The following is a 257273-nucleotide window of genomic DNA, read 5'->3' on the forward strand; positions in this document are numbered from 1 at the left end:
TGAAAGGCTGTCGGTGAAAATTACAGATTTTTTCCTCTTCCTCGGGTTTTTTGCAGCAGCTTCATAGTTGACGGCATAGTGTAATTTGATAGAGTTCGACCTTTTGTCTACTAATGCATATGCGGTGTTGTGTTGCACTTTTGAGGCATCTGTGTAGAGTATTTCGTAATTTTCGATGATTAAATATATCTAGATATAATGTTGAGAGCACGAGTGTCTTTACTAGATATGTAAGTGTGTTGATATGCGTGTAGCTTCTTCCATTTTCGCTGAAAACTGCTGAGGATTTTCGACTGGTGCTTCCGGCAGATATGTAGAATCGCTGATTTAAAATATTGGTGTTTGCATCAGCTATGTTGGTCAGACACTGCTTTTGCTTGCGACGTTGCTGAATAGTATGTTGTTGTTTCCTTTGGCCATTGTAGGTACATTGCCCGCATATGTACAATGATCTAATAATTAGTTTCTGTTTTTGTATGATGCTGCTGATGCGAAGAATAAAAATCAATATGCAGTAGTGCGTCGGTGCAACCGCTCTTTATAAGCCACTTGATTTGGTGCTATGAGTTTTCTGGTTTCTAAAAACCGAGATAGTCTTTTAGCAATTATTTTCTCTAGAGTTTGGGAGAGGTATGGTTAATAAAGAAGTTGGTCGGTAGCTGAACGTTTTTGTGGGGACTTTAGTATGGGGGAGATGATGGCTTTTTTACATGCGGACGGGATAACTCTGGTGTTGAATATATTATTGTAAAGGCCAAGCATTTGAAGTTGCGCCAGGTCTGAAGTGAGCTTTTGCAGTATTTATTGCTTTTTTCAATTCGGATATAGTTCTGGCTGCCTCTAGAATTTTTGCTTACATCTTGGAAGGGTTAAAGGCGGGAGAGAAATTTACGATTGAGGGAACTGTCTCAAGTGTGTGAAGAAGTGATTTGCAATATTGAATTAGAATATTTATTGAATTATAAGAATTAGATAATTATTGTTAGTTTTGGGCTTTGCCTAATTTTGTTTCGTTGGATATCTTTTAACGAATGAGATTATCTTTTGTATGTTGTTGTAGCAGTACCTTTGCCATGTCAGTGTAGCGTAATCACCGGTCGTCTTCGTCTAGCTCATCTAACGGTACGCCCAGGAAACTAGCTGTTTCGACGGGTTGGGTCCAGAAGGAGAGGGGTGTTAGATGAGTGGGGTTAATGGGGCATGTGAAAAGGTGGTTAGTGTCGTGCGGGGTGCCTTCACATGCTGGACATATGTTTAGTATGTCGGGGTCGATTCTGGATAAGTAGGAGTTTAACCTGCTACAGTATCCAGAACGTAATTGGGCCAAGGTTACGCGGGACTCTCGGGGGAAGTCGGAGCTCTTCGTCTGCGATTGGTGGTGGTTGGACTCCGATAACGACATTCGGTGGTTGGAAGCTTAAGAAGGTAGTGAGAGTCTCCTGATGAATGTCGTTTATGGCCTGTCTATACGCTGTCCGATCCAGTAACTGTCTGTTGGTTTTGTCTGAGATCTCGTCCGCGTAGTTGAGGAGATGCCTCCTGATGTACCTGGTGAGGCCTGCGGAAACTGCTTACTGAGCAATTTGTTATGCTCCTTAATAGGCAGCATTAGGGCCTCATCATGTAGATGTTGTATAGGTGACATCAGAAGACATCCTGTTGCGGTCCTTAATGCAGTGTTTTGGCAGGTCTGGAGCTTCGTCCACTGCGAATCACTGAGAAAGGCTGGCGAGGTAGTCGTTTACCTTGGAGCATAGGCCAAATGTCATTGCCCGACGCCATTATCGTGCAGTCGTCGGCGTATGAGACCAGGGAGACTCCCTCTGGTGGCTGGGCGAGTTTCGAGATATAGAAGTTGAAAAGCAAGGGTGACAGGGGGTATATATACGTTAAATATTTTGAGCTCGGAATCGCCTGACCGGACAGCTATGCCTTGATATTCTAAGGTGCTGTCCCTGCTGTCGATTCCTTCATCGATGAGACGATACTGCACTGTGTGGTGGACTATAAACGCTAGGCCACCACCATTGTCTCGCTCGCGATCGTGTCTGTGCACGTTATAGCCATCCTGGTGATCAGAGATGACCTAGCGTGCAACTTTGTTTCTTGGACCGCAGCTATTTTAATACTGTGCCGGCTCATAAAGTCAACTATCTCGTCGACCTTACTCGTAAGTCCGTTGCAGTTCAGTTGTAAGAGGTGAAAACTCCTCGGGAGTGTGATCGTAACTCGGGGGGTGAGGGACGCGTGGTGTTGTCTCCGTTGGTCCTGCTGTGCGCTTCGCAAGAGTTGTTGTGGCCTGACGTTGACGGACGGCCGCTCTGCAACAGGGGAGAAGAATTGCACTGGACTGTTGTCAGGTTCCGTGGGACCCTGGTCTGACACACGGAGCAGACTGTGCGGGGAACCAAGAGCTGCTGGTTTGTCCCCGCACTGAGATAGGAGCAGGAGTTTTGTGGGTCGTTGGGGAGTTGTGTTGCCCATGAGGACTCCTTACCTTTGAGGTGTTGTTCGTGGCGGCAGTTTGAAGTGCTGGCACTGAGGACGGTAGCGCCGTTGAGGCAGGGGCCGCCTGATGGAGGGAGCAACACGTGGCCACATACCTTGTGGACCACTCCCTATGAGTCTTAAGGCCTGAAAAGGTCTTAAGATGGCACCACCCGTTGCACTTATTGCACCAAACCGAGGTGGAGTTCGCGTGGAGCTGTTTGTGGTAGATGCAGCAGTAAAATACCTCTGGTCCAGGGTTGGGTTCAACGACAGCCCTGAAGATAAGTATTCGGAGTAAACGTGCTGCAAGGAATTGCTCCTCTAACGAGAGATTGGGGGTGGGATACGGTACACTAGCTAGGGCTAGTTTACTGGGGCGGCAGCCCTTGGTCGGGAAAAACCCGAGTCCCGAACAGAATTGGCTATTAAAGCGGCATCTTGGTTAGTTTGAGTGGTGAGTGTTCTTTTCCCAAGCTCTTGGTCGGTCGTTTTGAGAACGCCAATTATGGCCTTTTGTAGTGATGATTACGGACTGTTATTTTGGTTTTATTTGGAAAGAGATTGTTTAACGTGTGCCATTGGAGGGATTGCGGAAGAGCAGCAAGCAATGACGACATGCGTAAGGGAACTATGAGAGAAGAAGTGGGTTGGTTCCCACGTCAGTCGGTTCTACGTAACGACCAAGGACTGTCACTTCAGCAGCATTCCTCGTATATGCACGAGAAACGTTTATGCTGTTACGACAACAACAACAACTCCATCAAGTGGGTTGGTTGAAGGTCTTTTACTATACACAGGTTGTTTCGTGATATTGCAGATTTGAAGCTCAATCCCTTGGCGTTATTTGTTAAGTGTGAGTTGTATGTGTTCTGAAATACTAGGTCATCAATGTCGTGTGTGGTTAAAGTTTGTTCAGAAGTTCAATTGCAAAACATTGAACTTGTGTAACATCTGTATTGTTTAACCTTATTTATTCGTAACTTGGTATTGACGAAGATAAGTTAATTTGCTTTTTTGTGCATATAGTTGGTTTCCGTTGGCGGGATGCAAAAATCGTTGATTTGCAGCGTGATGTAGGTTGTTGTTGTTGTATCAGTATATTTAACCTTGTCAGTGTGGTGTAGATTACCGGTTGCCTTCGCCTAGCTAATCTAACGGTGGGCCCGGGAATCTTGCGGTTTCGACAGGTTGGGTCCAGAAGGTGAAGGAGGGGAGTTAGATGAGTGGGTTTGATGGGGCATGTGAAAAGGTGGTTAGTGCCATGCGGGGGGCCTTCACATGTTCGACATATGTCAGGTATCAATGTCCAACATGTCCAATGTACACTTTAGGTTGTCGGGGTCAATTCTAGACATTTAGGAGTTGAACCTGCTACAGCATCCAGTAGTAGAGCTACTACTGCTATGGGTGGTGGTTGGACTCCGATTATGGAATTCAAGGGGTCGGGAGCTTAAGAAGGTGGTAAGTGTTTATTGTTGTTCAGATAGTTCACGGACCACCTTTTCAGCTCTGGCGGGAGTGTCGACAGTAAAATGTCATCTAGTAGCGTGGAATTGCTGACTGTGACGGCTGTGATGGTACTGTGCACTTTTTGGAAGCCGCGCTAATATGCGACTTGGGTCAAATGTTTCGTGTAGAGTGGGAGTAGGGGGCTTCAAGAGTCTTCACTACTGGGGAAAGGAGAATTATTGGCCGATGAGATTTCCCTTGATTGGCGGGTTTCCCAGGTTTCAGTAGTGGGACCACTCTCCCTAATTTCCACTTGTCAGGAATTATGAGAGTGGCCATAGACATAGTGAAAACCCTTGTCAGGTACTCTATTCCCAATGGACCCAGGGTTTTCAGCATCAGCATGTTAAGTCCGTCAGGGCCAATGGCCTTTGATGCTTTCATTTTGTTGATGGCAATATGAGTTTTAAAGTAGCTCACGCATTTGTTCGGGTCCAACGAAATGCAACCGTTGAAGGTGATAGCCACCTTGTCGTTGTGCTTTGTCGGGTTCGATAGGGACATTATGATCAGAGCTTACTCACTCCAGTGGTGAAGTTATAAGTCTTCAAGTACTCTCCGATAAAATTGGCCTTGTTGAAGTTAATCGAGACTATAATAGTAGGCAAGTGGTCTGAGGCACGTGATAGCATAGGTCGCCAAGTTATCCTATTACAGAGAAAGTGCTCAACACAGCTACGAGTTTGGAAATTTAATGGCGAGGAGTCCAAAGGACTTTCTGAGTCCTCCGTATATTGTACTGGGGCCAAAGGGTTTTCGAAATAGCACATGAAGAAATGGAGCTCCATCTTTTCTGCGCCTTCCTGAGGAATAATTTGTGCAGTTCCCCTTTAACAACTGTCAGGGGCATGCCGATGCCCGGGTAGGAGGTCTCTGAGGCTAATTCAGTCCCCTTTCTGGCAAGCTCATCAACAATTTCATTTCCCTCTATGTTCCTATGTCCTGGAACCCAGATTAGAGAAAGGCTACCTGCACGCTCAAGAGATTTGATATCTTCTCTAGTTTAATAGTTCCGTTCTGCACCATGGCGTCGTCCGAGCTTTGATCGCGGCTTTACTATTGGAGAAGACGTTAATATTTCCCTCGCTCCCGCGTTCCTTAGCACTAGCAGTATTCCGCAGTTTAAAGGAGAGATATACAAGGCAAAAACCAAAGTCACAAAGACTTCTGCTTGAAAAATACTAGCAGCATTCGGTAGTTTAAAGGAGATAGATAAATTGTCTGATTTAGAGAAAACCCCTGCTCCGAGTCCGGACTCCATCCTGGAACCGTCAGAGAAGACAGAGGTGCAAGCTTCGGTGCAGATTTTACCCTCGATCCAATCTTGTCTATTTGGAAAGATTGGCCTAGCACGACCCTCAAACTCTAGGTTGCGGATAGAGAGATCTGTTATAAGTTTTTGAGAAATACGGCGTTAACTGTTCAAAAATGCTACCATGTCCCTTGCTTCCTTTAACCTGATTGCACTTTGAGCTGCGATGGAAATGGCGTGAAAGTCAATGGGAAGTAAGTGCAAAACAACATTCAGGGCAACACTGGGGAAAGTTTTACATGTTCCGGTGATGCCAATGCATGCAGTCCTTTGAACCCTCTCCAGTTTATTGATATTATAGCCCTTCCGAAAATTGGTAAAACCACTGCTTTGTACATCCACAGCACGATTTGTGGCTTGAGTTCCCATTTTTGACCGAACATAGATTTGCAGGAGCACAAGGCTATACTGGCCTTTTTTACCCGATTTTCAATGTGTAGCTTCTAATGGTGTTTGCAGTCAAGTATCACTCCAAGATACCTAACTTCCGATGAGCGCGGAAGAACGTGGTTGTTTAATTTGGGAAGTCGAAAGAGTGGAGGTTTATACGAGTATTTTCATGTAAATAGCACCAGCTCCGTTTTGTCAGAGTTGACTCGGAGGCCGCAAGTGGCAGCCCAGCGACTGAGCACAGCCAGTGACTTTTCCAAAATCTCAGCCGTGACTGAGCGTTATCAGAATTTCGTCAGTAACAACTAGCCAAAGTAGGGGCGAAAGGACACCACCCTGCGGCGTCCCCCTGTGAACGGATCTAGTGACTTTAGCCCCTCTTGCCACCGCATTTATTTCCCTGCAGCCAAGCAGGGACGAGATCCAGAGACAGATAGGTCTTTCCACCTTTAGTCTATCTAACGCAGTGACAATTGACTCCGCCCTGATGTTATTAAAGGCACCTTATATATCTGTGAAGGCCGTCAAAGTGAATTGTTTGCCTTTCAGAGATTTTTCCACAATCCCTACGACCTCGTGTAAGGCTGATCCCATGGATTTCCCTTTCAGGTAAGCATGTTGCGCTGGAGATAATTGTGACTCGATGTGCTCTCGGATATGATAATCAATCAATCTTTCAAACAACCCTCGTTTTCTTCCAGTTGGCGGGGACGTGATTAAGAGCGATACATGCCAAGTTTTTGCAGGACAGGAACCACCGAGGTACTTGTTTTCTGAAGCATCACAGGTATATCGTCAGAACCACGAGATTTAAAGGGGGAAAACTATTTATTGCCCACGTGATTTTGTCAATTGAGAGGATAGATTCCAGGGAAACATAGAATTTTCCCGAAAGTGATTATTTATCAGGATAGTCAAAGATTCTTCTGCAGATTCAGTCCACTTCCCATCCTCCCTTTTTACAAGAGTTCTGCAAGAGTCGTCTCTCGAAAGAATCTTGCTTAGCCTGGCAGAATACTTCACGGATTCAATGGATTCGCAGTACTCCTTCCAGGAGTTGCGTTTCGCATATTTAGTGGCTTTTTTGTATTCATTCAAAATTACACGATAATTTTCAAAGTTTTTACTTTGGTAGCATTCGTTAAAAACCCTTCTAACTTTCTTTTTCAAGTCGGTCAGTGTCTGGCTCCACCAGAGAGGAAAGTCTTTCTTGCTATAACATACTGGACAAGACACTTTGAAAGTCGTCTGATAGGATCGTTGCAAGTGTTCCACCTGCTTATCCAGTTGATCAGTGGATGAGTAGAAAAAAAGTTCGCCTGTTCAATTTATTATTGAAAACCCTATTGAACAGAGACCAGCCGGTTTTTTTAGGGTTCGTGTGGGGAGATATGGTTTCTCGTGCGAAATTGATTTCGAAAAGGATCAACCTGTGATCCGAAAAGGATTTTCTCTAAGAAACCTTCCAATTATCAACCCTAATGGTAGGCGAATTAGTCGAGAGAGTGATATCAAGAATCTCCTCCCAACCGTTTGATGTTTCCGACTGGACATAGAAAAAGATTATGGTGTCTGCTCTGGAAGCCCATGATCTTATACTGCCAAGTCCAGGATTCTTGGATCAGGCAGATATCTATGTCTTTCTCCCTGAGGATGACACAGGGGTTATCGGTGGCTAAACTAGGGTGGCGAAGGTTAATATGAGCTACCCTTAACATTACTTTGGATGCTCACCTAAGCCTGTTTTATGGCCTTCCCTAGTTCCGAGGATTTCATGGAGTTCTTGGCTTCGGATCGCAGGCGGTCGTAACTCATCGAACTGATTAGCTACTTCCATTATTCCGTCCAGGTCGCCATCCGTCCTGAGTTTTGTGCTCCTTTTCCTCGAGCGACTTTCCCCCAGGGACTTTTAAAAAATAAGTGGCAGTTAGTAGAGTATTTTCTGAGGTTCCTTCAACTTGATCATAGACCAGTTGTCCATAGGAACCTCAGGGTTTTGAAGCTTGATACCTTGGAAAATATTCAGACTACCCAGCTTCACCTTCGGTAGTCAAATGCGGGCTCTGGATCTTCTAGATATCTCCGAATCAGGAATGAGCTTAAGTGGGAGCCCCTCTCAGGCATTGCGGACCTCAGCAACGCACTTCTCCGAAAAACCCCTGGAGAACTCATCGGCACATTTAATCACCCTATAGCCACGACAGATATCTCCCGAGTCGAAAAGAGGTACCTGTCCTTGATTTGCCATGAGATATTCGACGATCATTTCTGACAGCCGTCCCTCAATGGCACCACAATTGGCCAGCACCTCCCTATCACTATGGGGTCTTGCCTCTAGGAGGGAAACTTGGAGGTGATCTCTGGGCACTTCGCTATAAGCAACCCTCGCAGTCGGAACCACTGCACTTGTTGTAGGGCCCTCAACGCCCTAGGTCGAGAATTTTTTTTATTTTCTTGACAGCGCGCTCGCTCACATCTTGTGATCGGTTACGCTTAGCCGCTTGTTGTTTCCGAGGATTTGTATGTGATTGAAGTCGGTAGTTTTCCTTGTGGCCATGGTTTCGTACTACGAAACTACGGCCTCATATTTGACTTTGTCCCCTGCATCGCGATCATTTGGCCTTCCGCCAGTTCCTTCTAGCTATCTTAGCCCGAATGAATTTGGGTCTCAGGTAGCGCGCTTTAAGCAGCGACCCAGAGAATTTTTTCTTTTTCTTTTTGGCATCCCTACCAGAGGTCGCCGGGGAAGAGAATTGCGTTTGTTGAGTTATTGGCTGTAGACGGCTGGGTTTCAGCAGTGGAGTGTTATGGTAAGCACTCGACGTGCTAGGTCCTAGTTAGAAGACAGCAGCTCGTCTTCCGAGAGTGTGCTCAGCAATACAACTTGCTTATTTTATTTGATGCTAATACTTAATTAAAATCTAATTCGCGGTCGCCCAACTCAAAGGGAAAATAAAAGAGTAAGCAAATTAAAAAGCTTTTTGTTAGTTCGAACTTCAATACACAACTTGAAGTAGGAAATTGGACATTCTTCAGTCTTCGAGTCTTTAGGTCTTCCTAAGCTCAAGCTGAAATACGACAAAATATCGATTGAGGATATTGTAAGGACTTAATTAAATGTACCCGTAATGAATTGATCTTTCTTTAAACGACCATTACTATCGAAGATATGTGATTCTTTGAATGTAAACATAAAACTAGTCCTCACAGTGTGTTGAATGATCGAACTAGAGAAAGGCCATCTCAAAGTTTTTTATGCTTCAGAACTGTGCATAAAGAATTTGCTCCCACGGGAAACTTAGGTTAAGTTGCAGCGGTTGTTCACCGTGGGACATAGTCCATTTTGATGCTGCATGGAGAACATGCTCTGATCTCCCTGAACCTAATGTGAATTTTTCAAAAAATTAGAAGATCCATGATTTTCATAGTGCACTATGGGCCAGGAGACCCTTATAAGTGGCCAAAATTCATAACTCCCAAAACACCAACAATTTATAACTTTTAATACCGCTATGTACAGGTTTTGGGGTCTCTGATTACGAATATGAAGTCAGATTTCAACAATTCAAAATGGCGGATCCAATATGGCGGACATGAAATTTAAAAAATTGGATTTTTTTCACCAAATTTGGTATTTAGGGGTTTTGATGGTCTCTGATTACGAATATGAAGTCAGATTTCAACAATTCAAAATGGCGGATCCAATATGGCGGACATGAAATTTAAAAATTGGATTTTTTTCACCAAATTTGGTATTTAGGGGTTTTGATGGTCTCTGATTACAAATATGAAGTCAGATTTCAACAATTCAAAATGGCGGATCCAATATGGCGGACATAAATTTTTTAAAATTAATTTTTTTTACCAAACTTAGTATTTAGGGGTTTTTGGGGGCGCTGATTACGAATCCGCTGCCAGATTTTAGAAATTAAAAATGTCGAATCCCTTATGCGGACCTTTTTTTTTTAAATTTTATCTGATTAATTTGAAACTTGTTACTCGGGCTTTTTTGTATCGCTGTTAACAAATCTGCAATTAGATTTAAACAATTGAAAATGGTGGATCCAATATGTCAGATAAAGAGACACGCCAGCAGTTAGCCTTCATATTAAGTTTTAGTTTCCGGAATCTACCACGAGGAGGTTACAGTGGAGGAGGATTTTCATCTGTAGGAGTCTGTTTCTCATTGACACTATCATAACCTTGTTTGTAAGGCGAATGCCCACTACTCCCATCAAATCCCCAAGAACACATCAGAACAGTTTTGAGCTCAGTAATTTTATTTTTTTGAATAAGACAGTGTAAAACTTCTCTTTGTAGTTCTATTATTCTATTCACCGTGTGGTTTAAAAGTTCTTGAAGTGATACTTCAGCTAACGTTTCAGAAATTTTAATTGACTCTTTCGACGGTCTTAACTTTTCTTTGGCTTCTCTAATCACATTATACGCAGGCCAAATGTCTGCTCCACTAGATTTGGTCGCTAATCGCATATTCTGATAGACTTGTTTAGACATAGATCTATCGAAAAGAAATGCTAAAGCCACTTCTGGGCTTTTCTTTTCTATTGTAGGAAAAGGTGTTGTCATTATTTTTCTAATTTTCTTAGCCTGTTCCTCGTTTTTTGAAAGTTCGTTAAGTACCGATCGCAAATCTGCTTCACCTGAAACTCGTGCCGCATGACTAGTAGCCATTAATAGTTTCTGACGATCATTATCATGTTCTTCACTGATTTTAGACACTTCTCGTCTTTTCGATCTAGTAGATTTTTCTGCAAAATCGAGCGATGGACGACCTCAGTCTTACTTATTTTAGCTGTGAGGTCTAAGTCAGGAATAGTAAATTCAGAATCTAACCACTCTGAATTTTGTGACTCAAAGACAGCTATTTTCCTACTGCAATGCTGATATTTTGCATTTCTTTTTGACTTTAAACTATTTAAAGCATTTTTCAAGCGTTCCAATCCTTTACAACCTACATCTAATTTATTCATACCAATTTTAGTTAAAATTGAATCAACGGTTATATTCATGTCATTATTACCTAACATAATTTGAAGAACCTCTTTTTTCTTCAATGAAGTCATTATGAATTAAATAAGTTAAAATTGTGTGACTCTTAATACTTGGTTAACTTTTTACACCCTATTGGCAAATGATTGATATACAGTCAACTCGCGCATAGATCAGTAAAACTTCATTTTTTTTAAAAAGAAAATGAAAAACCGCAGCAAACCGCACCTTTAGCTTGTTACACATGAACTACTGAAGACGTTAATGTAAAGAAATTGTTAATAGCTTCTGGAGTTTTGCGCAAGGCTCAATCGGCGTATTAACAAGTAGTAAAAAAAACAAAATTTTTCACAATTATTCTCAATATTTCTAACATCAGATTTATTTTTTCAGCTATTGACTATTTTCACATACTACATGATTGCAACTAATGAGAAAATGCAATATAATTAATGACAAATACTACATTTCAGTAAAACAGTGACAGTTTAGAACAATAGCTATATGGTGATCATTTAAGCCTTACACTTATATTAACTTATTATAAAAGCTTAAATATTTCATTAAAACTTATAACATTTACAAAATAGATACTTTCACTTATCTATATGATGATACTATATTGCATTTTGAAAAATCTTTCAATGACTTTTGGCCAAATTTTTTGGTCTTCTGGCCCACAGTGTAGTGCTGGTATTCTTCAACTCGTTAAAGATTTGTCTACCTAAAGTGCGAATCTTGGTATGTCGAAATGGCCAGGAGTCAATCATATTAAATTCGGTTGAAATGGCGTAGCTATCTTGTTAAGAGGCGTGGAATAGTCGTTGAACCGAAAATTCGATCTTTATGCCAACTGTGTACGTATACATGGGCGGACTCGCTGGTGGTAGTTGTAGGCGGTGGTGCTCAGCCCACTATTCCGGGAAACTCCGAAATATCGGGCAATATTATCGTGACCTTAACTATAACTAACTTAACTATGGCAAACTGTGTATACATTTCTGTTCAGTAATGTTTGGCAAGCCATCATAAACCGTTTCTTCTTCTTCTTAATTGGCGCGATAACCGCTTACGCGATTTTGGCCGAGTTTAACAAAGCGCGCCAGTCGTTTCTCGTGCTAACCGTCGCCAATTGGACACACCAAGTGAAGCCAAGTCCTTCTCCACCTGATGTTTCCAACGCAGAGGAGGCCTTCCTCTTCCTGTACTACCACCAGCTGGTACCGCATCGAATACTTTCAGTGCCGGAGCGTTTGTATCCATTCGGACGACATGACCCAGCCAACGTAGCCGCTGGATCTTTATTCGCTGCGCTATGTCTATGTCGTCGTAAAGCTCATACAGCTCATCGTTCCATCGTCTGCGATATTCGCCGTTGCCAACGTGCAAAGGTCCAAAAATCTTGCGCAGAATCTTTCTCTCAAACACTCCAAGCGTCGCTTCATCGGATGTTGTCATCGTCCACGCTTCTGCGCCATACGTTAGGACGGGCATGATGAGAGTCTTGTAGAGTGTTAGTTTTGTTCGTCGAGAGAGGACTTTACTACTCAATTGCCTATTTAGTCCAAAGTAGCACTTGTTGGCAAGAGAGATTCTACGTTGGATTTCAAGGCTGACATTGTTATCGGTGTTAATGCTGGTTCCTATATTAAATAAACGAAGTATTTTACAACCTCGAAATTATAACTGTCAACAGTGACGTGGGTGCCGATACGCGAGTGCGCCGACTGTTTGTTTGATGACAGGAGGTACTTCGTTTTGTCCTCGTTCACCACCAGACCCATCATAAACCGTTTAACGCTTTCAAATTGTGGAAAAGCATCATCGGCCTTTCGAAATGAGGAAGGAGCTGCCGTTGCGGTGAATGGTGAGGCTACCGAACCATGCTGACTGAACTTTATATTAATATAAGAAAAAAATTCTTTCCATTTCCATTCCCGTTATTTTGTTTTATCCAATAATATTAAGTTCTCCAGCTCTTAAAAGCACCCTACATACATATGTATATATACAAGTTAACGTGTCCCGCAGGACATCGTTGAAAAAATTAAAGTTGCGGGCAAACCACTTGGCCCGTTAAGTTATACTTACTTTCGGGATCCTGGAATTAATTGTCTGTTCTTAGTGTTTTACAATTACTTTATTGTATATTAGCTGGTTGAAGATTACCGGTTAATGCCCACTGGTTCAAGACTGCCCGCGCGGCGGCACACTCAGAACCTTTTATACTAAACTAGCCTTATTCCTACCCTAACTCTGCTGACACAGCGGTTCCCACGATGTTGTGTATTTCGGGTGAAGTTGCTGTCTGCCGGATGCGCGTGTGGATCACGTTGCATTAAGCAGACGCACTGTCAGCATATTTCAATACACAGGTGTGCTTCTGCTGCAGGTGAGCGAGTTAACTGTGGTATTAACTTAGTGTTAACAGGCATCGGAATGGTAGGTTGGCGTATCGGAGGGAGGTCAAGGCTTGCTGTTATCTTTCTCCAAATCCAGTAGGAGACCACGGCCAATATGCAAATAAAAAAAGCGTCAACAGCCAAAGAGACATGGAATCTCTGGCCCAGTTTGCCCAGATGGTTGATATTCGTCATGCTCAACTCGTGAACGTATTCTAGACTTGGTTTAAATCCTTGGCTTTTCACGTTGGTAACCGCTGCTGGCAATACCTGCGAGCTCTGCGATGCTCTGTTAGAAAAGGTTTCGTTCTTTACCCAAATTGTCTCATTGCTAAACTGGATGAGGAACGTGCCGTTAAGGACGCTCTTGCGATTATCATTACGAACAGTCCCCTGAAAGTTGGTTAGAAATAATGTACCTTCACTAATTAATTCGATAGTTTCTCCATTTTCAGGTTCGAAGTGGCATTCAGCATCACCCCCCTTAATTAAACGTGCCAGGCATCCATCTTCGGGTAATCTTTGCAGATGGCTCATCTCGCAGATCGTTGAATTTTTGATCGAAGGACATTCACTTATTATGCCGTACGTTTCTTCCTTGCTGACCAACATTTTAGTGTAGTTTACCACTACCCTCATACCTGCATGAACCGCAGCTCTTGTCATCAGAAAGCGGAATTCATCTGTTCTGACCTTAGGGATTGCGAGTACATAAAGCAGCAGAGAGCCATTTGAAAATAAGGAAGGCTTCGCATATTCAATTGCCTCAATGGCATTTTGATAGGGTAAAGCCTCTTCTTCAGAAATTAGCTGATGTAACTCAACCGGGTTTAAGAGGTTGGTGTTGACTATGCCCGACTTTGCCATTTGACATGCGCGTACTACCTCACTTATTTCTTCCTTGAGGATCTGTATGCGGTTAAGCAGTACGGTTTCAGCAGCCGTAGTGCCAACCTCTTTCCCAATGGTGTTCACGTAACGTGTCATCTGATTGATCTGGTTCATAGATTCCCGAGTGGCATTGAAGAGTTCCTCATTTATTTTAAATTGGTGGTTGCTGTTTGCGATTACATCATCCTGACTTCTGAGGATTGTGTCCCAGTCTGTTGCGTCAGGCGAGCCGGCAACCCATTTCCAGGCCGATCCAAGCCAATTGATTGACCGGATTTTACGGGGTTTAGTGGCCCGAAGTTCGGCGAGGCGTTGGCTAATGTGGTTCAAGTTGTATGCCGCAAAGGATTTTGCGACATCATTCCTCATGCCCTTTGCAGCCGTTTCGAATTTCTCCAATGCTTCGCTGAAGAGATTCAAATCAATCTTATGTATCAATTTAAAATGGCCATTTACTATCCAGCCTTGACCCTGATTTATCGCTACCAATGGGGCATCGTAGCCGAAGATGTTGAATCCGCAAACGCAGGGAATTACGAGTAATCTAGCTTGATAAAATTTTCAATAAGAATTTACAAATTTTTCTTAGTGTGGCAATAAAATAACATAACAAAAATCGGTAACTTCTTGTTTCAGCCTTAAGCTAATATTGCCAGTTGCGCGTGTTCTTTTCTTGAAAGCAACCTGTTCCTAATCAGAATATCCTTTGAAAGGAAAAGGGAGAAAAAGCATTTCATCGTTTATATTAAAACAAGTGGCTTTCGGGAAAAGAGGAGCGTTACATATATGGCAAAAAATATTTTTTTTATACAATTTACAACGCATTAAATTATTTGAATATTGGCAAAAAAATATTTTTTTTTTTTTTTTTTTTTTTTTTTTTTTTTTTTTTTTTTACAATCTACAACGCCTTAAATTATTTGAATATTGGCAAAAAAATATTTTTTTTTTGTACAATTTACAACGCCTTACATTATTTGAATATATTTGGCGTTTTTTTTTTCTCTTTTCTGTCTTTTTTTTTATTAACAGTTTCTTCCTCTCTTTTTTTTTTTTTTTTCTTAAATATAAAAAATTGTTTCATATAAAAATATTTGTTTTTCTTTTTTTTTTTTTTTCTAGAGGGTTTTAATTATCACCCCATTTTTGTACGAGCCAGCGAAGGAAAAAATACGTCAAAAAAGGAAAGGAAAGATCGGTTTCATATATTTTTCACCTGAGTCTTATGGATCCTTTTCCCATTGTTTGTTGTTACCGTGACCCTATTATCTTTTCCTACGACTTCCTTTTTGTACAGTGGCCGTTGTTTTGCTTTTATTTGCTTATTCCTTACGTACACCACGTCGCCCTGCGAATATTCCCTAGGGTGGTCCCTTTTTCTATTAATTCGCGAATTTCTTGATTCCTGATTTTTCCTTATTTGACCCCTTACCTCATTGAAAACCTTTTCCTGAAAATTTCTTATCCCCTGGTAGTTTATTCTTTGCACCCTGTTAAAAAATATGTCGCTCGGTTTATGCTTTGTAATGGAATGAATTGAATTGTTGTACCGATCAGCGGCTATGTATAGTAACTCCTTGGGGCTGGTATTGGGTAGTTCCTTTTGCAAACAGCGGTATATTTCAATAATAGTGGAATGAAGCCTCTCGACCTGTCCATTTACTTCACTTTTTTGAATGGGGGTCTGGTAGAGCCTGATTCCCAAACTTCTTACATAATTGGATACTAGAGGGGTGACGAATCCTCGTTCGTTGTCTGTAACTATCATCCGCGGGACCGTAAAATAGTGAATTACTTTTGCAAATTTTTTTCGCAAAAGTACGGCTGACCTGTCCTTAATGTGGAAAAACTTCGCAAATTTGGAGAATTTATCTAGACAACTTAAAAATTTCTCCCCGCTAATTTCGAAAATATCAATGTGCAGGATATCGCACGGATGTTTGGGTATTGGTGTATCTTTTAATTTTGGGACGAAAGGATGTCTGTCATATTTATTTACCCGGCATATTTCGCAAGCTTTAGTGAAGTTTCTTATCAGGCTCGCCATTTTGGGGAAGTAGTACCTTTCCAGAATTTGTCCTTTATTTTCCACCGGGTTTCTATGAGCCCGCCTGTGCTCTTCCTCTATTATTCTACAAATTCTTTCCTCATTCGCCACATCTTCTACCAATCTTTGCGTTACCCTAATTTTGTAATAAAGGAAGTGTTCGAGGTACACCTCTTGGAGAAGCTGTAGCCGGTTCTCGGGAATTTTGACACCGTTGATTATATTTGGACGTAGCCTTTCTTTCAATATCCTTACTAAAGTGTCCCGATTAATATCGGCTAGAGTCACATAATGGCGAGTGTAACCCTCGTGTGGGTTCTCAACACTAAGGAGTTCCCGTCCCTCTCTTATCACGAGCTGATTCTTAAAAACATTCAAGGGTGCCTCGACGTGAATTATTAGATCGGAGGCGTCTTGTTCAGCGCTGTGGACAGTTTCTATTTCACTTGCGGTCGCGGTGGTAGAGCCCCTAGCGGCGGTCATTGTTCTGGATGTATCTGTTGCTCCTTCACTAGCCGTTTCTGTATCGGAGCCACTAGCCAACACGTGAAGTCCTGTTGTGTCCTGTTTCCGACCTTTGATCCTGGATAGGGCATCTGCCACATAGTTTGATTTACCGGGTGTGTAAATTAACTCGTGGTTGTATTCCTCTATCCGGACCTTCCATCTTTTTAACTTCGCGTTATGGTTTCGGTTTCCTAGAGCGAAGGTCAGCGGCTGATGATCGGTATAAATTTTAATGTTCTTTGCGCCATATAAGTAGGAACGCAGGTTGTCCAGTGCCCATACAATGGCCAGCATTTCCTTCTCATTTGTAGCATAGTTTTCTTCTGTCTTGCTTAGCGAGCGAGAGATGTACGCGATTGGCCTGTCCTTTCCAACCTCACTTTGGGACAAGACAGCGCCTATTGCAAAGTTAGAAGCATCCGTAGTCAAATTAAAAGGTTTCTGAAAGTCCGGGAAAACCAAAATATCAGCCGAAACGAGTAGCTCCTTTAGATCAGCAAACGCCTTCAACGCAGCGGATTCGAGCTTGATTTTTACCTTTCTCGACTGGTTAGCCTTTATTTGGGCGTTTTCTCCTCGGGTTAGACTTGTCAATGGCTTAGCCACCTTTGCATAGTCCCGAATGAATTTTCGGTAGTACGACGTCATTCCTAGGAAACGCTTCAGATCCTTAAGCGTTTCGGGAGGATCCAATTCCTGAATGGCTCTTACTTTTTTTGCATCGGGCTTAATCCCGTCAGGAGTGATGACATAACCAAGGAATTCTACGCTAGTCTTCATGAAATGGGTTTTTTCCAGATTAACTTTTAGGTTTGCACTCAGCAGCCTTGCAAAGATCGTGCTAACATTTTCTAGGTGCTCCTCTTCACTTTTTCCAAAAACTATGATGTCGTCAATATACACGTAGCAGATCTTCCCAATATATTCTTTGAGAACATCGTCTATCATGCGTTGAAAAATGGCAGGGGCGTTCTTTAGTCCGAATGGAAGCCTAAGAAATTCAAATTTTCCATTCATCGTTGAGAACGCAGTTTTTGGTACGTCACACTCTTTCATCGGAACCTGGTGGAACCCGGAAGTTAGATCAATCGTTGTAAAGTATTTTGCAGCACCTAAGCTGGCAAGAGTTGCATTTATATCCGGTATGGGGTATGTGTCGGCAATTGTTACGGCGTTTAGGCGCTTGAATCCAGATTGGGGAATTGTATGGACTTTTCGAAGGACGAATAATGCCTTCCTCAAGCAATTCCTCGACCTGCCTTTCAACCTCCTCTCTCATGCAGGCAGGATATGGGTAACTCTTGGTGTAAATTGCCTCTGCCGTTGTCGTTCTAATCTCCGCCCTCACTGTAGTATCCACAATTTCCCTGTCACTTATTGGATCAAAAAGTTTTTCGTGATTTTTAATGATCTGTTGCAGTTTTTCCTGCGCCCTAGTTGAAATGTTGTTATCGGAAATTTGGTTAATTTGTCCGGAAGGTTTTTCTAAAAGTGGAATTCTAATATTAGGTTTCAAAATTAGCACATTTTCCTTGCGGTCTATTATAGCCTCCAGTTCCTTTAGGGTATCATCGCCAATAATACCATCAAAGGAAACGAGACCCGGCAGTACGTAAAATGTTATAAAGGTATCGTTTCCCGCGCGTTGGAAAAATCTGCCAGTAACTTCCTCAGTGATTTTTATGCGCCCTCCGGCTGAACATACGAAAAAAGGCTTCCTAAGTGTCTTACTATTTAGGGAAAGGGTTGAATTAATGAAATTTTTATTTGCGCCAGTGTCTACAAGAAATTTCAAGGGAGTACCGACGTTACTCACGTACTCTATGTAAGGTAAGCTGGATAGGCTCCTGTCATAAAATTCACCTGGTCTTCCACATTATCCTCTGCTACTTGAGCATACTCTTCATCAATTGCCTCCATATGGAACATCCTCTGCTGTTTCTGGGGGTAATTATCTGAGCCGAATTTTCTTTTTAACGAGAATCCTTGCTGAGGTTTATTCGGAAAACTCCGACGAGTTTGTGCAGAAGGATCCACTTCCATTTTTTCCACTGGTCGATATATTTCCGGTTTTCGGGTAAATGTGCGGTTCTGGAAGGAACCACTCTGCGGCCTAAATCCGAACTTATTACTATTTCCTGTGGGTCGAAAGTTACCGCTAAACTTCGAAACAGATGGGTGAGGCTTAGAATTGCCACTCATGGTATTCATGGGAACAGTCACCGTATTTCTAATTACCGCTCCATGCACAGGTTGATTCCTGAAATTCAAATTTTGTATGTCCAAACAAGCCGTGTACGCTTCAGGCAGCGATCGCGGTTTTTGGACTATTATCATACGAGAAAGGTCGCCATTTAACCCTCTTATGAAGACATCCAGCGCTCGATTCCGGTACGTTTCCATTAAAGCACCCACAGTTTCGGCAGAGTAATTCTCGGTTTTTAATTTGTTAATTATTAGAGAAAACTGATGGTTTACGCGTGCATAAAATTCGTCTAACCTGAGACCACCTTGCGTCAACTGGCCCAACTGGTGCTCCAAGGTGCGTATGTCCCTTTTATCTGCATAATGTAGCGACAGGCAGTTTTTAATCCCTGGCCAGTCGACCTCGGAAATATTGTGTGAAATTAGAGCAGAGTCAGCATTTCCCCTAACTTTCCCCCTAATACTTTTAAGGATGGCCCTATATAGAGGTCTTGCCTTGATGATTTTATAATCATCAAGGATTCCCTCCACTGATGTCACCCAGGACACGTATTGGGAAGGGTTTCCCTCGAACACCTGAAGATCCCTAACTGAATCCGGTAATCTACCAATCTCCCTTAAGTCGTCCTCATTCACCGGCCCCTGTAGAGGAATTTCAATTGGTGCTGCCACGGGTCCCCCCACGGACGCTGCCTCAAGCTGACGAATGCGATATTCGGCTTTTTTCAGCTCAGCCATGAGCGCGCCCACAGAGCCATTTAATTCAGTAACAGATTGGGTTAAGGAATCCATAATTAAGTAAATTGACTCACCGACTTTTATTTTTACTCCTTTTCAAACCTTTTCCTCTTCCTTCGCTGCTTCTGTCACTTTATTCTCTTCTGCTTATTTTTATCGCACTTGTTGTTTTACTTAATTCAACTCACAGGCTGATTGATTGCATCGAGATATCCAAAATGTTGAGCTAGAAATGCGAAAGTATTAGTATTTTGTAAAATATTTTTTAATTTTTTATTTTATTTTATTGGTTAAGGTCACGGAAGGGACGCGGGAACCCTTTTTAGTCGTCCTACAATCAGATTGTAGGCAACCTACTTAGGACGCTTCCTTCACACGATTCTCGAAAGCCTAAACAACTTTTAATTTAGCTGCCAGAGGCCAGAAATAGTTGGCGTGTTCCCATGTGAACGACAACGTGCACCCAGATAGGGCGTATCTAGTCCACTGGCTGCAGCTGCTTTATCATGCCGAGATCGTTGACGTTACCCAATTTACTTATAAACATGGCTGTAATTACACTAGCCAATTAACATTTTTCCTCTTTTTTTTTTTGTTTTTCTTTTAATATTTGCGAATCCGGGCAAGGAGTCGAACCTTGTGCCAATGGCACCCACCAATTCGCCACAGATTTAAAATATGTAATTTTTCTCAAGAATCTTTTTGTATTCTTTTTTATTCTTTTTATATTCTAACATGGCTGTAATTACACTAGCCAATTAACATTTTTCTTCTTTTTTTTTGATATTTACGAATCCGGGCAAGGAGTCGAACCTTGTGCCAATGGCACCCACCAATTCGCCACAGATTTAAAATATGTAATATTTCTCGAGCATCTTTTTTTGTATTCTTTTTTATTCTTTTTATATTATTTCCTTCTGACGAGGAGTCGAACCTTGCACTATGAATGTTTCACAGTGCCCACCAATTTGTCAGGGATTTTAATACAATTTTCTGCGTTATTATCTTTAAAAATTTTTTTTTTATTTTTGCAGCCTTTTTTTATTAAATAAGGCATTTAGTTAATTAACAAGTACTTGGTCCCATGCAATCTCCAATGTGGAAGGTGTAGCGTGACTACTATTGCGGGCACACAAGACTTGTAACCGACCGACATTATAGTCGTAGGAGACCGTCCTCGTAGGCGTAGGCATACGGCCTCCTGTGGCAATTCTGATGTCACCGAGCGCGGACGAAAAATTGCTGTGGTGCAGTAACAAGTAACATTTTGTTTTATTTCTTTGACAAATTTTAGCCATCTGCTTTTATCCTCGTGAGTGAATTGCCAGGAGGGTCCCCCCGTAGGTAGTGAATCGCTGAGCAATATCCTCCGAGTTTTATATTTATTTATCGCAGTAGTGCAGTTATAAATAATGTTTTATTTAATTTACAAATTTTTAGAAAATTTTTTCATCCTCGTGAGTAAATTGCCAGGAGGGTCCCCCCGTAGGTAGTGAATCGCTGAGCAATATACCCCGAGTTCCATATTTATTTATTGCAGTAGTGCAGTTTATTTAGTTCACAAATTTTAGAAATATCCTTTCATCCTCGTGAGTAAATTGCCAGGAGGGTCCCCCCGTAGGTGGTGAATCGCTGAGCAATTTACTTCGAGATTCATATTTATTTTATAATTAATAAATTTTTTATTTGGGCATTCACCCTTCACTGCACCTCACAAACCTTTCATTATCGTAAGTAAATTGCCAGGAGGGTCCCCCCGTAGGTGGTGAATCGCTGAGCAATTTACTTCGAGATTCATATTCGTTTTACAATTAATTTTTTATTTAAGCATTCACTTTTCACTGCACCTCACAAAACTATCGTCGCACTCCGCTCCATTTTGCCGGGTATTCCCTTACTGAACAAGGGAATCCTTTGTGAAGCTCGCATTGCGGCTGTTACTTTGCACAAGTGCGGCTTCATATTGTGGAAGGGAATTTTAAAGTGATTTTTCGTTTTGCGCCGTGAATCTTTTCAAACACTTAATTTGATTTAGTTTGAATTTATTTCAAATTCACTTTTAATTTTAGTTTATTTCGTTAACTCCGATTTTTAATAGTTTCATTTGAACTTAATTTATTTTGTGTTAATTTATAATATATTAAAAAATTTTGCTATGATTTCAATTTTGGTTTCTTGTCTAATTTTATTTTAATTTTAGTTACAATTTGATTTATTTTATTTCATCAAGTTAAATTTTATTTTACATTTTTTCTTTTATGACACGGCGCACTCACTTTTTTATTTTCACCTTTTTTTCCCTTTCCACTACACCATAAGGATTCCTTTGCGGATCCTTTACACTACAAGGATTCCTTGCGGATCCTTTACACTTACAAGGACTCCTTGCGGATCCTTTACACTTACAAGGACTCCTTTGTGGAGATCCTTGTTGGGTACCCCATCTTTTTGAAAAAAGAGGGGTCCCTGCTCGGGCGCCAGTTAACGTGTCCCGCAGGACATCGTTGAAAAAATTAAAGTTGCGGGCAAACCACTTGGCCCGTTAAGTTATACTTACTTTCGGGATCCTGGAATTAATTGTCTGTTCTTAGTGTTTTACAATTACTTTATTGTATATTAGCTGGTTGAAGATTACCGGTTAATGCCCACTGGTTCAAGACTGCCCGCGCGGCGGCACACTCAGAACCTTTTATACTAAACTAGCCTTATTCCTACCCTAACTCTGCTGACACAGCGGTTCCCACGATGTTGTGTATTTCGGGTGAAGTTGCTGTCTGCCGGATGCGCGTGTGGATCACGTTGCATTAAGCAGACGCACTGTCAGCATATTTCAATACACAGGTGTGCTTCTGCTGCAGGTGAGCGAGTTAACTGTGGTGTTAACTTACATTATTTGTATCTACATATATATATATAGTTGTTTACTATTGCCACATGATGTGTTCATTGTGATTGTGAACGAAACCTTACACTTTAATATAGGTCCCATTGAAACCTTTTATGCATCGAAGCAGAATGCTGTCGCGAAACATATGTACTTAGTATGTGCATACTTTTGAATTGTTTTTGTTTTGTTATGCTATGGTAATTAACACCAATTTAGTTGGTTATTTTTAGCTTATATTCTCATAACAAAGGTTTGTTTTCAAATATCGTTAAATAAATAATAACACAATTTCGACAAATTGTAATTTAATTATACAAAATAAGGGAATCATGCCAGACAACCTGTAATAATTATAAAGATTCATCAGGTTTTGCCAAAAACCTGAAAGGATATTTGTGAGTGAACAAAGAGAAGTTTAATTTTGTGCGGAACTGCTCATTCCTTATATATACTTATACATATGCAGATATGATTTGCCAGCTGATGTATATATATAGGGTGAACGATATGAAGTGTTACCTATTCAAAACACCATAACTTTTTTGTATGAAATTAGTTTTTATTGATTTCAAAGACAAAATTGTTCAAAAATGATTACAATTTTAACATATATTCACTTTAGCTCGATATGACTACCTTTTGTCTTGACTATAGCCTTCAAACGGTCAAAAAATTAGTTGCATGCTGCACGAATGTGATTTTGGCCCACTCTCGTATAATCGCTTTTTTCAGCGCATCCATCATACTAGCATATTTTTTAGTCCTCACCTTGCTCTCCAAAATGGACCAGATGGAATAGTCCATCGGATTTGCGTCCGGCGAATTCGAAAGCCATTGTGTGGACGAAATGAAGTGTGGAACATGATTTTTTAACCATTCTTTGTTCACACGAGCTTTATGAGACGGTGCCGAGTCCTGTTGGAACGTCTATGGTCTACGACCGAAATTTTTGCGTGTCCACGGCTCTAAAGCAGCTTCTAAAACATTTTCCCAATAATAAGTCGCATTCACTTTGACACCAGGCTCGATAAAAACGATTGGAGAGCGTCCATCAGCGGTCACTGCGGCCCAAACCATTACTTGCGGTGGGAAATTACTTCGAGAGGCCATACGTAGGCTCAAATTCTCGTATGAACGTTCGGTCAAGTAAACCCTATCGTTTTGAGTGTTTATGAACTGCTCAGTTGGAAAATTTTTTCATCAGAAAACACAATGTTAGGAAATTCGCCACGTTCGTGCAAGCGCAAAAACTCCTTTGCTCTTTCGCACCGAACTTTTTTTTGCTGTGGTGAAAGATCGTGTGGTTTTTGGAACTTGTAAGCCTTGACCTTGAGCTCATTTTTCAATATGCGTTGAATGCTGTCTTGCGATATTTTCAGTTCTTTGGCTATTTTTCCTCCACTTCGGCGTGGATTTCGTTCAAGTCGAGCCTTCACTTTCCGAACCATTTCTGGGGTTGTTGCGGTTTTTTTTGGTCCACCTCAATAGCGTTTTGCAATGCTACCAGTATCATTGTAACGTTTTATAGTGCGATACACAAACACTTTATTCACTTTGAGGTGACTGAGCTCACGAACAATGGCGGGTTGTGATTTTCCAGCCAAATATAATATAACGCAATCACACTATTACGTTTGTAATCCATCACAGAAAAAAAAACTGCAACAAAACTGGGACGCAAATGCTTTTGATGGCTTATAATTAATATATTGAACTGTCATTAGAACAATTTTGACGTTGATGTCATGAGCTGTTTTACAGATACAAGTAGCGTGAAGTTGGTAACACTTCATGGCAGAAATACACTCGGAGGTTTGTCATTGCCTACCGAGGGGCGACCGCTATTAGAAAAATGTTTTTCTTAATCTTGGTGTTTCACCGAGATTCGAACCGACGTTCTCCCTGTGAAGTGCGAATGGTAGTCACGCACCAACCCATTCGGCTACGGCGGCCGCCATTCAAGCTGATGTACAGTTGGTTTTAATTTACCCATAATGCTTACCCACCTTGAATGTTTCTGATATTATTAAACATATGAGGTGTGTACAAAAAAAAAAAAAGGTGAATTTTTATTTCCATTTCAAAAAATATTTATTTATTCATCAATTTCTATTTAATCTCAAACGGCGCATAACTGCCGTACGACCGTAGTCTCCTGATGGACTACGCCATGGTAATCGAAGAAAACAGTGAGCAAAACGTTGACATTTGATCGAATTTGGGGTGCTGTTTTTGGTATTGGCTCTCCTTTAGGACGATTGGGCTTTGGTTTCAATGTCATAACCATATACCCATTCGTCAACAGTTATGACCCTTTTAAGCAAATCTGGCTCATCGTTCACGTAGTTCAACAATTCCTGAGCGATGCTCATGCAACGTTGTTTTTAGAACGAACTTCTCTGACACACGCTTCATGCCCAAAATTTCCGAAAAGATTGCATGTCATGAGATATACCGACATCCTCAACAACTTCTCTAATTGTGATTCCACAATTCTCCATAACAATTTTCTTCACTTTCTCAACACGTTCATCGGTTGTTGATGTGCTGGGGCGTCCAGAGCGAGCGTCGTCATCAACATCTTCTCGACCTTCTGTGAAAAGCTTGTACCACTTGTAAACATATTTTTGACTCAGAGTACTCTCACCGTATGCCACTGTCAACATTTCCAATGTGGGGTGGTTCCTACGGTAGCCTCCCGCAGAAGCTGCTTGCTGATGAGAGTATTAAGCGCCTTGACTGGAAGGAAAGATGGAGGTTCCGTGTAGATGAAGAAACGAGAAAATCTGGAGAGGTAACCTTTTAGTCTTGAACATAAGCCCTCGATGTCATTGCGGGACGACAATATTAAACAATCGTTAGCATATGAGATTAAAAAAACTCCCTCAGGGGGTGGAGGAAGCTTCGAAATATAGGAGTTGAAAAGCAAGCAGATTACCGGCTAAAAAGGCTTGTGCATCGCTTTGGGTGCGACGCTGGTCGCTACACACTGCCAAAAAGTTTTGAACGCACCCATTTAAATGCCTTATACTATGACATCAAAAGTGCTGCCCCAAGAATATACCGCTGTTATGTACGGTTATGTTTGGTAATTTCATTCTCATTTGCGATCAGATTTGGTTATTGGGAACAACGAGAAGGTAAATTGATCAGATGGGCTGCAGCGGATGTTGGGCAAAGAAGGCTTTGACTGCAATATATATTTGACCAACTATGAAAAACGGCGGGGGGTCGATGATGCTGCGGGATTGTATGAGTTGGAATGGAGTCGAAAACTGCAACAGAATCGAGGGGCAAATGACTGCGAACGTCTGCATAAAAACTTTGCGCCACAATTTATGCATTTAAGAGTATAGTACAATAGTCTTTCCATTGAAAATATTGAATAGTGATACAAGATAATGAATCTAAGCATACCATCAAGAAAATAACATCTTGGCTTCAGGAAAAGTCTACGAAAATACTCAACTGAACTGTCGAATATAAAGCTTATTTTAGTTTTTCTTAGCCGTAAATACATTTGTTCGTCTTTTGTTCAATGAATTAACTGAAAGAATGAAACTTAATTTCATTGTTCAAACTAACTACAGTAGCAATGAAATTCTAAAATATATTTGAATAAGTCTTACAAAGCGGCCGCCGTAGCCGAATGGGTTGGTGCGTGATTACCATTCGGAATTCACAGAGAGGTCGTTGGTTCGAATCTCGGTGAAACCAAAATTAATAAAAACATTTTTCTAATAGCGGTTGCCCCTCGGCAGGCAATGGCAAACCTCCGAGTGTATTTCTGCCATGAAAAAGCTCCTCATAAAAATATCTGCCGTTCGGAGTCGGCTTGAAACTGTAGGTCCCTCCATTTGTGGAACAACATCAAGACGCACACCACAAATAGGAGGAGGAGCTCGGCCAAACACCTAACAGAAGTGTACGCGCCAATTATTTATTTATTTTTTTTTTATTCAAGTCTTACAGCAAAAATACGGTAAGTATTATATTTCTAGACGGATATTTGCAATTAACAATTGCCAAGACTCAAAATTATGCATTCAACACACAAAAATAAAAAAAAAACTTTTCATTAATTAATAGAATAAACCCACAGAAAAATCGACAGAACCCCATTAGCTTCTTTCATTATCATGTTAATGCTACCAAAGTCACGTCGGAGAAATGTTCGTCTTTGTGTAGAGCATAGAGGGAATAAACATATACAAAGATTTCTTAATAATTATATGACATTTTTCTTTTTGTAAATTATGGTCCTGTTCTGGTCTGAGCTCTGCAATATAATATATAAGTAAATTCCATGGCTCTCTTGAAAATTTCCATGCAAAATTCGGCCGGGTTATTTGTACGTACATAAGTACCTGTTCCGCGTCTCCGTGCTTATGACAATAATCTCATGGGCAAATGCGATGGTTTTATAAGAGCTGCCTCTCGTGGGAGTCATAGGTCATCAGGAATACAGTTCTACATATACATATGATTTCAATCGTGTATTTGACGCATTATCTTCTTCTGTTCCTCTTCACAAAATTCTGCCCGCGCGGAGCGTCTGCCAAGCGATCAGCCGAATTGGCTGGTGGGGGAAAATGATCGTTGGCCCTTCCCCTTCCAAGTTCGCTGGCAATAGCGGTGCAGTCAACATCGCTCGGCGCGTGAAAGCTGTTTTAAAAGTGTGTTAGGATTTTGCAGTGGCGAAAATGCAGCGATCGTTGGAGCAACGTTACTCGATCAAATTTTGTGTAAAGCTAAACAAAACGAGTACCGAAACCATTGGGCTAGTAAAGGAGGCTTACGGGGACCAATCTCTGTCCAGTACCCAGGTAAAACGGTGGCACAAGTCGTTCAAGGAAGGCCGGGAGAACGTTGAAGACGAACAGCGATCTGGTAGGCCTGGGCTGAAGAGGTGGACCGCGAACTACCTCAGTGGTCGTTATTCACCAGTGTTATTTCGAAACCAAATCTCTAAACAAAGGAAAATAAAGCAAGGAGTTCCACAGGGTGGTGTCCTTTCACACTTGCTTTTCAATTTCTATGTCTCGAAACTCTCCCAGCCACTAGAGGGAGTTTCCCTGGTCTCATACGCCGACGACTGCACGATAATGGCGGCAATGACATTGATGGACTATGCTCTAAGGTAAACGAGTACCTCGCCTGCCTTCTCGCTTCTTCACTGCGAGGAACTTAAAACTCTCCCCCACTAAATCCACGGCGACCTTCTTCACCACCTGGACAAAGAAGGTCAAGCTGCAACTTAAGGTAAAAATATTGGGAGTTATCTTCGACAGCTTGCTCTTCTTCTCAGCGCATACAACCGCTATTGTAACTAAAGTACAGAATCGGTCCTCAAGTCGCTTACCGACAGCACTTGCCAGTGATTCGCAGTGGACGAAGCTTCAGACTTGCCAAAACACTGCAATAAGAACCGCGACAGGATGGCCCTTGATGTCCCCGATACAACACCTGCACGACGAGGACCACATGCCGCCTGTGAAGGAGCATGACAAACTGCTCAGTAAGCAGTTTCTACTAGGGTGTTACTGCAGGCCTCCCCATGCAGACACCTGCTTGAGCCACCTCCCAGGCACGTCAGGAGGCATTTCCTCAATTACGCGGACGAGATCCAAGAAAAAACAGACAGACAGCTACTGGATCGGGCAGTGTACAGAAAGGCCATAAACGACATTCATCGGGAGACCATTACCATTAATTCCTAAGCTCCCGACCCCCGAATGCCGTTATCGGAGTCCAACCACCACCAATCACAGACGAAGAGCTCAAACTTCCCCGAGAGTCCCGGGTAACCTTGGCGCAACTACGTTCTGGATACTGTAGCAGGTTAAGCTCTTACTTCTCCAGAATCGACCCCGACATACTAAACATATGTCCGGCATGTGAAGGCACCCCGCACGACACTAACCACCTTTTCACATACCACATCAAACCTACTCATCTAACACTTTTGGACCCAACCCGTCGAAACAGCTAGATTCCTGGGCCTACCGTTAGATGAGCTAGACGAAGATGACCGGTGATTACACTACACTGACATGGCAAAGTTACTGCAATAACCACAAACCAGATTATTGGATTTTATAATATTACTTATTTCATTAAAGGCGATGTTGAAAAGGACGACAGATAAAAGAGAAACCTGAGGTATTCCGTTTTTAAAAGATAAATGTCGGAAAATGTGTTTTGAATTTTTACACGAAATTTTCGATTTTTTAGAAAAGACTTGACAAAGTAGAGTATTTTGGGTCCCACTCCCCATACGTTTTTTAGATTCAGGAATGGGGATTATGGTGGCAATTTTCCAATTTTGTGGGATGATATCAGTGTCTAGGATAGTGTTGTAAAGCCGGAGCAGTCAGGATTTTCCGATTGTAGACATTCTATTTATCATCTTGAAGGAGATCCTGTCGAAATCAGGGGTTTTTCCTTAAGATTTTCATATGGAAAACAAAAGTTCCACCATTGTGATTGATTTATTTATGGGTACCGCGGTTGGATACGTCATTCTAGAATGGCATGTTTGGTTGGACGTATGATTTTTTTCTCTCCTATAATGATTCGAAAAAGTTGTATCTGCTGAATAATTAGACCACATTGTGCCAAATTGATTAGAAATTATGGATGGGTCGCAAGAGATGTATTTGTGGGTTTTAATTGCAACGGCAGGTTGGTATGGACTCCGATTGCATAATCTATTAATTTAATTCCAGATATCGGGAATAGAAGAGTTGGGAGAGATAGATTTTGTGAATTTTAAGAAACTAATTTTTTTCTGGGATTTCATTTCTTTCCGAAATCTCGCATAGGATTTTTTGAAGTTTATTAGATTTGAAGGAGTGGGATTATGTTTAAACTTGTGCCATGCTTGCATTTTGTCTCTTCTAAGGATGGTGAGTTCTTTATTCTACCAGGGCACATATTGTTGGTATTGTCGGCAGAAGATATCAATATGAATTTATGGTTATGTGCTGTGGGGTACTTTTTAGGGAGTTCGGGGAAAATGTCTTGTTTAGGTTATGTTTCTTTTTCTTCCTTGTGGGGTTATCCAGAAAGTATGCTAATGCTGAAAAACGATTCGGTGACTTATCTGGAGGTCCCGGCGGCATTATTGTGCTTATTTCTAATTTTTATATAAACGTTATAAATGGTGTCTAATGTCAAAATGAAAACACAAAAACCAAAGGCGGGAATAAGCACAAGGTAAATGAAGCGATTACCGAAAAATTAACAAATGTATGTCACGAACTAGTTACTGTGAAAAAAATCGATGTCTGAACGATTGAATGATAGTCGGCGACTGTGTATGGCAATATGATACACAAGAAAATGTCAAGAGTCCCAGAAATTTATAGTCTAAATAAGTATATCGCCCAAGCTTTTCTAAAGATATTAAAAATAAATTTTTGTCAATAATGATAGAGCTTTACGAATCACTGTCGTAAAAGTTTGTTGCTTAAGTCTTTCATTTGCAACGCAGATACTTATTGACTTAATAACACCCATTTCCCTTCTAATTGATGAATATACATATACTAATGATATAAAATGAGATACTTTCATAATATAAATCAATTACCATGGGACACTTAATTTGGTGGATTTATAGCTGTAAAAATATCAGTATTCAGTAAATTTACTGATAATGAAATTTACTTTGCATTATCACTAAATTTTTACTGACAATTAAAAGATATAGTAGCAAGCAGTACACTTTTACGGATAAACAAATTTAATTTGCATTACCAGCAAAATTGTTATTGTTTACTAAAAATGTTTACAGTAAAGGGAATGTATTTAAGAAAAACAGCTTATAACAAGTTCCTACGTATTTACGAGTAACAAACGTTCAATAGAAAAAATGTACCGTTTTTTTAATGATTTGCTTATAAAGGGTTTTACAATAAGGGCGGGTAGATGTTGAAATGGAATAAAATGGCGTTTGCTGTGTGGCACGTAGCGCCGTCCTGCTGGAACCACATCTCGCCTAGGTCCATATGGTTCAATATGGGCCATAAGAAATTGGTTATCATCGTTGTGTAGCGCTCGTTGTTGACGGTGACCGCCTCACCAACGTCGTTTTCAAAAAAGTACGGACCAATGACGCCGCCGGCCCAAAATCCACACCAAACGGTAACTTTTTGAGGATGCATTATCACCTGGTGAACCTCGTGTGAATTGGTGTCGTCCCATATACGGCAATTTTGTTTGTTAACACAGCCATTCATCCAAAAATGCGCCTCGTCACTAATGATGATTTTTCGCCCAAAACTGGGCTTCTCTTCCAAACGATTCGAAGCCCAGTCAGCGAACAAACGGCGTTGTCTATGGTCATCAACTTTGAGCTCCTGGGTCAATTGGATCTTGTACGGGTGTAGGCCCAAGTCCCGACGCAAAATTCGCCAAGTTGAAGTCTGCGAAAGGCCACGTTCTTGTGCACGGCGAGGAATAGACTGCCTCGGGTTCTGCTGTACACTTTCACGGACCGCGGCAATGTTCTCGGCTGATCTTGCGTTCCTTGAACGTACGGGTGTTGGCTGATTGTTTACTGACCCGGTCGTCTCAAATTTGGTCACCAAACGTTGAAGAGTCGACTTTGAAGGGCCACCACGTCTACCGAAAAATGGGGACAATGCGCGCAACGTTTGCGTTAATGAACACTCATTTTGATAATAAAGTTTTATCATTTGAACGTGCTGTTCAATCGTGTAACTTGCTATGATGATTTGGCATAAACAACTGAATAATAATCAAAAGATTTGACAGATGTCACCAAAACAAAATGGCTGCCACAGGGCGCCAAAATCGATTCGCGCCAATTGAAAAACCCTTTAATACGTTCACATATAAGTAAATGATCTACTTTTCGCGCTTAACTCAAAATCCGTAATTAAAAAGCGCGATTTCCCATACAAAATTTTTCTCTCAAAGTCTGAGATTATAAAATAGTCCTAGATAATAACGATACTTTTTGACATACAACCCTGTGTTTTCTATGTTATCGATAATTATTATTACGAATGTAACGATAAACATCAAAATAAAAACTAAATAAAATGGATGCCGGCGAAGAAAACAGGCCCGTAAACATAATTCTAATAAAATGTTTGTTAAATATTATTAATTAGGGATTCATTTTACAGAAAAAAGCGTGTGTCCATAAACGTCTTGTCCTCTTATTACTTATTATAAAATGTGATATAAAATACCCCATGCGTATTGCTGCCATAACTTTTTGCAAACTCAGTAAACGTCGCATACGGATTTCCTCCATTTGTTTATTACCAATTATGCAATTAAATTAGCTATTCCTTCTCCTTGTATTTTCTTTATATCGTTAATAATAATTAAAGAAATCAAAAACACCGAAATATTCCACCAAAATAATTTCTATGAAGGAAAACCTCTCAAAGCAGTATTGACTGATTGTCAATTTTGCAGGTAACCGGCCATATGTGAACGGGTAGATTAATTTGGTGGGTTTATAGCTGTGTAATGCATATGTGAACGTATTATTAGTTTGGTGGTTGTGCATTTTTAAGTATGTATGTACTAGTAGTAGTAATTTTCAGTAAAAAGTAAATTTCATTATCAGTAAAAATTTACTGATTACTGGTATTTATAATGCACTATTAATATAGTGCAGTGTGCCCACGGTGTACAGAAACTAAAGGTGGCGTCTTCCATAAACCGCCAGTTAATTATTCGCGATTTTGACATCCGGCTGTATCATGAGCTATAATAATACAAAATAAATAAACAAAACAACAAAAGGAAGAGAAAATACTTGTTTGTTTATATGAATGAATGGTTTGTTATTGTAGTATTATGATTTGAAGATTTAAATTAAACAAACTAAGAAAAATGAGGAGCCGCATGTGAAAGAAAAAAATAATATAAAGCCTACAAATGCAGTTTTTTGCGTTTGCCATGGCAAAAAGGTGTGTGTGTAGGTGGTAGTGCTAGTGTTTGAAGGCTTTGTATCGATCAAACAATTTAAAGTTTACTCTCGTTCTCAAGGTGACATTTCACATATTGTTTGTTCCATTCATTTGTGAGTTTCAGGGCGTTAACAATGGAAGTCAACAAAGAGAATTTACATTTTACAGTTTTTCTTTGATAAAAGCGAAAATGCAAGCCAGGCCACTAAAATTGTGAATGGTGATTATGGTGCTGATCCTGTAACAGATAATTACGTGCAACTTTGGTTTCGTCGGTTCCGTTCAGGTGTTTTGATGTTAAAGAAAATGTGAGTAGTCGTAGCATCGCCCAGGAGCTAAAAATCGGCCATATAAAAGTTTTCAACCATTTGTGCAAAAATTTTACGCGAAAATAATAGATTTATTTTTTTCACAAATTATATATAGTTTCTTGTATTGACAGTATCTATTGCTTTCGCCTACTTTTCCTCTTCACAAACAAGTAATTTCTTTTCCTTTTGTTTGTATATTATCGATGTAACGTCGCAGCGCCCGCCGTAGCCGAATGGGTTGGTGCTTGACTACCATTCGGAATTCACAGAAAGAACGTAGGTTCGAATCTCGGTGAAACACCAAAATTAAGAAAAACATTTTTCTACTAGCGGTCGCCCCTCGGCAGGCAATGACAAACCTCCGATTGTATTTCTGCCATGAAAAAGCTGCTCATAAAAATATCTGCCTTTCTAAGTCGGCTTGAAACTGTAGGTACCTCCATTTGTGGAATTGACTGTATGGGCACACTGCAAGAATTATTGTGTCTTCCGAATTTGCTGCGACGATATATATATATATAATTAGCACGTACACCCTTTTTTGGTGTTTGGCCGAGCTCCTCTTCCTATTTGTGGTGTGCGTCTTTATGTTGTTCCACAAATGGAGGGACCTACAGTTTCAAGTTTTATGAGGAGCTTTTTCATGGCAGAAATACACTCGGAGGTTTGCCATTGCCTGCCGAGGGGCGACCGCTATTAGAAAAATGTTTTTCTTAATTTTGGTGTTTTACCGAGATTCGAACCTACGTTCTCTCTGTGAATTCCGAATGGTAATCACGCACCAACCCATTCGGCTACGGCGGCCGTTCATCATATTATTGATTTGTGAAATCGAAAACAGAATTAAAATTATTAAATTTGGTAGGATAACCATTAGACTTTACAATCGCTTTAAGTCGTGGTGGCATTGATTTCACCAAGTTTTCAGCTACAGCTGGTGGTATTTTATTCCATTCCTTTTGAAGGGCGTTTTTCAGTTGTTCCTTATTTCTAATCGGATGTTTATGTATTTGCCGCTTTAAATGTTCCCATAAATGTTCTATTGGGTTGGTATCCGGGGACGGATACTGAACTTACACTCATCAGAAAATATGACTTGGTTCCAAAACGTTTGGTCATATTTTTCACGATCTTTTGCGAATGAAATCCGTTTACTCCGATTGACACTACTCACGAAAGGCTTTTTCCTAACATTGCGCCCATGATAACCAGCATTATGTAAAACCCGGCGAATAGTTTGGGTGCTAAATTGTTTTCCAGTCTCATTTTCAACTTCAGATTTCAATTTGGGGGCACTTATTTTGGGGTTTGTCCAGATTTTCCGTACGACTAAGCTTTTTTCTCTGGGACTTAAGAGCGGCGGACGCCCACAACGTTCTTTATTAATGGTGCTCCCCGCACTTTTATATTTATTCACAATCTTTTGAACTGTAGCAAAACTCCTATCTTGCAAACGACCGATTTCTCGCAACGATTTATGTTCCTTGTAATATTTTAAAATCAGTTTTTTTAAATCATCCGAAAGCTCTTTTCCTTTTGGTGCCATTACTAAAAATGTCGCAAAAATTAATACGAAACGTACTTCCCTGAATTTCTATACTCACTTTGATTATTTCCTTTTAATAGTTTTAACTTTTTTAATCAGTACGTAAAAATAAATGTTATGCTAACGAAACAATTGCTGTATACTATGTAACTTTTGTGACATAAATTTCGCTGGCATCAAAGACTAAGCAAAGCGTAAATTAAGGCGCATATGAAAGCTTATCCCAGGACACAATTACCATGCGTAAAATATTTTGATTACATATTAAGGAAAACGTTAGCGTCAAACAATTTCTTAAATCAGGCTTCTGTATACTTATTTATGTTACTAACTGTATCTGAAATATGTAAATGATTACCCTTGTTTAAATTATGAATTTCCAATATAGGTAAACTATACAGAGTGCGTCACCAATATCTGAGGGTGATTTTGTGCGTTTTTATAAATTAGCGGACCGTTGGATTATTTTTTGTATTGACAGTTCAGCCAGAAATCCCCGAGGAGGAATATTTTCGGTTTATTATTCCCCTTTTGCTACCTGGACGAACGAGGCCAAACTGCAGTTACAGGTGAAAGTCGATGACATACCAATACCGACCGTTAACAACCCTAAAATTCTGGGTGTCCCCTTCGACATTTTGCTCTCCTTCTCGGTGCATACAACGCATTTGCTACTAAGGTCCAAAACCGCAACAAGTTCCTCAAATCGCCAACCAGCAGCACTTGGGGCAAAGGAAAAGGAATATTGCTGGTGATATTTAAAGCAATGGGCCGGTCGGTTCTAAATTACGCTCTGCCCATTTGGCCGCCTGGTACTAGTGATTCGCAATGGACAGAACTTCAGACCTGTCAAAATACTACTATCAGGATATGCCACCAGCTGTCTCTCCTGCAAAACGTTCACAATGAGGTTAAGGAGCACAGTACAATGCGCAGCAAAGAATTCCTGCTAAGGTGCTACCACAGGAATTACACCTGCAGACACTTGCTAGAACTTGATCAATTTCCCAGGCCGTGAGGAGGCATCTCTTCAATCCAGGACCAAATACTACTGAAATTACTTAATCGGACAGTATATATGGTAAGTATAGTTATACACTAACCGACATTCATCGGGAGTCTCTTACCACCTTCTTAAACTCTCGACAAACGAATTTCGTTATCAGAGTCCAACCACCATTCAGACGACGAACTTCGGCTATCTCGTGAGATCGGAGTTACTTTGACTAAATTAGGTTCTGAATATTGTAGCAGGTTAAACTCCTCCTTGTCCAGAATCGACCCCGACATACTCAATCTACGTTTGGCATGCGAAGGTATTCTACTGGATACTAACGCCCTATTCACATACCCTCTCAAACCCACTCATCTAACACCCATCTCCCTCTTCCCACCTCGTAGAAACAGCACAAATTATAGTATGATCGGTGACTATACAGCACTGGCAGTTCCCTCAACAGTTCCATTAATTCAGAATGCCATACCAATCACTTTCCAAAATTCTGGTATTATGCGGTACATTTGGATTTCAATCGGGAATGATAAATTTGTATTTTTATTTAACAGATTATGTCTAACAGATCTTGAACTACTAAAACTCTTTACTGCACCGGCACATTTTGGATGCATAATATAGTATATTATTTTTGACATGGTACTTACCCATAACGCCTTACATTTCGCTGTGGTACAACTCTACCTACCTATTTTGTTTTTTTTTCAGTTTTTCGATTAGCATGTCAAACACGTTAGTGCAGCTAGTCAGGTGAGCTACAGCACTCGGTCAGTCGCTTAATGGGTTTGGCTGATCATGTGAGCGTGGTGATTGCAGCCGTGAGGCACGTGTGCTTCGTTGCATTTCAATTAAAAATGTGCACTTAAGTACACGATTACATACATACTTTTCGCACTACTACGTATATGTACTGTTTTTTTTTTAATTTTGTTTATTTATTGAATCTTTCCTGTATAAGAAACTAACAATAAGTATTATGTTTCCTTGCCAGTGCTAAGAAACTAATTATTTGTTCAATGATTAATAAATTATGATTAAATCAATTAAAAGTGAATAAATGGATGGAGCTAGAAAGGACGGGTTTCCAGGCTGCGATGCTTCTTAGCTGGGAGCCGGAAAGGATTAGTTTCCAGTTTCCCTTAAAGCTTCCGTTATCCCTCATGCTGGTTGTGCAAGTTTTTTTTCGGGTGTGGTAGATGTGGTTATGCGGGGAGCATACTGGTAATTTTCGAATATCAACACACCCATGCGAATTCGTGCGAGTTTTAAACATAAGCTTACAGACTTTACCCTTGTTATTACCTTTTTATTATTGTTTTCGTAATACGTTCTGTTTGAAATAATAAGCGAAATATTTTACAACAAAAAAAAATAATAAAATAAAACAAAAAATGTAAAGGGTGTTTTTTTTAGAGGTTAGGTTTTCAAGATGAAATAAAACGTATATAATTTAATGTTATGACCAAGAATTTAGCTTTATTATAAAGATAAGGGTTTGCCATTATGTTTTAAAAATGATTTCGGGCAAGTGGCCGCCGCGGCTGGCTCGAATAAATTCCAGCCGAGAGGCCCAATTTTCGACCACTTTTTGCAGCAATTGGGGTCGTATGTCAGCAATAACGCGCCGAATATTCTCTTCCAAGACGTCAATCGTCTCGGGCTTATCTGCGTAGACAAGCGACTTCACATAGCCCCACAAGAAATAGTCCAGCGGTGTTATATCGCACGATCTTGGAGGCCACGCCACAGGTCCACGGCGCGAGATAATGCGCTCACCAAAAGTTTCCTTCAATAAATCGAGTGTTGCGTTGGCTGTATGGCATGTAGCGCCGTCTTGTTGGAACCAAAGGTCGTCCACATCAACATCGTCCAATTCAGGCACGAAAAAGTCATTAATCATGGCTCTATAGCGCTCTCCATTGACTGTAACATTATGGCCGGCTTCATTTTTAAAGAAATATGGACCAATGATTCCCTCTGCCCATAGAGCACACCAAACAGTGACTTTTTGAGGATGTAACGGCGTCTCAGCAATGGCTTGTGGATTATGTTCACTCCAAATGCGACAATTTTGCTTATTGACATACCCAAGCAACCAAAAGTGAGCTTCATCGCTGAACAAAATTTTCTTCGATGCGTCGCGCGAACCCAACCATTATTTTTGTAATAAATTTGCACGATTTGCAAACGTTGTTCAGGTGTAAGTCTATTCATTATGAAATGGCAAACCAAACTGAGCATAAATCAAGTGACAGCGGTCAAAAAGACCATCTACGAAAAAAGTAGTGCCAACTTGAAAACCTAACCTCTAAAAAAACACCCTTTACTACTAAATATTTTATTGGAGTATTTATTAAACTCTCTCGCTTCAAACCATTTGAAGGCTATTGTCGTATACGTGTGCTTCGTGTCGTGAGGGGCAAAATTTATTGTCACTTTTAATTGAAATTGAATTGAAATTGAATTAAAAATTTTGGGGTTTCCACTGATGCTGAAAATTAAATTAACGCTGATTTGGTTTGATTTATTGGAATTGTTCGCCTACAAAAGTTATAATTCTTCGAATGGGTCTTATTCAAATGAAAGGCCTTATGATTTTAAAGATTATTAGGCAGTACACAGTCCTCTGAAAGGTGTACAAAATTTATAAATTTCGGATCACATACATACATACTTCATAAGACCAATAGAAGTACTGATGAATGCCTTTGGGCGATTAATGTGTAACCAAACCTTAATGCGGTTCTCGAGAAAGCAGAAGCAGAAAGCATTGGACATCATGCAGAGCAACTGCGCCAGAGAGTACGGAACTTAAACTAAGAGGACCGATTCGCCATCGATCTTGCTGGCGGCAACACAGCATTTAATACTTGATAAGATAGAAATGCTGCAAAAAAAAAAATGTTCACTTATAATAAAAAAAAAACAATTATACTGTCCCATCTATTTATCGAAGATACAGTTGAAAACGCTATTTTTCCAAAACGAAGACAAGACATTACTGAAACATTACGAAAACAAAGACATTACAGAGCTATGATATCCTAATTTTTTAAGGCTTTGAACAATATTTGATTTTAGCAGGAGAGCGCTAACATGCCACGCAGCCTAACAAATAAACCTGGATTTGAAACCGTAACATGCGTAGCTAAAATGTTTGAGGTTTGCTCTTCAACTTGAAGATATTTTTTCCTTCTACATACTCATCACAGTACCTCACTCAAGCCCAGTTCCCTCAACAAACCAAGGATGGAGTGGGGTTGGGCTGAGCAGGTTTGGCCACACCAGGCCGAGATGCCCTACTTCTCGCTTTGGCATCGCATTAGAGAAGAATGTGTGTTGGGGGTTAGTCGTAGAAAAGCCAAGAGTCGCTGGACCATATCCCGAGCCTGTGCAGTTACCTGTGTGAATGTCATTGAGTATTTTCAGTGTGCCTTAGGGAGGCTTATAGATGGTTATAGTTTTTTGATTGTGCCTTCCCGAAAACGACTTAGGCTGGCTTCTCGTAGCCTGAGCTCTAGCTTTCAGGATCTTCTTTGATGGTTGGTATGTTACTCCATCGCTAGGAAGGGTTCGGGCCTTATTAGCAATACGGCCGCAGCCTCTCTACTTCGCTCTCAGGTAAATTCATAGTAGATTTTTGCTGCAAAAAGTCACCGACGTAAACGCAGTCCCTTGTCAGCTGTTACGATCAAGCTAATGAGAACCCCATGTAAATGAATAATTACTTCCCTTCCGTATCGTAGTATCGTAGAATTGCTCGCAGGATTTTTGAAAATTCCTCTCAGGATTGCTCTCTCACCACACAGTGTTGCCAAACAGTACATTTCGAAATCATTTACAAAATAAACTTGGAAAAAATTTTAATTTTTGTTAAAATAACTTAAAGGCAATGTAGAATAATGTTAATTATATACAGATAAATGAACTATTTGCATTTGTTGGTTTTTGGCTTTTGGTTTATTAAACAATGACAAATTGCAACTGATAACGCGGATGTGTGAAAAAGTGTGTAAGCAAAAATATCAATGGCAACATTGTGTAAAGCGGCCGCCGTAGCCGAATGGGTTGGTGCGTGACTACCATTCGGAATTCACAGAGAAAACGTCGGTTCGAATCTCGGTGAAACACCAAAAATTAAGAAAAACATTTTTCTAATAGCGGTCGCCCCTCGGCAGGCAATGGCAAACCTCCAAGTGTATTTCTGCCATGAAAAAGCTCCTCATAAAAATATTTGCCGTTCGGAGTCGACTTGAAACTGTAGGCCCCTCCATTTGTGGAACAACATCAAGACGCACACCACAAATAGGAGGAGGAGCTCGGCCAAACACCCAAAAAGGGTGTACGGGCCAATTATATATATATATATACATTGTGTAGATACTATACACATGCGCACACAAACCGATGTATTGTGTAAATGTGTAACTAAAAGAACGCAGTTGTTCTCTACGGGATGAGTTTTGCTTAATTTTGTGCTCTCTAGGGGCTACAGTAAGGGATTACGATACGTCGGTGACTGTTTTAGGCATTAATTTCTCAATGAACTCAGACTAATGAGGACTTAACTTTAAAGGGTGACAAGTGAAGTCTGCCTGTCCCTCAAAATGACAGCCCGCTTGCTCTGGAAGTTTCTTCCTAAATTGATATTTGCCCATAGACAGATGCCACATATTTACGCTTAAAAGATGCTAGGAGAGCTGCCTATTATAGAGACAGCTTTGCTTTGGGACTTGAGTGCAGTCTGACTATCGCTGAAATTAGCAATTCGCTTCTTTTGGAGGTTTCTTCCGAACTTAATAACGGCACATACACAGATGGTTTACTTTTCCACTTGGATGATGCTAGGAAAATTACTCATAACAGATATAGCTTTGTTTTCGAGCCATCTGTATGCTAGTGCAAGCAACATTTTTGGAGTTTTCTTTTGAAAGCACGTGTACTCCAGTTGGTTTTATTGTCTAGTTCAATCCTGTATCGCTTCTCAAATTTTATGATCATAGTGATATAGAATCTGGGTACTGGGAGCGGCAGACTCAACGTCTCCAGATTTTTCCCATAATAATATGTTGGGTTGGAAAAAATATTTTTGAGGTAAAAAATTCCGCATTCGAAATCTGTCTGTGAAAATTCTGTATTATTAAATTCTACTTGATGTCTGTTGTATCTCACATCATATTCCTTTATGTATCGATATATGTACATCTTGTATCTGCCTCTATTGCCATATAGTACGAACGCACCGTATGTGCCGCATAATTGCAATTTGATATACGTGATAATATTTTTAATTATGTTATTTTAACTAATATCAATTAAGGCAGTTATAAGAACACACACTTATGCATATCGTTTTCATTTCTTTTAGAGTTTTTAATAAATACTATTTTTTCATTAAGAGCAGAACTTTACAGTACTTTAAAACATACAGAATTGCCCAGAATACTGATTTAACATCATTTTTTGGGTTGTTTTGAATTTGAATAAAAGTTAATGGAGAAAATGTACACGGTGACACTCAAGACAAATACATGTCCAGCTGTCTACAACGAAAATGGAGATATGTTACACAACTACAGTTACACGTGATAATTTATGTTTATTTTACTTATTGGGTATGGGAATAAGTTTTCACCCTTACTTAGCCAAAGTTACGCACTATTTGAAAAATTAAATATTTACTACATGATATTATGTGAAGTATGTGCCATTGGAAGCCACAATCAGTTTGCCATGACTAATATCCCATTCCGGCTCTTTTCTTTTCGGTAACGATCGCCAGTGATGGTTTCAAATGGTTTAAGGATTTCATAATAGATGACACCATTCTGATCCCAACCTTTGAAGCATGAATATTGTTTTCGCTGTCGATGTACCTGGTTCACCTGGCAGGCTCCAACATTTTCGACGCTTGAGGTTATCATAATAGATCCATTTTTCATCGCCAGTGACGATGCGATGCAGAAAACCTTTTCTTTTCTGCCGTTCAAGAAGCATCTCACACGTCACCAGACGTTTCTCGATATCCCTCTCCTTCCATTGATGTTGCACCCAGTTACCTGCTTTCTGGACCATTCCCATCGCATACAAATGTTTACCGACGGTTGATCTGTCAACATCCAACTCTTTAGACATATCATCAAGGGTTCGACATGCGATTCAAAATAAATGAATAGAACGAGAAAACGAGATATTTACATAGTTAAAATAACTGTGGATTTCCGTTCTACAATTACCCCTATTCATAGCAGCCTTGTCACATTCCGCAATGGAACTCCAGGGCCCTACAGTAGTAATGAAGAAAAGCTTTGATGAGGATGAGCAAATATATTTAGAAATAATCACACTTTGATGTCTGTTAGAGCTTGCTAATATTAATTTCTCATATAGATATTTTGGAGTTTGATAAGACAATAATAAGATGATCAGAATGTTAAACTTACACGTTAGTTGAAAGCAACAACAATTTTGCGAGAAGAAACAGAATCAAGTTTGCTATATACCATACATGCTCAGAATACTTAAAGTGAAGCACAATTAGTTGAACAGCTCAGCTTCTTCTTGTCTCTAAAGGAATAAATGAAGCTGACATTCTTAATCTATGTAAACAGCATAAACATTATTAACAAGTTTATTAAGAACAACTTATCATAGAATTCATAACAAAATCTAAATGTCTTATCTTGTCAGTAAACGTTAGGATAAAATTATCAACAGATGATTTTGGATGCGCAACACATGTGGCTCACTTTGCGCTTACACCGGACAGTTTTGCAACGATAATAGCAGAACCTTCTTACTTTTTTACTAATACTTTCACAATTCTCTCAGTAAATTTGGTAAACTGGTTATAGTTCGCGAAAGAAAGTAAAACCTTACCACAAAAGAGCACCCCATACCGAGAAATCTATGGGAGATTTAATTGCTAATGAAAATTTCTTGGTTCTTATAAAATTTGATATTTTGAAAGAGAAAATTTAATTTTTTGCTCCTTTTAAGGTTATGTAATAGAATATTAAATCTTCTTTCAACTTTTCTTAAACCATATGCGAATTAAAACCATAGAGACACCTCGTTTTTTCCGGTCGTCAATTCTTTGTGGAACATAGGACACCAAGAGGTGTATTCATAATAAAAATCAGCAACAAAATACCGGAAAATACTAAAGAAACCATAACGACAATTTTACAAAAAGTGTAACGTATCTTGTATCTCTTAACAAAACATTCATAAATTAAATTGTTCATAACCATAACACATTTATTTAAAAAATCGCACATTTTAAAGAAAATTTATCACGCCTACGAAATTCTTTAAGTAATTCAATTAAAATTTGGTATTTTATTTTCTTTAAATGGGCATTTTAGTGCGTTTTTATATCCAAAGCTAGGCAACACTGCAGCAGCGAGAGAGAGAGATTTGACTGCTGAAAAGAGAAGATTACCAACAATAACTGCAATCGCGGGCAATGCGACCAGGTGTTAAAAAAAAGTATAGCCATATAAAACTGAGCGAATTATTGAACTAATTTAAAAAAAATGTATATTTTATTTTTTATTTAATTAGAACAGGCTAGAAAAATGTCATGAGGAAAGAACTAAAACTCCGAGATTAAATAACAAAAAGAAAAATGCTAAATCAAGTTACGAAAATGGTAATCTGGCCATAATGGTGCTAATACGACGTCATTGTCAAATTTGCTGCAATTTGAGCATATCATTATACTTTCCATCATGCGTATTTTCTATTTTCTTCCGAGCATTGTCCTGTATTCCTCCGCTGTAGCCGAATGGGTTGGTGCGTGACTACCATTGAAAAAATAAAAAAGAGTTACTTATATCTGAAAACTTCAAAAATTAACAATCCACTTTTATAAGTCTGTCAATAAAATCTCCAATTTATACATTAATGCAGAAAAATTTATAATAACATAATTCGTATCATTGTTTGCTATTTTACTCGCACGTCACTAAAGTGCCAGCAGTCAACACACTAAGCTCCGTCAATTGAGAACACGTTAGCCATAAAAAATATTGCTTAAGTGAGAGCTGTAAAAGCAAAAAAAAAAAACACAAAGGTGAAAGAGTTGTAAATATTTGACTGACATTTGATTTCAGTTTGCTGATAAGCAGAAATGGGGATTTGCTCCCATCGAAATTGATTTGCGCCACCATTCGCGATATGCTTATGTATGTATGTACGTAAACCTGTGGATAGCTCAACCATATTTTCAAATGACGAGTCAACTAATTATGGCAATATTATATAATAATAATTTTAAATCTGAAATTCGTTCGCTGACAATGGCAATAATATTCGAGTATTGAGCAATTTCCGTTTACTCATATCTCCATATAAAACGCTTGGATGCTGTCGCATAGAGTTCGCCAATGGCCAGAACCAATTACAATTACTACACTTGCAATTACAATTACTTACACTTGCTATTGCTTTCAATGTGTTTTCACGAATGTTGTAATGTTTGCGAATTACAGGGTGGGCCATATAGCGTTTGCTTTTTGAACCACCTATTTTTTTGAGAATGGTAAAAATGACTGGTCAAATGTGTTCATAATTTACTTAACGGTTTGACATTTACGAAATGGGACGCTATACGCTTAAACAAAATTGGGAAATATTGAAAACCTATTTCCAAAGTGGTGAGTCTTCTTCTTCTTCCGCGGTTACAGTAAATGGCGAGCGTTACCGTGACATGCTCAACGAGTTTTTGTTTCCAAAAATTGAAGAGGATGACATGGACGACATTTGGTTTCAACAGGACGGTGCAATTTGTCACACTGCCAAAGTTACACTCGAACTTTTGGCTACCGTTTTTGAATTCCGATATCAATTGGCCGCCTCGGAGCTGTGATTTAAACCCGTTAGATTATTTTTTGTGGGAAGCCGTGCAAATGCTATGCGAACCATCCAGAGACGATTGATGCTTTAAAACACGAAATCGAAGTTGCCATTCATGAAATTGGAGCCCAAACAATCGAAAATGTGCTTAAAAATTGGGTTGATCGAATGGCCTACTGTAAAGCCAGTCGTGGCAGTCATTTGAACGATATTATTTTTCATTCATAAATGACAATGTTCAATCTTCAAAATAATAAAAAAAAGTTTGAAAAAATATTGATTAGTTTTTTTTTATAGCGGATTCAAAAAGCAAATTTTACATGGCCCACCCTATCTATGGGCAATTGTCCTTTGGATGACAAGTTATAAGTGCACTCGTATGTAAGTATATGAAGCGGTCAATCTCTTGATATTCATACTTACATACTCGTAGTTGTCGTTGCCCTGAGTTCATATACATTCTCATATTTATATTCCATTAACGTAATTATGGAAACAAACACAATTGGCTGTGCGTTTCAATCAATACGATTTCTGTTAGCACGCAAATACTAGGTTGTTTAATAAGTTTTATTAGTTTACTAACCCACATTTGCTTTTGTTATGTTGCACGTATGTATGTGAAGTTTCATTTTAGTTTGTCAATTCATTCTCTGTTTACAAGCCATTTAGTATCGACGTGTCACAGTATTTTCTGCAATGGAAAAAGTCAAGTATTGTGCAGTAATTGAATTTTTATTTTTGAAAGCTTTAGAAGCAAAGGAAACTTATGAATGAGTGTTGAAAGTGTATAAGGACTTTTCGCCATTTATTAGTATAGGTTGCTGAATTTAAAGATGGTCGTACAAGTCTTGAAGACGATCCTGTGCATAATGGGGCCGCATTGGCTAATAATGGAATAAAAACACATTCGAATGCGACTTTCACAGCAACATTTAGAGCATTTTCGAGAGTGGATAAGACTTGGGTCTATAATTATGATCTTGAATCAAAGCAAGGGCCTAAAGAGTGGTGTGAGCCTGGTTTTCCGGCTCCGAAACGAGTTCGTGTTCAGAAATCGGCCAAAAAGGTGTTAGCATCTGTTTTTTGTGGATTACTTGTAAACTGGCAAAACAATAAAATTCTGAATATTATTGTAACTTTTTAGACCAGCTGAAGGAAAAAATACCCAAAAAAAAGAAAAAAATTATTTTTCATCAGGACAATGCACGGTGACAAAGGCCAAAATTTATGAATTAAAGTTTGAATTGTTGGAGCGTTTTTCATCAAATGATGAGGTCATAACAGCTGGGGAAGCGTTTTTTGTAGCCTTTCCAGGTTCTCACTTCAGGGAAGGAAACCATACATTGAAATCTCGTTAAAACAAGTGTATTGATGCTCAGGGAGACTATACTGAATAATAAAGTGCATTTTAAACCGTAAAAGTGTGGTTTTCTTATCGAACCGCAAAATTTATTGAACAACCTAGTAAGTAGCTGGAAAGGGACAATACATCTATTTTATATATCTGCATAACGATTTATTTAAACACCGTTTCACATTACGATTGTGGTTGATTGGATATTTACATTTTTGAATTTGTTAAACACGCTTTCATATAGAGAAATTAATTTCATCTTTACATATGAAAGATATTTATTTATTTATTTATTTCGATATTGCACGACTATTTGGCATATGTCAGCGGCCTGACGCAAAAATGCCTTATACATTGCGAGTGTTAACTTATCAAACAAACATCTACATATGTATTATGTATACGAGTTCCATCATAAAAGTAACGCGTGCGAAATATTGGACTTGATATGTAGATCTTGATAATATTTAAATTTGGTACGTACCCATGAATTCAATAGCTATCTAAAATGGCATTAGCTAGGCTTCTATCGCCACGCGGTCCTGTCAAAGGTCACGGAATCGATCTGGATAACTAAGCTTATAAATCAAATTTTGACATAAAAATCTAAGTTATGTATGTGTATATACCTACGTATAAGTGTTTTCCAATCACAATTGATTGATTAAAACTCTTTTACTGTAACATAAAATAATATATAAATACTATTCTTTATATCTGATTTTATCTCTAAAATTGGAACCAATCTGCCAAAATGGAGGAAGCTAGAAGATCTCACTTAAGAAGATCACAATTAAGTGATTAAGGGGGCCAGCTTTAAAAACTACACCAAATAGACTCATGTTCATGTTGCAGATTTAAATATTCGTGGGTTTTCCGAGAAAAAATATGGAAATTTTGCTTGTTGTACCATATTTAGCTCGACAACACTTTTAATTTGTTTTCCAAAATGTTGGGATTTGAATGAGTAAAAGTTTATGTTAACACTTTTGTTTTCAAAGCGTTCCTCTCTGCCGGTAAAACACTTTCTAGTTAAGCAATTTAATCGTTTAAAACCTTTTTAAATCCTTACTGTCATAGCTGTTGAGCTAGCGAATTTACTTTTGGCAAGCACTTGAGAAAACGAAAATATGAAAATATGATCCTAAATGGTAAATCATTTTGTTTAAATATGAATCGCAATGACAAATATCCTACTGCATTTCTTTTCATAAAAACCATCTATTCTTTTTTGCACCACCAAATCCATAGATTAAATTGTAAGTGAAATTAAAGTTTAATTGTAAATTATTGCATATTTTTCTTATCTTAGTTTTGTAGAACTATGTCTTTACGATATCTAATGTAAACAAACAATAAGTGGTTTTCAAATTATGGATGTCGAGTGATTTACATATGTATTAAGTGTACAATTACATATGCTTCGATGATAAATCAACGTTTACTCATTCAGCTTATCACGATTTAGATGTTGATTTGCATTATACATATAACATATATAAAATACAAGTGACAGAAAAAAGTGGGAAACAGAAAAATCTCACAACAATGACACTGTGCAACAGTGATTTTATACTTTTATGGAGACCTAATACAACTTGTAGGTATATAGTAAAACTAAGAAAAATGGTATAGGAGAAATTTCCAATACACCCCCAAAATCTCGTTTTATGGCCATTTTTCCGTAGGTTGATGTGAAGAATCACTCCTAACTTCGCCAATTTCCATCCGATTTCCAATTTGTTTTTTTAGTTCGTAAGAACAAAAACAAGCCTTTTTGACAGTGTGTTGACAATTTTTCTGAAATGACAACTGACGAGACTGTAGACGGAAGTATTTGGAATTTTTTCTCTATTTTTTCAACTTTGACATAATTTTTACGATATTATCCGTTATTGAGGATTTTTTTTAGTACACTACTGTTATAGTAAATTTAATTTTGTGTCGAATGAGTTATATTTGACTGTAATTGAATTAAAATTAAAAGAGTTGTGTGAGTTTTAAGATTTTATTTTATTTTTTTTACTAATTTGGTATGTAGGTATAACTTACGCTAAATGGGAATAAGGACATGTTTTGATACGTTATTATAGATACGTAATATTTATTGGAGTGTATATGTATACATAAGAGTACACTGTACTGCATACAACAGAACTGGTTAGAACTTACGAAAATATCTGACATATTATAGCACATTTTAGTTTCAATAGAAATATGAAAAAGCTCCCAAGTGTACCAAAGTTCACACTGTACATTGATTAACAAAAGAAGTTTGTTATTATAATTTAACCTTATTAAAACGTCAAAGTTTTATTGTTTGTTTCATTGAAATTCAAGAGATATAAATTAAAACGTTGCCAGAAAAGTCGAATTTCTCAATATTCTCCGATGATGTGGCATCATCAGCCTTATCATAAACCAGATGATTGTTATTTTTGTAAAACGGACGTAAACGGTCATCATTATAAAACTCGAAAGCACATGAAGTATGCTGATGTTGCTACTGTTAAGATCCCCGTAGTCTTGGACGATATGATTGACTCAACTGCAGGTCATGAACTGAAGGAAGTTCAATTGCTGATGATGATCAAACTGATAACAATAAACCTGATGATGAAGAGTACTTTCCGTCTGGTTCTAAGTCTTCAGAACGGTACATTGCATCAAATTCAGATTTTTAGGATCTTTCTCGTGATTTACTTCTATCGGGAAGACAATCTGAATCGCTCGCTTCTCGATTTAAACAATGGAATTTAGTTGCTGACGACTTCAGATGAATGATGATGATCGAATTTCTTACAGACAAGTATTCAAAACTGATTAAGAGAATGACAAATGTACCGTACCATACTAAACTCCAAAGGGCCGTTTCCAATGCATTTTTAAGTTTGGAACCAGTTCCGTTGTGTACTGCACCGTACCGCACCGTACCATACCGTACAGTGCTGCATTGCACAATACTCCAATAAATATTATGTCTTTATAATGACACTTGTTATCATTTTCATGCTTCGATGCCTACATACCAAATTAGTAAAAAAAAAATAAAATCTTAAAACTCACACAACTCTATTAATTTTAATTCAATTACAGTCAAATATAGTTCATTCGACACAAAATTAAATTTACTATAACAGTAGTGTACTAAAAAAAATCCTTAATATCGAATAATATCGTAAAAATTATGTCAAAGTTGAAAAAATAGAGAAAAAATAAAAAAATTCCAAATACTTCCGTCTACAGTCTCGTCAGTTGTCATTTCAGAAAAATTGTCAACACACTGTCAAAAAGGCTTGTTTTTGTTCTTTCGAACTAAAAAAACAAATTGGAAATCCGATGGGAATTGGCGAAGTTAGGAGTGATTCTTCACATCAACTTACTGAAAAACGGTTTTATGGCCATAAAACGAGATTTTGGGGGTGTATTGGAAATTTCTCCTATACCATTTTGTTTAGTTTTTCTATAGCCATAAGTTGTGCTAGGTGTCCATAAAAGTATATTTAATTTTTTTTTTGTCACACAGTGTTATTGTTCGTATGTATGTATGCAAGAATGTGCAGGTGCATTAGTTTCATTGTACCTGAGCTAAGCCGCTAAAAATTAGTTTGAGGTGCTAAAGCATGCCATGCATGAGTTTTGGAAATCAGTGCGGAAACATGTGCATGTATATTTCGCTATTGTGGACAGTGAAAATTATGATTATTGTCAGTTTGAACTATAAATGTCACTGTCACTCGATTAAAATTATAGATGGAAGCTTCCTATATTTTTTTATCACCTCCGCAATTATAAATTAAAAATTATAATAATTTACAACTTAAGTAAACTTTGTAATATACTATACATATGCAAAAAAGTGAATGTATAAATATAGGTATATACTATCTCGGCCGGCGTAGCCGAATCGGTTGGTGCGTGATTACCATTCGGAATTCACAGAGAAATCGTTGGTTCGAATCTCGGTGAAAGCAAAATTAATAAAAAAAAAAAACATTTTTCTAATAGCGGTCGCCCCTCGGCAGGCAATGGCAAACCTCCGAGTGTATTTCTGCCATGAAAAAGCTCCTCATAAAAATATCTGCCGTTCGGAGTCGGCTTGAAACTGTAGGTCCCTCCATTTGTGGAACAATATCAAGACGCACACCACAAATAGGAGGAGGAGCTCGGTCAAACACCTAACAGAAGTGTACGCGCCAATTATTTATTTTTTTTTTATCTCACATAAATTGATTTGTATTTTCAACTATTTCCTTAGAACTTCAGTTCATTTATTTTGATGTGGATTGCTTGTGCCTATTTACACAGGGAAACATTTGGAAGGGAAGCATTTTGCTCACGGGTGAAGGAGGGCCGCGTAAGAGAGAAGGGAATTTGTCTCCTGTACTGGTGACACGCCTTGCTCTTCTTATTTGTATTTCCAATCTTAAAGCAATTTTTGACAGTTGCTTCATTTGTTTTCTTCTTTTGTGGGAGAAAGTTCTGAGTTGTGTGTTGGTTTTCAATTAAACGGGAGATATCAACGATGAAAAACATCCGAACGCTGCTTGGGAAATGCACGATTATTTTTGCTAGTAAAGTAGGTATAATTTAAAATAGTTATGGGACATGTTTATGTCGAATTCTAATTTTTCCCCGCATTTCTAAATACTCAAGTTAATTTTAAGTTAATTAAATATTTATGTATGAAGTATTTTTAATTTAATTTTTTTTTTATTCAAGTACAACAATTTATAAATATATTTAAATAAAAAAAAACAAGAAATTATTTATTATTTAACTAGTTTGCATTCCTCATTGAAATATTTAAGAAACTGTTGACGAACGTTTTCCGCTTTACATATTAGCGGGTTGTAGAATATATTCAAACCAGAAAAATGCTAAAGTAGTAAACGTCAAAATGTTGCCGAAAACAATTTTGCCCGTGTTACCGCGAATGAGACATGAAAAGAGAATTGCCGGTGTCTCCCTTCCAGATGTCTCCGTGTGTAAATCCGGTGCTTGCTCTTTCTCACTAGAAAACGTATCTCTGCTGAATGAGAGTAATCTACTTAAGTTTGTAAAACTTTGAGAAAAATACTGCAAACTTATTTATGTATATTCAAAGTGTGCTCTGTACTGTTTAATTCGTGTATTTGTTGAAAAGATAGCTGCTAGTATAACTGAGACTGTGTTCAGAATACGTCGAAGTTCGTCTTCTCACTTTAGCTACTCAGAGAATACTTGGGGCTCTAGGTTTGCGTTATAAGCTGCTAAAAACAACTTTATAAAGTCCACACAATGGCTCTTAAATTCACCAGATGCGAATCCGACGGTTTATTCTCTTTGGATCATTTTGAGGAACAGGGTCCAAACTAAAATATTCACCAGTCTCGAGGCGCTGAAAAAAGCCATTATCGGCATGTGGGTCAAAGTACTCAGTGGGACCAAAAGTCACATTCGGGCAGCTTGTGATTTCTTTCTGGACCGTCTCAAGGACATAGTCAAGGCAGAAGGTGGTCATATCAAGCAAAAGTAAATTCTTAATTTTGCATTATTTTCACACATTTTTTACTTTGAATTGAATTAAAGTAATTTTCCAAACTAAATTTATGGCTTTTTTAATTGGTTACACTTCGAGTGCTGGACCCTTTATGTTCCAAAACAATTTGTAGATGATTGATTGAAAATCCATTGATAAATCCAGGTTTTGTTTGTCAAAGAGCGTACGAGTATATCGCAATTTTTGAAAAAACAATTTGTGGTGTCGTTTCGACCCCGATGGGAAAATATATATTTGGCGTCCACCGAACAAGTAGCAGGATTCACTTTCACGCAAAACTCTATACAGAATGGCAGCGGCTGGGAAACCCAATCCTATTGAGAACCGTTGGTGTGATATTGAGCAGCACATTAAATCCGTAAAATCCAACAATTTATGCACACAAACAGGAAATGCCTAAAACGCTATAGCCCAGCAGAGATGAGTTTTGTCACAGTAATGTAATACTGTCTTTGAAAACAGAGAAATTTTCAACTAATTATTTTCATATGAAATTCTTGCCAAGTATAAACCAGAGTAAGCCAAAAGTATCTAACTCGTGTCCAACTCTTACTGATACTACTTGCATTTAAATGAGTTTTAAGAGGAAAGGAGGAATATTTGTATCTGACACTACTTCGCAAACCCATTTCCAAGAAAAATGTTAGTAGTCATTTAGTTTTCTAAGAAGAAAAACTATAGATCGAATGTTGCCTTTGCATTGTGTGCTAAATGAATTAATTTAAATTAGTACATCAATAATAAATTAATTAATTAATACGTATATATTGGGTGTTTTTTTTTTTAAGAGAACTTCAAATGAAATATTGTTGGAATGCATTTGTTTTTATTACAATCTGATAGATAACTTCATGGCATTTATTTTTAGAATATGAAATGTGGCATATCTCCGCCGCGGCTACGAGTTATATGGTCTATTTAAGCCAAGATACTTACGTAAAACTGACCACGTAATCGAGAGTTGATAACGACGACGAATCCAATCTCGGCGTCTTCTTCAACACTTCGCTCCATGAACTTTGCGAACAGATTTATTTATTTTTTTCAAAGTAAATTTCCACAATTTGGAACCGCTGCTCTGGCATTTAACGATTCATAATGACTTGCCAAACCTTACTGAACAAAAATATCAACACATTTTGCCATTCTCAGCTTTCAAACCATAGGTTTTGATACCGATAGTTCTCATAGAGCTAAAAAAACAACCGATATATACTTGCCCTAACAACTATTAATTCGTACCTCTACGATTTTTTCTCATTTAATCCCATTCCAAATTATGTGGTGTAAATATAATATATCTTCTCTAGAAATACCTTAACTTCGAGAAAGCACTTTTACTTTAAGGAATTTTACAATTCAAAATTTAAGAGCCTTTTAAATAATTCACCATTCAGCACCATAAGTATTAACAAACCCATTATTATTAGACAAACCATTAGCAAGGGCATATATAATATTTCAATTAATATTAAATTATGTAATATATATAAATTGAATATGCAAATAACCTGTAGCTACAACAAGAGTGTAGCATTGGGTGTATCTTATCTAATTATAATTAGCGTGAATTGACGACTTCGACAAAATCCATTTGCGAACGATCAGCTATAATGAGATTAGTAAATCAAATATAAAAGCGCAATGTCTTGTGGCACCAGCTGGCAAACAATTCAAATAAAATTTCTCCAGAAAAATGCATACATATGCGGGTATACGAATATTCTGGACCGTAATCTAATGTTTCCTTTCATAGATTTGAGTGTTTTCTGCTAGATTTATTCAGGGAGACATATGTATCTTTCAAAACATATGTACATATATTGAATCGGATCATACTATACAAGGTTTTAAAGGTGTTGTTATGCTATAAAATGGTTTTCTGACAGACTTATGTTTATGGAAGATGGTGAGTGTTCAAACGTTCCAAAGTGGAAGTAAGCAAGAGAAAATTCGATGATTGCCTCAGAATCATTACGGTCCAAATGACCATTTAGCTAAAAAAAATTATTGCTTTTTAAGGGCCCAGTAGTTTATTAATTGTTGAACTGGGCTGTTCCATGGATATGTCAAACGAATATGGGTACATGCATGGATGCGATGGTCACTAAACATCCCACTCTCCAATCCGGAATAGCATGTGTCCAGAGGACCTGCTTGCAGTCAGGAGTAACATACTATATTCCAGCATTGCACCTCGCTCAAAGTTGCCCGCCACGGAAAGCCCCACACTCGCTGATACCAAAATTATGAACCAAACAAATATAGAAAAAGTAATAAAGCATGCAGTTTTGCAAACCGCATCTAAGCCTGCAGATCTAGGGGAGCTATATTTCCAGGATTGCCAGGAACCAGCTCTTAAAAAATGTCCCAAGTTAACTGATAAATTTACAGAAACTATGATCCGTAAAGTGACAGACTCACGGAAGGAAAATGCAAGGCAGCTAGGCTCCAAGGATCCATCAACATCTAAGAAGGAGTGATAGACAGACAAGCTCTCAGCTTTGGGGAGACCAGAAATATGACTGGTCTGAGTGGCACAGATACCAAATGGTATCTATGCTATCTCAAAGGAGGCTTAAAGCCAGAAATCGTGAAGTAGAAGATGCGGGTCCGCGCCAAATATACTTCAGAGGCAAGGAAACGCGGTGCTGCCCTCATGGAAATGAGAGAATCGGAGGCGTGGACAGTGAATTCGATCCGTCGAGGCAACTCGACATAGGTGAAACGGTGAAGAAGTTGTAAAAACGATGACAAGCAATAATATCGCCTAAATAAAGCGGCCCGATGCTAAAGCAATCTCGGGGGTAATCGCAAGGGTAATTATGGGGTCTAAATTGAGTATAGTGCTAGTCCAAGAACGCTGGGGTCTTCAGTGTGTATGCATAGCAGAAGTCATGCATACATGTCCTATTGCATCAACGGAGGTTATTCTAGAACTCACACCTCTTCACATTCAAATCCAAGCTGGGAGGGTTGTCCTTAGAATAACCAAATCTATCATTGGCTCAGGCGTTTATCAAAATCGAAGTAAGTTTGGTAACCTTGTTGAACTAATCCCAGCGATCTCAATGCCCAACGCACTGGGTAATAAAAAGACTTAGGAAGGGGTTTGGGATAACACAAGATAAACCAGAACATGATAACATGACACACGCAAATATAACAACAAAATCATAGTTATCCTTATTGATAGGTCATTCCGCAATCAAGGCTCTCAACTCTTTCCAGGTTACATCAAAAATAGTGCTAGAATATCTTGATTAACTGAATAACCTAAGCCAGAACAAACAGGTATCAGACCCAGAACCATTTTGTGGCATAGGCTTCTCCTTCCTTCTTATTCAGGAAGGAAAAATCCACCGGGTCCATTGCAATTAAAATCAATGATAGTTAGCTTTAACCTAAATCGATTTAAAGATTGTATGGAATTAAACAGTCGCCGTAGCCGAATGGGTTGGTGCGTGACTACCATTCGGAATTCACAGAGGAACGTAGGTTCGAATCTTGGCCTAATAGCGGTCGCCCTTCGGCAGTCAATGGCAAACCTCCGAGTGTATTTCTGCCATGAGAAAGGTCCTCATAAAAATATCTGCCGTTCGGAGTCGGCTTGAAACTGTAGATCCCTCCATTTGTGGAACAACATCAAGACGCACGCCACAAATAGGAGGAGGAGCTCGATCAAACACCCAAAAAGGGTATACGCGCCAATTATATATATGTATAGATATATATATATATATGTGACCTGGTCTACGGAAAGGTACCTTAAGTGCGAAACCAAGGTTTCGAGAAAACAGCAGTTAAAGTTTAAACTTCTAAAAACCCTTATAACTTTTTTAAATATTAATATTTTTCAATCCAGTTTGGCTTATTTTCTCCAGCATAGATCGCAGTATCAATAAAATCACAGCGATTACACCTCAGACTGTCCAGGAATGGTTCAGTTTTTAATTTGCACAAATTATTGTCTTCGTTATTCTAATCATAGAATCATAACAGGAATTCCAACAGGGCATTGTAAATTGAATCACCATATTACTAACCTGGGAATATACTCCAATAGAATTTGCGGATTCTGTAGGGAGGAAAATGAAATGAATGGGACAAACAGCTGGGCAACCATATTTTACCAGGGGAGGAAATACAACCCAAATACTCCAATTTATTGAAGAAGTAGGGTTCGGAGAAAAACTCGGAATCCATGAAGGGGGCCCGGTAGATTTTTCAGGTCGCAGTTTTGAATTCCCTCATAATACTTATAATAATAAAAAAAATAAAAAAGAGTTGCTTATAACTGAAAACTTCAAAAATTAACAATCCACTTTTATAAGTCTGTCAATAAAATCTTCAATTTATACATTAATGCAGAAAAATTTATAATAACATAATTCGTATCATTGTTTGCTATTTTACTCGCACGTACCTAAAGTGCCAGCAGTCAACACACTAAGCTCCGTCAATTGAGAACACGCTAGCCATAAAAAATATTGCTTAAGTGAAAACTGTAAAAGCAAAAAAAAAAACAAAAGTGAAAGAGTTGTAAATATTTGACTGACATTTGATTTCAGTTTGCTGATAAGCAGAAATGGGGATTTGCTCCCATCGAAATTGATTTGCGCCACCACGCGCGATATGCTTATGTACGTAAACCTGTGGATAGCTCAAACATATTTTCAAATGACGAGTCAACTAATTATGGCAATATTATATAATACTCGTAATGATTTTAACTTTCTTTATAAAAATTGCTTTAAAATATGCATACATATTAATTTTTTCAATTTTGACATTTTTTTTTCGCCAAAAAATTATCGCATGTTCGGTCCCGTTCAATTGTAAAGTAACCTGTCTGCTTTGATGGAATTGTTTTGCAGTTAACTTGCATGTGGTTATCAGTTAGGATTTCCTTTCAAAGTGGCATTTTACGTATGCCCTATGAGTAATCTATTCTGAACTAGTTTACACGATAAGACTTATGCCGATTTCGAAATCATTTTATAGATTTTCAGCCATTCAGTGATTTAGAAACAAAACCAACTTAGAGCTGCAAGTCAAGATTTGGCCATCCAAAGCAAAGGTATGCGAGGAACTCTTGCTGCTACGTCATAGGGGAATTATACCTGCTTAACCCACACATACTCTTACGTTCCTCCAATCATTCGTTTCCAACACAATCTCATTTTTTGCCAGCCTCTGTTACTTACGGTTTTTATTGGATACATTACCAGGTTTATCCCTTAGGTATGGTGAAAAACAAAATTTTGAGAGTAATTTCGGCTGCCACGTCATAGGGGACTCGGCAGCAGAGTTCTGCGGCTTCCTCTGCGTTGGAAAGATCAGGTGGAGGGGGACTTGGCTTCACTTGGTGTGCCCAACTGGCGCCGCTAGTTAAACTTACCCAAAATCGCGTAAGCGGTTATCGCGCCAATCAAGAAGAAGAGAATCCGAGTAACTGCCACAGGTGTAGTGTCGACTGTAGCGGCGATTTCGATCAAATGACAACGGCAATGAGCAAATGGTCGTTAATGACACTTTTGTTAGTCGAGTCTCCAGTCGCCCTTACGTAGAGAACGTTTGAATCGATGTAACCATTATAACGAACGCTTCTTAGTATCCACACCGGTGTGCGAATATTTCCAGGAGTGCGTGCTTCCCTGGTGAAAGGTTTTATTGAAGAAAAGGATCGGTTTCGGTATTACAAAACCAGAATATAGAAATTAATGGCGACAAAACAATTCAAGTCAATTACTCGAACAGAAAGGTAACCATAAAAATCGGAAACTCTGACGCGATTACTGATACGAAAGATAAAAACTTAGGCATTACAATTGACTCTAATCTAAACTGGAAGAACCATATAATAAAAAAAAGAAATGAAATTAAAAATCGGTTTCGACAACTGTACTGGCTGCTAGGACCTCTGTCAAAGCTCTCACTGCAAAACAAAACCTTAATTTAAAAAACGACAATTGCATCAATTTGGAAGTATGGTATAGGCACAGCTTCTAAATCCAATTTGACAATACTACAACGTGCCCAGTCGAAGATACTTAGATCAATGACAAATGCACCATGGTATATACCAAACGCTGACATTCGACGCGACTTAAACATCGACAGGGCACATAAGCAGACTTCTGACGCACACAAATCCGACGATGAGGAAGCTTCCTGCTGAAGGAAAATTCAATAAGAAGAGACTAAAACGAGAAACCCAAACAGACCTCTTGTAATATAATAATAAGAAACACGCTTATGCAATTATCTAAATTATTATAGTAAATACTTTACAAATGAACTACTATTTCTTACAGTATCACTTAACTATGCAAATATCTTTAAAACAAATTACTTATTGTTAATATAGACAGGTGTAATATTTTTTGGAAGCAATAAAAAAAAAAAAGTTTGGTTACCACGGCCCGTCTTACAGTGCCCACTGCTTGCTGCTCATGCATTTGAAATATCTTACGAATAATTTCCGCCTGCACTTTAGGTGACTCCGCCTAATATTAATATTATAGGTATTTTAAAGATAGCATATACATTTAATAATAAAAAAAAACTTCCTACTACTTTGATTGCTGATTTATAGCTTGATATATGCTTCTTGTGCACATATAATACTTTGGTGGTCGACATGAAATCCAAACATTCATGATGATTCAACTGATCATGCTAAGTTCATACACGGTAATTTGCTTAAAAGTCCAAAGCACTATTTGTACATATCTACACATACATACATATATACATGCATACATACATATGTACACTGAGTATTAGGCCGGGTCGATTTGGGGGAGGCAAAAAAATCGCCCATTGCTCTGTGAAAACCAATTTGGGTCGAACTTTTTAGTTTCTTTTCTCATGTAAAGGCCAAAAATGGTGATAATTTGAAATGATTGTATGGGGAACCCCCCAGGGGAGTTCCAGGGGGTGTGCCACTGGCATGGGTGGATCGGCCGTCCAAAGTTAGTAGCGGTCGGTCATACATTTGGACTCGATTGGAGCACTCTAAATGGGTCAAAGTGGGATTTTTCATTCGACCCAAATTGGGGGACATCAGAATTCGTTTTAGAGGTATGGTTCCTTCGGCAAAGTTTCTTATTTTGATCCCTAGAATACGATTTTCACAGAGCAATGAGCGATTTTTAAATCGACCCGCCCTACTGAGTATCTATCACTGCGTCGTCATTGTCATACCGAGGTGTATTCCATAGTTGACGACCAGAGATTGATTCGTTACACTTAAAACAAGCATAAAGCGTGTACAAGCGATAAGCGAGCAAGCCAAACGACTAAGTCGACGGCGCAGTTCCGATTATACGTACATATGTTCGTACAAATGCGCTTTCGGCCAATTAGTTGAACAATCAGTTATTCGGTTGGTACGCGCCAGTTGTTGTCAAGCGTGAACGTTAGTGGAGGGAGAGGTGTGTGAATAAGTGTAACTACAACAGCTGTGTTTAAAAAGTTTTTTTTTTGGGGTTTTTTATTTAAGTCTTGTCAGCTAATTAATGAAGCCAATTGTTATAAACTTAACTAATTACTGAATAATAGCAAAAAAATAAATAAAAAAATAATAACCAAATCGAAAAATGAATATATATAATTTTACAGAGCTCACCAAGTGCCGACCTTTTGCTTTGCATTAAGTGAATAGTTAAAAGTGAGAGAGATTATTGTAAAATCGCGAAAGCTTAATTATACTTTTTTAACTCCGAAGTTTAAAAAAAATTTATTTTTTATGTAATGCAATCCTGCAATTTAAGCACAATGTTAAATTATAATAAGTCGGTGATGCCATTTGGCAGACTTAAAGTATCAATCATTATTGAAATAATGCTTAAATTAATTAAAGATTTTTTTATAAAAAAATTCGGCGACAAGCAAAGGCAAATTTAGAATAATAAGGATAGAAGTATTGAAATACAAAAATTAAACTTCGGAAAAGTAGAAATAAAACATAATAAAAATGTTTAAATGGTGTTTAAAAGGCGAATCTATTAAAGGTAAATCAATACACCAGTTTATTTGCTCTTTTCTTTCGCTGTGTACATTCGGATGTTTGTTGTTGGTCTAGTGCCACTACTTTTAATGAATTCGCCTTGATTTTTTAGCTCACACAAATGTTGCTGAGATTTTGTTTAAGAACTTTTCAAGAATTAGTTTTATTTCAGATTGGTTAGTTGTTTCTATTGGACATCATTCCTTTGTGCCAGGTGACGCTGTTAGAACCATTGTTTTGTCTTCAAGCGTTGCGAGAATTTCTACAATCAGAATAGACTTTTTAGGAATATTTTATAGCCAGAAAATTGCAAAAGAACTTCGGCTTATAAGAATTTACCCAAAATGCAATCAACTTGAGAATGCCAGCAAGGTAGAGGAAATGTGTGTGATGAAAGTATGATAGAACCTACTGAACCGTCAGCTGTAAAAACGAACCTTAGCGATTTAATTATTTTGGCAACCTTTGAAGAACATCTCAACCACAACTAATGAAATTGTGTAAGATTTACCAAATCTGAGTACTGACTGAATATTCGTACCTCTGAATATTCGTACATTGATTTGAGCATCTTGATGTTTCTCCACAAATGGAGGTAGCTGCAGTTTTATGCTGACTTCGAGCGGCGGGTGTTTTCTACAAGAAACTTTTTCGCGACAGAAATATACTGGGAGGTTTTACAGTTCCTCCTGAGGGGCGACCGCTGGATTGTGATTACAGCAATATAATTTTTTTCTATACTCTGGGCTCGAAATAAAACGGCAATTTTTTCACTTTGTATGGCGACTGTTCGAGTTTCAAAAAGAAAAAATTTAAATTTCGATTTATTTCGTTTCCTTGCTAATAAAATAAAAATCAAAAAATATTATATCACAAAAAAATATCTGAATTTCAAATAAATATTGTTAAGGAGAGTAAAGAGTAATTAATATTTCATAGAAAACAATTAAATAAAGATTATTAAATGGTAATTACATTCTAATTTTAATTTTTAACTCGTAACGATTACTGTCCCTACTTTAAACGAAAACACATATATTTATATAAATAACAAATTTTATTTTCAAATTATATATAATATATGTATGTATATAATTGGCGCGTATACCCTTTTTGGGTGTTTGGCCGAGCTCCTCCTCCTATTTGTGGTGTGCGTCTTGATGTTGTTCCACAAATGGGGGGACCTTAATTTTCAATCCGACTCCGAACGGCAGATATTTTTATGAGGAGCTTTTTCAAGGCAGAAATACACTCAGAGGTTTGCCATTGCCTGCCGAGGTGCGACCGCTATTAGAAAAATGTTTTTCTTAATTTTGGTGTTTCACCTCCCATTCGGCTACGGCGGCCGCAAATTTTCAAACTAATTTAATTTAATTCAGTAGGAGCATAAAACTCTCTTCTCAAAGTGGAGAATTTTCAAGTACTTCATCATCGTTTACCGAAACATGTACTTTTTATTTCTTAGTTTGCTAAGTGAGGTTTTCTAAATAAATAGTATATATGAGTATGTTGAACTTAACTCAACGTATCTTAAACAGCGCTTTATAAAAAATCCGAGCACAACATTTAACGTTTAAAGCATTTCAGTGTGAATAAAAAAACCGTGTAGGATATATGAACTGCAATCAGCTGTTCCAAAAATAACTCAAACTCGGCGAGGGAATTGGTTATCACTCGTTGAATAAATAATGTTCGATTTTTTAGCACATGTTTTTACCGACTAAAAAATCGTGTTTTTCGTTTTTTTTCTATTTTGAATAATTGTGAATAAAAGTATTGATTTAAGTTGGTTTTTTCACTTATTTATTGTTTTTACAGCTTTTCGGTTTTCATTAGTTGTATAAAGGTTAGGTGTAGTCAGAATTAAATTTGTTTTTGCATTTTCTTAAAGCATAATATCTTAAAAATTTTGTGTGAAAATTTGAAGTGAATCCGACAAATACTTTTCGAGTTATTCAACAATTAACAAAGGGCGCTCCGGAGCGTTTTTCTCAAAATTATGTTCTTTGAACTGGCAATGTATGGATAATGGATTTTTTTTTTAATTTCGATTTTTTTAACAATTAATTGTCGATTTTTATCTCGAAAAACTGAAAAAATATTTCCCGAGGCCACTTTATTGTTAATTTTGAAAAAAAGAAAAAGATCAAGCACAAGATTATCTATTAATAAAACTAATTTCGATTGCTTTAGATGAATCTCCAAGGACTTGTGATGATCACCGCAAGGTACTTCTGGAGCAACGAGTTCCACACAAATAGCGATAACTTTTAAAATTATTAGTTCTTTTTTAGAATTTTGCTAAAATCAAGTCGAGACATGATGTATTAATGCTATTTTTTTATTTGGGTGAAATAAAGCAATTGACTAGCAAAACAGAATTATTGAAAATCATAATTTTTTCGGGCCGCTGACTACGCTGACTTTGCAATCAGTGGCGACGTATTTTATTATTAGTAATAAAGTGTCTCGTAGGTATGCTCTTGAAAGGTGTTTGGCCAAACTTTTCATTCAATATGTCTATGCGTCCTCATGTTATCTGACAAAAAGAGACTCAACGGCCTTATGCCGTCTACGAATAGCGCTCTTAGCTTTGAGATTGTTTGTCGTGGGGTTACTGCTGTTAGAAAAACTTTTTTTATGTTTAAAGCCTGCATAGATAATTGAGTCCAAAACATATTGCGTATATCACACTAATACACTAGGTCACGGCGTGTTGTTATTATCATTACTGCATATAATATACATATGAGTATATGTATACAGTGAACACTCGATAATAATAATATTTAAGCGTTAATTTTAGGCTTCATTATGTACATATGTATATACAAGAAATTATTGACGACTGATGGCTTTGTTAAACTCTGCCAAAATCGTGTAAGCGGTTATTATAATAATTTAACTGCCAAGACAATTCACCAGTTGGGGACATAAAATAATTTTCGTACTACTGACGGATAGTCTTTGCTTCGATGTATGTATGTATTGTACTTACATATATACTTAGTCTTGCCATAAATTCTGTGACAAATTTTACAATGCATACGGCGAGAACATATTCGCAGAAAAAAGTTCCGTTATTTTCGGCTTTGCTCGTATGCATTGCACTCATAAATTATACTCAGTTTCGTGGCAAATTTTGCTTGTTAACAATGGAGTGGTGAGCTAAGGAAAATCGCATTGCAGTGATTGCATTTCATAAGTGTGGAAAAAGTGCAAACGAGATTCACGAATTGCTGAAAAAACTTAATATTTCGAGAATGTTTGTTTACCACGCGATCAATCGTTTTTCCCAAACGTCCGAAGTGGCAAACAGAAAAGAGTGGTCGTCCTCGTGGAGTTCGAGCCAGTGCGGCCATAAAAAATATTCGAGAAAGATTCGCACAATATACGTACAGAAAGCAGAAAATCATGTCCAGGGCAATGAATCTATTGACCAGATACATGTTAAGACTTATTACAGATGAGCTCTACATGAAAACCTTCCGGCGCTCAACTGGTATTTTTTTGACAACGCGTTTGGAAAAAATTTGACTCGATAGATGCAAGTAGCTTCTTCGGTGGCGCGCGGTCAACGGCCTTGAAAATATTCTTTTCACAGATGGGAAAATGCTCACTGTTGAAAAAGTTTTTAAGAAGCAAAACGACGAAATCTATGCTAAAACTTCTAAAGACGTAAAAAAATTTGTTCTAAAGGTACGGTATGGCCACTATCTAGCCTCCGTAATAGTTTCGTGCGTGTGTCTTGTAAAGTCGTTACATCTCTTCATTTCTGCGAAAAAGAGACTAAGACCGGGGCAAAAATGTACAAGGAGGTTGTTTTAGAAGACGTGGTAAAGCAGTTGAGTAGTACTCTCTTCGATGGAGAGCGTTGGATCTCTCAGCACATAAGGCAAAAGCTACCCAGCAGTGGCTAAAAAACAATATTCCTGGGTTCATAGTTGCAGATGATTAGCTGTCTGTAAGTCCAGATCAGAATTCATTGGACTACAGTTTGTGATCAGAATTGGAGAACATGGTCTCTCGCAGGCCTTACAGAAATTTGGAGAGTCCCAAACAATATCCATAGAAATATTTGAAGACTTGTGTAAAATCAAATGGTGACCATTTCGAATGAAAATTTAAATTTTTGTTTATAATATTTACATGATAAGATAAAACTAACTTCATTAAAAAAATTATAATTTCATATCTATAACGGACTTAACTTGTAACATAACTTATGGCAGGACTAACATGTAGCACCAACAAAATGATGGATCAATGTTGCTTTATAACTTAGATTTTTCGTCACTAAAAAATTATGTTGTACACAACAAGAAAAATTTCACTCGCACAGTTTTAGCATTCATCTTTATTAGACGAAAAAAGGCTTCGAATCATAATCCAAAAACATTTTCAACTATTCGCTTGGCTCTTGATAATCTATAATTGTAAATACGTTGAACTGCTCTTAAACTACGTCTAGGATATATCTTTTGCAAGTTATTTTGCATTTTAAATGCATGGTCTGCCACCAAAACAAATGGTGCACTAACTTCATGACCTGGCAAAGGACCTGGTTTTGGCAGCCTTGACTCGTTGCAAGGAACGACGTCAATATACAAATATTTGTATTCCGCATCAACAACTATGCCGTGAAAATTTGTATCATATGTTTTGATAAAAAACACGTACTTACATACATATGTAAATGGAAATACATATTGTATTCTTGGGTAAATATTTCTAAGCAAGACGAAAATTGGAACAAATTTGCTTCTTTGAAGCAATACGAAAAAAGGCTGACAGCACCGGGATAACTTTTCGGAAAAGGGTGTCTGGTTTTTTGTTATATTATGAGATTATATTCATTAATTCACTGAAATTGGGTTCGTTGATGTTTCCATCAACGCCAAACCCTGGGTTTGCAGGTTTTGCGTTTGAGCGAATTATCAATTGTTTCCATGCATGTTTGATGGAAATTGTCTAAATGCTTTGTCTCTTGTCTAAATGAAATGAATGCCTGTCCAAGCATTATTTTTTCGTGTTTGCTTTTCTTGTGACTTTAATATAATTATAATTGATTTTGGAAAGGTGAGATTTTGGAATAGAAAAGTATGGCTTTTGGAAGAAATACAAGGAACTCTTCCTGGTCGACTCCAAAGACGTTAATCGTAATATTGATGAAGTTAGTCGCTACCTGAGTAGTGAAATATCTAATTTGAAAGTAAATCCTTTAGAGAAGTTTGAAAAAATAAAACTGTGTTTCCGTGTCTTTATAAAATTTCACGTGGCTTGGCATACTCAGTTCACTTTTCTCGAAAGCAGGAAATATAATTACATACTAAAGAAATCACTTATTAAGCAAATTTTTAGACAGTGAAGCTGATTTTTGTAATAAAAAAAATTGTATGATTTCTCAGACTAATTGCGATTTTTAAATTAAACAAAATGAATGAAACATTGCATTTTAATTGTGAAAGTAAGAGTTATAACAAATCTCCAAATGCAGTTTGTTGGCTTTTTTTTGTCGATGACGCCCTAGTAAGAAAGTGTGTGTGTGTGTATAAAATTTCTTGTGTTTGACAGTTTCCACTTGTTTTTATTTACGTTTCCTTTTATTTTTGTTTGTTTATTCATTGTACTGATGTCCCGGCAAATGGGAAGGCGCAATCTTGCATTCTAACATTCTTGGTTATTGTTATCTAGACATAGAGCTCTATCGCCTTGTTCACCTTTTAGGGTAGTCAATGTATAAACAAATTTGTTCACGTTGTCGAGCGTGTACTGTATATATTTGTATATACGTTCAGAACATTCATACACATATATATGTGCATTAGGGCGGGTCGATTTAAAAATCGCTCATTGCTCTGTGAAAATCGTATTCTAGGGATCAAAATAAGAAACTTTGCCGAAGGAACCATACCTCTAAAATGAATTCTGATGTCCCCCAATTTGGACAAATCGACCCGGCCTAATGTGCATACTATTGTTGTCAAATGGTGTGGTGACGGAGCCGCTGGACCTATATTCGCTCCACCATGTCAGTTTTATCACCATAAATAAGGTCCAAAAATCTTCCACAGAAATTTTCTTTCTAACACTCCAATATACTAGTTACTGCATCTGTGAACTTTTGCCAAAACATCTTATCTGATTGTTGCAAGCCCGCCTTTTAATAAAAGCGAGGAGGATAATTGTGCGGCAACATATAACTGAAAATAAAGAATAAATAAATATAAATATAAAAAAATAACACTAACTATAAAAGGTTTTGCTTCGCAAGCTTTCACAGGTACAATTATCATTATTATTAAATGATAAAAGCCAGGAGATTCGACTGGTTGATAAATTCTTATTCACCGCTCTGCTTGGAGTACAAATACCTGGATCTAACTATGGGCAATCACTGGAACACCGCGGGATATGAGAAGTGAGGACATTTAAGAATATCTGCAAATCTCAACAGAAATAATGTAACAATCAAAGTCAACAAAAAAATATTCGAGCGAGATGGAAAAATGCCAGTGCTGAAATATATCTTCCTGGCATTTTTCCAGTACATGGTAAAGTAGGATTCGTTCGCACTCATAGAAACCCATCTAACAGAGGAGAAAATAAACCAAGTAAAGAAATACTTCCCAGATCATGACACTTTTTGGAAACCAGCAAGTCGAAGTAGCAAATTTGGAAGAGCTTCTGGAGGATATGTGTATGGCGTTAACCAAGAATTGCTAAAGAATTGAAAAAAGGTTATAAAATGTAGTATTAAGACTGAACGGGGAATAACATCACGAGGAACAACATCACTTTTATACCCTTGTATATAAGAGCAGCTGCTTGGCATGAGGAAGCAGAGAATGTAAAGGACTTTTTTCAGGAAACTCCAGAGAAAATTGCAACGGTTGCGGGTGACTTGAATGTCAGAATTGCAAATACATAGCAAGAGATCAAAGACATGTACATAAATAGTTTCAAAGCAGACATCGGCAAAATGACGTCTAGAGATGATGAACTAAGTAATAAAGGTAAACATTTCTTGGAATTTTGTAATGATTTTGGTCTTATAGTCTTGAATGACAGAACAGTTGGTGATGAGGAAGGCAATTTTACATTCATATGTGCAGTAGGCGCTGTAAATGGCATCTGTACAGATTGAGCTACGTTTTTGAAATCGAATCAAAAGTATGGTCTGATCATTAACAATTAAACTGATTTTAAACATAGATAGAGCGCTGAATGAAATGGAAAATATGAACCTGCTACCAAAAGTAATGCTTAAAGCAAAATATATATATCGAAATATCAATTAAACCTAAAAAAAAGTCTAATTAAGCTGGTAAATCGAGGAGAAATGATAAATCTTGAAAAACTTGGCAGTGTAATAAAAATGTCTGTGCAGTAGACAACAGCGAAAAACAGTAAAGTCGTTTTCAAAAGTGCTTTGTTTAATATGAAATATTTGAATGCAAAGGAGCTTTCCTTTAAATATTTGAATGGCCTCAGAAAATTCAACAAAGCAGACGACAAGCAAAAATATTTGCGGGCAAAGCAATTGCTTAGAAACACGCCGATATTACGATGTCGGAGTTTAGAAATTATTTTCAACATTTACTAAATCAGCTTCAGTTAACAAAAGATATGCATTATGTAGCTGCTTTGCATACAGATACGGATCTTGATAAAGATATAACAATAATCGAAGTCGAACAAATAATTAAAAATGCTAAAACAAACAAAGCATCTGGAGAAGACAGAATACCTTATGAGCTTCTAAATGCTGCCTCAACAGAATTTATCATGGCGCTAACGAAAGTGTACAATATCATTTTCAAGACCGGAAGAATCGACGAAGCATTATTTAAAACAATACTTTTCTCAATTTTTAAAAAACGAAAAGCTAATATAGCAAGCAAAAGTTTTAATGGCATTGATTAATGCAAGACATATAAACGGGATAGAAATCATCAACATGTTCACTGAATTTCAACCCGGCTTTAGAAAAAACTACTCAACGGTGGATAACTTATACAGATGAGATTACCCAACAAAATAACAAATCTGATTGAAAATATATATTCGAATACGAGAACAGCTGTTTGGACAGGCAGGGAAGTACCAGATTACTTTGAAACCTGTACAGGGGTGAAATAAGGTTGTCCGTTATCACCTTTGCTCTTCCCATTATACCTAAATAATTAGAATCTTCTCTAACGTTTTCAGGAGAAATGAGGTCGGACTAATGGGCCTGTATTCCTTCGAGTAGAGACGGTTGCTTTTCTTAGCTTTTGGAATAAACACAACTCTCGCTTCTCTCCACAATACAGGAACATAGCCGAACCTCAAGCATCCCCTGCATATCGTTTCTAACCATGGTACCACAAGATGGCTTGCCTTTTGGAGTATGGCTGGGAAGATTCCATCCAGTCCTGGCGATTTATTTGGGTCGAAACTTTGTATAGTCCATTCTATCTTGTTGGCCGTAATTACGTTCGTCGGGATGTCGTGCACAACATCTCTTCTAGGTTCGAGATCTGTAGTGTCCGCCCACCCTGGAAAATGTGTGCTGGCTAGGTCTTCTAGAGAGTCCTCACAGCTGTCAGCCCACTCTCCGTTAATTTTTCGTATTGTTCTTGGCATAGACGGATTCTTGGATAACAGTTTCTTAAGTCTGGCCACTTCATTAGTGTCTTCCATACTGCTACAGAAGTCTTTCCAAGATTCTCTCTTGGCTTTACGTATCTCTTTCTTGTATACTTTTAGTAGATCCTTATACTCTTTCCAACAGAACTCATTGTCAGCAACTTTGGCTAACCTATAGAATTCATGTACCCTACGCCATTGTGCTCCTAATTCCTTGTTCCACCAAGGAGGCTTCACCTTGCGTCTTTACGTGTTGGGGGGCAGGATTTTTTGAAGTCTTTGACGAGAGTGCGTCTCAAGTGCGACGTGGGACCTGTATTTCCGGGGTATCATTGGTGTTTTTGACAGTATATCCCTATACAAGTCCCAGTTCGTATTCTTAGGATTCCTAAAGAATATAAGTTTGTTTGTTGTGCGGAATATAACCTGAAAGCTTATGTATCTGTGATCAGAGAATGAGGGCCTACTCAACACTTCCCATTCCTGTACCATAACATGCTTGCTTGTGTAGAGTGTTAAAACAAGTACATTCTTCGAGGTTGGTCCAACATATGTTGGTTCTTCACCTCTATTAGCTATTTCTAGGCTACTCTATTCTGAAGAATATATGTAGTTAAATAGTGTCTCACTTCGAACGTTCATGTTTGCACTACCCCAGACCGTGCGTTTGCGCATGCTTCTTTCTGGCAGCTGTTTCTACCAGCTTCCGAAGTTCCGTTTGTGGTGCTTCTTCATCATGTGGCATATAGCAAGACCCAAAGAGTAACGTCTCATCCCTGCAGCCCTCCAGCACCACCACTGTCAGATGGTCTGAAGAGAGATTATGATCAATATAAAAACATATACTTTTTTTAACCATTATCGCTGTTCTTACCTTGTTTTTTGCAATCGGTATGTAGATGTTGTAGTTGTGTGACTTTAGACCGGAGACTATATCGCCCGGTGGTTCCATGGTTCCTGGACTAGAGCCACATCGTAGCCGACTCCCTCTGAGGCGTTCTTACTTTTGTGGAGGTTTATCTGAAGGACCTTCAGCATCTGGCCTCAGAAATTTCTCTCCAGCTCACCCTTCTCCACTTCCTGTATATTGAGGGAGGCCTCCAGGATCTCTTCTATACCAAGATCCTTTTCCACCTCCCCGCAGCGAGCGTGTTGTGGTTGTCATCTGCCGGGTTGCCCCAAGCCATCTTCCCGAATCGCGCGTAAAGCAGGTCTTCTGCCAGCTTGTTGATCTGGATAATGTAGTCTTGGCCTTCATTAGCAGTTGCTGGTTTTGCCACGCTCAACACTTTCCAGTCGGTTGTCGGCACGTCCGTGTTGTGTATTTGTAGTAGTCGCAGTGCATTTTCCGGTTTTACCACTCGCGGCCTTCGACCATACACCGTTGCCTTCGGTATTGAGGGAATGCAGCTGCGATCAACAATTTCAAGCGATGCCCCTTCCCACAGGCCTTGAAGCGTTTTTACTGCTTCCTTTAGCCATGTGAGCATGGGGTCATTCTTACATTTTATAATTTTGACGCCGTTGAACCACCCTGCTCCATCTAATGCTGGCATGGGTGCGTTCGGCTCTGCGTCCATTTTCGTAAACAGGGTTTTCATAGTTTCATTTCCACTACCTTCCACCGTTCGCCTCACCTGGTCACTACGGTCAGTGAGTGCCACTATGAGATGCTTCTTGGCAATTTCACTGGCCGCTAACGCTGCTTTCAACGTCGTAGGCTTTTCGTTTTTCGGTTTAGCCATCTCGTGTATGTGCTTCTGCTTTTTCGATGGCACTAAGATCTCGCTATTCGCAGAACATTGCCTCTTGATGGCTAGTTCTTCTTCTATTTTGTTCGTATACTTCGGATTGGAAGGCCCGGCCATTTTTATCTCCTCTCTGGCCCAAGCCAACCGTTCCTTCTCTTGCTTCGTTAGGTTGGACTTGCTGCCAAATCGGTCACAAACTTTGACCGCGGCCTTGTACCGAGCTTTGGCCTTCAGCTTCTCCTTATCGGGCTTGATCCTTGTACTGTTCTTGCTATCCGAAGGAGCACCATTGGACCCAGCCGGATAACGCAGAAGAGCCTCTTCCTCAGCTATGTTTGTACTCCCGATGCTTTCGTGGTCCGTGATGAAGAGCGTTATGCGTGTGTTTGGCAGTAGCATTACGACCACTGTAACCTGCTGCCGCTACAATGGAAGTTTTGTCGTTTAAGTCATTTTTTGTATTCATCTTTTTCGTACGACCACCTGCTCGACGAGGTAATCTTCGCATAGTGATTGGATGGCCACCAAATACGCCGTAAAGTAGATGGATGACTAACCAATCCCCATGTGAAGCTTCCCTCTTAGTTCGTGCTGGGTTGGTCCCCATGATATGGGGGTCAAACCACCACTTAAGTCTCATCCACGCCGCAAGGAGACCAACATGATGAGGTTTTAAACGTATAAAATACCGAAGAATCCCAGAGCAAGCTAATTAAATAAAATCCTCTACTAAGTAAATTTTGAGCATGTAAATGTACATGAGTGCTTATAATATTTACAGGGTGGGCCATATAACGTTTGTTTTTTGAACCACCTATTTTTTTGAGAATGGTAACACAAATGACATGTCAAATGGTTTCATAATTTACTTAAAGGTTTGACATTTACGAAATGGGATGCTATACGCTTGAACAAAATTGGGAAATATTGAAAACCTATTTCCAAAGTGGTGAGTCTTCTTCTTCTTTTCTGATGAAGCTCATTTTCACATCGGTGGCTACGTCAATAAGCAAAATTGTCGGATTTGGATTTTTGAAAATCCACACGTTACTGTAGAGAAGCAAATGCATCCACAACGAGTCACTGTTTGATGCGGCTTTTGGTCTGGCGGCATCATCGGGCCATTTTTTCGAAAATGAGCGAGGAGCCGCGGTTACAGTAAATGGCGAGCGTTACCGTGACATGCTCAACGAGTTGTTTCCAAAAAATTGAAGAGGATGACATGGACGACATTTGGTTTCAACAGGACGGTGCCACTTTTCACACTGCCAAAGTTACACTCGAACTTTTGGTTACCGTTTTTGAATTCCGATATCAATTGGCCGCCTCGGAGCTATGATTTAAACCCGTTGGACTATTTTTTGTGGCGAGCCGTTAAGTACAAATGCTATGCGAATCATCCAGAGACGATTGATGCTTTAAAACACGAAATCGAAGTTGCCATTCATGAAATTCGAGCCCAAACAATCGAAAATGTGCTTAAAAATTGGGTTGATCGAATGGCCTACTGTAAAGCCAGTTGTGGCAGTCATTTGAACGATATTATTTTTCATTCAATGTTCAATCTTCAAAATAAAAAAAAAGTTTGAAAAAATATTGATTAGTTTTATTTTTTATAGCCGATTCAAAAAGCAAATTTTACATGGCCCACCCTATAAACGTTTATTATTTTCTCACGCTCACTTGATTTTTCTGAGGGGATTTTAATGTTAAACTCATAAATTTTAACGACAGCTGGTTCGTATATATAAATACATACGTATATGTATACATATATGTACTTATATATAGTATGCGAATATGCAGCACTGTAGTGCCTAGCATTTTTATTTTATTTCTAAAAATTTTATACACTTTGGCGTATACTCTTCAATTGTATTTGTCTCTTCGCTTAAAAAAGTTTATTTAAAAAACGTCACATCTAATTGGCAATCTTCTCCTTTAAAGTGGTCACTCTATGTGTGTACACGGATGAGTTCTCTTATAAGCAAATTCAAAATAAACATATTGAGCGTTCATAAGGGGTACGCTTAACTCCAATGAGAGCACCTTGGAGTACAGAAAAAAATGCAATATTAAAACTTCCTCAAGATCTGCCAAATCTCTACAAGTTTCCCTACATGCCATTGCAAGGTATGACACAGAACTTAGACGATTAAGACGGATTTTGTTAGAAATTAATTTATTTCTGAAAGTTAGGATTCATATCCTACGAACGGATACAAATGCTGCTGCCTGAAAATGTTTAAGGTAGTATACAAAAGCAGAATTCTATTCAACGTCTAAAAGTTAAAATGGGGACTATGCGGTGTTCCAATTGCTATCAGTTCAAACGCATGATGTTCTTTGTTGAGCTCTGTCAAAAGCAGTTCGGTTTTAGCCGAACTTTGAGCGAACATTTCCTAATTTCTATTCCTTCAGAAAAAATTCAAAACATCCTTTGATATTTACAGGATAGCGATATGATTTGCTCAAATGAGTGAGTGTCTGGTGGCAAGAAATACGTAGTTAGTATTGGTGACAGAGCCCTCATTTTCTGTTGAAAAAAATAGCTTAAAATATATATCTATCTGCTCTTACATCGAATGTGTTCAGTATTCCAGGTCAGCTTTATACTGATTGTTGTAGGGGAAAAATGTTAATGAGTTATGAGAAAATGTTATTTTTACATTACCTTATAAGAAGGAGTAGATATTTCAGTCTGGTACGTCAGAAGAAAGAAAAAAAGCACACACAAAGCCCAACCCAGCTCAATCCTAAAAATTATTCAACTATGAGTGTTAAACAATTGATACATGTAATTATATATAAGTACAATATTTTTTGTTATTTTTACAAACATAAGAATATGATTATGAACTGAAAGTAATGTAACTGAATCTTATGTATTTTGTTTTGCTGTTTTTTTAATAAAAATACTTGGTTTTTTAAATGTCCGTGGGGTTTAATACTAGGGCTCCTGCAAATATTCGGTTCGGACCAGTTTGGCCTTAAAAATCGATATTCGTTCGTTTTCTAATTACAATAATTGGCGGCCAAATTTTGCAAGCAAATGTGTCGTAGGTGTTGCTCGCCTCCAGTTTTTCATAACTCAGACTTCATAACTATCAATTACCGAGAATTCTTTATTTTTAAGAAGCATAATTTACTTTTAAACGACCCTTTTGACGAGCCACGAAACGACGACTTCGTCCTTTTACGTTTCAAACACTTTTCATTGGTCATAATACTGTTATCGGCATTCAGCAATGATTTCCTGCCTGCTACCAGTATCTGAAGCGACTTTTCCGAGTTCGTCATATTTTTCATTTGCACGGCAGTCGGTTCTACGTTACCGAAACGACCCGGATTTATATCCGGCCAAGGATTGCCACTCCAGCAGCATTCCCCGTATGTAAGTATGGGAAATGTTTATGCTGCTAGAACAACAACAACAACAGTTCGTCATTTTGATTGGTTCCGAAAAAGTTTAATATTTTAGGCAACACCTCTGCAGAAAATTTACTTTTATTAGCTTAATAAACGAGAGGTAGGGCTGATCAAATGACGAATTGTTTTTGTTTTCGATGCAAAGTGGAAAATTTTAGTGCAAGAGTCGAAATGGTGACGAATGTTTTTTTCGAATTGAGAACGGCCAATTACATTTTGTAATACTTTTTCAAGCACAATCAAGCAGCCAATTGTAAAAGGTTTGTCAGCATAGGTCACAAAAAGTAATTCAAAGGTGGCAATAAACAGCCAATTTGTTCCAATAAAGTGTTGATTGGCTGGTAACCATTTGCACCAACCTAAGATTTAAAAGGAATGCCTCTAGTGGGGATGTGGGATGTAAACACCAAACAGTGTCTTTTGAGCAATTTAAGTCCCTTGGGGATTCTGTTTATCTCCATAGCCATAATGGAGCCATAATGAGCCTTGTCATTAATGGCTTTTTTTTTGCAGTAATTTTGCATTCATTCCGTCTTGCACTAGATCTGTAAAATTTTCGTCTTCTTTTCTCAAACTGTTGTACTCTGACCCGACGAATTTGAAGCAATTTCTACCCTCTAAAAAAAGTAAGGCTTAGCGTTGTACAGCTGATTTTAAATAATCAAGTATATATGTTAAAATAGTTGTGTGATAACTTTAATTGTTATAAAAATGAAAGCAATTCGTTCTACTTTATTATTTAAGAGTATGTTAAGTATTCGATTATATTAAATACATAATTTGTGGAATTGTTGAAATTTTCTTTTTCTATTCTGCATTCTATTTTTGTCTTGGAAAAAGAAAGTACTTTTAGGTAAGAGAGCATTTTTAGTAGAACAGTTATTTTGGAAATAGATTTCAATCTTGTCTAAATTTTTTTTGGGTGCAAGTAGGCTTCAACGTAGTAATTTTCTAGAGTATGCAAAGAAGTATTGCCCAGATACTTGTTTTCTTGAACCACTTTATCTAAAGTTGTATTCTTTCAAAAAGCACCCGTTATAGGATTTTTGGTTATTCGTTGCACTTCCGCTAAGAGCTAACACATTTATAAAATGTCTAATAACCACATTATCAGTAGCGCTGGTGACAGCAGCTAAAACAACAAGAATGCTAACAAATATTATACATATGTACATATTTAACATCCAGCAGCATTAACAACAACAACAAAAATACGATGAAATAGTTACATATATTTACAGCAACAATGAAATCATAAGCAAAATGCGAGCACATCAGAATCGAGAAATTGGCAGCTCCTATCTACAGTGAATTAGAGTGTAGAGAGTATTTGTGGAGATGACGTGAGAGAACGTGCACGCGGTAAGAGTCCGGACGGTAGCATCGAAATATGATTATTCATTGTAATTATTGCACACAGAATTGTAGGAAAGTAAAAAAAATGCCAGCAACAATAACACAAATTACAAGGGAATTTTTAGTAAAAGTGTGACAGTGACAGCAATGGTAGCAGTAGCACTGACAGCGCGGTGAGCAACTAAGCGGCCGGCAACAGATACTAAATAAAATGCCAATCATTCGGTTAGTAAATTTTACTTCTACTACATAGTTATTTACTAAGTCTCCAGTGGGGGTCGGCAGCCAGTTAGTTGGTTAAGTCGATCAGCTGTTAAAACAGGCTGCAGCGGAATAAACAGGCAATAATAGTGAATAACTTTTTCCGCTGTATTTTGCGATCTACTGATTTTCATTTGCTTTGATTGGTTGCTACCTTGTCGTTTGTGTTTTTATGTTGTGTAGACGTTTATGGTGCTGTCAGCATGATATTTAACAGCGGCAGCAGACAGTATACAGTAATATCAACATCAACCGCTATCCACTGCCACCGCCACCGCTACCAAAACAACATTAAATCACAACAAATTCATTCAGTATATTGTGGAAATCGTAGGACGTCGGTTGTTAAGGCTTTTACTAAAAGTGAGTTGTAGTTGTTTGAGTGTGATTTTTTTCATTCTGTGTTTGTACTTTTCGGAATAGATCAGCTGTTCTTTTTAAGGAATTGTTGTGTTTGCTTGTGCTGACTGAGGATGGTTTTATTTTACTTACATCCACACATATGTACGAGATTAGCAATGCAGCACACAAAAGAGAGATTTGAAGTGAAGAGAATATGCTACCTATATCAGCCATAATATATATGTACATAACTATGCGGATAGAAAAAGAAAGGAATATCAGCAGATTCTGGAAAGTGCCAAAAGGCGATGAAGGATCATGCTTTTGTGTGCTGTCGAAGAGAAAATTTGTAATCTAACTCTCAGCAAGTGGTTGGTAGTGAATTCATTTCACTTTCCAGAATCTGCTGATATTCCTTTCTTTTTCTATCCGCATACTTGTGTATATATTATAGTTGATACAGGTAATATATTCACTTCACTTCAAATCTCTCTTTTGTGTAATGTTGTGTATTGAATCTGTGTTAGACAACAAAAGATATGCGGGTGCTAAATATATCCGAAAAAAAAAAAATAAAATTAAAAATTTAAACAAGTAAAAGATATATGTACATGCATACAGTGAGAAGCAGAACTGGCTAAATATTTGCCACATTCATTCATTTTTGATTGCTGTAGAGAAATTTTTCAAAATAATGCTATCCAATTTTTAGGTTAAATGCTTCATTTATTAAGAAATGAAACGTTTTAATTGAAGTTTGCAATATATTAAAAATAAAAAAATACCAGTCTAACGGTTAGAAGTGAAACCTTTCGTAAAACAAACTGAGAGGGAATGAGACGAAAGAAGCATTAGGAGCGGGATAATTATAGGTTCATTATAATATTGCTATAAAGTTCATATTTTATTTTCTTCATTTTAATATTATTCATCCTCAATGTTTTCAATTTCAACAAATGATACGAGTGGCTTATGATAGCTAAAATATGATACAAATGCTTTGGTTTTGATGTTGTCAGTGCGATTGTTACACATTTTTAAATTGAATGTTGTATTGAGAACGTCAATTAAAGGAACCGCTGTGTCCAATGCAAAATTTACGTTAAAATCGCCACTTAAAATCATTGGAACTTTATCGTAATCTTTTCTAAGTATCCGCGATACTTCTGGTGTATACTTTATTAAATTTTAGTGAATGAATTCCATGACGCTATTTATTGATTGATTCGGTGAAATATAAATTGCCACAATTAAAACTGTTTTTCCATTGCTTAATCAGCTTTCGCATGCACATATTTCTCCCACTTTAGAGAGCTGAACAGACAGTGATTCTAGTTGCTGTGCATTCAGATCTATCTGTGGAGTTACAATACGAGCACCGCCATTTTGATTGTGGTATATTGCAACACCGCCTGCTCTAGTTTGTGGTCTTTTAAATTGAACTACAATATCAAAATTGGGAATGTCGAAAATGTTTTCATTATCCAACCAAGTCTCGGAAAGAATTAGAAAATTTGACGATGTTGCTACTTTGTCTAACTGCAGATCGTGTACATGAGCGCGCAAACTTTGGCAATTAAATGTAAATAATGACAACCCTTCCCTAGCTGTTATAAAATCACTTAATAACGTTCCAATTGTTTCAAGTCGATTGAGATGTAGCCTTTGAAATTCATCTTGCAACTCAATTGTAGATACTGTTCCTCTTCAGCCATGATAAAATTTTCTACCATTATTTTTTTTTCTGTCGATATTCACGACACTTTTCTGCATTATTTTTCGGCATAATTGCGGTAAATATTTAAAAATGAAAATATTTACGATTATAAAAATACGGACGCAATACAGCACACGCGTTTGCTATTATGAGCGTCGTAACGCGTATATTACACAGATGTACTAACATACACATAAACATTCGTAGGACGCTTGATCTAAGCAAGTATTAGGTAGTGTAGTATAGGTATACATAATGCCTTCTCGCTCACCGTGGCTCCGTAATACGCAGGCGCGCACACATACGTACTAGCATACATACAAACATACATACGTATGACGCTTGAACTAAACACCAAAGCAGGTAATAGGCAGTGTAGTATACATACTACAATACTCACTATACTAGCGTGGCTCAGCAGTATGCAGCCACACACATATACGTATATAAACATATAACGCTTCGTAGCCAAGAGTGTCGCTTTTTCGTTTCATCGAGTCTCAAATCACTCCCAACGATTCTAAAGAAGTTTTCACTTCACAAAGATATTGCAAAAATAACAAAAAATTCTATTTAATCAATTCTGCTTGGCGATAACTTTTATTACATAAAACTTATTATAAATATTTTGTCAATAGACTTTTAGCCTTAATCACGTTATTTATACGTTTTGGTTTACTCTCAACCAGTTTTTCAATAATTGAGTGTGGAAGATCATCTCATTCCTTCTGAACTCTTGACCAATGTTTTTTGGGGCCATTTCGATACTATCCGTTTTTTTTGAATAGCCCATAAATTTTCAATTGGGCAAAAATCAGGACGCTGAGTTGATCATTCTAAAAGCTGGAAGTCATAATTTTTTCCTATTTTTGAAAAACTTTTGTAGTATGTTTCGGCTCCCTGTTTTGCTGAAGTATAACCTCTTCTGTTGAATATGCCCTTAGGTCAGCAAAATTCGGCAAATCGATCTGTAATATATTCAAATAGTATAATTTTTTCATTACTCCGAATATTCGTATCAAAGGACCAATGTACCATCACGTGAAGAAGCCCCACACCATAAGGCTACCACCGCGGAGCTTCATCGTTTGTTTTACTTGTAAATACGGGTCTCATCAGACTATACGAGTATTACTCTTTTCCAGCCATCAGCACTCTAGTGTTTATAGTTTTTGCAGAATCTCAACCTAGCCTTCACGTTTTTGTCAGATATTGCTGGCTTTTGTGGCATGATGGCGGCCTCCAATCTTAGCGCTCCGAGTGCTGTCCACTCACTGACGGGATTTTTTATCTTTTGTTGTTTTAGCTACTTGCTGAGGCAATAATCGCTCCATTGCTCGCGCATCTCTGCCCGAAAGTAGATTGACGCGCCTTTTGTAACTGTTGGAGCCATTCAAGTTTGAGAGCAAATTTATAAATATTATGCATTTCTCTTGATGAGCGACTATTTTCAGTCAATGAAACAATTTCATCTTCAACCTTTCCATCAATTTTACTCATTTCGATTAATATATGAAACAATCCTTTTAATTTTAACAAAGTAAGTAAATTGAACACGTGCAAAATTGACTGCATAGAATTTTTTGTTTTCAAATATTTTGTAAACTTGAATTATTACGTTTTATTTCTTAATAAATGAAGCATTTAACTTGAAAATTTGAATTATTTTGAAAAAATATTCTACAGTAATGAATGGGGCAAACATTTAGCCAGTTCTGCTCGCCACTGTATATCAAGCCAAACAAGCAAGTGCATTTTGGGAACTCGTTATAGAAAGTGATGAAGGAGTCAAAATAAAAAAATATACATTGAAGAAAAGAAGGTAATTAAAGGATTGTTGATTGGAGGATGGTTCCATGTGTAGAAGTCCACGCAAGTGGGGAAAGTTACTGACTGCAATTCACTTGGGAGCGGCCAGGACGATTCTTCTGGTTTTTCTATGGTTCAAACAGCTCACAACGTCCGGGATTAGCCCACGTATCCTCTGGGTAGCTTCCGAACACTCGTTCGGGAGTGAGCTAACTTGAGAAGGCGAAGCATTCCATGATAGCTGGTTGTCCGCTGGGTTTGGGACCCGCCACTTAAAAATCCTCCCAATGAAAAAACTTACAACGCATCGGATGAGAACTACCTTTACTGATGACAACTCCTGCAAACGAAATAAGGATAATGATTTGAGGGCATGCACTTGGAATGTCCGGTCTCTTAATGGAGCCCGGCTGGTTGATGCCCTCGTGAGAGTAAAAGCTGACATCACTGCCATTCAAGAAATACGATGGACGAGGCAAGGCAAGAAAAACATAGGACCTTGCGCATCTACTACAGCTGCCATGTAAAGGAGCGCAAATTCGGTGTCGGATTTGTTGTGGGAGAGTGATTTCTTCGCCAAGTACTGTCGTTCACTCCGGTGGACGAGTATCTCGCAATAATCCGTATTAAATCGCGTTTTTTACTATCTCGCTAATTTGCGCCCACGCCGACGGAAGAGAAGGTCGATGGGACCAAAGATTCCTTCTATGAGCGCTTGGAACGTTCCTATAAGCGCTGCCCCCGCCACAACATAAAAATCGTGCTTGGCGGCTTCAACGCCAGGGTGGGCAAGGAGGGAATTTTTGGTCATACAGTCGGAAAATTCAGCCTGCACAACGAAACATCCGGTAACGGACAGAGGCTGATCGACTTCGTCGGGGCCCGAAACATGGTAGTCTGCAGCACCAGATTCCAGCATAAAAAGATACACCAAGCTATCTGGCTGTCCCCTGATCGATCATGTTGTGATAGATGGAAGACACGCTTCTGGTGTATTAATGTACGTACGATCCGAGGACCCAACATCGACTCGGATCATTACATTGTTGCAGCCAAACTGCGCACACGTCACTGTGCAGCAAAAAACATACATCTACCTACGCAAAGAACGTTCGACATCGAAATGCTGCAATCACAACAGACAGCCAGACGATTCGCCAGTCGACTCTCACTTCTGCTCTCAGAGAGTACTGCCCAACAAACCAGCATGCAAGAGCAATGGAGACACATTTCTCGTTCTCTACGTACCGCTGCCGCAGAAAGAAAGGATGCTGCCTATAGAGCCACGCTGCGATCGGGCGCAACGCGAGCCATGTGGGATCGCTACAGAGAGCTAAGAAAGGAAGAGAGACGTATTATCAGACAGAAAAAATGAGAGGCCGAAATACGTGAGTGCGAGGAGCTTGAGATGCCGGCCAATAGGAAGAACGCCCGAAAATTCTGCTTGAAAGTTCGGCGGCTTACAGAAGGTTTTAAGACCGGGGCGTTTTTCTATAAGAACAAAGACGATGATCTGATGTCTGACGTCCAGAGCATGCTTAAATCATGGAGGGAACAATTCTCGAACCTGCTAAATAGTGACAGCTGCGCATGTCACAGAGAATGTGAAGATCCCAATACCCGAATCGTCGATGACGGAATTGACTTTCTGCTACCCGACCATGACGAGATGAGAATAGCGATAACGCGGCTAAAGAACACCAACTGAATGCGAATTAAAACTATTCCAACCAAACTTTAGTGGGACGTAGGGCATCAAGAGGTGTATTCACACTGAATACAATACTGAAAAAACCATAGCGACATTTTTACGAAAAGAGTACCTTATTTTGTTACATAATCTGAAATATAGCAAATAAGTCGTTCCCTTAACAAAACACATTTATTAAAAAAATGCACCTTTTAAAGACAATTTGTCACGCATACAAAGTTCTTTAAGTAATTCAATAAAAATTTGGTATTTTATATTCTTTAAATGGGCATTTTAGTGCGTTTTTATATTCAAAGCTAGGCAATACTGCAGTAGCGAAAGAGAGATTTTACTGTTGAAAGCAAAAGAACACCAACAATAACTGCAATCGCGGGCAATCCGACAAAATGTTAAAAAAAGTAAAGCTAAATAAAACTGAGTGAATTATTAAACAAAAAGAATGCTAAATCAAGACGTCAATGTCCCCACGCAGACGAGATACCCCAACTTTTAATTTTTTTCAGATATGAAGAGTTGCATTATGTACTTTCTTCAAAACGATCGAAATATAAATTCTTTTTCACCTTACTTTGCCTAAATGCTAATATTTTAAGGTACAAGGTTCTATAGAACCATTGAGGTTTTTAAAATGAGTGGAATTATCTTTTGGCCTTCGATAAACCATCATTTTTATAAACAGTGGAAATTTGGAATGAAAAATCGCGATTTTTTAGTCAAATTTTCCCCCTGCGGCGCTTGCATTTAATTATTTTTAGTATACAAATATACATATATGTAAACTTTATAATAAAACACCAATGGTGCCACGCCCCTGTGGAAAGTTTAGCCAATAAAAATTTAGAATCGGGGGGATATTAAAAAATTTTATTAAGTTGTTGCCTCTACTCAAAATGTGACATTTTGTTGGTATTTCTGTTCGCTCTGAATTCTGGCAAATTGTCATGTAAAGACTTTCTTCCAAAAAACGTGGACATTTCTTTCCAAAATCAACATTCAGTTAATAACGCTGGATAGGTGTATGTATCGGGTGCATTTATAGCTGCAGGAGAGAGAACAAAATATCGATATCTATGGTTTGACAGTTGAGAATGTCAAACTATGTTGACATTTCTGTTCATAAGGTTTTGCAAGGCATCATGAATCGTTTAACGCTACCAAATAGTACTCGTAGAATAAAAAAAATCCTTTCAAAAAAATAAATCAGAATGGGTAATATACAGCCTCGGTACTTATATACTTGATCAAGTCTAAGGTCCGCCGCCGTAAATGTATGAACTTGCATTTAGTGATTATTATTATTATATAGTATTATTATAGTATTGTTTCTTCATACTATTATTATTAAACCTTTCCGATCTCTGATATGATCTATTGTGCTTAGACCTTCATTCACTATATGAAGGTACTTTTGCAGTGCAGTTTCGTGCAGAAATAAGTAACCTATACTTTCGGTGCATTAAAAATCGTCTACAAAACTCTTTACATTGTCATTGAAATTTTGAAAATCAAATTGGCAAAATAAAGTACGTGTAATTGTTGTTGTAGCTCTAGTCTCTCTAGTTTTTGCATTTCAGAAGTCATATTTCGTCCGTTTTTGCGTAATTTTACGCGATGCTGGGTTTCGTACGGCAAAATAACACGAAATTCGCTGAGCTCTACATGCTTAAATTATTATATGAATACCTCCTCTTAGTAGGAGATCTACCTAAAAAAGTCTGACTGAAGCTCACACTACTTACCTTAAATTTTTCGAAATCCCTGCCATTATATACATCTCTCGGGATACCTCTTTTAATTTGTTTTGTACTTATAAGGCGTATATATGTTTACACAAATTAATGAAATTGTTTCTTATATTTATTTAGAACAAACGTTATTTTGAAATTATAAAACTAATATGTATATACATATGCATATATCGTGTGTTTGTGACCGTCTTCGAGTTTACGTTCTCAGCGACTCTCTTCGATTTACCAGGAGATATCTTCATCGATCGGCGCTGCAACTCTACTCCCCATTCGGCTATGGTGATGCCACATTTCTCGTAAGACTATCTAGCTGCAGGGCTCCCGCTTGCTGACACATACGGTTACTTTAATATAACTCTGTAACTACTGGAAGCTTGAGGATCTGCACTTTCTCTTTCTTTTACTTGCAAACGAACTTCACATGAGTTTTAAATAGATCTTTTTAAAAATTCATTGGGATCCTTCTCTATTTTCATTTATTATTAATTAGTAACTAAACACCCCACAAAATTGGTAAGAGCCAAATATGATTATTCTTAATATTTTCGTATCTCCTTGATTCCAGAGATATAAAAGGAAATAAGATATATTATTATTGGTATTAAATGGTTAATATTTCTTAGTGACAGTTGACCCCTTTCTTAATAAAATCAGAAATTAATTTAAAAAGAAGTTAGGCAGAGTATTGTAATATACAGTGTGTTAAATAATATAGGGGCCTATTGACATTTTGACAATTAATTTATTTCGTTTTTCATTTAATAATTATTTGATTTATTTATTATTAATTAATTTTCCAACAGACTCCTCCAATTTTGATACTTTTCTCAAATTTAATAAAGATGTGACAAGTTCTCACCAAAATTCAAACGTTTTAATCAGAATTTTTAGAAAAATTTCATGTATGCAATTTTATAGCCCATTTACTTTCGGCTGATAATAAAGTGCTAGTTTGAAGAGACTTCAAATTATAAAAAAAAAATCGAGTATTCTTGCCAATATGCCTCTTGTATGAGGTCACACTACCTGTTCTCTAAAGAGTGTAGTGTTTTTGCGTATTTTACCTAATGCTGAAGAAATGTCCTAGTTTCCCAGTAGATGTAAAGGCTTAGGGAAAGCCGGATCGGCTTCAGTTTTGAAATATTCTCAAAGCCAATCACTATTTTCTTCAGCCTTCATCCAAAATAAATTGCATTGTCATGATAAGTTTATTTTAAATCATTAATTACCAGTTAGGCGTTGTCTTCCGAAATTTGATATGTTTGCCTTAAAATTGTAGGCAAGGCTGATCCATTTCTTCCGTTCTGTATAAAAAAGTTCATTGTTTAAAATTCTAAACCTGTGCGGAATGTGCAGTAAACTGCCTATGGTATATCAGCATCAGGGTTGGGCATAGTGCACTACATAATTAATGCAATAAGCGGATAGTTAAAACACTGAAAAACTGACAATTTGATGAAAATGAAGCACTTATTTTAACTACCACTAAAAATTAGTAAAAGTGTAATTTAGTGTTAGTGCAAAATGCTCAACCCTGGCCAGCATACATTTTTTTTTCTACTTATCTTTAGAAAACGACCGAAACTGGCCTAAGTTTGGTTCGGTTCGGCCTTAAAAATCGGTGTTCTTTCGTTCTAATTTGATTTTGAAATATTGGAAATTTAATAAAAATCGTATTATTTTGTCATTCCGTATATACGGTGTTGCGAAATTCACCATAACTGCAATTACGTAAGCCTAAGCTGAAAGTTTTTTATTACCATAACAGATGGATTTCCTGGGCTTGTAATAAATCCAAATTTAAAACATCGCCAAACGTCGCTTTATTGAACGGTAGTCACGCACTAACCCATTCGGTTCGCCGCATGAAAAAGTGTTATAACTTTATATGATTTCGCAAATTTTTAGTGAACTTTTAAGTACATGAGAGTGATGAAACAAAATGGATATCTTAGAACTCTGGGCAATTGACACCGCTACGTTAAAACGATTTTGGAGCTCCTCAAGCTTATAAAAATGACGTAATGTTTTTGATGTCAATGACCCATTTCGGCGGTTTTTAGAAGGATAAACAATTTTTTTTGGGCGGTTTCGAAAACGTCTCAACATAAGCTTTAGATAGAGGGGTGGACTTTTGCACCTTTCGCTTTCGTAAATAATTATTCGTGTACATGCCATAACGTCGACAGTAAAACAAATATATATAGGGTATGTTCAGGGAAGCGATAATTGAACGTAGTCACTTTTTCAAAATAAAGAATATTACGAGGCGGAAAAGGCGGGGAATGTATTATTTTTCCCTGACAGAAGAGACATCAAAGTACGATAAACGCTAACTAGTTTCAGGGGATTTACCTTTGTCTTTAAATTTTCACAATTTTAGTGTTTTTCAAACATGGATTTACCTAGTATTAAATGCAATTTTTTAAACCACATTTATTTTTGGGCTTTTCATATTTTCTTTATAAAAATACAGCAGCATTGTTATATATGTATGTTTTAGGTATGTTTTAATACATTTTTCCCACAATCAAATTATATTTGACGTGAGGGGATGGGTCTATTTTAGTTTATTTATATAGTTATACCCTCATACCTACATATGTATACATTTTTCTGGAGAAATTTTATTTGAATTGTTTGCCAGCTGGTGCCACAAAACATTCACATTTGATTTACTAATCTGATTATAGGTGATCGTTCGCAAATGGATTTTGTCGAAGTCGTCAATTCACGCTAATTATAATTAGATAAGATACACCCAATGCTACACACTTGTTGTAGCTATAGGTTATTTGCATATTCAATTTATATACATAATTTAATATTAATTGAAATATATGCCCTTGCTAATGGTTTGTTTAATAATAACACAAAAAACAAAATCGCACTTTTTGTCTGATGAATGACTTTTGATACTTGATGTTTACTAATTTGACAACGCTGATTCTAAATATACCCTCATTTTTTTGTAACAGCTCTTGTTTACGAGTTATAGCTATCACAAAAAAATCACTATATTTCAGTGTTAATTGACGAATATTTAAACAAATATTAAGTTTTCTTAATATTATTTGTTATGGCATCGTCAAGACGAGTTTGTATAAATGACCGGAAAAGTTTTTGTTTTATTTGCGGAGAGTAGTATATGTTTCAAGAAAACCGTTTGAATGTGACATCGTTCGTAAATGAGGCGTACAAAAATTACTTCGGTCACCCAATGGAAATGAAAAAAAAGCCTTGGATTCCACAAAAGGTATGCAGAACGTGCGTTGAGTTTCTACGTTTGTGGACGAATAAGAAAAGGAAGAAATTTAGATACGAAACTGCTATGATCTGAATTGAACCTGTGAACCACCACGACGACTGTTATTTTTGTATGGTAAAAATAACTGGCATTAACCGAAAAAATCGAGGCAAATGGAAATATCCTTCCATACGATCGGCACATAGACGTGTTTTGAGCTCTACGATGCCATCTGAACCTCAACCTGGTGCTTCACAGGAAGAACCTTTACATTTTGAGGCAAAAACGGACAATAGCGATAGTGACTTTGATTGTGACCTGGGAACTCCAAAACCATTTAACCAAGATGATTTAAACGACCTCATTTGAGATTTGGGAGAAACTTAGTCACAAAAGAAACTAAAATTTCTTACTATCGCAGAAGAGAACAAACTTTCCTTGAATATTTTGCTGAAGAAGATGAAGAAGAATGCAATGGAATTACAAAATTAGGTTTCTAGTGAGTGGCGTTTATTTATAGATTCATTAAAACGGAGTTTAAAATGTGTTCTCTTACACAATGGGAACAAATTGGGCTCATTGCCTATTGCACATTCTACTAAAGTAAAAGAAGAATATACAACTATTGCTCTGGTTTTAGACAAAATTAAATATGCGGAACACAATTGGGTCATATGTGTCGATTTAAAAATGGTAAACTTTCTTTTAGGCCAACAAGGTGGTTACACAAAGTTTCCCTGTTTTCTTTGCTTATGGGATAGTAGAGCTAAAAATCAACATTGGATTAAAAAAGATTGGCCTTCTCGGGAAGCGTTAGTACCAGGACAACAGAACGTGATAAACCCACCTTTAGTATCAAGGGATCGTATATTTTTACCTCCGTTGCATATAAAACTGGGGCTTATAAAACAATTTGTTAAAGCTCTTGACAAAAATGGAAATTGTTTTCTTTTTCTGTCTAAAAAGTTTCCAAAATTTAGTGCAGAAAAGATAAAAGCGGATATTTTTGACGGGCCACAGATAAGGTCGTTAATAAAAGACTCATATTTCATAGACACTATGACAGTGATTGAGAAAATGGCATGGAATGAGTTTGTTTGGCTTGTTAAAAATTTCTTAGGAAATAAGAAAAGTTCTGATTATTCTCAGCACGTCGAACAACTAATGGGTCACTTCCGAAGGGTTGGATGTAATATGAGCATTAAGTTACACTTTCTTCACAACCATCTGGACTATTTTCCTGCCAATCTTGGGGATCTCAGCGAAGAACAGGGCGAGCGATTCCACCAGGACCTTCGTACGATGGAGGAACGCTATCAATGTTACTGGAACACACACATGATGGCCGACTATTGTTGGAGCATTAACAACAGTTCTATGCCTTCAACTTCAGCAAGGAAATCATAAAAGGAAATTTTTTTAAACTTAAGAAAGCAATAAAATAAAATAATCTTTACATCTATAGTGTTTTATTATTATACAAAAAGTCAAATGTGTCATATAGAGTCATATAGAGCTGATACAGGAATTTCATTAAAAATTGGACTGAAAACATGTATCATAACTCAGTCATCAGAAATGCTGTTGTGCAGTGTAATGGGTTTGTTCATACTTATGGTGCTGAATCGTGAATTATTTAAAAGGTTCTTAAATTTTGAATTGTAAAATTCCTTCAAGTAAAAGTGCTTTCTCGAAGTTAAGGTATTTCTAGAGAAGATATATATATACCACATAATTTGGAATGAGATTAAATGAGAAAAAATCGTAGAGGTACGAATTAATAGTTGTTAGGGCAAGTATGTATCGGTTGTTTCTTTAGCTCTATGAGAACTATCGGTATCAAAACCTATGGTTTGAAAGCTGAGAATGGAAAAATGTGTTGATATTCTTGTTCAGTAAGGTTTGGCAAGTCATCATGAATCGTTAAATGCCAGAGCAGCGGTTCCAAATTGTGGAAATTTGCTTTGAAAAAAAAAAAAATAAATAAATCTGTTCGCAAAGTTCATGCAGCGAAGTGTTGAAGAAGACGCCGAGATGTGGATTCGTCGTCGTTATCAACTCTCGACTACGTGTTCTATTTTACGTAAGTATCTTGGCTTAAATAGACCATATAACTCGTAGCCGCGGCGGAGATATGCCACATTTCATATTCTAAAAATAAATGCCATGAAGTTATCTATCAGATTGTAATAAAAACAAATGCATTCCAACAATATTTCTGTTTTGAATTATCATTTGAAGTTCTCTTGAAAACAAACACCCAATATATACGTATTAATTAATTAATTTATTATTGATGTAATAATTTAAATTAATTCATTTAGCACACAATGCAAAGACAACATTCGCTCTATAGTTTTTCTTCTTAGAATACTAAATGACTACTAACATTTTTCTTGAAAATGGGTTTGCGAAGTAGTGTCAGATAAAAATATTTCTCCTTTCCTCTTAAAACTCATTTAAATGCAAGTAGTATCAGTAAGAGTTGGACACGAGTTAGATACTTTTGGCTTACTCTGCTTTATACTTGGCAAGAGTTTCATATGAAAATAATTAGTTGAAAATTCTTTGTTTTCAAAGACAGTATTACATCACTGTGACAAAACTCATCTCTTCTGGGGTATAGCGTTCCAGGCATTTCCTGTTTGTGTCCATAAATTGTTGGATTTTACGGATTTAATGTGCTGCTCAATATCACACCAACGGTTCTCAATAGGATTGGGTTTTCCAGCCGCCGCCATGCTGTATAGAGTTTTGCGTGTAAAGTGAATCCTGCTACTTGTTTGGTTGACCCCAAATATATATTTTCCCATCGGGCTCGAAACGACACCACAAATTGTTTTTTCAAAAATTGCGATATACTCGTACGTTCTTTGACAAACAAACCCTGGATTTATCAATGGATTTTCAATCAATCATCTACAAATTGTTTTGGAACATAAAAGGTCCAGCACTCGAAGCATAACCAATTAAAAAAGCCATAAATTTAGTTTGGAAAATTACTTTAATTCAATTCAAAGTAAAAAATGTGTGAAAATAATGCAAAATTAAGAATTTACTTTTGCTTGATATGCTTCTGCCTTGACTATGTCCTTGAGACGGTCCAGAAAGAAATCACAAGCTGTCCGAATGTGACTTTTGGTCCACATGCGGACAACGGTTTTTTTCAGCGCCTCGAGACTGGTGAATATTTTAGTTCGGACCTTGTTCCTCAAAATGGTCCAAAGAGAATAAACCATCGGATTCGCATCTGGTGAATTAGAGAGCCATTGTGTGGACGTTATAAAGTTGTTTTTTAGCCATTCTTGGTTCATTCGAGTTTTGTGAGACGCTGCCGAGTCCTGTTGAAACGTCCATGGTCTGAAACCAAAATGTTTGTCTGCCCACGGCTTCAAAGTAACCTCCAGATTACTTTCCCGATAATATTGCACATTTACCTTGACGCCAGGCTCAATGGAAACGATTGGAGAGCGCCCATCTGCAGTTATAGTGGCCCAAATCATTACCTGTGGCGGATGCTGCCTCCTGGTGGCCAACCGCTGACTCAAATTCTCGTATGAATGGTCACTTTTTGAACCATTTCACGTGTCGTTGCTGTCTTTTGACGACCACCTCCATGACGTTTCGCGATGCTACCAATATCATTGTAACGAATAATGGTACGATAAATAAAAACCTTTTTTACGTTAAGGTGCTCGAGCTCACGAACAATCACTGGTTGTGATTTCCCAGCCAAATATAATGCAACGTTTGAAATTAATTTCTGATTTTCTTTTTTCGCGTTTACTATTGGTAAAACGCCTCCTCGTGCTTATAAACAATACTCTGGACTCTCATTTGGTCTGCTCAGTTGGTTATACTTCGAGTGTCGGACCCTGTATATTGTCGCCAAATGTTGATGAAGCGTTGGAGCTTTTAATTGGGTCTGCTAATGAGGGCATAGCCTTCTCAACTCATTTTTATGAAGCCTTTTTCGCGCTCTAGGTCGTTGTCCAATTTGTTGTGGTACCATATTTCTGAATATGTTTAAGTGTTTCGTTTCAGACCATCTCAAATGCTTCGGAATTTCTAGAATTGTGCTTCCAGATGATGTTAATTTCTGAGTAAGCTGTCGCTGCACTTCATGCCATGTGTTTTCGCCATGTTTTTTATTTCTGCTTATAGATGTAATCTAGCGTTAAAACTTACCAAATTAAGTAACGTGGATTTTTCTTATCTGTGCTAAATTCGAGTACAACTCTAAACAATACTACTTAGATGTAAATGAGTTTTGTGATGAATGGAAGAATATATCACACATCGATTGTGTGCAGTACCTGTTCCATATTTAGTAAATAACTTTGAATAAAAAGAGGTTGTCTGTAAAGTCGGTTTACTGACGATAGTTTAACGTGACAACGTCATAAGAAAATATTGATGGAATGGTTGCAATTTTCAAAACAAAATTTTAATTTTATTTGTTTGATAGGTATTTTGTATGGATATAGAGGAGGAGGTAAATGGAATTGCAATGGAATAGGTCAAGTTACATTTACATAAACGTGAAAAATGACGAAACATTTATCAAATTCATGAAAGATATCTTCAATTTCGATTGTGCATCAGACGTTAATAAGTCAATAACACTTAGAGGCATCATCATCGATTTGACTTTCTCAAGACACATTACACTTGAAACACTCCCTTTGATTTCCTATTTTTCCTATCATCGTTTATTCTCAACAGAGAATTGGTTCGTTACCATGCACACAGGAAGAAGGCATATGCAAATGCAAGTATATGAATTTATATACAAATGCGCATATACATACATATACATACATATATATGTTCACTCAAGTAGGACAGAGCCAGATGTCGAACGTTGCCGAACGCGGGGCCGATTGTGCTCTTTGTCGTTCGTTCCGCACTCTCGCTTGCAGTTCAAGCACATTAGCTTACATTTGCTTGCGTACGGAATAGATTCGTATATTTGATATGTCCATATGATTTGTATGCATCTTTACATATAGATTTGTTCTTTTTGAAAATTGCGCGAAATTGTATATGTATATGCATGTTTATATACATATATTAGTATACAACATATCTTATAAGTGGTAAATATTACCATACATTTTTTCCTTCATATATAATAAAAAAAATTAATAATAATAACATTAAAACAACAGGTATTATTAACAAACTTGGTTTTATTTTAAATTCTTCAAGTAAATCAAATTAATAATAATCAATAAGAAGGCATATGCAAATACAAATACGTGAATTTATATATGTACATTTGCGCAAATTTCATTCAAGGTAACGACAATAATCAAGGTAACGACAAATGAGCAAGGTAACGGCAATGAGCAAGGTAACGGCAATGAGCAAGGTAACACTAATGAGTAAGGTAACACTAATGAGCAAGGTAACGACACATTTTTTCGTGCGTGCAGCCTGTTAAATCGAATTATAAGACGTTATCACGTCAAAAATCGGTGGTAATTATTTATTATGCAAAGAAGAAAAACTATAGAATGTTCTCATGGCATAGAGTACTAAATTCTTGACCTCCGCTGTATGGAGGTATGTAGAACTTTAAGAGATGTAATACCAAATTTTATAAAATCTGGACTAATAATTAGAAGCGGAGGCCGTTAGTGAGTGGGTTTGTTCGTGACTAAAACTCGGCAAGACCCTGGCTCGAGCACCGAGTCCCACATACATATGTACATATACTTATTTACAGCAAAACTCCTCATTACCTTCAGTCCCTATAACCGGACAGCTTCAATGGCGGAACAAAGATTAATTTTTCTTTATAATATGATCCGTTCTTTTATAAGTAGATGATTTACTTTTTTGTGTTTAACTCCCATTCCGTAATTAAAAAGCGAGATTTCCCATACAACATTTCTCTCCCGAAATCTGAGATTTAAAAATAATCCTAGATAATAACGATACTTTTTGACATACAACCCTGTGTTTTCTGTGTAATAGATTTTTTCTACGCGTGTAAAGAAAAACGTCAAAGTTAAAACTAAATAAAATGCATGCCGGCAAAGAAAACAGGTTTGTAGACATAGGTCTAGTAAAATGCTTGTTGGGTATACTAATTATGCATTCATATAACAGAAAAAAAGCGTGTGTCCTCTTATTCTTCTTCTTAATTGGCGCGATAACGGCTTACGCGATTTTGGCCGAGTTTAACAAAGCGCGCCAATCGTTTCTTTCTCATGCTAACCGGCGCCAGTTGGACACACCAACTTGATCTTTCCAACGCAGAGCAGGCCTTCCTCTTCCTCTGCTACGACCAGCTGGTACCGCACCGAATACTTTCAGAGCCGGAGCGTTTGTATCCATTCGGACGACATCACCCAGCCAACGTAGCCGCTGGATCTTTATTCGCTGCGCTATGTCTATGTCGTCGTAAATATCGAATTTCGAATGCGTAGTGCTGCCATAACTTTTTGAAACATCAGTAAACGTCGTTTACGGATTTCCTCCGACTGTTTATTATCAGCAGCCAATTGCGCAAATAAATTAGCTATTCCTTCTCCTTGTATTTTCTCTATATCGTTAATAATAATTAAACAAACCAAAAACACCAAAAAATATTTCTATTAAAAAAAAACCTTTCACAACAGTATTCTCAGCTGATTGTCAATTTTGCAGGTAATTTGCCATATGTGAACGGGTAGATTAATTTTGTGGATTTATTGGTAATTAATGCATAGGTGATCGTAGTTTTACAAATAACATCCCAATAGCCGGACAGTCTAATAACCGGTCACGGACACTTTATTTTAAACCTTTTTGATAAAAAAATCTCCTCATAAACGGAGATAATTCGAAAAAATCCCAAGAAAGATAGAAAGAAAAAGGATCTTTTCGTAGCTCTACTCCCAATTCTGTTCTTCACCTTCTAGACGTACAGATGTGTGAAACAATTAAGAAGCCCCATTTTTAACAATACCCAATCATCATCTTATCTTCATCATAATGATAAGTATCGAACTATCATCTTATCTTAATCAATAGTTGCCTGAAATGGTCTGGATCGTGTCTGTATTATTTGCTCGATCTTTAAGGTAAATTAACTATGAAATCTAATATTATACTACATTTATCAAATATAGTAAAATATTGATTGTGTTACGAATATGGGCTGTGTGATGCCAACTTCTGTACAGGTTCAATTTCATATCATAAATTTCACCCCATAAGCAGTCGGTAATCATGGTTCTGTAACTGATATGGCGTTTCCAGAGCAGCATTTTTTAAACGCAAAAAAAAAAACAAAATGGGTTAATAATGTCGCCATCTCGAAATTCGCTTCAACTGTCACTTTTCGTACGTATTGACTTATCTGTAATGACGTGCGGCTTTTCCGATCCCTAGATCCAACAATTTCTTTCTTTCTTTAATATATACGGAAATGATCTCCGTTCACAGTCTCTTGAAGAGAGCGCAGTTTTGGTAACACAGCAGTTTGGAAACAAATGTTCAATATTTTTAAGCATTCTCCAATGTAAACCGATTAATTTTGTCCCGCGGAGCTGTGATACTGACTAATTGGCTAGATTTTCAGCAGCCGTCAGTGCCAAAATATATTTAATTAAAAAATATATCTGTAATTGGACTACCCTGTATCGCGCGGTCCTAAATTTGCCATGCAACAAGTGGCATTTTTTCACTTAACAGTAGAAACAAATGAAAATAAAAAAATAAAAAAAACTCGCAAGCTAACGTGCGAAAACACACCATAAAAACGTGACTGATATAGTAGACAATAAGCTGCAAAATTTTAGAGCTTACAAATGTAGCGAATATTTGATAAATGCATGTGTGAAATTGGGAAGGCTTTTAAAGGAAATATTATGTCTATTAAATAAATAAAATGGGAAGATTTTTAGAAGCTACCTTGGAATTATTTTCCGCAATAAAAAAGGGTGGGATATATGGGCGGCCGCCGTAGCCGAATGAGTTGGTGCGTGATTACCATTCGGAATTCACAGAGAGAACGTTGATTCGAATCTCGGTGAAAGCAAAATTAATAAAAACATTTTTCTAATAGCGGTGGCCCTTCGGCAGGCAATGGCAAACCTTCGAGTGGATTTCTGCCATGAAAAAGCTCCTCATAAAAATATCTGCCGTTCGGAGTCGGCTTGAAAGTGTAGGTCCCTCCATTTGTAGAACAACATCAAGACGCACACCACAAATAGGAGGAGGAGCTCGGCCAAACACCCAAAAAGAGTGTACGCGCCAATTATATATATATATATATGTGCAAAAAATATAAAATTCAGCTATATGACTTATTAACATTAATTAACTCTTAACACATTAATCTATTCTGAAGAAAGAAACCATGAAGGTAATCCCAAAGCTTTAAATAATAAATATGAATAAATAATCAAAAAAAAATGTCATTGTCTATAGAGGGTCGCCATTGGATTATATTAAAAACTTGTGTCAACCCACTAGAATGAAAAATTTGTTTGAGTACTTTGCAATTGCTACCAATTTTAATATTTATATTTAACCTTTTAACGAAAGAAAAATAACTAATAATTTTAAAATATTCAAAAGTTTGATATTAATTGACGTTTACTCCCTTTATTGGGTGTAAACCTCCCCTCCTCTTATTTGTGGTGTGCATCCTGATATTATTCCAGAAATGAAGGGACCCACAGATTTAAGCCGATTCAGAACGGCAGACGGTTTTGTGTTTTATGAGGATCTTCTTTATGGCAGAAATACCCTCGGAGGTTTGCCATGCTTGCGAGGGGCAACCGCCATTAGAAACAACTTTTTCTTTCATCTGGTGTTTCATGTTCGGAAATTCAAACTTGGGCACTTCCGAAAGGTAGTTACGCACCAACCATTCGACTACGACGGCCGCCAAAACAGTAATACTTCTCTATTACTTTGTCGGAGAGTAAATTGTATTGACCTTTCGGGACCACACTTTGCCATACATTTTCGGATGTGAAAATAAGGCTATATTTGCCCCTATAGCACGTCCCTCGCAAAAACATTTATTATGCACTGATTTGGAAACAATAAAACATTAAAGTTTATTTGTTTATGCCTGAATACTGCCTATATAGTGTATTCACATGTATGTGTGTATGTACTTGTATGTACCTAGACTACTGGAGGTGCATTGGTCCATACGATTTGTCTATGATTGGCTTGATGTTGTCCTATAAATGGAGGGCGCTACAGTTTTATGCTACTCTGAATAGCTTTTTCATGGCAAAAGCACTGACTTGCTTTTTGCGATGCGACTACTATTGGAAACAAGTTTTTCTACCATTTGAGGTTTTATGTCGACCCTGGATCATCCGAATGGTGGTCACGCGCCAACTATGACATGTTTTTAAAACATGCGAAAGATAATCAGGCGAACGGAACAAATTTAATAGATAAGAGTTCAGCTGGCAAAATAAATAAGAAAACAATATTGAATATTTGGAGGCCACTGAAATAGTTTAACTCAAAATGGATAAGTTTTCAACGTAAGTCGCATGCCTGTTTAAATCAAAATTTTATGTGTGACGAAATAATAAACAACAGAAAAAAAGTTATAAATATTCCAAATCGCAAATAAAAACAAACTACAGATTTTGTGTTATTATATTAAACAAAATTACGCTATACAAACCCTCTATGGTATATAATCAGATTGTGATATGACATAAAAAGTAATGATAATAAAGCAGGAAGAAATTTTCCTACCTATTTAGTTTCATTTAGATTGCTTAATTTTGAAATTTCGCATAGATAATGTACATATATAATAATTGTGATAGCAATAAAATTAACGTGACGTGTCTTTCACAATTTCAGGTCGAAGGAAGACATCAGTGAAAGTGGATTTTTGCGGCCAATTTATTCAAAATTAAAATTTATATTTAGTTTTGATCAATTATATCAGTTTGTCTGTGACAACAAATACTTGATGCTGACAACTGTAGAGTGAGAATTGCACTTCAGGAATTGCAAATATACATAAAAAAAACTTCAGTGTTAAAAATACAAATAAGGAAACTTAAAATATAATAATTCATTGTGTCTGACTATGTGCCAATTTTTTATCAAAATGTTTTTAAAGTAAAATCTTTTTTATGGGAAACTATGATCATGTGATATTATTAAGTACTACTCCAGCTGGGATCCCGCAGAATATGTAAACATTCACAAATATGAACTCACACAATTAGCATACATATTTGCCTTCTCAAAGCACTTAAGTACATAGCTGCTTCGATAACTTTTTTCTATCTCTCTCTTTTTCTCTCACTCTCTTCTTATTATCTTGTTATTTCGAACAACTACGCTTACAAAGAAGTTATTCAGTCACGTGCATTTAATTTATTTATAAGAGCATCTCGTGTGAAAGGAGATAGGCAGAATTATGAGAAAAAAACTAATATCATAATAATAACAACATAACGCATACTACAATCATTACTCATACTTCATCCCCTACCACTACATCTTGACTTATCAGCAAGAAAAACAGACATTATCACACCATCCAATCCAATTCAATCCACCCAACAACCCACTAAACCAACAACTAAGTGCTTCAACAACTCAACAGTAGTCTATCTAGCAATCAAAAGAGAAAAAAAGCAAAAGCAAACAAGTGAAACGATCAATCGCCGATCGTAACTATTGCTAACAAGCTACACATGATACTTCGTGAAGTGCCGGTGAATCGGTTTATCGATGTCGATGTTGAATGTACATTCGCTTACAAATCTAGTACTAGTATTCGCACAGCTTAATACTTCGAATCACTCGCATTTTACGCGTAGTTGAAACTGATTATGAGCCGTCAGTAATCGCGATGCTATAGCCGCTGTTGCCGTTATTGTTACTGCTGCAAAAGAATTCTTTCTTTGCTACTACTTCCTTTCGGCGACTGTTTTTTGTATGTTGGCGGCGGATAACTTGACAATCAACACAATCAAAGCACTGCATGTCAGAAACAATTTAGCTACTCTACGAGTAATCATCAGCAACTCAGGGTGAAGATTGAACATCAAGCGTGTGTCGAAAGCATGATCTTTGTGCGGGAAGAAAATGTGTGTGAAAATTATTTGAGAAAGTTTGTGTTTAACGACGAGGAATATGTAATAAAATTACATTAACAAGCGCATTAAATAAATTCCTGAGCATTTTAATTCAAAATCAACGTAACTGTGATGCAAATGCAACTGATCGCACATGTGTGGAAAGTTTGGGCTACAAAAGTGATTAGAAGTAAATAAATTAAAGTAAATGAAGTTGTGTTTTTAAAGTAAAAAAATTCAGTGAAGTAAAGTGAAATTACAAAAGAAAAAAAATCAAAAGGTTTGTGATCTTATGTATAAAAGAATATGTAATCACAATAAATGGTTAAAAAAGTGTATTTAAGACAATCTATAAAAAATAATATCATAAAGCAAAAATAAATTTAAAGACTGAAAAAATTAAATAGAAAGTGATTTACACCAATTCTTCTAAAATGAAACTGAAAAACACCAACTCCGTCCAAATGGAATCTCTGCTGTCTGTGCCATCCATGACACATATCAAAATCCATCCAATGCGTGCCTATTCAAATGCATCTTCAATTGGCGGTAGTACTGATGATCCGGAGGAGGACGAGTCTGGTCTCGGCTATACACATACTCTGGTGAGTTAAAAGAAAACCAGTTTTTTTTTGCAGTTTCTAAATATAAATATTAAAAGTTATTGTCTAATTAAAGCGATAAATTACAAAAAAAATTGATTTTTTCAAATATTTGAATATTCACTAAGTGAAAATTTCAATATCGACCTGAAAATGGGGCAAGGAATTTCCTAATTAAAAATGTACATACTTATATAAAAAGCAGCCATGCTTGAGTAGCGATTTTTAAAAAATATGTTTTTGTTTCTTTCAAATACTTTGAATATTTACTAAGTAAACATTTCAATACAGTCTTTAACTTAGTTCAATAATTACTGGAGCTAAAAACTATTTGTATAACAAGAGAGCCAGGGGCAGCAACTTTTAAACACTCTGATGCCTCACTACAAGCACGAATGAGTGGCGTGGCACTTTTCAATCTTTATCAATTTGCGAAATCGATCTGATATTGTGATATGTTCTATGCAAATAATGACAAAAACAAAAATATTACAAAACATGTATAGAAGAATCCAAGTTCATGCCAGTCTGAATTTATTATATCCGGTGCTCATTCTAAAGTAAATTTGCTTTTCTAATTACATAAATCTAGTATGTTTTGCTTTTTTCAAAACCTTTTTTAGATACATGCATACATATGTAGAAAGTGGGCGTGGTAAGTTCCCGATTTTGCTCATTGCAATACCATCCTAACCTTGGGCAAATGGCATTTGTGTGAGTGAAATTTCGTTCAGCCATTTCAACTTTTACTCGAGTTATTAGCGACCGCCGGCTACCATTCAGTAGATATCGGGTCTAAAGACCACTGTGTGAATGAAACACCGAAACATAGAAACCATTTTTTCTAATAATGGTCTCCCTCGGCAGGTAATGACTTACCACCTAGTGCATTTTTGTCATGAAGGCAGAAAGTTATCCTAGAAAATTAATATTGAGAAGGCAGAAATAAGGTAGCAGTTACTGTTTACTAAGACCACCCTTTGGCCGACCTTATGAGACTACATACGGTATTGGCAATATTGGTGGCAAACTGTCTGAGGATCCATTAGTAGTCCACAAAGTGAGATTCTACTTAGTTTCAAGGAACTCTCGATTTTGTTCACACATTGCCGAATGACCCGTACAACTGAGCAGCGAATACTCGCACACCTGTTCGATGCTTATTACTCATTACTACTAATACTTCTCAGATCTCTAGAAGGCTAAGTTTTCAGACCTTAGATTGAGACATACGGCAACAACTGCCGTTGTTGTGGCGAATTACCAAATAAAAAACAACGGTTTGGCTTCATTGAATTCGTGTATTTATATAAATCTTCGTATCCTTAAAATATATTTCATTAAGCGGTAAGTTCCGCAGAAAGAACCCAACCGGTAAAAACGCGGTGATTGCGGGATAAACACTAAAACTATAATAATTCAAGTTGAATAATTTATAATTAAAAATCCTAATAGGCGCCTACGTTTGAATATATATGTAGGAACAAAGGATATAAAAGAATGAAGATGACAAAAGTGATTAACCGCTTACATTGCTGACACTACCCCTTATGTAATAAAATAAAAGCTTTTAACTCTATGCATATATTCAGGACAGCAACGCCTTCGAAAGCAAAGGAAAAACAGATTTCTTGCTATTTTTGGAATATGTTATAAAGGGTGTTTTTTTAGAGGTTAGGTTTTCAAGTTGGCACTACTTTTTTCGTAGATGGTCTTTTTGACAGCTGTCACTTGATTTATGCTCAGTTTCGTTTGCCATTTCATAATGAATAGACTTACACCTGAACAACGTTTGCAAATCGTGCAAATTTATTACGAAAATAATGGTTTGGTTCGCGCGACGCATCGCGCGCTGCGTCCAAGAAAATTTTGTTCAGCGATGAAGCTCACTTTTGGTTGAATGGGTATGTCAATAAGCAAAATTGTCGCATTTGGAGTGAACATAATCCACAAGCCATTGCTGAGACGCCGTTACATCCTCAAAAAGTCACTGTTTAGTGTGCTCTATGGGCAGAGGGAATCATTGGCCCATATTTCTTTAAAAATGAAGCCGGCCATAATGTTACAGTCAATAGAGAGCACTATAGAGCCATGATTAATGACTTTTTCGTGCCTGAATTGGACGATGTTGATGTGGACGACCTTTGGTTCCAACAAGACGGCGCTACATGCCATACAGCCAACGCAACAATCGATTTATTGAAGGAAACTTTTGGTGAGCGCATTATCTCGCGCCGTGGACCTGTGGCGTGGCCTCCAAGATCGTGCGATATAACACCGCTAGACTATTTCTTGTGGGGCTATGTGAAGTCGCTTGTCTACGCAGATAAGCCCGAGACGATTGACGTCTTGGAAGAGAATATTCGGCGCGTTATTGCTGACATACGGCCCCAATTGCTGCAAAAAGTGGTCGAAAATTACTTACCCGAAATCATTTTTAAAACATAATGGCAAACCCTTATCTTTATAATAAAGCTAAATTAATGGCCATAACATTAAATTATATACGTTTTATTTCATCTTGAAAACCTAACCTCTAAAAAAAACACCCTTTATTACATGGATTGGTAGAACACGTGTTTCTGTTAGTTAAAGTTAGGCAGATATGGATGTACATACATATAATGACACATCCATATCTGCCTAAATTCTGTGACAAATTTTGCAATCCATACGGCAAGAACGAATTCGCAGAAAAAAGTTCCGTTATTTTTGCTTTTGTTCGTATGCATTGTCTACTCATAAATTTCACTCAGTGCAATCGCTAATTTCGCTTTCTAACTATGGCGTGGTGAGCTAAGGAAAATCACATTGCTGTGATTGTATAATATTTCATAAGTGTGAAATGACAGACAGAAGTATGAAATGACCGTCTGAAGTGACAGACAGAAGAGGAAGTGGTTGTCCTCGCGTGGTTCCAAGCAGTCATAAAAGCCGTTCGAGAAAGAGTTCGCAGACATTTTCTTAGAAAGCAGAAAGTCATGTCCAGGCAAATGAATGTATCGACCAGATCCATGCAAGGCTAATTAAAGATAATCTCCACATAAAACTGTTCCGTCGCTCAACTGGTCAACTTTTGACAACGCGCTTGAAGAAAATTAGACTCGACAAATGCAAGCAGTTTCTTCGGTGGCACGCGGTCAACGGCCATGAAAATATTCTCTTTACACATGAGAAAATGTTCACTGCTGAAAAAGTTTTTAATAAGCAAAACGACGAAATCTATGCTAAAACTTCTAAAGACGTAAAAAATGTTGTTCCAAGGGTTCGGTGCGGCCAGCATCCCTTCTCCGTAGTGGTTTGGTGGGAGTATCTTGTAAAAGCATTTATGCGAAAAAGGGTTTTCGACCAGGGCAAAATCGACCCGGAGAATGTTTAAGAGAGAGTGGTGAAGCAGTTAAACAGTACTCTCATCAATGAAGAGCGTTGGATCTTTCAGCAAGATTCCGCTCCAGCCCATAAGAGAAAACCACCCAGCAGTGGCTAAAAAAAGCCGCGAAATTGGACTACAGTTTGCAGTCAGAATTGGAGAGCATGACCTGCCAAAGACTTTACAGATACTGGGTTGCCCATATTCGACGGACCCATGTGTTTTTTTTTTAATCAAAGAAAAACACAATTTTTTTGATACTGACGATAATAATCATTTTATTTGGTTGAAGTAGATTGGTTGACATCACTTTTTGAATATGATATCTCTCAAATGGCCGCCTTGAGCCTGTACGGCGTATTGTGCCCGTTTTGTAGCATTTTCCATAGTTTTAGCTAACATTTCAGCTGGAATAGCGGCTATTTCCTCACAGATGTTGTTCTTGAGCTCTTCTATGGTCTTTGGCTTATTAATATAAACCTTTGATTTTAAATATCCCCACATGAAGAAGTCAGGTGGCTTAAATCGGGCGAACGCGGTGGCCAGTCAAAATCACCATTTTTCGACATCAAACGACGAGGAAACAATTTCTTCAAAAAATCGATTGTGGTGCGAGCTGTGTGTGGTGGAGCGCCGTCTTGTTGAAACCAGAACTGCCTCATACGCTTTCGACGAATATTTGGCATCACAAAAGTGGTTATCATATCGCGATAACGCTCCTGATTGACGGTAACAGCTTGACCATTTTCATTTTCGAAGAAAAACGGCCCAATAATCGTTTTCGCACTAACGCCGCACCAATCAGTGACTTTTTCGATTTTCAGTGGCGTAAATACGGCAATTTTGCTTGTTTACCGTCCCATTCAATAAGAAATGAGCCTTATCGGACATAATGATTTTGTTCTTCTTCTTTTGACTTCTTTTGTTGAATGTAAATTTCAACGATTTGGGAGCGCTCGCGTGGCGTGTACTGTTCCATGGTAAAAATCTGTTTGGACTGACGCTTCCAACGCGGTATGTCATTAAGCGATCTGACGTCTCTGTCAAAAGATACAGGGTTGCCAGGTGGGTCCGTCGAATATGGGCAACCCTGTAGTTGGAGAGTTTCAAACCTTTATCCATGGAAACCGTTCGTGCTGCAATAGCTGGTATGAAGGCTTGGAAGTAAATGGTGACCATCTCGAATGAAAATTAAGTATTTTTTTTTTATTATCAAATCATATATTTTGTTATTATAACATACTGATCTTGCCCATCAGGCTTGTTTTACAAATGTTGTGCTTGAGAAATTGTAACTAAGCTCTCTCACACAACAAAACATTTGTATATTATTTTTCATAAAAATATTGTATCGGTATAAAATATATTAGTTTTCCTTTCTTGTTGTCTATAGCAGGATTTCTTGTATAATATTCTCATTTCTCACTTCAAGTAGCGAAGTTTTTTGCATACTCTTTTAGTGGAAAGAAAATTTGATGTTAGGTTGTGAATCTCATGGCTGAAATATTAAATCTCGTGTGACTTGGCTTTCGAGAGCATTGTAGCCTTTTTAAGAAAGTCTGAATGTTTCTTGGAATTTCATGGTTAGAGGCAAAAGTATTATTAGGAAATAGTGGATGAATAATATATGCATATATACATACTCCTACATGTACTCGTACATGATCATTAAAAGTTTGGGGCATGACACAAAATCCATGATTGGCACTAATATCACATTACTCTCCATACGATTTGCCGAGACTTTGTAAACAGCTCTAATTATAACACAAGACATCCATCTCGGAGCGGTCGGAAGCATACTCGCAAAATAATACATACTTATTTAGTTTTAATCAACAGCTGACTGCAGGCAGTTTCAGAGCAGGGTGATAACATGTGTACTTACATATGTACTGATATACTCGTATATGGAAATATTTTGCAAAATTCTTTTCTTTTGTTTTATAGAAATATATGTAAGTATGTAGAAACTAATTACTACGCCAACTAATATTTTAATAGACGTAATGGAGGCTAAAGCCATAAAAAATATTAAAAAAACCATACAGGCACATCTTCAAATGCTTATCAAAATCGTTCACTGTTTGCTAAGATCATAACATGAAAGCGTTAAGTCAATAGGAGACTTTATTTTGAGAATGTTGATTAGAGGTGTGTACAAATGAAATCTCATTCGAGGAGCTGTGTATTCTAAAATGTGTAGCGAAAAATTATAAAAGAATTATTAGCAGGTTGTGAAATTTATTTCAAGAGAATTTCTTTTTATTTTTGCTTTATTATTTGGGTTCTGTTTTATGGTTACTTATATTGTTCTCTCTAGAAGTTGTTTTGAAAATTTAAATTTTTGTAAACAGTTCACCTACACTTTAAGTATAATTTTGGGTTCTAATTGTTTTTGTCTTTGGCGAGATATAAATCAAGGTCGTTGCGATAACGTAGAACCGCCTGTCATGGGAATCTTGAGTTATTTGTATTATATATAAAAATATATAGTAGCCCCCCTAAACGGTATGAATGCTATTGACTTCGCTTGAGTTATTTGGTGCAATTTAGTAATTTCAAGCGAATACTATATGACGGCCGTCACCTTACCTTAAATCTCCGCCTTCTATAATATAATTATGTTAAAAAACCTCTGTTAAGACAGAAATGTCAGGTGGAGGCCGCTACATAAAACATAACTGTCCTACCGAATTTCTGGCCATCCTTGAGTTATTTGTATTATATATAAAAATATATAGTAGCCCCCCTAAACGGTATGAATGCTATTGACTTCGCTTGAGTTATTTGGTGCAATTTAGTAATTTCAAGCGAATACTATATGACGGCCGTCACCTTACCTTAAATCTCCGCCTTCTATAATATAATTATGTTAAAAAACCTCTGTTAAGACAGAAATGTCAGGTGGAGGCCGCTACATAAAACATAACTGTCCTACCGAATTTCTGGCCATCCTTGAGTTATTTGTATTATATATAAAAATATATAGTAGCCCCCCTAAACGGTATGAATGCTATTGACTTCGCTTGAGTTATTTGGTGCAATTTAGTAATTTCAAGCGAATACTATATGACGGCCGTCACCTTACCTTAAATCTCCGCCTTCTATAATATAATAATGTTAAAAAACCTCTGTTAAGACAGAAATGTCAGGTGGAGGCCGCTACATAAAACATAACTGTCCTACCGAATTTCTGGCCATCCCTATAAGTTATAGATACTATCTTAACATCAGCTGTCATTTCGTAGTCTGATAACTCAATTTTCATTTCACTGCACCATCATTCGCAAATTCGCAGCATGTACAAGGTGAGGTCCAAAATAAACAAGACTGAGCTAGAAACGACAGGATAACTTTGAGTTTATTTATTCAAAATAGTCCTTAAAAACTGGCATGAACTCCTTGTGGACAATTCTCTTGGAATCTTCTTCTTCTTTATCTTTTATTATAGGATTTGCCTATTTTTCTTTACACAACAATTAGGATGCATACATATTTATATATTACATGGATATACATGGATACATAAATACATTTTAATATTTAGGTATGTAGTATGTATGTAGTATTAGTATGATTACCATTCGGAATTCACAGAGAGGTCGTTGGTTCGAATCTCGGTGAAAGCGAAATTAATAAAAAAAAAACATTTTTCTAATAGCGGTCACCCCTCGGCAGGCAATGGTAAACCTCCGAGTGTATTTCTGCTATGAAAAAGCTCCTCATAAAAATATCTGCCGTTCGGAGTAGGCTTGAAACTGTAGGTCCCTCCATTTGTGGAACAACATCAAGACGCACACCACAAATAGGAGGAGGAGCTCGGCCAAACACCCAACAGAAGTGTACGCGCCAATTATTTATTTTTATTTTTATGTTTAATAGATTGTTGTACACTCCTGTACAATATAATGCATATATTCATATCATTGTTGTGGTTGATTTTCTGCTGAGGTAGATATCCAACTTTCTGCCCATCGTTTTGATATTCTTCCTTCTGGTATCCCATCTCGAGGTATTTTTAGCTATGACCCTAAGGGCATGCATTTCAGTAGTCCGCAGCAGTAGTTTCGTTTTCATGTTTTCTGCACGAGCTTCTGCTCCATAAGTCAATATCGGCCTTACAATTGTTTTATAGTAAATGTTTTATTTTCCATGTTCATGTACTTGTTTTTCCACACGATTTCTCGGATGCAGCCTGATATCCGTGCACCGTTTGCGCTCCTCTCTCCTCTGTTATTATATACCGATTGCTAGATACATCTACAGCCAAATATTTAAATTGCATTACTTGTTCTATCATATGGCGGTCAATCTCCAAGTTGCATCTTTTAGGTTCTTTTGATATTACTAAAGATTTAGTTTTTTCAGCTAAAACTTCCATACGGTATTATAACAAAGTGATGCAAAAGCCTTTGAAGATTATCTACGCAATCAGCTACCGAAACAGCGTCGTCTGCGTAACATATTATTGGTATGTTTTCATTGTTCATTTTGTATTCAGCTAATTGCTTAACCTCTGAGTTAGTTTTATCCATAATAAGATTGAAGAGTTGTGGAGTTAAGGAGTCACCTTGCCGTATTCCGGTAGCGCAATTTATACTTTTGGTATATTTTTTCTTCTTAATTGGCGCGTTAACCGCTTACGCGATTTTGGCTGAGTTTAACAAAGCGCACCAGTCGTTTCTTTCTCGTACTAACCGGCGTCAGTTGGACACACCAAGTGAAACCAAGTCCTTCTCCACCTGATCTTTACAGAGGAGGCCTTCCACTTCCTCTACTACTACCAGCTGGTACCACATCGAATACTTTCTGAGCCGGAGCGTTTGTATCCATTCTGACGACATGACCCAGCCAACGTAGCCGCTGGATCTTTATTTTATATTTATTTCTATATTCTATATATTTACCATTTACCAATATTTTTGTTGAGCACGTTATTAAGATCGCTGATGTCTTGTAGGATTTGTCGAGGCGCCTTTCTTTCTTTTAATATTAGCAGTACATCCTGAAGTTTGACGCGATCAAACGCTTTTTTAAGATCAACAAAAGACATAAAAGCAGGATTATCGAACTCGACTGACTTTTCCATAATTTGTTGTAAAATAAATATGTAATCCGTTGTGGACCTTGGAAATGTACAAACAAATAAGCATCTATTTGATTTTTGACTTCTCCAAACGCGATTTTTTGGGTGATGGCTCGATTGGGGCCTTCCATTTTGCACTTTGACGCTTAGTTTCAGGTTCCTGTTGGAAACACCACGTTTCATCACCAGTTACAATGTTGTAAAGGAAGTTCAGGTTTTTTCTCGCCTCTTTAATGGGGTCTTCCGAAAGTTAAATTCTGAGCAATTTTTGGTCCTCAGTTAACTTGTGCGGAATGAAACGTGTACAGACCTTTCGTAAGCCTAAATGATCAGTTAAAATGCAATAAATCGATGTTTTGGAGGTACTCAACTCCGATTCCATGAATTTCAACGACCATTTCGGTTCATTTTTGATAAATTTAAAAACAATTTCGATGGAGTTTTCGGTGATTACTGATTTTGGGTGGCCTGTATGTTCATTGTCATTTATGTCCTCTCGACCATCTCAGAAACGTGTAACCACTCATGAACTCTGTCACGAGATAGACAATCATCGCCATAAGCTTTTTTCATCAATTCAACTGTTTCGGTAAACGTTTTACCGATTTTTAAACAAAATTTGATATTAGCTCTTTGTTCGAAACTTATTTTTGTACCGATGAAACAAACATACTGACACTTTAGACGCAATAACTTCGCTTCCACTGAACCGAATGTCACCAAGCTTTCACTGGAAGTAAGCTAGGGATGTAACTTCCAACGCACTAACTCATAAAAAGATGGCGCCATCAGAAACATTTTTATGACGTCAGTCTTGTTTATTTTGGACTTCACCTTGTGTAAGTAGACATCGTTTATTGATGAAAATTTGGTTAGATAGATTTTTTCTAATTTCACTAATTGAATTCCCAGATGTTCAATTAATCATGACAATAAAAATAAATACTACGTACAGTCGTCATTCTAAAAGCAAATTAAAGAAGTAATTTTTTATCACAACAATTTTAAACGCGTCATTCTAACACAATCGAATCTACTATACATATTATGTTCATACTACAGGCGGCGGTTATCCCCACTCATTATACCAGCTTTTTATTCAGAATTTTGTCACATGTTAATTATACAGTTGAATTTGTTGTTTGGTATTAGACATTGGTGTCGAAAAAATTATTTTTCCCCTAATATTTTTGTGTTTCAATATTATTAATTTTTGCGTCACCTATTATTTCCTGTTCCAATAAGGAAATTGTTGTAAAAAGACATGAAATAAAGGCCGAAATGCTGTATAAGCTTGAAATAAGGTCAGTGGTAAAAATGTGTCTTAATTTATTACATGCTCTTATCGGCTAATCGACATGGCTAAGGTAATGGTTACTGCTATGGCGTTATGGGTACGGCACCACTAATTGTAGCTTAAGGTTCGCCGATGCAGAATCTGTTGCAAAACGCAAAAAAACACGAGGAAAGTTTTGACGCTGTTCGAACTGCAGAATTTATTGAGAGCGTGTAAGAGATCATTGATCAGGATCGCTCAAAATCAATGAGGAACCTTGCGAAATTAAACACCAAAAGACCAACCGTAGAAATCACAGATGGCTATGTTCTAATCCTACAGTGGTTCAGGCACGTAAAGCTTGCAGCCACTGTTATGGACAAAGCACATGTCATGCCACCACACTGCTTTGCTCAAAAATTTCGAGAGAATTCGGTTCCATATATCGAGGTTCGAGAAATTTTATTGAATGATTTCATGATATATAATATGTTAATGTTGGGTAAAAAATTCGTGAAGTTTCATTAACTTTTGATCAAAATAAAAGCTAATTAGTTGTCCTCAAATAACATACTAATGTTGTGACAATCTAAGGTTGCAAGCTACAACTCTCGCAGCTTGTGAATCACAGTACCAAAATAAAATATAATCGACTCCATCAAAGCTAACATGGGTAATATCAACATATCTAATGCTGAAAACAGTGAAGACCGTAAACGCAATCCCGACTCAGCTGTTTCGGTCAAACTAATGAAAACCCCATGTAAACGAAAAGTTCCTTCCTTCCGTATCGTAGTACCGTAGATTTTATTTCACGATTATTAAAAAAATCCCGTAATACCTACCCAGCTGATTGCTCTCTCACCACTCAGTGTTGCCAAGCAGTACATTCGAAATCATTTACAAAATAAATTTTGTTAAAATAGCTTAAAAATACTGTTGAATAATGTTAATTATAGATAAATGAACTATTTGCGTTTGTTGGTTTTTGGCTTTGGTTTATTAAACAATGAAAAATTGTAACTGATAACGCGGATGTGTGAAAAAGTGTGTAAGCAAAAATATCAATGGCAACATTGTGTAGATACAACCAAACACATACACACACAAACCGATGTATTGTGTAAATATGTAATTAAAAGAACGTAGTTGTTCTCGGGGGTGAGTTTTTGTGCACGGTAAGGGACTGCGGTAAGGGACTCCGTGCGGTCTTCCCTGTTTTCAGCATAAGAGAGTCCATAAGGGTACTCCACTGGGGGAAGTATTATCTCCACTTCTTTGGTTATGTGTGATTAGAAAAATCTTAATCTAACTTAATAGAGCTGTGGTAAAAGCGGTGCCGTACGCTGATGATGTGGTGCTAATGGAGTCAGGACTGTGTCCTAATACGATCAGTGGGATCATTCAAAGGGTATTAAGCGAGTTTAACACTTGGGCCACAGGCTGTGGCCTCAGTTTAAACCCACGTAAAACAGAACGTATGCTTTTTACCTCCCGATATAAGGTACCAATATTTACCCTACCAAATATTAAGGGGGGGGGTAAGGGATAAACGCTAAAAAAAACACTTTTTTCATGAATTTATTGTAGCGAAACGGTTCAAGTCAGTTTATTAAAAGTTGTTGCATATTATAAAGTAACATTTCAAGAATATTTGATAAAATTTTCATGTAAAAATATTGCAAAATGAGCGAATGAGAGCACATTTACGTAGACGTCTTTTCAAAAATACATTTTGCAGTAGTCAGCATATCTCAGCGTAAAATCATCTGAAATCAAAAAAATCGAATAATTTAGTTAAAGTATGAGTTAAACTTCCCCCCAACGTTTATTTTGACGATTTATTTTCATTTTCAGCCATTTGGTAGTCGTTTGAAGTAAAAAGTGATTTTTGACGAAAAAATGCCGCCATTTTGTAGGTGTAAAACCACCTTAATATAAAAAAATGGCGAAAAAAAACGTTGGGAGGAGGTTTTTTATATGTAAAATATGTGTGAAAAATTTCAAAAGGATCGGTTGAGTAGTTTTCAAATGCCAATGACTACGCACTTTAAAAAAAAAGGTTCGAGAAAACCGCGTTTAAAGTTTGTAACGGACTACGCGCGCAACTGCTGCGTCTCGGCAGCTGTTTGAGGCGGCTCGGCTTTATGCTCTATAACTTAAAAAGTTTTGCTCGGATTGACTTAAAATTTTAACACGGTATTTTTGAAATGTTTTACTACAATAACATGCAAAAAAAAAAAATCGAGTTTTATGGAATCAGGGACTCTCTCTAAACAACTTCGACACTACTGTCTATGCAGATGGCAATGGAGCTGGTATATATTCTCACAGACTTAAAATTGAAAAATCTGTGCGTAGTCCAACCCTAATACCAACAGTGTCTTCCAGGCTACTAATCGCATATTTCTCTTAAGGGGCAATATATGTAGCTATTCTTTCGGATAGCCAAGCTGCAGCCCAGACACTGGGTTCGGCTACAACAACCTCTAAAGTGGAACACAGTAGGAATAGCCTTACCACCTTGAGTGAAAACCATAAAGTTACCTTAATCTGGGTCCTGGGACATCGGTAACGAAAAAGCAGATGAACTGGCAAGAGGGGCATCTGCCATGAATAATGCTCTTGCAGAATCGGTGTTCACATCATTAGGTGCAGTCAAGAATATAATTTCCCTAAATACCTCGGAATCGCAGATTGTAGATGGAAAGACCAGACGAAATGCAAAATTAGCAGAACATTATTGGCCACCTACAAACTTAAGCTATCGTGGACATTGATAAACATGAAACAACTGGCTTTTGGTCTATCGGAGAACAAACAGCCAAAATGGGCATCCCTCACAACACATACTGTCCCAGTTGTAAACAACCTGAGAAAAAGGAACCAATCTTCCATTTCCTCTGTGAATACCCTGCTCTATGGAAGGACGGAATGTTAACCCTAGGCCAACCGCTGTTCGAGAGTCGCGAATAACTGTCTGGCTTATACGTCAGCAACCTAATAAGGTTCTTAAACCGCACAGACTGGATATAGTCTTGCTGTAAAATATTGTTAAACAAGTTGGTAACGAGGATGTGGCAACAAATGGTGCGGAAGCGCTAGTTGGATTCTGGAAGAATCACCACTATCCAACCAACCAACCATGAAACAAAAGGTCACGGTGTCAAATGTGCTTGAGACCGTCCCTAATCCAACCAAGCTTCGTATTTTGCTGCCATGTTTTTCGATGTTATCATAAGATTGGTCACGACAGTCTGGAAAATTCAATGCACACAATGGCTTTAAAGCAATAATTGTCATCGATTTAACTGATACTTGATATTGACATTTATAACCAAATGTATTAAATTTTGATTTCATTTATAATATTTGAATTAAACATTTGGAAGAAATCGAAATCGATTAATTCATTTTTTATGTAAAATTTTCCAAGGGCCAACCTCCTCCTCTAGTTCCTTTACAAATGGTTTTATGCCACCTGCGAATGGCAGATGGGTTTTCATGGCCGAAATAAAATCGGAGGTTTCTCATTGCCTGCCGAGGGGCTATTAGAAATAAGTAGAGAGCGACCGAACTTAAATTTCAGCCACAAAAGTTCAGTTCGGTTTCGGTTCGTTTTGGAAATATGTATCTCTATTGCTTTTACATTACAGCATCTTTTACAAGGATAAATAAGTAAAGGAAAGATGTGCCAAGATGTTGTTTTAAAATAAAATATGTAAAATTTAGATTCTTTCAGGTTTTACTATTCTTATATAAAATATTTCTCTTAACAAAAAATGTGACAAATTATTGTACATCATTTAAATATGCACAATGAGCACGTCTAAAGGTAACAGCTGCCAAATAGTTGATTCATGAATTCCAATTGTTGAGAACGTCGTAAAGGTCGTTCAGCAACACTTTGCGCTACAGCAGCAATATTCTTAACAGAGCGTTCAGTTTCTTGAATTTTTTTTCACCAACCTGTGAGTTGTTCGGACGATTATTTCCACCAAAAAAATTACGAATTTTGTGATATGTTGTTACCATTTTCATAAGTTTCAATAATTTTAGCGCGTTGTTATATCGTGTAAAATTGTACCTCTGTCTACTTGACAAATGTCAAGGATGACTTAAAAAAAAAAAAACCAACTAGGAATCATTCTATACTCACATCTAGATTTCACTTTTAAAATACCCTTTTTAAGTTATGAGCTGAAATTAATGGGACCTAAATTTATTTACCTTTTCTGTTTTTTTTTTAATAAAAATAGTGGATTTTTACATAATCATTGCTTGTTTACGAGGGCGGTTCAATAAGTACGCGTGTTTGATAACAGAGGGTATTTCTGAGAGAAGTTGGTGAGAAGAAGTTGCAAAATAAATTTCAGACTGATTGATAGGTTAGTTTGGATTTGGCAGCTATTCGAGTAAATCTAGTTTCGTGATTTTCGCTAAGATGGAAAAAGAGTAGTATCGTTAGGTAATTCGTTTTCTGTTTTTCGATGGGGAAAAATGCGAGGAGATAAAAGCTAAGTTGGATGCTGTCTAAGGGGACGCTTCGCCATCTATGACCACAGATATATTATATATTGGTTGAACGAATTTAAAAGTGTGCTAACATCCGTTTTTGATGAGCAGCGACCAGAACGCCCGGCAAACGTGGTTACCGAGGAAATCCTTCGAAAGTCCACCATATCATTCTCGCTGATCGACGAACGAAAGTGCGCGAAGTAACAGAGCCCGATTTATTTTGATGCGAACGGGTTCATCTTCATAGATTTTTTAGAGAAAGGAAGAACGATCACTGGAAAATACTACAGTGAGTTATTGGACCACTTTTACAAATAATTGAAGGAGACACGTCCGCATTTGGCGAAAAAGAAGGTGCTTTTTCCCCATGATAAAGCACCAGGGCATTCATCCGGAGTTGTCGTCGTCAAACGGCATGAATCGCGTTATGAGTTGCTGCTGCACGTGTTCATCCGATCTGGATCCTTGCAACTTTACAACATAAAGAAGTGGGTCGCAAGTAAAAAATTTAGTTCAAACGAGGAAGTTATCGACAAGATTCAGGCATTCGACAAATCCTATTTTTTGGAGGGGTTAAAAAAATGGCCGGAGCGTTGGGAGAAGTGTATCTTTCTAAAAGGGGACTATATTGAAAAAACAAAAAAGATTTTATTTGATGGTGTACTTTTAATGGTGTATTCATTTTTAAAACGCGTACTTACTGAACCCCCCTCGTATTACTTCCGGCCATGAAAGCATTTGGTGTGCCCTTAAAAATCGCTGTTCGGTCGTTCTCTTATAAAACTTCGTCCATCCTTTGGTATTTTATGCTGGCCCTGGGTTTCGAATCCGAATTTCGGATTTTCAATATATTTCGCTAAATATTGAAAATAGACAAAAATGTCGTTTCTAGAGTTTTTCACACATAAATAGCTTAACAAGGTTGGTATACAATTTGTAATATGAATCCAATCGAAGTTCTGTGCAACTATGTCAGAATTTTACTTATTCGAAAGAATTTTGAAGGACGTGGGGCAGTATTTGCGCTCAAAATTTTTACATAACTCCATATAAGCATTTGATTGTCTTTATATGCGGCAACTTTCCCGCATAGGCCAATATAAAAATTTCAAAAAAGTTTTTAATCGAACCTAATCATCGGGCTTAACAACCGCGCTGTTAGTTTTGCCTTCTCCAAACTGGATAGAGAGGCCAAGCGAATGGGTCTGGAGGTGAACGAGGTCAAAACGAAGTACTTTCTGTCATCAAACAAACAGTCGGTGCTCTCGCGTATCGGCACCCACGTCACTGTAGACAGTTATAATTTCGAGGTTGTAAAAGACTTCGTTTATTTAGGAACTAGCATTAACACCTATAATAATTTCAGCCAGGAAGTCAAACGTAGAATCTCTCTTGGCAACATGTGCTACTTTGGACTTAGTAGCCAATTGAGTAGTGAAGTCCTCTATCGACGAAAATAACAATCTACAAGGCTCTCATCATGCCCGTCCTAACGTATGGCGCAGAAGCGTGGACAACGACAACAACCGATGATGCGACGCTTGGAGTGTTTGAGAGAAAGATTCTGCGCAAGATTTTTGGACCTTTGCTGGTTGGCAACGGCGAATATCGCAGGCGATGGAACGATAAGCTGTATGAGCTTTACGGCGACATAGACATAGCGCAGCGAATAAAGATCCAGCGGCTACGTTGGCTGGGTGATATCGTCCGAATGGATACAAACGCTCCAGCCCTGAAAGTATTTGATGCCGTACCAGCTGGGGGTAGCAGAGGAAGAGGAAGACCTCCTCTGCGTTGGAAAGACCAAGTGGAGAAGGACTTGGCCTCACTTGGTGTGTCCAACTGACGCCGGTTAGCACGAGAAAGAAACGACTTGCGCACTTTGTTAAACTCGGCCAAAATCGCGTAATTAAGAAGAAGAAATAACTATAAAAGTAAAAATATGGTCGTGATCCACTTACTCCACCTATTTATATAGAATATAGTAGTATAAAAGGAAAGGCGTTTATACGGCTTATAAGTTGCGAAAAAGATCCATTGAAGAGCGTTTGAGGAAACAGTTGATCTTAGAGCAATGCTACTCTTCGCACTGAGCTCTACATATTATCCAATCCATGAAGTCATTACAGAAGACAAGTTATGGTCTATTAAATTACTTAAACACAGCAGGGAAGATAGGCCCCAGACTTTCTATCGAACATCTTTTTTCTTATGGCCATAGAGGAAAATTGGTTTGGCAGGATCGGTGGGCTTAATTTGCATTAACTAGTGGCCGGAAGGAGTTCGTTATTGCCGCCTTTCTGGATGTGGGAAGCAGAGTGGCACTACTTGAGGTAAATACCATCTCTTATGAAGATTCTTATTAAATGAATTGTCTATTCATAATACCTGCGACATAATGTAGGAATTTTCAAAATTTTATTTCTAAAGTGATGAAATGTACAGTTAATGAAATAAGAAAAAAAATGCTACACATACTGTTTATGTATTATACATTCATACCTTAAGGTATGCTGGACTAAGCTCTACCGATACTCGCATTCCCAGCACACTGAGAATATAATAATATATAATACTGAGAAATTGTAGCTTCCTGTTGGTTCTCTGTTGAAAGTTATATTTAAATTAAATTTACCTTGTCGCTTGGTTTCCATAAAAGAATATTTAGACTCTAACGGAAAGTCCACCGCTCAGTCTCCGAACTGCTTTAGATGCTCAAAACAAGAGCTATCGTTTTGATCATACCAGGTGCTTCTTGCAAGATAAATTATTCCTTCTCGATTCGAGCATGCATTTGCTCATGGCATACCGGCAGTAGGAAATAGTAAGTACATGAAATCCTTAAAACGCACGTTGGAAGAAAAGAAGTATACAATATGATTATTATTTTTTCCTGTTACTATTCACTAATTTAAAAACTTGTACTGATCTTACATTGCAACATACGGACCTACTCACATTTTAGGATTCTAAAACGCATAAAAATTCAACCGAAAAACTTAAATAAACACTTTAGTTTTAATTAAATACGGAAATTAGTACCCACTTGCCACTGTAATTCACAAACAAACACCACAAAAAACCGACGTTTAATCAAAATAAAAATACTATTCGACAACATTATTGAGATGATGGATTGACTTAAAAATATGGATATAATAAATCATGTACTTAAAGTAAAATGATGTATTATTGCTTTATTATATTTCTTCCTCTGAGTAATGTGCGATTGGAAAGAAATTTATAACGACTGATAGGCGTACTCTGGTAGCAGTATGTGCTCATAAATGGGCATACATATATACTTAATTACAGACAAATATACGTACTAGACATTTCAATTTCAAAATTGAATAGCCTCAAGATCTCAGTGTGTTTTAAGTATCAGAGTTCGGGGATTAGTTGACGAATACTTGTTTTCAGATTTTTTACTCGTATTACTGTTTCTGGCCCATAAGAAATTTCCTGATATAAAATAAAGTTTTTCCATCCTATGTAAGTGTCCAAACCTAAATTTAGGAGACGCGATTCAAAAAATGTATTAGTATATCAAGTTGGTTAAGATTTCTTTGTTTTCAAATAAATAAATAATAATTAAAACCCATGTAGCGTTAATTGTCAATATCAGTAATTTTTTAATATAATATGCTAACATCTTTCTAGTTTTTAGAGAAAAACAAAAAGAATTTAAGAAAACCATATTTCGGGATGAATCCCGGAAATTTGGGACCACATTAAAAATATCCTGAAACTCCGATATTAACAATCACATGTCTAATACGCAGTAGTAAAACAGTAATTAAGTAGTAAATTAATTTTTTTTTACTTTTATGAATAATTTAAAACTGCTGCATCTGATAAAGGCACGAGTTGTAAATAAATACTGGGAATATGCATATATATATATAAACACATTAGTAGCTGCATAAACATTCTGATAATTATTTTGGATGGTTGAAAAAAAAAAAACATATCATAATTGTATGTCAATCATTTTTCAATTTTTAATTAACTCATAATCATACATATGTATGTATGTCTTGCACATTCATATCATAATCTACATATGGTACATATATTATACAAGTTTTATTATATACACTACATCAACACGAGTATATTGATCTATTCCAGCCAATTAAGTTACGCACATAGCTCATCCGCCATACATATGTACACTTGAGATAACCTTGCGGCAAACTGCGAACTGCAAAGTGCAAACGCACTTAAGTGTAAAACAAATAAGTGCTTATATTGTAAATATATAATGCATATATATATAATATTTTTAAATTTACTATATAAAAATATCTATATGTACAATATGTACATATATATTAATAGCCATGCAACCAACAAAGTATGCACGCGCCAGTGATTATTTTAGTACAAATTGTTTTTTTTTTTTTTTTTAATACCAATACTTTCATACTTCTGCTTCGATACACAATTTTTGGTATTGCGGAGGCCGAACAACTCTGTCTAAATGTCTATAGTAGTTGAGGGATCCCTAATTATATTTCAATCATTTTCGCATGCCATTTCTTATTATTTTGAATGTAAAACCGTTTCACTTTTTTGATATTTTTTGGCAATCGTTTAGCACCACTAAGCTTCCCCTGCCTATTTGAAATCACTTGTGTTAGTACTAAATTTTTCTATGGGATAAACTATCATCCACATTTCGTTCATTTACTTAAATGCTGTCATAATTCAAAAAGAAACTTTTAATATCTGTGTATAAAGGAGCACAGGTCTTCTTTTATTGCGACAGCTATTAACAGCGTCTCATTAGATAAAAAGGTCATATTACTTTTACTTAGAGCGGCATAGTAAATTGAAAACTGTGAAACCATTTTTCTCAACACTTGTCTTTTATTTTTTGCAGTAAATTTTCCAAGTGCAGTGCAGCATACTAACAAAGAAAACGTATGAACTAAAGTTATTTCTAGCCAAATATGTTATTATGTGGGTTATTTAGCATTTTGTTGGTGGCCACCGTAGCCGAATGGGTTGGTGCGTGATTATCATTCGGAATTCACAGCGAGAACGTTGATTCGAATCTCGGTGAAACCAAAATTAATAAAAGGCAAACCTCCGAGTGTATTTCTGCCATGAAGGCCCCTCCATTTGTAGAACAACATCAAGACGCACACCACAAATAGGAGGAGGAGCTCGGCCAAACACCAAAAAAAAAGGGTGTACGCGCCAATTATATATATATATATATAGCAGTTTGCAAATGTTGGAGTAATATATTGAATTTTAAAATTTTGCAGAAGATAACACCATAATTTCTTTTAACTTAAGAAAATATTATTTTCGTTTAGTTTTTTTTTAGAATAGTGCATCTCAATGGAGCTTACTGAAATATTCATATAGCTGCTAACTCCACTTGCAAAATATTGCAGTCATTCGGTGCGTAAATTTTAAGGGTAATGTGAAAGCTCCTTGTCCCACCACTTGTGAACAGATGCATTGAGCCTTCCACTCCAGCCTTGAAGGGATGTGGGTGGAACAGAATCTGCTTGCTTCGAATGTAAAAATAAACCCGTTAGCTACAACGGGAAACCTAGTTTGGTTTCTCAAGCAAAAGGTGCGCTTTTTAATGTAATTTTGAGAAAATTAGTAGGAACTAGGTTATGCAAGTTTTATTTAGGGAGTTACGAAAGAAAATTAATTAAATCAAAAAGAAATAGCCCTCTGTTCCTTTATGGACATAGAGGGAGCCTTCGACAACGCAAATTACAAATCCATGGAAACAGCACTCGAGAAAAGAGGTGTAAACCCTATATTAACACATTGGATAAGTCAAATGCTTAATCAGAGGATTATTAAAGCCTCGTTAGGCCAAGCTGAACTTAATGTCAGAACAGTAAAGGGATGTCCGCAAGGAGGAGTTCTTTCTCCACTGCTATGGTCCCTACTAGTTGATGACTTGGTGCAGCACCTAAACAATAAGGGATTTATAACCATTGGTTATGCGGATGACATATCTGTTATAATAAAAGGCAACCATGAAAGGACACGAAGAGACTTAATGCAAAATGCCTTGAACGCAACATGGTGTAAAAAGGAGGGGGCTGTCGATCAGCCCTAACAAAACCACAATTATCCCCTTCACAAGAAAAAGAAAGTTGGAGTTTCCTATATTGAAAATAAACGAAGCAGTGATAGAACTAAAGAAGAGGTCAAGTATCTAGGTCTAACCACGAAATCCTTGTGGACAACCAAACAATTACTAGGGAGATCCTGGGGCCTCAGCCCTAGTATGACCCTCTGGATATACACCCAAATGGTTAGACCAATCATACTGTATGCGACACTAGTATGGTGGAGCAAATCTATCCAACAAACAGCGATAACCAAACTGGGAAAAGTACAAAGGCTTGCTTGCCTATGCATCACAAGGGCTATGAGAACTACCCCAACAGCTGGCATGGAAGCACTCCTTAATCTCCCACCACTTCATATAGCAATCCAAGAGGAAGCAGCTACGCAAGCACTCATGCTACACATGAAATAAAATTTCAAATTAGGCAATCTCACCGGTCACCTTAGTATCCTAAATAAAATCAAAAACACCATAAGCATGGCTCAAGTCTCAGTCCATATTGACCCAACTCTCTGTTTCACAAAAGGATACACTGTTACCTCTCCTGAGAGGATCGAGTGGAAAACAAACCCAAAATGGATGAATGATGATTCACAAAAATGGTACACTGATGGATCAAAAACACCTTATGGTGTAGGAGCAGGAGTAATGGGGCCCAGAATCCACAAATCATTCACTCTCACCAGGGACACCACCATCTTCCAAGCGGAGTTATAAGCAATAATGGAAGTAGCAAACATCATGCAACGTAGAAACCACAAGAGAGTAAAGATTAAAATACTCTCGGACAGCAAATCACTTCTAAAAGCTTTAGATAGCTATACCTACAACTCAAAAACTCTCTTAGAATGCCACAAGGCACTCAATAACCTGGCATCCAAAAATAAAGTCTCATTAATTTGGGTACCAGGACATGAGGGATATGACGGCAACGAAAAGGCAGACTTTCAAGCCATGTTTGGATTCAACAAAAACAGCCTAAAACAAAAAGTAAAATACTGGACCAAAACTCTATTAAATCAGCATTGGAACAACGTAGAGGGTCTTAGACACTCCAAAAAGTTCCTAAGCTTCAACGCTAAAAGAGCTAACACGGCCCTCACGTTAAACAAAAATAGCATTCGCACTCTCACAGGTGCCCTCACGGGTCACTTCACCTGCAACAAACACCTACATAAAGTAGGCATAACTAACAACAGCACCTGCAGATTTTGCTGCGAAGATGAGGAGTCTATAGAACATCTCATCATCGAATGTTCGGTTGACGCATAGAAGGAAAAGGTTTTTAAACAAGTTCATGCTTCCAGATGAAGACCTTCAATCACTCCCTCAGAAGGAGCTGGTACAATTCATAAGCATACTTAACAATCAATAGACAACATAGGGGGCACAATAGATCAATATGGTCGTAGTGCTAAAGGGCCATACCTTAACCGTTTACTATCATTAACGATTAATTACGAAAGAAAATGTTATTAGGGCTATGACTTGATGGCGTACATCTTAAATATCTGACGGCATACATCTTGTATCTTGCCGATAGACATTTTTATGTCAAACAAGGCGTTGAAGTAAATAATATCCATAAAATTAATGCAGGTGTTCCTCAAGGCTTCGTCCCATATCTGTTATTCACTCGTGATCTACCTGCCTCATCAGGTGCCCTAATCGGAACATTTGCCGATTACACAGCTGCTCTAGCTGTACAAAGCATCTGCAAATGGCTAACGTGTCTCGATGATATTACCAAATGGCTACAAAATTGGCGAATTAAAGCCTGAGAAGCGAATTCAAAATGGGACTAAATCGGGTCAAGTAACATTTACACTGCCCTCCAGTAAAGTACTGCCCTTCAACGAAACTAAGTACATATTTAGGAATTCATATGGACTCAAAACTGACATCCTCACCAAAAGAAAAGCTTTGGGTTTAAAACTTACTTTTCTCTACTGGTTACTAATCTCAAAACCCCAATTCTCGCCAGATAACAAACTTCTCTTGTATAAGGCCCTTTGCAAATCCATTTGGACATACCGTATCCAGCCAACTCGAATATCGAAATACTACAAAGATTTTAGTCTAACATACTCAGGATGTTAATAAATTGTAATAGTATGTCTCTATCGTTCAAATTCACGGGGATCTCAAAATATGGACCGTTAAAGAGGAAATAAAAAACACAGCAACCCGCTATAAAAAAAGATTATTCTTGCATTCAAATATTTTGGTTTAATGAGAGAAGAGAGCCGTCATAAGAAGCTTAAAAGAAAAATTCCGCTCGAATAACACTGTGGAACAAATTCAGGTGAGCAAAAATTAGGTCCATTCTGAGAGTGGCGGGTGAAAATAGAGGCGAAATTAGAAGACCCGTATCGCGCAGTTTTTTTATGTTAGTTCGAATTTTTTTTTAATCGGCTTTCGAAGTTCGAAATCGGAGCCGATTTTCGGTATATTGTTTCATAAGTACCACAAAAATTTTCGAAATCAATTTTTTCAAAAATTGTAATTTTTGCACAGGCCTCTAGGAATAATTTGGCTTTTACAGATTGAAAAAATATCAATTAGTCGACGAGTTATAGGCAAAAAACCATATAAACAATTTTGCTCTGATTTCGAACTTCGAAGGCCGATTAAAAAAAAATTCGAACTAACATAAAAAAACGGCGCGATACGGGTCTTTTAATTTCGCCTCTATTTTCACCCGCCACTCTCAGAATGGACCTAATTTTTGCCCACCTGAATTTGTTCCACATTGAGCTTATATTTTGTATGCGGTCGCTTCACTGGATACATCCGCTGATGGAAATAATAATAAGATATTTAGTTGTATCTACATATCTATTGGTTGGGGAATAAGTTCAAAGCGTTTTTATATTTTCTTTTATTTTACAATGATTTGTTTGCCGTTTGGCAAATAATAAGTATTCATTCGATAGAACTCTTTCTGCTCTACAAAACTAATTATGTTATTTGTATTGTTGAATTATTTAATTTTTTATTAGTTTTGAGGCTTAGAAATTTAATAGCCAGTAGGCAAAAATCAATATTTTCGACACCTACTCGTCTTTCTTTTTATTAAAATGTTCACCGAACTCGCCTCTCAACAAGTTCATTGTTAAGCGTGCTGTGTGGCATGTGGCACCCTCTTGCTGAAACCACATGTCATGCAAGTCAAGCTCTTGCATTTTGGGCAAAAAAAGTAGGATATCATTTCACGGTAGTGAATGGTGAATTCACAGTTACGTTGCGATTCGCAGCATCTTTGAAGAAGTACGGTCCAATGATACCTCCAGCCCATAAACCGCACCAAACTGTGACCTTTTCTGGATACATTGGTGGCTCTTGCAATTCTTCTGGCTGATCTTCACTCCAAAATCGACAATTCTGCTTATTTACGTACCCATTGATCCAAAAATGAGCTTTAAATTATAGACCAAACTGAAGATGTTTGACGGTGAAACAAAACACAAAATGTGCGTCAGCTGTTTAAACCAACTGTTTAAAAAGATAATAGCTAAAAAATCACCCTTTAGCTTTGAGATGGGATGGGGAGAATGTTGATTGGGTCTGCGTTAACAAGTGTTGTGGCCCGTAAAGCGGAGATAGATGGACAATGTAGTAGATTGTGGCGTATGGTTAAGCGGTTCGTGACTCTTTCTCAAATCGTATTGGTGTGTCAAAAACATATGGCCTAACCTTAAACGTAAAAAAAGTCGGTTCATCCAAATACTCGTAGTAGTCGAAGTGTGCAGTATGGTAGTGGAATCGTGTGGATTTACTTCTTTGTATTCATGCTGGAAGATATGCAAATTGACGCCCAGCTGAGACTTTAAAGCTCTGGAGTATATGGTTGTAAATGATGTTGCACTAAGTGGGTTATAAAAGGGCCAATGCAATTGTAAGGCGAGATTTGCGGCATAGTCTAAATGATGATTGCCGAGTATATCCGAATGTCCAGGTATCCATATTAGTTTAGTGCTTGGCGCTGACTTAATTAACAATTGTTGAATGTGATATATTGGGCCTACATCCATTCGAATGTTTCTTGCAGCATTGAACACTGATTTGCTGTCGGTGCATATTAAAACCTTTTGTTTGTTTTTACAAGAATTAATGCAGAAATTATGCCCTGTAATTCATCTTCAAAGATGTTGGTGTCCTGCGGTAGTAGTCCGTGAGAAAGGGTTGCCCGCCCAGCTTCATTTGTAACAGCAAATGCGATGCCATTGACTTATTTGATGCCATCAGTGAAAAAGATATTCCAACCACTTAGTTTCAGAGGGTGCACTATACTCCAGAAAATATTTTTGAAATGTAAAAAGCATACTCGTACGTCTTCGATAAACCTTTCTGAGTTTAGAGGTCAGGGTGGCAGCTTGGTTTGAGGTATTCTCATTCGAGATCTTTTAACTCGCATAATGTTGATTTATGTGAAAGTAGTCTTCTTCTTTTATTCAGTAATCGAATCTCATGCTGAAGAATACGAGTGGAATCGCAGAATAATTTGTATATTATGTGACTTCTGAGATATTTCGTGCGATCTTCAAGTTTTTGAAAACCACCTTCCATTAGCATATTTACAGCGGGGGTTGTCCTAAATGAAATGGTGCTTTGATTTTATTAATGGTAGATTTACTACACTTTCCATATAATTGCAGACCGTAGTCAATTTTTGATTATATAATTAATTTAGTTACAGTAAGTAGTGTGTTTGTGCGTATACAACATCTTTTCGATGATAAATATTTTACAATATTCAATATTCAATCCTAGCTACCAGGGTCACTTCTTAATTTAATATAGTGATGCCTAAAACTAAGTTTATTATGAAAAATAACCCCTAGTATTTTCATAAAATTTACATTGATTATGGTGTGATTGCTACATATATTTAATGTTAAGCTGACTACAATTGTGTTCCCTGCAGACATGCAGGTGCTTGCATTTCTCAAATTAAATGAGAGCACCCGAATGTTTTAACCATTCGTCCAAAGCACTTAGAGCTGAAAAAAATGAAGTTTCAATATCAGCTATTTTCTTATTATTGCATATTAAAAATAGGACGTTAGCGTATAGACAATGCTTAATGTTAAGTTGTAGGCTCATAATTTTGCTAACTTCGTCAAAACCTATCAAGAAAGAGTCACAGAGAGGGGAGATACTTGGGGGATTCCATTGTGAAAAGAAAAAATGGGAGAAAATTTGTTATTTGCCCTGCAACGAAATTTGCGATTACTCAGGAAGGATTTATGTACGAGGAGTGCCTTTTATATGTCGGGATTTGAGAACAGAAACAAATTTTAATCATCGAAAATCACTTTATTGTTTTTCAAAATATTCTCCATGAAGATCTATACACTTTTGCATGCGTTTGAACCAATTGTCGAAGCACTTTTGCCACTCTGAATGAGGTACCTCCAAAAAATGCATTCTGAATGCCGCAACCGCTTCTTCAGGTGTCGAAAAACGTTGACCTCTCAGTTTGTTTTTTACGTACGGGAATAAAAAGAAGTCATTCGGTGCCAAGTCAGGACTATACGGCGGATGACCCATTAATTCGATGTTTTGGGTGCTCAAAAATGCAGTTGTTTGAGCCGATGTGTGAGAGCTCGCATAGTCCTGGTGAAGAGTGATCCGTGTTTGGCGATTGGTTTTCCTAATTTCTTGGAAGACAACTGGCAAACAAATGGTTGTGTACCACTCAGAATTTACTGTTCTGCGTGTGGTACGGTTGCGACATGTCCAGTTTTTCCGAAAAAACAGGCGACCATTTGCTTGGAAGTGCTTCGTGCGCGAACAACTTTTGTTGGATTTGGCTCATCTTAAAACACCCATACAGTCGACTGCTGTTTACTTTCGGGCTCATACGCGTAAATCCATGATTCATCACCTGTCACGATGTCATAGACGTGTTTCGAAGCGCCGCGATCGTATTTTTTGAGTATTTCCTTCAACCAATCGACACGAGCCTTTTTTTGAGCGATTGACAAATTGTATGGGATCCAACGCGAACAATTTTTTTTGACAGTCAAATGTTTATGCAATATTGAATGTATGCTAGTCCCACTAATGCCTTAGATGGTCTCAATCCCACGATAGGTCACATGCCGATCTTGCAATATCAGTTCGCGCACAGCATCAATGGTTTTCGGAACAACAACTGATTTTAGACGACCTTCACGAAATTCGTCTTGGAGTGAACTACGACCACGATTGAATTCACCATACCATCGATGAACACTGGGCCTTGATGGAGCTTCATCGTCAAAAAATGAATTAAGTTCATCCATGCAATGTTGCTGAGTTAATCCACGTCGAAAGTTGTAAAAAATAATCGCACCAAAATGTTCACGAGATGAATCTTTTAAGTTACTGTAAACAACACAAATAGCGCTGGTATTTCAAAACGTTCTGACTACGTAAAAGCCAAAAAATGTCAAACTTTGCGATACAGCTGTCAGTTGCCAGATTGCAACACCAGGGTTGCCAAATCCCGACATATACAAGGCACCCCTCGTAATTGAAGATTTTGGGTCCAACTTTACAGCCTTAAGCTTTTTGAAGACTATGTAACATTCGATTTTTTCAAAAGCATTAGCAAAGTGGGGCAGCCGGCTTCGAATCTAACTTGGAATAATGATAGATGCTTTTTGATCGTTAAAAACCATATTAGTATTTTTGATATAATTTTCTCCACTATTTTGCTCATGCATGGTATTAAGGAGATGGGCCAATCACTTTCAATAATCAATGAATTTTTGTGTGGTATTAATATAGGTACTATTACGGCTGTGTTAAAAATCTGGGGAATTATGCTAAGATTAAGAAATGAGTTGTGGAGTTGGAGTAGTCTATGTTTAACGGATATAGGAATATGGTGTAACATATCGTAATTTATTTGAACAAAGCCTGGGGTCTTATCTTTACAGAATCTATTTCAGCAATACTGATATTATATTATTTTCAAGGGAAAGAGCAAGACGGTCCGTGGTGTCGGTTGCACGCATGTAAGGCATATTGTTGGGAGAGGCTATGAATTGGGATGAAAAGTTGGATGTTTCCGAAAATTTTGAAAATTTCTGTGCAAATTCTAATGAAATGGAGTGTGGATTTGTAATTACAGTGTTATATACAGTTATTGAATTAATAAAATGAGTCTGATATGTCCCCGTGAGAGTAGGGGATATGTAACGAGTAGGGGGGCTAGGGTTTAGTTTTTAAGTAAATTCTTCATAGCTTATGGACTCAGCCTTTCTCTTCTCCTTGTTAAAACGGGCTTTAAGCTCTTTGTAAATTATCAGTTAATCAAGGTTGAGGCACCTTTGGTAATCCCTTCAGGCCACCATTTTCTAAAGCAGAAGTTTACCTAGTTCTGGCGACCGCCAGGGCACATTTCTTGAGGCTTTACCGGGATTGACTCCGTTGTATTGCTAGGTTCGCTGCTATCCTCATAACCTTATGAATTGAGTTAGAGAGGTTGTGAAAATACGGCGAATATTGTTTGGGGCAATATGGTGAGTGACTGGGTTTAATATGAGATTTCTTGTAAACAAAATATATGTGGTTTACGACCTTTGATTAGGGTTTCTAGTTCTGGATAATTATTCTTTTTTTATTATTTCCATTGTAAATTACAATCTGTTAATATTAACAATACGTAATTGGTGTCTTCGGTGTTATTTAGTTGTAGTTTTACTAACACAACATAGTTCTCCATAATTTTATTTACATATAGGTATTACAGTATGAGCAAGATCTGTGAGTGTTTTGCGCTTTAGTCTTCTTGACTGAAGTTCCATTCCTGGTATCAATCTGATTTCATAGTTCTTGTGCTCTAATGATTTTACTGTTTCAGTGACAGTGTCTATGCCGAGGTCGCGGTGAATATCGTCATTTCTTATGTACCAATTTGGGTTTGTGACTGCCCTTAGCATCTTAGATTGGCTTCTCTGTATAATTTGTAGGTTTGATTTACTGGCAGTCCCCCAAATTCTACTCCGTAGGCCCATGTCGGTCTAATTATTGATTTATATATAATTCCTTAATTAAATAAGCTTAGAGTAGTTGGCGTTGGTATATCTGCTCTTCCTTGAGGTGCTCCAGCTGTCGCCGTCAAGATTTCAGAGCATTCATCGTCGTATTTTATGGAGAAGTCCTTTGTGCCATACTCTGCCAAAAGCTTTCGCGATGTCCAAATACACGGCAATGTAATATTTCTTCTTATCGAAGTTGTCTATAATTTTGTTTACTACTCTATGAATCTGTTGAACCGTTGAATGTTGTTTTCAGAAACCGAACTGGTGTGAGGCAATAGCGTCTTTTTGTTTTAGAATCGGGTCAATTCTGTCAAGCAGTATTTTCTCAAACAATTTGGAGAGCATGGGCAGCAAGCTAATTGGTCTGTACGAGTCAGCAACAGTGGCGTTCTTGTTTGGCTTGGGAGTTGCTGTGCAATTTCCCATGCCTTTGGAAAGTATTGTAGCCTAATTATTCCTTTGAAGAGGTCTCGTATGCAGTTTATTATAGTATCGGGTAGCTCCTTTAGTATTTTTCCGTTTATTTGGTCATATCCCGGTGTTTTTTATGTTTAAGTTTCTTTACATAATATTTTATTTCTTCTTTTGTTGTGTTTTGTATTGTGTGGTCTGCATTTTCAATTGAATTTGGCAGCTCAATGTTTTTATTATCGATGCCATTTGTAATTATTGTTTTAAAGTGGTCAGCTAGTGTTTCAGCCTTCTCTTTGCTTGTTCTTGCCCATGTGTTGGAATTTGTGTTTATTGGAGCCTTGTGTTTTAGTGAGTTTTTTTAGTTGCTTTCCATATGGAATAGTTGATAGCTGTTGTTGTTTCGAGGCTGCTAAGGTACTTCTTCAGTCGATTGTTATTATGTTCTTGGAGAATTTTTTTGAGTGGCTGGGTGTTTGGAGCGTTGCCAGTCTTTTCTAAGTTTGCGTTTTTGTTTGATTTTGTCTAAAATAAAAGCAGGGACTTTCTTTGTTGTTAAAGTGTCTAATATTGGTGTCGATTGTGTTACTGCTTTTATTATGTTATCGTTTAAGTATACAATTACATAGACCAGTTCGGTGGCGGATTTCAGACTCTAGTTTTCATGTTTTCATTTATGACATAACGAAATATATTCCAACTCGTCTTATGGTTATATAACGAAGTGATGATTTTTCCAACAGGTCTATCCTGGAGCGTTATTATTATTGGTGAGTGGTCTGATGATAAGTCAAGGCATGATTTTATTGCAATGTTTTCATGAGTCAGGTTTTTCGTAATACAGAAGTCGATTAAGTCAGAAAGTTTTAGAGTGTCAGTTGGCCAATACGTCGGTGTTCCTGTGCTTAATATGCTGTTGTTACTTGCCTTAACGGTTTCCAATTGATTTAAGATAATCGAGGTATTGATGTTTTGTATTATACTTGGGTGGACAATAAATAGCTGATATATTTATTGTACCAGTCAAAGTGTTGATGCAGACTGTAGTCGCCTGTGTATGTTCTGCTTTATAGCCATCCTTTTCTACGCATTGATTCTACGCACATATTGATCTTTTTATTATGACAGCTGTGCCTCTATGAGCTTTGTTGTCAGGGTGATTTGTATAATAAATATCGAAGTTTGGTATGTTTATATAGATCTTCTCAGTGGCATGGGTTTCGGAAATAAGCATGATATCAATTGCATTATAGTCCGTTGGCGGTATAGTCCGTTAGCATTCCAGATGGCGATTATTAATTTATTGTTTATCAAGTTTCGTTACAAGCAAGGTTATTCATCATGTTGGTCATTTGAGCAACTAGTTGTTTCATCTTGTTGTTGTAAGGGGTAGGTGTTAGTTGTGGGAGAATGCTGTTTAAGGCTCGTTGATAAAGACATATTTTTGGTAAGTGCTTCTGCGTACGGTATTTCTTATTATTAGTTTATTTGCACCAGTGTTGTGATACTGGTCTGTGGGTGGCGTTTGCGTTGCTGGTAGTTTTTTCTTACGAACGGAGGGGAATTTTTGTATTTGTAGGGCTTTGTAGACCACGCATCCTTTATAATTTGCAGTGTGATTTTCGTCGCATAGGGTACATTTAATTTCATTTTTGCAGTTAAGTGTATTATATTTACCAGCATATTTTACACATACTGGACCTTTTGTGCAATAATTCTTCGTGTGACCATATTTTTGGCAGTTTGTGCATTAAGGGATTGCCCGCTTTTGGTGCGGTGGCTCAAACGTGACTCTGCAGTGTAGAAGGCTGACTGTTTTGTAAATTTCTTTGTTATTGTCTTGTTGTTTTAGTTTTATAGCGAAGAGCGGGAGAGGTTGTTAGTGTTACTGCGTTGAATATTGTGTATGTTTAGCTCTTCGTGACCAAGTTCTGATAGTTATGATTTCTTTTTTATCTGTTGCGTGATGAACGTTGCGAAGTATTACTTTGAAGCCTCGTTGGTCTTTAGGTATAAAGGTGTAGTATTTTGTTTCTTTATCTTTTAATAGTTTCAAAATGTTTACGTAGTGAATGCTTCCTTGTGGTTGGATTTTAACTTCATTTGTTGAGAGTGCTTTAAGTTCGTATTTTTTATCAATTAGAGATTTAACGGCTGTTGTTAATGCATGTACATTTTCTACGTTTTGCACATAGATGGGTGGTGGTTTAAGTTTGCGTTGTTACTTGTTGTTCTGGTAACCTTTAATATTCCACTGAAGAATATCAATATTGTACCGTTTTATGCTTGCTATTAGTGTTATTTTCGAGAGAAAATTGACTGGAGTGAGTTGTTGATGCATTAGTTTCATCGTTGCTATTGTTTTGATTACAGCCCATGGTATTTATAGTTGATGTGTTTAGATAATGAGTTAGAGACAGACGGATATTTGCTGTTGAGTGGATGTTGATTGGATCGTCTAAGTTAGCTGAGAGAGATTAAGATTGAGATATCGATGTCAATAGCCATCACATTGAAGGAGTATGAGTATGATCCAATGAGTGTTGAGAGATTGAATGAGAACTCGAAAGAGACGATTTCGTAAATGTGTCGGATTCGTTAGTGTAGTTGAGTGGTGACTGCAGTGCCGTTTGAAGAGGTATGATCTATGGAGTTGTGAGCGAAATTGTGGTGAGAAACTTGTGTTGAGTTTAGAACTGTCGAGTAAGATTCCGTTTGGCTTTGCTTGATGGGGTTTTGTAGTTTGTATAGGCGTCGTGCTTCAGCATGACTGCATTTGGCCTGAGTCTTTATTTTTAATACCTCTTTCTGTAGAGTAGGTATTTTGGATAGTCTCTGGCAGAGGCGGGGTGAGGTCCTGTGGTATGAGGTGGAAAGTTACAAATTTCACATGTGGTGTTATTATTGCACATATTTATGGTGTGACCTAGCGGTTGGCATGAGCGGCATCTCATGGGAATAGGAAAGTATTCCTCAACTCTCACTGAGTCCTCAAACTGCATTTGGCCTGAGTCTTTATTTTTAATACCTCTTTCTCTAGTAGGTATTTTGGATAGTCTCTGGCAGAGGCGGTGTGAGGCCCTGTGGTATGAAGTGGAAAGTTACAAATTTCACATGTGGTGTTATTATTGCATATTTTTATGGTGTGACCTAGCAGTTGGCATGAGCAGCATCTCATGGGAATAGGAAAGTATTCCTCAACTCTCACTGAGTACCATGCTATGTCAATAGGGAACTTTGTACAAGTTGAACGATAGGACTGCCTGTAGAAACTCTTACATTATTAATCGTTTTAATAAACCCACAAAACCTTGTGAATTAAAGCCTCCAGAATTTCTTTTTCATTCGTATTTGCTAAATTCTTGTCGAAAATTGTACCTTTACAAGTGTTGAGGGCTTCGTGAAGAGTAACATAGACGGGACATAGGCCGCCAAAGCTTTTGCATTTAATAAATTTCACAGCAATTTTGAGTGAGAGTAAAATAATCAATTACTTGGTTTTTCGTTGATTGGTTTGATTTGTGAAGCAATTACTGATTATAATGATGATGGTGATTACGACAATATTTGGTACTAAAAGGATTAGTTTGCCCTAATGCACGTAAAACAGTTGATATTTATTGTTGTTGCCTATCTAACACATGGACTGAAAAGTCCTGGGCCGAACAAAGAAAACAAGTTTTTTTTGTTCAAAACTAGCTTTATTCATCTACGTAATTTCTATCAAGAACAACGCCATTATTCCAGCGCCGGTCTAACATTTCAATACCACTTTTGCAGAACGATTTATCTTTTGGCTCAAAATAAGTAGGCTTCAGTTTCAGCGATAACTAACCTCTTCATTCGTGCGAAATTTCTCATTGGCGAGCAGTTTTTTTAGGTCTGCGAACAGCCAGTCGTTGGAGGATGTAGGAGCAATTTGAAGTTGAATTCATGTAGTTTTTTCATTATTTTAATTGACTTGTGACATGGATCGGTTGTTCAACAGTGAACAAATGCGGCATCCACTTTGAACAGAACTTTCTCATAGTCAAATGCAAATGCAATATAAAGCCAATACGTTCTTTTCATATCTTTACGATGTCAGCTAACTCACGCAATTTCACTTTTCGACCGTTCAAATCCATTTTGTGTATAGGGTTGTTAATATTCGACGGACCTATCTGACAACCCTGTATCTTTCGACAGAGACGTGAGATCGCTTAATGACATACCGCGTTGGAAGCGTCAGTCCAAGCAGATTTTTACCATGGAACAGTACACGCCACGCGAGCGCTCCCAAATTGTTGAAATTTACATTCAACAAAAGAAGTCAATTGTGAAAACTCAACGTGTGTTAAATAAGTGCGCCTTCTAAGAACACCATTAAACGTTTGTACGAAAGGTTTTCGACTGGTGATGCTCTTTCTAATCCAAAGAGGCCAAATCCAAACCGACCAAAGCGATCGGATGAGAATATTGCTCCGTCGCCAAGGACATCCCAAAATCGCCGTTCTCAGCAGTTGGGCAAGGCTCGAACCACTTTACAACATTTTATCCGCATTGATTTGCATTTATTCCCGTATAAAATTCAATTGACGCAAAGATTGTTGCCTGCGGTCAAGCCTCGTCGATTGGAATCTGTCAAAAGATACAGGGTTGCCAGTCCGTCGAATATGGGCAACCCTGTGTTTTTGATGTTTTCTGGTGTTACCGCCTCATTTGGACGTCCACTGCGTTGTGCATGATCGGTGACTCTACGACCACGTATAAAGCCAGCAAACCAGCGTTTTATTATTGTTTATGATGGAGTGGAGTCTCCACACAACTTTTTAAGCCACTGGTTCGGTTGAACGGTATTTTTCCCATCAAGAAGCAGTGTAAAATAAAACTCGAAATTCTTTTTCATCTATTGTTTTGAAAATAACAAGAGTTGCGACTCCAAGCACAATAAATCACGAACTAATGAATAGAATATCATACAATTTTAGCAGCTATCTTTTTATGGTCAGTACTAACTGACGGCGGCCGCCGTAGCCGAATGGGTTGGTGCGTGATTACCATTCGGAATTCACAGAGAGGTCGTTGGTTCGAATCTCGGTGAAAGCAAAATTAATACAAAAAAAAAAACATTTTTCTAATAGCGGTCGCCCCTCGGCAGGCAATGGCAAACCTCCGAGTGTATTTCTGCCATGAAAAAGTTCCTCATAAAAATATCTGCCGTTCGGAGTCGGCTTGAAACTGTAGGTCCCTCCATTTATGGAATAACATCAAGACGCACACCACAAATAGGAGGAGGAGCTCGGCCAAACACCTAACAGAAGTGTACGCGCCAATTATTTATTTTTTTTTTTTTACTAACTGAAAAAGAGGTGAATGTAATAAAACTATTTCCATCTTTGTGTTAGGTCCGGGACTTTTCAGCATGTTCCAGTTCGGCTCGTTTTATTAGAGGCAATAAATTAACTACAATAGTACAGCTGCTCGAGTTTTACTGCTGCGAAGTATTGTTAGATGGAATAGTATTTTGATGCATGTTTATTTTCGAGTAAAGTACAGTCTCACTTGGCAAAAACCCTTGCGTTACTACATAAAATACAGTTGCTTTAATAACCATTTTCTTTCATAAAAATGATTGCCTCTAATCGAGTGAACCGAACCTTCGCTTTTACTTATGTACTTAGCTAAGCAGTATTACTTTGTACGGGGTTTGTTGTCAATTAATTATGTGTTTAATATTGTTTGCTTGTTATTGCGCCTTTGCACTAATTAATAAGGCGATGTGTTATAACACATTAAGCAATGTAATACCCGATGAATTTAATTATCTTGTTGTTGTTGTTTTTTGTAAATTTTCTTTTTTGTTGTGACGTTCGCTTCGCTTCATATGAATATACATATATGTACATATGTATAATCTTTGTTTGTTGAGACAATTGGCCGCCAACAACCGGTGCCGATTACTGTTATCAGAAGCAATTCATTGATGCTCATGTGATTGCAGAGGTAGCGTGGGAGGTTTGGTGGAAAACAGCAATCAGCTATTAGCTTTTATTTGCCTAGTACTTTGGCCGACTCGCATGATGCTCTTTCTATTTTTAAATTCTTTGTGACTGTTTCATCGTTTGCAAAAGGATTACATGCCCACATAAGGATTAAACACTCCACTCCATATTGTTGGTTAAATCTTTTATCTTGAATACACCCAATTTTCAAGCCATTTATCTTCACTCTAAAAGACTTTCGCAGTCGTTTATTTGTGTTTTCCTGCATTTATTGTTTGTTCTTGTTTTTTTTGTGGTGATTACTTCGACTTTTCGTGCTGTTGTTATTACTGTCTTTGTTATTGCATTGTTTTCAGCATTTTTTACCTCTGTTCCGTGGATTTGCCACTTTTTTAATTAGCATCTTTATTTATCTTCGATAAATTTGTGATAACGTGATGCCTGTGGCTTTGGTTGTTTCTGCAATTTTTGCGAATACATTATATAATATGCACACTTACACATATTAAACGTACATACGTGCGTGGCGGCTAGCCCTCCTTTTTTTATACACTTTCGGGCTTGGTATTTGTGCACAGTTTTGACCATAACGCAGTTACGGAAGAATCTTTCTCAGAACATTATTGGCTGGCGGTCGTGTCGAATTGAAAAGTGTAGTACTGAAAGTGTATAAAGCGCAGGATCTGACCGGTTGCATGCCGCGGTAGTTGATTTATATTTTTAAAGCTTGGATAAATATACTCATTGGAAATAACCTCAAATGTATAAGTCAAAAGTGAAAGCCAAAATGGTAAGCAAATCCGTATTGAAGGAAGTGAATATATATGTACTTGTAGCAGAGAAAACTAGCAGGGAGACCAAAAAAGTGCGTTATTTCGGTAAACGTTCAACTTCTTTGATTTTTCTGTTTCTTTTTTAAAATTTGGTATGCGTGTAAAAGAGCAGCAGCTATGTATGTATCAAGCTTAAAATGACATATCCCCCGATTTGTATTTACTTTGATCACCGGCATTGTGTTTTATCTGCGGAAATCGTCTGTAAGGATGTCGTCGAAAGTTTGTAGTTATTTCTTCGTGCAAGTTACTTCGGCCTACAATTTTTTTTTCTGGTGAAACTAAATTATTAAATTTGGGGGGGCGAGAAATCTACAACAATTTTTCCATTTCAGTAACAACTCAAGTGTTTTTCTTTATTAGAATAGGGTAAACGTAAGAACAGTAACTGGAAAGTTGGACTAAGTATAGGTAAGTAATAGAAAAATAGGTAAATAGAACTAACAAACTAACAAAAACAACGAACGTAAGTAGCGAAAGGTATGTAAAGTGAGAAGTGAGTAAAGTTAAGTCTAAGTATAATTTTTCTATATATGTGTTCTCATTACCCACGCCGATGCTTATTTATTTAATTTTAGTTATTTCAAAAGTGCAAATAAAATAGTGCAAAGAAAGTGCAAAATTCGATTATATTATTTACTTCATGATTTACTTACTTACTTTACATACTTTTTAATTAAATTTAATTTAATTTTGCTTTATTTAAACTCAATATGTTACGTTCCGACTTAACACTGGCCACATTGAAGGAATGTTATATCCTTCAATTTCGGTTTTCCCTCGGCAGCACAACGAGTTTGTGTTTAGGTGGTCTCACACAACAAGTTGGCCTGAATGGACGGTTGGCTGCAGGTGCGCCCATTTGTTGCGCTGCTGAAGCTCCAACTGGTAGCTCTTCGACCACGGGGCATAAATAATTATGTTTGTTCGAAACAATCAACAACTTCAGTTTTGTTATTTTAAACTATATTAACAAACAAAAACTTTAGTTCTGTTGTTTTAAAATTTATTTTTGTGAATTACCGAACTTCGTCCGATTGATTCCAAGCTTATTTTTAAACTAGCTAAACAATTTTTTTCCAGCTTCCAACTGCTACTCTTCTTATCTATAAATTTTATTCAAGAGATTAAATACCAAATAAAAAAAAAATGATTCCGACTACTCCAAAATCACTATTTGTCGTGAGACAAAGGTCGATTTACAGAAATTTAATCACGTTTAGCCAAAAAGGATTTTATCATTAAATATCATCGTTTCTCTCACAGTAAAAGACCTTTTGTAGAAGTCTTACTATTTTTAATTTAAGCTACTCGAATATCAAATTCTTTTAGTTTACTTATTTTCTACGGGAAAGAGAGTTTGTGACGAAGACGTAACTTGCGCGCCAAAATTATTGCTTGTGAAAGCAAGCAAGCTGTCATATCTCTAAGCAGGTACTTTCTCTGGAGGCTAAGCTCGCAACCGAATAGCAGGAGCGCCGGTGTTGGCGTCTCGCTATCGTTGGGGTTGTTGCCGATTGGTGGGAGTGGTCACGAGTTCAATATCGCCTTTATCTCGACGAGAAGCGTTGCGGTTTCTTCGGCGGTTAACAGCGCGTTGCCTATGGCGCACCCCAGATATTTGGCCGACTTCACTGCTGTTTCCCACAGACCGTTGAACTGTATCGCTCTCGGAGGTAAGAAGACGAAGGTCAACCCTTTGGCGGCGGCCACAGGTTTTGACATTTGGAAGGCCACAAATCAGATTGCCTTTCAAAATTGACCGTAATTTACTCAGTTATTTTGTAAAATATGCGTTTTTCACAGCACTGGGAGCAAATCCTGCTAAAGCCACGTATGCGCGTGATCTACATTTTAAGTTTAAGCCAATGATATCGGAATATTAGTTTTGACATATTTGGGTATTTTTCCATACTATTACTTACAGCAGCAATGTTTTCAGTCGAATGATTATTCTACAATAGTTGAACAAAAAATACATGCAAAGACCTGAGCCAACATATTTTAAACTCCAAAATCGGCTTATATTGAATGGGTTCCAAGTTAAAAGTGTAATATATCTCCTCTATATTGAGATGCACGTATGCATTTTTTTATTACATTTTTCTAGTTTCACTTTTAGTTTTTCCACCGAGTTTTGTTTACAAAAGTTTTACGAGCTCAGTCGTATTTGTTATCTGAAAGTGTTGTACTGCAGTAAAATTTTAAAGAGTTTATTTCCTAAGTCTAAAGCACAAAAAAGAAGGTTGCTTGAAAAATATCTGCTTCAAACCGTTATATTCATAATATTATTCTAATAATTTTATAGATTTATTGTAAAAAATTTGATGGTTTTTGTTTCAAAGCTAAGTACATAGTATTTTTACAAACATAAATTTGCTTTTGTAAATTCGGATTTTTTTTTTAGTGTTTTATTTTGCCGCAGTTCCATGACGTCTCTTTAACAAATGTGAAGTAGACGATTTTCATTACGATGGATGCCTCATAGGCCAGGTTTCATAGGTATTCTGGAAGAAGTCATAATACTTCCAATTGAATATCAAGAGCTTTGCTTCCTTAGCTCTTTCTAGCTAATTACGGCATCTGACTCAAAACTTTCAAAGTCGAAAATTTTTTTGACGAGTCGTTGGAAAATTCCATTTATTTCAGCAGTCAATTTTATAAAAATAAAATCAATTAAAAACCTACAGATTTGACGAAATCATAAGAAGAATTCGTAACGAGTTGTATACAGTGTGCATGTATAAGTAAATGGTTTTCCAATAACAGGTGTTATTTTGAATAGAATTGCCCTAACGAGAGATGATTAACGATTTTTTATGGGTGGAATTGGACGGTATTGATCTGGATAACGTTTATTTTCAACAAGACGGCGCTACGTGCTATACAAGCAACGAAATCGTTGATATTTTACGGGAAAAGTTTCCGGACCGTGTTATCTCTCGAAGAGGTGACACAATTGGGCACCGAGATCATGTGATTTAACCCCTTGTGACTTTTTTCTTTGGAGCCACGTGAAAGAGAAGGTCTACACCGACAGCCCAGGGTCGATTCAAGACCTCAAAGATGGAATTCGTCAGGCTATCGAGGACATAGGGCAGCCACTTTGCAATTCGGTTAAGAAAAATTTCACGAAAAAGATATTGTCCTGTAAGCATGGTGGTGGTGGTTGTTTGCCTGATGATTTTCCACTATTAACGGCATACCTTCCCCTTTACAATGAAATAAACATCCGATAGTTTATATTAAAAAATAGCATTTTTTTGAATATCAAAATAACACCTCTTATTAGAAAACCCTTTATATTGCATGCATTTATTTGTATACAGAAATGACCAAAGTCCATGAAAGGCGGCAACGGGCTAAGCCACGTACTAATAAAAGCAGGATTAAAGTGTCGAGCAAGCGAAAAGTTTGATACTGGCTCACTATGAATAGAGCATTCAGAGCCTTAGCGGTGGGTGTATGCACCTAATTGAAATTGCTCCGCTATTTCCTAGTTTTCACTTTTGCTCTCGCCACTGCTCTGAAATTGAACAGATGAGTAGTGGAGCAGGTTGCGCAAAACACGGGATCAACTGTTTTACTCCACTCCAAGCTACGTTTCGTAAATAAATCATTAAAAAATAGTCAATATACCAAGATATCCATGATACACATGTATGAAATTTGTTTTTTTTTAACATAAAAAGTTGGAGATTTCAGGATTAAAACATTATTATAAGTTGTATTCAACCATATCTACAACTTACACCACATAATTTTATGTTTAGTTATATTTTCAATGTAGCACTGTTCAAATAGCAGCTGTGGGTGTAGCAGAGAAACAGAAGCGAGAGTAGTAGCGGTAGTTGGAGTACACATGAATACTTTTGCAAGTAGCGTTCCAGGCGATTCCAAGTTCTTTATTACTACTCAAACTACAGAGAGCACTTAAAATTTTTTTTGACTACTGCTCTGAACTATGATACTTGCAGTAACGAAACGTAGCTTGGAGCGGAGAAAAACAGTTGCTCCCGCGCTTTGTGCAACCTGCTCCACTACTCATCTGTTCAAGTTCAGAGCAATGTTTTCGGTGATATTGCTATGACGAAGTAGTTAACGCAAACTCTGGGTGTATGTATGAGTACGTATAAAAAAGAAGATACATAGATGAATCGGTATGTAATTGGCGGACCAACACATAGCTAGTGTGTCAAAGATTAATTTGTTTAGTCGGCATGATGAATTAATGCTTCTTCAGGACAAGTGCAAAGCCGAACTCAACTTGCCTACATACATACATATGTATGTATAGTTTGCCAACAGCTCGTTAAAAGCACGAGCATATACCATATGCAGTTTTGTGTGTATAGTAACGATACCAATCCCGTTATTTCAGTGTTTTTTAAGTCCCGAAAATCGTGGCATTAGCTTGTATTAATCCCTGGATTTCGAAAAATTTTAACTACCGAAATTAAAAAAATAAAAACCAGTTTATTACAAATTGTGGTTATAATAAAAGCTTTTCAATTTTCAAGAAACTTGGTTTAATTTACTTTTTAAAACTTTGTGCTCTAGTAAGATGAATTTTTATGAATACGGTGTAGCGTTAAACTTACTGCTCGAATGAATAAAAATACGTGCATTAATCTACTCAAATTTCTTTAATCGAAAAACTAATAATTTATTCGAAGCACTGTTAAAAGAACTCAAATTATTTTGTTGGAGATAAGGATCTTATTCTCAAATGGCTTATTACTACCTTCTAACATTGCAGCGGACACATTTTGCGGCCGAAGATACTCTATCAGAAGGTTTTCTATGCAACAGGTTCAAGTCAAGATTAGAAGACTTCTGATGAGTCCCGCTAAAATTGACATTCCTAACGTACAGTGTGTCAAAAAGTTTGTGTATACTTATTATATTATTTATAAATTAGTTGAAACTAAATTCGATTTAATATTGGGGTGTATATTTAATTAATATTATTATGTATGGTTACATTTTTAAAGTACAATTATATTGTATAATTACAAAACAGCAGCACTGGTATAATTAAGAATTACCAGTTAAACAATTATTTAAATGTTTAAACTAAGAAGTGGTGATATCCTGCCTGGCAGCAGGTGACTTGGGTATACTCGTATAGACATTAAATATTTCGACCTCGACAACACATGGCCAAACAGCTAGACCTTGTCCTTGCGGTCCATGGACCCCGAGTTGCTGGTTGGTCTTCCCACGAGAATTGGAGAGTGGGATGGGGCTATTTGTGGAAGGAACGAAAGAAGGGAGAGTGGGGCCCAACGCGCTATGGGTCTTAAGGTCTGAGCAGGTTTTAAGATGACATCATCCATTGCACTGATTACATATAACTCAACGTTCAGGTGGAGCCATCTATGGCAAACGCAGCAAAAATGAACTTCTAGTCCATGTCTTATGCTCGATGGCAGCAAGAAAAAGTGTTTGGAGCAGCAATATGTATGCCACAGGGCTGCTCCAGTGACTATAAACGAAGAGTGAGATTCAGTGCATTACACAGGACTTGTTTACTAGGGCGGTAGAGTTTACTTTGTACAGGACTTGCAACCTGATTGACTTGGAACCCTGTAGAGGTGATAATCAACGTAATTATCACTATATCTACCTTCCATGTTGTAGACTAGCTGCTCAACGGCAGCAGGAGCTATTTTAACTATTTAGCTCAATTAAGCACTTTCTGAAAACTTATCACAAAATAAATAAATACAAGCATTGAACGAGAAATAACTCATGCAATTCATTTGTCCGTTCTTCTATTTACAAACAACGGGTTTTTTTTGGAACTGATGGTATATGTAAACTTATTTAATTCACTGTATGCTCGGTGGTCGAATAAAGTAGCAAATTACTAAATTTATAAAATTAAACGGACATTTTCGTTCGTATGCGTACATACCAGGCAAATATACGATCCATGCAGCGATTTTATACTTTTTATGTGGTTCGTGACAAGCGCGCAAGTCGCTGATCTCTAAAGTGCTCTTGCTACAGATCACACTTTGTGCTTGCTTTGAATTTTCTTGTTCTTCATGAGCGGTTTCTCCACGTCGCTTGAGTCAGCTCAATACTCAATTGCGCACAGTAATAATCATTTAGGAAAATAATTATCGTAATAATGAACTTTTCGAATGATCATCCAGATCGCCACATTGCACGTTCACTTATTCTTATAAGTAACTAGTGGGTATGTAGCAAAATATGATTAAGGTTAGTTTAAAAATTTATTGGATCATTTCGACGAAATACGTTTGATAAACTGCCTTGCAGATATCACATTTCAGTTGAGTGCGAAACGTCGTGTCGTCTATTTCTACTCGGTTTATCAAACAATTTCGGATACACTGTGACATTGGCTAGTGGTGGATCAGTGGTCACGTCGTTTGTTGCTTGCCTGTGCAAAATTCTGAAACATTCCATGCAAATGCAAAGCGTTTGTCAGTAGTTGTTGGTTATCCGTGAATTTTTAGATATTCTGCTTGCCTAAATTGGTGTCTCGTGATTTGTATTAATGCGGCTGAATTTGCTACCTCACTGATATTATTTTCATTTTTATGTATGTGTGTAGGTATATGGCGGTTTTTGAGAAATTGCCGGAAATGTTTAATGTAGAAAAATTAGCTCATTGCGAAATTTCAGTAAAGTTTTTGAACACTTAACGCTGCAAATTGCAGGTATTCATGGTATTTGCCATAAATATTAAGGAGCGGAATCTTATCAATTATAAATACTTTTGAAGTAAGACGTCGCGAAAAAAATATTTTTTTTGCGATCTAGATATGTACACCGAAAGCATTTAGCTATAAATGATGCCAACTAAACTGTTAATTATAGCTGAGAGAACGATAAGAAACGAAATCTAAAACAATACAAATTTTTTTCCATTGTTAAGAGCTACTTGTGACTGATATTCCACTGTGAACGAAATGCATAACATATAATAATTGTTTTGGGTTGGATAAAATTAAAATAAAAATTATTTTATGAAATAGTAATTTTTGCTGTACCGAAATTCTGATTCTATCCCCAGATGAAAGAAAATGTTAAACAAAATATTAATAACTCCACTAAACTTTAAATATCGGTATAAAAATTAATGTCAACCTAGAAACTAAAACATCAATTTTTGCTATACCAAAATTCTGACAATTATATTCCCAAATAGGAGAAAATATTTTAAGCAAAAAATTTTATTTATTTCCATCAAACTCAAACAAGTATATATTTTAGGAAATCTAGTAATTTACTATAATAATTTTTGTTAATTCAAAATTCTGAACTACATTCCCAAATGGTGAAAAATATCAAATTAAAAACAAAAATGAAAAATTGGAAAGACCTTCAGTGCATTATATATTAATAACCTCTAAGTTCCATATAACTTAAATAAAAATCAAAATTTCGAGAACAAAAAATATGCTATTAATAAAATATTTACATTGCACATAATCAGTTTTGTAAAAATTGGACGATTGGGATAGGTTAGGTTATGTTGAACTAACAGACCAATAAAGTGCTATGCGAAAGCAGAACTTGGCTTGTTATTTTCACACCCTTACACGAGCCAGCGGTTTCTATAGTTGCCTCAAAAAGTCATATCCTGTCTTATTTAAAAACGAATAAATACTTTATTTCTATTACTAGTCCTTAATACCCGACATCGTATTGGCATAATAAGAATGCGATATTGGAAAAATAACTCCACTCATTCTCTGACGTCTCCATAAGAATGTATATTAAGTTAACCATTCATTAAACATCGAAGAGTAATCATTCTAAAGAATTTTATTAGCTATAACTTTTTTGCTAAATTTGAGCTACTAAGGATCAACCTGAGAAAAGATAATAGGCCGAAGATCAATTTGATTGCTGAGAATATGGGATTTTGTTAGAGAATAATCCTACCTCTTTGAGCAATATTCTCATCAGGCTAGAGTAGATAATGATATGTTGCTCAGATCGAGAACGACTCATTGCCTATGAAACTAAATTTTCATCCGGTGCACCATACGCCGGCGGGCATCGTAGGTGCTGCTCACAAACAAGTATTCGTGAAATAGTACCAAGCATTAAACTGACTTTAAAACAACTAAGGTAGTAATATTTTATTTAACATAATTCGAGCTTAAAGTACAATAATTCACTTTGTTCCGCCGAGGTATAGGTATATGTAATAATGACTGATAGTCAAGATCAAGCAAAAGATCGTAAATAGTTTTGCTGTTCGATAGGAAAAACACAATTTTATGGTCTGAAATATATTTTATTGTCCAGTATAGTCTCCCTGCAAATCAATGCATTTGTTTCAACGAGATTCCAATTTGTGAATTCCATCCCTGAAGTGAGAATCTGGAAGCGCTGCAAAATACGCTTCCCCAACCGTTACCACTTCAGAATTTGACGAAAAACCATTTCCTTTAAGTCTGGAAACAGATGGAAGTCGCTAGAGCCCAAAGCTGGGGAATACGGTGCATACACCAACAATACGAACTTTATTTAATTCATGTGCATTATCCTGATGAAAAGGGATTTTTTTCTTTTGCAAACCGGGTATTATTTCACGAATTTTTTCCTTCAGCTGGTCTTAAAGGTTACAATAATATTCAGAATTTATTGTTCTACCAGTTTGAAAGTAGTCCACAAACAAAATCCCTTTCGTATCCCAAAAAACCGATCTTAACACCTTCATGCCGATATCTGGACACGAATTCAACTAGGAGCCGAAGAACAAGATTCACACTACTCTTCAGCCTCTTGTTTTGATTTAGGATCATGGTGATATATGTACCTAAGTCTTATTCATAGTGATGAATCGACGCACTAAATCCACTTCATCCTTCCGAAAATGCTCTAAATGTTGCTTAGAAAATCTCATTCGAATGTATTTTGCATCCACTGTCTTTCCATTTGTGCATTGTTATTGACTTCGGTCAAAATGTTGCTTACAGTGCCAATGATACGTCTAGGGATTGTAAATACTAAATAGTTTTCAATCACTCGACGATTTTCCAATACGATACCCTGTGTTTTTTCTGCAATTTCTGGTGTTGTGGCACTTTTTGAAAATAAAAATTCAATCCCTGCACCATATTTGTGTTTTTTTATTGTAGAAATTACTGCGGCACGTTGATACTATAAGGCAAAGATTGAATGGACAGACTCAAATGAAACTTCACATACGATTATATAAAGATTGAACCAACCCAACATAACAAAAACTGTAGGCTAGTAGTACTCGTAATGCCCGCTATTATTGAACTCAAAATTTGTTGAACAACCTAGTAAGAATGCTGTAGTATTGACTGCTGTAGTATTGACTACTGAAAGAAGTGCTATTTGGCTAGAAAATAGCGGCAACTTATACAATTGTCCCATATAAATATATACTATGCATTTGTATATGTAATAAAGTTAATTGTTCTTATTATAATGCGGTATTTCTATTGGCAAAATACTTCAAATATATTTTCATTGATTTTAAGACAAATTAATAAAAATATGGGGCGGAAATGTAGATAAAAAGATTTTAATACGTAAATACAAGTCTAAAGGCAAAATAATATTAAACACAATAAAACAAGTAATTTGGATTAGCAATGCCTTATTTTATACAGTGTAGGCCATGTAAAATTTGCTTTTTGAATCGCCTATTAAAAAAACTAATCAATATTTTTTCAAACTTTTATTTTTATTTTGAAGATTGAACATTGTCATTTATGAATAAAAAATAATATCGTTCAAATGACTGCCATGACTGGCTTTACAATAGGCCATTCGATTAACACAATTTTTAAGCACATTTTTGATTGTTTGGGCTGCAATTTCACTAAATTTCGATTTCGTGTTTTAAAGCATCAATCGTCTTTGGATGGTTCGCATAGCATTTGCCTTAACGGCTCCCCACAAAAAATAGTCCAACGGGCTTAAATCACAGCTCCGAGGCGGCCAATTGATATTGGAATGCCGGCTGGTTATTCGGTTTTCAAACACGGTAGCCAAAAGTTCGAGTGTAACTTTGGCAGTGTGACAAGTTGCACCGTCTTGTTGAAACCGAATGTCGTCCATGTCATCCTCTTCAATTTTTGGAAACAACTCGTTGAGCATGTCAGGGTAACGCTCGCCATTTACTGTAACCGCGGCTCCTCGTTCATTTTCGAAAATGAAACCGCCAGACCAAAAACCGCACCAAACAGTGACTCGTTGTGGATGCATTTGCTTCTCTACAGTAACGTGTGGATTTTCTGAGCCCCAAATCCGACAATTTTGCTTATTGACGTAGCCACCGATGTGAAAATGAGCTTCATCAGAAAAGAAGAAGAAGACTCACCACTTTGGAAATAGGTTTTCAATATTTCCCAATTTTGTTCAAGCGTATAGCGTCCCATTTCGTAAATGCCAAACCTTTAAGTAAATTATGAACACATTTGACATGTCATTTGTGTTACCATTCTCAAAAAAATAGGTGGTTCAAAAAGCAAACGCTATATGGCCCACCATGTATAACAAATAGGCTAATTCAGTTTACAAATATATAATATTTTGGCTGAAAACGTGAAGTTGAAGGGGAAGAGTGCGTTGATATTGAGATTTTTTTAGATTTTTGTTGAAGTGAGCTGCCTTAATTTTCTTACCTAAACTATTTTAGTTCCCTTAAATTCTTAATTCTTTTCAAAATAATAAAAACTAATGTTAGTTAAATTAATTTATCACCTCGAAATATATGTATGTACATATATTTAATTTGCTTCACAAATTACTTACGTATCGCTGTCACAAATAACAGAAACACCTATAAAAAGAGAACAACACGTGCATCTTTGGCAAAATTTTCGCATTATCTGCCAAACTTTATGACCCTTAATAAAATCAAGTATTTTATTGCTCCCAATTCGTAAATTTCATTACTTTTGCTGGTTTGAATTCAGCAGTGACACTTCAAATGCAAACCAAAATCAAATGCACGAAAGTTTCCCCCACAATAAATTTAATTACCTTTATTTGCTTTATTATGTACATACATATGTAGTATGGTGGGCTGAAATTAATTTATTGTTTTAGTTGCATTAAAAAGCAAAAACAAAGCAAAATGTTTGAAAAAGGCAGAAAAACTATGGACTGAAGTTTATTGCTAGTCAAAAACTTTACAAAATTTCAAACTTAATAGGAAAAAAAAAAAAAAAATTCTTAACACATTTTTAATTGCATAAGAAAATATTTTTGATAGCAAACCCAAAGCAATTAAGTTTGTTTGCAGAAAAACAGTCGTTGTGTCACAAATACTCCCGACTATACATATATTTTGTTATTTGTGAATATATATATCATTTGTTTTAAAACATAAAAGAGTTATTAATTTAAAATTTGCTCATAGTTAGAATAAAAGATCGACAATAAAAGAAAACAATTGTAAAAAATACATTCAGAAAATTAATTTTTGTATCTTTTGAAATTTTTTTGATTTTTTGATTTTTGATTTGATTTGAATTTTTTAATTTTGAAGAACGGTACTGTAAAGACAATGTCTTAATGGTGTGATAATAATACAATAAATAATTAAAAAACAACTGGGCTAAATAAAACAATTAGAAATGTTAGTACCTATAAGTTTGTATGTAGTAAAAAAAGTTTAACCAACAATTACAGATAAATTTGGTTTTCTTTTCGAAAGCTCTAAATGATCGGCAATTGTTTCTCGGTTGGTTCGCGCATTCGAGCATTGTTATTGAATATTTACTATTTATATATAACAAGTCACATTCAACAAGATAGAAGTGCTTTCGTCATTCAGTTCTTAATCCTTTACCATTCTGAATTTTAATTTGTGCATTTCTGTTTCAAATTGTGAGTTGCGCGACTGATTTCAACTACTAATAATAATGAGATGAAATTCCAAAGGGAGTCTTGTGTGTTATTTGAAGCCTACTAATTGCTATGTTAAGTCAAGCGATAACGTTGGTCAAATAGCACATGTGAACTTATTAAACGAAAATTATCCATTAGCGAATATGAAAATAAAATCCCTTCCTCTTATATGGTACTTCAATGAATAGACAAAATTTCAAACAATGGTCTGATAAAACCCACACCAGAATTTCTCGTGAATGTAAAAAAAAAAAATTAAGTAATTTTTAATAAATTTAACGGAAAGGAAATTTCGGACTGCACAAATTTAATAGCTGAGTTATTGAAGCTCTGATGCATATTTAGAAGAAAAAATCAAAATATTGTTTTATAAGTGAATTTAGAATAAAGTATTTGAAAAACAAATTAAATCCTCAAGAACATTGTGCGAATAAAAACAAGAAAATTTCCACAATGTGTTTCACTTTAGTTTGAATGTATTTTTCTTTAAGAAATTTGCATTTCCACATATACAGTAAAACATGAAGCTGATTTTAAATGAATGAATTTAGAATAAAGTATTTGAAAAACAAATTAAATGCTCAAGAACATTGTGCGAATAAAAACAAGAAAATTTCCACAATGTGTTTCACTTTAGTTTGAATGTATTTTTCTTTAAGAAATTTGCATTTCCACATATACATTCAAACATGAAGCTGATTTTAAATGATCTTAAATATTTTCATATTTACCGATATTTTCATTTCTGTTTATTTAGTCTACATGGTATATGATTATTAGTATACAGTTTTACTTAAAACTAATATATGTATACGAGTACATATGTAAAGAACACCAAATTTAGCTTTAGCAAAGGGATAATTTATTGTTTAAACCTTTTGAATGATAGTCAAGCATGAGAGAGTTCGACTGGGTTGCCACTTTTACCTTGTTGAATGTGCCTAGCTGTGGAATTAGCTCAATCAGCTGGGAAACAGTTTTGAAATATTTCGCTCCGAGTAGTTTGCGTAGTGCAATTATGATACAATATATAAAGTGTACTGTGTAGCATTTCATAGCTTAAAAAAAATTTGTATGCAAAAAATCGTTCTTCAAAATATATTTAACATGCTTAGTGAATAGTTTTCTTAAATTTAAAATTAAGTAAATCAACAAAACCTTAATGCATACATTTAGAATTAAGCATTTGAACCAAATATTTAAACAAAATGTGTTACGCAAAAAGTTCATACAAAAGAAAAAATGCTAAAACTGCTTTTTATGTTGAGAAAACTATAAAAATTCAACTTGTAGAGCTACAGTGGCTTAAAATCAATAATCAATTAACTGTACATTTTTTCTGACAAGGCTTATTTTGTAAATGTTAATCTCTACAAAACAATCTTAAAAAATTTAAAATTAATATAATTACAATTAAATCGGTTAGTTACAAAAAACTAAAAACAAATAGAAGATTTCAACAAAGAACCAAACAACTAGCAACTTTAATACAATAAAAAACAAAAGGACGAAATATAGAATATAGAAACTTTTTTAAAATACAAAAAATAGCCCTCGAATATGGTCCACTTAACCAGTCGCCATCAACATGCACGTGATGCTGAATCTCGTGATCGCGAAAGTCAACGGGAATCGCGCTATGATGAAGAGTTCGGTGAAGAGAATGTGGAAGCGGTCGATTCCGAGTGGGCTGACTTCGAAAAGTTTTTACGACAATTTCGCCAACGGCGCAACAGTACCACCTCCATGGAGGAGGAACTCCGACGTGTGCCGAAGCAACCAAAAATCAAATCGCAAGCCTTCTATCCTTGTCCACCGCCCGCAGACCATGGCCAAGATTCTGATTCATCGGACGATGATGATCCCTTCGGTTACATTGATACTCTAGTAAGCAAATGATATTAAGTAATGCATTTTTAATATTTTAAAGCATGCCTTATGTCTTTCACAATTTTTTAGACAAATATTTAACTTCGACTTTCATATACATATTAAGAGGTTAAATATTTCTAAAGATTTGCAATTAATATAAAAATATAATTATAAAAAAATCTATGGGTCATTCTAATAGGACTATGAATAAGTTCGTGCGGTTTTTTTTCGAAATTTGAAACTTTATTGACGTAAAATGGTTACAAATTTAATATTCAAAGTATTGTCCATCGCTTACTACTACTTTTTCCCATCTTTCTGGCAATTCACGGATTCCCTTTGTGAAAAATTCGGTCGGTTTTGCCGCAATCCACGAATCGATCCATTTTTTGACTTCATCGTAATTACGGAAGTGCTGGTCAGCCAGGCCATGTTGCATCGATCGGAAGAGATAGTAATCGGATGGCGCAAGGTCTGGACTATACGGCGGGTGGGGTAGGACATCCCATTTGAGCGTTTCTAAGTATGTTTTGACCACTTGTGCAACATGTGGCCGAGCATTGTCATGTTGCAAAATAACTTTGTCGTGTCTATCGGCGTATTGCGGCCGTTTTTCTCGCAGTGCTCGGCTCAAACGCATCAATTGTCGTCGGTAGACATCCCCCGTAATAGTTTCATTCGGTTTCAGTAGCTCATAATACACAACACCCAGCTGGTCCCACCAGATACACAGCATAACCTTCAGGCCATGAATATTCTGCGCCGACGTCGATGTTGAAGCATGGCCAGGGTATCCATACGTTGCCCGACGTTTTGGATTGTCGTAATGGACCCACTTTTCATCGCCAGTCACAATTCGATGCAAAAAACCCTTTCTTTTGTGCCGTTGAAGCAGTTGTTCGCATGCCATAAAACGGCGTTCAACGTCTCTTGGCTTCAATTCATACGGCACCCAATGGCCTACCTTTCGGATCATTCCCATGGCTTTTAAACGTTTGGAAATGGTTGATTGATCAACTCCCAAAGTTTTTGCAACCTCTTCTTGCGTTTGAGCCGGATCTTAATCGAGCAATTCCTCCAATTCGGTATCCATGAACTTTGGCGGCGCACCCTCGCGTTCTTCGTCTTCCAAGCCAAAATCACCACTTTTAAAGCGTGCAAACCACTTCTGGCACGTTCGCTCAGCTAGAGCATGCTCACCATAAACTTCCACCAAGATACGATGACTTTCGGCTGCTTTTTTCTTCATATTAAAATAATGAAGAAGAATTCCCCGCAAAAACACATTATTTGGCACGAAATTCGACATTTTCAAGTGTGGTAAAAATATTGTTGTTTACGCTTCAAATAAAAAACTTATACTGACGTTTGTGCCTTACGACAGTAGCTCTCCAATGAATGTTTGGAAATGTGGATCGATGGAATAATAATCAAGTTACGCCATCTGTTGTAAAACCGCACGAACTTATTCATAGTCCTATTATATAGAAATTTTTATTATGAAAACACAAAAATATCAATGAAATCGTAAATACACATTTCGACTTTGTTAGCTTGCAAATTTCATAGCAGTTTATAAATAATTCGGATAATGTTGTTGTTTTTTATGAAAACCATCCATCGGCCCATCTTCATACCACATTTTTCTCTTTCAATTTACCAGCAGCTAGTTTATCACCTCATAGCAGTATTTCGATACATCCCTAAAAAAAAGTAATCCGAACGAAACAAATAACTTGACTTAAGTGACTAATACGAGGGGTGCCTTTTATATGTCGGGATTTGGCAACCCTGGGGTTGCAATCTGGCAACTGACAGCTGTATCGCAAAGTTTGACATTTTTTGGCTTTTACGTACTCAGAACGTTTTGAAATACCAGCGCTATTTGTGTTGTTTACAGTAACTTAAAAGATTCATCTCGGTCCAAAAATGGAATTAAATCGTGAACATTTTCGTGCGATTATTTTTTACAACTTTCGACGTGGATTAACTCAGCAACATTGCATGGATGAACTTAATTCATTTTTTGGCGATGAAGCTCCATCAAGGACCAGTGTTTATCGATGGTATGGTGAATTCAATCGTGGTCGTAGTTCACTCCAAGACGAATTTCGTGAAGGTCGTCCAAAATCAGTTGTTGTTCCGAAAACCATTGATGCTGTGCGCGAACTGATATTGCAAGATCGTCATGTGACCTATCGTGAGATTGAGACAATCTTAGGCATTAGTGGGACTAGCATACATTCAATATTGCATAACCATTTGACTGTCAAAAAAATTTGCTCGCGTTGGATCCCACACAATTTGTCAATCGCTCAAAAAAAGGTGATGAATCATGGATTTACGCGTATGAGCCCGAAAGTAAACAGCAGTCGACTGTATGGGTGTTTCAAGATGAGCCAAATCCAACAAAAGTTGTTCGCACACGAAGCACTTCCAAGTAAATGGTCGCCTGTTTTTTCGAAAAAACTGGACATGTCGCAACCGTACCAATAGAACAACGCAGAACAGTACATTCTGAGTGGTATACAACCATTTGTTTGCCAGTTGTCTTCCAAGAAATTAGGAAAACCAATCGTCAAAGACGGATCACTCTTCACCAGGACAATGCGAGCTCTAACACATCGGCTCAAACAACTGCATTTTTGAGCACCCAAAACATCGAATTAATGGGTCATCCGCCGTATAGTCCTGACTTGGCTCCGAATGACTTCTTTTTATTCCCGTACGTAAAAAACAAACTGAGAGGTCAACGTTTTTCGACACCTGAAGAAGCGGTTGCGGCATTCAGAATGTATGCTTTGGCAAAAGTGCTTCGACAATTGGTTCAAACGCATGCAAAAGTGTATAGATCTTCATGGAGAATGTTTTGAAAAACAATAAAGTGATTTTCGATTATTAAAATTTGTTTTTGTTCTCTAATCCCGACATATAAAAGGCACCCCTTATGGGTCGCATCATGCATTACGCCACTATAACCGAATGGGCTGGCGCATGACCTTTCGGTTATGCCCGGTTTTGAGACTCCGGGTATGAAACACCAAAAAATATAAAACACCAAAAGAGAAAAACTTCTCATAACAAAACCGTCTGTCGTGCGGCAGAACAACAAAGGGTGTAAGCTCCAATAATATATATGTTATATATATATATTATACAATATACAATATATATATTCACGTATATATCATGCATTATAGTTCCATAAGCCATAAACCATAGATCCAATCTCTAAGCAAATTAGCTAGTGGCCAGCATCAAACCTATAATTGGCTCTCAACGTAATTGAACGAATCAGTTGATTTGCTGACCTAATAAGAGGTCTGACAGCGGTTTCTTTACAATAGACATCGGCAAAAATTGCATTTTTTTGCCATTTAAGAAAATACCAAGGCTGTTACTTCGTTAAGGTCTGCACACAGACTGATTGGAAGCAAGGATGATAGATTACCAGCATGGTGAAACGATTTTTATGGTGTGAACAATATCAGACCGTTAGCCGGCTCTCAACGAATTTGCAAACGTATCGGATGGGCAAACGTAGCAGAAGTTATGCTGCGCACACTCACTGACGTAAACGCAGTCCCCTGTCAGCTGTTACGATCAAACTAATGCAGAAAGGTGGAGTGATGACGGTTTGAGAGAAAGCATCCCCTTATAAATGCCATCAGATGAGATGTGCAGATTGCCATAATATAGAATTGAGGATATCTCGGATTAAAAGTCAGGGGATACCTCATCAACTGAAACATAATTAGACATAAAAAAGTCTACAAATAAGTTAACTACTTCAGCAGGTGTACTTGCTAATTTATTATCAAAAAGACTTCGGATTAGCTTTGATGTTCCGCTCAGTATTAAGTATAATATATATTTTTTGAAAAGCAGATCATCTAAAAACTTAATATTCTTTTGAAAATGCTTGTAATTTGCAAAAAATAACTAATTACTTTTTGTTTTAAATTTCTTAAGGTATTTATTTTTAAGATTTTTTTATTTCTTGATTTGCTTATTAGGCCAAGGTGACTTATAACGGAAAGGAATATATTTAATGCAAAGGAATATGATTAATGCAAAATTCATGCATTATTGATTTAAAATTAGAAAAACAACTGTGAATGCTCAAGTCGGATAATAATTCATCGCATTTAAATTCTAAAAGGGAATTGTTTAAGTTGACATAATCACAGGATGCTTATACGAAAGCATAACTCATAAAAATGTAGCTTAATATCTAAAGGGACATGATGAATACCAGCATAAATATCCGATGAAGGAAGAAACACATTTTGATATATAATAATTAATATTATCAGTTAAAAAGATTAGATCTAGTATTTTATTTAACTTATTAAAACTTTCGTTAATTTGAGTAAGATTTATGCTTAGGAGACTATCTACAAAGTAAGATTCTAAATTCGTAGTGACGTTGCTAGGTGATCCACTTTTGCGGAATTTTTACACCTCATTAAGTTGCATAAATTAAAATCACCTAACACGCAAAGCTGATCATCATTTAAATTATCTACGACTAGAGCAGTGATATTGTCCACATGCGCCTTATATAACTCCAAATTACTATTAGGCGGGATATACGAGGCGATCAAATATAAACAGCCATATGATTTAGAGCTCTTGATGCAGATGCAAAGTTGATCAAGCAACGACTCGTCATTTTTGAACGTAACTGAAAACGCACGATTCCTTCTTTTGACAGCAAATAGAACGCCATCTCCTCTTAAGCAACCAGTTTTAGCAGCATCACGGTCTTTACGAAAAATGTCGTACAGATTTGAGTCAAAGAATTCGTAATCGTAAAAGTTCGAGGTCAACCACGTCTCAACAATAACAATAATGTCATAAGCCTCTTCAGTACAAAACTGATGCACTATATACGATTTAGTCCTTAAACCCGAAATGTTGTTATAGTTACCTTTAACCCATTACACTACGTTACAAAAACGAACTTTTTTTCTGTCCTATGAACCAAATATACTTTTCGGAAAGGGGAGAAAAAAATACACGTGTATCGGCGATTTTCATGTACACGTCAGAATTTTTTTTTTATGTATAAAATATAGAGCTCGTAGTCCGCCTGTGTGAAAAACTTTGGATCAATTTTTAACCCTTTTTCCGTGATCCAATCGCGCTGAATTTCTGCCGGCAGACTCGTGGAAATGTTTTTATTACGTAAAATTAAAAAAAAAAATTTATCAATTCTCAGATTTTCTTGAATTTTTTTTTCTAAAAAAAAAAACAATATTTCTAAATTTTCGGCATAACTTGAAAGGACTCCAAATTTTTAAACAACTTATTAACCTTTAATTTATTGCTTCATACAACACACTCTGTGCCGTTTGTGTACTTGTTACATTTCCGGAAGTTCCGATCATCTGACAGTTGCGCTACTAGGAGACGTATACTTTGACAATTGTTTTAAGTTCTGTTGCGCGAAAACGTCTTCCTGTATATTTCATCTTACGAAAAATGCAGTGCCCGACTCGAAATATCTTTTGTTACGTTTGTGGCTTATTCGCACCAAGTAAAAATTTTAAAAATATTACGAAAACAGTGGTTAATTCGTTTGAGAAAATATTCAAGACTGCTTATGTTCCTTACTTGTGGTATACTCCGGAAGTCGTGTGCGACTATTGCTATAGAAATTTATGCAAGTTTACTGTTGGAAGGTCAACAATAACCAACAATTTGGCTACCACGTACGGAGCACTGCAGTGAACTCTGCTACTTTTGCGTAACTTTTACTCAAACTAAAGGGTACCAATACTTTCGCCGCAACAAAGTTCGCTACGCTAATGTAGAATCGGTTATTCCAGCGGTTCTGTACTCACCAGAAGAACGTATAGCGGCTTCAATGGAGATTTTTGATGATGTTCCCGAATTAAGGGATGGAGCACCAACAGTAGCACCAACAATACTATCAACATTTCTTGCATAGAATGCGAGATGCGGGGAACCAGATGTATCCGAATTTGTACCAACACCCAGTGAACTTGGGACTGCAGTGCCGTATTTAGTAACGCAAGCCGACTTCAATGACCTTGTACGAGAAGGAAATTTGTCAAAGAGAACAGCCGAACTCTTTGCATCAGGCTTTATGCAGTGGAATATAGTGGCGGCTGATTTTAAAATAACAGCTGCTCGTGATCGACGTAGCAGTATTCCATATGACGAATTTTTTAAATTGCACGAAGATCGGGGAAAAAACCTGGCTTACTGTTGTGATATTGATTCGATGTTTGAAAAAATTGGTTGCCCTCATATTTCAGAGGAGTGGCGACTTTTCATCGATGCATCGGTCAACAGCCTTAAAGTAGTGCTGCTTCATATCGGTAACAAACATCCAGCTGTCCCGATCGCATATGCCACCAACCTCAAAGAAACATACGAAGGCATGGACTTAATATTACCGCTGATAAACTACCAAGAGCATAATTGGAAAATATGCTGCGATCTAAAAGTGGTCGGATTACTCATGTGTGTTAAGCGTGGATTTCCAACCCGCCAGTGCTTTTTGTGTACATGGGAAGGTCTCAAAAGAGATCAGCATTACACTGAATTTAAGTGGAAGCCGCGAACATGCTACAAAGTAGGCGTAGAAAGTATAGAAAATCTACCATTAGTGCAGCCATCTCAAATCATTTTGCCATCACTACACATTAAGCTCGGTGTCGTATCAAATTTTGTTAAAAAACTGGATCGTGAGGGCGAGGCGATTGCAAGTTTGCGCAATATTTTTCCAAAACTGAGCGGCGCAAAGATTCATGCACGTATTTTTTTTACGAAGGCTTTTAGTAACTTTATTTTTTTAATGATGTGTATAATTTAAGGGGTTCTCAGTGGTCCGCAGATAAAAAAAATAGTTGCAAGTTATGAATGTTCATCAAAATTGAATGCTATCGAACAACGTGCATGGAAAGGCACAGTTGCCGTTATTGAGCAGTTTCTTGGCAACAAACGAGCTGACAATTATAAAAATATTGTTGCAGAAATGATTTCGGCATATGGCGAAATGGGCATATTAATGTCGCTAAAGATCCATTTCCTTCACAATCATTTAGATTGTTTCCCTGGTGATTTAGGAGCTTGTAGCGATGAACATAGCGAAAGGTTCCATCAGGGCATTACGGCTATTGAAAATCGCTTTAAAGAACAAGATTTATGCATATGCTTGGCGAATACTGTTGGTCTATTTGTCGCGATAGTGACACAAATGCTTACAAACGCAAAAATAAAACGCCTAAGTTTCTTTAAAAGCATTAAAATTTTTAATGTAACAATTTTAAATTTTAATATAATAAAATTAATAAAAAAAATCGGGGTTTTATATCTCTATTGTAATGCGGAGTGAAATACCTTTCTTTTGATACCCACATCGGCATATCTCATGCAATTTTTTTTTTAATTTCGAACAGGTGGCAACCCTGTGAAACATTGTCAGTGGCAACACCTAGGTGAAAAGTCTAGAAATGTGGTACACTATCTGTGTGCCCAATTTCATTCAAATCCGTTAAGCTAATCCTGAGATCGTGTGGCTATACAGATATGCATACAAGAATTGCTCGTTTAAAGTTATAAAATACAAAAAAAAATTGTGACGTGTACATGAAAATCGCCGATACACGTGTATTTTTATTTTTTATCCCCTTTCCGAAAAAGTATATTTGGTTCATAGGACAGAATGTGTGTAACGCGGTGTTATTAATAATAGTAACTGGGTCATAGTACTAGGGTCATTTAAGGCAAATTGGGCGCGATTGAATCGCGATTCCTGGAAGGCTTCAATTTACTAGTACCGCCTAAGTCTGATTTTTTGCTGCTTCTTCCTTTTGAACAGACACAGAAAAATGTCTAAATAAAAACTAATTAAAATGGATGCCGGCAAAGAAAACAGGTTTGTAGACATATGTACATAGTTCTAATAAAATGTTTGTTAGCTATTATTAACTATGCATTCATATAACAGAAAAAAAGCGTGTATCCATAAACGTGTGCCCTCTTATTACTTATTATAAAATGTAATATCGAATTTCGAATGCGTATTGCTGCCACAACTTTTTGAAACATCAGTAAACGTCGTTTACGGACTTCCTCCAACTGTTTATTATTAGCAGCCAATTACGCAATTAAATTAGCTGTTCCTTCTCCTTGTATTTTCTCCATATCGTTAATAATTAAATAAACCAAAAACACCGAAGTAATCCAGCAAAATAATTTCTATGAAGATAAACCTTTCACAATATTGACAGCTGATTGCCAATTTTGCAGGTATGAGAACGGGTAGATTAATTTTGTGGATTTATTGGTAATTAATGCATATGTGAACGTACTTTAAGCATTAGAAATTTTTTATGTATTTGTACTCATAACTGGCGCGGCGAACGCAGAGGTCAACCCCTTGCTTAAGCAAATGTTACCTGAGGCAGCAGGAATATAAGTAAGAGAGTCACCATTCTCAGTTGTAGCTAGGAATACGGTGGAAGCCGGCGAAATTGGGGACGGAAGAATTGAAAATGTTGAATTGTTGTTGTTATTGCTAACATCGCGAGTATTGCTAACATCGCGAGTATTGTATTGGCAAGAGAAGTTTTTGCGAAACAACATTTATGCCATCAGATGCGGTAGCGGTATTTGTATCAGATGGAGTTTTGCTAATGCTCATGCTGACGTCGCTACACAAAGTACTCGTATTAATTTGTGCAATGAGCACATTGATCGACGATACTAATTTTTCAATGCACAGCTTGCTCTGCAATGAGTGTAGCTCAGCTTGAAGCGATTCAGTCTTCCTTAAAAGATTTTGTTTATCCTTGACGAGTTCATTGACCTTGGCAATAATAAATATTGTAAATTATGCTCTCTATGAGAACAACCTCAGCAAATAACTTCTGCATTGTTATTTGTTGTTTAGTATCATTTAATTGGATTGTTTTACTACTAACTTTCACATTCTGATGAGGAAAGAAGATTTTTCCATTTAGCAGGCATTCGAATTATTGCTGTACATAGAAAAAATTCTAAAATTACGGCTATCTGATTTGTTAGTCGTAGCGACACTATCATCGATAGGAGGCGGCGATCGATTAGAGCCTTGGCGTTCAGCAGCACAAACTTTGCAATAGAATGGCTGCTCGGGGAGCTGCACAATAATTCGGCGTCAGCTGGTAAAACATTTACGCAGGCAATCTATACTAATATTATAAAGAGGAAAACTTTGTTTGTTTGTTTGTTACGAATAGGCTCAAAAACTACTGGACCGATTTTAAAAATTCTTTCACCATTCGAAAGCTACATCATCCACGAGTAACATGGATTATATTTTATTTTGGAAATAGGGCTCGAGATATAGGTCAAAACGTGGACCCGGGTAACCTTCGGATGTGTATGTACAATATGGGTATCAAATGGAAGCTGTTGGTGAATGCTTTAGTCCAGAGTATTTTTCATGCCGCTCTGTGACTGGGGTCTCGAGATATAGGTCAAAACGTGGACCCGGGTAACCTTCGGATGTGTATGTACAATATGGGTATCAAATGAAAGCTGTTGATAAGTGCTTTAATACGGGGTAATTTTCATACCTATTGATGACTAGGGTCTCGAAATATATGCCAAAACGTGGACCCGCCGTGTCTTTGCACCGAATTAAACCAAACTTACGCACATTGTTAAGTAAGTATTGAAAATGGGTTTCGTAAAATGTGGTTGTAATTCGGAGCACTGGCAACGGATACATCGTTCTTTTGAACCAGCCATAATGTCGCTTACTTTTTTAACGCTTGGGGCGGAACTGAACTGTCAAATTGACAGTGTGAGTTACAATGTGTCAATATTTCTTTCTGATTTGGATGCCATAAGGAAAAAGTAAGTGCAACATGTAAAAATTGTTTGTGAATTTTTTTGGAGTGGATTTTGGAACAGTGAATAATTTCTTACGAAATTTGAGAATTTAATGTGAAATCCGAATGAAATTATGTGTTCGTGGAAAAAAAAAATTTTTCGTTTTTTTTTTTTGAAAAATATAAATGGATAATGGTTAAAAAAGCTCCAATGCTTAATAAAACATATAAATTGAAACGAAAAATTCATGGATGATCATATGCGTTGATTTTAAATTTAAAAACAATCTTCTTTTTTCCTGATTTTCAATTTATATTTTATATTTACTCAAAAACAAATAGAAAAACAAAAAATATTGTTAATGCCAAAGCGCTTGAATAAAGAATAAAGAAATTAATAATATGAAAAGCATATATTTTCTGTTCTAAACCATATCTATTCTATTTTAGTGTGCCCAGCGAAGGGGGCCGGGTTTGCTAGTATGAAATAAAATATTGTATTTTACACATTGAATTTCTTGGTGAGAACGCTCCACCTTTTGCCATAGGGAATATCTTAATTAGTAAATGATAAAGAGTCGTATCTCACATCTGCATTTACAAAAGTAAAGAAAATAAACAGGTTAAACACGACAATCAAAATAAAAACATGCGATCAAAAATATATAAAAATACGTCTGCACGGAACAACGTTTGTTTACTTTTGCGTGCATATAAATTCTGGTGCTATTGATTCTTCAATAAATATATCCAACGTTCATATTGACAGACAGACACGTAAACGAGCGCCGCAAGTGGCGCGTTGAAAACCTTTCAACTTATCCGGCTAACACATTTGAGAATATTACTGTTAAAAGAAGCACTCCCATATTAGTATGTCTTTGGTATGCACAAACATTTTTCCCTTTCTTTTAACACGCACAGCTTTCTCGTAAAATTTTCATATTTAGCACAAACATTCATATCCGCCTCATATCTGTCGACTTGTCTATGCATATACTATATATTCCCATCTCTGTTGCCATCTGTTCATTGGTACATCTGTCCATCGCATCTTCATAGCGCCTGATTCTGAAACTAATTTTGAATAGGTTTCTGTTTCTCTTTCAGCAGACTTCGTTGCGCTTCGTACACACTTCTCTCATGTGCTTCTCTTTTGGGTTCTTTTATTCTTGCATTGTTGTTTGTTAAAAACAAGCGAAAAAACTAGATTGACCATTCATGAAATGTTATTTATAATCGGATTATCGTCAAAGTTGCTTGTTTGTTTGCAAAATACTTATTCGTATGTTCTCGCTCATCTATTTTGAATACTATTTAGAATACTAAGAGGCGAATGGGTACTCGAAATATTAGAAATAGTTCTTGTACGTACATACATATAGTACGTACTTGTAATATGCGCAAATATTGAAGGTTAAGGGCAAAAGATGGGCGCACTTGAAAAGCGCCATGGCATGGTCAAAGATGGGTGACCAGCTGTCTGTGTTTGTGTCACATAACAAACCATTTATTTGTAATAATTGGAAATGTGAGTAAATATAATATATATATATATATATATATATATATAATTGGCGAGTACACCATTTTTTGGGTTTTTGGCCGAGCTCCTCCAGATATTTACAAGTTGGTTCGCTTTTTGCAAGTCTTTGAAAATCGAATTGTCGGCTGAAGCGGTAATGTCAGTTGGAAGAAAAATCCAAAATAGCCCAAAGAGAATAATCCATCGGATTCGCGTCTGGTGAATTTTAGAGCCATTGCGTGGATCTTATGAAGCTCGGAACAAAGCAACCTCCAGAACACTTTCCCTATAATATTTCACATTTATCTCGACGCCAGGCTCGATGAAAACGTTTGAAGAGCGCCCATCGATGACTCAAATTCTCATATGAATGGTCGGTTAAATAAACCCTATCGTTCTTGGAGTTTACGAATTGCTCAATTTGATAAAATTTCTTGTCAGAAAACACAATGTTCGGAAATTGACCGCTTCCTCCAACCGAAGCAACTACTTCGCTATCTCAAGTCTGAATGGTTGCTGCTTTGGTGTGAGATCATCCGCCTTTTGGATCTTGTAAGGCTTGACTTTGAGACCAGTTTTCAGTATGCGGTGGATGGTACGGTGAGATATTTTCAGTTCTTTCGCCATTTGATTGGCACTTCGTCGGGGATTTTGCTCAAGTCGCTTCTTTACATTTTGAAGCATTTCACGTGACGTTGCAGTCTTTTAATGACCACCTCCATGACGTTTCACGATGCTACTACCATTATCATTGTAACGAATAATGGTACGATAAACAAAAACCTTTTTTACTTGAAGGTGCTCGAGCACACGAACAATCGCTGGTTGTGATTTTCTAGCCAAATATAACGCAAACACACTATTACGTTTGAAATCCATTACCGATTTTCTTTTTTCGCGTTTACTCTCGGTAAAATGCTTCGGCGCGCTTCCATTTAGCCAACTAACAGACAGCTGATGCTTGTGCCTGTTCATCAGTTGCGCGAGCGGTCTGAAGTTGGTTAGACTTCGAGTGCCGGACCCTGTATTGCTTTCGTCCTGACACGTCTATTCTTATATCGCTGTGTGAGAAACTAATGTGTAATTTTTGTTTCTGTGGTGGCAAGCAATAGTAACCTAAATTGAGATGAGAAAAAGTGCTACCATAACCTCTTTAGCTTTGTGTTTTAAGGACTTATTTTTCATTTGTTGGCTTCTGTATAATAAATATACTTATATTCACATATGCCCCTTCCCAAAAGTTTTATTGGTATCAAAAAAAGTAGAAACGAGTTTTACATTTTACGTATATTATTATATAGGATATAGGACTGCGACCTCTGGTCCTTTGTGCTGGACGTGCTGGACCATCAGAACCCAGAATACCCAGCTATGAAACTCTACTTTGGGATGAACATGAACCAGTATTTTCATAGTTTGTTAAAAATATTCCAGAACGTTCGCCGTAAGAGAAACTTCCATTTTCCTCCTCATTATTGCCCTGAATAGTCCTAAATCTTCAAAACATTTTACCTGTTTGCTATGTACACATGTTCTTATTTTGTTAGCTGGTCACTTCAAAGCAACGTCAAGAAACGCAATTCTACTACAAGCAATTTTCAATAATCCCATGCATGTGAAAAAGCTTTTTCCCGTTTAGTTTTCAAAAAGTATTCGCGAATGTTAGTGCGCGTACGTTAGGGATAAACTATTAAAAATTTACTTTTTCAAAGCTAACGTTCGATAATTTTATGTTTTTAGATATTAAGTATGACAATATATAGTAATTAGATATGGATAACTAGAAAAAAAAGAAGCAGGTTGGAAGATAAAGTTAGCACTGTCACCAGTGAAGTGAATGCAAAGGTTGGCAGAAAGAAGAAGAAAAAATCTATAATGCAAGAAAAGAAAGAAAATTCATATTTTCCAATAGACGACGAAAGTTTAGTGAAAATGTTTAAGAAGAAGGCTTAAGTTAGAGCTGGAAACTAAAATTGTGGAAAGTTAAATTAAGGCCATCAAGCCAGAAAAAAGTTATATAAATTTCAGAAAGAAATTCATATTTTCCAATGAGTATAGTGAAAATCATAGCTAAAGGCTTAAGTAAAAGTTGAAAATTTAAGTTGCGAAAAATTAAGGCTTTCAAGTCAAAATAGAAACAAATATATGTAGTTGAGTGAAATAGTCAAAAAATAAATACGCGAGGTTTTGTGAGAAGCAAGACAATCGAACAAATAAAATAATTGAAAATTAATAATCTGCTAAATTCCATCATTCAAAAATTAGGTATTACAAAAAGTGCTTTGATTTTTCATATAATAAATATTTTAACCCGGAGAATCGTGCCACAGCTAAAAACACTCTTCTATGCTGACAGTTTTCCCAAAGCTACAATAAGGAAGAAAGCAAGCGACTAAAGATTCGATAGAATGCAAAGTCATTGGGGCTACGAATTTACGACGAGCAAGAGCAGCAATGCATGATATGGCCCGAGTCAGCAGGGACTGTCGGGCAGACAAAGCAGACGAGCCATAGCAGCTGCAGGCAGCTACATTGACAATGTCTGCAGCGGCTCAAGGAGTGAGCAACGGTGGACCTCGTCAAAATATCATTGGTAACCACCATTTGCGCATTCAACATTGAATCATATCGTCAGCGTTGTTTCGAAAATAATTAAATAAAAACAATATATGATATATTTTAAAGTATGAAAAATGTGATAATTATTTACCACAAAGAAAAACTCGTAATATTCAAACGTAAGGGAGAAAGAAAAAGTGTAAAACAAGCAACATATAGAACAAAATGTGAGCAAATTCTGCTTAAACAAGTTATTGGCAATTGCAGGGCGGAGAAAACTTAATCAAAGAAAAAAATGCAATAATAAATACTTATGTTCTCATACATGAGAACACATGAGACATTTACATAATTTTTGTCTTCTTCGTATCCAATAATTCATCGCCCATTGCTGTCGTCAAGAGGTTGCTTCTTTGTAATCTTTTAGGTATGTGCGCCTAATATTGAGCACCATCGCCAAGCACTACTTTTCAATTTTCGTTATTCTAAGTTACTAACTCTTCGAATTGTGTGGTTCTTATTTGAATCTACTTACTTCCTCAGTTCACTTATTACCATTTGTTGATATTGCTGTGTGCGGTATCGTTGTGCTTGACCACTTGGCAGCGCACGCGCCTCCCTCACCACATGTTCGATTCGGATGTCGACGATGAATATATCCGCGAGTATGCCTTTGAGCCGGAGTTGCTGATCAATCGCGATGATTATCGCAAGCGTGAAGAACAAAAGGAGGAGCAACGAGAGGCGATTAAGAGACGCTCATCGTTGCGCCGGAAGTCTCAGCGCAAAGCTAGCGCGGATAGTTACGAAAGCGGTGGACAGCAGAAGAATCAGATTGATGTTGAAATCGAGGCGTTCTATTATGTAAGTGTGTGTGTGCGAAAAGTAGGGAAGGCTTGACGAAAAATTGTACCTTTGTTTAAGTATATTTCATATTACTTGGTACAGAACGACCGAACTTCGGTTTTTGAAGCCGAACCGAACATTTTCAAGGGCACAGGTCATAAACAACGATTTTTTTTTAATTAAAAGCATATCATCAATCACATTAATTTAAGCTCTTTACGTATACTGTAAGGTCTCGTTTTATGGGGATTATTTTTGTGCGGTTTGTATTTCATCCAAAATCTCTTGAACAAACATACAAATAGGCTTGTTTGGGAAGCCTGCATATAGACATTCTCGAAAAATCGTCGGACGTTAAAAGCTTACCTCATTTTTCTTTCATTCATCCATTACCCCATCGCCTTTACCGGAGATATCTATTGCGGAGACACTCCCTTCTGATGGTGAAGGTAATTTGTAACAACTTCGCAAACGGTGCAAACCACTATCAGCCCACATCGGCATATCTCATGCAATTTTTTTTTTAATTTCGAACAGGTGGCAGCCCTGTGAAATATTGTCAGTGGCAACACCTAGGTTAAAAGTCTAGAAATGTGATACACTATCTGTGTGCCCAATTTCATTCAAATCCGTTAAGCTAATCCTGAGATCGTGTGGTTATGCAGATATGCATACAAGAATTGCTCGTTTAAAGTTATGAAATACAAAAAAAATTGTGACGTGTACATGAAAATCGCCGCTACACGTGTATTTTTATTTTTTATCCCCTTTCCGAAAAAGTATATTTGGTTCATAGGACAGAATGTGTATAACGCGGTGTAATGATTACAAAATTTAGAACTATATTACTTTTAAATAAAATAAAATGAATTAAGTTTGAATACAAGTTTATTTTAAGTTTTTATATAAATTTATTTCGGTTTTAGTTAATTTTAACTCATTATTTTCGTTTTATGCGATTTTAGAAAATTACGGAACGTATCCCTACTTTTTCAAGGCCAGTACTACCCACACCGGTGGAAGAGCAGATAGACATTTTTTTAGCAATTTCTTGGCAGTAGATGTTCATTAGATATGTGCCTAATTTTAGTATTTGTCCCGCTTATGTGTCAGTGCTGGGCTCGATGCCTGCACATGTTTGGTAATTTGATCTTCCTGCAGAATCTACAAGTTCCATTAGATCTTATTCTGTGGTTAATAAGGTGATAATTTAATCTGAAATGCCCTGTTAGAGTTTCTGTCATGATACTCAAACTATCTTACTTAATTCAATGCAATTATTTAACCCTTAGCGGTCCGAAAGCATTTCAAGCTTATTTCCCTCCAAGTAGAAGCTAGTTTTTGTGTGACAACAAACTGTGAACTAAAGATTTTTAAATATAATATAGAAAATAAAATATTTATATTTTAATATGAATATATTTAGGTTAATTGGATTCCAATATAATTTACATTGAGAAACACTTCGTCTTGGATATGTATATTATGCCTGGTCTGCGGGAGCAACTTTCACAATAAAATGTTTTTTTTTTTCGCCTTTCCCCTGGAACTTTTCTCATTACTAGTAAGTAAATAACAGTAAGAGTGATAAAAAAAAAAAAATAAAATGGGTATAATACTTTAAAACACGCGACATTGGATTTAGTAAGTTAAACTACCTTGTCGCTTAAATGGGGATGGATCTGTCCGTGTGCCATGTTAGCATGTTTCGGTTTACCTTTTTGGATTTAGATAACTCTTGAGTTTTTTTATTGCCAAGTTCGCTTTTGAGGTCTTTGACAAAACTGAACTTCAGCCCTCTTAGCTTGGAACTTCAATACCTCTAACCTCCTGATATGTACACATACTGATTGCTTCGCCGTACTATTCTTCCAGAACACTACCACGTAGGATATCTTAACCGTGTAGATCTTCATTTATGAGTTTATATTTCCTTCTGAATATTACAATGGTCGTTTTTGCTAGATTTATGTCCAGCCCCGCCTTAACACACCACCTTTTAGTCGGGGTTCGCACTAATTGATATTAAGGGGTTATATACCTTGTGAGCCCGAAAATATGGACGATTGTCATAATTTTTTTTAAATGTGTTTTAGAACTTTTATTCAAATGAGGCATATATCATACTGAAACGCCGTTTTTTAGAAGAGGCTTGCGGTGATCACGGTAGCGCATGAGCAGCTCAACTGAAATCAAAAAAATTAAATGATTATTATAGAAAAATGTTTTTAGTGAATCTGAACGGTTTATTTACCCAAAAAAAAATTTTTCTTGATATGAAAACCGCTTTGCAGCCAAAAAACAATTTTTGAGGGGTTGAAAAATTAAAAAAAAAAATTATTGTAATTCCAGCGAACTATGCAAATATTTATAAAAAGTGATCCTTTCAGATTCACGAGGTTGTAACTTCGAATAATTAAAAAAAAGTTTATGCAAATCGGTCAAATAGTTTTTGATAAATAATGATCACCGCGACAGTAATTTTCAAAAAACACGACTTCGAGATAATCGCGTCTAAAGTTTTGCGTGCACTTCTCGTTCCAAGAAAGGTCGCGCGCTTCCACGGTCTGTGACTTTCGTTCTAGTGCTCCGATCTTTATTATTTTTTGAATTTCTATTTTTAAGATAATGCACTTTTAGAATATGCCATAAAAAAATTTCGATTTTTTAGTGCAACACAAGGCCTATAACCCCTTAATTAATTCTATTACATAAAGTCTCTTCGAGTTCACCTTTATATACTACTAGCAAACCCGGCCCCCTTCGCTGGGCACACTAAAATAGAATAGATATGGTTTAGAACAGAAAATATATGCTTTTCATATTATTAATTTCTTTATTCTTTATTCAAGCGCTTTGGCATTAACAATATTTTTTGTTTTTCTATTTGTTTTTGAGTAAATATAAAATATAAATTGAAAATCAGGAAAAAAGAAGATTGTTTTTAAATTTAAAATCAACGCATATGATCATCCATGAATTTTTCGTTTCAATTTATATGTTTTATTAAGCATTGGAGCTTTTTTAACCATTATCCATTTATATTTTTCAAAAAAAAAAAACGAAAAATTTTTTTTTCCACGAACACATAATTTCATTCGGATTTCACATTAAATTCTCAAATTTCGTAAGAAATTATTCACTGTTCCAAAATCCACTCCAAAAAAATTCACAAACAATTTTTACATGTTGCACTTACTTTTTCCTTATGGCATCCAAATCAGAAAGAAATATTGACACATTGTAACTCACACTGTCAATTTGACAGTTCAGTTCCGCCCCAAGCGTTAAAAAAGTAAGCGACATTATGGCTGGTTCAAAAGAACGATGTATCCGTTGCCAGTGCTCCGAATTACAACCACATTTTACGAAACCCATTTTCAATACTTACTTAACAATGTGCGTAAGTTTGGTTTAATTCGGTGCAAAGACACGGCGGGTCCACGTTTTGGCATATATTTCGAGACCCTAGTCATCAATAGGTATGAAAATTACCCCGTATTAAAGCACTTATCAACAGCTTTCATTTGATACCCATATTGTACATACACATCCGAAGGTTACCCGGGTCCACGTTTTGACCTATATCTCGAGACCCCAGTCACAGAGCGGCATGAAAAATACTCTGGACTAAAGCATTCACCAACAGCTTCCATTTGATACCCATATTGTACATACACATCCGAAGGTTACCCGGGTCCACGTTTTGACCTATATCTCGAGCCCTATTTCCAAAATAAAATATAATCCATGTTACTCGTGGATGATGTAGCTTTCGAATGGTGAAAGAATTTTTAAAATCGGTCCAGTAGTTTTTGAGCCTATTCGTAACAAACAAACAAACAAAGTTTTCCTCTTTATAATATTAGTATAGATGACTATGTCGTCAGTGCCCATCTCACACCGTCATTTCTTATATTAATTTGACATCTCCAACCCTGTAAGTGCAACTAAATAAACCGATGCTACAGCTGCTAAGCCTTTGCTAGATGTAGACTTCAATCTTAATATCTTAATTAAATTGTTGTGGAAAATGTATGTATATCATTTAAATTGATTAGCTCTTGAAAAGCTACGTATAGATTTTTAGTTCAAAGTTTATTAATGTTTCGTCTCCTCTTCGATTCGCCAAGCGTTAGCAAGTAGCGAATAGATGAAGCAACTGGTATAAAAAAAATATGTTAGTAGCACTAGAAAAGAGCTGTCAAAACTTACATTTGGTTAACTTAATGAGCATTAGTACAACCGCGTTCATACAGGAAAATGTTTTTTGCTTCAACGCGTTACTTGGGATGCTCGTGCTCTGTCAATACCGCTTGTGTCGTCGTTCTTCGCAATGTTATTATTGACTTTAAACTAAAAACGAACAGTTGCAAGATCAAATAAGAATTCGGGAAGTTAAAGCAACAAAAGTCTCACTGTGTGAACTATTATTATAATGAAATTTTGCCCAATATCAGAAAATAGACTTGGCAGCATTCGAAATAGTGAGTTATACCAGTTTTAAGAGGTAAAATCAAATCGCGAGCAGCGAGTTTTGTGGGATAACTTTGTTGTTGCTTTCACACGCAAGTCATGTGAGCAGATGTTGTGAAGAACTTCTCGTATATATACATATGTATGTAAGCTTTATATCAGTGCTGCCAACACCCGTAAAAATGTTTCCGTGAAGATTGATCAGGATACTGAGCTGGATAACCCAATAAAACAAGCTAACTAGGTTAAGTATAAATTTGTATGCTTCTATGTGCGATGCGGCTGCCAAACCTAACCTAACCTAGTTAAAACCTGTTAAAATTTTTATTTTAAGCCGTACTCTAAATATCAATAGCTGCCTTTAAATTGATTTCTTATCACAAATTTTATTACCGGTTTACAAAGTTAATACTTGAGAAAGCAAAAACTTCCAAAATCAATCCAAATTGGACGTGAGCACATGAAATTGTTACGCCCCTGCTTTATTTCTTCTTCATTGACCTAAAGTATATACTATTCCGTTTAATTCTTTAATTTACAATAACACATGCTAGCAATAAAAAACGTAAATGTTGCTACGAATTTGTTACTATAAAACCTTTCACAATGACTCCACTGAGTTTGATCACTGGGTTGTAAAATAAAAGTCGATGCTTTCCATTTCAATTCAACCGGGCTATTCGGGTCATGTTCTTCGATTTCGATGTAACTCAAATATGTTGCTCTCTGGTCAAAATAATGAGACACGTATTTTTTTGTTCGCCCGCAAAAAATTTTTTTCAAGAGTTATCGGCAATTTTGTTTTTCGGCTCAAAATCGATTTTTTTTAATTATATAAGAAATTTTTTTTTTTAAATGCCCCTAACTTAGTCAAAAATGAACCGATTTTAATAATTCTGGGTTCAAAATGATCGTCATTACTTACAGGAGCGACTTAATTTAGAAAAAATTGCAAAAAAGTATAATAGTTGACAATTTTTTATTTAGCAAAGAAAAAAAAAAAAATTAGATTTTTTCGAAATTCAAAGTGTATTTTTTTTTTTATAACTTTTTTCAAATCAAGAGGACATCTCAAACTTTAATTGTGCTGAATGCCTAGTAGCTAAAATGAGTTGTTTTTGAGTAATGAATTTTTGAGTAAAAACCCTGTTTCGCACTTTTTGTTTTTTGCAAAATAAAACATTTTCAACTTCTTTTTTGCAATGGTTTCTGCATGAAGTCATGTAAGTAATTACGATTATTTTGAACCCAGAATCATTCAAATCGGCTTATTTTTGACTAAGTTATGAGTAATTAAAAAAAACTTTCTTATATAGATTCTTTCCATTTCAATTCAAACGGGCTATTCGAGAAATGTTCTTCGATTTCGATGTAACTCAAATATGCTGCTCTCTGGTCAAAATAATGAGACACTTATTTATTGTTCGCCCGAAAAAATTTTTTTTCAAGAGTTATCGGCTCAAAATCGATTTTTTTTTAATTATATAAGAATTTTTTTTTTTAAATGCTCATAACTTAGTCAAAAATAAACCGATTGTAATAATTTTGGGTTTAAAATGATCGTCATTACTTACACGAGCGATTTCATGTAGAAACAGTTGCAAAAACGTATTTGAAATTTTTTTATTTTGCAAAAAACAAAAAGGGCGAAACAGGTTTTTTACTCAAAAATTCATTACTCAAAAACAACTCATTTTAGTTACTGGGCATTCAGCTTAATTGAAGTTTGAGGTGTCCTCTTGATTTGGAAAAAGTTATAAAAAAAAAATACACTTTTTGAAATATTGAATTTCGAAAAAATTTCATTTTTTTTTCTTTTTTGCTAAATAAAAAATTTTCAACTACTTTTTTACAATTTTTTCTAAATTAAGTCGCTCCTGTAAGTAATGACGATCATTTTGAACCCAGAATTATTAAAATCGGTTCATTTTTGACTAAGTTATGGGCATTTAAAAAAAAATTTTCTTATATAATTAAAAAAAATCGAGTTTGAGCCGAAAAACAAAATTGCCGATAACTCTTGAAAAAAATTTTTTTCGGGCGAACAAAAAAATACGTGTCTCATTATTTTGACCAGAGAGCAACATATTTGAGTTACATCGAAATCGAAGAACATGACCCAAATAGCCCGGTTGAATTGAAATGGAAAGCATCAGTCACAAATTAATGGCAACACAACTTGATAGCTTTAATACATCACTTTATTATTTTTCGTTTACTCTTTCTCATTGACTCAAAGCGCTACGCTTTACGGTTAAAGTCTTATTATCGGGAAAATGTTTTAGAAGCTGCTTTAGAGCCGTGGACACGCAAACATTTCGGTCGTAGACCATAGACGTTCCAACAGGACTCGGCACCATCTCATAAAGCTCGTGTGAACCAAGAATGATTAAAAAATCATGTTCCACACAATGGCTCTCGAATACGCCAGACGCAAATCCGATGGACTATTCCATCTGGTCCATTTTGGAGAGCAAGATGAGGACTAAAAAATATACCAGTATGGACGCACTGAAAAAAGCGATTATACGAGAATGGGCCAAAATACCTCAAGATCACATTCGTGCAGCATGCAACTCATTTTTTGACCGTTTAAAGGCTATAGGCAAGGGAAAAGGTGGTTATATCGAGTTAAAGTAAATATATAATATTTTAAAATTGTAATCATTTTTGAACAATTTTGTCTTTGAAATCAATAACAACTAATTTCACACAAAAAAGTCATGGTGTTTTGAATAGGTAATACTTCATATCGTTCGCCTGTATATATAAGGTATAGCTCTCTCTCTCCTTTTCCTCTATGTTATATCGTTTTTCTCTCTCGCGGAACGAAAATGCCCAAATCGTTGCATGGCCTTGAAATTTTACTCTCCATTCTCGCTCGTCCATAGACCCCTAAGAAGTTTCACTTCAAAAAAATGGTTTCGGGAAGTTATATGCTCATTTATACATGTCCTCAACCACCATATGTACCCAGTATTTATCTCAATTATCAGTTTTAAACTTAGGGATATATACAATATTTTCCATCTGCCACAATTTAGGAGAAAAGCTACTGGGTATCGATCGCTGTTAAAACTGTTAAGTCTAGAGAACAAATCACTTCCCTAATGGCTAGACCCCTCTTATTTTGAACAGAAAAGCCCTAGAAGGGGCTTCAGGAATTTACACCTCCACAATGATAAGTGTTTCAGGAAGTGGAATCAAAATTGATCTGAATTGGTGCAGGAGGCAAATTAATCGATATCGCAGTGAAAATAATCTTAATCCTTACTTCAAAAGCAACAATGTTCAAGTTTGTTTGGATATTAATATTTCTTGTACTATAGTGCTACAAGATCAGACTTATGTTTTGAAATTAACAACAGAAGCTAATTATAGTTATTAAAAAAGCCGTTCATACTTCATTGCAATAATATTAAGTAATCGGAATTTATTGTGAACATCATTTGTCAGAAGAGTCTGACACGTTTGACTTTTGAGTTAAAGAGAAAATTTTGTTCAAAGGTGGAGGTGGAGAAAAAGTGGTACTATTGAAACTGCTATAACTGATTGTGTTGGTGTTTCTTAAAAGTTTCTTAATTCAAGCAGTTAATGCCGGTCACCCCTCGGCAGGCAATGGCAAACCTCCGAGTGTATTTCTGCTATGAAAAAGCTCCTCATAAAAATATCTGCCGTTCGGAGTCGGCTTGAAACTGTAGGTCCCTCCATTTGTGGAACAACATCAACAATCACACCACAAATAGGAGAAGGAGCTCGGCCAAACACCCAATAAAGGGTGTACGCGCCAATTATATATAAGTATATATATATTGTATTCTTTAGGAGGTATTAGTATGTCGCTTAAGCTTCTGAATGAATTTTCAAGATAATTACTTTCTTTGCTATATGTTTATTGGTTAAGCAGCTGCTTAGAAAAAGGTGAGTTTGGTCGTTAAAGACTTGCTGGTCTGGATACTTTTTTTTGGTTAGTATTCAATATTTGTATATTGTTGTTGTTTTTGTTGATTTAAATAAATAAATAATTAGCGCCTACACTTCAGTTAGGTGTTTGGCGAACTCCAATTTTGGCGTGCGTCTTGATGTCGTTACACCAATTTCGGGACCTACAGACTCCGAACAGCAAATTGTTTTTTATGAGGAGCTTTTTCATGGCAGAAATACTTATACACTCGGAGGTTTGCATTGCCTGCCGAGTTGCGACCGCTATTAGAAAAAACTTTTTCAATCATTTTGCTGTTTGATGCACGGAGATTCGAACCTACGTGCTCCCCAATAGTAGTCACGCACCAACCCATTCGGTTACGGCGGCCGTCTGTGTTGATTCCTGTTATTGAAATAGAGGTATTTTTTGTAATAGTAGAACCTGAAGTTTCTGTGAAGGAAAGAGCTTTACTTGGACTATTATTTGGTTTCTCATTCAATGATTTCACGTTATTCTTGTTTTCGTTTGTTATTGTTTTTCAGTAGAAGTACTTTGTACTTTTGGGGAAAAGCAATTTGAGTGCGGGAAATGTTTCTAGCCTCCATCGTGGAACACTTGTTTCTTGTTTTGATGGCTCAGATATCCTTGGTTTGTTTGAATTTTTTGCACTCACTGCACGATGAGGGCTGTTGCTCTGAGCAGTTGGCAGACATAATGCCAGTGCATTCATCTGGTTGATGTGGAGGAAGTGAGCACTTAAAACAATTTTTCCCCCATTTAGAGGTGTAGTCAAGTATGATAGTTGGAACAATTTGTATCGCATGGGATTAGGTACATATTCTCTCGTCTAAGCAGGATGCCAATATTTTATTAGGTAGTTCGTACGTGTAAAGAATAAGAGAATAACCCTTTTCCGACGTGCGGTTAATCATTTTGCTAAATTTATAAACGGAAATAATGTCCTGGCTACTTAATTCACAGACTATTTCTTCGTCTCCAATCATGTTAAGATAATGGTTGATGAGTATATGTTTCTTTGCTAGAAATTACGAAGCGAAAACTTAACAGGGGATACTCTATGTAACAGCGTGGTTACTAAACATTTATGTGCAATTTTTTGTATTTTAACAGTAGCAAAAGATTGTCGTATCTGTGTTCAGAGATCGATATAATCTCTTTACTAATGAGGTAATAGCTCTATGAGTAGCGGAACATGAAAAATCTAATACTTCTTTTTGTTTTCATTACTGCAGGTTAGTACCAGAAACTTAGGATCTGCCACCGCACCTGGTAATTCAGGGTAAAAGTTTAGAGGTGAACCGTTTGCGAGTTTTTTTTAGTGGGGTATCTCTTGCAAGTAATGCAAAACGATTTTCTCTATGATCGGTTGCCCCAGGGGCATGTTTACATAAAAATGGAGTGCTTAAAATTTACAATTTTCAAGATAGAAATTTTTGATGGAAAAACAAAGTTAAAAAAGGTTAAGTCAATGACAACGTGCGAATTTTTTAAATTCAAAAGTTGGCAGCACTGCCTTTAACAACAGTTTCAAACGTTCATCGTTTTTTCCAAAATAAGGGAATCAACAATTAATCGCATAATAATAAATGATTAGGTTGATAGTGGTAGTGATTTGAAGGTGTATTTTCAAAAAACAACTGGCTTTCGCATTAAATCTGAGTTCGTGCGAACCTTTAGCTTTCAACTTGATGACGAGTTTTTTGTTTTAGTTGAGAATTGGCTTACTTCTTCCCATGAGTACTCGTATGAATTTTTCGACTCTAACTTTAAAATATCTACCGGAAATATGTACATATATACAGTCCAAACTAGATGTGCAAGAGGAAGAGCTCTACGGTTTAAAGGTTCCCGGGAGCTCGAAAACTTAGGGTATTTTCATAAAAAATGAAAATTGATATTTTAATTTTTTAGGCTTTTTATTTAGCTTCTTTTACATACAAAAATGAAAAAAAAAATTTAATACTTTTCAAAATGGCGCTGATGTTGACCCTCTCAAAAAATTGGACCTGGATGGTGTTGTCCATTTTGGCTCTTCTATTTATCTGAAACACAAAAACCAAAAAACTAGTCGTTTCGAGATAAATCAGTTTAACATTTGAGTTACAGGAGCATACGGACCGCTCTCTACCTAGTTAATGAGCTGTCGAAGCTATAATACTGGGCATTTCCGCATGAAAATATCACAGTATGTTTTTAAGATACTATACTTTCGAAATATCAAAAAAAAACAAAAAACAATTTTTTGAAATTTCTAGATGTTCGATGTTCAGATACATTTTGCTACAAAAATGACATTCTTGGCGTTGAATCTAGCATTAAAATGAGTCCCAAGCCTTTTTGGTATTTTATTAAGCGAAACAAATTAATTAAAAAAAAAATACCAGTCTTACGGTTAGACGCAATAGAAGTGAAACCTTCCGTAAAACAAACAGAGAGAATGAGACGAAAGCAGCATTAGGAGCGGGATAATTATAGGTTCATTATAATATTGCTATAAAGTTCATATTTTATTTTCTTCATTTTATTATTATTCATCCTCAATGTTTTCAATTTTTTAGTTTTATTTTCTTTTTGTTTTTTTCTGTCGATATTCACGACACTTTTCTGCATTATTTTTCGGCATAATTGCGGTAAATATTTAAAAATGAAAATATTTACGAATATAAAAATACGGACGCAATACAGCACACGCGGTTGCTATTATGAGCGTCGTAACGCGTATATTACACAAACGTACTAACATACACACAAACATTCGTGGGACGCTTGGTCTAATCAAGTATTAGGTAGTGTAGTATAGGTATACATAATGCCTTCTCGCTCACCGTGGTTCCGTATTACGCAGGCGCGCACACATACGTACTAGCATACATACAAACATACATACGTATGACGCTTGAACTAAACACCAAAGCAAGTAATAGGCAGTGTAGTATACATACTACAATACTCACTATACTAGCGTGGCTCAGCAGTACGCAGCCACACACATATACGTATATCAACATGTAACCCTTCGTAGCCAAGAGTGGGGAGGCTACGAAGCACCGCACAAAGAGGAGACGGAGAATAGGGAACGCTGTATAACTGTGTTCTATCTCATTCTCTCGCAGGCTATATACTATAAGATATATATGTATGTCTCTTTTTAGTGTCGCTTTTTCGTTTCATCGAGTCTCAAATCACTCCCAACGATTCTAAAGAAGTTTTCACTTCAAAAATGTTTTCTGATGAAGGCATCTGGTTTTGAGCTAAAATGTAATTCTACTTTTAGCTTCGGCTCTCTTATTTTGCCATCTGATGGTGTACCTAATGGGATTTATAAACTGAAATAGACAGCAAAATTTAATATTTATGGGTTTTCAGCGGTTTTATTATGGAATTGTACTCAGTTAATTCTTCTATTGCGACGTCTTTCTGATATTATAGTATACCGCGAGCATCTCATGTCTTCATTGATGGTTGGAAAATTACGTATGTATATTAATCCGATTTCTAAGAGTGGGAATAAAAATAAGCCTATATCAAGTTAGCCGCAGTTTCGAAACTTTTCGAAAGCATAGCTAAGAATAAAATGTCCTTAATATCGTCGCAAGTAATTAATCTTGCTTTTTAAATTTAAATTTAAATTCAATAAAATTGAATTTTCAAAACTACTTACAGCATGTTGCTATAGGAGTTCACTTGATACCGCTCCGCGTCAACCACGTTTTATTTACATTCACTGCATTGAATTTCGCGCTAATTGCGCCTTTTGTATACTTAATGTTAATTTCTTTGTTATTGTTTTTCTATTGCATTTATTCATACAATTATGCATACGTTTTGGATTTTATTGCAGTGCATCTCATTTCATTTGATTATGTAATATATGGTTTGTTTTGCTTTTGAAAGTGCTTCCATCAGCGCTTCGAAGCGGTTATTGTCAGACCGCCAGAGTTATTTACTATAGATGCTTTCCATTTCAATTCAACCGGGCTATTCGGGTCATGTTCTTCGATTTCGATGTAACTCAAATATGTTGCTCTCTGGTCAAAATAATGAGACCCGTATTTTTTTGTTTGCCCGAAAAAATTTTTTTTCAAGAGTTATCGGCAATTTTGTTTTTCGGCTCTAAATCGATTTTTTTTAATTATATAAGAACATTTTTTTTAAATGCCCATAACTTAGTCAAAAATGAACCGATTTTAATGATTCTGGGTTCAAAATGATCGTCATTACTTACACGAATGACTTCATGTAGAAACCATTGCAAAAAAGTAGTTGAACATTTTTTATTTTCCAAAAAACAAAAAGTGCGAAACAGGGTTTTTACTCAAGTATTCATTACTCAAAAATAACTAATTTTAGCTACTGAGCATTCAGCTCAGTTGAAGTTAGAGGTGTCCTCTTGATTTGGAAAAAGTTATAAAAAAAAAATACACTTTTTGAAATATTGAATTTCGAAAAAATCTCAATTTTTTTTTCTTTTTTGCTAAATAAAAAAATTTCAACTACTTTTTTGCAATTGTTTCTCCATTAAGTCGCTCCTGTAAGTAATGACGATCATTTTGCACCCAGAATTATTAAAATCGGTTCATTTTTGACTAAGTTATGGGCATTTAAAAAAAAAATTTCTTATATAATTAAAAAAAATCGATTTTGAGCCGAAAAACAAAATTGAAAAAAAATTTTTTCGGGCGAACAAAAAAATACGGGTCTCATTATTTTGACCAGAGAGCAACATATTTGAGTTACATCGAAAACGAAGAACAAGACCCGAATAGCCCGGTGGAATTGAAATGGAAAGCACCTATATTTATTCAATACTTGGTTTCTTTGCTTACCGAGCGTGTCGAACGGTTGGCTAGACAACTGAGAAGATAAGGATTTCCCTTTCTTCAAATGGTCGAGACTAGCAATACAAATCGGTCCCACTTGTAAATTTTTTAATTAAGAGGCCTTTCAAAAGAAATAAACGATTTTTTAATTTAAATAAAACCGGTTTTGATTGAGATACTCACAATTTTTTTTTGTAATAACAGTTTATGGCATTGGTGTATATGGGAGGTCTAAGTTTGGGCTTTGTAGTATTATTATGCCTGAATTGCATATGCATAATAACAAGTAAACTGAAAATTTAATTGAAATTAAAGAAATTTAAAAATTTTAAGAATTATTCAATGTTGAAAGTTTTGGTAAAAAGATGGTGAAAATTGTTGTATCGGTGTATTGTGGTGTGTTGTTCAAATTCAAATATCTGCGGCTCATTTTTTACTAATTTCTTTTTTTGTTTTTGGAAAAGTTTTATATTTTTGTTCAGATTTATTTCTTATATTTTCAATGATAGAAAGTTTCATAGTGGAATTCCAATATTTTTTTAAGTTAATATGTACATAGCGACGCTACGATCGATTGCACTGTACATATTTTAATATAACTCTATGCGAGTTAATCTCATGTGGATCAGTATCATCCCTACTCCGATACTTTCACTTGTTCATATATACACACTTATAAATATCCATTCACCCATTCATCAATTTGTTGAAAAATTGGTTTCGTCGCTAAAGATAAAATTTATAACTATATGCCACGTGAATAAATAAATCAAAGAATAAAAAAATTATTGCGAAATTTTGATCAACCACAGTGTCCAATCGGCCTATGGCCAATAAGTTTATGTTCCTAGTTCAGCTGTACCTTATGTTTGTGTAGATCAAAATCCCTTGGCGAAATGTGTCAAATCGAAGTCACGGATAAACCGAGTTTTTGGAAGAAATTGGTTTCCAGGGCACTCTCAAGAATATCCGCGTTGTTTTCAACAGAGCTTAAATTTCGCATATGATATTATATAATATTTTTCGAGTCTACACACCAAAATAAAATTACGTAGTGCGTTAAGCGTGTGTTTACCTCTTAAACCTAACAAAATCTACTTTATCTTAGCGAATGTGCGTGGGATCCATAAAAAGCTCATTAATGGCTTTAACTGTAATAATACAGTCATTTCCGATATAACGCGGTACTTTTATAACGCAATTTCATATTACACGGTTTTATGTTCCTGTTGTTGCAGCAGCATGAACTTTACCCATACATGTACGGGGAATGCTGCTGGAGTGGCAGTCTTTGGCCGAATATAAAATTCCGACTGTCATGGAATCGATATTTCATGTCCCTCGTATAACGCGGTATTTTCCCTCCTTATCGGTGGCATCAAGATCAAGCTGAAATGCAAAAAAAAAAGGCAAGGGCGGTGTTCGGGCAAATGCATATGGTATGGGCGAGTTCGCAAATCTCTAGGTGTTCTAAACTGCGAATATATAGCCAGAACATTCTGGTCGAACACCATCAGCACGCGCTGTGGTGATCAACGAATGAGGAAACCATCTTATGGCGAATCAAACGTAAAAAGTTGGGGTGGACAGGTCACACGCTTAGAAAACCACTTATAGCACTGGAGCAGATATCGCGGTCAGCCGGTCAGAATACTTAGAGAAGGTCGATGGTGCCGACATCCCATGGGACGGCGCAAAAACAACAGCCCAGAACCGTGTACGATGGAACAGTCTTGTCGAGGCCATATGCTCCAGAACGGAGTGAACAAGGGTAAAAACATATATATGCTGATTATATTCAGTTAGAACAATTTATTTCCATGTTTAAGAACAGTTCAAGTTTTATTTATTTTATTTTATTTATTATTATTAAAGTCAAACATACAACCAAGGTTATTTTTACAATGATTGACCTTAAGAATAGTTTACATAAAAGGATTAACAGTAAAATCAAAATTAAAATTAAACTTACAGATAGTAGTAAAGAAGTATAAGTTGGAGAAAGTATTAAAAAAGGAAAGTGAGGTTAAAATGTGGAACCATTTGAGTACATTCAGCAATTTTCGGAAAGGTAGCGAAGCAATTTGTTTTTGAAACACGAGCTTTCTTTTATACGTTTAATTTTGTAAGGTAAGGTATTCCAAAGACGGGCAGAGAACACAAAGTATTGTCGTTCAGTCACCAAACAACTGTATTTCATTGGAACTAAGTTTAACGTACGGCAGGACTTTGAAAACATAAGTCGATCTTTGATGCATCTGGGTTCCTGAGTGTTTATGATCTTCTGGAGTAAAACTAAACATTTAAACCTAAGCAAGTCGTAAAAGGATACGGAAGCAATTTTTTTCGCAGAAACAGAAATATGGTCATAACGTTTTTTTACAGTACATGTATCTTGCAATGTTGTTATTCAAAACATTAAGCTTATTACGGCACACACTATCACAAGGAGTGGTATATAACTCACAACCATACAGTAACGTTGGTAACAAATACGTTTTAGCTAGTAGCAGTCGAATGTACTAACATATAATTCAACGTCATCAGTATATACATGGACATCACTATATTTAATCACACTGAACGAATCGTTAATGTACAAAACAAATTAAAGACGGTCAACGATAGAGCCTTGAGGCACACCTCTGGTTACAGGTAGAAAGTTTGATAAGGTATTATCACCACATACTGCTTGTAGTCGGTCACAGACACGTTTCTATATGACGATGTCAAAGCCGACGTTGAAAAGCTAAATAAGTTTTTAAGCTTCAAGATTAAGAGTTTATGGTCTACGGAGTCAAATGCCTTGGAATGGTCAAGTAGAGTTAGAAAAGTCACATACTTTTTGTCAATGTTGAACCTTATAGCGTCAGACACTTTTAGGAGTGCCGTCATGCAGCTCCAACTACATCTAAACCCCGGCTGCAATGTGCTCACTAAGGCGTTGTTATTCAGAAACGTGTTTATTTAGCGATGCATAATGCGCTCAAGAACTTTAGATAAGAACGGTAATATTGCAATCGGTCGGTAGTCTCCATTCGCTTTCTTAATTGGTATGATTTTGGCTCTTTTCTCTTTCGTGCAACTATTTTAATGAATTTTTGCACAATAAACAAAAATCTGCTGAACAACGCTCAATTTAATTTTTTGTACAGGGTAGAAAATTCCATACATTCGACTGGTCAGAGTAAACGAGTTTGTGAAAAGAATACGCAACCATATGAATACATATACTGATAAAAGAAAACGAACATTTTACAACAAAGCTACCAAAATTTATTCTAAATACCCACCAACCGTGAGGGGAAAATTCTTCCCTCAGTAATGGTAAGAATAGGCCTCTTCTATTCGCCATTCCCCCGCTCGCTATTTCTATGCTCGATTAACTTGACTCGATAGTTGCATGCGAAAGCAACAACAAAGTTGTCGAGTGCGATTCGCCGTTAGCGAGATTTGATAGGTATTAGATTTGTTATTTATAAATTTTAATATTTAGTTTTCGAAAAGTTGGAATTAAAGCAAAAACATTTTATGCGAGCCTTAGAAACCTTTTCTGCTGAGTTCTAACTGCCAATCACAAATTGGAGTAGATAAGGGTTACCAACAGTATAATTACAGGAACATCCAACAAACGAGCTCACCTAACCGGCTAACAATCACTTAAATTAGATTAAGAATCATAAACCTACCGTTGGGCTTAAATTTAATTAAGCGATCTGGTAAATAAAACCATGTATTTATACTTAGCGGTTGTATTAATTGGGAAAAATATTTTATTTTAAGCAAGTAATACTGTTTTTATATTACATATCTGAGTGTTTCGTTAACTTACTTTTGACTAAAAGCTTGACCCATATATGCAGATCAGTTCAAAGACATCATTTTGAGTTTGCAGTGGAGACTCCTTACATCGCGTTTAGCAGCGGTTTCGAGAATTGAAGAAGTTATTGACCTTAGCATATTTCGAGGCAGAGGGGATTAGTTAAAAGAGGAGGGAATAGTAATAACAATACCCTAATCACTTTTCATGACATCAAGTCAAAACGACTGCTTGAGAAAATGGTATATACATTTTCTCTTTTATAATGCACCCTTCTTCACAGGTGGTCATCTTTATCTGTCCACTACTGTGAAATAAATTTTATTTTGAATTTTTGGCTTTTTGTTTTTGTTGTTCAAGTCGCCATTGGCACACAGCAAGCACGAAGTTTACCATGAAAACGATGAATATTGCCAACATTTTATGTGTTTAAAAATAGCTTTTTAGTCTAGCACCAAGTCTAGCTGGCAATAAATAAGCAAGTTTAACAGAAAAAGAAAAATAATATAGTAGACAAAACAAAAAATAAAAATATGAAATGAGTAAGAGAAAGTCGCCTTCATGTTATGTTTTATCTCGTTTGTGCATAAATGCGAATGTAACCTTCAAAGGAAAGAAAAGTGAGTGACAGACACTCAACGTTGCTGACGTATCTCTGCTTAGGAAAATGAAAGATTGTGAGTAGTCATGGTCATGATAAAAATACAGTAAGCCAAAGAGGCTGAGAGATACTTTTAGCTTTTTTATGTATTTGCATATTTAGTCTCACACTCTCATTTCCATTGTCTGTTTTGGTTTTGTAATACCATTCGATTAAATCGGATATCAAAAATGTTTTTATAAAAATGTAATTATTCTACGCCCCAAAAGCTTGTAAAATTCAATATTTGCATTTTAGTCCTTAAATTTTAATATCATGCAAACGAGTGTATATAAATGTACAAAGAGTTGAAAGGTGAGCGCAAGTACTACCGAAATCTTTTACCTCATATCTACCCCTGAGAATGAATCCTCCAGCTTTTACCGCTACAAGAAACCTAATAAGCTCCGAATAATGCTAGTGGATTACTTTAATTATTTTATTTATTTATTTCAATTACTTTACTATTTACATACAATTTGTATATTAATCAATGAATGTTTAGACGTAAAACATTTTAAATTGTTTTAGCTACCCAATTACATTTCAAATTGTGTGAAAACTGACAGTTCGTTTTCGAGTGATGTGCCTGAGTTCGCAAAGAGTATAAATATATGTTCTTTATATTTTTTTGTGTATATGTTTGTTAATATTTTTAAAAACACTTTTCTTACCAATATGTTCCAGGGCGATGCCCATAAATTTGACGTTTCTTCTCATTTAACAATCAATGTTGCTAGCAACATTTCACAGCAATACAATTTGTATGGATTTTGACAGCCATTTAACGTAAAACTCAAACTTTATACCATGCTTAAGCCTTAGCGTCGCGATTGCAGATCAGTTGATAAGATGATGCCGAAATAATTCGGCCTCGCCACGCCACAAACAACTACCGTAGAAACGACTCGACGTTATGCCCAGTCTCACTGCATGGATTCTGATCGAACCGTGTCTTGTTGGGACCTTCACCATTAATGGGAGTTGTGGTTTTGATAAACCTACAAGCATACTTGGCCACATCCAATTCACCCGAGTCCAGAAGAAATTTTCATATCAGTGTTCTCACCCAGCGCTCGTTGAGCGACCACATATCCATGGGCAGATTTTATGTAGGCAAAGTCCTTGAATCAAAAGAAAAATATTAGTACAGAGAGCAAAGTGTATCTGTGTAATATTTAATAAAGATATTTATGGTAGCCGAATGGGTTGGTGCGAGAGAACGTTGGTTCGAATCTCGGTGAAACAACAAAATTAAGAAAAACAATTTTCTAATAAATAGCGGTCGCCCCTCGGCAGGCAATGGCAAACCTCCGAATGTATTTCTGTATGAAAAAGCTCCTCATAAAAATATCTGCCGTTCGGAGTCGGTTTAAAACTGTAGGTCCCTCCATTTGTGACAACAAGACTTACACCACAAATAATAGAAGGAGCTCGGCCAAACACCCAAAAAGGGTGTACGCGCCAATTATATATATATATATATATACATATATATTTATGGTGTTTACATATGTAAACTTTTAAATTTACAAAGCACAAAACTTTAACCCTTTTCTCGTACTGTTAGATGAGCGCACCTTGCTTAAATTTACGCACTGAAATCGTCGCTTGGCGGCCGCCGTAGCCAAATGGGTTGGTGCGTGATTTCCATTCGGAATTAAAAATCTCGGTTAAATCTCGGTGAAAGCAAAATTAATAAAAACATTTTTATAATAGCGGTCGCCCTCGGCAGGCAATGGCAAACCTCCGAGTGTATTTCTGCCATGAAAAAGCTCCTCATAAAAATATCTGCCGTTCGGAGTCGGCTTGAATCTGTAGGTCCCTCCATTTGTGGAACAACATCAAGACGCACACCACAAATAGGAGGAGGAGCTCGGCCAACACCTAACAGAAGTGTACGCGCCAATTATTTATTTATTTTTAATCGTCGCTTAAACTTACATAATTTGTGTAAACCACTTCAAATTTAGACAGCGGTTTTACGAGCTTTGAAGTTTACGAGATTTGCATAGTATTAGGCCTACGGTGCTTTTGTTTTTAACATTATACGAGGGGTGCCTTTTATTTGGCAGGATTTGGCAACCCTGGTGTTGCAATCTGGCAACTGACAGCTGTATCGCAAAGTTTGACATTTTTTGGCTTTTACGAACGTTGAAATACCAGCGCTATTTGTGTTGCTTACAGTAACTTAAAAGATTCATCTCGGTCCAAAAATGGAATTAAATCTTGAACATTTTCGTGCGATTATTTTTTACAACTTTCGACGTGGATTAACTCAGCAACATTGCATGGATGAACTTAATTCATTTTTTGGCGATGAAGCTCCATCAAGGACCAGTGTTTATCGATGGTATGGTGAATTCAATCGTGGTCGTAGTTCACTCCAAGACGAATTTCGTGAAGGTCGTCGTGCGCGAACTGATATTGCAAGATCGTCATGTAACCTGTCGTGAGATTGAGACAATCTAATTCATTAGTGGGACCAGCATACATTCAATATTGCATAAACATTTGACTGTCAAAAAAATTTGTTCGCGGTGGATCCCACTTAATTTGTCAATCGCTCAAAAAAAGGCTCGTGTCGATTGGTCGAAGGAAATGGTCAAAAAATACGATCGCGGTGCTTCGAAACACGTCTATGACATCGTGACAGGTGATGAATCATGGATTTACGCGTATGAGCCCGAAAGTAAACAGAAATCGACTGTATGGGTGTTTCAAGATGAGCCAAATCCAACAAAAGTTGTTCGCGCACAAAGCACTTCCAAGCAAATGGTCGCCTGTTTTTTCGGAAAAACTGGACATGTCGCAACCGTACCACTAGAACAACGCAGAACAGTAAATTCTGAGTGGTACACAACCATTTGTTTGCCAGTTGTCTTCCAAGAAATTAGGAAAACCAATCGCCAAAGACGGATCACTCTTCACCAGGACAATGCGAGCTCCCACACATCGGCTCAAACAACTGCATTTTTGAGCACCCAAAACATCGAATTAATGGGTCATCCGCCGTATAGTCCTGACTTGGCACCGAATGACTTCTTTTTATTCCCGTACGTAAAAAACAAACTGAGAGGTCAACGTTTTTCGACACCTGAAGAAGCGGTTGCAGCATTCAGAATGCATGTTTTGGAGGTACCTCATTCAGAGTGGCAAAAGTGCTTCGACAATTGGTTCAAACGCATGCAAAAGTGTATAGATCTTCATGGAGAATATTTTGAAAAACAATAAAGTGATTTTCGATGATTAAAATTTGTTTTTGTTCTCTAATCCCGACATATAAAAGGCACCCCTCGTACTTCCAGGGCGCAAAGGAATTACGGGGAACGAAATGTCAGATAAATTAGTCCCATTTATGGTCTCAGAACCCTTTTGTAGCCTAGAACTCCTTTCTTAGTCTGGAAGTATGAGGATCAAGGGGTTTATATTTTTACTTTAGTCGTGAATGGATTTCATTTGTGTTTTTTTAATAGATTAATCCCTGTTTAAGCAATACTCATATTTTATGAAATGCTTTGTGGCTCTTTGTCAAAAGTTTCGAAAAGAAACAGTAGTAATTTGATACACAATGCGTTGATGAATTTGAATATTTTAAAAATCCTAAGAACGTAGTAATAAAGGTAACTCATGGTGAAAAGATTTACAGGTTAAATCTATCAACCTAATTTGCTTCGCTACACTAAAATCCAATTTATTCAAAGAGGAAGCAAATCGGGACCAATTGCCAAAATGTATACAAGAGTTTGTAAATTTTTGTCCGTCCAAATTTATGTTCTAAGTTAATATCCGCAATACCAGAACAAATGAACAAATGAACAAAAAAACAAAAAAAAAAAATGTATTTTAATATTTACGGCCGCCATAGCCGAATGGGTTGGTACGTGACTATCATTCGGAATTCAGAGAGAACGTAAGTCTCAGTGAAAGACCAAAATAAGAAAAAGTTTTTTCTAATAGCGGTCGCCCCTTGGCAGGCAATGGCAAACCTCCGAGTGTATTTCTGCCATGAAAAAGCTCCTCATAAAAATATCTGCCGTTCGGAGTCGGCTTGAAACTGTAGGTCCCTCCATTTGTACAACAACATCAACACGCACACCACAAATAGGAGGAGGAGCTCGGCCAAACACCCAAAAAGGGTGCACGCGCCAATTATATATATATATATATATATATATATATATATATATATATTATTTAAGAGACGCACGAGGGCATACGGGTCTTATATGTTATTTAATAAATTTACTAAAATAATTAGACTTGTGAAGTCTTATGAATGGGAAATATCGAGGTAAGGTATATGTAAGGTAAGGCAATATTGAGACTATATATTAATATATCACTATATATTATAAATATACTCCCATGCGTATTTGTTTGTTATGTACTCGAAGGTACCCATTTACATACATAAGTATTAACGTTGTAAATGTTTTTAGTGACTTTAAAATTAAATACATGCATATATATGTACTTAAGCTGATTAGTCAAATGAATGACATTAAAATATTCTTTGTCAAACAAAAACACTAATCGGGTATTTATCTCTTTTATTGGTGCAGATGTATGGTCGCTATACCAAAGATTTAGGAGAATTTGCTAAAGATGAAGCCAGAAAACTCAAACTACTCGAGAAACGTAGAAAGCATGAAGACAGACAACGGAACAAGGTAAACAAACAATAAAGCATACAAATGCAAATTCAGTTAACATTTTATAATATGCACACATATGAATAAATGATTTTATTTTAATTATGCGTGCTTGACTATCTTGCATGCGATAATATTAATTCGAAAAAACCAAAAACACTTTTTTATGTCTGTACTTGTGACGGACTGCAACTATTCAAATGAGAATAAGAAATATGATTGTTTAAGGTAATGTAAATATTTGTATTAAAAAATTAAAATGTTAATATATAAGTTCAGCACATATTAATGTACATACTTGTTAATTCACTTTGCCATAACTAGCAGCTATTTTAATAATTTGCTTACACGAAAAATTACGCTGACTTGTGAGTGACTTAAGAGCATTTTTTATTTGGAAGAGAAAAACTGCAGCTGTAAATAGAGAAATAGCTTAGAAATAACTAGTTTTTTAATCTTTTTCCATTTGTCTCAGATTTTTTCCTAAACTGTCAAATATGATAGATAAACATTTGTGTGAACCAGAAGGAAGAATGCTACGACATAAAAGGTCTTCTGTGCCTCAGTGATGTGTGCCAAAGCTTGATTGCCCATGTCTGTCCATCCAATACACGTAAAAATATCCTTTGTAATGGAGTTCCTATCGCTGAAAGTTTCAACTATACAAAAGCTGAAATACTTCAATATCGAGCTAGTTTTTTTATCCACGAAACGCAAAGCGCTACCTTTCGGCCAACTGGATCGACTACAGTTCGAGTTTGGACTGCTCTGCAGGGTCCGGCACTCGAAGTGTAACCAATTAAAAACGCCATACATTTAGTTTGGAAAATTACTTTTATTCAATTCAATGTAAAAACTATGTAAAAATAATACAAAATTAAAAATCAACTTACTTTTGCTCGACATGACCACCTTTTGCCTTGACTATGGCCTTGAGATGGTCCAGAAACGAATCGCAAGCTGCCCGAATGTGACTTGCAGGTATTTCAGCCCACTCGCGGACAATGGCTTTTTTCAGCGTCTCGAGACTGGTAAATCTTTTAGTTCGGACCTTGGTCTCCAAAATGGCCCAAAGGGAATAATCCATCGGATTCGCATCTGGTGAATTTGAAAGCCATTGTGTGGACGTTATAAATTTCGGAACGTTGTTTTGTAGCCATTTTTAGTTCACTCGAGCTTCGTGAGACGCTGCCGAGTCCTGTTGAAACGTCCATGGTGTGCCATCAAAATGTTTGTCTCCCCACGGCTTCAAAGCAACCTTCAGAATACTTTCCCGATAATACTTCGAATTTACCTTGACGCCAGGCTCGATGAAAACGATTGGAGAGCGCCCATCTGTGGTTACAGTGGCCCAAACCATTACCTCTGCCGGGTGCTGCCTCCTGGTGGCCAATCGGTGATTCAAATTCTCGTATGAACGGTCGGTCAAATAAACCCTATCGTTTTGGGAGTTTACGAATTGCTCAATTTGAAAAATGTTCTCGTCAGAAAACACAATGTTTGGAAATTGACCGTTTTTGTCCAAGCGAAGCAACTACTTCGCTATCTCAAGTCTTGTTGCTGCTTTGGTGTGAGATCATCCGCCTTTTGAATCTTGTAAGGCTTGACTTTGAGATCAGTTTTCAGTATGCGGTGGATGCTACGGTGAGATACTTTCAGTTCTTTCGCCATTTGATTGGCACTACGTTGGGGATTTCGCTCAAGTCGCCTCTTCACTTTTTGAACCATTTCACGTGCCGTTGCAGTCTTTTGACGTTTCAGGATGCTACCAGTATCATTGTAACGAGTAATGGTGCGATAAACAAAAACTTTATTTACTTTAAGGTGCTCGAGCTCACGAACAATCGCTGGTTGTGATTTTAGCTGTTATTATTTATTTATTTATTCAATTAATAGTGTAAAAAATACAGTATTTCTTACAGCCTATGAAAACAGAATAATGCAAATCAAATAATGTTTAATCAAAGTAAAATTAAACTTATAATAAACTAGTTTCATTGCAATGAGTGAAAGAAGAAGATAACATTTCTTATAACTTATTATTAGATAAAACTAAGAATTTAGTTCAACAATTTATTTAGTACCAATTTGAAGTAGTTCTTTGTTGAAGAAAAATCTAGGCCAGTATGTGTGTTCTGTGAATTTGCGTCACATCCCACAATTAGACTTAACCCCATGGATTCAGCATATCTTACAACTTCCATAAACTCCTACGTAGGGGGAGGGAGAATGGTGTCGCAAGGAAAATAGGCCGAGACGACAATTGTCTCTAGTTCTTTCCGCTCTAATTGATACTTTATTTTTACTGGAACTAAGTCTTGACAGCAGAATTGTCTTAACAAAGTGCAATCAACCGCTTTCGGCATAATAATACACGCACGCGGACGGATCTCTTCCTCTTTATAAAGGATAGACCCCCACTTTATATCTCTCAAGCCCTGTATTCGTCCTTTAGACACCCACGTTTCTTGAATTAATATTATGTGAGGATTTGTAAGCAGTTTACCTTGACTGTGGCATAAAAGAGCCGTAGCCGATATGCTATGCTGCAAGTTGACTTGCGTAAATGAAATATTTGATATCATATGGACAGCCATAATTCCAATCTTACACTTTTCCTATATCTGAATCGAGGACGGTTATCCGTCCCAGATTCAAATATAGGCCCATTCCATACCTCGACCGTATGACCTTCAACGATTCTGGATCCACACCAAGAACCAAGTGGGGACAGTTTCCATATTTAGGATTTGACCCCGCTTTGGTACAGTGGTATGATCTCCAGTGCTTCATATCAAGTCTCCCGTTCAGGGCATTGAGTCTAGAGATGATCGCATGCGGTTCTCTTGGAGGCCCAGGGATCAGCATGCTCACCCTCACAAGTTTTTGAATTTTGTTCGTTTGCCGAATGACAAACTTACATCCTTCAAACGCTGGCATCGCAGCCACAGTTTTGGTCAGCCATTCGAGCGATTGAGTGTTTAAGCATTGTACCTTCTCATTCGCTCGAATCTAGGTACATCTGTCGATTTCCCTATCGTCTCCCAGACTTGACTGTCGACAAAATCCAATTGTTTTTGGAACAATTGGATATGCCCATCGCCTCCACCGCCATTACCTCCAATGGACAATAGTGGATCACTAGGCGGACCCGGTTTCGCGCTCGCTACTGCGCTCTTAGTTGGTACTACTACCAGGTACTTGATTGCTGCAAGACGCTCCTCCTGCAGTCACTACAACCTGTTGTCTAAGGTTGCTTACTTCGGACTCCGCTTTATTACCCTTCCTGCTTTTTTTATTCCTCGTGCCAATTGGTGCGCTCGTGCGTCGTTCCATCTGTCAAGGTGGCCAGATCAGATGGGTCATCATCAGATCTATTCCTCTTGCCACATTCGGCTACAGGAGTGAACGAAGACATAAGCCGCAACTCCGGATCGAGAGGCAGTTGGCATAGCAACGTTAGCCGTAGTCATACCTACTGTTTCTCTTGCCTTCTTCGCGTTCCTCTGCCTTTGCCGCTTCTTCTGCCTATTAGACAGATTTTCTCCTGAAGGTGGCATCTGTTCCGTGGCCATTGGTGCGCTGGTATTTCCGGGGCTATAACCCCAACAGTCGCCGAGACTGGTGCCAGGACAGGAACCAATTTGGTGTTCTCAGTCGTGGTGACATGACAGGCAGGGGTTACCTACGTCATAACCACGCCTGCGTCTTCCAAATTGCCTCCCGAATTATACGCTTTCTATATAGCCGTTAGTGCAGTGGTACTTTTCGGATTTGCATCCAAATTAACCACATTACTTCCGTCCGCAGAGGAAAGCGTCAGAGCACTGAGACGTAAATGAGTTAGCGCAGCTTACCCAAAATCAGCTAAAGGCTTTGCAGGGGTCACCTGCATCTCCATTGCTTTCGCTGGTTCCACTGAGCCATGCTCATTTTCGCTCAGTAAAGGCTATAGAGCTACGTATAGAGCTACGTATAGAGCCTGACGAGGATGCACCGTCCAATAGGTGTCCATCCTCAACCAGTAGCTTGCTTCCTCCAGGGCCCTGATTTTCAGCCGTGGTCGTCTTGGTGGTGAATGAGTTTTGGGCCTGCACATCCGATGCCCAAGCCGCTGGACTCATTTCCATTTGTTTGGTGGCCCTATTAATACTCTTCAAGAGAACCACTGTTGAGGAGGAGCCCGTTATCGACAGATCAAGTCTAGATCCGTAGTGTTCTGTTTTAACTCAGTAATCACTCTATTTGTCATCCGACAGTAAGGCATCTTACTGGACTCATCAGACTTCATCACGCACTAACGGTTTTGGCTTAGTAGAGGCTATAGGGTTGGAATGACCTTCTGTATTGCGCAGTTTTGTGAGAACTTTGTATTCTATTCACTAACTTTCCATATCTGAGGACGAAAATAACTCTACTTTACTAAAACATAATGGATCTTGCGCAAAGTTATTGGAAAAATTAAGTTTTTCATTGTGGATATTGTTGTTCTTGCTGGTTAATACCTAAAAAATATTCCTTAGAATGATTCTGAATTAACATTCCTGTTCCCTTGCAGGGAAATCCGAACATACAGTAGCGTAGACTCTCGACTGCCGTGAGAGCGAATAATTTTTCTCCAATTTATTTGCGCGTTCCTCACTATTTTTATTATTAGCAAACTATAATTAGATAACGTCCATTTTTAATGCTAATTGCGTTTTTATTAAATTAATATTATTTTTTATTATTGTAATTGCTGGTTACTTAATTTAGCTACACAACCTCAAGTCCACGATTCATTTCCTTACTTATACCTCTACATATATAAATACATATAAGTATATCATATAAATAGTTTTAATGCATTTTATATTGCCTACACTTAGGCGCTATTTATAAAATACTGCAAGTAGCCAATAGTACTTTTATGTACATATAAGTATTTATTTACATATAACTAGTATTTATCTAAATATGAACGAATCGTTTATAAAGCAGCAGTGCTGGGAAATATTTACAGGAATTGCTGGGCAAACGTTCGTCGCGTATGCTAAAAGTCTCCTCATGGATATGGAAGCGGACATTCGCGCGCCTCGGCGAGGATTGGGTGTTCTTAGCACTACTAGGTGTTATAATGGCATTTGTATCGTATGTGGTGGACAAAGGCATCAATGTTTGTACAAACGGTGAGTATTTTTTAATTTCTATCAATGGCGCAAATATTTATATTTTTACTTCCACACATTTTGTCAACAAAACTTAACAGTAATTTTCGTATGGCCGTATCTGTTTGTGTAAGCAAAACAAACTGAACACTACGGCCTCTCATGTATACATCTACATGTATGCACACATGATACAATATTCAAAAATAACAATAAAATGAATTTAATTTCATTTTAATGAAACTGCATTTTATTGTAAGACATCTTAATCCTACGGTAAAGTGCGTTAAAAACTGAATTAAAACTAACCTGAATTTCTTGCAATGGTATTATTTATACCTTTCATTGTGTCCACCTGCATAGTGGGTCAGTTCGTGCATGTTAGGAAGTGCAGGAAATGCAAATAAAAAAAGTATTGGCATATGCCGGAAATGCGAATTCGGCGTTTGTTAAAAGGGTTCAATATTTGTGCAATTATTATGTGATGAAAGCAATTCTTTATTATTACTTTATTTCAGACGGCGCATGTCGGAAATACAAGCTAAGAGCAAGAATGTATTATATGTATGTATTACAGGGAGTTACATATATATATATATATATATATATATATATGGATTTCTATATATATTTGGCGCGTACACCCTTTTTGGGTGTTCGGCCGAGCTCCTCCTCCTATTTGTGGTGAGCGTGTTTGATGTTGTTGCACAAATGGAGGTACCTACAGTTTCAAGCCGACTCCGAACGGCAGATATTTTTATAAGGAGCTTTTTCATGGCAGAAATACACTCGGAGGTTTGCCATTGCTTGCCGAGGGGCGACCGCTACTAGAAAAATGTTTTTCTTAATTTTGGTGTTTCACCGAGATTCGAACCAACGATCTCTCTGTGAATTCCGAATGGTAATCACGCACAAGCCCATTCGGCCACGGCGGCCGGGAGTTACGTTCCAAAAAATTGCCGTGTTATGCGAATCCGTGTTATACGAAACAAAGGACCAGTACAAAAAGAGATGTTAGGTTTCGAAAATTAAAAAAACATATATATTTTCATAACAAAGATAAATATCTTTATTAAAATTTTCTTAAGAAGTAATACATATTAATATAAATTAAATAATGTTTCCTTCGTCATCACTAAGCATTATTAACCGCGGGTGTTTCTTTTTGGCAAGATATCCTCATCATCTGAAGATGCTCCACCTTTGCAAAAAATCTGTTATTTTAGATTGCTTACTTTTTGTCAAAATATCTTTATATATTTCCTTATTTGGTGCTTAACACTTATGGAGTTCTCTTTCAAACTTTTCTTGTCTTAGACTATTTGTGGGCTTACTTTTTTATGCAAAGACTCTAGAATATTTCGGCATAGTATCGTGGAGGTTATTTTGCGAGTTTTCGCGATGGATGCTACTTTGATGCGTTCCTCACCGGGAGTAAACATTTTTCGTCTTCCGGCTTGGTGGTGATTAGCTTCCAATTTACCAGTATTAACGTAATAAGCAATAACCCTTTGCACCGTAGAATGCGATTTGCCAATTGTTTTGCCGATTTCGCGCAGAAACTTGTTTTCCAAGTACAATTTAATAACAATTTAAGGCATTTCTAATGGTAAATCCGCACTGAAACTGAAACTGAATCGGCGATAAAAACTAAGAAAAACCAATCCTATTTCGTTTTCAGCAATATTAGTAAACACATAATTGATTTTTACCGTTATTTTTGTAGCAAAAAAGTCATGAGCTGAATAAATGTACGAATAATTATTTTGCAGCATCTACGTCTGCCTACTTTCCTTGGAATCCCTCAGTGTGAGTTGAAATAACAGGAGTTTTGTTTGCGGCAATTCATCAGGAATATAACATTCTTACAGTGACCCAAAAGAAATATATTGCCACAGGAAATATTTTGCACAAAGCTAAAGTTTTTTACGTACTACGCAGGGTGTACGAATAAATAATAAATTGTGTGACCTAAGATAAATAATTGGAGCTTACACCCTCTTTGGGTGTTTGGCCGAACTCCTCCTCCTATTTGTAGCGTGCGTTTGCTGTTGTTCCACAAATGGAGAGACCTACAGTTTTAAGCAAATTTCGAATGGCAGAAATACACTCGGAAGTTTGCCATTGCTGCCGAGGGGTGACCGCCATTAGATAAAACTCTTTCTTAATTTTGGTGTTTCACCGAGCTTCGAACCAACGTTCTCCGAATGGTAATAGTTGAACTATTAAAAATGTATTCGTTTGAACGTAATTACCCCGAGTGCTCCAGAAACACCATCACATTTGTACCTCGAATGCGAAGTTATAAGGAGAAGAAGAAGTAAGCATCTCAAGCCCAACCTATTTTTAATGAACGAACTGAGTTTGGCTGGGGTATTGAGAAAATTAGAGGGTACACAAGATTTTAAGATCAAAGTTTGAACGTCTATCAACATATCTATCTAATCAGAGAGGATCCAGAGAGATGGAAAATTGTTACAGATTTCCATATTGTTAAAATATTCATAAAGTGCATCATACTTAATAATAAATATATGTATAATGTAATAAGTAAATCCTAAAAAGCGTACAATTTTATATATATGCCGATATACATATAATGAGTTTAGGTAGAGTATGTATCCGTTATACAAACATGAGGTAGGTGTAACAATTTGATACCGTTCGAAATAAAGTACACGCCTACTTATTTATTTATATTACATGCTGATGTGCTTAATTATTATATTTAATAACCTATTCATCACCGCTTTTAATCATATCCATTTCTTTCCTCTGCAGCGCGTGTTTGGCTGTATCGCGATCTCACATCACAGCCGATTACACAATATTTAGCCTGGGTCTCTTTGCCAGTTTGTTTGATACTTTTCTCAGCCGGCTTCGTGCATCTAATTGCGCCACAGAGTATAGGTGAGTTGGTAGAAGAATTAGTACAATTTTTTCATAGCAAACATTTCATGTATTAACATAGTATATAACATGCATATTATCAATAACAAGTGCGTACTTATTTATGTATATATAATTGCGAAATTACCAGCTTACATACATAGTATATAAAAACAGCAAAGTTTTCACGCTTGTTTACCAGTCAATAAACCTATTTATACATAACAAACACAAATAAGAGTAATTCTGTTCCTTTTTTTCTAAAGTCTGGTCTTTTTAATTAGCGATGATTTATTGTAGTACTGCCATATTTTCGCCAACAAGTGCGAGTGGTAGCCCAACAAACCTTTTCATTTGATATTAACTTCAGATACATTTGATATGAAATAGTTTTCTCAAGTCTCCAACGTAAATCCTTAACAGCATCTCAACAAGCGAATTTTTAATGGAGATATTAAGTTAAGAAATAAGTAATTGCTTAGTAATTAAGGACTTCTCCAATTGATATCAAATGAAATAATTTTAAATAATTTCTTTGCTTAAAAAAATCTTGTTTCATTTAATACTTTCAATGACTTAAGGGGTTATATATGTACCTTGTGAGCCCGAAAAAATGGACGATTGTCATATTTTTTTTAAATATGTTTCAGAACTTTTATTCAAATGAGGCATATATCATACTGAAGGGTAACTCTCGAAGAATACATTTTGGTGTTTTTATTTTAAAAAATGTTATTATTTATTGTTGATAGGAGGAAGAGACTTCCGGTGATCACGGTAGCGCATGAGCAGCTCAACTGAAATCAAAAAAATTAAATGATTATTGCAGAAAAAATGTTTTTTAGTGAATCTGAACGGTTTATTTACCCAAAAAAAAATTTTCTCGATATGAAAACCGCTTTGCAGCAAAAAAACGATTTTTGAGGGGTTGAAAAATTAAAAAAAAATTAATTCCAGGGAACTATGCAAATATTTATAAAAGTAAACCGTTCAGATTCACGAAGTTGTCACTTCGAATAATTAAAAAAAAGTTATTCAATTCAAAGTAAAAAAATGTATGAAAATAATACAAAATTAAGAATAAATTTACTTATGCTCGATATGACCACCTTTTGCCTTGACTATGGCCTTGAGATGGTCCAGAAACTAATCGCAAGCTGCCCGAATGTGACTGGCAGGTATTTTGGCCCACTCGCGGACAATGGCTTTTTTCAACGCCTCGAGACTGGTGAATCTTTTAGTTCAGGCCTTGCTTTTCTAAATGGCCCAAAGAGAATAATCCATCTGATTCGCGTTTGGTGAATTTCAGAGCCATTATGTGGACGTTCTGAAGTTCTGAACGTTGTCTTTTAGCCATTCTTGGTTCACTCGAGCTTTGTGAGACGGTGGCGAGTCCTGTTGAAACGTCCATTATATGCCATCGAATTATTTGTCTGCCCACGGATTCAAAGCATCCTTCAGAATACTTTCCCGATAATACTTCGTATTTACCTTGACGCCAGGCTCGACGAAAACGATTGGAGAGCGCCCATCTGTGGTTACAGTGGCCCAAACCATTACCTCTGCCGGGTGCTGCCTCCTGGTGGCCAATCGGTGATTCAAGTTCTCGTATGAACAGTCGGTCAAATAAACCCTATAGTTTTGGAAGTTTACGAATTGCTCAATTTGAAAAATGTTCTCGTCAGAAAACACAATGTTTGGAAATTGACCGCTTTCGTCCAAGCGAAGCAACTACTTCGCTATCTCAAGTCTGACTTGTTGCTGCTTTGGTGTGAGATCCTTTTGGATCTTGTAAGGCTTGAGTTTGAGATCATTTTTTAGTATGTGGCAGATGCTATGGTCAGATATATTCAGTTCTTTCGCCATTTGATTTGCACTTCGTCGGGGATTTCGCTCAAGTCGCTTCTCCACTTTTTGAACCATTTCACGTGACGTTGTCGTCTTTTGATGACCACCTCCATGATGTTTCGCGATGCTACCAATATCATTGTAACGAGTAATAACAATAACAATAAACAAAAACTTTATTTACTTTAAGGTGCTCGAGCTCACGAACAATCGCTGGTTGTGATTTTCTAGTCAAATATAACGCAATCACACTATTACGCTTGAAATACATTACTGATTTTTTTTTTGCGTTTACTCCCGGCAAAATGCCTCCGCGCGCTTGTAAACAATACACTGCACTGTTATTTAGCCAACTAACAGACAGCTGATGCACGGGCATCGTCATCATGATGCGCGAGTGGTCTGAAGTTGGTTACACTTCGAGTGCCGGATCCTGTATTTAACAACGACAAACAAAAAAATTTAAAAGCAGGGCACTTTCTGAACCAAAACATCATTCATTTTATAATTATTTAAACTTTTTTGGCAACCCCAAATTTAAGAAAAGTTAAGTACACCCTGCCTGATTCCATTGGTTTCGTTTCTTCTTATTATCTTTCTTCTTTATTTTGGAGTCAACAGAAACAACGCGTATTTAGGAATATAATTTCATATCATTAATGAATTTAATTTCATATTTATAGCTTATTAATAGTAAGGATATCAAAAATAGCTAAGATAAGCAAGACCCACACTTTTTTACATAAAATATTATGTATAAAATAAAATTGCCGCGAAGTACCGCCAGGAAGTTGTTAATGATTTCTCAAATATTTCTCAACTTCAGCACAAGGTTAGAGAAAATTGTTACTATCAAATGAAAAGGAAACTGCTGAAATTTAACATGGGAACTAAAAGTACGTTCACACGCGCAGTGATTGGCATTAAATCCACAAAAATTAATCTACCCGTTCATTTATGGCAGATTGCCGGCAAAATTGACAATCAGCTGTCAATACTGTTTTGACAGGTTTTTCTTAACATAAATTGGTTTGGTGGAATATTTTATTGTTTTTGGTTTGTTTAATTATTACTAACGATATAAAGAAATGGCAAAGAAAAACAATACTTAATTTATTTGCACGATTTGCTGCAATACGAGGGGTGCCTTTTATATTTCGGGATTAGAGAACAAAAACAAATTTTAATCATCGAAAATCACTTTATTGTTTTTCAAAATACCAATTGAACCAATATGCCGCAACTGCTTCTTCAGGTGTCGAAAAACGTTGACCTCTCAGTTTGTTTTTTACGTACGGGAATAAAAAGAAGTCATTCGGTGCCAAGTCAGGACTATACGGCGGATGACCCATTAATTCGATGTTTTGGGTGCCCAAAAATGCAGTTGTTTCAGCCGATGTGTGAGAGCTCGCATTGTCCTGGTGAAGAGTTATCCGTCTTTGGCGATTGGTTTTCCTAATATCTTGGAAGACAACTGGCAAACAAATGGTTGTGTACCACTCAGACTTTCCAGTTCTGCGTTGTTCTAATGGTAAAAAAAACAGGCGACCATTTGCTTGGAAGTATTTCGTGCGCGAACAACTTTTGTTGGATTTGGCTCATCTTGAAACACCCATACAGTCGACTGCTATTTACTTTCGGGCTCATACGCGTAAATCCATGATTCATCACCTGTCACGATGTCATAGACGTGTTTCGAAGCCTCGCAATCGTATTTTTTTAGCATTTCCTTCGACCAATCGACACGAGCCTTTTTTTGAGCGATTGACAAATTGTGTGGGATCCAACGCGAACAAATTTTTTTAACAGTCAAATGTTTATGCAATATTGAATTTATGCTGGTCCCACTAATGCCTAAGATTGTCTCAATCTCACGATTGGTCACATGACGATCTTGCAATATCAGTTCGCGCACAGCATCAATGGTTTTCGGAACAACAACTGATTTTGGACGACCTTCACGAAATTCGTCTTGGAGTGAACTACGACCACGATTGAATTCACCATACCATCGATAAACACTGGTCCTTGATGGAGCTTCATCGTCAAAAAATGAATTAAGTTCATCCATGCAATGTTGCTGAGTTAATCCACGTCAAAAGTTGTAAAAAGAAATCGCACGAAAATGTTCACGATTTAATTCCATTTTTGGACCGAGATGAATCTTTTAAGTTAGTGTAAACAACACAAATAGCGCTGGTATTTCAAAACGTTCTGAGTACGTAAAAGCCAAAAATGTCAAACTTTGCGATACAGCTGTCAGTTGCCAGATTGCAACACCAGGGTTGCCAAATCCTGCCAAATAAAAGGCACCCCTCGTAGTAAGGTTGAAAAAAATTATGTTAGCAATATGCATGCGAAATTCGATACTCCATTTTATAGTAAGCAATAGCAGGCCAAAGCCTATTTTATTTGTAATATGACTGCATAATTAATAATATCTAACAAAAATTTTATTGGAATTATATCTACGAACCTCTGTTCTTTGCCGGCAGCTATTTAATTCCGGATTGGGAGTTAAGCTCGAAAACGTGGATAATGTAGTTATATGTGTACCTATTATAAGGGTTTATCAAACGTCGGAGATTATTTTTGCTTGTGTTTGTTGAGAGGTACCTTCATAACTACATATGTGCATATATAGTATATATCTTATCTTGTATACAGAGTATGAGCATAAACGGTTATTTGTTTTGTTTTACACTTAACTACTTACCTTGTAACTTTCACTATATTTATTGTCATTGAATTAAAGTAAATATTAGATAAAACGTGTTTAGATGTTCGTAGACTAGTAGTAATAGCTGAATATTCGTAATACATACATGTTTACCTTTCTATATACTTACATGCTTTTACATACTTAAAATTAAATTTCATAATAAAATTATTTGTTTGATTTTCGTACTTACTTACTTTACTTCAATGGTGTAACTAGCGAAACTAATTTATTACAACATTCTTTATTAGGTATAGTGTGTAAAGAAAATAATTTTTAAATTATAGACAAAGAACAATATTAAAATCTATTTTCGGTGGAAAGTCTACCATTTGTCTCTTTCACAAAAATAAGATATTTCAGGTTAGGGAGAGTGGAGGCTAATTGCGCGAAAAGCAAGTGAGAAGTTGATTTGAGGTATATACAGCCCGGTTCACTTGATTAGAGGCAATAATTTTTATGAAGAAAGTGGTTATTAAAGCAACCGTATTTGATTTATTAACACAAGGGTTTCTGATAATTCAAGTGAAGACTGTGCTTTACTCGAAAACAAACATGCATCGGTATTTAAGGGGGTTAATGGTAAGGGATAGTGGTGATTGTGGTTCTACCATTTTCCTTCTTTAAACAAACTTTGGGAGTTGTAAATTACACAGGTCTGCGAAATTTAACTTTTTTCAGTTTCTAGAATGGCTGTACTTGTTTCTTGTAATTTTTTATGCGCTGAAAACGAATCTGACCTTCAAAATGCCAATAGACATTATACCCAACGTATACGTAACTGAAACTGTTAATTTCAAAATGTCATAACTTTTTTTTTTTAAAATCGTACAATAATTTAAAAAAATGGGTTTTAAAGCTAAAGAGTTGTACTATGCGACCTTTTTGTCGAAAATTGAAAAAAAAAATTTTCTATCCCAAAAAAAATTATCAAAAATGGCTAAAATGGCCATTTTTTGACCTTTTAGGCTTCATTTACCAAAAATCCTGACGTGATGGAGCATTTTGAAGGTCAGATTCGTTTTCAGCGCATAAAAAACTACAAGAAACAAGTACAGCCATTCTAGAAACTCACCCTCGCAGGACTGTGTTATTAAAGTTAAAAAAGATGTGTACAAATATTTTCTTGAAAAATGAGGAATAATTTTGTGTTCTGTAATTTTATAGTGAATTTTACAATATTCTTTTTTTTTACCCTGATACGTTTCTGTTTTCTTTTCTTATTTTTCAAATACTGTTTTCGTGAAGCTATCTTTATTAATTATTATTTGGTGAGAGCATCCCCTCAAAATTTCAATATCCTCCTCTTCCTGAGTGTATAATATAATCCTTTTCTATTTCTGTCTCAATTTCGGATTCAAATGTAACGGTTTTTTTTTGTTTTTGATAGTCACAAATCATTAAAGATGGAAACTTGTCCAGAAAAAAAATTTGATTCGCTTATATCTATGTATTAAATTAGGGGCTTACTGTTGTTCTGATGTTGTTGTTTATGGTGTTACTTGGTGCTGCTTTCACTTCTTATGTTGGTTCTGTAGTTCTTCTTATTTTGTGGGAGGATGCTGTTACCTTTTTGCTGGAATAATGTTGATTCTGTAGTTGGTTTTGAATGTTGTCTTCGGTGACTACTTTTTGGAGGTTGATGATGGAGTTATTTTGGATGATTTTGCTTATTGTGTTGAAAGGAAATTAATTTTCCTTGCTTTATCCGCGATTAATCGTTGAAACGAAAACTAGTTTTATTCTTTAAATACTCGTTACGCGGATCCTACCGACTGCGCCAATAAAGGATCTTAATTTACTTAATTAATAAAAAAAAATATTTATTAGTTTATTTATTTATTACTACATGATTGATAAACGAAGTCGGACCTGAATTGTTATCAATTCAGTTTTTTATTAAGAAAAAATGTCATTCTTAGCATTTTCGTTATGTCTGGGAATTAATTATTTTGGTAAACCATTCTAGTGAACTCTAGTAAATTGCTCACTACTTTTGCAAAATTTTTGGTAACAACGGAAACGTAAAAAAATTGAACTTGCAATTGGGTAAACAGGAAACGTAAAAAAAATTGAACTTGCAAAGGAAATGTCAATGCTCTTGCACAATTCCACTGAACTGTTTTCCAATTAAAATAAATTGTAAAAGTGCAACGATGAATTGAATTTTGCTTGTGAACCAAAAAAAAATATGTTGCCACGTGGACGGAAAGTTAGAGAGGCGTTTATTTATAAGAAAAAATAGGGTGATTCTATATTATATTATATAGAGATTAGGTGTCACTATAACAGTTATACTTTAGAGCAGAGTTGCATTTAATTGGACTGACTTTCTGGCATTTTTGTTTTTTTGGTGGGTAGGGTTCAAAATGCCTTCGCACTTACAGCGACCGTCAACTGCGTCGTGTGGTGTGGCCACTAAAACAGTCCCTCCTCCTCTCCTGGGGAGACTCCCCTCCCGGAACTGCTTTGTGCATTACTTCGGGAGGGCCCAGAACGGTGTCCATGAAAATGACCAATTCTATTCACCCACGTCTGGGTCCACCATATTTGTAGCCAGCATTCATGCTATAGGCTCGTCTTCTTGTGTCTCTATCTGCGGGGCTTCATGGTGTCGGCTTATGTTCTAGTCAGGTAGTCTGTCCATGTCTAGTTTTTTGGCACGTAGGACTCGCTCTATATAAGTGCGAATAATTTGCCAATTTTCTGCGCTTTCTATCATTTTATCAGTGATGTTGTCAGCTCTTAAGGGGCCTAGTCTGCCTTCGACAGCTTTGCGATCTAGTTTCCATCTCTCACATTTGAAGAAAGTGTGATCTGCGTCGTCAATAAGTGCATCTCCGCAGATGCATTTAGTGGTTTCTGACTTGCCTATTTTGTTAAGGTATTTGTAAAAGTATCCATGCCAGATAGCATCTGTGTAGTATAATAGTTTACCTCGCCGAACTATCTGTTATACCATTTGTCTAGATTTGGTATAAGTCTCTTCGTCCATCGGCCTTTCGTCTCTGACTCCCATCGCTCTTGCCATATTTGCAGTGTATGTGCTCTAATTTGCTGCTTTGAGCTCGTTTTGGTGAGGGCCCATGTGTGGTCTCCTATAGCGTTTGTCTCGCTCTTTTTAAAGTTCCATAGTTCTTTTCGCTCTCTCGCTAGCAGATCTATAGGTATCGTGCCGCTAATAATGAGTACTGCTGCTTCTGACTTTCTGGCATTAATATTAATGTTTTTATTACTAATTACTTGTATTTGTACTCATTTATTAATGAAAAATCATTACTTCACTTTTTAAAATAAAAATTCAGTGATTAAGGGGTGCCTAATACTTTTGGCCAAACCTGATATAAATATATATATGAAATAATAATAATTGGTGTGTATACTTCTGTTAGGTGTTTGGTCGAGCTCCTCCTATTTGTGGCGCGCGTCTTGATGTTGTTTCACAGATGGAGGGACATACAGTATCGAGCCGACTCCAAACGACAAATGGATTTTATAAGGAGCTTTTTCATGTCAGAAATACACTCGGAGGCTTGCTATTGCCTACCGAGGGGCGACCGCTATTTGAAAAAGCTTGCTCTATCAGTTTGCCCTTTCATGCATCAAGATTCGAACCTATGCTCTCCCGAATGATAGTCACACACCAACTTATTCGACTACGGCGACCGCCGCATATACTTATATGTTGTGTGAGTGTAGGTGGCATATGGGCGAGTCCATTTCGTCCTGTTCAAATGCGGCTTTAAAATCAACGAAAAGATGGTGTGTATCGACACTCCTGATGGACGGTAATTTCATCCTTCCCGGCAGTTTTTGATAAACTGCTACAACAACAACAACCTAAAGTGCAAAATTTTGTTTTCAATTCCTTGCGAATGGCATCTGTCGGTGTATTTCTATTTTTGAGTAAGTACCGAATCTCGCTAATATGCTTCATATTGCGTAAAAGAATGGTGGCGTACCTTGGTTTGCGATGTTATTAAATGTCTCGCGTAAAAACTATTCATATTCATTAATTCAATAATTTTTAGCCTTCCCCGAAATGTCTTACTCTTAATGTGTTTTCTTTATATTTCACCTAATTTATTTTTAAATTTACATGGTTCTTTACACTGTACAATGGCATTTAGCCAAGCTATTTGCAACAACTGGTGATAGTGAAAACATTTTTTATACCCACAGTTTACATATTCAATTGGCCCACTTACGAGTCATGTACGAGTATTTATATAGACTATATGTATCCATTTCATGTGCCACGTGCGATATGTTTTTCTCGCCTGCTGAATGAACTCATTTGCATGGTATCGCTACTTTTTGAAAGTAAATACGTATACTTATACATATAACAATTGCGTTATTGTTGTACAAACCCCAGAAAAGTACAGAGATTTATAAGCAATAATAAAATTAGCAAGTTTTGAAAAACTAAGACCTTTTCTGCTAAAAACAAAAAAGATGTACATATATACTTATATACAAAGATAGATAGATTCATGGTAGCAAAAAGCAGCTGGTGCAAGTTGTTCATCTCTTTGAATAGCTGAATTCTTTCTCTTAGGCGCATGTGGCTCTACAACAGTTTGTTGAGTCAAGAACTTCGCTAATTGTTTTCGCTTTTCCGAAGTTGCATCAGTTATTCAAACCAAGTACATGCAGATTCCTCTTGGCTTGGCCCTTCTATTGTTTTACATTGTCGTTACCAGAATTAAGCTCGTACAATCACCAGTAACTTAATATTGAAGCCTTAATAGACTTCTAATTGTTTTTATGTCAAAGCATATTAACCAAATTGCGGAACAGAGTTAACAGAGATAGCTGGTTGAAGAATGTAAACATTCAATAAACTTTGAATGTAAAAATTAGATATTCTAGTTAATTCTATTGCTAAGAAAACACTTGTTATTTCTGCGAATAAGCAAAACTCTTAACTGCATTAAGTCCTTGACCAAAAAAGGCTGTAAAACCCTGTTTACATATGTATTCCTTTTTCAGATCGGAATTAATCTTCCTGCTCCAACAGCCTATGTTATGTTAGAATTAATAGCCGCCCTTTTTACAAGATATTTTCAGGCGCGGCCAACTGTTACTACACAAACTAAAAAGGAAGCATTCGCTTTGTGTGGTATAGTTTCTCTACTATCCATCCTTACAAGAGTACTATCCTCTGACCGGCATCTGCCAGTAAAACTAACAAAAGTTAGTTGTTTCAGTTGATTACATTGCGATAACAACGATTTATATTTCTGAAACTTAACGACCATCATTGTTACCGAGTGGTGAGTCTAGCTTCGAAGCCTACTGTGTGAATAAAACATCAGGCTATGGCAAATATCGAAATCCATTTCTATGAAGAGAAGCATTCTCATAAAAACTTTCTACCGTCCCGTGTCCGTAAAAAACTGTAGGACAGTATGAAGCCGCACGCCGCACATAGGGGTATTTGAACAATCGAAGGGGCCAAAAGTATTTTTTGGGTTTAACGTGTGCTAATGGATGTTTCTGAATAAAACCAACTAAAATAACGAACTTAAAACATTTATTGAATGAAATATAATATAATATGAGAATGAAGAAAGATTTACAAGATCAAACATAAAAAAATATAAACAATTAAAAAAAGCATCCAATCAAATGGTATTATCTAGATTTTCTTCATCGCTACGTGAAGAAAATTCTAGGTTTGGATCGGCAGGCATGAGCATTTCCAATGTTTCTGGCAGAAATGATTGGGACTTTCTTCTTTTTATTTGCCTCCTAGAGCTCATTGAGGGGTCTGAACTTAAAAGGAGGCGGTTAAAAATATCCCTGTTGCAATTTTCTCTAGTCAATTTTCGGGCAAAATCTAGCCGGTAAGAGCGGAAATGCTTATTTCGGGCTTCTGCAGCCTCTTCAGAGAGCTGGCCAATTGGTAACAAAGCACTCTTTATTATAACAGCTCCATGAATAAGTATTTTGTGCATTGTGGGTGTCATGGGATGCCACGGATAAAGATCCACATATAATCGAGCAGTTTCTGTTGCATAAATATCATATTTTTCAGGATTAATTTTATGACCACTAGAAATTGTTTCTAGAATAACTTTCAGTCTATATATTAATTCGTAGCTGATGCCTGTTATATCGGATGCTAATTGAGGATTGTCGAAAAATCTTTGGCTTGTGTTACCGTCATTGGTATTACCGAAATTCGCCTTTGGCATATCTATTAACAATCCCGTTTCTTGGCGAAACCTGTCCTGGATCTCTTGTTTTCTCTCTTTCTCGAGGCTTTTTTCAGTTTCTGTTTTTCTTGCTCTACATTTTTTTACTGGCAACTTATAAGCCAAATGGAGACTGCTCTCAAATATTCTTATCCTGGCATGTAGTACCGAAAGGCCGAATTGAATAGCCTCGAAATTAACATCTATTGTTTTATCCAAATTGTTGAAATCCTTTGAGGTTGTGCCGCAAATGTAGCAACGACTGGTTGATGCGGTTCCTGTGGCAGCATTACAGACCTTTCCGTCAACCATTGTCATTATAAATTCGTGTTTCACTGAATAATGTTTGCCACTCAAGTAAAATTCTGTTGCAACCAGACTGTTTATCCGATTATTGACGTGATTAATTTCTTGCTCCGTTACATCAGTAGTCTCTTTGATAAATTTAAATCTTATAGGCCGACAAAATCGAGGAGAAGATGGTGTTGGATTTTCCCATATAGTCTTTTCCATGTTTTGGCCGCATACTAATTTTACAGGAACAAAGCAGCTTTCAATATTTTGTTTGAACTGGGTCTGTTGGGACGCGTCGCAACCCCATTTACAAATTAATTTAAGCGTCACACATTCTTGGACCTTCAATGTTGTTAGTACCTCTTCCAGGTAGTCCGATAATCGTCTAACGTCGACCAAAGGTTGCAATTCGGCTTCCGCACCTGTACTATTTACAGTGCAAGATTCTGGTGGCGGATAACACTTCTTTTTTTCTTTTTGTAAAAGGCTATAACAAAGAAAGAATTTCTTATTTGTTCTTCTTATTGTCTCGTATTGGTCTCGTGTTAGATCTGCATCGATAACATTTGCATTGCTTCCTGGACAGATAAGGGGCAAATTTTATCTTTTGATGACTTTGTTCGATAATAGGCCTTTTTATATTTGGTTGCGCGAGTTGGCGAAGTAATGATTTCTTTTAGCACATTCGAAGCATCTCGTTTTCCTGACTTTCTTAATTCTACTTGCGCAGATGCACGATAAGGTTTTGATCAAAATTAGAGCGCATTTCCTCAGTTTTTCTTCTTTTACTTCTTTCGCTCAGATCTCCAACAGATTTACTCGGTCGTCCTGTTCGATTTGAAGGACTGTCAGCAACAACGGGAATGGCGAAGGTTCCGTTCAGCCAAGATTCATTACTTTTTAGGAATACCGCTTCTTTATAATGAGCTTTAGTCCATCGATTTTTAAATTCTGATTTGAAATGTGCAAAATTGCTTTTCAACGTCTCAATTTGATTGTCAGAGAATCCTTTAATAGACATAAACTGATCTTTCAAGAAATTTAGCCTTGCCTCTATGTTGGGTAAATTTTCATTGTTCATGAGGTCAAACAAGTATTTTCTAGTCACAATCCTCATTCCCGATGTTCCCATTGAACCTTCAACAAATAAATATTTCGCTTAATCCCTTGTAATGGAAAAGACCTTTTTCATAAAATTTTACCAACAACATTCAAAGTACTAAAATACCGTTTATCCGGACTTATCCGGATCAAATTCTTTGATGAATTGTCAAAACAAGGTACATACTAAACAATTACAATCGAATCTTAACCGGATCTATCTCGATAGTATTACTTATTGACTAACAAATATTATTTTAAGAAAAAAAAAGTAGTTTGAGAAGGTGTGTACTTATAGGGTTGAAAAGTTAACTTTAATACTTGAAAATTATAAAGATTCTAATTTATTTCATTCATTACTAACCTGATGCTTCAGAATCCATAACTCTTTACTCCACTGTTGAACACAAAAACATAAAATTTCACTTTTAAAGTTTGGGTTTTGCAAGAGTGCCGAGAACAGATAACGTACACGAGGTGATACGATCGAATTCCGACTGCCGTTATCGTATGTCAAATGCTTGTAGGGTGCGCGGGAGGAGCTGGCTTTTGTTCTCGGAAGGGTCAGGTACCTCAGGAAGTCATTTTTGTAAATGTATTTATTGTTTTGTTAAATGGACTTTTGACCCCGTAGATCTTTCAAATACCTGTATGTGCGCCGCCTCATAGCGATAAACATGAAAACCGGGCCCGGCGTGAACGTCTTAAAGGGTATACGCACAACAGGGGTATAGTTGCGTATTTTCTCCATATAACGAATGCACGAAATTTTTATGTATGGATAAAGTGTTCAAAACGACAGGGGGGAAATTATCAAAAATCAACGAGAATTTTTAGTCGCAGTTTTGATGAATATTTGTCGAGTTTTTATAAATCTTATGCAAAGTTTGCAACTTGGATTAATATGGTATTTGTTGTAGAACGAACTATGTTTTTATAAAACAATAATGGAAAATTAAAAATATGAATACATATCGCACCCTAAATACAAAAGGGTCACAACTCAAAATTTTCCAAAACTGAGTTTTTTGCATAAATTAAATCAGAGTACACATTTCTAGCTGCTGCAAATATTTCGTTCACATAACTATCTTCTTTAACTGGAAAAATACAGTTATATCTATTTTTATGTCAGGTGTGTTGCTTTCGCACGATCAACTAAAGAGAATTATTTTTAGTTGCATTAATGGGCTCAAGAACAGCTGATTACTTTTATTACACATAAAGAGTTTTATTTTGAGTTCTGCCTCTATAACTGTAAAAAGTGACAAATTTCGTGGTATATTATTTTGCATTGTGCCTCTTTAGTTGTGAAAAGTAAGTTCAATTAGGTTAGGAAACTTATAAAATTAAAACATTTAATCAGTTAAAAAGGCACAACTTAAGATAATATCACTAGTTAATCGAAAAAATTTCAGTTAAAGAGTCATAAATCAAAATTTTGTTTTATTTTCGCAAACATAAGATAAAATTGAAAAAAATATAGTAGAACCTTCTTCAATGTTGTATATTTTCATGATGGAACAATATTTTCTTTAAATATTACAATAATTTTTACATAAAACGTTTTTCGTCTTTCCTGAAAATCTTAGTATTTTGAGTTGTGACCCTTTTGTATTTAGGGTGCGATATTTATGCTTTAATAATTTTGCAACGGAATATATTTATATGTAGCGGAGCTCTTAACCGTAATTACTAACTATATATGTAGTTGTTACCCGACAAATACACATCCTGTCGAAAGGTTTTAGAATATGTGGGAGTGGCGTCATACGTCAATCATATTTAACAATTGTGAAATAGTTTAAAAATTGTATAAAAACATACAAGCAATGGTGCGCGTAAAGGTCAAAATAAAGATGTTGATCCGTGACCCGTCGCCCAACGGGTTGGGGTGACTACCATTCGGATATGCCCGGCTTCGAATCGCCGGATATGAAACATCAAGTAATAAAAATTTTTCTAACAGCGGTTGCCCCGCGGCTGGCAATGGCAAACCTCCGAGTGTATTTCTGCCATGAAAAGGCTCCTTATAAGAAAGCATCTGCTGTTCGGAGTCGACTTAAAACTGTGGGTTTCTCCAATTATTGAACAACAAAAAGAGACACACTACAAATAGGAGGAGGAGCTCGGCAAAACACCACCCAATAAAGGGTGTAAGCACCAATTATATATATTTGTATATATCATTCAAAATAATTTTTTTTTTATTTAGTAAAAAAGTTATTCAAAAAATTTGGATGTTTAATTTTGTGCGGCCTTGTATAAGTAGTCTACTTTTTTCAATTTGCATTGAGTTGACTTGACGCCACTTTGCAACTCCAAGCTAAATCAAGGCTTTACCTATTTTGCTCTTCCAAATAAGCGAAGCTGAATCTAATCTTTTACTATCTCCAGGCGGATTAGCAACGGCGGAGATATTTAAATATATTGTGCATATTCTAAGAAGAAAAAGTAATAGTAAGAGATTTGATAACTCCATAATTTTCAAATATTACTGCTGTGTACCGAAGTTGCTTTAACTAAACGGCACTTGGCCTGAATTTGTAAAATATGTTTTGGTGTTTTACTCTTAAACTCTCATTTGTGTGTATGTATATAAACAAAAAAAATTAAACTATTTCTTAAAAATATGTACTAACGTTTTCCTAACAAAGCTGCATATTTTAATAAAATAGATATTATTATAATCTCGTAATTCTCCAAATGTTGCTTTAATACATAAGATTAACAAACCGATTTTTTATACCGTGTATGTATATAATTTTAGGTTCGGGAATACCTGAAATGAAAACAATTCTTCGTGGCGTTGCGCTGAAAGAGTATCTCACATTTAAGACATTGGTAGCCAAGGTTGTTGGTTTAACGGCAACTTTGGGCAGTGGTATGCCATTAGGAAAGGAAGTAAGTATCAAAATTGTCGCAACTGCAAAGAGACCAAACAGTGTTTGAGTATCGTCAACTATGTATGTACTCGTATGTGGTTGGCAGCATACAACACTTGCTCATACGATGCATAAAATATATGTAAATGTTCATATGCGTATACCAAAAAAAAATATCCCCATAAAATCATCTTATGTTTCACTTATGTTTTTTTTTTCCCATCCTCTTTTTTATCGCCTGCTTTATTCTTTCACGATCGCTGGTCGCACGTAGGGTCCTTTCTGTCACATAGCAAGTATTGTAGCACAATTATTAAGTAAACTCGTCACATCATTCCAAGGTATATATGAGAATGAGTCTCGCAATTCAGAAATGTTGGCCGCTGCGTGTGCAGTCGGCGTGGGTTCGTGTTTTGCGGCGCCAGTCGGTGGTGAGTAAATTGCGTCAATTCGCAAAGTTCTTGCAGATATTGAAACTTTTTGTATATTTTTTTTTTTTTGTTTCGGTTCATTCTTTATTTTAGGCGTACTCTTCAGCATTGAGGTAACCACCACATACTTTGCTGTGCGTAATTATTGGCGCGGCTTTTTTGCGGCTGTCTGCGGTGCAACGGTGTTTCGTCTACTGGCCGTTTGGTTCCACAATGCAGATACTGTGCGGGCGATATTTCTTACAAATTTTACCACCGAATTTCCTTTCGATCCGCAAGAGTTGTTTGTATTTGCGTTGATGGGGTGAGTATTGTTAGTGTGTTAGTGATATATGTAATATGAAATTCAAATAACTACAATGGAATAATATTATAATGAATAACAAAACGTACGACAATAACATAAGTTTCAGTCAGTCGGGGGTATAATAAATAAAAATATAATATTAATAAAAAAATGATATATAAAAATTATATTTTTAAAATTAAATTAAAAATTATATTTCATAAATAAAAATAAAATATAATAAAAACTAATAATATATAAAAATTATATTTTTATTTAATAAATATAAAATTTAATACAATAAATAAAAATATTTTTTTTTGCTTTCTTTTTAATAACCCTTTATTATTGTTTCTAATTCAAATTAAAATATTTACAATTTTTCTTTCTTTTTGGGTTTGAACAATACCTATATAAAGGGTGGTTAAGTTTCAAGGGCCGGTGTTGATTATGAATAAAATACAAGTTTTTTAGGAAATTGTTGTCATTTCTCTTTATTATGATAATATTGGTATGGCTCAATTACGCATGGAACAAAATATTGGCCAAATGACCGCCACAGCCTCGACGGCACACCTCCATCCGATGGTCCAAATTTTCGATGTCGCTGAGGCATAATTTAGGTTCTATGCCGTTAATGTGCCGAATTATCTCATCATTTAGCTCTTGAATTATTGCTGACTTATCGACGTACACCTTTTCTTTCAAATAACCCCAAATAAAGAAGTCCAACGGTATCAAATCACATGATCTTGGCGGCCAATTGACATCGCCGCGACGTGATATTATTCGGCCATCAAATTTTTCGCGCAAAAAAGCCATTGTTTCGTTATCTGTGTGACAAGTGGCACTATCCTATTGAAACCACATATCGTCCATATCCATATCTTCCAATTCGGGCCTTAAAAAGTTCGTTATCATCTCACGATAGCGAACACTATTCACAGTAACTGCCTGACCGACCTCATTTTGAAAAAAATACGGCCCAATGATGCCGCCGGTCCATAAACCACACCAAACAGTCACTCTTTGTGGGTGCATTGGTTTTTCGGCAATCACTCTTGGATTATCAAATGCGGCAATTCTGCTTATTGACGAATCCACTGAGGTGAAAATGTGCCTCATCACGGAAGATGAAGTGCGCGATATGCATTTTGATTTGAACGCCCGTTTTCATAATAAGACTGAGTAACTTACGCGTTGCTCGATTGTGTATCTTTCCACGATTCAAAGAAGTTAGTCTGAAATTGAAAAATGTGAAATGAAATGCAGAAAAAACTTGACGTTTAAGTGTGGTTCACATTCAACATCGGCCCTTGAAATTTAACCACCCTTTAGAAGCCAATACCACTATATAGTATATACATTGGTTTAAAAAATTAACTCGTTATTTAATTATACATATATTCATTCTTATTCATAAAATTGTGACACCATTTAAATCTGCAGGTCAGTTGGTCGTTTGCACTTAAGTCTCCTCGTCTCAGTTTCCTCTTTTAATGAAAGTTGCCGATTTTCCCTGTTAGAATGTTCTAGTAGTCGATTTGTGTGCCTTAAGCTGTTGTTGCGTATTTCTTCATGGACTGTTTTTACTTTATGTTCTCGATGGATATTATCATTTAGTATATACCATTCTGCTTTTGATATTATACGAAGTATCTTATTTTGCGTTTGTTGTATAACTTTTATATTTGTACTGCTCGCAGTTCTCCAAAGCTCTGAGCCATATCGAGCCATTACCGCCAAAATAATGTATCCCACACCATAATCGATTTTTGTTTTGTTATCGAAATCGATAGTTCAACATCATTTCCATCATCTGTCAAAATTTCATGGCTGTAGATTAAACCGTTATGATTTTATAACAAAAACAATTTTAATGTAAATGCATATGGTGACTTGTTTACATTTTCTTTGAACGCTTATGTGGGATACAATTAAATTCTCTTTTAAAATAAATGAAACACAAGGGGAAAAAATTAAAAAAAAACACAATTTTTTGAGACTTTCATTAAAGATAAAGCTTTAGAACAATATGTCGAAGGTGTGAGTTTGTTTTTTTTTTTTTTGCAAAATATGTTTTTGTTTTCAATTATTGGACATTTTTACAGCTCTCCCTGGTACCGTATAGCGATTCAGATGAATTGATTTAAATGGTTTGGAAAGTTTAAAAGAAGTCGAGGAGGAAACGTGTGTTGCGAAAAGGGGCTACAGGGGACTACACAACAAATCTGAGGAAGCAAGCATATTGCTAGTAAAATCCTTTATAGAACAATTACCAGCGGTTCCTTCACATTATTGCAGAAATAAAAGTACAAAATTATATCTACCTCAAGAATTTCGAAACATAAAATCTGTATATCAGCATTATGTAGAACATTTGAAAACTCTTAATAAAGTAAATAGTCAGTTATCGTTAAGAGTATTCCGTAATATTTTTAGAAACAGTTTCAATTTAGGCGTTCATTTACCTAAAAAAGATAAATGCATCTTATGCGAGAATTACAATAATTTAGACACAGAATCCAAAAAGCAATTGCGTTCATCAGAAGAGTATCAAATTCATCTAAAGGACAAAGAGAAATGTAAGCAAATATTTTTGGAGGACCAAAAGCTATGCAAAGAGAATCCGGCTTATTTAAGTTTCGACTTGCAAAAGGTCTTAAATACTTCCTATGGAAAAAGTGTTACTTTGTTCTATTCTAGAAAATATTCATTCTACAATGAAAGTTTTTATGAGAGTGGTACAAGAGATGGGTTATGTTTTTTATGGGGAGAAAAGGATGATAAACGAGGGTGTAATGAAATTTGCACAACTGTTTTCCAATAGCTTAAATTAGTCGATGAAAGAAAAACCCAGTTGATAGTCCATCTTTATTGTGATAGCTGCGCAGGACAGAACAAAAACAGAGCTATGCTTGCGACATTAACCTATTTTGTTGAAAATTCTAATTTTGTGACTAATATAAAAATCACATACTTGTTGCCTGGACATCGAATATACTAAGAAATGTATACATTTTTTTTTATGATGCAAATATCTATTTAAAATTATTAAAATTAAATGTATTACACAAAAAAATATTTACATTATAAATTTTTAAATAATGGCTTTATTCAAACTGATTTAATTTAAAAAAAACCTTCCCTGTAAAATTTCGAGTTTGTGGGATACATTTTTTCGGCGGTTATGGCTCGATATTTCCATATTGGTGTTATAATTACTTTGTATATTAGTATCTTATTTTCTAGTGAGAGCATTGAATTTTTTCCCAAAAGCCGATGAAGTGGTTTAAACCTAGTCTTGATTTCGCGTCGTTTTTGTTCAATGTGAAACTTCCAGTTAAGTTTATTGTCTATAATCATACCCAAGTATTTTGCCCTTGTGTAGAGGTGGATTTGTTTATTCTTTATAAATATTGGATTGTATTGTTTTTTTTCTCTTGTTAGTGTATGCGACGTGGCCGGTTTTATCTTCGTTTATTTTATTTCCCAATTTCTCGAACCATTGAGTGGTGTTGTCAAATAATTCCTGAAGTTTATAAGCAGCCGTTCTTGGATCTTTGTCTGATGCTAGCAAGACAGTGTCGTCTGCAAATGTTGCTATTAGAGAGTTCTTAGTTGTCGGTGTAGGGATATCGGGTGTATAAAGAAGGTAAAGGAGCGGCCCAAGGACACTACCTTGCGGTACACCTGCTTCCATTGTTAGTATACTATAAGCATAATAGTATAAATAAGCCACTTCTCTGGGAGTTCTCTTAAACATTTTCCAGTTATTAGGTCGCATCCTGGTGACTTCTTGGGATCAGTTCTCTTAGGTAGGTAGGTAGGTAAGATGGCAAGAGTACCCCAGGTACGCTACAAGTAGCACTTACGTGCCGTTTTGATACCCTAAAGTGGACCACCACCTGTGAAAGGATTAAGGGAGGAGATAAGACCGTCTACAGCCATCCAGTGCTGTTGATGTAGTGGAGGAGAGAAAAGGGATCTAGGCTGGAGAATTTCATCAAGTCATCCCCAAAGGGGACGCTAAGGAATCTCAAGCGCCTATCCGCCAAAGCCGGACATCTGCAGAGAAAGTGTTCAACAGTCTCTTTCTCTGTAGGATCCCCACAGCTTCTGCAATGGGGGTTGTACGGAATTCCAAGCTTCTCCGCGTGAGTGCCGATCACCCAGTGGCCAGTGATCACCGCAATGAGTTTGGAAATTGAATGGCGGGGGGTTCCCATCACCTTAAGCGTTCTGTTTATATCGTATTGAAGCCATAGTGCTTTTGAAATGGCACACGATGAGACAGACCTCCATCTGTCTTGCGCTTTTCTTAGAAAGAAGTTGTGTAGTTTCCCTTTAACGACGGCCAAGGGGATACCGATGTCTGAGAAGAGGGCAGCTGGATTCGGTTCTTCCGCCCCCTTCCTGGCAAGCTTATCGGCAATTTCATTTCCCTCTATATTCCTGTGCCCAGGAACCCAGGTGAGGGAAATGTTTCCTGCACGTTCGAAGCGTTTAAGTTCCTCCTTACAGGAGTTCACGAGAAGAGAGCTGCAATACGGCGACGACAGTGCCTTGATTGCAGCTTGGCTACCGGAAAAAATATGAATGTCTCCCTCCCAACACCGATCCCGAAGCATTTTGCATGCCTGCAGGATCGCGAAGACCTCTGCTTGAAAGACGCTGCTTGTCTCCGGCAGTTTATAGGAGACCGAAATGCTGGCTGATTTGGAGTAGACCCCCGCTCCCACTCCAGACTCCATTTTGGATCCGTCAGTGAAAACAGAGGCATCTATATCCGCAACAACTCTCCCCTCTTTCCAATCTTGCCTGCTCGGAAAGATAGCCCTAGCACAACCCTCCACAGTTTGCGGATGGAGAGGTCGGTGCGAATATCAGAGAAGGAAGGGGAGATCTGCTTCAAGATGCTGCTATGCCCTACAGGGAGTTGTCTCCAAAGGCCAAACTCCTTCAATCTAATAGCACTCTGAGCAGCAATGGATTTAACCTGCAGATCCACAAGAATTAAGTGGAGAATAACGTTGAGCGCAGCGGTGGGACATGTTCTACAGGCACCAGTGATGCCCACACATGCAGTTCTCTGCACTCTCTCTAATTTAGTGAAGTTGTAGCCCTTCTGAAGAGCTAACCACCAAACTAGGCAGCCGTATGTCAAAATTGGCAGAACCACTAAGTTGTACATCCAAAGTACGACACGTGGCTTGAGGCCCCATTTTTTGCCGAACATAGATTTACAGGCGTAGAAGGCTATATTAGCCTTCTTAACTCGATTTTCTATGTGCAGCTTCCAGTGAAGCTTGGGGTCAAGTATTACACCAAGATACTTGACTTCCGATGAAAGTATAAGACACTGGTTGTTAAATCTAGGAAGCTTAAAAGGTGGAGGCTTGTATTTTCTGGTGAATAGCATCAAATCCGTTTTGTCAGAGTTGACTCTGAGACCGCTACTGGCGGCCCATCTGCTGAGTGTAGCCAGTGCACCTTCCAAAATTTCAGCCATTACTGATGGGAAGGGACCTGAGACCATCAGGACCAAGTCATCGGCATATGCTACCACAAAAAAACATGGACATATTTGTAAAGAAGCAACATGTTTTAAAATTAGGGAGCCCATATAATATTTTTTTAAATATTCATTTAAAATATTTTAATAATAATATTTTTCAAAAAAAAAAAACATGGACATATTTGTAAAGAAGCAACATGTTTTAAAATTAGGGAGCCGATTTTTCAAGAGGGAGTGAGAAAACTGTTTACTTACCTAACCTTCTATAATTAAATCATGACAATGAGTTATACCTTTATAAAAAAAATAATGAATATTAAAAAAAAGTAAGAAAATTTGTCATATCTGGTCAAAATATTGAGATGCTGTTATTTTGGCAAAAAGTTTATCTTATGCCATATTATATTTTTTTAAATATTCATTTAAAATATTTTAATATTGACCCTTGAAGCTTTTACTCAAATCGATTTTTAAATATTTTATTTTAGTTGTCTCAATGATCTAACATTCTCAAATTCTTATCTCTTAGCGTTGTCTCTGGCATTGGTGGAGCTGCCTATGTTTGGGTACATCGCCGCTATGTGCTCTTCATGCGTTCCAACAAGAAGATGAATAAATTCTTACAAAAGAAGTAAGTATTTGCTGAAGGTTTTTTAATATGGCCTTATAGAAACAGTAGGTATGTACATATATTGTTTTACTACACCTCCCCCATCTTATTACACTTTATAGTCGATTTCTATATCCGGGCTTTCTGGCGCTGCTTGTGTCTACACTCTCATTTCCACTGGGTACCGGTCAGTTTATCGCTGGTGAATTAAGCACACACGAACAAGTCACGCAGTTGTTTAGTAATTTCACATGGTCACGCGACGATCTCACCGTAGAACAGGCGGCCATTGTTACGCATTGGGTCACTAGTTACACTAACATTTTCATCAATCTCTCTATTTACATTGTGTTCACGGTAAGTGGTTCGAATGGGCAAGCATTTAACAAACTCTTAAACAAGTGTCTGTACCTTCTTATATATTTATATGTAGTTCTTCATCTCTATCGTTGCCTCTACCATACCAGTGCCATCGGGTATATTCATACCCGTCTTCAAAATCGGCGCTAGCTTGGGTCGACTCATTGGTGAGAGTATGCATTTGTGGTTTCCGAACGGCGTGCGCTACGGCGGTCGCCTATCACCCATCATACCCGGCGGTTACGCAGTTGTTGGTGCTGCGGCATTTTCCGGCGCCGTGACGCATACCGTTTCAGTAGCGGTAATCATCTTCGAGATGACCGGCCAGATAACGCACGTTGTACCGGTGATGATCGCAGTGTTAATAGCGAACGCCATTGCAGCCCTTCTTCAACCATCCATGTACGACAGTATTATATTGATAAAGAAACTGCCGTATCTGCCCGACTTGCTGCCATCCAGTTCAGCGATGTACAGCATCTATGTTGAGGATTTTATGGTAAGAGATGTGAAATACATCTGGCATGGCATTTCGTATCAAAAACTCAAGGAGGTGCTGAAGACGAATAAAACGCTTCGATCTCTACCGCTGGTCGATAGTCACGAGAATATGATACTGCTCGGCTCCGTACAACGTTACGAATTGATCAAAATGATTGAAAAGCATATCGGACGTGAGAAGCGTATGGAGGTGGCACAAAAATGGCAAAAAGAGGCAGAAGAACGGTAGGTAAATTCGAGTAGTGCACAATAGTCTGGTAGTGTGTGAGGGCGGTGAAAGCATAGACTTAGTATTTATTAGATACAAATATACTGAAAGCAATACTTTTTTATCCCTATTGTTTTGTCCCCTAATCTCTAGTGCGCGCGAAGAAGAAAAGAAGAAACAAGAAGCCGAGTTAAAAATGCGTCGACCATCGCGTTTCGAAGTTCTTCCCGCTCCTGATATACTGAGTCTACGGCAAATTGCGAACGATGAAATGTTACCGGCCAAACAACGCCAAGAATCCCTGAACAACAATTTAGCACCACGCAAATCCATTTTGAAAAAGACAAATTCATTTAATCTAAAAACATTCGGGCCGACCTCGCCGCATAGCCCTAACATTACTCCATACACCACCATAACGGGCACAGAACATCGAATTCGTTCTGCCTTCGAGGCGATTTTTCGTAAATCAAATACACTACAAGATGTCCACCCGGATCCAGATGCTAGCAGCATATCGCCGGCTGTGAGCGCCAATGAGATGTCACATGTACAACGTGTGCCTAGCATCTCGAAGAAGGTTCAATTGGTAATGCAGATTAAGATTATTTTTCTTTATTTGTGCTAATATTTATTTGTGCTCACCAATTGCGCCATCAGTATGGAATGTCTTTCTGTTTTTAATGCTCTGTACTTAATTTGCGTTTTTTTGTATCATGTTATTGTTGTTGTTAAGTTTTGACATTCTATTCCTTCTGTGTTTTGTATAACGTGAAATTTCATTTTTTAATTGCTTTGGTGCCAATTATGGGCATTTACTAATTTGCTTGGGTTTATTTCTTCTCCACAAGCAAGCACAAAATACTGCGAAGTCCACGGACCCAGATTGTAAGGTAAAATGGAGCTTCGTTAATCGCTACTAATCATGTAAAGCAGTTATTTCCGATCTAAATCTCAATTTCTACCACAAAAACAAAATCGCGGTTTTTATTTTCAAATAATAGTACAATATTAGTATTACTCAAATCGGATAGTAATAAGTCTCTTTAGAATTTTAGAAGCATGCTAGTCGTAGGAGATAATAAGCATTTGACACAGTGTCGTAATATAGAGATAATAGTGCAAATGCTTTAGGAAACTTTAACCCAAACAGTGTTCCCATCCTTTCGAGCAATCAACGAAGCTCATATTTCGTTCTCCAAAACTATAGCGTATGGGTCAATGGAACTCAATTCTTTAAAATCTTCGCATGCGTTCATGTTGCTTATCCCAATTTGAAAGTCTTGAAAATTTAAGAATGTGAATTGCAGAGATGGTATAAGAGAGTATTCTAAACTTATTAACCACATCTACAGCGCGACATATTTTAAGCCGGGTTTTCATTATGTCGTTTTTATGACAGAGTGCCATTCTTTTGAAAACACCTGTTAATATTAATATGGGTAATTTCGATTTGAAACCAAGATAAAATGCTGAAATGAAAAAACTTAGCAATTCGTTTCAAATCCTATCTTCAAAAAAGTTCAGAATGAAGTTACGCAGTACGCAAACTGTTTCGAAAAGTATTTTAAGTAAAACCAGCGTTGTCATTAGGCAGATTTGTTTTATGTATTACAAATATTTAATTAAATTTTCAAATTTGTCGTTCGGTTTTGCGAAAAGCTAAAAACTATGTGAATAAAAATAACCTAAATTAAAACAAATATGCCAGACAAATATTATTTGTAAACTTATAGAAGGGCATTTACGTGCAAAAAGTGCGTTCCGACAGAAAGTTAAGCTGGCTGCACAATTATTACTATACTATATCACATGATTCAATAGTAAAAGGTTGTATAAAGTTTGAAAACTGATTTCGGTTGCTAATTATTCCATTCCATTGATGCAATTTTAGAAAAGGAAAACAGGGCATACGTTTATCCCCTCTTTGAAAAGGTAGTAAAAATTGAGAAAAATGCCAAAGTAAATCATGGAATAATTTTATGCCATTTTATGAAAGCTACTTAATTATTTATATTTTTTAACTTCACCATTCCCTTGGATTTCCCACATACATATATGTTATATTGTTACGAATTCATGTTTTGTTTTGGTATCTCTTTCGCTTGGTGTTATTTCCAGCCGGTTCGGGAAGTTTCTCGTTTTGTTGCGCTGCCCTCCACTTAAGTCTGATTACGCAACAAATCGCGGGATTCAAATGGAGTCAATCCTTCCGGGTGAACTACTTTGACTTCTGCTGTCCAGTTTTGCCTTGCTCTATACGGTACACCACATCGTATGGATCTTTCCAGAACCGGAAGCCTTGAATCGCTTCTAAAGATAGTCCTTGCAGGCGATTGGGCAGTGGGTTCGTGGGCACTTGAGCGATAGGCCAACAGGAAAATTTCGATGTGTTTGTCCTAATTTCGTTGGTACTTTCCAACTATCTTTTCTCCGAGTCACCCAGTTCTGCAAAAGCACCTCAGAAATGGTTTTCACCTCATGCTTTGGTAGAGCGTATACTTTCAGCCCCTTACTGATACATATTGCTTGCCGGAGTCACTTGTTGCCGACGAGCTTGCCAGGAAGAGGTCGACAAAAACGGTTTCAGCTGGGCCCTTCTCAGACATCGGTGTAGCTTTGTCCGTTGTTAAAGGGAAACTATACAATTTCTTTTTAAAAAAAGCGCAAGACAGATGGATGTCTGTCTCATCGTGTGCTATTTCGACAACACTATGGCCCCAATGCGTAAGGTGATGGGTATACCTTGCCATTCAATTTCCAAACCCATTGCGGTGTTTAATGGTCACTGGGTGATCGGTACTCATGCGGAGAAACTTGGAATTCCGCACAACCCATAGCAGAAGCTGTGGGGATCCTACAGAGAAAGAGACTGTTGAACACTTTCTCTGCAAATGTCCGGCTCTGGCGGATGGGCGCTTGAGATTCCTTAGCGTGCCCTTTGGGGATGACTTGAAGAAATTATCTAGCCTAGACCCCTTTTCTCTCCTCCACTACATGAACAGCACAGGATGTCTGTAGAAGGTTTTCTCTTGCCAAAAATTTTTCTTTGCACACGCCCACATTATGGTATCAAAACAGCACGTAAATGCTACTTCAAGTGTGCCTGTGGCACTCTTGCCATTTTACCTATCTACCTACCCACTTGTTGGAAACAGACCGCAATATCCACGGCCACTTCCTCAAATGGTTTCTAGGTCACACCCTAAAATCCTTGAATGCTGAGCCACTCTAGTGTTAATAGCATTTACCGTTCCGGTTGATGCAAACGTTTTGCTAGACAACCCTTTCTGGTCCTTGCAACTTTAAAGCCATTAATCCATTTCCCCGCTGAACAGCTAAAAACAGTCGCTGTTAAAACGCTAATCGGCGAGATTACTTTCCTTTCAAATGTAATTATAAGCAACACTTGAAAATCAGAAGCGAAAGCTATAGGGCGGTATTCAGCCGTCAAAGGAATCTATCTTAAGGCAAAAACCGTCATGTACATATATACATAAATCATTTAGATATACTGTATACTCGTACGTCTATTAAAAAATAAAAGTGCTGATAATAAATACTAATTATCTCTCCTTTTTTTCAATTTCAAATCAAAATCGTTGGGCCCCCCGTGAAAACAACATTTTTGTTAATTTGCGTAGCCTCCTTTGAAAAAAAGGTGAATCCGAGTGGTTTTGCTGTAATCTTCTACAACTTCTCTCCATTTCCGTGTTGTTCCCCTTTTCGATTATCGATGTCGAAATCATAATTTTGCAGCCTTTCAAACCACCGTGAAATTTGTCCTTCTGGATTCTTGAACACTGGAGTAACCATCTCAATGTTGCTTGGTCTGTTCTTAACTGAAATCATTGACCATACAGGTATTTGTGGAAATGTTTTAAGCACTCAACTACAGCGAACAGTTCTCGTCTAGCCATGCAGTAATTCGTATCCGTCTATAGTATATGTGTTAGCGTCTGTATCCAGAACGAACTTTTCTCCTGCGACTGGATACGCTTTTAAAAGCGCAGTACAAAGAAGCTCTTTCAGCTGCGGACCGCTTCCCTTTGTTCTTTGTGTCACACAAAAGCGCAATTTCACTTGGTGAGATTGTCAAGTCTCCGGGCAACATTTGGAAATCGTGGAACAAAACGACGGTAATATATACGCAATCCTAGGAAACTTCGCATATCAAGCTCACTTCTTCGTCATGGTCAATCTTTTACTGCCTCTATTTTCTCTTCGTCTGTGTTGACGCCTTCGGCCGTCACTTTATGCCCCAGATATGTGACTTCTGTTTTAAACAAGGCGCACTTCTTCGGTTTCAATCGTAGTCCCACGGAGGCAATGTCAACCAGATAAATCAAACATGTTTTCCAGTGGAGTCCCGTTTGCACATGTTCCATCAGGTGTTCAAAGGTTGCTGGTGCGTTGCATAATCCAAAAAGCATTACAGAAAACTGCCACAATCCATCTCTTATGGTGAAACCTGTCTTTTCGCAATCGCAATCCTCAATTTCTCCACACCAGTACCCACGTTTTAAATCCAGAAAACAAGGATATTCATGGTAACGGGTAGCTGTTCTTTTTCATTACAGCACAACCGGTAAGCTTTACGGGCTTATTGATGGCTCAATAACTCCACTTTGCTGCATATCTTGTCTTAGCTGATTTGCTTCTTCGTGCTTTCCTGGAGCAAGTAGACGTGAGACTTGACGAATTGGTATTGCATCTCCACTGTCTATTCGATGTGTTACGATGGCAGTTTTTCCAAACTTTCCACAATTACCGTCGAATATGTAGCCGTATTTCTCCAGCCATCTCTTAGCTTTCATCCTCTCTAGCCCTTTTACTTCATGCAATCAAATCCGTTTGAAGTCGGGGTTTTTTCTGCTTCCTTGAATTCTTCATTTTCCTGTTGTGGTCCGTCGCAGTGGAAAGACAATTCGTCCTTGGTTAGCTACGTGGTATACTGCAATTGTGTGCAATAGACCAGTCTTACCGCAGTTGTAACACTTTATACTCAGAGAGGTACGCTCTTCAACTTCAACCTGATGGACTTTGTGCATTGGCTTGCTCAAGAGAACTGCTATTTCCAAAATCAGTGTAAAATACACTGTCAAAGCAAACGTCCCATTCGGTGTTAAGTACTGCTACCCGCTTCGTGTCTGGATCTCATACACCTCTTTTGAATGTTTGATTTACATCTTTTCCACAAAATCTGCATACGCCAAATGCGCCAAATGCTCGTGCTTGCAACTCTGCTTTGTTTCCAGAAGTAAACTAAGCCCGCTCTTCCGATTCCGTCTTAAGATGCTGAATCTTAAGTTCATTTACCTTTGCCATTCTCACGATCCTGTTCTATAGGACTTTATTCAACAATCACACTTCTGACACCAATTGTTGTTTTTTGTCCAAATAAAATTTCTCACAGTACTTGCTTTATTGATTATTCATTTTATTGCTTTACTTTTCGTTTACACGCTCATACGCTCATAAAGTTTAATTATTGCTTCATTACTGCATCAAACTTAATAAGAAGAAGCTATTCTAATGGAAGGACTTTATGCAGTTATTGGAATAGACGGATTTTTTACAATTATTTAATGATTGATTCGACATACTAAATCAAAATTATAACATTTTCATAAAAAAAACACTATCTCCATTCTAAAGGGTGGTTAAGTTTCAAGGGCCGGTGTTGATTTTGAATAAAATACAATTTTTTTAGGATATTATTGGCATTTCGCTTTATTTTGTTAATATTGGTATGGCTCAATTACGTGTGGAACAAAATATCGGTCAAATGGCCGCCACAGCCTCGGCGGCACACCTCCATCCGATGGTCCAAATTTTCGATGTCGCTGAGGCATAATTGAGGTTCTATGCCGTTAATGTGCCGAATTATCTCATCATTTAGCTCTTGAATTATTGCTGACTTATCGACGTACACCTTTTCTTTCAAATAACCACAAATAAAGAAGTCCAATGGTGTCAAATCACATGATCTTGGCGGCCAATTGACATCGCGGCGACGTGATATTATTCGGCCATCAAATTTTTCGCGCAAAAAAGCCATTGTTTCGTTATCTGTGTGACAAGTGGCACCATCCTATTGAAACCACATATCGTCCATATCCATATCTTCCAATTCGGGCCTTAAAAAGTTCGTTATCATCTCACGATAGCGAACACTATTCACAGTAACTGCCTGACCGACCTCATTTTGGAAAAAATACGGCCCAATGATGCCGCCGGCCCATAAACCACACCAAACAGTCACTCTTTGTGGGTGCATTGGTTTTTCGACAATCACTCTTGTGATTGGTAAGGGACTACGTACGTAGCATAATGCTTGAAACAGTCACCGACTACGTAGTCCCTTACAGCAGTCCCTAGAGAGCACACAATTGAGCAAAACTCATCCCGTAGAGAACAACTGCTTTCTTTTAGTTACATATTTACACAATACATCGGTTTGTGTGCATATGTGTTTGGTTGTATCTACACAATGTTGCCATTAATATTTTTGCTTACACACTTTTTTACACATCCGCGTTATCAATTAAAATTTTTCATTGTTTAATAGACCAAAGCCAAAAACCAACAAATGCAAATAGTTCATTTATCTATAATTAACAGTATTCAACATTGTTTTTAAGTTATTTGAACAAAAATTAAAATTTTTCGAAGTTTATTTTGTAAATAATTTCGAAATATACTGCTTGGCAACACTGTGTGGTGAGAGAGCAATCAGCTGGACGGTTCTTTTTTCAAAAATCCTGCGATAAAATCTACGATACTACGATAATAAATAATTTTTCATTTACATGGGGTTCTCATTAGTTTGATCGTAACAGCTGACAGGGGACTGCGTTTACGTCGGTGACTGTTTCCAGCATTACTCTAGCAGCATTCTTCGTATATGTATGGGGAATGTAATGCTGCTACAACAACAACAACAGTGATAACGCTGTCTATATTTAGCACGCATTTTTTCATACACTTTAGTTCATGCTAAAAGCGATACATTTTGAAAATGTCTAACCATAAACCATCACGAATATTATTTAAACTGCCAGAGTATAGAAATCTACTTAGGTCAGAATTGGAAATTCTGTTTGCTATAGTTTGAGTAGAATATATTTGTTTAACTTTGCAAATATTTTGTTTACAAGCCATCACCTCCGAATTCACCGGATAGCATACAGAACAATAGATTAGTAAGTATAATATAAAATCAACATAACTAAACTGATATTTTACGCTTTTTTTTGTATTAAAAAAGTCTCAAATTGCGCCAAATTCTCCAGGACCATCAAAGAAACAAAACTCACTTAATAATATAGTAAGTACGAAAAGGAAAAAAATGAGGAATTGATGCAATGGGGCTGAAGAGGTGTTTGTGCTTAAAACTTGTTGTAAGATGATGAAATCGTCGAAGAAGAATGTGTTTAAAAAAGGGGTATTCACTACCGCTAGCAGATATGCTGGCAAAGAAGCAAAAAGCGAATTAGCTCTTTAAGAAACCAAAATACATGAATGGCTAATATGATGCTACTTTTGCTCCTTTCCCTTAAAACAAACTCCAAATACAAAATAGCTTTGATATATACTATTAAAATATACTTATATATAATACAATGGAGGACTGAAAGAGCTAGGGGTAGTCAGAATTTTGAAAAAAATGGATTTTTTTTTGCCATTTCTGAAAGTATGATATCTTAAAATATTGTGTGAAAATTTGATCTGAATCCGACACATACTTTTCGAGTTATTCAACAATTAACAAAAGGAGCGTTCGAGAACCAGTAGCAAAACTTTAAATGCGTTTTTCTCAAAACTATGTTTTTTGAACTGGTGATCACTGTATCTTAAAAACCGTTTGGTACATTTCAATAATATTTATACTGCTTTTGAAAAACATAAAAAACTAGTGCCTGATGGAAGGATTTTTTTTTTCAAAAATTTAAATTTTTTTTAAACAATTAATTCTCGTTTTTTTCGAGAATCTGAAAAATATTTCCTGAGGCCACTATATTGTTAATTTTGAAAAAAAGGCTTCGACCAGGCACAAGATTATCTATTAATAAAACTAATTTCTCTTGTCCGATTGATTTTAGATGAATCTCCAAGGACTTGTGATGATCACGGCAAGGGACTTTTGGAGAAACGGGCTCTACACAAATAGCGATAAATTTTACAGTTATTAATTTTTTTTTGAAATTTTACTAAAGTCAAGTCGGAAATGATTGAAAATCCTCATTTTTCTCCTCTGACTACTTCTAACCCCTTAAGTCTACATATACCTAGATGCACATTTTCTTATTTCCCAGAATTTATGCAACGATTGAAAAAAACTGTTAATGTGGTTTTTTTGGAATCCATATTTATTTATAAATTTACAAAAACTAAATTATTTTACTTGCTTTAAAGCAAAAAAAAAAATTAATAAAATAATAAAATAAAAAAGCGGTATGACAAAAGTATACATTAGGCCGGGTCGATTTGCGGGGAGGCAAAAAAATCGCCCATTGCTTTGTGAAAATCATATTCTAGGGATCAAAATAAGAAACTTTGCCGAAGGAACCATACCTGAGACAGAGACAGCAATAACAACATTAACGGCGTAAGCTATCACCTTACAGCCCACCGATTCCAGTATTAACAGAAGTTTATTTACAACTTCGTTCCATAAAAACGGTGAGAGGACTCCACCTTGCGGTGTACCTCTACTTACCAATCTCCTGAGCACCGATTCACCTAGTTCCGCTTCAATGATTCTGCTATTTAGCATTTTGCCAATGAAGCCTACCAAGCCCGGTTCTACCCCAAGATCAGTGAGTGCTGCAGTAATTGGCCCCCCCCGCCCCCCCCCCCCCTCCTTCAACATTGTTAAAGGCCCCTTCAATATCAAGGAAAGCGGCTAAAGAACGTAGGTTCGAATTTCGGTGAAAGACCAAAATAGAGAAAAGGTGTTTTCTAATAGCAGACGCCTTCTTTAGGCAATGGCAAACCGCTGTGTATATTTCTGCCATGAAAAAACTCTTTATAAAAAAATATCTGCCGTTTGGAGTCGGCTTGAAACTGTCAAGACGCACATCACAAATAGGAGGAGAAGCTCAGCCAAACACCCAAAAAGGGTGTACGCCCTAATTATGTATATATAATATATAGTACATATATATAAGAGAGGAAATTTAGATTGCATTATTTGAAAAGTCAAATTCTCCGCTAGCCATATGATACTTAAATATTTAATGTTTTAATAAGTTTTTCCGGAAAAAATTCTGAATTTAAAATTTAAAATCTATAGAAATCAAAAGTAAATTGTAATACAAAAATTTGTTAAATCGTTTAAACAAGCATTGAAGTTATGGAAAAATCGAAAGCCATCGTATACCCTCTCGGCCCCAGGCTCCTAAAATAAATACATACATATGTTTACGTTGACAATAAATTTGTACTCATGACAACCTTCCTTAAAATCTTGAATAAGAATAAGCGCCCACGAAGCTTAAGTTCATCGCCAGTCAAGGCCAAAGTTAAAACAAAATTAGCTAACACAAGATGGGATGACACCATTCTGCCACCACCACCGAAAAAAGGAATACTTCGAAAGTCACATTCGACCACAGAGTGTTCTAATACCAAAGCAAGTGCGATCAAATGGAATACTTTCACGGATAGTACGAATTCGGATGAATCAAAAGTAAAAACAAAACAAAAAACATATTGTATAACAATGTTTATCCAGCCCTGAATTACTAGTTAAGAAGCTAAGTTGTAGAGTTGCTTGGTGCTACTCGCTTTACATATTTATATCAATGTATACGCTGTATGCATGTATCTACTATACATACATGTAGTAGATATAGTAGTTTTTATTATTATTACTTATTACTAGATACACAATTTACCCATTTCACCGAATAATTTTCATTTTTTGGGCCGAACTAGGCATTTTTCACATTTGGTACAGCAAGTTGGCATGCATCTAGTATCACCAATGTTAGATAATACTAGTTTACTGCTAAAAAGCTACAAGAACACAATTATAAAATTCCTATGTAAAATGGGTACTGTTATGTAGTTTTCGAGATAAAACAAATAACGGTTTTGAATTAAAGGAAAAACGTAGGTAATAAAATTTTCTAATTATTGAAGAATCCCTTAACCAATAAAAAGAAGTTATATATTATATTTCAAGATATACACAAAGTTAAAGCAACAGTTTTTTTCTTGCAAATATACCGAGTGATTTTTTAAGAGCTATAGGAAAGTTTTTCAAAAAAACAGACGTAAAATTAAAAAAAAATGCATGAAATTTTTATTTAAATCGATAGTACAGTCCATATAATTTAATGTTTGAAGATTATTTCATGCAAATGTTGACCGCGACTGCTCTTCAAATGGTCCATCCGTTAAGTCCAATTTTGGCATACTCTTTCCAATGCTTCGGCCGGTATCTCACAAATAAATGCTTTAATCATCATATCATTTCACTCATTGTTGAGTAACAGAGGTCCAATTGCTGCGAACGGCGACGAATCGATAATTGATGGTCATCATTAACACTGGCCGATACAGCTGCAGTATTTTCTGCAGTTCACACTCTACGTAAGCCTGTTGGTGGTTTGATGTCTAATAATGTAAATTTGGTTATAAATTTAATCACAATAGCTCGAATAGCCGCTTCAGTGGGTCGATAAAACTGACCATAAAATGGAAGAAGCGCTCGATAAACTTTCTTAACAGAACACGCATTTTTATAATAAAAATCAATGATTTGCAAGCGTTGTTCGTTTGTAAGACGATTCATGGTTAAATTATAGACTAAACTGAAGATGTTTGGCAGTGAAACAAAACACGAAACGTGCGTCAGCTGATAGAGCTAATAGCTAAAAAATCACCCTTTATAAAAACCCAATCTCAAAAGTCCAGTTAAATTGTTATAATACGTTAACATAAAAGTAGATAATCCGTAATCCGTATTTAAAAAGCGCGATTTCCCATACAAAAGTTCTCTCCCAAAATCTGAGAAATAACCCTAGATATAACGATACTTTTCGACATACAACCCTGTGTTTTCTGAGTTATCGATAATTATTATTACGAATGTGAGGAGAAATATCAAAATAAAAACTAAATGAAATGGATGCCGGCAAAGAAAACAGATCTGTAAGCGTAATTCTAATAAAATGTTTGTTAAATATTATTGATTATGGATTCATTTTACAGAAAAAATCGTGTGTCCATAAACATTTTGTCCTCTTATTACTTATTATAAAATTTAATATAGAATATCCCATGCGCATTGCTGCTATAATTTTATTCCTTCCCCTTGTATTTTCTTCATATCGTTAATAATATGTAATTAAAGAAACCAAAAACACCGAAATATTCCACCAAAATAATTTCTATGAAGAAAGACCTCTCAAAGCAGTATTGACAGCTGATAGTCAATTTTGCAGGTAATCTGCCATATGTGAACAGGTAGATTAATTTGGTGGATTTATAGGTGATTAATGAATATGTGAACGTATTATTAGAAATATAACAGAAAACGATTTTCGAAAATTCTTTTTCTACTCGATTCTTGAAACTAACGTACATATCCATAACAAAATTAAGGTATAAATTAAAAATAGCCTCAAATAAATAACCAAATAGCTTCGCATTGACGATAGTTAAGTAAAGTTCAACAAATAGTCCACACAGAATCGGTTTCTGTGATATCATTACTTGATTCTCACAGTAGCAACTTACTTAGGGTAATAAATGCACGGCGGCCGCCGTAGCCGAATGGGTTGGTGCGTGATTACCGTTCGGAATTCACAGAGAGGTTGTTGGTTCGAATCTCGGTGAAACACAAAAATTAAGGAAACATTTTTCTAATAGCGGTTGCCCCTCGGCAGGCAATGGCAAACCTCCGAGTGTATTTCTGCTATGAAAAAGCTCCTCATAAAAATATCTGCCGTTCGGAGTCGGCTTGAAACTGTAGGTCCCTCCATTTGTGGAACAACATCAAGACGCACACCACAAATAAGGAGGAGGAGCTCGGCCAAACACCTAACAGAAGTGTACGCGCCAATTATTTATTTATTATTAATAAATGCACGCAATAGCATATTTACAAACAAATTTCAAGAACAGCAAGAATGCTGGTATCAAACTTGAACCACTTTGATTAATTTTTGTTAGGAGCGTTGTCTTATTAGTTCTATCAGATTTTAGAAGCTCAAAACAATTGCAAGATTGAAAAATGATGACCTAACATCGTTGTGGAAGACGTAAAATTCAATATAATCAGCTTTGCTGTAAAAAATCTATAATGTTTTAAAATGGCATATCATAATTTATGCGTAGGTACATAATTATGCATACTATTGCATACTGGAATTTATGCGTGAATTCTGGTTTCATATATATCTGGTTTCAGGTATATATCTGTTACACAGGATTTACTCTGTAAATTAATACAAGTGTCACGGAGGATTCCAATGTATTTATTTTATAATAACAATAATTGCAATCAATGAAATTCATGTGGTATGTACATTCTGTCAAAAAATTATCGGGAATTGTTCAATAAAACGCAAATTAATGGTTTAATCATCAAAATTTATTTTGTCGCCTTCAAAAGAGGCTCCATTCGAAGCAATACACATATACCAACGATTAGTCTAGTCACCGAACTACCTTTTAAATACGTTTGAAGAGATCTTCTTCAGGTCCGTCAGCGAATTCTCCTTAATGGCCTCTATCGACTCAAAGCGGCGTCCGCGGAGTGGCAATTTAAGTTTTGGGAAAAGGAAAAAGTCACAAGGGCTAAATCCTTTGAATACGGTGGTTTTTCGATGATATTTGTCGAGGTTTTCTTTCCACAAATTGGGTCGTTTCCTATGCACATTCTCTCTCAAACGTCGGATAACTTCCAAATAATATTCTTTATTTATCGTAGAACCATTTGGAACAAATTCCGAGATTCCGAGTGCACAACTCCATGATAATCAAAGAAAACGAGGTTTTTTGGGTTTCGGCTCATGTGAATAGCGCAATTCAGCCGCCTGTTGACTGGTTTGCATGCTCATATAACCACGTCTCATCATCTGTTATGATGCGCTGGATAAACGTTGGGTCCGAATTCACTTGCTCAAGCATGTCTTTAGCCACCTTCCTCCGATGAATTAAAAAAAAAATTCAACTCTCTTGGAACGAGCCGAGCATCCAGGCGTCTCATGTTCAATTAGTGGTGTGAAACGTTGCGAATTGATTAGTGAGACATGCTAAGGCCACGAGCTACCTCCCTCAACCTTAAATGATGGTTTTCCAGAAGCATTTCCTTTACTTTGTCGACGTTTTTATTCGTTGAAGACGTTGATGGGCGACCAGATCGTGGCAAATCTTCCACGACTTCCCGGTCTTCTGCAAAAGCCTTATACCACTCGTAGACCCGTGGTTTTGATAAAGCACATTCGCCATAGACTTTCTGCAACATTTTCAACGATTCGGCACACGAAATCCTGCTCAAAACACAAAATTTAAGACAAATTCTTTATTCGATATTTTTATCCATAGTGAAAATCGCAGAGCACACCTGCGGTTGACTGATATAATTAAATACCAAAAACAAGCTAATTGACAGATCACGCTCAAACTCAGCGACACTATAGAGGACAGTTGTGCCAACATTCCAGCAAAAAAAATTTAGACATATGCGTAACGCGCGCTTTTTAAATGAGCGATTCCCGATATTTTTTGACAGAATGTAATAAATACAATCGTCTTTGTTGGCATAGATAATAAGAAGCGAAATTTTTTCATTATGTGTGAAAGCGCGCCCAGGAACTCGTTAAAATACTTGGCAGTATTGTCAATCCCAGATGAACAGCGTTTTAATTATTTTTTTTTTATTAATAAATTCAATTGATTACAATATTTTATGTGTTTATTTAATTTTTTTTTGTGTTCATTACTTTATTATTATTGTATTACTTTTGTGTTTCAATCTTCAAATAATTTCATTTAAATATCAATTTTTAATTTTTTTCTTATTTATGCGTTTTATACTGTTTGTATGTAGGTGTATACGGGTGATATTTTTTTTTTTGTTTTTGGTGGGTGAGGTAGGGTTCAAAATGAATTCGCACATGCAACAACGGTCGTCAACTGCGTCGTGTGATGTGGCCACTAAAACGATCCCTTCTCTTCTTCTGGGGAGGCACACTTCCCGGGACTGCTTTCTATATTCCATAAAGGACCAGTTCTATTCAGCCACGTCTGGGTCCACCATATATGTAGCCAGCCTTCATGCTATAGGTTCGTCTTCTTGTATCTCTGTATGTGCGGCTTCGCTTTGTTGCACTGTGTCGAGGTCAATATTTTTTTTTTCGTAGTACGTACTCGATGTACATATTTCTTTGCCGTGTTCCAGCTGTCCTCGCACTCTCTCGTGGCCTTGGCCAGGTTAGATAACGTTCTATGAGATTCTCGCAGCGAGGTTAGTTGCTTGGTCTACCAAGGTGGTTTTAATTTTCCTCTGAGGCGAACAACTAGACAATTAGCTGATAAGGAGCTATTGATTGATTTACTTACCTGATTAACCAATTTATCCAGCTCCCCTCATATAGAGGGGCCTTTAAGGCTAATCTTTGACATTAAAGCTCTTAATTTATAATTGTAAACTTCCCAGCCGTTTTTTCGTATATTTCTAAACTTACTAATTTAATTCAATATACCGATGGTCTGAGAACGAATTTTCGTTTAAAACTCGCCATCTCTTAACGTGGTTAGAAAATATGTATGTCAGAAGAGATATCCAAAACTTCCTCTCTGCTCATTGTAACAAAAGTCGGCCTGAGCACAAATTCAAAGACTAATTTTGTTCTTCAACATAAAGTCAAGTAATGACTCACCACCATCAACGTCCTCCTCCGAGATCTCTCCACCTTCAGTGTCAGCGAGGAGATCATCTTCGTTGAAGAGCAGTCCCACACTGGTCAGCCTCTCAGAGGCAGTTGAGCATTGGCTGCTGATAAAACTAAATAGAACTGAGTGAATTATTGAAACATAACATTTTTATTGAAAGAGGATAGTCAGGAAGAAAGAACTAAAATATTTTTCATTTATTAGGAGACCCTATCACCAATTTACTATCAAAAGAACACAACGTGTACAACAAATGTTTCTTAAATATGCTCTAAGATCTTATAGTTCCCGATTGTTATTAATTAGTTCAAAGTCGCTTAAGGGCAGAAAGTCGATTCTATCTCTATCATTTGTGTTTAATTTGATTCAAGGGGACATTGGTGGTGAGTTTCTTTTGCAACGCATTAATTTTTTTTTCAGGTGAAAACTTAGCAAAGCTCTTAGCTTTTTTATATGAAGACATTCAAAAAAAATTACGAGTCCAATGCACCTATTCCTCGGACTCTGCACGAATTTAATGAGATCTCGAATATTATATATGTAGTTAGATTTTACAATAACTAAAAATAAATTTTCTTTTTTCAAGTTGTATTTTCGTTTTATTTGTTATTATATTAATATATTGTTTATATTAACACTAAGTCAATAGTCAGTAATAACCTTTTTGTTTTTTGACTATTAACGGAACCACAATAGGCGCCACCTCATTATTCTCTCCATCGTGGCATCTCGCCATCTATGCTTGTCGGAATCTTAAACGATATAAGTGTACTCGTAGTATATCTGGTGGCAAAATGAGGTTCATAATTTAAAAAGGGTTAACAATTTCTGTGGACGGCTTCTCCTATCGGCGCATGCTTAATGGCTATTTTCCATATTTATATTCTTATTTATATATTTCTTGTTCTTATTTAATGAGAGAACATATTTCCTTCTATACATACATATGGTTTCAGCGAGACGTCGCTGCGCCGCACAAGGCCAGAGGTACCATGACAATAATACGTGATTTCTTCCCTAACAAACTGATAAGCCGTTCCAGTGACAAATCCTCGCCACCCAGGTCGTCCGATCTTACCACTATGGACTTTTTCTCTGGGGGTACCTCAAAAGTAAAGTCCATAAAACAAACTCAGCGGCCATCTCAGCTATGAAAGAAAATATCGGTCGCGAGGTTAACAACATCCCAACATTTTGAAAATAAAATCCGCTCTTGCCGTTTATTCAAATAAACTTTTATCATTAGTACTTCTTTTTTAATTTAGGTTTTAATTTCTAATTCTGCCACCGGACACTCTGTATATATTGAGGTTAAGATCATTTTAAGAGTAAACGAAAATATCACAGTACATTACTCTGGCATTAGTTTTATTACTTTTTTATTCTCCCTGTTTTTTTTTTCTTTTGAGCTATCTTTGTCGGTTTGCGTTATTGTTAATTGTTATATTTTATGGCATTGTGTTTTTTAGTAATTTTCTAATTGTAAAAGTTTCATTACGTGTGCTTTTTGTGTTTTATTTATTTTTTTAATAATATTTGAAACTTTGCAACTCCTTATTCCACTTGGACATTACTAATTTCGTTCATGCTTCAAATCTTATCCTTCGGACTAAATACTTATAATTTATAAACCTTTGTTTTACGAGTATTCTTGTAGATATACATACTTCTGGACACGAATAACTAAAGTACTTTTTCTTTCTTTTCTATACGCCACACATCCTTCGTTTCCTACACTCCTACCATAATTGTATACTCACAACAACGTAAATATATAAATGAACATTTGTATATAAAACCAGACAATGAGTATGAAAAAAACGAAATCGGTAACTTTGGTAGGTGTTCTGTACATGTATATGTAAATATAATAATATACTATATACATATATGGTATAATAGTAGCTATAAATACAAAAACAAGAACAATTAGTTAAAAGCAGTGAAACGATAAAAAGACAAAATACTTACGCCATACCTTTGCAACTTTTTAAAGGTTTTTGTTATAGTATGAAATCGAAAATTTACGAAAACATTTCCTTATCCCATATTCAACTTCGTATTTCCTTTAGCCGCGTGAACGCGTGATCGATATGTCACCGGAAGATCAGAAGAAATGGGAAATGGAAGAAATGTCCCAATCGATCGATTTAGAGCAGGCCAATGTAAATATTGATCCATCCCCATTTCAACTGGTTGAGCGGACTTCAATACTCAAAGTGCATTCACTCTTCTCAATGGTGGGCATAAATCATGCCTATGTGACGAAAATTGGACGGCTTGTGGGTGTTGTGGGACTCAAAGAGGTAAGTTGAACCTCGATTTAATGTCGATAGTCACAGAACCCAATGATTATTTTATTTATTATTAGTATTAACAATTCTTTATACAATGTATGGAATATCCCATTAATTCTTTTATTTCTCATGAATATTAAACATTTTTTGTTCCAATGCTATATATTTTGTCTCGTTTTTTGTTCACAATTGACAATTTCAGACCAATGTAAAACATTGATTTTTGTGCTTTATTGCTTTGTGTATACCTAGTTCCAAAGACGTCAATATTTCTTAAATCATATTTTTGTACTTCTCCTGCGTTTTAAATTTTGTGAACTGAGTTTAGTTCAAATCTTTATTTTATATTAAGCCACTATTAAGTCTGTAAATTTAACTTAATTTCATTCAATATATGTTGCATGCCCTTATTGTGCAATTTTTGTAATGTTCCCATTTGTGTTTGGTTGCAGTACATATACATACATACAATACATATAATATGTGATTGTGGAACAATATTTAAAGTGTGGTTTAATTACAGTACCTGGCCATTGAATTATGTATGAAATTTTGAATTATTATTACTGTCATTACCAATATCTTGCCATTTACTTTCGTTCCTTGGTACCTATCTTCTAAGTATGACTTAAACCATTCTAGCCACGTCTCGAATACCTTATTTGGACATTTTTTAACAAAATATCTCTATCAATCCTCTCAAAAGCCCTCTTGAAAACTTTCAAATGCTGTTTCAAAATTTGTTCCTTAGCAAGCGGCAAAAAACCACCATGGTTTAATACTAATTAGGTTAGTGAACTTAAAAAGCAGAAAAAACAAAGCTTTTAAAAAGTCTAAAGCCAGTAATTCAAATAAGTTGAGGAAGGAGGGAGGGAGTTCAACTCCTTTTACAATTTTTTATTCACGCAATATATGATTTCTATTGAAACGAGACTAAAATCCAATCCATCGAGGTTCAGGCATTACATTAAAACCAAAAGAAAAACTACGGGCTTTCCTGCCAGTTTAGAATATGATGGAAACGTTTCTGATAATACCCAAAGCACATGTGACTTATTTGCTAAATTTTTTCAGAAAGTGTGTGATAGATATAACATTACGTTATTTCATACCCTGCCAGCTTCACCTTTGCAAACTATCAGCTCCTTTGAGATTAGTAACGATTATGTGCTTCTGGCGATTTCTAAACTTAAGCCCAACGCTAGGTCAGATAGTGAGGGTTTCTCACCACATCTTTTTAAAACTTGCGGCGATTTACTAGCTCGACCTTTTTATTGATACTCAATATGTGTTTAAACAGTGGAACTTTTATCGATTCATAGAGACTTTGCTGGATTGAACCAGTCTATATATCAGGTGACCTGAATGACGTCTGTAACTATAGGCCTATTGTCAAGCAAAGCACTATTGCTAAGTTATTCGATCAACTAAATCAGGTTATATCACATTGCCAACATGGATTTTCCCCCGGCAGGTCTACCTGCTCCTATTTTGTTTTAGCTACAAATCAAGTCATAAGAGCGTTTAAAAACTGTTCCCAATTAGACGTAATTTATACAGAGTTTTCGAAAGCCTTTGACAAGGGTGACCACTCAATACATTTTTATAAGTTGGAACACAATGGGATTGGAGGAAATCTCTTAAAGTTCTTCGCCAGTTTCGTAAAATATAGAAGACTATTCGTGAAAATTGGACGCATTGTGTCTTAAGTCATAGTCAATGCATGGTCTGGTAAACCGCAAAGAACTCATTGCGCGCCATTAGTGTTTACTATTTTTGTAAATGACTTACCTAAACATTTCAAGTTTGCAAACTGTTTAACGGACGATATAAAACTCCTCCAAGAGGTACATAACTTAAAAAATAGCCAAAACTCGTTGCCTTTCAAAATTCGTGCTCATCAAACCATTTATTTATGAATATGAATAAATGTTTTATTTTACAAATTAAATAACTGTATCCTAAGTAGGAAGTGGGAAATGAAAGATCTTGGTATTATTTTTGATACCAAACTTTCATTCACTAAACATATTGATTATGTGATATCTGCAAAGCATTTGCAATGGTTGGTTTCATCAAAAGAAATTCCACTGATTTTAAAGACCCTCAAACGTTGAAATCTCTCTTAGTACAATCTCGTATTGAGTACTGTTCACTAATATGGAACCCATACTATGAGGTTCATTCGAGGAAAATCGAAAACGTATAAAAGATTTTCACAAAAATAGAGTTGTTTAAAATGGGCAGGCAAGATTATTCTGCTCCGTATATAAGTCGCCGTAAATTACTTGGCTTACAGTCATTACATGATAGGCCAATATACTTCTCAATAATCTTTGTCTATAATATCATTAATGGTAATATCGATGGTGAGGAGTTATTAAGCCAATGTCAAAACCATATTTATTTTTATAGTCTAAGAATTAATCGTTTATTCAACACTTCTAATAATAGCACTAATTATGCATTTAATGAGCCTCTTATGCAATCTGCGCGATTGTGTAACAATTATTGTAACATCATGAACTGTAATGATAATATTGTAAAATTTAGGCTTGATCTGTTTACCATATTTAATTAAGTGAATTAGTCTGTAAGAAGATTTTTTTAGACTGAAGTAAATAAATAAATAAATGGCTATAAATGAACAAACTTAAATTAATTGAAAGGAAGAAACAACAACAAAAATTAACACAATCAAATATCTTGGTGTAATTATTGATAAAGAATTGAAATTAAGCATTCACATTCGAAACTTAAGCATTGTCAATGACAGCAATAAAAGCAGAAAATTTCATGATTACACCTAACTTTGAATATTGTTATGGTGGAACATATACATATGTGGTATGTATACATATATGTTCTGCAACCAAACACAAATGGGAACATTACAAAAATTACAGAATAAGGGCATGCGACATATATTGAATGAAATTAAGTTAAAGTTACAGACTTAAAAGTGGCTTAATATAATATAAAGATTTGAACTAAACTCAGTTCACAAAATTTAAAATAAAAATGCACCAGTGTATTTAGCGGATAGGATTGAATACGCAGGAGAAGTACAAACATATGAGTTAAGAAATATTGACGGCTTTGGAACTAGGTATACACAAAGCAATAAAGCACAAAAATCAATGTTTTATATTGGTCTGAAATTGTCAATTGTGAACAAAAAACGACACAAAATATAATATATAGCATTTGAACATAAATTTGTAGTATTCGTGAGAAGTAAAAGAATTAATAGAATGTGTGGAATGTAGAGTATTGTATATACTAATAATAAATAATAATAATAAGAAATTAAACAGAATCATTCGCCTCTCTCTGTCAAATCCCTTATGACGTAACGGCCAAAGTTACTTTCACTATTTTGCTTTGGATGGCCAAACCTTGTAGTCTATCATCCTTTCTATAGATACATAACATATCTAATTTATAATTTAATCACTCGATTCGCCTTTTCAGCTGCGCAAAGCCATTGAAGATATCAATAGCAATAATTTCGTAGTTCAAAATCAGTTAAAAGATGATGTTGAAGCCGATCATCGGTCGGCAGCTGAGAAGCCGCTGCTGACACCACCCTTACCGCGGTCACCGCATTCCACCAGTGACAAAGAGGTGAATACGACTGTCACCTCCATGGATTCGGCACTGTCACATTCTGATAATTGCTCCGACATTGAAATGGAGCACATGAAGGGTGATAGTAGTGGTGAAGAGCACCAACAACCACAACCACAACACAACCAACAAACCTACACTCCAACGGAGACTACTATGCTTATAAATAACACATCAAATGAACTATAGCAGACACATACCAGGCATACAAATAAATTAGGTAATAAAAGTGAATTTGTAAAAAAGAGGTAAACTAAACTAAATTGTATTTAATTCGATAGTTAGTAATTCTCTAATAATTGTATCGGATGTTACAAACAAACAAAAAACTCAATAACTGCATGATTTTTTAAGTTTAGAAGATAATGACAAGTTATTAGAGTATTTTTTTCGAAAGACGTGTTGTAGTATTATATTAGTTTATAGTACGTAAAGAAAAATTATAAATCCGTAAGCTTCGGTTTGGCACTTATCAGTGTTACGAATTTGTTATAAAAATAATTAGGCGCGCAACTAAGTTCTCGCTGTTTTTTTTTTTTTTGGTGAAAATACAACTTTATTTTGAAAACTTATTACAAGTGAATCATTGAAAGTATTACCCATCGCTGGCTACTACTTTTTTCCATCTTTCTGGTAGATCTCGTATGCCATCGCGATAAAACTGTTCATCTTTTGAGGCTATCCATGGATCAAGCCATTTTTTGATATCTTCATATGAATGGAACTGCTGGTCAGCTAGACCATGTGCCATCGATCCGAACATGTGATAATCGGACGGCGCAATATCTGGAGAATATGGCGGGTGGGGTAGGATTTCCCATTTCAGTGTTTCCAGGTAGGTTTTAACGAGTTTGGCAACGTGAGGCCGAGCGTTGTCATGTTGTAGAATCATGCCTCTCCGCATATTGCGGCCGCTTCTCGCGCCGTGCTCGGCTCAATCGCATCAATAGAAGTCAATACCGATCCCCAGAGATAGTTTCGCTTGGTTTTAACAGTTCATAATAAATAATACCTACTTGGTCCCACCAAATACATAGCATAACCTTCGTAGCGTGAATATTCGGCCGAGCCGACGGCATAGAGGCATGACCGGATAGTCCCCATGACTTCCTTTTCTTTGGATTGCTGTAATGAATTCATTTTTCATCACCCGTCACGATGCGATGAAGAAAACCCTTCATTTTTTGCCGCCGGAGCAGTTGTTCACAGGCGGAAAAGCGACGTTCAACATCCTTTGGTTTTAACTCATAAGGAACCCAAGTCCCCTGTTTCTGAATCATTCCCAAAGCATGCAATTGCTTGGAAATGGATTGGCGGGTAACTCCTATTACTAAAGCAAACTCTGCTTGCGTTTGACACGGATCCTCATTTAGTAATGCCTCCAATTCAGCGTCTTCGAAGGGTTTTGGCCTTCCTTCACGCGGACGGTCGTCAATACTAAAATCACCGTCTTTGAAGCGACGGAACCAATCTCGGCACGTTGCTTCACTTAAAGCAGCATCTCCATAAACTTTTTTAAACGTTTTTTCGAATGAGAGAGGAAAATCAAGACTTCCCGCAAATGACGATTATTCGCAAAACCAAAAGTATATGATACCAAAACAAAATCACTAATGTGTCGAAGAAGTTTGCTTACCATATGTCTAAGCTTGGTTTATGACGTTTAGGTTGTGTTAGAATCGACTAGCACACACTGCTGGCGGCATCTATTGACAAACAGCTGGAACTTAGGTGCACACCTATAAAATTATTTATTTAAATTAAATTTGAACTTAAATCTATTAAAATATATATAGAGATTTTATTTCTACATATTTTTTACTTCGTTCATTTAATATATTATACTTAAAAACAAAAATATTTGTGGGCAAAAAAAGACTTGCATGAAGCCGCAAAAGTAATCTCCCTCTTGGGAAATTAGCTTGGTTTAGAAATGGAAATATAAGACGTCGTAACATTAGAATCAGAAAATTTCTTAACTTAATAAAAAAATAGATTATATAAATGTGCAAATCATAAACAAAGCCGATCTTTACACCTTGAAATTTAGCTGACTAGTTTGCGCCAACCCTTATAACATACATACATACATTTACCATCTGAGTAATGAAATACCCAAGAAATTTGAAATTTTTTCTGAACATTATTTAGGTATTTTTTTGTTTTGTTTTACGTTAGAAGTTCCGTTAGTATCAAGATTGAGTTTTCTTTAAAATTTATCGTTAGGTTTAAAATAACTCACACATTTCCTAATCCAATATGAGCTTGAGATTTACCATCAAACTTCTCACGCTTGAGTTTGCAAGCTTAATTACCATTTATATAATCGAAATATTTACTTATACTACAAGTAGCAAGATAATATCCGCTTCTGAATTAGAAAAAGAGATTTACTGGGGGCCGTTTTTTTTAATATCTGATGAATATTGTATTAAGCCTGACGTATAGTTTACCTACCTGATAGTTTGTATGACAAAAGACGCTCCAATCGTTCCATTATTTTAAATAATATTCATAAGATGACTCCAGTCAATTAATTTATTCCATTGACTGTTGTGAGTTTTTGTTTTGATTACAAGATAATCGATAGCCCATCTTCCAATAAACTTTATTTGAAGTTATTTGGCAGATATGTACTAAGCGGGCATTAAGAAAATGCCTATTAAGCACAGATTAGTACTCTTTATCACTGATAAAATGGCCTTTTTTCTCATCTACTCTGCAATATCTTAGAATATTTCTGAAGCCCGACATTATGGACATTGGCAGTAGCAAAGCGACTATTTATTTGAAACCACACTTTGGAAAAAATCAGCAGTTTATTTTTCTGGCATATAAATTCAATGGTACTTTAATGGTATATGAACTCAACCTTGTTCTTGCACTCAAATTAAACGCTTCCACATTTACTTTATTTGTTTTAAAAATTCCCGGATTTCTTGACGAAAAATTTGCAGATTTTCTCTTCGAACATTTTTAAAATAATAAATTAACGAATTTGAAAGACATAAAAAAATTAGTGTGATATATTCCCATTTTATCTAAGCAACTGCCCCTTTATTGGGCCAGTACCAAAAAGAAGCGAAAATAGGTTATTTTGACAAATGTATTAGTGTAAAATGTGTTAGAAGAAAAACTTGCCCCTTCAAAGGATAATAAAAGAACTTTTTACCCTGTTTAGCGGAATTTCATTTTTAAATAATTTTATTGTTTACTTATTTATAACTGTTTATCTGAACGTTGCGGCTGCCGTAGCCGAATGGGTTGGTGCGTAACTACCATTCGGAATTCACAGAGCGCACGTAGGTTCGAATCTCGGTGAAACACAAAAATTGAGGAAACTAATAGCGGTCGCTCCTCGGCAGGCAATGGCAAACCTCCGAGTGTATTTCTGCATTGAAAAAGCTCCTCACAAAAATATCTGCCGTCCGGAGTCGGCTTGAAACTGTAGGTCCCTCCATTTGTGGAACAACATCAAGGCGCACACCACAAATAGGAGGAGGAGCTCGGCCAAACACCCAAAAAGGATGTACGCGCCAATTATATATATATATATTATCTGAACGTTGAAATTTGTAAATTATTAATAGACATAAAATCTCAAGCAAGGAAATTATTTTTCACCAGACTACTAATTAATTAAAAAAGATACCATATTTTGATAAGTTATTACCCCTAATATATGTATATACATGTAATATTAAAATAAGCAGCATATAGTGATTTTGCATACCTCTATTTGTATGTATGTATATATAAATGTAACTGAAATCCAAATGTGAATAGTTTTGAAGTTGAAGGTTCTAAAAAAAAATAGTTTATGAATATATGTATTTAATTAGAAATATAATTTAAGCGAAAACAAAAAACGAACATTAATAAAGAAACACAGAAACCTCAGCAAAGAGTATTGCTGGTCGAAATCTTACATTACTTTTGAATTTCAGATTTTGTTGCTACTTGTTAATTCAAATACACACCTCAAGTAATTGAAATGTGCGGAACGGTTTTGATAATTTTAAATTTTTTGGCAAGTTATTGCTAATCAAACTTATCTCGAAATCTATTGGTCCTAGACAAAATTTTGTTAACAAGAATTGTAGGTAAATCACTAAAGTTTAGTAAAATATATTTTAAAAATGACTAAACTTAATTTAAAAAAAATTGTATAATATATTTTTGTTGTTGGTTTTGTACACCAAGGGTATAATCAAAAGTTTAAAAAACATATTTTTAATAAAGTTGCAAGTGTCTTTAAGAAATACAATAAGTATAAAAAATGTGTTTAAATGTGTTTTGAATTTCGGGCATATGGCTCGGACTACAGGGCTTGTGTGGCTATCGAAGCAAAACATTATCTGTACGCAAACATTAATATTTATATTATTAAATAATGCAAATACAGGGTGGCTGATGAAAGCCGCTACCAAAAAAAAATTGAATAACTTTTTTTCTTTTTAAGTTATCTGTTCCAGAAGGCCTTATCATCGAAACCCACCAGTTCGGACGGAGGAAACGATCGCTGCTGTAGCTGCAGCTATACAAAGCAATCCAAGGGTTTCAACAAGAAGCTTATCTGCTCAACTTGGTGTCAGCCGACAGTCTTTGCAAACAATAATGCACAAAGATTTAGACTTATTTCCCTACAAAATTCAAATGGTTAACAAACTGAATGCAGCAGACTTGCCGATTCGCTTGGAATTTTGCCAGAAAATCCTGCAAATGGTGGAAGAAGACCAAAACATGTTAAACTGCCTTTTCATGTCTGATGAGGCCCATTTCGATTTAAACGGCAATGTGAACAAACAAAATTGTCGAATATGGAGTACTTCTAACCCACAGATACTCCACGAGATGGAATTGCATCCTCTTCGCGTGACAGTGTGGTGTGCGGTTTCTTCACGCTGTATTGTCGGGCCTTATTTTTTTGAAGAAAATGGTCACACCGTTACGGTTACTGGAGACCGTTATTTGAAAATGCTGAAAGAATTTTTCTATCCAGAACTACGCCGAAAGAGAATTCCTTTCAACTCTGTGTGGTTTCAACAAGATGGGGCAACGTCTCACATAGCCCAGACTGTTATGACAGAGTTGCGACGAAAATTTCCCAATAAACTGATTTCAAGAAACTCCGAATTTCGTTGGCCCCCAGGTCGCCTGACCTTACTGCACCTGACTTTTTCTTGTGGGGTTTATGTAACAAGTAGTAGTAGATATATTTCTCAGTTATAAGAAACTGCTATTGGTAAAAAAGAGATAGAATACCGACAAGGGGAAACTATCAGTACTTTTCCTTGGCTAGAACGAAAATGTGTAGTTTATTGACGATATTTACGCTCATTATCACTGATAATATAAGTGTTTATATGATAGTCAGCTGTTTAAACTACAGCGCCCTAGGATATTTCGTGTGCGGTTCGCCATTTGAATACTATACCTCGGTGCAACGAAGCGTATTCTCGCGTACATTTTGTCGCAAACGCTACGATGACGATACGAGCCGTATGAGGTACATACTCGTATAAACTATAATAAATATTATATGATGAAGTCACGTGATACACGTTATAGAGTTTATTATTGACCATTGGAAGCACTCTTTGGTCAAGTTCACATGAAAAAATACTGATTTTTTATTCTCATTTTTTGAATTCCGCGCGTCCGCTCTACTGATGCTTCTGATTGATGGCAGCACTGCATCTAACATTTATGTGTTTATACCGTATACTGCAACATTAACCTGGGAATGTCAACCAACTGATAATCATAAATTAAGTTCTTGTTTATTCATTTTACCGTTGCTTCTATTGTCATTCAAAGTGACCAAATATGGATAAAAATAGAATATATCAAGAATTTGTATCTAAAATGAAAGCAGCGCATCCCGAGAAAAAGCCTGCTGATTTACAAAAAGATACAAATAAATTTTGGAATGAAAACAAAAACGAAGAAAATTTTGAGGTTGTCATGAAAAATCATGATTCAATTATTAAAGGTTTGCTCACTAGTGAAATTCGATTTTTGACACTCCCTTACAAAAGGTTATATTTAAGAAGGTGAATAAAGTTGAACAAAGTAAATCCTTTTTGGTAAAAATGGTAGCAAAAAAGTATTTTCTTACTTAAATGGAAACAAACTGCGAACGGTTTAAAAAAATAATTTTAATTAAAATTTGAATATAAATAATTGTACAAATAGAAGTTATTAAGGGAAATTGCCAAGTCTGATACTGGTACTGTGCTTTGCAAAGCCTCCTCTAGACACTTCATCCATCCATGGTAAGGTGGGCTCATTGGAAACAGGTTCCGCCAATCCCAACTTTTTTATAATGAGGTATGCAATGTTATCGGTCGCGTCGGGACTATCCAATTATTATCACAGTAGTAACTCTTTGGGAAATGCTTGAATTCCGTCTAACCACATCCGTCTTACCACAACATACGAAATAAAGCTTTTCATCGATCTCGGATTGCATCAGTCATGTCGTACTATCATAGTCCTGAACATACCGATGAAAACTCTTTAGCGAGTTGTTGCTCGTAAGTAGACCATTTTGAAAATGAAATGTGTTTACTACAAATTTTACTTTTCCTGCACTTTTACTTAAAATTTCTAGAGTTAGCAACCCAGTGTCTTGCTAAGGGAGCCGATTTGTCAAGAGAGAACGAGAAAGCTGCTTACTGAATAAATCTTTAATAATTGAATCATGATGAAAAATAAGCTGCAGGACTTGTCAAATTTTATTTTGAAAAAGAAAAGTCGATTGATGTCTTTTTGGAGTAAAGTAAATATTTTCGAATTCATATTTATACAATGAAAACTTAACGCAAACACTGTTTTATGTAGGCAGCGTCAAACAAAACCCATATTTCATCGAGTGAGCAGGATCCAAGTTCATCTACAGAGCTTGAAAAGAATATTACATTTCCAAGTTCCTCATCCACGTCCAATGAGAGTCATAGAACATAAAATCCTGATCCTGTGCTTCCTGTCCCTGATGATGTAAGCTAGCTATTTATGGAATTATAACGCCCATACGTTATAGAATTATTTGTGAATACAATTATTTTTTTTAGTTTAATTTTGTGATTGGTAAAGTTAATCTCTAAATAATGATTTTAACGTTCCAAATCCAATTTAATCGTAACAAATCCAATCAAACGTATGTTCAGTAAAAAATTATTTTAACAGTACAATTTTCGGAAAATTTTCACAAAAGTTATTATACAATTTGCTTGTGAATTGCTAAGTCCTGGTAGCTCAGAAGTACAGTGGGTTCGTGTACCACCTCAGAGCAATTTCTTTTTTAGATAAGTTCACATTTAATTGATTCGCCTTGACTAAATTGGATAAAAATAACCTAAAAATCTTCATTCAAAAATAATACTTTTACCTCAAATCGAGAAGGAAGATATTGCATTTTTTAAGAAATTTTAGCGATAATATTTGATTTTTATATGGGCGATCAAAAGCTAGTTTATTGAACATACTTTTCCATATAGGGTGGAAAAACGACTGATAAAAAAGCAGAAACTCCAGCTCAGAATAAATTACAACTGAAAATAAATTCTACACAACTTAAGATAGATGATATGGCAATGCGACAACAAGGAAATATGTTGAATGAAGTAGAAAAAAAATTATGGAAGATGAAAAAAAAAATATCTTGCTGTTTTGAAAAAATCATTAAAACAAAGGCAAGATAAAAGAGAAAGGAACAAAGTATACAGACAAGGTAAAAAGAGAGCTCTTGAGTCAGCATGTTCTCGGAATCCTGAGCTCAAAAAACAGATGAAAATACATGATAAAGTAGGTCGCCCAAGAATCGAAGAGGAACAACCTGAATTGCTAAAAGCTATTGTCGATATATGTACACATGGCTCTTCAGCAGATGAAAGACGCTGGAGTGATAAAATTCGTTGCATTAAGTCTCTGAGCGAATTAACTGAAGCTTTGCAGGCCGATTTTGGATTCAAAATCAGTCGAAGTGGAACATATATGCGTTTGCTTCCGCGCAGACAAGATTCGATACAAGAAAAGAAACATATACTTACCGTACCCATCAAACTAGCCAAGCCTCAAGCCAACGCACATCATCATCACAAATCATGTTGATACGCATTTTCCAGCCAACACAATTTATAATTTGGAAGAAGTTGCATCGGTTCTTGGGCCAAAACAAGTTGCGTTTTTGAGCCAAGATGATAAATCACGGGTCCCAATTGGCATTACTGGTGAGAATCCTTCAATTTCATCATATATAATATGTTTGCGGATTATTTGATTAGACTCTTGATATTTGAAAATTATTAATCTTCAAGTATCTTTCTGTATACAGACTACATTTTTTATATCATTAATTCAGAAGCAATCATACGCATTAGAAAAATCAAAAAATATAATTGATATGAGCTTTTTGCATTAAAATTCACTTTTTGGTTTAATATAATAAAATACTAAAATCTGCAAATTAAGCTGTCACAAAAGTATTAACACTTGCACAATCAACGAGTCTCTAAACGAGTAATAATATTAACGGTAATACACATCACGTGACATAATATAAATACTTTAATGCCTAAATATATTATGCTGCGGCGTGGAGTGCTAAACAAACCGTGGAAAACACTTTTCTGTCTCTCATGTCTTTGTTAAATATTCGAAAAACGAATTATCAATCTTTGTAATGCAGATAAAGTGAAAACTCAATTTTTTTCTATAGCAATGCTTTACGTTAACGAAGGTTCACAATATAATAAAGGGTGTTTTTTTTAGAGGTTAGGTTTTCAAGATGAAATAAAACGTATATAATTTAATGTTATGGCCAAGAATTTAGCTTTATTATAAAGATAAGGGTTTGCCATTATGTTTTAAAAATGATTTCGGGCAAGTGGCCGCCGCGGCTGGCTCGAATAAATTCCAGCCGAGAGGCCCAATTTTCGACCACTTTTTGCAGCAATTGGAGCCGTATGTCAGCAATAACGCGGCGAATATTCTCTTCCAAGACGTCAATCGTCTCGGGCTTATCTGCGTAGACAAGCGACTTCACATAGCCCCACAAGAAATAGTCCAGCGGTGTTATATCGCACCATCTCGGAGGCCACGCCACAGGTACACGGCGCGAGATAATGCGCTCACCAAAAGTTTCCTTCAATAAATCGATTGTTGCGTTGGCTGTATGGCATGTAGCGCCGTCTTGTTGGAACCAAAGGTCGTCCACATCAACATCGTCCAATTCAGGCACGAAAAAGTCATTAATCATGGCTCTATAGCGCTCTCCATTGACTGTAACGTTATGGCCGGCTTCATTTTTAAAGAAATATGGACTAATGATTCCCTCTGCCCATAGAGCACACCAAACAGTGACTTTTTGAGGATGTAACGGCGTCTCAGCAATGGCTTGTGGATTATGTTCACTCCAAATGCGACAATTTTGCTTATTGACATACCCATTCAACCAAAAGTGAGCTTCATCGCTGAACAAAATTTTCTTGTGATGCGTCGCGCGAACCGAACCATTATTTTCGTAATAAATTTGCACGATTTGCAAACGTTGTTCAGGTGTAAGTCTATTCATTATGAAATGGCAAACCAAACTGAGCATAAATCAAGTGACAGCTGTCAAAAAGACCATCTACGAAAAAAAGTAGTGCCAACTTGAAAACCTAACCTCTAAAAAAAACACCCTTTATAATGAGCATCCTTACCTACTGCGATAACTAGTATTTTTCCCAATTCACTAAGAAATATGTTTATAGTTGAGAAATATCTTTATTTGGTACATTCTGAGAAAAATTAATATTTTTCCTGAAATTGTGTAACTATAATAACAAGTATACAATTCGTATTCATTTTGTTTAAATTAAATAGATACGCATATTAAATCATTATGCATATCTAAAAGGGCAATTGTTAACTTTTATGAAAATTCTATCAATAAGAAACAACTCTACATTTCTCAATAGTCAGAAATAATTATATAGTTACATAAAAAGATCCCCTGAGATATTCGGTTCTCGGTTTTGACGTTGATTGTTTTTGATTGCAGCTGCTCACAAACAAACTCCATTATTAATGCATTTTGAGTATCCTATCCGGCTTCCTGATCACGACTGGGTCATGGCACCATCACACAAACTAATCCCTTCTGTTTACGCCAGAATCGTGATTAAGGAAAATGGAGTTGGCGCTAGAGATGCTGTAGATTATTCTGGTCCCACGTACATTGCCATGCGATCTGGAAAATATGCCTCGTCTACTGCATTTTCACACGCTTTGGACATCGAAAAAATTTTAGAATTACCAGATTTTGACGGCATTCTGAAAAATTCACTTGGGGCTGTCAAACCCGTATGGGTTTTCACTATGGATGGCGGCCCTGATGAAAATCCTCGATATGCAAAAGTGATTGAAACCGGAATTCACCATTTTTCGAAAAATGACCTGGATGCCTTATTCGTTGCATGCAATGCTCCAGGCCGAAGTGCTTTTAACAGAGTTGAAAGACGAATGGCTCCGTTGAGCAAGGAGTTAACTGGCGTGATACTTTCACATGAGCACTACGGAACGCATCTTGATAATAGCGGAAAAACGATTGACGAAAAGAAAGAAATAGATAACTTTGCATATGCTGGAGAAACTCTGGCTGAAATATGGTCAAATAATTTGATTGATGGTTATAATGTCGTGGGAGAGTACATTCGTCCTGAATGTTCCGCAGTCGAAGAATCACATCTCTTGAAGAGAGATATGAAATGGAAAGACATACATGTTCGCACGAGCCAATACTTTTTACAAATTACAAAATGCTAGGATAGAAAATGTTGTTATAATCCTCGTAGCTCCACTTTCGAGAGCTTGAAAGATCGTTTTTTGCCTCCACCGTACAGGATTTCGTAAAACGATACAGGACTTGGAATATCTGAAAAAGATCCTCGACTGCACTATTGCCCAAAAAACAGGTTTTTTGGGAATATCTCGGAAACCGTTCTTTAAAAAAAAAACATTCATTTTTGGTTTCAGCGACCTCAAATTAGTTTAAAAAACGCCTTTTGGTCGAGGACCATTTTTGGTGTAAACTAGTGTATGCTATGCTGCAAGTTAATTTGCGTAAATGAAATATTTTATGTCATAAGGACAGCCATGATTCCAACCTTACACTTTTCCTATATCTGAGTCGAGGAAGGTAACTAGTATCCGTCCCAGATTCAAATATAGGCGCATTCTATACCTCGACCGTATGACCTTAAACGATTCTGGATCCACACCAAGAACCAAATGGGAACAGTTTCCATATTTAGGATCCGTCCCCGCTTTGGTGTAGTGGTATGATCTTCAGTGCTTCGTATCAAGTCCCTCGTTCAGGGCCTGGAGCCTACAGATGATCGCATGCGGCTCCCTTGGAGGCCCAGGGATCAGCATGCTCACCCTCACCAGTTTTTGAATTTCGTTCGTTTGCCGAATGACAAACTTACATCCTTCAAACGCTGGCATCGCAACCACTGTTTTAGTCAGTCATTCGAGCGATTGAGTGTTTGAGCATTGCACCTTCAAGATACCTTGCTCAACTCTGATTCACTCGAATCTTGGTACATCTTTCGATTTCCCTATCATCTCCCAGACTTGACTGTCGACCAAATCCAATTGGCAATTCAATCCAGCATAGTTACCTCCAACGGACAATAGTCGTAAAAACACGCTCTTACATACCCGGTTAGGTCAACGAGTCAGCTAATTCCTTCAAATTCGCTGAGAGCCGGTTAATGGTCTAATGATGGCCACATCTTTGCAATCTCTCCATTATGCTTATCATATAAAGGGTTTTTCAATTGGCGCGGGTCGATTTTGGCGCCCTGTGGCAGCCATTTTGTTTTAGTGACATCTGTCAAATCTTATGTTTATTATTCAGTTGTTTATGCCAAATCATCATGGCAAATTGCACGATTGAACAGCACGTTCAAATGATAAAATTTTATTATCAAAATGAGTGTTCATTAACGCAAACGTTGCGCGCATTGCGCCCATTTTTCGGTAGACCCTTATAAAGGGTTTTTCAATAAGGGCGGGTAGATGTTGAAATGGAATAAAATGGTGTTTGCTGTGTGGCACGTAGCGCCGTCCTGCTGCAACCACATGTCGTCTAGGTCCATATGGTTCAATATGGGCCATAAGAAATTGGAAAGGCCACCACGTCTACCGAAAAATGGGCGCAATGCGCGCAACGTTTGCGTTAATGAACACTCATTTTGATAATAAAATTTTATCATTTGAACGTGCTGTTCAATCGTGTAACTTGCCATGTTGATTTGGCAAAAACAACACCCTTCTTGGGTGTTTGGCCGAGCTCCTCCTCCTATTTGTGGTGTGGGTCTTGATGTTGTTCCACAAATGGAGGGGCCTACAGTTTCAAGCCGACTCCGAACGGCAGATATTTTTATGAAGAGCTTTTTAGAAAAATGTTTTTCTTAATTTTGGTGTTTCAGCGATATTTGAATCTACGTTCTGTCTGTGAATTCCAAATGGTAGCCATGCACCAACCCATTCGGCTACGGCGGCCGCCAGCTTACCACACCTACCATTCATTTTCCGAAAATTTTAATACTCTCAATGCCACATACTCAGAACAAGGTCTTCAAGGCAAATTCAAACTTGTTTAGCTGTTAAACTATGCTTCAACGCCAAACCTGCTCTATTCTATCTATTTGACAGCTTATTTGAAAAACTAAATTTTATGCTACTTCCTTTTTTATACTCACCTTTATTTTCCAATGCAATTTCGAAAATAATAAAAATATATTTAACGCACCACTGTTTTTTTATCGATTTGCTTGGTTCTCGATTTTGTTATTTTTATCTCCCTTTGAATCTTTTCAGTATTTCTATCGGTATTAGAATACATACACACATATGTATAAAATCAATATCTTTTTCAAACCTGCTTATCATAATAAATTTTGTTTCACTCGCTGCTACGTTCATTGCAATTTCTTCAATCTTCGTCTATGTCATCATCAACAGCATCACTATACTTCTTGCAAAAAAATATATATGTAATATACATAGTTTACATTATTCAATAATAAAAGATTTGCTCAGTAATCAGCTTTCTCGTTCTCTCTTGATAAATCGGCTCCCTTAGCGAGACACTGGATGCTGATTCTAGAAATTTTTAGTAAAAGGGGAGGAAAAGTAAAATTTGTAGGAAAACCTTTCGTTTTCAAAATGGAACTTGCGCGGTATGTCCGGAACCAAAACGAATACATCCTGACATACTGCTTAAATTAGAATATCATAGAGCATTTTTTAGGGGCAACGCGCGTGAAATATGGACATTTTAACAATCTGAGATCGATACCTTTCAAATATACTTAAGTTGCGAAAGTATTTACTACGTTGCTTTAAAAATATGCATAAGTTACCAACAAGAGGTAGCAAAGTGTGGTAAACACTAAATTTACGACCAAAATTAAGAAAAACGTTTTTCTTTTCTTTAGCGGTCGCCCCTCGGCAGGCAATGGCAAACCTCCGATTGTATTTCTGCCATGAAAAAGATTCTCATAAAAATATCTACCGTTCGGAGTCGGCTTGAAACTGTGGGTCCCTCCATTTGTGGAGCAACATCAAGACGCACACCACAAATACTCGTAGGAGGAGGAGCTGGGCTAAATACCCAAAAATGGTGTAAGCGCCAATTATATACAGGGCTGCCCATGTATCTTATACGGGAATAAATGCAAATCAATGCGGATAATTCGTTGTAAAGTGGTTCGAGCAATGCCCAACTGCTGAGAACGGCGATTTTGGGATGTCCTTGGCGACGTCTCAACATTGTCCCGTACAAGAGCAATATTCTCATCCGATCGCCTTGGTCGCATCACCAGTCGAAAACCTTTCGTACAAACGTTTAATGGTGTTCTTAGAAGGCGCACTTTTCACATTATTTAATTTTTTATACGCCCGTTGAGTTTTCACAATTGACTTTTTTGTTGAATGTAAATTTCAACAATTTGGGAGTGCTCGAGTGGCTGTTCCATGGTAAAATCTACTTGGACTGACGCTTCCAACGCGGTATGTTATTAAGCGATCTGACGTCTCTGTGAAAAGATACAGGGTTGCCAGATGGGTCCGTCGTATATTGGCAACCCTGTACTATATAACTATAAATTTATGATGAATGCGACCTTTAATATCAGGATTCTAATGTCACAAGTGAGCAAACCTTTAATAATTGGATCATGCGCAGTTTATATAAAAATGATTCGTTTTTTTAGGGGAGTTTGAGTTTGATTTCCTTGTTTTTAATGTTTCATTTTTCTGTATTTTTGTGAATGGATAAGCGTTAACGAGCTGGGTGTGTAGCAATGTTTATATGCATGCATTCATGCATGGTAATTATTAAAAAATAATTGGCGCGTACACCCTTTTAGGTGTTTAACCGAGCTCCTCCTCCTATTTGTGGCGCGTATCTTGATGTTTGCCCTCAGTTTCAAGCCTACTCCGAACGGCAGATATTTTTTATGAGGAGCTTTTCCATGGAAGACATATACTTTTGAAGGTTTTGCATTGTCTGCAGAGGCTGCGAGCGGCATTTAAAAAAAATTTGTCCATCATTTGGGGTTTTATGCTCGGAGATTCCAACCTACGCACTTCCGAATGGTAGTCACGCACCAATCATTCGGCTACAGCGGCCGGATATAATATAAATAAGTGTAAATATGTATGTATATATGTAGGCATGTATGCTGTTTCTTTAAATCGAATTTTATTACGTGCTTCACTAAAATATGTAGCAATTTTCATCGTCTCACGTTTTTACACTTCTTTTGTTTTTGAAATAATCAATTTTTTTTTAAAACAAAATGCGTACGAATATAAGAAGCGAAAGCTGCAAAACAGCTTGACAGCAAGTATCTATATAGTTTGTATGCAGTACTTTATTACTCATGAGTATGAGAACGCGTGTGTGTGTATACGTCTTTAGTAGCTGCCATCTCTTTTACAGCTTTCACTTTATTTTTTATGGGATTTTAATACAACATATAGTATTTGAAATCAAAATTGAGCGCAATTTAAATATTTTTTTTTTTAAATAAATTTTTTTCTTAACTTACTCATTCAATTACTCATAAATTAACTTTTGCAGTATTATTTCATAAGTATGTAGATATTCTGCAATCATATATATATGTATTCTTCTCGATATACTCTCTTGTGAGAAGTCGAGATAAACAAAAACAAAAGTTTCAATGACTGCAGATTAGTGAAAGATTGCCTGGAATAGTCCAAATATAGTCCACATTTGATGTGACGGGTTGTAGCAAAAGTCAACTTACAATTTGGAGTTATAGAATATTTAACAATAGAAAACATCCAGTGTACCTGAAATGGCACTACATTTTTATAAATTAAAGACTTTTAGAGACAGATTTTCAGCACGAGTTTACTATGCAAAATTTTTAAGCTAAGTTGAATACTGCTAAAGAAGGCGCTTAAACATAGTTCAGCATTAACGAAACTACATTTCTTTCTGGCAAAAGTAGGCTTTTCTGAGCTGGTATGCTGGCGATAATTTTCAAAAAAATTCTGAAACCAAAAGTACTAAAACTTCAGTGAAATTTATTTTTTCTATATTTTAGTCTGAGTAAAAATTTTGATAGCCCAGCGGTTATTTTTTCTACAATTTGTCCAATCATTCTATATCTAGCGCCAAGTAAGACAACATGAATGGCTGATATTATTAATTTTTGTTAAAGCCTCGAATTTGTGGTTTTCTAAATATAATTAAGTTTACGAAATAGATTGAATGTATAAAAAAATATTTGCTGTTATTAGTACGAAGTCATTTTATTTAAGCCTCTGAAAATATTAACAGAGAATAGCGACGAAGGGCAAGTTAAATAACGGAATATCACATGTTGTTTTAATGCGCAATTAATTTAATTATAAGTGATAACTGTAAGCTCTTGTTAGCGTAAGAAGTTATTTCGAAAACTCTATATTGTCAATAGAAATGAAAAAAGGCGCTGAAAATAGTATTTAAAAACAGAACTTCACATACTATTACAATAATCAAACAGCGTGTAGTCCTACAAGTATGCTTACAAATTCAGGGATTAAATATGAGCTTAACGGCCACATTGACCCGAATTTATATCCAGCCAAGAGCGTCACAAAAAATATGGGATATGTTTATGGTTAGTTTTAGTGGTTGTTATAATAGCAATACACTCCACAAAAATGTCATATCTTAACAAAAGTGGAGTTCAATTAATGGCGCGGGTTACTAGTTTCCGTCATTAGCTTCGAAGAATTACACTCTACTCTCTTTAACAGCTGAATTATATTTATGAGTGTATTCGAGCTGTAATAATTGTGGCATTATTACTCTTTATGGGATGAATAACATCACATTCTGGGCGTTTAAGGCGGGACTCTTATCAGTGGCTTCAAAAAAAGGTGTTTTTTCTCAATTTTTTTCGAGGCGAAAAAAGCGACACACAGAAATAATCTTTTGCATTTATTTGAAGGCATGATTGAAGAGTAATAAACAATTTTTTAACATAAATGAAAAACAAAATGGCGGACATATGAGGGATCTCGCACAGCTTCTCGTTGTGCGCTAGTAAAACGGCGTGTAAGATTGCGGTCGTAGTTTTCACCTGAAGTACAAAAGAAAAATATTGTCTTATTCAGAAGGCTTTCCCGCATATAACAGACTACTCTTGTATAAAAATATAAAAAAAAAATTAACACACAATTAATTATTTGAAAAAATGTGCTTTTTTCGCTATTTTTTTTTAAAAAGGTGTTAAATAACATTAAAAAATGAATTTTTTTTTGTATTTTGTTAGTTAATTAGTTGCGCATTTTAGTTATCTTTATATAGATTATCGGTTTGAAACGATAACTTTCGTTGTTTTTTTAAAATCTTACACGCCATTTTCAAAAACATGGTTTTGAGAAAACGTGTTTCAAAGTTTTAAGAAGGTAGACAGTATGCTCACACGAGGGACGGTACACAGGCCTGTAACTCCGAAATCACGTTGAATTCTGCTATAAAATTTTGAGGGCATGTTCTCCTATAACATAAAGAATGATTTTTTAGCTATTATCTTTTTAAACAGTTGGTTTAAACAGCTGACGCACGTTTCGTGTTTTGTTTCACTGTCAAACGTCTTCAGTTTGGTCTATAATTTAACCATGAATCGTCTTACAAACGAACAACGCTTGCTAATCATTGAATTTTATTATAAAAATGCGTGTTCTGTTAAGAAAGTTTATCGCGCTTCTTCCATTTTATGGTCAGTTTAATCGACCCACTGAAGCGGCTATTTGAGCTATTGTGACTAAATTTAGAACCAAATTTACATTATTGAACATCAAACCACCAACACGCTTACGTAGAGTGCGGACTGAAGAAAATATCGCACCTGTATCGGCCAGTGTTAATGATGACCATCAATTATCGATTCGTCGCCGTTCGCAGGAATTGGGCCTCTGTTACTCAACAACGTGGAAAATTTTGCGAAAGGATTTAAGTGTGAAGCCTTTCAAAATACATCTGGTGCAAGAATTGAAGCCGAACGACCTACCGCAACGCTGAATTTTTGGTGAATGGGCTCTTGGAAAGTTGGCGAAAGATCCACTTTTTTATCGAAAAATTGTGTTCAGCGCCGAAGCTCATTTTTGGATCGATGGGTACATAAATAAGCAGAATTGTCGATTTTGAAGTGAAAATCAGCCAGAAGAATTGCAAGAGCTACCAATGTATCCAGAAAAGGTCACAATTTGGTGCGGTTTATGGGCTGGAGTTATCATTGGACCGTACTTCTTCAATAATGCTGCGAATCGTAACGCAACTGTGAATGGTAAGCGCTACCGTGAAATAATATCCTACTTGTTTTTGCCCAAAATACAAGAGCTTGAATTGCATCACAAGTGGTTTCAGCAAGACGGTGCCACATGCCACACAGCATGCGTAACAATGGACTTGTTGAGAGGCGAGTTCGGTGAACATTTTATTTCACGTTCGGGACCTGTCGATTTGCCACCCAGATCGTGCGATATAACGCCTTTAGATTATTTTTTGTGGGGCTATGTTAAAGCTCGTGTCTATTCAGACAAGCCTGCTTCAATTAACGCATTGGGATACCGGCCGAAACAATGGAAAGAGTATGCCAAAATTAGACTAAGCAGATGGACCATTTGAAGCGCAGTCGCGGTCAACATTTGCATGAAATAATCTTCGAACATTAAATTATATGGACTGTACTAACGATTTAAATAAAAATTTCATACATTTTTCTGAATTTTACGTGTGTTATTTTGAAAAACTTTCCCATAGCTCTTAAAAAATCACCCGTTATCTATCGATTGCAGTAAAAAAAAATCGATTTTTTGAAGCCGACTGATAAGAGGCCCCCCTTAAAGTATCATGTTTATAAACGCAACCCTGAAATCTTTGACGATGCGTCGTGTTCCTAAAAGTATCGTTGATGCTCTCGATACGCAACAAAAAGCAACCAAAGCATCACTAAAAGCTGACGCAATATGTGTACATGTACAAATGAAAAAATGGCGGAAAACGAAGAAAAGTAAGTTTTAATGAAAGCGTTTTTTTTTATTTTAAGACAATTTTATTTGATATTTAATTTTTGATATTCAAAGTAAATGAAATGATCCTAAGAATCAAATATTTTACTGATACAATGAATACTACTGTGTCCAAAAAATAAGGTGACATTTGATTTTAAACTGCGCGCTTTGAAGGATTAGGAGAATTCTTTTTTTTTTAGGTTGGTAGTACTGTGAGTGACATCTATGTCAAATTTCATGTGAAATATTCATTTACTGTTTGAGATACGCGTCGTTTTGTGAGCTGCTAAAAGTGAGTTTCTCGTTTTTTGCAATGTCGAAATTTGTTGAGCAAAGAATTTGCATTAAATTTTGTTTGCGGAATCAATTTTCGGATACGTTGAGGATGGTGCAGAAAGCCTTTGGTGATGAGGCTATGTCTAAAAAAAATGTTTACAAGTGGTATAGTGAGTTCCAAGCCGGTCGTGAACGTGTCGAAGACGAAGAGCGTCCTGGGCGACCATCAACCTCAACTGACGAAGCTCACGTCCAACAAATCAAAGATTTGGTGTTGAAAAACCGTCGATTAACGATTAGAGACCTTGCTGATGATGTTGGCATATCGAAAGGCTCAGTCAATACCATTTTGAAGGATGTTTTGGGCCTCAAGCGCGTCAAATCTCGACTGGTACCGAAAACATTGAATTTTTTGGACTCGTAATTCGTGATCATTTCATCAAAAACTCAACCCATATCGTTCCGCAACCACCGTATTCACCTGATCTGGCACCGTGCGACTTCTGGCTGTTCAGCAGGCTCAAAAGACCGCTCCGGGGACACCGTTTTGACACGATAGAGGAGATTCAAGCCGCAACGAAGACGGAACTGAAGGCCATCCCGGAAAGTGACTACAACCAGTGTTTCGAAAATTGGAAAAAAAGTTGGCATAAGTGCATTGTGTCGGGAGGGGATTACTTTGAAGGGGATGAAATTGATTTGGAAGAATAAATAAAGAATTTTCAAAATAAATACAATGTCACCTTATTTTTTGGACACAGTAGTACATACGGTATTTATACAGTATTGATGCGATACTTTTACATTGTATGTATACATATGTTTTGGAAAACGCCCTCTGCCACATAATTCCCGCAACAATGGCAACGTCATGCTTCTGGACAGTAAAATATTGGCAATTTGGTGGTCCATCACTCACGATGTACAGAATACAAAAGTGTGACTCGAACCATTAATCCACTGTCAGCGAATTTAAAGTAATCAGCTGATAGGACAGCGGGTTGTTTACAACCGAGTCCGGCAAAAACTGGGATATTGTTGGCAATATACGAAAGAACCAACGAGGTTGTTGCCTATATTGCCTCATAGGTGTCTAAAGAACGACCGATTGGAAGAGCGCAAGAATACCAGTTCAGTATAAAATAAAAGTTTCCACTGCGGAGTTGAAATGGAATAGGAAAAGTAAGTTTTTATTTACAACAATAAATACTAATTTGAACTTTAATATTGGTTATTTATTGCTTCTAGCGCAAAATTAAGTCAAATAAAAACGAAATTATTAGTCCATATTTTAATATTTTCAAACAAGATGCTCAACGCGAAATACGGCCTTACTAGGCAGCAAATCAGCTAAGTATCAGCAACAAACCAACAAAAAAGTAACAGGTTCTCAATATTGTTATAATTACTGAATGCGGCGAACACACCATATGTGTATACTTATATATGTACATAACATTTTTCGAGATTTTTTTCAGGCATTGCCTATTTCAAGGTCTGAACACTGTGTACACAAATATTAAAAATTTTGAATTTCAAGTATCAAATGTGTATATGAATGAAAATATTTTGTTTGCATGAGTAGTAAGAGGAAAACATATCACATTAAAAAAATGGGTCAAAACAAATTTAACCAATAGCATCATAAAAATGTCGTTTTTTCGCGATTGCAAATAAATGAATGATTTGTCATTTTCAACAGTAAATTACCGTCGATATCGAAATTATCAAGGAAAATATTTATAGATAAGTCCATTATTTTTAATGCGTATTCACTTTCACCAATCCATACAAAATAAGTGCCGCTCATAAAAAAATATCAACTTAGCAACATTTGCAACGCTTATACTCTTTATTGGGTATTTAGCCGAGCACCTGTTCCTATTTGTGGTGTGCGTTTTGATGTTCTTCACAATACTTCCACTTTTATTACGAGCCTCGAAAACAACTCTGACAGATCATCCTTCAAACTATTTATACAAAGCAAATAAATCCTTTAGCTATGCGCAACAGTTTTGCTTTCACTAACATTTTTACCACACGTCTGTGACGGGAAGTAACAAATAGTTTCTTTGTTTATATAATATATACTTATTTGTTTTCTGAAAAGAAATTATTGGCGAGAATGATTTTGTTTGAAAATTCTTAGTTAAAAAGTATTAGTAGCGCTATACTTGGACACATACATAATATATAATAGTTTACTACAGACTCGTCTACTAAAGCTTCAACTTCATTCATACGTTTTTAAACTTGAACGTTTTTCCGCTACACTATGTACAGTATAATTACATATTTATCAAAGAATCAAACTTCAGAGGGTTTTTTTATGGTTTTGTTTTATGCAAAAAAGTTTCATTTTATAATTACCAATATTAAAAATTATATGAATTTTCATATCTTTTTTTTTATAAAAAAAGTAACTACTTTTTGGATTGTACGATGTTTAACGGTTTTCTACGCTTTTTTGCTTTCATAATTTTTTGTTGATATAAACGTTTTGTTGTTGTTAACCTCTTAACGAAATCGTATACAAGCTCGCGTAGTTTTTTTAAATCATCTAGTTTTAAGCCACACGTAATATTCTTTTCTGACCCGAGCGGCGTACGCGGGCTATGCCCGTAATATTTACGTTTGGCCCGACAATCGTACGCGGGTTATGCCCGTCATTGTAGGTTAATATAAACGTTTTGTGAATGAGAGTTGTATGTGTGGGCATGTATCTGTGTATGTGTAAGTGTATTATATAATGAAAATAAAAATGTTTGGCGGATGCTTATGGTGGACAAGTGTCCGTACATAAATTTCTTGTGTTTTCGTTTTAGTTCATAATACTCATTACATCATAACCCCGCCAAAACGCCGTTGTTTTTTCATCTTAACTGTCATTTTCAACATCAATACATTCTCAATCAACATACAAACTTTACATATGTATTGTTACTTTTGTTTTTATTTTTCCGTTGGCGTTTACTAGACGTTACGAAATGTGTTTGAAAAATTGATTAGAATTATAAGTATGTTTCGTAGGTAATAAACAAATTAATTTAAACATTTGTTTCAAAACAAAAAAAAAAAAATTTGATATAATAATAAGGAAATAGTTAAGCCTAAGTTAGGTGTATTCGGAATTTCGGAAAGCTTGTGACGTTGAGCAAAAAGTTCGATATGAGAGAAAAGAAAGAATGTATGAAAAATAAGATTAGATTTTTTGAGATGATAGATTATTTTATAATAATTGAATTTCCAAAGCAAACATTCTATAGAAATAATATAAATTCTGTTTAGGGTAAGGCATGGTGCACTAAAATATGAATATGAATACCGTCATCGGAGTCCAACCCCCACCTATTGCAGGCGAAGAGCTTCAGCTG

The 257273-nt window shown here is 36.6% G+C and overlaps 2 protein-coding genes across 6 annotated transcripts; one reads left to right on the forward strand and one right to left on the reverse strand.

The window, feature by feature from the left end:
- Window positions 1-68731: 68731 nt before the first annotated feature.
- LOC129235376 (uncharacterized) lies at window positions 68732-69769 on the reverse strand. The gene has a single exon (XM_054869193.1). The coding sequence runs from the start codon at window positions 69767-69769 to the stop codon at window positions 68732-68734; it is 1038 nt and encodes a 345-aa protein (XP_054725168.1).
- A 25361-nt stretch (window positions 69770-95130) lies between these two features.
- On the forward strand, window positions 95131-237403 carry LOC129245405 (chloride channel protein 2). Of its 5 annotated transcripts, XM_054883575.1 has the most exons (18): window positions 145697-146063; window positions 183100-183207; window positions 188192-188357; window positions 191118-191246; window positions 206161-206294; window positions 206550-206706; window positions 206800-207010; window positions 213040-213141; window positions 213243-213477; window positions 213554-214206; window positions 214343-214778; window positions 215041-215082; window positions 221350-221394; window positions 221460-221519; window positions 223677-223883; window positions 230905-230940; window positions 231175-231408; window positions 234874-237403. In XM_054883575.1, the coding sequence occupies exons 1-18, from the start codon at window positions 145737-145739 to the stop codon at window positions 235216-235218; spliced, it is 3627 nt and encodes a 1208-aa protein (XP_054739550.1). In that variant the 5' UTR covers window positions 145697-145736; the 3' UTR covers window positions 235219-237403. The 5 variants fall into 5 exon arrangements, with proteins under 5 accessions (XP_054739531.1, XP_054739541.1, XP_054739550.1 ...); XM_054883556.1 differs by lacking the exons at window positions 145697-146063; window positions 215041-215082; window positions 221350-221394; window positions 221460-221519; window positions 223677-223883 and adding an exon at window positions 95131-96664; XM_054883537.1 differs by lacking the exons at window positions 215041-215082; window positions 221350-221394; window positions 221460-221519; window positions 223677-223883 and having other exon boundaries at window positions 145700-146063.
- Window positions 237404-257273: the final 19870 nt, after the last annotated feature.

The sequence above is a fragment of the Anastrepha obliqua genome, chromosome 1 (assembly GCF_027943255.1).
Source record: "Anastrepha obliqua isolate idAnaObli1 chromosome 1, idAnaObli1_1.0, whole genome shotgun sequence".
Classification (NCBI taxonomy): domain Eukaryota; kingdom Metazoa; phylum Arthropoda; class Insecta; order Diptera; family Tephritidae; genus Anastrepha; species Anastrepha obliqua.

Bases quoted from the DNA above. Each gene is read 5' to 3' on its own strand.
- LOC129235376 (XM_054869193.1), bottom strand. From the start codon at position 69,769: ATGCTACTGCCAAACACACGCATAACGCTCTTCATCACGGACCACGAA.
- LOC129245405 (XM_054883575.1), top strand. From the start codon at position 145,737: ATGGTCCACTTAACCAGTCGCCATCAACATGCACGTGATGCTGAATCT. The intron at 188,358-191,117 runs GTGAGTATTTTT...TTTCCTCTGCAG, and splicing joins CATCAATGTTTGTACAAACG to CGCGTGTTTGGCTGTATCGC. The intron at 213,142-213,242 runs GTAAGTATTTGC...TACACTTTATAG, and splicing joins AATAAATTCTTACAAAAGAA to TCGATTTCTATATCCGGGCT.